Here is a 263,618-nt window from a genome sequence, read left to right on the forward strand (position 1 = left end):
AGTAGGTGCAGACTTGGCTTCTGTTGGGAGCTGTAGTTGGTCTCTCCATGGTTTTAGTCTCTTTCCATTGAGCATGGTCTTCTGCTGCCCCACGTGAGGGACTGAAATCTGCTACTGGCCCAAGAGAGGAGGTGGGTGTACTGCAGGGGAGGAGCAGGACAGTATAAAAGAGTCATGTAATAAACAAAGGGAAATAGCTAGCATTAACTGAGCCTTTGGGAGGTGGGATGTGAAGGAGATGTGAATTCCCCCTTGCAGAAAATAAAGGAATTGCATGCTTATAAAATACAGTGTCCTAGCCTGAGCTTTTGGCCTGGCATGAAAACAGAGGCAGAGTTCACATTTGTTAACCATTAGATTGGTTTAATACATTACTTGCAAACCTGACCAACCAGAAAGTGCATTTCTTTTGTAATGGATATGGTATGTTGCTGCCACAATCTTAATGGTTCAGAAAGCATAATGCTCTAAAATGATAGCCTCAATTTAATAACTTTATTCCTATTCTGTAGAGTTCTAATGGTTTGCATGCTGTAAATCTAACTACTAACTATATTAGCATTATGCTACAATTAAAGCTAATTATTGCTAGTAGCTTGTGCAGTTAATTTAGGTAGTCTTTCACATTGCAAATGGCCTGATGCAATACTACCTGCATTGCTAAAATGCTGATTCTAAAGAAGCCATATGCAGAAATCAGAATGTAAAAAGTAGTACAATAGGTGTTACAAAAACACAATTCAGCAAAGCTAGATGGTAAAAATAGTAAATATTTTATAATAATAGTAAAAATACCTATTAACAAGATAATTTTCCTGTTGCAAATGTCTTTTAAATTTTAAATTTGTAATGAGGTTCTTCCATTCATTTTGCTTGTTTTCAAATTACTATGTAAATATTTGCTGTACTAAAATGCAGACTATATAGTAAATGTTGATGTTTAGAGCAGAACTATACCGAATATTTTCCACCTTTAGAACTGTTCTGAAGTAGCTCTTTTAAAAATGTTCAACATAAGTCTATAAAATATTTTTACCTAATTCATTCTACATTAAGAACCTAACCCTGAAAACATTCTGATCCTTGTACTTATCATTGCATCAAGAGTAGCTCTAGAAACCTTATTTTCTAACTTGAATTCTCTCAATGTGATTTTTATATGTTTATGCACACCACCTGAGAGATCACAAATATAAAATTGACTTTTAAATCTCCTACAAGAGATAAAAGGCTTATTTAACTTATTGTTTCTATGTTAGGAAGCATTAACTGGAAGACCCTTTATGTTAAAAAGCGCTCTAGAGCTCAGAAATAATGAGCTCATATATAAAGATTCTAACACCCAGATTGTTCATATAGTCAATAACAGAAGAAAGTAACATGCGATATGGATGTGCAATGAGATTAATGACCCTAGAGTACCAAGTCTATAACATAGACCAGTCAGAAAAAACAGCTGAAGTTTTAATTTTCAAATATAGAAAGAAGATCTGAGGTTTTCATTTTTTATTTTTGTCTATAAAATAATTTAGTTACTGGAAGTTCAATTGCCATTCCACTCTTAATTTTTTTACTATAAAAACCCAAAAATCTTTTGAAAGGTTAAGTATTAAAAAGGTTTTCATTTTAAACACATCCAGTATTTCATAGCACCAGGGAAAAAAAAAGTAGATGACACAGTGTTTAGAAACATAAATAAGTCTATTGAGACTCTCATGTTGTTGTGAGGACATCAGAAGTAATAGCTGTACTGAGAGGCCAGGGAGTTGGGTCAGGGAGGGTTCCCAAGCTCCTGGTGCCCAGTGCACGCTCTGGCAGCATGGGCAATGGGCAGCATGGCCAGGGGCTGGACTGGGCGCTGGAGCTGACTGTCTCTAGGGCTAGAGCAGCCCATTATAGTGGTAGCTAGTTAGTGTTCTCCCAACCAATTCCCAGTATTGTCAGGGAATGTACAGGTCAGGGGCCACTTCCAATAGTTGGTTTGGGTGTATACATCTGATTTTGGAGGGTAAGAAAGTTTGGTAATACAAACATGGTCAGATTCCAGTTTTGCCTCAGCACCTTTTCATTCACAGGATAGGTGCACTGTGTCCTTATCATGGTGCCTTCTTTCCACTGCCCTAGAAAATTTGGCTGAAACATCAGAATATGCTGGGCACCAGTATGTCCAGATCCCCATTATGGACGAGCTGGATAGCAGAGCTAGTTTCTTACGCTGAAGTTATTCATTTGTTGCAAGTAACTCAACAGATTTTTTTTCCCACCTTAAATCTGTTATTTAGCAGAATAGTTGTATTCCAGATGGTCATGTCTAAAGGTCTCAAGCCTGAAGTCTCATAGAATCATAGGGGTTGGAAGGGACCTCGAGATCATTGGGTCCAACCCCCGTGCCAAAGCAGCTCCCCAGCTCATATTGCACAGACAGGCGTCCAGATGGGTCTGGAATATCTCCAGAGATGGAGACTCCACCACCTCCCTGGGCAGCCTGTCCCAGGGCTCTGGCACCCTCACTGTGAAAAAGTTCTTCCGCATGTTGGTGCGGAACTTCCTGTGCTCCAACTCGCAGCCATTGCCCCTTTTCCTGTCTCCACAGACCACTGAAAAGGGGCTGGCCGTTTCCCCATGAATCCCATACTTAAGATATTTATAAACATTAATAAGGTCCCCCCTTAGTCTTCTTTTCTCCATCCTGAACAGCCCCAGCTCACTCAGCCTTTCCTCATAGGGGAGATGCTCCAGGCCCTTAATCATCTTCGTAGCCCTTCTCTGGACTCTCTCCAGGAGATCCCTGTCCTTTTTATACCGGGGAGCCCAGAACTGGACACAATACTCCAGGTAGGGCCTGACCAGGGCAGAGTAGAGGGGGAGGATCACCTCCTTTGACTTGCTGGCCACACTCCTCCTGATGCACCCCAGGATCCCATTGGCTCTCTCAGCCACCAGGGCACACTGCTGGCTCATGGCCAACCTGTGAAAGTGGTTCATGTGTGGAACGTGAATGGGTTAGTGTAAAAAGTGATAATGTCTTAATACTTCTTTAAGTTATCTTTGTTTCTGTTGTAGAAATACCTTTCACCCATCCTCTATCTCTTCAGAAAGGGCTTTGAGGATGAAACGAGGTGAACAGCAGAAAGCCCTGACATTGCATAATGCTCACAAACCCTGAGCATGCTCACAAACCCCGGTCAGTCAGGTGTTCTGACTGACTCGGCACTGTGTATTTCTTTGCAGCTTTCTAATGCCACTAGCGTAAGGCAGTAGGAGTAGGTTAGAATTGGGTTTGTAAAATACTTCCTCTCTGAAAAATACTGTAGGCATGTTCAGAGATCCCTGCTCTATTTTGTTTCTCATTTAGGCATGGAAAACTTTCCCCAAAATGTAATCATTTGCTGTGGGCCAAAGAGACAGTGTTCAGAGAGAGACTGTGGCATAGCTCAAAGACTGTGGCAGATGGGAAGTGTTCATGACTTTTCTATTGAGCCAGCTTTGAGACCGGATTTTGCAGCTCACTGGAAGAAATGGTGAACACCCCAAGAGTGAGCGGTGACTGCAGTGAGGAGGTCTGTCTGCCTGTCTGGCTCGTCTGCTGCTAGAGTGTGATGGTCTGGAGCTCTAGCTCAGTGGTCACCACCAATCCACTTGAAAAATCTGTCCAGAAGAGTTCTGAGATGGTCATGGCAATGTTTGGATTTGTGTGGGTTCCTCCCTGCAGTTACACATTTTAGAGGGCAGGATCTTTGTGCTGTCTGCAGAAACGAGACAAAACTTACGGTTTTATTAACCCCAAGACTAAGCACACACAAGCTGATCCTGACAGGGAGCAGACGAGCTGGCAGCACTGACAGCCGAGGGGATGAATTACACCAGGCGCACGGACTGGTTTAGGCCATCCGTCCACCCTGCTCTTGGGTCGCCAGTAGCCATGAGACTGACCCTCACAGAAAGCTGCGCCCACACAAGGGCTGAGCCTTCAGCAGCTGCTCCGCGCATGCGCGGGGCTTATATGCCCTCTCTGTTCTGTTCTCTCAGTAATCAGGCGGTGCATCACGGGACCGCGTTGCCCGACGGGCCCGTTAGTAACGCAGGCCGCCGTCCTCTGCGTCTCTCGGGCAGAGGGAGCGGGCCGCAGGCGGCCGGAGAGCAGGCCGTGTGCGTCGCGGAGGCATTGGCACGGTTGTGTTGGTTACCCGAGCCTGCCGTGCTCTGCCCGCCTGCGCGGCCCTCCCGCCGCTGCCCTCCCGCTCCGGGCACTGACGGAGGAAACCCGAGAACGAGCGACTCGGCGCCGGGCTGAGCGGAGGCCTCAGCCAAGCGGGAAGCAGCGAGGGGCCGCCTGCGGCTGGAGCGGGGCCGCCTGCGGCTGGAGCGGAGCCGTCCCTTGGCGGGCTGTGCAGCGCGGCGTCCTGGCTACGGCTTTGCTTCCTGAAGTGCTCGCGTTGCTTACGCTGCGTTAATTCGGATGTTGCCTTCCTGAGGGGTTTTATGAAACTAGCCAGGCAAAGGCAGACCTCGGTAGTGAGGGAATGGCCACAAGGTGAATGCAGCCGTATTAACCGCAACGCGTTTGTGAAGACACGCACTGGAATCCAGGCTTCTTCCATGCTAGCTTTTAAAAACTGCTTGTATTGGAATGGCAGAGTTATATGAAGGATGTTGTGTGTGGAGAACAGCTGTGCCTGTGTTAATATAAGGGCATTAAGGAAAGATTTCAAACTGAAGAGATGTCTCGTTAGACTGACTGCTGTGGACCAATAACAGAGGCAGACTTTAGAATATGAGAAATTAGCTTGAATCTGAATCAACTGAGAATGTAAAAATACCATTTCAAAAAGCAATATAGTTACTTGTTATGATAATTTAGTTTAAATGATAAATAGCTTTAAAATACTTACCATGGCAGGGGTATAAATACCTCACAATATCTAGTCCTGCGTGGTGCAATTCAGTATTGTTTATAGGTGAACCCTAGTTTTTAGGACTAATTATAGTTTGTCTTTAATTTCAGAGACAGCGATAAAAAACTAAGATTAAATTGGTTCTCTTTTGACTTGTAAATCTTATTAGTGTTTATATTTTGCATTTTTAGAATGTATATAAAACCACTGAGATACTTTGCATGTTAAATGTTTCACAGAAAAGAGATGCAAAATGCACACCTGGCTCCAGAAACCGATGAGGATGATCTTTATTCTGGCTATAATGATTATAATCCCCTGTTTGACACTGAGGTAAAAATATTTCCTGTTTCCAACCTTTACCATACATAGGATTTTAACTTTTAAGTACAAGATAAGGACTTGTGGATACAGTAAAGCACAAGTGTACTGCTGCTTTGTAGTGATTTTTATTACTTAGTAACAAATACATAAAGTTTCAGCAGCATCTTTTTTAATAGTTATTTTTTTATAGTTTTCAATTCCGAGAAAATACTTGTGCACATCTCCTAGCAGATCTAATATGGCTAGATCTTTAATGGTTAGAATTTATGAAGGATGAAATCCTAGTTATTTGAAGGCCATACTCACGTGCGGGCACATTCAGTTTGGTGTTCGGCCATAGACAGTGTGCAGCAGGAAGTTTCCTGACAAAAGAGGCTGACAGTCGGTATGTCATTGGTCACTTACTGTGCTGCAGCTGAGAGAGGTTACAGTGGAGTGAAGTTCTTTCAGGACCACTGTCTGGTAACTGCTGGTGTAGTGGGAATTGGAGCAACAGGGGAGTCCTTTGTTCCAAACCCACTAGCGTGCTCCAAGCACAGCGTGTTGCAAGACAGTGAAATCACAGTGCCAAATGCATGGGAATTGCAGCATGAGCTCAGGGATATGAGCTGTCTTAATGTGGTGGTGTGACAGGCATTCATGTTGAAAGTTAGAAATAGTGCTACAAGTAAGCTTTTGGACAGAAATAAAATTTCATGTTATATTTTATCACTACAGCTTTCTTTCCTCAGTAGGGCTTTATTGTTCAGAGAATAATGAATTTTTACATTTCCTAATCTAAAATACTGAAAAAGATAGGCCAAACAATACAATCATTACTTACTGTTGGTGAAAGTTGTTGTTCAGTTATCTTCAGGTCAAGTATTTTTGGAAGAAGATTTGGTTTTTAACAGCCTGCTTTCAGTAGTCAGAAAGTTTTGGGATTGTGTTTCTGGTGGATTTTAGAGGGTTGATATCTTTTCTAGGACTTGGAAAATGATGTAGCTCTTCAACAAGCAGCAAGAACAAGTCATGGTAGAAGACCCCCTGTAAGTACCTTTTAAAATACATTGTAACAGTGTAGACCTCCTCTAGAGCCCTACCTTTAATTCTGGCACTGATATGATCTTGGGAATCTCTTGTCTTTTTTTTTTTTTTCTTTATATGAAAAATAAGTAAAAAATTATCAGCACAAATTCTATTAAGTTCTGGACTTAAGGTTGAGCGAACAAGGAACTTTAGATTGTATTCTTGTTTAACATTGTTTTATCTCATTTTGTCAAAGAGCAAAATTATGAAATTATGTATTCTGAAAGAACTTTGATATTATACACATAGAATTACTTGCTCTGACATAATTATGAGGTTGAGATACATGCTAGACAAAGGGGTTTGGAAAACTCTGATATTCTGATAGTTTTTTCTCCATATTCATGTAGTTTACATTAATTTTCTTACTGTAATTTAGCTGTGACTTAATCTCATATCTGTTTTCAGAACTAATACTGGCACCTGCACTTTAGAAGTACATACTGTAGTCTAAAGAAGAGCTGGAACTGTCTGATAAATGTTCCTTCTCTGCCAGAATAATCTGATTCTACAATGAGAATCCTTTCTATAACAATTGTAGGATTATTTCTATGAATTCACTATAGAAACTATATAGAAAGGCTGACAATTAAGATATATGGCTGTTAATTAGTGGGTTATTTTTTGTTGTTTTGGGGTTTTTTTTGACCCAGGTGACAGCCAAAATTCCCGGTACATCAGCTTCAAGACCTTTAGCTACTGGATCTGGGGTACGTTTTTGTCCTGTTATATTCTTAACAAAAATTAGGTATTTACGGAAAATAAATTTACTATTTAATCCCTTGCAAAAAGTGAGCTGTTTTTAATCTAAGTATTTCCTTCCAGTGAGCTACATGTATTCATTAATTTTATTAATTTTATTAATTTTAATTAATTCACAACTCCACACTTAATTGAGGCAGGGATACCAATTTCTTTTTCTTTTTTTTTTTTTTTTTTTCTTTCCCCTTTTTCCCTCACATCACACTGCAAATGAACTTCAGTACTGCCTAAAGCAACAGATTCCAGGGCTGAGTGAGCTGGGACTGTTCAGCCTTGAGAAAAGAAGAGTAAGGGGGGACCTAATTAATGTTTATAAATATCTTAAGTATGGGGTGCAAGGGGGAAATGGGCAGCCCCTTTTCAGTGGTCTGTGGAGACAGGACAAGGGGCAGTGGCTGCAAGTTGGAGCACAGGAAGTTCCACACCAACATGCGGAAGAACTTTTCCCCAGTGAGGGTGACAGAGCCCTGGGACAGGCTGCCCAGGGAGGTGGTGGGAGTCTCCATCTCTGGAGATATTCCAGCCCCGTCTGGACGCCGACCTGTGCAATATGAGCTGGGGAGCTGCTTTGGCAGGGGGGTTGGACCCGATGATCTCTTGAAGTCCCTTCCAACCTCTGTGATTCTATGGTTAACCTGATGTTCTTGCAGGTTAATGGGTTGTTACTTGTGCTTGGGAAAATTTTCCGAAAGTCATGATGAAATGAAATTAAGACTTTGATAATACAGGCTTTCAAATTGCCTCTAGTTTAATAAGAAAAAGTTACATTCTTTGGTATACTTAACCCATTGTAACTCTTCAAGAACTAGCACTGCAACCTGTTTTTCCATGGAAACAGATGTTATACACTAGCGATATATCTACTGTCCCCTTATCCCAATAGATTTTCAAGCTGTTAGCCTGTCTCAGTCAAATTTGAAAAGACAGTACTCTTAGATACAAAGTTCCACTAAATTTTATGACAAAGAAGGAAGTTCACATTGCTTCAGATCTTGTATACAAGTTAGCTGGGTGACAACTTCAGGTACACCTAAATTCTATTACAAATCATTGGAATACAACCTTTACTCTGAAACTTTTATTACCTGCTCTGGATGTTTTATTCCTTTTGAGAATGCTTTTTTCTTAGCTGTTGCATTTACAGATGTTTAGTGTAGCACCATGCTGTGATGGGAAAAGCTGTCTTGTTAAAGGAGTTCCCGAAAGGGCACTTCCCAAATAGAATAGACTGAAGTGTTTATCAGCATTAGTAGAGCTAGAGACCTGCAAAGCACTGTCCAGCCCACAGTGCTGCTTGTTCCACTCTGTGGATTTGCTCCTCCTACACTACAGGCCTTGTTAATGTACATTCAGCCTGAGCAGAAAGAAAGGAATGCAGTCGCAACATGTGATGGGTAGTGGGTTAAATAGTAAGCCATAGTGGGAATTAGAGGGATACTTTTTCATGGCCCAAAACCCTTTATTTTTGTCTGGTTTTTATATTTGTAGCAAACTTTAGCACTTACTACTAAATATTTCACATTTATTTCCTTACATTTTTAGCATGTCAGCTAATGGAAAATATAGCCAATGGCAGTTTCAAAGTATGTCTCTATTTACTGTACAATAAGTCTTACATGAAAGTATGACTTAAAATCTGTCCCTATATTAATCCCTTATCAGACATACTCAGAATCTTACTGAAGTATTTTGTGTAAATTACTTTTTCAATTTAAAGGTGGTGGAGTCTCCTTCTCTGGAGATATTCAAGACCCGTCTGGACGCCTGTCTGAGTGATATGTCGTAGGGAGCTGCTTTGGCAGAGGGGTTGGACCCCATGATCTCTCGAGGTCCCTTCCAACCCCTACAATTCTATTATTCTATGATTTCAGTAATTTAATACAGGAAAGTACTGCTGCCTCAGATAAATCTCTATGTAATTAAAAAAAAAGAAATCTGACAAATATCCAAATATGTAAAAAAAAGTATTGTGACATTTTACTGAGGTGTTCAAAATCTTTAAGTCTGCCAGGCGCTGACATTATATTCCATATGAATAACAGAAATGGGAATTCTGCTGTTAATTTCTGTGAGAGCTAGGTCAGTTCTTTATACTTAGTGCTGAGAAGACTATACACAGCCTTTGCAGGCTTAGAGTGCTTTGTGAAGGCTTGTTTCAAACAATTTTCGTATTTTTGTAGTCAAAGGCAACTTTCACTTCATCTATGGGAAGACCAGCGACAGGAGCTGTGCAGGTAAAAGTTTCAATCCTTACATTGTATACCGATTTGGAACAATTCAGTTTTATGATAAGTATTTGAATTTGATACAAGTATTTAAAAGTTCAGTGAAATTATACAAATTATTACACCGATTTAATTTGTCCTTTTTGAAAATACTACTGTCAGAAAGCATGAGGGTTGTGGTAAGTGTTTTATTTAAGCACAGGTTTGGAAGCAGTGACAGTGTAGTGCACTTACTGACATGCAATGAATAAAGAAGTAGGAGATGCAGATTATGATTTTCATGGTTTTCTTATGTACTTAGTACTCTGATCTGCTGCAAATTGCCTCCACCCTTAATTGTATTGACTTAATGCTAATTATATCAATAGACACTGTAGTTCTTTTATGTAAGCTTGGGTGAGAAACAGGAATTAGCAGGGAGCATCGAGAATAGGGCTGTTCTTTCAGGACCCTAGAAGGACCCAGTCCTGTAATACCTGAGTGAGGCAAGTAAGATCCACCTAGAAATGGTTGTCATGTCCAACCAAACGTCAGGTAACATCATGGTGATGAGGCAGGTCCAAGGGCAAGTCAAAAAGTCAGTGCGTAGGCTGGGGTTAGGACCAAGGATCGCTGGCCATGTCTGTACGGACAAGGCAATGCTAAGGTCAACCCAGGAGGTTAGTCCACATATTGAAATGTGGATCAAGGGTGTCTTTGGCCAGGCATAGCTGTGCCTGATGTGGAAACTAGTAGTCTTCTGACAAAGATCAGGCAGGGGCTGCAGGACTAGGATTGATCTTAAATAAAGCTCCTGGACCCATGGGGGTAGGGTGCATGGCTGGAGGCCCTGAGAGAGTCCAGTCAGGGCTGTTAAGGTTTGTTAGTGCCCAGTGTGTCCTGACAGGAAAGTTTAACAGGCTGGCTGGGGTGGGAATCACATTCTTGTGTTGGGAGGCATTGTCTGGTAAGAAGATAGAAATACAGAAAAATGGTAGTTTGTGCCTCTCTTGGTTAAGATAAAGTAAAACATTCTGATCCATAATTTCATAGGGTTGTTGTCAATAAAAATTTAAAAAGCAACGGAGTTCTGAAACAGTCACAGTAAACTAGAGTACATTACAGATCTCAAGAACACTTCTTAAGATTTTTCTTTAAGATTTTTGTTTAAAATTGAGTATTTTGAATACAGGTACAATTTACACAAAGTAATAAGTGTACTTTTGCATTAGTTACAGTTCCTGATAGTGTTTGCTCCTCTATTTTTTAGACTTTTAGCATAGAATCATAGAACACCAGGTTGGAAGGGATGTCAAAGATGATTTAATCCAACCCCTCTTTGCAAAAGCATAGTCTAAACAAGATGGCCCAGTGCCCTGTCCAACCAAATCTTAAAAATGTCCAATGTTGGGGCATCCACTGCTTACCTGGGAAGACTATTCCAATGTCTGATTGTTCTTAGTGTGAAAAATGTTCTTCCTGTATCCAGCTGGAACCTCCCTGGGAGTAACTTGCACCCATGACCCCATATCTTTTCCATGTGACTCCTTGTAAAAACAGAGTCTCCATCATCTTTCTGGCCACCATTTAAATACTGGAACATGGTGATAAGGTCTCCCCTACATCTTATTTCTCAAGGCTCAACCCCATAGTGTTTGATGTATAATGTTTCAGAAATAAAGACGTTAAATCTTCAGTTTACTTGGGTGGTAATGACTGATTTTGGTATTGAAATGTTTTGGAAGTGTAACCAATGTCCATGCTGCCCACAATCTACTTTTTTGGGAGATTATTTCAATACATCTTCCTTTTTATTTAAGGATGGAGCTGCTCGGCCAATGACAGCAGTGCAAGCAGCAGGTTACACTAAAGGAGCTATGAGAGGTAAAGTTTGTAGAAATCACCCGCTGCTAGAGGGAGATGTAATTTTACAATTTTTAGTACTTTGTTAACTTTGCAGGTTCTTCATTTGATCCGCTTGGCCAAGCAAGAGGTCCTGCTCCGCCTCTGGAAATGAAGAATTCAGACAGGTTTGTTCAATTTACCATTAAATTATTTCAAAGCATTAACAGCAACGAAAAAACAATGATGAGTAGAGTTTAAAAGCATACAGGTAGGTATGAAACCTTGAGGGGCCAAACTCTTAATTTTGTGGAATAATGCCACAGATATTTATGTATGTGGTTATCTGACTCTCCAGAGCAGTTGCACCCACTTTCAGGAATGTCTTGACTCAGTGTTTTCCATTCTGACTGTAGTTCAGTGACCTGGACAGAGTTTTTGCCACACAAATGCTGTGATACTTATATAGAATTGTGGAGGATTATGGAAGAGTGTGACAAGCCATGTGACACTATGATTCATGCAGTTCTCTGGGAAGAACTTGGGAGAATTTTGCCTGCAATTTTTCCCTGTTCACTCTGACCTTAGCATGTGAGCTAAAACAGACTGTGAAGGTTTTGCAGGCTGGTGTGAATGTTGTGGTGTTCACTGAGAACAAACCATTGAGCTTTTCAATACAAAAGTTGTATTCCTTAAATACAGGTGTATAGAAACAGGGAATCCTAAGGAAATGTTTTGTTATTTAACAATGAAATATTTGGTTATTAAACTGAGGAAAAAATCTAGATGAATAGTAGCTGTTTAAAGCGTAGCTTGCAAATGCAGTTTATAAAGTTATCTACACAAATAAAGGTTCAATTGATTGTTCTTAATATTCATTTCACTAGGTGTTTGATTTAAAGTTTTTCCAGCCCATCAGTTTGTTCTGTCATTACTTCTCCTGAATAAATTTGGCCCATGAAATTTTTGTGTCTGTCTTGCTCTTACAAGAGGATTTGTGTTTTGTTAGGTCTCTGTTCTCAGATTAGTGGTGATGTCTATGGAGGATTTTCTCTGGGCATCATTTCACATTATATTTTCTTTGATTGGAAATCCAGTTAGTTGGGACGGTACAGATCACTGTATAAAAGTTTAGTGATTGTAGTTATGCTACTAGGGTTAATCCTTTAACTGTGATTGCAATTTAGTTCGGAAGAGAAGATTAGGCAGTTGGAAAAAAAAGTGAATGAACTGGTTGAAGAAAGCTGCATTGCTAACAGCTGTGGAGATCTGAAATTGGTAAGTTTTCTGGATTTTGCTTCACTTTTGGTATTATGTGAAGAACAACTTGTGTAAATGAAAGTGTGAAACTGACTTGGGCTTATACATTTCAAATCCTAAATCATCTTAATTCTAACTTTGCTATGACTCTTCTAATCCAGTGATAACTTGTATTGGGGGAGGAGGGAGTTAGGAACTGTGTTTCATGTGTATATGTTTAAGATTATGGCCTTACAAATACTCCCTTCCCCATATTGCCATAGGCCTCTTCAAATGGGTCTGATCAGTTAGTCATACTGGCACAGACTTGCCCAAACTATAGACTCTGTAGGAGTGGGTGATCCCTCCCCCAATGCCAGGCTTGTAATTTGCATCTTTGCAGCATTTAATCCTCAGATGTGTAAGGATCTTGTCTGAGTGATGTTCTTTTTCCTTGCTGTAGCGTTCTGGGTAATGTAATTTGCATCCAGGACTGGTACTCAGCACCAGGGTGAATCTCACTTAAGCCACCTTCACAGTACCCTTCTGTCTCATGGGTTGTTTGGTGCTATGGCATACGGTAGGCACTCTGTTGCTTTTGTTGCATCATAAGGGGTCAGCAACAAGGTTAACTATTTCATCATCATAGTATTTTTTAATTGGAAAAGACTTTAAGATCATCCCCTCCAGCCATTATCCTAGCACTGCAAAGTCCAACCACTAAACTGTGTCCCTAAGCACCAGCCGCTACGTGTGTTTTCAGTCTTCTTTTGGTCCTTCAGCCAAGGAAACCTTCCAAGCTAAGCAAGCCCTAAAGTGTAAACACCAATATCCTTCATAGGACAGTGATAATAAAGCACATTAGCCTTGGGTTTCAGTGTGTCAAAATAGCCTCTTAACTCTTCCCTCTTAGGACCAGACTTGTGTTTTATTCCATATACTATGGACTGGCCAGCTCCAGCTCCTGAACTACTGGAGGTGGAGCAGGCTCAACTGTTAAAATTTAAGACATATATTGGGTTCTTAAGGATGTGGACTTCCTTTGTGCTCATCCATTGCTTTCTCAGATCGATGACATCTGGTCCATACGGGGAAAAATCAACTGGGGCTATGTTTCATGCTCAGTCATCTGAGCTTTAGGGTTTTTCCAGCCTTTTCTAGTGATTCTTGGATTATCTGTTGAGCTAATTTTCAGTTAGCTTGACTTCCTGAACAGTCCACAGTGTAGGGAGTTTAATTCCTTGGGGAGTTAACCGGAAAGCTTCTAACAGTGAAACAGGGAATCCTAAAGTGGTACTTCAGTCCAGTGTTCAGACTGGGTCTGCCTTCAAGCCAACAAAGATCCTCTTGTAGTTTTATTGCTAAAGTGCAATACTTGTTTTCGTGGCTGCCGATGGCTTCTGATCAGAGAGTATGATAGAAGTCTGTCCATTTATTATATTCATTTAGGACAACTATTCTTACAGATCTGTCCTAATTTATTTCTGACATAACGTTTGAATTTCACCATCACTGGAATTTGAACTGACCTGTTTTGTTCGTTTTTCTTTAGCCTCTTGTACCCATGGCTAGGAATGTTCCTTATTTCTTGATGTCAAAGGGTTGTTTCTTGTGTAGATTATACCAGACCATTCTGAGGGTCCTATATGATATTTGTGTTTCTGACAAGTCCAGCAGAATATCCATTTTCCTGCAGAAGTCATTGAAGTTGCTAACTCATTATCTATAGAACAGCCAAGTTGGATTTACCTTCTATCATAAGGACTAAGAATTAAGCTGTATCTTGAAGTACTTCCTTCACCTCTAGCTTCAAAACAGCTACCTTGAGTACTAACCATGCTTTTTTGTAACCCTTCTGCCCTTGCAGAGGCATACAGGACTGCTCATGGCACTTGTAGACCTGTAGCATTACTTTCTTGTAGATCATGTCTTGACACCAATCTGCAGAAGATTATCACTCTATAAAATAGTCATTTTGGAGTTACTGAAGTTGTGAGTGTACACGTGAAGTGCCACTTGTGAACAGATAGAAAAGGGAAGCCATTTACCAGTCTCAGGATTAGTGGAGGTGCATGTGTAGCAGACATTTGGGTAACATGCCTGTTTACTTCCTGCCTTGAACATTTATGTGCACTTTCTATGATTAATACAAGTAGGGTGATCTAGGGTCTTAATGGTTTATGGTGCTTATATATATATATGTGCATGACCTCTAAAATTACGCAGCTAAGCAGACTTATGTTTAACTATATTTCTGCTTATTGCTAATTAACACCTTTCTGTGGGTTATTAATACTTTTTGGGTGTTGGATAGTCTGTGCATCTAAAGAAAATGGACATGAGCATATTCTTTTCGTACCATTTTTGAGTGTATTTTTGCCATCTTGAGTTAGTAAGGCGTTGCTAAAGCCTTGTATTTTATTTAAGGCTCTGGAAAAGGCAAAAGAAGCTGGAAGAAAGGAAAGAGTATTGGTGAGACAACGTGAACAAATTGGTACTCCAGAAAATGTCAACTTAGACCTGACTTACTTGGTAAGTGCTTAGAAATCTTCAGTGAGTGAAAGGTGTTGGTAGCACACCTCCTAATGAGACATTTCAGTGTTTGCAGTGTGTCTGTGTGTGTCTGTGTGTGTCTGTGTGTGTGTAATGCTCCTAGCAATGTACCAGATAAGAGATGGCCTGCAGTTAGGGGTGGGAGAAGTTTATGAACATAAAGTGAATGACTTCTTGAAGTTAAAAACTTAACATTGGATTGCAAAGATCCATTTATTTAATTTAGTCCGTTCTCTTGTGATCTCAAGTACCAGAGAAACCACATAGTCAATCTTAAGTGAAGGACACCCAAAGCATCTATTCCATCTACCTACTCACATACGAAACATGCATATCCAAATAGAAAAGATGTAAACCCTGTACTTCAAAAATAAATAGTCCAGAAAATGTAACGTGCCAAGAGAAGAAATAAGGTCAGACACTGCCTTTAATTTGACCCATAAAATTATAGAGAATGTATTACATTAAATAAGATACATTAACATTCTTAAATCTTAAAGCAGGTGTCTAGATTTCTGTGTCTGATATATTCTGGTTTTCAAATTAATAGTAGACTTTTCCTTTTTTTTAATTTATTTTTAAGTATACAACATAAATAAAGGAGATTTTAAAGTTGTACTTCAGGTAGTGCTGTAGAGAAAATTGTTAACAGTGAATACATTGAGTTAGGCAGACCTAGGAATATATTTTAGAGCAAAGGTCAGAGTAAAACTTGGGAGAAAATGTGGAGATATTTTACCAGATGCCAACAGAACTTGTGTTTTGAAACAGCAGTTTGGAAAAATTCTCTCTTTGTAAACAGAGTGACCACAGGTAGCAGAACAATTTCCCACATGTGGGGAGTCATAAATTACACGCAGTTTCTAAGACTATCTTGCATGAATGTTTTTTTTTAATACCTGTGTATTATAACATTGTGTTTACTTAGGTAAAAAGCCTGCTTAGCATGTCTTTTAATGGTAGTTATTTAAGTAGAAAAAAATAATTACCTAGAATAAGTTGATTTGAAACATTTTTTTCCCTGTGTCAACATAAAAGTTAGATACATTGAAAGATGGGAAGCTTAAAACTGGTGAAAGCAATACCTTCAAGGTAAATGAATTAGACTTGAATTCATAACAGATAATTTCAATTACTGTTGAGAGAACAACTTTTCTTATAATTCCATTTTTCTGTAGGTTCTTTTCAATCTGGCCAATCAGTATGCTGCTAATGAGCTGTATGCTGAAGCACTGAATACTTACCAAGTTATAGTGAAGAATAAGATGTTCAACAATAGAGGTAGGGCATGTTCCAAATTAGATTAAGGTAAGCAGGCATTAAAAATAAGGTCTGCACGTTAACATGGAGATCTCAGCACTTATGTCTGCCAGTCAGACTGGGTGACGGATACTCATAATAAATTAACGTGGTTTACATCTTGAACTCTCAAAGGCTTTTCTGGCTAAACTAAGCATAAAGCCAAATATATCATTTTCTCATGCAGCACACTGTTTTCTGCTCTATTACTCTTTTTTTTTTTTCTCTTTTAACTCAGCTTTCCCCTTCTGAAAGCTTCTTTTAGTATTTTCACAGAATAACAAGGTTAGAAAAGACCTTTGAAGGTCATCAAGTCCAACCATTCCCATCCTAAGCTAAACCATATCCTGAAGTACCTCATCTACCCTTTTTTTGAACACATCCAGGGAAGGTGACTCAACCCCCTCCCTGGGCAGCCTGTTCCAGGCCCTGACAACTCTTTCAGTAATTTTTTTTTTTTCTAATATCCAATCTAAACCTGCCCTGGCACAGCTTCATGGCATTTCCCCTTGTTCTATCTCCTGTCACCTGGCTGAAGAGACCATCGCCCACCTCTCTACAACCTCCCTTCAGGTAGTTGTAGGTGGTGAGAAGGTCTCCCCTCAGCCTCCTCTTCTCCAAGCTAAACAGCCCCAGCTGTTCTGCACATCTTTGAGATGTCTGCAGTGCACTTTTCTCAGAGATGCTTATTTGCAGTTGGCTTACTGGAGAGCACTATAAATAATTTCTACCTCATCCATCAATTCACAGTCAAAATTAGAGTATGTTTTACACTGATAGTTCTTTTCTAGGTTTCATTACTACTTCATCTCCTTCTGAATGAAAATTCATAAAAGGGTGTTCTGTGCAGTGCTTCTTTAAAAGAATACTGGTACCCTACAAGGAAGACAAATTTATTAAGAAGTTGTTCTGCTCTGTCAGTTTGAAACAATTTAGAAATGCTGTAACTATGCTTTAAAAGACTGTAACTCATTACCTTATTTTGATAGGTATACTGAAGGTGAATATGGGAAATATATATTTAAAACAAGGGAATTATCCCAAAGCTATCAAATTCTATCGTATGGCTCTTGATCAGATTCCTAGTGTCCACAAAGAGATGAGGTGAGTTTCTGCTAGTTCTGAAGTAGAAGTTTTGGGTACAGTGTGATTTGACTGTTCGTAATATAAACTAATGCTGATTTCTTTCCTTAGGATTAAAATAATGCAAAATATTGGAGTTGCATTTGTTAAAACTGGCAAATATATTGATGCCATTTCTTCATATGAAGATATAATGAGCCTGTCTCCGAACCTGAAGGCAGGCTTCAACTTGATCCTCTGTTATTTTGCTATTGGAAGTGGTGAGCAAATGAAAAAAGCCTTCCAAAAACTGATTGCTGTTCCCTTGGACGTGGATTGTGATGACAAATACATTTCACCAAATGTAAGTTGGAACAAAATAAACTTGTCTTTATATGGTAAACTAGGAGAAAGGGGGAGAGACAATGAATGCCAGGTTTTTACTGAATATATAAATGGATGTGTATTTATGTATATAAAATACCTTTCTTTTTACCTGCATGAACTTAGTGTAGCAGTACTGCTCAGAAGTATAATTAATGTGGGCTTTTTCCTCAAAAGATAGGATATACATAAAATACATGTCAAACTATCATCTTTATAATGATTCTTTTTGTGTAATTCATGGGGACTGACTTACATAGCTCATTTACTGCTTTGCCTCCTTTATATAAAATTTTAGTAAAGTACAAGTTAACACAAGGTATCTCAAGTGAATGCTACTAAAACTTATAATACTGTTATTTTACAGAAGAAAATTTTAGTAAAGTTTACACATGCTTAGTTTGTCAGACTTTTTTCAAGACTTGGCTTCCTTTGTTAAAGATGTTCAAGACAGGAAAAAGTAATTTATAGACTTAGGGTCCCTCAGTGCAAGCCCTTTATGTTCTCTTAGCAATCTTTTTTTTTTTTCAGTGATACAAAGCTTCCATTTTCAGTCCTAAAGATGAAAGATATAATTAGTCTTCACCTTCTCAAGAGTGGCTATTGCTTCCTTTTGTCCTAGCATAAGCAAGTAAAAATATATATATGAAGCATATATATTTTATACTGATTAATATGTGTATATTTTCATACATATATTCTATAAATAATTTATCATATTACAAATTATATTATTATTATTATCATTATTATTATTAAATTATGATTTAATGTAATGCACAATTTTAAAAATTGTTATTAAACACTTGAATTAATTGAAGACTACGTAACATTATTCATAGGAAGAAAAGCTTTAGACTGTAGGAGTTCTTTTTAAGTTTAGGCAAATTATAGTTTTAACAGACATTCCAAGTCCTGTATTTTGTTATGAAGAGGTCAGAGAATCCCAGAACAGTTGGGGTTGGAAGTGACCTCTGGAGATCATCTAGTCCAACTCCCTTGGAAAAGCAGGATCACCTTGAGCAGGTTGTACAGGATTGAGTCTAGAGGGTTTTGAATGTTTCCAGAGAAGGAGACTCCACAGCCTCTCTGGGCAGCCTGTTCCCAGAACAGTTTCCTCCTGGTGTTTATTTTGTATAAAGCTATGATCTACAACCAGTAAATGAGAAAGGGGTGGCTACCCATCGTATCTGCATTAGTTCTTATACAACTAACAGACATGTGATAGAAACCACAAGATGATCATATGAGTTACTATAATGAGAAGGTAGCACAAGTCCCCATCTGCTGAATACCACTGCAGTTCTGCAGATTCTTAAGCATGCTCTTGTTTTCAGGTCAGTCATTTTCAGCCTTCCCAGTCTGATACGTGACATGAATGCCCTAATGTGAGCTATGACTACATACGTGAGCAGAACACCAGACTTAAAGTAGCTGTAATGCCAAATTTCAGATTTTGTGGTTAGAATACTGCTTTAAACTGAAAATAAGTAAATAACTGCCATTACAGACTGTGCCATTTACATCAACTTATCTTTACAGTGATATTGTCTATAAAATAATTAAAATGCATGTGTACTGGCATAATTCTCAGTTGTTTGTCCCCCTCCAGGATGATCCACACACAAATCTACTGATTGAAACCATTAAAAATGACAGCTTAAGACAAATAGAACGTGAGAGGTAAGGGCGGAGTCTGTTCTTTCTTGACACTGGTGACATGGATTTTTATCTTTTGAAAGGATTATAAGTCTACTCATATGTCCACGGCTCTTACAAAGGTGCCCTCGTAATTATTAGAAAAGACCATGATTGGAATAAACAGTTGAATCACTCAGTGTAGCTCACTGCACTGGAGTAGCCCAAATGTTATAGGTGACACTGCTTAAAACTTGCAACATTGTTTTTTTTAAAATACAACTACAGTGTGTAGTGAAAGGAAACCAGAAAAAACTGAGAGCTTTATCAAGATACAGGACAGTGACAGTAGCAGGGGACTGGTTAGATTGGCTTCTAAGGTTGTCCTGTGTGCAGGCATAAGCTAGACCAAGATTTGGAGGGGGGTTGTATGTATTTTTGAAATGGTGATGTGTTTGTGTGTTGGTTTTTGTGTTACGGGTTTTTTTCTTAGGAAATCCAAGGCAGAGGAATACATCATGACAGCTGCTAAACTCATTGCACCAGTAATTGAGACATCTGTTGCTGCAGGCTATGACTGGTAAGAGTCAAACGGGGCTTTGTTTTGCCTCAAAATGTATGCCAATCTCTCATTCCAGTTATAAAAGCAGATTCACAAATATGAACAGCCTGGGAAATCAGTTTGTTGTGCATCTCAAACACAACATCCAGGCTATTTTCAGTTTGCCTTCATAATGCCCTGGAGAAGAACAAAATAAAGCATTGGAATCTATTCTCTGTTAAAATTAATTGCATCGTATCATTGAAACTCAGTTGCTTATTGTCCAATTTGAACTGTTCTGTGTTGGCACAAAACCAACTGCTTAAATTCCAATTGAATTTGAAAATTCAAGAACTGACAGTCTGGATAGACAAATTGCTATCCAGAAGGCCATGATTGCTGCTCTTTGAGTTTAAGATAGCATAATGAAGATGTAGTGTGCCTAGGAAGCTTTCATTATTCCATAGAGTCATTATATAAAATGCTGGGATCTAAGTATTCTTAGACAGGTTTCTCTGCATTTCATTTATAAACTATTTATGAATGCAAACATAATGCACTGGTCCTTAAATGTTTATTCAAGTGTGTACAGTGACAGACTGCTGGTAGTTTACCATTCTGATTTTTGTATCCACTTTTATTTTTCAATTCACAGCTTAACTATTGCTTTCTCTGCTATTTTCTACAGCAGGATACTCTTTAAAATAAAATAAAACAGGCAGGCTTCCTATAAGGGCAGTATAAAAAATCTTAATAGAACTTTTCAAGATGCAAGATGTATTTTTCAACTAGTTTTTAGTTTTCTTTTATAAGGACTCTTTTAGATATTTTTAGATTGTTTAATACCGTTACTGGGATACAACCTATATGCAAATGAATGCTGTGCATCTGCAGCCATGTTACTAACAGATCGACTCAGTGTTTGGGAAGTGAAGGAAGTTTGGTGGGAAAAGAGAACTTTACCTGGGTGTTTTGGCCAGTTAGGATTGTTTTCAAGTTTTGCAGGTCATATAATTTATTGATAAAATTGTTTATACTAACATGAAATAATTGCTCATATAGACATGTCGAGTCTGCTAGAGTCCACAAGGTGGTGTGTTTGACCCTTTAACAATCACTATATTTTCCCTATTTTTGCCATTCTGACTTACCAGAACTTAAACACTACGACTTGGGAAAGTTAGCCCACTGCTTTAGACTTGCTACCATGAGTCAGATTTGTTTGCTGTCTATCTTGTTATGTGTTCATGGGAACTGGAAAAGGTTGTCAGGTGTTTGGTTTCCGTACTGCTGTCCACAAAATACTTGTCATGAAGTAAAACACTTTCATGTTTTTTCTGGCTAATTAAACAACTTCTGGTGAGGTGTGTAGGATTGTTTTGTGTGTATCAGGAGAGATTTACTCTCTCTTCTTCTAGGCTGAGGTATTCAAGTGCAGTGAAGAACTTTAACCAGCACTTTGAGCTTATTTTTTGAAAAATTACGCTTTGTAATGAGTCCTCTGAATATTAAATGTGCCTTTGATTTTATTTACAGAAATAAAGTGGGGACAAACAATCCTTGGATTTCGTAACTTCTTGTTTGAAATGTAACATAATTTTGGGACTGTTCTGTCATATTCCATAAGGAACAGATGATAGATTTAATTTTATTTTATGGTTAAAAGATGCTAACAGTAAACAGCTGAACACTGGGTGTTTTACCTTTCTTTTATTACAGATGTCTTTACAGAAACTGCTATTTTTTTCAATATAATTTATCCTCCAACATCAAAAGCCACGTGTATGCTTTGTATAGAGACTGTCCATGTGCCAACCCACTGCTAGCACCCTGCATTTTGCTGGATTAATTTTTGTTGGCAAATTAGTCAACTATTACTGGAGAAGAAAAAGGCTCTCCACCACTTTAAGAAAGTGGAAGGGATTAAAGAAGCATCCCACGAAGTTGTTCATGTGGTGTGCTTAATTCCAAACAGCTTGAGAGACCGGTATATGCGTATAATAAATAAATGTCTTGCCTCAAATGATGAGGCAGCTTTAAAATCCACCACATCAAACCCTGGCCGTTGGTGTCTGTGAATGAGCATGTGAACTGTGTGCTGTGTTCTGTTCGGTCCTTGTTTTATATAAGACTTGAAGTGAAAAGTGACTGGGAGACAATCAGAAAGAGGGTTATTATTACGACTCTATTACTATTGCAGAGCTCAGGGACACAACCTGCAGTGTCTGACTTCATTCACCATCTGTTTTATGGGTTTGATAGTATATGCAATGGGAGAAAACAGTGGAAAAATCAGCTAACAGAATGTATCCAAGGAAAGTGGTTTGAAAAATTGCCTTAGTCATTATCTGACATCAAGTATCACTCTGTGATGGAAATTAACATGGTATTTAGGCACCTGAGTTTAAAAAAAAATAAAAAAGAGCACAGAAATAGTATTAAGATAGGTTATGGGGATGGAACAAAATGTTTTTTATCAAATATTTTTTATTAGCTACTCTTTCTTTACAGAGGCAAAGAACAGCTCATTTTGGAAAAGAAATTTGCTGCAGAAGTGTATAACTTAAAGTGGTATTTGCATAGATGCGTTTTGTTTATCTTTATGGCTTACTTTCTATTGCAGGTGTGTTGAAGTAGTAAAAGCTTCCCAGTATATAGAGTTAGCCAATGACCTAGAAATAAATAAAGCCACTAACTACTTGAGGCAGAAGGATTTTAGCCAGGTATAGTAACTTTTCACATTACTACTTTTTGATACTGTGTTGACAAAGATACCTTTGGCCATAGTGCATCTTTCACCAAGGGAAAGAATAATTTATACATACATAGTCATTGTATTGATGCTGCTCAGTAAAATAACTGTATAAAAACCTGAAAAGAGGTGAGTTTATCTAAATGGAAACATGAATGTTCAGCATTCTTACAGTGTTTTATTTTAAGACAAATAGTTTTTTTGCTCTTAATCAAATTTTTAAAGGTTGTTGGACAATGCTCAATACCAAGTTTTCACCCGAATCATTGCATGATGTTTCTTTTGACTGTGAAGAAAAGGCTTGGTTTGAAGTGTGGGTGGCTGGAAAACAGCTTCATCTGAACAAAAAGAAACTGAAATGTCTGATAAGATTTGCTCAGTTTCCTTCTAACATACACTGTTTGGTACATTCACTGATAGAAATGCTGAATAACTAAGAAGGAACATGGCAGCCCCCAGGCTTGCATGAGTACCAAGAACTGAGAGAGATCATATACAGTGAAGTTACAGCTGAAGCTGAATACTTCTGTCATCTTCCAAGATCCCTTATCTTCCTATAACTTGGAGGGATGCACACAGGGCACCATGCTTAACTTAGCCTACTTTTCTTTTTCATTGTTTAAGCTTGCTGTTTTCCTGAGCTGCTTTTGCTCCTCCAGACTGCCCTGTCCTCTTCTCCCCCTCTGTAGATACAGCAAGAAAGTTAGTTATCCTTTATTATACTGCATGTCTGACCGAGCTCTTCTGAGATCAAGAAGCAGTTTTAGAGTTTGGAAAATTTTGGGCATATCTAGTAGTATGCTTGATGATAGCTGTTGGAGAGTGAGAGTGGGTAAACAGTCATGTGGTCTCAAGAATTTATTGTTTTGATGGTAGTTTTTGACAATTTCCTGTTAGCATTCAGTATAGATAAACACCCCCCACCCCCCCTGCATTCTGAGAGGTAAAATGAGGTAGAGATTGTTGGTGATGTTTCTGTGGAGTATTCCAATGGAGGGAGAGGGAAGGGTGTTGGAGTAAATGGAGAAGATGCTCTTTTTATTTTGATTATGTGATAGAAGACCTTTAACCTGCACTGGGACTACTTAATAATAGAGTGAGACTGCAGAATGGGGATTGCAGAGAGTCTTTTATTTTCTCTCTAATAAAACTGCAGCTGCTGGTTATATTCATCCTGTCTGTCTGTTGTTCATATACTTACTAACTAACCACCTGCTCAGCACACCTTTGGCAGAAGAACAAGAATGGAAACTTTTCAAAATAGTTCCAAGGCTGAAAGTTTCATTGTGTTTAAAAAAAAAAACCCCCACAACTAAAATAGATTTCTGCTGTGACTATAATGGGCTTAACTATGTGCTCATCATAAGGAATATGTTATGTTAAAACAGCCCTAGGAAAAAGCCCCACAACGCAAACAAAAATCCCAAAACAAAACAAAAAGGATGGAAATTACCATACTATACCTAGATAGTATTTTATTAGTAAAAAGGTTTGTGTATTAGGTATTTTTAAATGTTTTCTTAATTTCTAAGAAAAAATTTTGAAAATTAATTTTAAAACAAAATTCTGCAGGTTTGCCATGCAGCTCCTTAACATCCCTGGCAGACCCTGCTTGGGTTAGGCAAGCTGCTTTGAAGTTTAACTTGTGCCAGCAGATAACGTGTGTCCATTGGAAAGAATAATTTGGACAATCTGTGATTTGATTGTGAATCTAAGTAATCACTATTGTTGAGATGAAAAAGTTAGAAGTTATTTAAAAATGTATAAATGAATGATACCATGAGAGCATTTCTACTTTGCAACAACCAAAGGGGTATTGCTATAGATTTTCATCTTAGGGCTCATAATTGTTGAAGAGGGTCAAGAGACCTGCAACATAATTTACCAGTGTGTAAAAAATTGCCCAGATGTCAGTCAAATGAACTTTTCATTATACACGAAATAGAGATTGCTGGTAAGGATTAGAGGGAAAGTAAGGGTGCCTGTTTAGCAGTAAAAGCAGATCAACTACAATGCAAAATGGCTTTGCAGAAAGTGACTTTCAACTGTATAGTTTCTTTAGGAATGAATAGTTCATTAGAAATGAAGTCCACTGTAAGAAATGCACAGCTTTTACTCAAAGAAGCAAGTCTTTGCTAAAAAGTAAGTACCTCAGGGTACAGTAGTGTTACATCTCTAAGTATTTGGGATCATTTCCTTGTTGGACAAAGTGGGAAATGTATTTGTAAGTTTAAAGTTATCACAGTTGTAATCTTAAATTTTGGAGACCACAAAATCTAGGACCTAACTTTTGAAATACTTTTCATGATTGAAATGAATGTATTTTTTCTATTATTAGGAGAGTATTATGCTCTTGAGGAGTCTGTAGTTCTTCTGTGGAATGCAGTTGACTAAACCAATGAACTGCATGTCATTTTACACGTCATTGGTACAGTCATCTTCTTTGTGCAAGGCAGTGGCAAAAGCAGTATGTAGGACAGTCAATTAAACGTGTTTCTTCTGTGTTTGTTTTGGCATTCCACAGACAGTATCTTGCATTCACTTTGATGGGTAAGCTGCAGCTTACTGGCTTCCTGTAAAGGAAGAAGGAAACTTGAATTGCTAATGTTGATGGCTAAATTGAGGTTGCCACATCTGTGTTATAGGAGACCACAGAAGGAGCTCACTGTTGTAGGAGCTCACCTTGATATTCTAACAGTTTGTGTAGTTAATATAAATATTTAGTGTAAAGAAGCCAGATTTAAAAATAATTTAGTCTGCAGCTACAACTGTTACCACACAGTTAATGGAAAAAAGAAAAGCTGGCTTTTGTTTCAAAGTTTATTTGATCATTTATTTTTTGCAAAAATGTTTTTTTTTTTGTCCATAAACAACTTTGGTTTGAAGTTTATGAAATGTAGTCTTTTATATAAAGATTAAAAAAAGTCTTCTGGCCTCAGTCTTCACGTTTGAGTATTTCCTAAGCTTGGACAGGTGCCATCGTCTTAGTACACAAAACAACTTGTAAGTTGAAATCCAATCCTACACTTTTTTATATAGTATGTACTTTATTTTTTTTAATAAGAGTTTTAATGTCAGTCTTTTTGAGTTCACTTAGCTGGAAGAACAGGGATGGGAATTTTAATTAGTTGACTAGATAAAAAAAAAAACCCAACTTGTGTTATGTGCATATGGAATTGTCAGATAGCTGCCTATCTGATCTACATTTTGAAGAATGAATAGCCAATCCTTTTGAAATGTGACAGAGATGAATGCTATGTATAATCTCAATGTACTACTATGTGTACATACTTACAAGCATGTGTTACAAGCTCGGGAAATGATCGGGTATGTGAATATAGGAGTTGATACTGGTTTTGTTACTGTGAAGTTTATCAGTGCTTTCTGAAAGAATTTTGGTATAAGTTTGCTTCAGTGGGAGCTAAGTTGTTTCCAAATTACTTCTAGGCACTGAAGACTTTAAAAACATTGGAAATAAAGGATGGCAGAGTAAAGAGCGCAGCTGCAACAAACCTTTCTGGCCTTTATTATTTGGTAAGTGTTTGTTTCAACAAGAACTCTATTTTATATAGTGACTTCTGTATCTCTAGCAAATTTTGTGTCTTAAGTAATCCATCTAAACAACAAGAAGCTGCGTGGTTAGAGGAATTATTCTGGATTGCCATTCTTGGCTATAGCTGAAGATTGGCACATGTCTTTTGCATCCTGTTGCTGGGAGGAAGAGTGGGATTGAGCCCCAGGCCATGGAGGAATGCCTGCAGTGCAATTTGTGCAGACCCTTAGCACCTGCATCTAAAACTCAGGTCCTGTAGGCCCTGGCTGAACTTCAGGAATATGTGAAGCATGCAGTGTGGGCAGGTGTGCTTGTGTATGAAGTTTGTAGGGTATGGGGATTTATTTTTGGTTTTTTTAAAGAAATACTAGTTAGTTGCAACTAAGAAAACTTTCAGACTGCATGTAGCAGAGTTGCAAAACACATCTCAAGTGTTAAGTTCTCTAAAACTTGAAAGGGATGATATGCTTTATGCAAATACTCAAGGAATATTTTACTCATTTATTATATATTATTTATCTTTGATATTTTGAAATTCCACTGTATTAGCTGTAAGAAGCCACAGCTGCAATTGTCTGACTGATGACTAATACAATGTTTATTTTGTTCATGTAGAAGAATGAATTGACACAAGCATCTCACTATGCAGATCTAGCTGTAAATTCTGATAGGTACAATCCAGCAGCTCTCACTAGCAAAGGAAATACTGTTTTTGCAAACGGAGACTATGAAAAAGCAGCTGAGTTTTATAAGGATGCTCTCAGGAATGATTCCTCATGCACTGAAGCGCTTTATAATCTTGGTAAGCCAAAGGTGCTTTTGTGATTTAGCTTCTGCCTAAAGGTAACACTAGTGTTTCTGAGAATCTGGCTTTCAAAGTTTTCTTGTATAGAGTTATTTACTAATTATTATTACTTCATTCAGTAATTTCTCTTCTAGCAAAGCATTAATTTGTACTTCCTATCTGTTCTGAAAAAAAAATACCAGTGTTAACATCAGCTAGAAATTACAGATCTTTAAGTCACTTTGAAGATAAAAGCGTCTATTATCTACTAAAAATATATCAGGGTTAGCATTATTAACATCAGAGTCATTCCCCTCTAAAAGTCCTCCTTTTCCCTTGTGAATCTTGCTCAGAGTACAAATGTTCGTGGTCTTTGATTAGGTTTGTGTTCCTTGTTTTTATCAGCTTGTTACGTCATACTAACTGGTAAGAGTTATAAGCGTGGCTCTCGAGAATAGAGTCCGTCAATGTCAAGGCAGTTATGCTGCCTCTGAGGACTGTTCCTGTTTAATTTTTCATGGTTATTCTGTTGGTTAATATGCTCTTTGTCGTTGCATTAATACCATAACCTTTATTTTTTAGGTTTAACATACCAGCAGTTAAACAGACTAGATGAAGCGTTGGATTGTTTTCTGAAACTCCATGCAATCCTTGGAAATAGTGCCCAAGTCCTTTACCAGATAGCAAGCATGTATCTTTTTGTGGATTATGATAAGGGATGGTGGTTTCAGTAAACTCATTTAATCTGAAATGTATTTCAATCATGACACAACAACTTGGAAATTGCCTGTAATGTCCATTATAATTAGGATGATCATGCATAGATTCATTCTCTGATGTCTGTAAAAATGAGAACAGAACTTAAAACTTTCTGGGGCATTTACAGTGAAGCAAGTAAAGAAATTTTTAAGACTGTTCATATTGCAGGGAATACATTCACTCTCAGTATTAAACTGTGTCCTGGAATATGTAAAATGTTACAAAAATAATGTGGCAGATGTAATCACATTGAGTAAAACCTTTAAGAAAACAATAATAGAGTTAATGAAAGTGTAGTTCTATACTGAAAGCTGTTTTCAGATTTAGTCTGTGTGTAAGAAAAGAGTTGTCTCCCAGCACTGCAAAAGCTCAACAGGTTGAAAGTTGAGGAAGGGAGTGGTTTGGCTTTGCACATCACCGGTCATACTCTACACTATGAATATTTTTAACAATGCTTCTGAGGATGTGCAAACTGTAAGAAAATTCTCCCCAAGGCAGAACAGAGTCCAGTTGCTGTACTACACTTTTAAGAATAGTGTAGGTAATAAAAATATGTTTTAGTCAGTAAAAATAAGTAACCTCCAGTAACACAAAAGGGCTGTGATCTCTATTGCTTGCACAGCCCCTTTTCAGCAGTGTAACTGGCACTACAACTCCTAATTCCCATCTGGGGGAGAACTCTGCTCCACTGCTGTGTAAAGCCGCTTTCCTCCAACACTCATGAGGTTTTTTCCATGGGCAGGAGCTCCAGCTCCTGTTACTGCAGAGGTCTGGGCTGTTGTGCTGCTCAGCGGTGACTGCGGGGAGCGTGCACTGCAGGCCTAATTACAGCTGAGGCTGCCTCTCTTCTCTGGACCAGAATCATACGTTGTCTATGCTGTGCTGCTTAGAGATACAGCAGAAAATCGAACCAAAGGCAGGAGGATAGCAGTTTTACCTAATCACTTGTTTTAGGACAAAATGATGCATTACAAAAAAACTAATCAACTTTCTCAAGGCTACAGAGAAATTGCCTGGTTCCCATGCCTCATTCTTATAAATGAGGAAGTCAAAGTAATATTAGTGACTGAGAGAGAGAGGAGAACCAAGCCCAGAGTTCTGTTGAGCCCAAAGTGCAGCCATAGCCTTTGAATATTTCTGTTTTCAGTATAACAAAAATACTTCCTGATACAAATCAAACTTTGAAAATAACGTTTTTAAAAAGATCCTAATGTGTCTCCACACTGCAGCAAGAGGCGTATCTGTCCAGCAAGGGGATTGCATCTTTTCTAATAGGTAACCTGAGTAAATCAAGATACCATTGGCACCAGTCCTTGACTGAAGAAAACTCAGATATGAGCTCATGGAAGATCCCAATCAAGCCATAGAGTGGCTCCTGCAGGTGATCAACGTGGTAAAAACTGATCCACATGTACTTGCAAAGCTAGGGAAATTATATGATAACGAAGGTGATAAATCCCAAGCTTTTCATTATTACTATGAGGTACTTGCTCTTTATTGCTTTTCTGATTGACTTTGACATAACTAAAGAACGCTTTGTCGTAGGTTCCTATATCAAATTAACAATTGATTCATTGAAACTTTGAAAAATGTCAGGTAAATAGTAAGATTTTGGGGAGGAGAGTTGACAAAAATCTGATTTTTGTAGCCAGATCCTAAGAAAACACATAGCCTGTGTATAGCCTCTGTTTCCACATGGGATTTGACCTCAGACTTTCATTTTTGTGTGGTCATTGTTTGAATTGACCCCTAACAATTTTAATTTGAAGTGTAGTCTGAGATTAAATAAAAATAGATCTAAAAATGCAGTTTTAAAGTTGTGTGACACAACAGCGTTGATTGGAAGCTCTATCTGCGTAAAGAATGTGAAGATTTATATAATGCATTTGTATTTATGTCTGTAAATTTATATATATATTTTAATGGTACAGTTGCGTGTTATGCATATGCAGATATCTCAAACCATCTATAGTACTGTCTGTAGTGTTTTAGAAACAGGATTGAGATAGGAACTTGTCTGGCTGCAGTCTCAGAAGATTTTTTTATCAAGGTAAAGTGAAGATGATCCAAGTCTGTGTTGTAATCTGAATACTAATGGAGTTCAGCTACTTCTGTGGGAATTCCTAAAATGCCAAAAACATTATTTACATACATAGGCATTTCATAAAAGAGAGTGCTCTTCCATGAGCAGACTGGTTTGAGTGTGGAATTTTATATGTTGCAGTTAGCATTGTTTAATATTTTATGTAACTTGTTCACATGTAGGCAGGACCTAAATAAACATTTTTGCTGTTGCAAACTCTTTAAAATAGTCTTTCAAATAAGGCTACATGGAAAATGTGACTGGCTCATCTCAGGTAACTTCTAAAAAGCATTCTGTAATTAGAAAACTTGGCATGTTGGGTTTGGGTTTTTTTTTCCCCAGGATTACTTGGCATAGCACACTACTTCCATTCATATATTACACATTTTTGGCATCTGGAGAATTAAAGAGTTGACTAAGATATTCTAGAAGTAACATAAAGATGTTGTTTATCACTTTCACCTTTCCTATTTTGTCAGTCATACCGGTATTTCCCTTCAAATATTGAGGTCATTGAATGGCTTGGAGCCTACTACCTTGACACCCACTTCTGTGAAAAAGCCATTGAGTACTTTGAAAGAGCAGCACTTATCCTGTAAGTAATTATTATTTTATGCTCACTCAAATACTTTGTGATTAGACATCCATAAGTATGCCTAGAGATAAATTTGGTGGGTGATACTGTAAGAAAACACCACAGGTGAGAATATTTGAAATATTATTTAGTTTTCTCAACTTTGTGTTTGTTCATGGGGTGTTTTTGCTCTTGCTGTGCAAATTTCAGTATTCAGTAAGATCCTCCATTGGGCCCAAAGTAGGTATTAGAGTTTTGTTGAAGTGAGGAAAAGCTCTCCTAAGCCACCAAGACCTCCTCCTGTATGGCTTTATGCAAAATTCTTCTTTTCTGCTATTCTACCATGCAGTGAGGATTTGATGGTTTAGATAAATGCATCTTTTAGCAGCTCTTGCTGCATTTCTGCTTTGCAGGTAACTTACCCATAAAAAGGCTATTACCACAGGGGTTGGAAGGGACCTTGAGAGATCATCAGGTCCAACCCCCCTGCCAAAGCAGCTCCCCAGCTCATATTGCACAGACAGGCGACAAGATGGGTCTGGAATATCTCCAGAGATGGAGACTCCACCACCTCCCTGGGCAGCCTGTCCCAGGGCTCTGGCACCCTCACTGTGAAAAAGTTCTTCCCCATGTTGGTACGGAACTTCCTGTGCTACAACTTGCAGCCATTGCCCCTTGTCCTGTCTCCACAGACGACTGAAAAGGGGCTGGCCAATTCCCCCTGCATCCCATACTGAAGATATTGATAATCATTAATAACGTTCCCCCTCAGTCTTCTTTTCTCTAGACTGAACAGTCCCAGCTCACTCAGCCTTTCCTCATAGGGGAGATGCTCCAGGCCCTTAATCACCTTCGTAGCCTCCTCTGGACTCTCTCCAGGAAATCCCTGTCTTTTTTACACCAGGGAGCCCAGAACTGGACACAATACTCCAGGTGGGACCTGACCAAGGCAGAGTAGAGGGGGAGGATCCCCTTCTTCGACCTGCTGGCCACACTCCTCCTGATGCACCCCAGGATCCCATTGGCTCTGTTAGCCACCAGGGCACACTGCTGGCTCATGGCCAACTTGTCATTAACCAGGACCTTCAGGTCCTTCTCCACAGAGTAAGGTCTAGAAATGAGCAAAAATGTGCAATGCAGAATTAGATTGCTTGTAGTTCAGCAGCTTAGTTGCTGGAATTGTCCTTTAGCAGAATGCTATGCACTTAAGAAAGTGTCTAGGCTGTAGATCGGAAAGGTTAAACAGGCAAATGGTTAATAAGCAGAAACTAGATCAAATATAAATCTCTAATCCAGAGTTCAAACACAATTCTGAAAAGATGTACATGCAGTCATTTTATGTGGAAACAAACACTTGTCTATATGTATTCATGAAGATTGTTTTGTTAAGAGGTGAACTAAAATTCTCCAAGTGAGAATTTCTCTGGTTTTTGTGTTTTGGGAAACCTCTCAAAAAATGAACCTAAGCAAAACTCAGTTGTTGGTTGTCTTGTGATGATCTGAAATTTGACATTCTTTTTTGTTCTGTGACATGCATGAACAGGACAGCATGTGAACAGAAACATGGTACAGTAGTTCAGGGAAAGATCACACAGTGAATAGGTGTTTAGAAGTTCAGTAAAAAAATATTGTTTCTGGTTTTGAGAGGGCTTGAGTTGCCATAGGCATTAAGTATAGAAGAGAAAATCCAAGATTTCAGTAAGAGTAAAAAATGAGAACAAAATTAAATATAAAAATACAGACTTCACCCAAATTATGATATAATTATAAAAAATAAGGGTGAAAATACACCAAAGGCAATTCACAGGTTTGCCAGTATTCTTCTTCAGTATACATCCTAGCCACCTTAAACCCCCTGCATTTTAGTCAAGCTATGAGCTTGCATATGCTGGGTTTCACAGCCATCTTGGACACTTTGGAAAGAAACAGCTGAAACAAAACTCCATTACTTCATAATCTTGTTTTGGCAAAAACCTAAATATTTTATGCTTCATGTTGCACTCAGTCCATGAATGAAATATGTGGATTATAAAGTACTTACTGTTAATTGGCATGTGAAATTCTTCATTATTACATGTAATTGTAATCTATCTGTAATACAGAGAATTTATTTCTCTGTGGGATGAGATTGTTAATAGTAGAGAACAGAACACACATTTTGGTGTTTATTTGGTATTAGAGTCTAGATACGCTAATATGCTCTACAAATAAATATTAGGTTATAAATGGCTACTAACTGTAAATAAAATGTATTTTAAAATTATTTTAACCATGACAGGCATTTTTTAGTTTAATATTGTTTAGTGTATTTCAGTGTTTTAATCACAGTAATTAAATTTTAAATTGCATAATATGTTAGACAATTAATTAAGGGTTTTGTTATTTTTATGCTTCACAAGCCTGCACAAATCATTGATAAAAGGAGTTGTGCAGCTAATCCTGGCTGCTGCTGATTTATTGTCTCTAGAATTTTCATACTGAACTGTGTAATAAACTTTATTATGGTGTCTTCTTGGCTGCGCTTATTGTTTGCAGGAGGCATATTCAGCTGAAACAAAAAAGGTGAAGCAGCTGCCATTCATAAACTTGTTTGCCAGCTTCTAGGCAAAGAGGTTATTTAAAGTTAAAAACAGCCTCTGCAGTGACTGGAGAGAAAATTTGAAAAGAATAAGTTCCAAACTGAAAATGTTAGCATACAGTGCCTTTGGGATAAGCTACTGTTGAATTTTAAGCCACATGTGAAAAGTGCTTTGGCTTAGGGAGCATCCTTGCGCTGTTGACATGAAAATTTCCATGTTTTCACATTACCTTCATAAGAATGAGGGAAGATCCCAATTGTTTTGTTTGTACATACACAGACATCTCAAATATCTTCTCTGACCATATCTAGGGGGGTTGGACTCGATCACTTGAGGTCCCTTCCAACCCCTACAATTCTGTGATTCTATCACCATTTATGATGAGTGGTGAGGCTGATGACACAGAGGAGAAACCAGAGCTCGAAGCTGTGAGGAGTGTGTTCCATGTCAGGTATCCCTTGAGCGCTCTTGAGGCCTTCTTGGTGAGACTTCCTCAGAGTTCAGTTTAGCTTTTCTCACCCCTGGTGCAGTTCTGTCCCTCAGGCAGAGATTAGTGATTCACATCAGGTCTGCTAACTGCCTGGCTCACTGAATCATGAGCAGCAGGAAGACTATGCCATAGCACTACAAATGTGTGACATCGAGGCCTGAGCACAGGAGCGTGACACAGGTAAACTGTGCAAACTGAGTGGGCTGAATTCTTCCTAGGAAGGCAAGATGCTAGGTGAAAAATTTTGTGAGTGGTTTAATAGTAGGTCTTTACCAATAACACACAGATTATTTTGCTTATTCATTGTTTGGCAGTGTGCTTAATGTTATTTTATTTATACACAGACCTACGCAAGTGAAGTGGCAGTTGATGGTTGCCAGTTGCTACAGGAGAAGTGGTAAGTTCTGTAACTATTTTGTAATTGGTTGGAGGTTTGTAAAGTCTTTTCTATTTAGTTAGGCTTCATCAGCCTGGAGAATATATGAGGAGGGCTTATAAGAAAGATGGAGAGAGACTTTTTAGCTGGATGTGTAGTGATAGGACAAGGGAAGATGGGTTTAAACTGAAAAAGAGAAGGTTTAGTATAGGTGAGGAAGAAATTCTTCTCTATGTGGGCATTGAGGCCCTGGCACAGGCTGCCCAGAGAAGCTGTGGCTGCCCCCTCCCTGGCAGTGTTCAAGGCCAGGCTGGATGGGGCTTTGGGCAACCGGGGCTAGTGGAGAGTGTCCCTGCCCATGGCAGGGGGTTGGAACTAGATGGTCTTTGAGATCCCTTCCAACCCAAACCAGTCTGGGATTCTGTGATTTGCTTTGATTGATGTTTTGATTTTTGTTCCTTTGGGTCTTTTCTTCTTGATGTGAATGCTGATCATAAAGTTATTTTGAAAACTCAGTTACATATTATGTTGTTATGAATTTTCTGTATATATATAATAAAACACGACTTTTAAGTCCATGAAGCGTGTCTGTACTGACGTATACATGAAACACTCCTTGTGCTGTTAAATAATTAAAATAAAATAGTACAGCATAAATCTCATTAGAAGTTTTTAAAATGTAATTCTGCTATCATCTGATCTGACATAAGTAATTAGATTTTGAAGTTGTTTAATTCCCATTCCTTTTCAACACCAGCTGCAATTCTTCAATATTAAAGTAGTATTTGCATTACACAAACAAAAGACAGTATTAATGTGCTGTGTTTCCTTACTGGGAAAAAAACATGTCAATAAGCAAAACAAAGTGACTAAACATTCTGGGGGGTTTCATCACCTAGAATGCATTCACAGCACGCAATGATGTAAATGATATGCTGCTTTCTTGCTGTTCCATTTTGTCACACTCCTTTATGCTCTTTAGAACTTTACAGAACAGACTCCTGTAATAAATAAGTGTGTTTTTTCTCTCTGCTCAGTTGTGTAATACAGCACTGAGAGAGGGAACAGGAGCTGGGGAAGCCAGTGGATTAAGGTTGGCACTACCCAGAACCAGACAGATCAACTGTTTTCCCAGTGAAGAAACAAAGACTTTGGCTGCTTTTTAGATTGTTTATGATTCATGGGCAAAATTCCCAGCTGATGATGTTAACACAGAGCAGGCTAGTTTGATCTCTGCCCCGCACTAGGAAAATAGAAATAAAATTGAAGGAAGAAGTCTTAGAAAATAATTACTTCTCTACCAGAGCAGGGCAAAGGAGAGACACACAGTTAGTGTTTTGATGGAAGGAGGAGTAGACAGACCTCAGCTGTAAACATTTCTATTTGACCAGTCCACACATCTGCAGCCACAGATAAGCCCTGATATGCTTGGTGCAGTTCGGTAGATGTGTCCAAGAACAGTGGAGTCCTAGAGGCAGGTCAAAAAGGGGCAAGAATCAGGGAACTCCACTTCTTTAGGTCTGTTATTTCTAGAGTACTTCGGACTGGTTTCAGGCACTCTTAATTTTTACTGTCAATAACTAAAGACTGTTGTTTGGTGTATCAAATTTTGTCTTAGGATATTAAATAATGTATTCAAACTAAAAAGATGAAGCAATGTTAAACTGTACTAGTTTCTCATAAGATATTCTTTTTTTGTGTTTGGGTATGTGGATAGATGTTTGTTTTGTTTGCAGGTAACTACCAGAAAGCTCTAGAGAAATACAGAGCCATTCACAGAAAATTCCCAGAGAACCTTGAATGTAAGTTGTTTCATTGAGTGGTACAACTATCAAAGGAAGCTTTTTTACATTGAATGTATGTGCTAGTAATCACCTGATGTAAGCATTTTCATATGAAATTATTTTCATGATGTTTTCACTCATGCTAATGCAGTATATTTTCTGGGACAAGGCTAAAGCACGATTCAAGAAATACTCAGGTAACGCTGAAGACAGGAGATGAAAAGAAAATTTTAACTGTAGTGGATTTGTTGAATTATTTCTCATACATATTTTTTCTAAATTCTATAACTGTGTTATTTATTTAATCCTTCATATGATAAAATTTATGTATTTTTACTGCTAGTCCCTGCCAGTTGAAACTCCTGCTGTAAGTTTCTAGTAATTCAACACTATGACTTCTCAAAGTTATAAGGCCAATGTCATGTTCATATTGGTCACACATATTTCAGAGGGGTAGAATATTTAGTAAACCTTTTGGAGTGCTAATATTTTTCTGGATGTAGTTTCTACAAATTAAAAGCAGAGGCAGGAGTTAGACAAGACTATAACTGACATAAAAGTTCCCTGCTGAAACAATGGTTCTTCACTCATCCCTCCCTGCCAGCTCCCTCAACCAGCAGAAAACTAACTTAGCCCAAGAAGAAAAGAGTGTATTGGTGAAAGAGGTCAGGAGGGTAACAGATCATGCCATGCTTGTTTCTGCTTCAGAGGCAGTGCTTTCAATGAGGTGTTGACAAACACACAGGAATAACATTTTCAGAGTTTGGTATAGTATCTCAGGAGACTGTTTTCAGGCATTCTTTTGGTTCCATCATACAGTTATAGTTGATCTTCATGTCTGGTTTGTTGGGGGTTTTAATTTCTAGAAATACTAAACTTTAAGAATTCACCGTGGCAACAGGGAAAAAGCCAAACTATTCTGATTCACTTGGCATTTGTAACATTGTTTTCAACAAAACACAGTAATAACTTAGTATCATTATTATGCTTTCCAGTTTCCAAAATATTTAGTGAATTTCAAGAGTTCTGAGCCAGATGGGTTACTGAGTCTCATGCCTTCCACATATATAAATGATATCCGTACTGGTTATGGATACAGACCGTGCATCACAGAAAATGTCAAATCACAAAATACCACAATAGGACTACAGTCATCTTGTATTCCCAGTTACTTCCATTGTTGTTTGCCTTTCTGTATGTCCAGTTCTGCTAGGGTGCACTTGCAGTTTGACCTACCTGTAAACCTTTTTCTTAACAGTGGTGTGCTTTTCAATTAGGCCTCCGATTTTTGGTTCGACTCTGCACAGAGCTGGGGATGAAAGAAGTCCAGGAATATACAACAAAGCTCAAGAAAGTGGAAAAATTAAAAGAAATAAGAGAGCAGGTATCTTGTTTCTTTCTGTGACTCTATAGTGTCACTATGTACGTAGATGAAGCTAAAATAATGTTTAGGATACTTCAAGATAAAATATGTATGAACTTCCTGGTTTAGAGATACTTGTGTTTTATGGGGCCTGGGGGTTTAGTTTTAGTTATTAGTCAGCCTGATAGCTGTCTGAATAGTTTTTGAGCACTGGATTCTCTGTGATTTTAAATACTAGTGAAAGGCGGGTTATGTGGATGTGAGGGGAATGCTGGAGCCACCCACATAATTCAATGTCTCTGGAATGTCGTCTTTCCTACTTATTTGCCAGACTGTATAAAATGTATTTATGAGCCAAGCAAAAATGCAACTATAGGGACAGAAGGGGAGCCTAAGAATTTATCCATGTAGTAAAACCCTTTTTTTTTCTATATAAAAGCTATAACATTGACAGGTTACGTAGGTAGAAGTAAATTCTTCATGTTAGTCCCTGTTTTAAAACTTAAGAAAAAAGTAAAATCCACGGGAAATCTACAGGCTGTGAAAAATAGAAACTCATAATTTGTGCTCTCTTTAGTGCACATGTGCACACTTGTGCATCACCTTGCTATTCCTGTGATAAAGGACAGTTTTAAAATCAGCTTCATGTTTGGAAAGTGTTACCTGTTCTTTTGAGCTGCCAAGTGTTCAAGCTTGCTCTTCCTATCCAGGGAATTGCCTCAGAGTAACTTAGTCACATGAGGACACATTAGGTCTGACCTAATTTACTGCTAACACTTACTGGCTCGCTTCTGATGTCAGATAATGTGTAAATGCATCCTTAATTACTCCACTTTTACTCGAATTCTGGGGGGTCTGAGTATGCACAGGTACACTAGGACATCTTGAAAACAGATCTGACAAAAGGAAACACTCATGAAGGGATCCCAGGTTTACGCTACCACCTTACTTTGGGGGACTAGTTGAAGTACACTGGTTTGCTTTTCAGGAAAAGTAAAATTTAAAGCACTTGGAAAAATGGGCAAAAGAAAACAGTCCACAAATGTAGTGGAGCTAATATTCCTTGTTCATAATGATGTCAGTAACCAAAGTGAGCCCAGATCTACACACAGTATTCCACTAGCCCTGCAGTTCCTTCTTGCTATTGGTATTACATCTGGGTTCTCTTCTGCTGGTAATGGGTTTGGCGATTATTTTGTTGTTGTTGTTGTGTGCTTGGTTGTTTGGTTGGTTTGTGTGTGGTTTTCAGTCTTATGTCTACCATCTGGCTTTGGAAATTACTAAGTGTTTTTGCACTGAGAAATTCCTCCTGTCATCCATGTGGATATAGTCCTAAACTATAATTTCAAGTTCTAAAATTACCAAATTTAAATATTTCACCACCTAAGTTTCCAATAGGAATGCTGGTTTCAGTTAGCAGTACCAGATATATTTCAATTCCTGCCCCCAGTTTCAGACTTGCCCATGATTTCTTGATTGCCCCTAGTAAAAAGAAAATAAATGCTAATATAATATACCTACAGTTCAAAGTGTGCACCCAGACTTTGTCTTCCTGTAGAAATTTATCAACGTTTGCTATTCTGGCATTGTTTTTTCCAGAATAAGTATATCCACATGGAGTTGATACCAAAACAAATACTCTGGCATACTTATTTCACTTGGTTCTCAGATATGGACAAGTTGTTAAAGACTTCCAGCCAAGAATCAGGGAACATCTGTGGGGTTCATTCCTTGTAGCATTTTTTTGCCCTGCTTCTCGCAGCCCTGGAGTTTTACTGTAACTTTCAGATGTTGGGGTTGTTTGGGGTTGTTTTTTTTATTTGTTTGGTGGGATTTTACATATTAATCTTTTTCATGTTGCAGTTTACAAAAGGCAAGTAATAGTGTAAAAGTTCACGCAGCCTTCTTGGCACTGCTGCATACAGCATTACTATTTATTTCCTTCAAGTGAGCTTAATGACTGAAAATGAGGGGCTGATTGGGTGTGGTGTGAAGCAGTGATGATAGGTGCAAACACTGAGGGGACTTTACTGCCTTTACCTTCAGGCATCTACATCTGGACTAATCACCCTAAATGTCTTTTGCAGTCATGGGAGAGAAATAGCCGGTTTTAGGGTGGAAATCATTGGACCTGTTTTAAATGTCTGCTTTTAGTATGGGAAGGCTTATAAACTACTCTCTTGGAACTTTACAGGAATTAGTCATATGCTTAAGCTGTAGTTTTTCTGTAATTAGTATTTTGGGAGTAATGTCCTAGGATGTGAATGCCATGAGGGCACTATCATTGGGACTGCTTCCCCCTTCAGACAGAAGCTGTGCTTCCACTGGCAGACTTCTTGTCGGTCATTCAACATTTAGACAGTCTGGACATGCTTCCTGAAGGATTGATGAACGCTACTTCACTGGACTCTGAGTAGGATATTGAATCCAGAATTCAGAGGACATATTTTAGACTTGAGAATTTCCCAAAATAAATAAAAAGAATGAGAAATTCTGGTCCTAGACTGGTTTCGTGCTAGGCTCACTGCTTTCCCATCTGACTCCTGAGTGAGTTTTGATTTAAGAGTTCTTCCTTTTTCTTTTCGCATGAACCTTGAAAGTTCTTTCACTTCTGTGTCAGTCCAACTTTGTGAGACTCCCTGATATTTTACTGGTGAAAAATGAGTGAGGAAGCTACAGTGATTGACCTGACTACATGGTTAGGTAGTGTGTGCGTGTGTTGAATTCAGGATCTGATTAAATATTTTGAAGTAAGATGCAGAGGATTACTGCCTTAACAACAGAGTGCTTTAAACACCAAGTATTTGTACCTACCCATCAAAAAGCCCCTTGCTGAAACCTACCTTCTTGTAGGTGACAAGATACACGCTTGAGAAATTTGGTGTTTTGCCAGAAGTTGTCAAGTCTGCCATTTGATACAGAGGCATTGCTTTGATAAACTGTTAGTTTCCAAATAACACTAAAAAACCCAAACCAAACCACAGCTGGAAGATGTTTTTGGTACCTTCTTCAGTGCAAGAGAGCTGATTTTTTAAAATGCAGCTTTAAAGTATTTACCTTCACCTTTATCTTGCATTTAACACTCAACAGCAAATTACATTTTGCTGTAAAGTACAGTGCTGTGCCAAGCATTCCAAATTCAAGATCTATGGGGTGAATGGTTCTTTTTGCAGATTTCCCTACTTCCCCCTTGAATCTTTAAATAATAAAACACTTGTGGGATTTACAGCTCGTTAATGGGCAGAGGCTACTTTGAACTTGTGCAGGGAGGGCTGTGTTGCTTGTTTTTTCAGCTGTACCTTACAAAGGTACATCTGAACTATTTTTATGCACATTACTTGTATAAATTTTATCTGAAGAAAAAGAATGTTTTGAGATACTCCATTGGAGTTTCACAGAACTCTTGTTTTTGTGAACACTGGATTTAACACTGATTTTAAGGACAATTTTGTGCATCAAAAAACCAAGGTTTATTAGTTACAGTATAGTAAGCCTAGTTTAAGTCTCCTATTGTTTTATTAAGAAGCTGAGCTTCCAATAATTATCTGTAATGTATTTTACTAAATGGGTTTTTTTTTTCTCTGGTCTCTTCAAACCTTTTTCACTGTTCTCCAGCGCATTAAATCTGGCAGAGATGGCAGTGCACGTAGCCGCAGAGAAGGAAGTGCTGGTGGTGGTAAGTACTTAATGCCTCTGCTTAAACACCAGGTTTCTCAGGATCCTGAAGAAAATAGTTTTTCTTACAGTGTTTGTAAAACCTCCTTACCTGCTGAAATGCACACAAAGTAAGCAGTGAGTAATACATGAGCACGTCACGACTTTTGTTTCATACCTTGTGATTATCTCATTGCTTTATGAACCCTCAGACTGGTATAATAGCATGGATTTGGGATAAGATTTGTGGTTTATATACAGATCTCAGCGTATTCCTAAAGCAAAGTTTCTACTTGTTTTCAGTGCTGTGGACTTGAACATTTTATCCCACTAACTTTGGAATATTTACTCTAAGGAATCAATTATTATAACAAAATGGAACATGTAAGCCATGAAAACCAGGAATTCATTTTGTCTTTATTTAACAAGGAGAAAAGGGAATTTTGTGCCCACCATCTAGTCTGTTACATTAGGTGTTCATTGCAAGTTCAAGAGGTTGTTCTCCATAATCAGAAGACACCTGTATTGTCTTTGAGCTCCTCCTTCCCCTTTTCCTAGTATATCAGAGTTGAAGTACAAAAGTATTCCACAGAGGAAAGCTTGCTCTCTGACTACTGAGTCTCTCTGCTCCTATAGATTTACAGTGCTGACTTTCATAAATATAAAACTCTAGCACTAAGTCTGGAAACTGGCCTGCTTTGTCTTTTCTGCACTAAGTAGTCTGCATATTACAGAGCTAATGACTTTTCCCTCCCATTATTAAATCCATGAAATGTTAGTAATGTTAAACCTAACTGTTCCCTGCTGCTGCTCTAAGGAAACTAGCAGACTTCAAGCTACTTCAGCCACCTGGAAAAAAAATCCATTTTTGACCCAAATAGGAAATGGTTTCTTTGTATTCTGCATTTGGTTTATCTTAGTATTAGTGGGTCTCATAAAAAGATATCCCCTGTAAATTCCTGCCTCGCTTCCCTTCCTTGTACAGAGAAATTTTTTTTTCTTATTTGGTAATTTTATTTTGACACTTACATAGTAGATGCTTTACTACTTTTATCCAATTCTGTAGGGTCGTGAAAAGCCATGGAAATTTACTAGTATAATCATACATTTATGAAGACTGTTCTCAGGGGCTCTCTAAGAGTTAAGAATGAGTGTTGGATGCTTGAGAGAGATCTCTTTCTGTTTTCAGCTCAGTAGTTTCACTAGAGAAGCTTTTAAATCATTCCTTGATACGTAGAAAAAACACCATTCACCTAGGATTGAATTTTACCTGCTCTGGGCCTCAAGCCAAAGTAATTCTTGGAGTGAAATTCCTTATTTTGGTAACAGAGAGGGATAGAAACATTTTTGGACTCTGCTTTGTTACATATGTCCCAAGATCAGGCAGCCAGCTTGAGGTGCCAGCAAAACAGCAGTGTGACAGCCTCAGTCCCTGTTTTCTGTCTAGAAAGTGGAGATCAACTTTGCCTTTTAAAAAACAGAAATGAAGAGCAGTGTTGGTAGCAGGCAGAGGTATTTACAGCTGTGCTAAACAGTGCATCAGGCATGCAGCCAAATGGCACAAAGGGGCTCTTTTCTTACAGCTGTATTTTGCGATTATCCCTACACCCATTAGCAAAAAAGGGGCACATGATTGAGGGAGAATCGGCAATTTACCAGAGCGGACATAAATAACAGCCAAGGTGTAAAGATGCTGTGAGAACATTAATCCCCCAAGCTACCACTTTGCCAATACTTCTTTTAAAGACAGAAATATCTATAGAAAGTTGAGGTGTTTTTTTTAATGTAAACAGAAAAAAAATCCCTTCTCCTCCCAAGCTGAACATGTGAGAAACACGGACTGCAAGCTTTAATAATTCCAGAGCATTACTCTTTCCCCCCATAACCAGAGTAATGGGAGAAGAGCAAATGCAGACATTTAGGATGCTAACATAAAGAGGATTAGAGGGTAAGCAGGGTCAGAATTTGTCCTATCAATAAGTCTTAGATTCTTGCTCAAGATATTATGTCAAATTCATGAAAGAATGGAAAAAAACAGAGTTTGTGGGTAAGTGTGCACAAGAACACGTTTGAGAAGTCTCCCTTTGACAAATCCAGTGCCCAAGATCCAGCCTTTCTGGAAATGACTCAGCAAACAAGCAGAGGTACAAAGAAGGTGCTGTATTGAGACTGGAGTTAACTTTCTGCCTTGATTCCTAATTAAAAGCTGTGGTGAGATATAATGATAGATATTTTTAGAAAGAGTCAAAGGCATTACACACTTTCTAACCAGTAATGTTGACTCTGGGAAGCCTTGTCAGTGAAGAAGCTGCACATTCACATCAACATATGTTAAGAACTATGTTGCTGTTTGTCTGCTTTTTACTGTTGGTGACTGAGAGAACCCTGAAGACCCAAACATTACTTTGTGCAATGTTTGTTACTGTTTGCCAGGGTTATGAGTCTATATTTTACGGGGCAAGAAATTTCTGTGTGTGGCCTGTGTGAGCACACACATGAAATATTAACATGAGTTATTTTATTTCAGAATCATAGTACACTTCTGATAAATTAATGGCTTCAGAATAATAAAACCCCCCAAAATATTTCTACGCATTCTAAGATTAATCTCTTCCAGTGGTGTTGCCAAGACCAAAAGGTATCATTTTCCTACACTGTATGAGGGATTTGCCATCATTTACTGAACCCAGTGAAGCATGGAATCCTCCTTAGTTTGGTACTTACTAGCTAAATTACTTACTAGCTAAATGAAGTGTGTGTGCATTCCAAATATTTTAGGTATGATGCATGAGTTGGGTTTGGTGGGGTTTTTTTATTCTTAACAGTTCACTGTCCCCATACTTGCTGGCATTCCTAAAAGTTCCCCCCGCCCCCACTCCAAGTATTGTGGTCCTATATAGTTATTTATAATAGGAATATTAATAATTCAGGCTTTCTTGGTTTAGGAAATAGGATCTAAAATTGCTTTTATAGAGGAAACTGAGAAGAGAGCTAAGTCAGCTGGGTTTGTACTTAATAGGATACCTACTCCTTTGCTAATATAAATGGAAACAGAAGGTGCATGAGATGTACCAAAGCATGATTTGAAGAATAAAATTAGCATATGCATGAACAGCAGACAGATTGGAACGAGGGAGACCAAGAAAACAGACATCTGTGTCAGTGTCAGTGTGCTCTCGTCTTGTGAGAAGAATAAGCATTAAATCTAAAATGCGTACCCAAAATTGAATACATTTGTTCACTCTTTTTATAAAATCTTAAATTTTCTTCTCCCCACAAATATCAGATTGATGATTTCCAATCTTTCTGATTCACACTGGAAGCAGATGACATTGGCACGCTCCCTGAAAATTCTTCTTTCTAAACAAGGAGAAAAAAAAAAAACCAAAACCCAAAACTCTACTGAAACTCTGAAGGGAACTAACAGTACATCTGAGTATAGGCAGTTGTCAAAGATCTCATTTCCAGTAATCTTCTCAGTGTTTTGTGGAGATGGGATAGTAACACCCAGGATTTGGAAGTTAGGACACTGGGTTTTTTTACTACCCTGTGAGATTTTTGCTGTTGAATAGCATAAGGCCTTTCATAGATAAGGGAAAGTGAGACTTCCAGGAACACATTACCATAGCAGTGTTTACTTGGTCTCTGCATTTGCCTTGCTCTCTGAATGGGGAGTTTTGTGCTGAATGAGAGGAGCGAGGCAGTCTCGGACAGGAGCCCAAAGAAGCTCTGTTGAATTCAGAAGATGAAACGCTGAGCACTTTGCATTCTTCTTGTCACTTAACCTGTCCAGATGAATTTGGGAAGGAAACCATGCAATAATAATTTTGGTGTCTTTTGCCTTTCTCATTTCACCCGTGATGATGTCAGTGGAGAAATGTCTGCATGAGGAGAACACCTTAATCTCTTTTCTGTGTCTGAGCTCACCTAAGGAGGTAACTGAACTGACACACCATAACAGTTTTTCTTCTACAGAACTTCAAATCAAAATGAACTGCAGCAGAGTTAAAAATTGCATCTGCTTCCTATGGCATTTCTTATTTTTATATAATATTCTGCCTGCTGCACTGAACTTATTGGTCTCTTTGGTCAAACCAAATCCCTCTCTTCTCCAGTAGCAGTGTCTTCATCCCAGATATGACAGACACACAGAGCCACATTTAAACACATTCTGGATTTAGCAAAGCATCTGTAGTCCTTAAAACCATTAGCCCACTATGCACATCGTTAGGAGAGGAGGCAGATCACCAAACAGCCTTACCCTTTGAGAACTTTTCCTGGTGGGTAAAATGGTACTAAAAATTCTAATTTATGTTCTGCATGATACTGTAGGGATTTCTGATGCAGTAGTCTCACCACTGTTATTGCAACTAGTGAGAAGCCTTTGACAAATAAATATAAAATCATGGATTTTTTGGGTTGAAGGGAGATTTACACAGGTATCTTGCTAAATAGGAAGTGCAGAAACTGAAGGATTTAAAATTTTTTTTGCTAGATAGCACTGCTTAAAAGAGAATTATTCCAAAATAGGAGTAATTTTGCAGAATGTTGCTTTATTCATTATTCTGCCATATAAAATTAAGCTTTTTTAAAAAAAAAAACCAAACCCAAATGTTTATAATCTGATTCTTTTAGGGGCTTTGATTCTTTGATAGGGCTTTGGGCAACCTGGTTCAGTGGCGGTCGTCCCTGCCCATGGCAGAGGGGTTGGGACTAGCTGACCTTTGAGGTCCCTTCCAACCCAAACCAGTCTGGGATTCTATGAAATTAGTTTTTGTATGGAAATTGAGGAAATCTGAATGAACAGAACATGTTATTCTTGTAATGCAATGATTAAATATGCTAAACATAACATGGGCATGACTTCTAAAGGGATAAGAGGAAAGAACATACTGTAGCAGATATCAGCATGTGAAGTATATTAATTATAGGTCCCGGTTAATGCATGCAAGCTCAGGGGAAGATGATGTCAGCATGATAATTTTAAGTGTCAAGTATAATCACTTTACAGAGTAAATATATTTATAAATCAGACCTTGAAAATACCAGTTCCCATTGCTTTTTCAACTGCAATCTGAAGCCATATTCCTGGAGTCAGTTTATGTGTCCACGTTATCAACCCAGAACGAGTACACTGGGACTGCCTTCCACCTGAGTTGCAGTAATAACACCCCTTTTAAATAAAACTATAGTAAATACATAAATAATAAACATGTGTTAGTTGCAGTGAAGGTTTTCTTGGATACGGAGAGCAACTTAGTTCAGCACTGGTCTTCCATTACTCAAAACTTTATTTAATTAGGAGCATGAGTTTGTAAAGTTACTAGACTAATGCAGTGAGAATTCATTTGTGGTTTAAGAAATGTCTACCTGACGTTCTTTGATTGCAAGTGCAATCAGGCAGATGTTAATTAACACTCAGAGATGTTCTATTAGTAGAGAAGAACTCTACAAAAAGGGTTCTCATCCAGACTTTGTTATCCTTTGTCCCAATGTTACCTTCAGGGCTTTTTCGGTTTCAATCCCATAATCCAAAAGCTGGAATGTCTATAAAACCTTTGGCCAAATGATGTCTGTATACCGAATAAAAAACATACAGATGACCTATTTGCAAATAGAACTACAAAAAGTCATTTCAAGATGATATTTAAAGTTCTGGCAGCTTATGTTATACGGCCAGCAGGATTTTTAGTAGCTGCCATATTGGCAGCCAAATCCTGTATCCTGTGGCAGAGTGTCAAGAAAAGACCTACCCCACATGGCTTAGCAGCTAGGACATTCTTCCTGAAATTTGGAGCTGTGGGTTTGAATGCTCTCAGGTGAAGGTAGGCATTGAAGCCAGACCTCTTCCTTTTCCAGCTTTAAAAGGAAAGATGCTCTTCCTTCACATCTTTCGGTGTGCTCAGAGCATAACTCAGCCCATGAAGACCTGATGTGGTTTTGCATAATAGCTTCATCTAAACTAACGGTGGGCTGCTCCCAGAAGAGATGTAGACCTTCCCTTCACTCTAGCTGTAGATATAATGGTCATACAGGTAAAGAGGGCTGCATTACTTTGCTGATTCACTTGAGCAAGTGTTTTCATTAGGTTGAACGTATCAGTTACCTGCTCCCACAGCATGCAGAGGGTGGTGCAGGGCACAACAGAAAGGGCAGTGTGCTCCTTTCTGTGGTGAGGTGGGGCTGGATTGGTAGGTTCAGAGGAAATGAAAGGTGGAACTCCTTACCTCAGGTTGTTACAGATGCACAAAGGGAAGACTGAACAAGTTATTGGAGAATGATTTGATCAATCTGCTATTAAATATAAAGAGGCACCCCCTGCCCCCAAATGCATGCTTGATTTACGAATTGTTAGAGGAAGGAAATTATTCTTGGAGAGCTATCTTACATGCTTGCTCGACTTAGGATGCTCTTTCCTAAGCATCTTGTTCTCTTGTATGGACAGTAAGCCAGTTTAGAGCAGTAGGGCATCCATATATTCTTACTGCTTAAATGTTGAGAGGACACTGTGCCCACAGACACTTACACCTCATAGTTTTTTCTGGGGTGCATTTAGTCAAGGTGGGAGGTACTGATCAAATAGCCTGCTGCTTCTGGAAAGAACAATCTTGCCCCCCTTAGCATTTCTTTCCTTTCCCATCCCTGGTCATGAGTTTTTGCTGTTTTCTTTGCACTGCTACTAGCATTAACACTTTAGTGAGTTGGTTCAGTTCATTAAATGCATCAGTTTAAGCAGCTGAACCAAGTCAGAAGCTGAGAAAGCTCCATTTGCGTGAACAGCCACATTTGCTCACTGTCAGTACTCACCATTCCATTTACTGTATAGGCTCATAAATGGAAAGGGAAACTTAGGCACCCAGGTTGCAGGCTGAACATCCTGCAGGCATCATGCCACTCAGGATGGGTATTTTGGACAACTCAATTGTAGCAGTAAGTGTGTAAGTAACTTCAAAGCTATATGGGGCAGGGGGATGGGGGTGCAGTTGGTGAGGTTTAGGTACTTCAGTGGTTGGATATCCAATAGGGAGAGAGAAAAGGGAGGAAAATTTTGCTTCAAATTTTGGACTCATTGCTTCATTCCCTTCTTGAATGTAGCCCTAATAAATGTAAGGGTCCCAGTATGTCCAAGAAAGCTTCTGTTTTCAATTGTTTGTTTCAGGGCAGTAAAATGTGCAGGCAGCTTATGGGTGTTATGTTTATCCCAGCCATTTTGATTTGTCTAACATCCTTTTGGTTTTTTTTTCCTTCTTTTAGCTAATATGAAATCTTTTGCCTTCTAAACCACATGTGCTTTCTTCTTTCACAGTTGAAAACTTTTAATAGGGCATCATCTTCCTCTTTTATTTTCATTACACCCAGTTCTTCCTTTCTGGAACCAACCACTTGAAGCTATGGAATTTCCTTGACTAGTTCAGTCTTTCCCTAGTGTAGTTTCCACTCTATCGTACCTGTCTTTGCATCCCCTTACTGCTTCTTCCAACCTTATTCAGTATTTTGTAAACTGATTGTTTTCCATTGCACAAGACTTGGTGCCTACTCCTGTCCTACTCTTTCTCTCCCTGTTAAACATACTGTGTTTAACAATATTGTGTTAAACTAACGATGGCAAATAGATTTGCTTTGCTTTGAAGTTGCAATTGCAATCTGTGTCTTGTAAGCATAATAACCCTTCGAACTGTGACTGTGTGTGACTGTACGTAGTAGATCTTTCTTGGAGCAGAGACATTGTCTCTCAGTTCAGGGCTGTGGAAACTGCTTCAGTTGTATTTATCGAGAAATAAAGGTTTGTCATCTTTGTGGAAGTTTGGGTGGGTTTTTTTTTAATAGTAACACTATTTATAAAAGGAACATTTATAGAAAATAAGACAATGGAAATGTGTTGCCAAGTCCAGGCTTGGTAATCAGTGTTTGCTGAATAAAACCCATTTTTCCTCCTTACAGATGGAGGATTTTTAATAACAACATTGTTTCGTGCTGTCAATAGGCATGTTTGTGTTTGGCTGCGTGGCGTGTCCTGCCTTGTAAATACACCAAGCCAAACTTGAAACATTTTCTCCCAGGGGGGAAAAACAAATGCCTAAAAATTTGTTGTAGCAGACAAGATTGAGAGCTTGCCATGAATGTGAACAAGACATGCAGAGGTGAACAGAATATTTAAAGTGTCTGGAATACTGCTGTGGCAAGAGAATGTTAATCTGACGTGGTCTGGGCACGAGGCAGCCCTTGGAGCCGACACATTCCTTGGGGCCCGCTGCAAGCTGAGCTGCCAGCACAGTGTTTACAGCAAGATGCAGGGCCAGGATGGTTGTATACATGAACCGTGCCTGCCTGCCGTGCACACAGCACGTGCCAAATAGACTCCTCTAATTAAAAGTAAAGTTAGTGTTGTATTTAACCTTGACAGCATGGAACAGGTGGATCGTGCTAATACATCAGTAAGCACACAGGCATATGAAATGTCCGTGGACGTTGTGACAGTGTTTATACTTACCTTGCTGATTTTAACTCCAAGATGTGGCTGTAACTTATAAGCAACTGAAATGTCAGTGTGTGACACAGAAATATTTTAATGTGTTTATACACAGGCTTACTTTGGAGTATATATTTATTTTCAAATTAAAACACGCACACATGTGTAGACACAGTGTCCATTGTGTTTTAATGACCACTATTACAAATGAGTACTGTATCCATCATGAAAACATGGTTTCATCCAAATCTTGTTTGACAGATAGTAGCTGAACTTGTTCTTGTGTCATGATTTCATGGAACATAACAGCCGATTATTTGTCTTCAACTTTTCTTTTTTTTTCCCCCAGATAATGGTGGTACCAAAGGGGAAAGACTGAGTGCCAAACTAAAAGCTTTGCCTGGAACAAGTGGACCCTATGAAAGTAGCAGCAGTAAAGAACTAGGCAAGTGGGCATCTTATACCTTCTTACTTTCAAAGAAAGGGGAGATGGAAAGATTAAGTTGCTGGAAGAGCATGTAAAATTAGACTATTCGGAAAACATTTTCCTCACAAAATAAATGTGAGGAATGGTTTTAGCTTCGTTGTTCTGAGTTTACTATAAAGTAATTGTAAATGTTAAGAAATGTGGCCTGTGTAAATGCTTACTACTTTTGATATTTGTCTGCTGCATCCTTTCCTTGGTTCTTGTGGTTCTGCAGTCCTAAACTCTTCACTTTTCAAAGGGATTTAAAAACCCAAATCCATGTGGAATGCGGTACTTCCTAAAACGCCTTCCCTTAACCCACTCATCAGTCTTGCTGTTCCATGCACTTTTCTGAAGCCTTTTACTCATTTAATGACTGTAGTAAAATCAAGAGAAATGGATTTTAAATAAAGTTTCCATCACTGGTGCTCAGGTACTTTGCTCTTGTGGCACGCCCCGCCTCCCAAATGCGGTATCGTGCTCTCCTTCAGTGTTCATATGCTCTTTCTGCTCTTCATTTCAGAGACACCTTACACACGTGTAATGCTAAAACCTGCTCTTGGGTTCGATTGTATATGTTTGAAACAATGCTGAAATTACTTGCAGGCAACCGTTTTAAGTATATTTATTTAAACCCTAGATGCCTCCTATGTTGATCCACTTGGCCCACCAGAAGAAAGACCAAAAACTGCAGCAAGAAAAAGGCCTGAGGAAGATGACTTTGCTGATGAAGAACTAGGAGACGATTTGCTTCCAGACTAGCCTGTGGTCCCGTCGTAATTTTCTCTCCTTTTAAAAGTTTCAGCAGAAAAACTTTAACCCATAATGATTTTGTTGTGGATTTTGAGAAAATATTTGTGAAATACTTCAGATATACGATCTTACATTAGAAACATGGTTTTGATGTTACAGTATCTTTTATAATTGATTTTTTTTTTAAATAATGCTGAGGTTATTTTATTCATGCATAAAATCCACACGGGTATTCAGACTCATTGTAAACTATATAAAATGTCTAAAGCCTTTGCTTTCCCAGGTATTTCCAATGATAACATGAAACACAGCAACCTCTAAAACATCACCTTTCAATGCAAAGTACATGAAAGCAGTGTTATAAGGCTGAAAGTCCCATATCCTTCATCCAAAGCCAGAATTTATTGAAGGCCTCTGGGTTGACTTTCTGAAAATACTGGATATCACCTAGGGCATCTTTAAGGCTCCAATTCAACAAAGCACTTAGTAGTGATACTAAAGAAAGCATCTGAATTTTAGTCTAAGCTTAGCAGAAATAGGGCTGTTTTGCAGTCTCTTGGCAAGCTCCTAAGTATTGTTGCAACTACAGAGATGAGGGGATTTGTTTGGGGGGTTTTGGTGTGTTTTTTTCTATTCCAGGAGGTCAGAGCCAGTAGGATGGCAGAGTAGTTTGTTCAGAATTGCTTGTTAGATTTCAGCTTCTCAGCCTCATGTTGGGGATTGTGGCACTGACCACACAGTTACAGCCTGGGTCGAGTATGCACGAAGATCTTAATTACAGAAACCATTGTTTTGCTTGAACAGGTTTGATCTGAAGCCTCTGAGACGTTTGATAGGAACACAGGGTTCATGTTTTATATCACTCTGGGAAGATAAAAATATTAGCCAGGTATTCAGAATGCCCTAATAAATACTTGCAAAACTAGTACAGTGGGGTGGCAGGGACTCATCTCTAAAACACTGGTGTGAGTTTGGTTTAACAGACTTTGGTTATCACACTTTGAAGCGCAAGGGTTCAGTCTCTCAGAACTTCCAAGGCTCGTTCTCAGCCTTGGAGCTTAGACTGTTTCCCAGGTAGCGACACTGGAAAGTTCTCTTCTTATCTGCATGAAATAGGGTAGACAATGGCAGGACAAGGGGATGGATTAAAACTAAAGGAAGGAAGGTTTACAGTAGATATTAGGGGGAAGTTTTTTACAGAGTGGTGAGGTGCTGGAACAGGCTGCACAGAGAGGTGGTGGATGTCCCTTACCTGGAGGTGTTCAGGGCCAGGTTGGATGGGGCCCTGGGCAACCTTGTGTAGATGCAGGCTGGAGGTTGGTGTCCCTGCCTGTGGCAGGGGGGTTGGAGCTCTATGATCCTTGGGGTCCCTTCCAACCCATGCCATTTTATGATTCTATGAAATGTTCTTTTCTGGTTTTAAAAACATCTGCCTGGTCCCATAAGATGTCTGAGCCAGTGGTCAGAAATACTTGCGGAGCGGCGCAGTTGCAGGAACGATGTCCTGTGGGGTTGACGGTACAGGTAATGAACTGCTTTATGTGTAATGTGTTTCCCATGACACTGGTGCCACACTCAGTCTAGGATTGCAGCAGCTTCCCCTGGGTGGGATAAGCAGAGTGCATGCAGCACGATTCATGGAACATCCTGAGGAGCTCACTGAAGAAAGAAGACATGGTAAGTGCTGGGACCTGGCCCTTCTAGGGGATGGAAAAGAGTGTGAGAAGCAAGTGGATTTCACCTGTGGTGTTTCTGCAAGTCTCCCCTGTGCTGCAGTTTTCTCTCAGCATCAGGACAGAAAGGAAAAAAAGATGACCTTGTCTGCTGCAGGCAGGGATGGAAGGGGAAGGAAGAGGTAGCTGTCGTGGCTAAAGAACTTGGATACCATGCTGTGACACTAATGTGCCAAGCCAGAGCAGAATCTGGGAGAGGAGACATTCCATGTCTCTGAGAAATACCGAAACGCCTTGCCTCTTCTGTCTCTGGTGAATCCCCAGTTTCCGTGCAAGCTTTACCATCTGGCTTCCTTACTGGCAGCCCAAAGACAGTGGACACCTGTAAACACAGAGGCCATGTACTGCTATTGGCTGGGTATGTTCTGGGTCTATTGGAGCACTGGCAGGGGCTTGCCAACTCCAGCACTGGGTAGTCAGGACTACCCCTGAGGCTACCCCTGAGCCTGTCCCCACGGCCCCACCACTGCAAAACCTTGGCACTGGCACCCAATACCTCTATTTTTAATAGTTTCAATGAAATGTCAGTCAGAAAGACACGGGAGGGGAGATGGAAAGGCAATCAAGCTGAACAACTCTTGGAGAAGGGCTCAGGCAGCTGACTTCACCTCATGGCCTTGGACAATTAGACACCTACAAATCAATGGGGCCAGATGGGATGCACCCAAGGGTACTGAGAGCTGGCAGATGTGCTTGCCAAACCCCTTTCCATGATCTACCAGCAATCCTGGCAGACTGGGGAAGTTCCACTTGACTGGCAGATGTTACACCCATATACAAGAAGGGTTGGAAGGAGGATCTGGGGAAATACAGGCCTCTCAGTCTGACCTCAGTCCCGGAGAAGATCATGGAGAGGGTCATCTTGGGAGCTATCATAGAGCACATGCGTAATGGCCAGGGGATCAGGCCTAGTCAACATGGGTTTACAAAAGGTAGATCCTGTCAAACTAACCTGATCACTTTCTATGACAAGGTGACCCGCTTAAAGGACAAGGGGAAGGCTGGGGATGTGTCTACCTGGACTTCAGTACCGCCTTTGACGCCATTTCTCACAGCATTCTGACTGAGAAACTGGCTGCCACTGGCCTTGACAGGTGGACCCTCAGCTGGGTTAAAAACTGGCTGGATGGCCGGGCCCAAAGGGTGGTGGTGAATGGAACCAGATCCAGCTGGAGGCCGGTCACGAGTGGCAGCTCCCAGGGCTTAGTCCTGGGTCCAGTCTTATTCAACATCTTTATCAATGACCTCAATGAAGGGATTGAATGCTCCCTCAGTAATAGGGATGACACCAAGCTGGGAGGAAGTGTTGATCTGACTGAGGGTAGGGAGGCTCTTCAGAGGGATCTGAACAGACTGGACCGATTGGCTGAGAAACAACGGGATGAAGTTTAACAAGGCCAAGTGTAGAGTGCTGCACATGGGACATAACAACCCCCTGCAGCGCTACAGGCTTGGGGGAGACTGGCTGGAGAGCTGTCAGGCAGAGAAGGACCTGGGGGTGTTGGCTGACTGCAGGCTGAATATGAGCCAGCAGTGTGCCCGGGCAGCCAAGAAGGCCAATGGCATCTTGGCTTGTATCAGAAATAGTGTGGCCAGTAGGTCTGGGGAGGTGATTGTGCCCCTGTACTCGGCATTGGTGAGGCCACACCTTGAGTACTGTGTGCAGTTCTGGGCTTCTCACCATAAGAAGGACATTGAGGTCCTGGAGCGAGTGCAGAGAAGGGCAACCAGGCTGGTGAAGGGGCTGGAGGGCAAATCATATGAGAAGCAGCTGAGGGAGCTGGGGCTGTTTAGCCTGGAGAAGAGGAGGCTGAGGGGAGACCTTCTCCCCACCTACAACTACCAGAAGGGAGGTTGTAGAGAGGTGGGAGATGGTCTCTTCAGCCAGCTGACAGGAGATAGGACAAGGGGAAATGGCACTAAGCTGCCCCAGGGCAGGTTCAGATTAGATGTTAGGAAAAAAATTTTTATTGAAAGAGTTGTCAGGGTCTGGAACAGGCTGCCCAGGGATGTGGTTGAGTCACCTTCCCTGGATGTGTTTTAAAAAAGGGTAGATCAGATATTTCGGGATATGGTTTAGCACAGGACAGAAACAGTTGGACTTGATGATCTTAAAGGTCTTTTCCAACGTTGTGATTCTGTGATGGGCATGCTTAGGACACAGCTTTCTCTTGCCTGTTCTTTTGGCCAAAACCACCCTGGCTCTGCCTCAACCTCACCCGCATCCTGGCACGGTGGGTCCCACTCGAGGCTCTGGGCCCCAGCAGGCTTGAGAAGAGACCGGCTCATCTCTGCACCACAAAGGGTGGTTGAAGGCAGCTGCTGACCGCAGGTACAAGATGCCGTGGAAGGGAGCGCTCGCCTCCTGACAGGGCAGAGGGGTCGGGGGCCCGCAGGCGGCCAGGCGCCCCCGGCCCTGCCCCCCCACCCCGGGCTGAGGAGGAGCCGGGCGGGTCGCCCCGTGGGGTTGTTGTGGCCGGACCCCGGGGCAGGACAACAGCTGGTGAGGGACCAAACCTGCCCGCGCCTGCGGGGCTGCCCCGGTGGTCGGGGCAGTGGGGCACGATGGCGGGGCCGTGCCGAGTGCGGGACGGGCCAGTTCCCCGGCGCTGAGCGCTCGCCTCCTCCGTGAGCGCCTAAAATGTTCCTGGCATGCGAGGCCAGGGGAGATGCAGTGAGGAGCGGGGCACTTTTCCAACAGCTCCTCCGCCGAGAGAGCCAGTGGCACGGCGCGGCTCCGCAGCCCGTCGCTCTCCTCGGCTTCCTCGAGCAGCCCGAGCGCCATGCAGCGAGGCAAGGTAAGGGGCTGCGGGCCGGGGACCGGGCAGGGCGACCCGTCAGGGAGGGGTGTGGGGGGAGCGGCCCGTCTCCGCGGGCCGGGGGACTCCGGCGGGTGCCGGGGGGGCGCGCCCGGTCCCGGCCCCGCTGACGGCGTCGTCGTTGCAGGTGCGGGCGGCGCTGGCGGCGCTGCTGTGCGCGGCGCTGCTCCCGCGCTGCCCGGAGGCCGTCAAGGCGCCCAAGCGGCCGGCGCGGACCCGGACCTGCGGCGAACGGCCCGAAGAGCTGCTGGAGCAGCTGTACGGGCGGCTGGCGGCGGGCATGCTCAGCGCTTTCCACCACACCCTGCAGCCCGAGCCGCCGGGACGCCAGCACAACGCCAGCTGCCCGGCTGGGAGCCGGCCGGCCGCCGACAAGAGGTTCCGGCTCCCCGTCAACCTGCGCAGCGCGTCGCCGTGGGCCTACAGGTGACTCTGGGGCACCGGGGGCGGAGGGTTGGGGGGGTTGCTCCAGCCGCGTCATGGGAGAAGCGCTGCCCGGGCTCCGGCGGGATGAACAGAGCCGGTTCCGCTGTGGGGGACCCTCCGTGCCTCGCCTGCCCGGGGCTTTCTCCGCCTTTTCCCGCGCCGTGCCCTGAGGCAAGTGCGGGCGGCGCTTCTCCCAGGGGTGGCGGAAAGGTGTTAAAGTGGGTGTCTGAATAGGCAGATACGGAGTAAATGCGCGAAAACAACTTGTGTGGGGAACGCGTCTAACGGACGAGAAACGAATGAGGTGGAGCAAGCTGCGAGGTGGAGCTGGCCCTCCCCACCCGCCCGGGAGCACAGCCCAGCCCGCAGAGTGTCACTGGGCAAAGCGTCAGCACCCAGACGGCCCCTCAGCAAAGGACCGTCACCAAGAAAGCCCCTCCGGCCGCGGTAGCATCCCCAGAGGGCCCGAGCGCGGCTGCGGGCGCTGCGCTGGTTTCTGGGCGCGGGGCAGCGCCCGCAGCCGTGCCTCATCTCGCCGGGCCTCCCGGGGCCTGCAGCTTCCCGCCTCGCTGGGGCAGCTCGGGCAAGGAACGAGCGCTGCAGGTTTCTTACGTGTGTTTCCAGCCTACGCTTTGCAAACGCCCTCCCCCGAGGTGCGGCGGGGGCTGACAGACTCTTTCAGGAGGCATAAAAACATCGAAGTAAAATAAGCGTGTTGTTAGGCTGGTCAGTACGCTCAGCACGGGCCTGCGCTGCTGTGGGAAGCCGCTGACCCACAAGGCTAAAACCAAGGTGTGATCACCTTCTCCCTGGCCAAGGCTTCTGGTAGCTTTGGCTGAGGAACACTGGCAGAGCTGGGGTCTCTTTTTCATCCTTCAGGAAAGACGCCACGGAACGGGAAGCTAAAACGTGCACAAACTTAAACCCCGTTTATTTCCTTGCTGCTTCCCCTACATTGTACCTCGTACGTGCCTTGATGTGGTCCCTGCATATCCAGCACATGTAAAGATCTCCTCATTAGTGATCTCCAATCAACGCTGGTTTTTGTGGCATGGCTTTTGCCCGTTTTTAGTTTAAAAAGTAATCCAACTGAAAGAAAAAAGGGTTTATTTGCTCAATGAGCCTTTCATAAACAAAGTATTTTTAGAAATCGTATTTTTAGTAATACGTTTCCTCTAAGCAGACTGAGGATTTTTTTTAAGCTACCTCAGTGTGCAAAAAGCAAGTATGGGGAACAGAACAGCTACCATTAGGCTTAGGCATGGTTTCTTATGTTGTTTTTGCCCAATACTAGTTCTGTCAGAAAATGGTTCTCCTGATCTGAAAACAGTGCCTTCCACGCTCACTTCTTGTTAGGCAGGTATCTGTTTTCAGTTGGAGCTCTGTATAGACTTTTTAAGAGACAACCAACTGCTATTTGGGGACTTGCTTGCAAAAAGTTTATTAAGAAATTATAAATCTGCTGTACTCGTCACCAGAATGTTTTCAGACAGTCCACTAACCATTCACATGCAAGTAACTTGATGACGTCTCTAAGCTAGAAATGTTAAAAGATAGTAAAAAAAAAGGATTACAGTGTCAAAGGCAGAATCTAAAATCATGTTTAGGGGAAAATTTGTTTCTGCAGAGGGTTGAGTACACTGAGTTAACAGATCTCATTTACAGCTTTTTTTTTTTCCCTTGATCCCACTTTTGTTGTATCCTTAGTGTGTCATGAGACAGGAACAGACATTGCGATGTGCAATGAAAGTGTAAAATACAAAATTGCTCATAATGAACAGTAACAGGCATTTGCTGTCAGAACCTTCTGTTTCATAGATCTTTGAAGCCAGACAAAAGCATTACAAAGATCTGGTCTGATCTGTGGTGTTCACCCAGTTACCCTGGAAGCAAGTTCCCAAATCCTGCTAGTGCTTCTGTTTATCTTTAAAACCAGCTCTCCTTTAAAGATGCCAAGCAATGGCACCTTATGTCTTGTCAGTTGTTAGCGAATTCCACGATCCAAACTATTTCTTCTCCACGTCAGGGGTGTTACTCTGAAGAACTGCATCCATCTCTCTCTTGTGATGCAGAACTTTCCTGACAAGCCTACTTACATTTAATTATTTTAATCTTTCGTCATGAGTTGTTCCCCTATACTAATTTTGCCAAGAGTTGTTACTGTCTCATGACCTGCCTTTGAAACACTGGCGTTGTTCAAGTAGTGAATGCCCAGAAATGAATTCACTGTAGGCAACCCCCTCTTGTACACCCTGATAGGACACCCCTCAAAGCATGAATTGGACTGTTTGAAACTCCATCGTGATTCCTGCCCTGTTTCAGCATCTCACAGACATTGTGCTCTCCAGCTTTGTTTCTGTCCCTATGGAGTTCAGTGCAGTGGGTTCCTGCTCTGTGCACAAAGGGTCTTTTTTCTTTTTGTCTTGCATTTTAATGTCTGAGATCTCTCCTGCTGTTTCTCTGTCTTCATTGGTGCTGCAGCCATTCCCGTTATTACCATCTTCAGATTTCATTAACATACTGTTTATAGTCTGTATTCCAGGTCATTAATAATACTATACATTAATAGTACTGTCTGGCTCTCCTGACCTTCCCCTGCATATCTCCCTGGGCACCTGTTCCAGCTGCTTAACACTGCTGCTTGTAACTCTTCTGCCCACAGGATTGTCAGCTGGATTTTTTTCATATCAGCATTTGTGAGAAAGAATCAGATATATTACTTAGAGATCTGTGTTTAGCATTCACCCTGCTGCCCCAAATATATCCAAGTTTGTCATTCTGTTTAGCATGGGAGAATCAGGTTTGACTGGCTCATAGTGCAGATAATCCTTGTGTGGCTTCTTTCCCTGTCTTCGTTCTTGCTTACTATTTGTTTTCTATTACTCGGTCTTTAATTCAGTTTTACAAAAATCAAGACTTAGATCATTTTTGGCTTGCTACAACCCGGAGGTACAGGAGTTGCACGTGGACTGCACCACAGATCCATCTGCTCCACGATCCAGCAGCAGCAACCGGCAGTTGGTGTATCAGGCAAAAGCTAGAGGAAGAACATTAGCTCATCTGCCTGATAGTGAAATTCCATCCTGATGGCCCCAGGAGATCAGTATATAACTCAGAGCACAAAGTTTAATCACACAAATCGCTCTTCACCCTGCATAGCTATAAAGAGGCAGCAGAGTTCCCTGAAATCTGTTGAGTGAAATCTTGAGCATACAGGATTTGCTCTGCACTTTGGGGACTCAGTCAGGAGTTAGCCAGGGGTTTATTTAAAAAAAATAAGGAGCCAGTGGGAGAAGCTCTGCAGTGAAATTGCGATGCCAGGAAATCATCAGGCTGGTTGTGTGCCAGTTTGGGAGATCTATCCAGGAGTCACTTGTTCTTTTTAGTAGTGTTACACAGACAGTCAATGGAATCAGAAAGCCTCCTTGCACAAGGGCATCCCTGGCTGTTGCTATGGTTCAGTGTTGCTTCACAACAATTAGCAGTGCAGGTTGGCTTACCTCTTATGGATCCCTGCTGTCAGGGTGTTGGTTGTTAAAAACATGTTTACCAGAGCTGTGCACACAAGTTGCTCATGGAAAAGAGCCATTATAGAAAAGGTGAATTTTAAAGGTGTGCCTAAACATTTGCAGGCCTTGATCATAAAGCTCAGAGTAATGGTTGAGAAATCTGATCCCACTGAAGTCAACAGCATGTTTGCAGGTAGCACTGAGTTGTGATTCCGTTCGTGGTGCAGCAGAGCACAGGTGCTGTTCCGAAATCGGCCGCATACATCAACTCTGCTTTTATTCTCTATTGCCTCAAGGCTGTAATAGCATTCAAGGCCAGTCTGTAGGAATACATTCAGGGTCTTCTGCAAACGCCTCTGCCCAAAATTCTTCACTTAGGAAGCCATTCCTGTTTCTGAATTTCCAAATCTCATGGCTTCTGAGGCCAAATCCTGCCATTACCAAGGATTCATTTACAGATATTCAGTGTTGATCTGATCATGAGATCCAGTGTTAGCTGGTCTCTCTCAAACATTGCCCAGCTTGATTTTTTTCTGCTTTTCAAAAAACAGTTTCAGTTTATACACATCCTTGGATTAGTGCTCCTCTGCAAAAAATCTTGATAAAAGTAATACAGGCAAGTGTTGTTTTTTTTTTTTACTGGTAAAAGCCAAGCTTGTCTGCAGTGCTTTTGAAAAAAGTCATACATGAGGTCTTGCCTTTAAATAATGCTCCAGTGATTCTCAACAATCTTATCCAAGACATTTTCCAGGATTTAAAATTATCATGTGGCACAGTGTGCACATCCTAAAGACGCAGCCAAGGGAAAGAACATGAGAGGACATGGAACTGACACCCTTTTTATTTAAGTATGTGTTTATACAACTCTTGAGATAATCACTGTTGGCACTAGGCTATTTTATGCAAGCACTTACTACCTGTATATAGAACAAACTAAGCATAATGTGAACAAAAGAACACCTGCTATAAAGAAATAACTAACTTGCCAAGAGGGAAAAAAATGTTGTTAGCTCTTAATCCTGTAAGTATTTCAGACTGCAAAGTGAAGGGCTGATGATCTGCTTATTAGACTTGTGATATCATCCAGCTGTTCACCTAGTGGTTCTCTGAGGAGTCAGCTGCATCTGCCTGCCCCAGCACAGCATCTGACTTGCTGGATTTAGAAGCTTGGAAACTATGAAGTGATAATATTAATTCTGCATATGAAACTAGCAGTACAGGACAAGGCAGATTAAGTCTTTGCAAGAGTTTTACTTCTGACAGAAACTTTTCTCTTGAGTTTCCAGGCTTAGTACATAAAGGGCAGGAAGTTTGTTTTTCACTGGGAGCTCTCAAAGCACTCGTAGGGTCGTAAGGAAAAGCAGCCTAGAACTAGTCACACTTCATTAGCAGTTCCAGTTCAGTACAAACCTGCTTCTTGTTCCAGCAGATTGAAACACAGCAGCCCCGCATAGCTCACTGCTCCTGTCACTTGTGGAGCAGGAGCTCTGGCCAGGCAGAGTTAGCTTTACAGACCGGTAACCGGAGTTCACAGGACAAGGGCAACCCTCACACAAGTGGCTGGCCCATCTAGTTTGCAGCAGTGGCCACAGCAAATGACACAAGGATGCAGGGGGACACAGGTGACAGTGGAAAGTGGCACTTCTCCGATTGTCCCCCAACTCCTCCTGGATGCTTCTGTCGTGTCTGCCGCAGTTGTGTGAATCTTTCAGTAGGCATAGGAAAGCCAGTGGGAGCTTGGACCATGCATTTCACCCAGTTAAGTAACCTGATCAAACACAGAATCTTGGAATCACAGAACATCCTGAGCTGGAAGGGACCCATAAGGATCATCACCCAACTCCTGGCTCCACACAGGCCCAGCCAAGTCAGAGCATGGGGCTGAGGGCATCGTCCAGACACTTTGTGACCTCAGTCAAGCTCAGTGCTGTGACCACTTCCCTGTGCCCGTGTTCCAGTGTCTGACCACCCTCTTGGTAAACAACCTAAGTAAAGAACATGTTTGCCTTGTTCTAGGAGAAGACATAAAAACATGACCTCTAGTGCTTACAGTAATGGAGACGCATGAAACTACAGTAGCTGAGGCTGTGATTATTACATGCACAGCATGATTATGTTCAGTACGTGCAAACAGAGGAAAGAGGTCACAGTCCTGTATTTATATGGCCAGGTTACTGGTGTTTGTTAGTGGTTCAGGTCCAAATCAGTCAGGGATGCCTAGAAAGATAAAAATGAGGCTTTAGTTACGTGGCCTTTCTTAACAGGTTTGAGATGAAGATGCAGAACCTCAGATATGACTCCAAAGCCTAATGGCATTTGAGTTCAGCATTTAATTTCAGGAGTCATTACTTAGAGCCTTCAGCCTTAAAGTTCTGGTCTGGATGCAAAACCACGCCTGTGTTTTGGATCCATCTTTGGGTTTGAATCGTCTCCGATTCCTTCCAATCCTCACATGATGGAGTAGAGGTATCTACATCAAGCTTAGCAATAGAAGAGATTTTTAAATGGAAAACAGGAAACCCCACCACCCTTCCAAGAAAACCTCATTTATACCTGACTTCTGCCATGTGGGAATTTGGAGGAGGAAGTTTGTTGTAGACCGTGATTCCAGTGACAGTGTTCTCTTGTTATGAGTGAAAACTCTTATGTTTGCATCCAGAAGCATGTTCACGCTTTCCAGTAACATCATAAACCAGGTGCTAGAGATAATATAGTAGAGGAAATACCAGTGACTTGACATATGGTGTGTTTAACAATCCACCACTGAAGTTATTCACACTTGAGTTTGAAATCGGAATGTATCACGGGAGAAAAGCCTGTATTCCACTTTCTTCCCTTCTGCTGGCTACCAGACATTTTATTTCACATTGATGTGAGATCCTGTAACATGAAGGTATTTCCTGGGGAAAGTAAGCAAGTATAAATGGGACAGAGAAGCTTTGCAGAAAATATCTGCGACATTACAGATGTCTGGCTATGAGAGAACTGGTTGGATTTTTGTGCGAGGAAAAGAAATTCCTTTAAAAGACAAGAATCGAGATGATATGGTCATTGCAGGGGGGAAAAAAGAAGTCTCTTTTCTTTGATGACAGGATAATCAAGTTTGAGTGTGGCTAAAGCTGTGATTCCAAATTTGTTTTAACCTGATAAGCTGGTGTTACTTCTGAAAAGGGCAGGTCCCTTCTGCCCCTGGCTACAGCTGCCTGTTCACGCTGGCTTGTTTGTGTAGCACTCTGTGTATATGTGCCAAGGCAGCCAAAGGAACAAAATCCAGCTTTTGATGAGGTTACTTTTCAGTTGGCTGAATTCCACAATCCATCCTGGAGCAGAAAAACATTAGCATCATCCCAGGGGTTGAGGTGGGAGGCAGAGCTGGGCTGCCTGTGTTGGCAAGAGCAGATTTTGTTGACTAGGAGAGACTTGTATAATCGCAGCTCAAGGCAGACTTAGGCCGCCTCTTCCACCACTGAAACCTCTTCTCATCTCAGAGACCACCTGAAAAGATAAAAGGCTGAAGCTTTGCTACCAAAAGAAGTGGTACAAGCCTTGGTGGGGTTCTGGGGAATACAGTTTAGGAATCACTTTACGTCTACTGTGTTTTTCAAAATAAGTTATTTTGAAAACTTCTGTGGAAAGTTTTTATCAGTCCATAAATAATTATATTGATAACAGGCATTTAATTTATTAATTTTTGCATTGGAATTGCCCCTCTTGATCTACTTTGTGGTGATCCCATATAGAGGATGGCTTAAAACCCAGTGCAAAAAGTTTTACTGGTTTCTGCAGCACATCACATCGCAAGTAAGCATTACAGAGCATTCTCTCTCCTATCAAATCTTTGTCTGGACCTCAGATTTTTAGCCACAGCTGCTGTAATACTCTGGCCAAACATGGAAAATGATCGATTCAGTTTGCAAGGACCGAATGCTCCACTTCACTGTTAGGAAAACTTCCCAAGTAACAAGGCAGTGGGACACTGCACAGAGCCTGGGGCAGGCTGGGGAATGCCTCTGAAGGTTTTTGAGAACATGGGCAAATATATCTGAGTTTGCCTGATGGAGACATTTGCACTAGGTGATCTCCCAATGTGTCTTCTCCCTGTCTGCATGCCTGTAGGATACTTGTGCTGTGCAGTGTGTGTAGGTCTGTCTACTGTGTGAGAAGAGGAGCAGGAGGAAAGAAGAGCAGGAAAGGGGCTTCTGTTTGTTGACAGGGGGTCAGCATCCTCCCAAAGTGGGGACTGGCTCTGGGGAAGGAGTACTAAGAGGTGGCTGCTGGTGCTGCTGAGCTGCAAGGTCCTCCAGGAAGAGCGAGGTGTCATCCCTCTCCAGCTGGACAGTGCAACCACTGCTGAAGCAGGGCTAGTTTATGACTGGAGACCATAGTATCACGTATTTGTTTCTGCATCCAACGACATCCAGAGAGGAACGTCGACAACTGGACTATTGGTTCAAGCAGTACTTAGGTTACAAGCTTTCCAGCTTCTGTTTATCAGGTATTTCCAGAGACAGGGCAAAAGGAAAGGTTCAAACAGTAACCTGGTAGAGAACATTCAATATACCCTTTAAGGTCTGGGGCAACACTTTACTTGAAGTTGTAGCAGGAGTGGACAGAAAAAATAATCTTGCCGTTTATCTCAGTGTGGGCATGCAAATGGTACTTGTCTCTGGCTAGAGGAGGAGACAGTGGAGGTGAATTAGAGAAAGAAATAGAGAGTTCAGCTTTCAAGAAGAAAGCACCTCAAGTACTAGGGAGAAAAAACAAAGGCAGAAACAGTAGTATAATTTAACTCTGTTTTAATTATAAAATTTTAAAATGTCGTATCTTCAATAACAATAGTGTTAACAAGGATTTGTACTGATTCTTGAGGAACTCAAGGCAGATCAAAAGTCTAAAAATGTCCTAGTGGCCTTTTTAATGCTCTCTTCACCCATTCAGTCCAAAATGCAAGACATACTCTGCTTAAACCTGGGAATCTCACATTTTAGAAAGCCAGTCACTTCCTCCTTCAGCGTGCACTGTAGGACCTGATCAGTTCTGTAACTAACTCCTTCATCTTTTTGTCTTTACACTTTACAAATAAGAAGCCAGCCAGCAACAGCTACAGCTTTTCCTGGCAAAAACATCATGTAAATGTTTACGGTCAAATGACATGATAATAATGTTCTCCAGACGAATATATCTATTTTTAGAGATACTAATGAGTCTTTATTATTTGCTTCCCGATAGAATTTCGTATGATCCCACAAGATACCCTAAATACATCCCTGAAGCATACTGTCTGTGCAAAGGCTGCCTGATGGGGATCTTTGGCGAGGAGAATTTTCACTTCCGCAGCACCCCGGTGTACATGCCGACAGTCATCCTGCGCCGCACGTCCTCCTGTGCTGGCGGCCGTTATGTCTACATGGAAGATTACGTCACTATCCCAGTGGGCTGCACTTGTGTACCTGAGCAAGAAAAAGAGGCTGAAAGTGTGAATTCCAGCATAGATAAGCAGGAAATGAAGTTGCTGGTAAGCCAGAATAAGCCATCGTCGGAATGACGAATATATAAAGAGTCATGTTGCAGCACTGCCTTCAGGTCATCATTTCACCACCTCAGGAAACTGCACCACAGCAGCAAACACGTTGCCTTACCCTCTTTTTCTACTCACAGTTATTTCAGTTATAAGGTGGGAAGTTTTGACCAGTCACTCAGATCATTAGCATTGACAATTCATATTAAGAACTTCTTTAGTTCATGTAAGTATTTGTTCCAAATTCCAACGTAGCTTTCTTTTTTTCTTAGAGCAGAATACTTAATCCCTGCTTATTCAAGGTAATTTTAGAAGATGATGCAACTAAGATGTGCTAGATATTACTATAGCATACTACTGGTTGTAGATATTTTTAAGGAGTCCTTTATACTCTACTTTTAAATACTCTTATATGAAAAATCACGTAGCTGCCATACGTGTGCCAAATCAGCAGTTAATAGGATAATTTCTCAGGCTGGAAGAGCCTTCCTTTATACTGCATATCCCAACTTCAGGCAGTCTTATGGCTGTTACATCTTTGGCTATTTATACACCATGGCAAGGAAACCTTTGCTGAGTTTGTCATTTATGAAACAATATTCTACAAGTCTGCTATTTTCAGACTTCCCAAATTGCTGGAGGTGCAAAAGTGTTGAGAAAAGGCATGCTAGAATAGTCAGAGAAGTGCACTGCAGTTTTACAGCAAGTCTGATTGCACAGAAATTGCCTATTAGAAAAGTCTGTGTTAGATTCCATTCATCATTGACTGCTTAACTTAGAACAAAACTGTATTCTGTACAGTTGAAAGGACAAAACCTTTTCCACGTTAGGAGGGGAGAATCACCATTAAAAAAAAACAAGATCAGAGGGTAGGCTTCATCTCAGGTACACTGCAGATGAGTAAACAAGCTAGGTCTTAACTTCTAGATGCTACAGAGGCCACTGAGGTGACTCCCAGCCAAACCAAATATGTTAAATCCAACTAATTTGTACAGTTAGTGTTACTCATTTTCCACTATGCTACATATAACAATCACCTTCAGAAGCAGCTGGTCTGAAGAAGAGCAACCTTCTGTCTTGCAGCTTACAGCTTATTTGATGGCAAGCCCTAAAGAGAAACCCTAGATATAGACAAAAATTTGCATTAGCAGAACAAAGGACTGAAGGCTGACTCAGTCTAGTGGACGATAAGCAGGAATAACCAGGCATATCTTGCATGACTGTAACTCCTCAGTGGGCCACCATCACCAGAGCTGGTAAGTCTGAATGAGCAGCAGAGAGTATCTTCTACAGCTGATAACGGCAATACCGTTACCAGAATAAACACCATATGCATTTACTACATGAAGAATCTCAAAATTTGGCTTAATTCATAGTGGACAAAGTCCCTATGCTGTGCAAACACACGCTCCTTTGGAGGTTCTTGTTGGGTGAAGAATGGAAAGACAATGAGCCACAGAATTAAATACAGAATGAGCCATATGACAACTCCTTGTTGTGGTGCATAATTATTGACTCAGCCTAGTATAACGGTATTTTATAGTGCAATCTGTATGGCTTCTTACAAAGACTGAAACAATTTCAAGAGCTCCAGAAACCAATAAACAGATTACTGTCACAACATCAGAGTGAAGTTTATAACTGCCTTTCTTGTGCAGATGCTTTTCCACAATTCTGCTTGTTTTCAGATCTGTATTCCCTCAAATTGTGATGCTTCTATCTCAAGGGGATTCTCAAAGGAGGGTTCAAAGAAGGTCATAAAGTGTTTATACCACTTAGAGAACAGCTAATTGCCTAGCTGCTGCCAGCAATTAAAGGTAGTTACTTGTTCCCTGGAGAATGTAAATACTTGCTGCAATTACAGCCACTTTTCCTTCCTCCTAATGTGGAAGAACTTCTCACCCTTTGAGAGAAGGGAAATGATAATCAAAGACAGAGGGGCTCAGAGGGGAAGCGGACCCTCCAAACTGGAGAAACATTGCATTGAAAGATGCTTCAGCAGTCTCAGATCTTACGGGTTCACTGTTAAATTGGGGAGGGGTTTTTTTCCTCCACTCACACTTCAGGGTAAAGTTATACCTTCAGATTCTTCAGCAAAAAAAAAGCAAAGTCTTCACAATAAAAGGCTGTAAAGAAACACCACCACCAACAACAATCCTGAACCACACAGCCCTTAATATTCCGTAAATACCCAGAAGGGCTTCCAGCTAAAGCTGACTAAATACTGTCCTCCAGCAAAACTCATCTGTCTGCCCACAGACTTCTGTTACACAAATTTGTCTGCAACAAATTAGTTGTGAGAGCACACGGATTTATTTGCATGATGTGGAGGAAAAAAAAAAATCTCACTTTTTTTGTTGCAACTCTCTTGTCCCACAGGCATAAATCATGGAGTCAGTTTGAGGTTTTTCAAATAACTAGAGCATGTTCTGGGAATTCCTGGGAGTCACAGGCTAAGATCAGGTAAATGGAAGAAACTTGGTTTTGCCAACACAGAAAAACAGATGCCTTGGGTTACATACAGCTTCAGGAATTGGATGAGTGAAAGGAGTGTCAGAGAACTGCAAACCTTCAGTGGATGGATAGATTATGTATGCTGGAGACCTCCTTCTCATCATACTGCAACAAGTGCAGAAAGCTTCCTATGGTCACAGGTAACCTCATGTTGTCTTACTCAGAAGCCCATTTTCCTTGTTTAACATCCCCCCCACCCCTTTCTGTGACAAACCTTTTAGCTGAGCCAGTTTGCTTCTCACTGCAGCGTTCCAGTTATGTGTCTCTCAGAGGCTCTGTTTATGTTTCAGCGTGAGCAACTGTTTGATAACAATTTGTTAGCGAACAACTGTTTGTTAATACTTAACATCAAGAACTATTTGCTACACAAACATTTGTTAACCTTCAAAATATCCTTCCCTATATAGACCCTCTCCACACTACTCATGTGGAAGAGGCTGAGTATTAAATGCAGTTTGCGCTTGTTTGGAATTGTTGTTTTGAAGAGTTCATCACATTGTGGATTTGTATCAGTTTCACTTCAACTGTGGTGTGACATTTTCCAGCTTCTACCCCTCTCCTTACAGCTGCTGCTGCCTTGCCTTTAATTTGCATGAGAGGAGGGGGGGGGAGTTCATTGGAGTTGCTTCAAGGCTCACAAGCTGTTGACACAAGGCAGACATGAAATGCCTCATTGAACCAGCTCCAGGCCCAATAAATGCAAACAATTCAAAGCTGAAACTATCTGGCAGCTGCAGCCGATTTGAGAAAATTCTTCTTGTGCCAGGAAAATCTTTTCCTTCAATGAGGTTGTCCCTGGAATACATTAGGAGCCACAAAACACAGAACAATATCCTTGGTAAAGAGATTATTTTCTTCTCTGTAGTATCACTTAATATAGTTTGGAAAATGTTTATCATTCAGGGAGGCTGAGAACAGCCTGCAGTGCTAGCTGTTGTTTACTGGCCAGTCATTACCTGAAGGTGTTTGTTTGGGTAGGGCACAGACTACAGCAGCAAGTAAACATGAAATTGCCAGCAGCAAGGGGAAAAGGGAGAAAGGCTCTGATGTACCCAGGGAGGCTGTGGAGTCTCCTTCTGTGGAGGTACTCACAACCCGCCTGGATGCCATACTGTGCAGCCTGCTCTAGGTGATCCTGCTTTAGCAGGGAGGTTGGACTAGGTGATCTCCAGAGGTCCCTTCCAACCCCTGCTGTTCTGGGATTCTGTGCCCAGAAAGTATAAACAAACACCACCATTATTCTGACTGGGATTAGAGAACAGCCATAACCACCTGGACTAAGGCACCTGAGGGACACCTAGTCTATCCAACATGTTTTGCTGAGTAGTAGCATGAGCTACTACTGGCTTTTGCTATCCTCCCATCTAAGGAGGCTGTGAAGCATGTGTAGAACCATAGTGGCAGCCCAGCTATACACTGCTGACAAGGGGCTTCTCCAGCCTAAACCCAGCTGCCCTATTCCCCACCTTGCTGCACAGCACTGGGGCTACACCCTGTGGGTACCCAAGGGAGAGCGACAACAGCTAGTTAAAAGGAGGTTGTAGTGAGGTGGGTGTTGGCCTCTTCTCCCTAGTGACTGGCGACAGGAGAAGAGTAAATAGTCTCAAGTTGTGCCAGGGGAGGTTCAGATTGGATATCAGGAAAAATTTCTTCACCAAAAGTGTGGCGAAGCATTGGAACAGGCTGCACAGGGAGGTGGTGGAGTCGCTGTCCCTGGGAGTGGTCAAGAAACTGGTAGATGTAGCACTTTGGGAGATGGTTTAATGGTTACGGTGGCGTAGGGCTGATGGTTGGAATTGCTGATCTTGAAGGTCTTTTCCAGTGTTGATGGTTCTATGATTCTAAATCAACTATCAATCCGAGGTGTTTCTCACTTCCTTTGGTACAGAGGGGCGTGGGCAGAGGGAAGAAGGCAATTGTGTGATACAGAGACAGCCTAATTGCAACATTGAGCTGAGAGCAACACCATTTTTAATGGGAGATGCAAGCCAGATCCTAATGGAAGCAGTACCTCAGACTTCATGTATTTCTAGAAATGTTTCATTTATCATCCAGGAGGAGATGCCAACAGCTGTGGTATATTCTCTTCCACCTACAGCCATCAGCCCACACACAAGACCCCATGTTTCCTTTCCCCAAATGTCACATTGATTCTGACAGCAGGGCATTTACATGTCCTGCTGCTGCACAGTGCCTGTTCCTGCAGCAAGAGGCTGTAACGCGTTTGCCTCTGTAGTCATAAATGCCACCGGCAACGTAACATGGTGGTAACACTTGGCAGTCTTTCCAATAGAAAGTCCATCCATGAGACTTTATTCACAGTAAAACAAGCCAATCACTACTTGACATGGAGGGATTTTTTCATATCCCTGTTTGTTACTGAAAGAGAGATGTTGCTGTCACCTCTCTTAAAGTTACTGTGATGGCACAAAGCACCAATTCACAATGAGTTTTTTGTGATTCGCAGCCTTCTCAGAAGCACAGCTACCTCCTTGGCAACAAGCATGACAAAAATAGCTCACCGCCTCTCACTGATGATGGCCATGAATGCTGCTAGTCAGGCTCTGCTTGGGCAGCTGCCTGCATTCACCAGGCTTTTGAGAGGGAAGCCAGTGGACAACAGGCTGCTCTGTTGAGCGCATCTACACAGCGTGACACGTGCTCTCATGCTGGTAGCCGTGCATCTTCACAGGGCCTCTTTTCACAGCCACCCAACCTGCATGTGAGAAGTAGTGGTTGTTTCCTGGGCAAACTGGATGTCTTGGTACAGATGAATGGTGACCTTTTGTAAAGTAAGGTCTCTGCTTAAGTTAGCAAAGTTGTATTTTAATTCTGACACAGAGCACCCAACAACACGTATTTAGCACAATTAAGCAGACAAAAGAAGGCATTAATAGCAAAGCTGGAGTGGGTGAAGCTTGTGCTTCAACAGCACACTTTAGGTGGGTGGCAAGGGGATCAGTATCAGCCCTTCTGGTGATCACACCTGTCCCATTTGGAAGTCTCTACGTAGTTTAAAGTTTGAGGAGTTCAGTGTCTCCATCTGTTTGGTGTGCAGGACACTGAGGTAATAAACCAGTTTACAGTGTTGAAGCACAGATTTGTGCTGATACCTGTGCATTTAAAATTCTTGTTTGCTTTCTTACTTCAAATCTGGCTGCTGGATACTGGCGTAGCCTCCTGGAAAACAGCCAGACCCAGCTGTGTGGCACCTGCAGGCAGTCCTTTTCAGGGAGTGTTTGGGGTTTTTTTAAGCTCAGCAGCAAGGATGGCTTCTGGCTTGAAAGGCAGAACTGTATGGCTGTGGATTCAGAGGGACTGTTGGAAGAGCCTGGTCTCCACTGTCTGTGCAGGCTCACCCTCTGCTGCACTTCTCTTGTTTTAACAGTACGTATCACCAGTCTGAGAGAAACCAAGGTATGTGAGAGAGAAAGACAACTGATGTCATGAAGCTCAGGAATGCTCTAGGTGGAGTGGAGGGGAAGAAGCAGCAGATACAAGGTGGGAGGATGGAAAAGCCTTACGAAGTGAAGAGAGCTCTTGGAACATGGGGAATTGAGCAACAGTGGCCTGGACAGGCATTTGTGAAGCAGTGTTGTGTCAAGTTACTTTCACAAAATCAAAGAAAGTTAGGAGTTGGAAGGGACCTTGAAGATCATCTAGTCCAACCCCTCTGACAGAGCAGGATCAACCAGACTAAATCACACAAGAACACATCCAGGTGGGAAGAGAAGGAGACTGCACAACCTCTCTGGGCAGCCTGTCCCAGTGCTCGGTCATCCTCACAGTGAAAAAGTTCCCCTTATATTCACATGGAGCTTTGTGTGCTCCAGCTTGCACACAAGTCCAGGAAGCATCACTCTCTGGGCACTGAGAGAGGATCACTGTTCCATATACGTTATTCCTGCTCATTTGTTTACTCCAACAGCTGGGAGAATGTCTGTCCATGCAGGAGAAATGCACAGCAACATGAGCATTCACTCTGCCTTATCTCGCAAGCTTAATTAGGTTTACCCCCAGCACAAAATAAATTTCTTAATATTTCATGTTAGGTGCTCATTTTGTAGATGCAGCACTTCTTTTAGCCTTTTACACAATCCCAATATATAAATATGGCATATAAAGACAAGCATTCATGTTTTGTACAGTATACTTACAGCTGATAAAACTGCTGAGTGCCTTGGGAATTTATGAAGCAGCTTTCACCAAAAAAAACCCAGTAGTGCAGTCACAGATTAGTCAAAACTGACTTCAAAAATTCCCCAAAACCTCTACTATCCCAAAGTTTTTCTAATGTATCATCTGTTTCAATTGAAATTGAGTGAAATACAGCCAAAACCTTGGATATAAAATTTAACATTTGTCTTATTAAAAACAGTAATGGCTTATCAGTACGTTATGTTATACCTGAGAGGCCTCATAAGGCTCAACAAGATGCTTTTGTCCTACTGCTCTGGTGCTGCTGTGGAACAGGAGGCAAAGAGAAAACTTGGGTAACTGGGGGGGGCGGGGAATAAAAGGACTGTTTGTGTGACTAAAACTTGACATAGCTATAGCTCATCTTTGGCTTGACAGTGAAATGTATTAAAAAGCAGGTGCTGTATTTAATCAGACCCATTTGATTCAAGATGTAAGGGACTAACACGAATGGGTCACATTACTGCACAAGTATCATAACCAACAGCCAGAGTCACTCAGTGAGAACCCATGAACACAGTCAGCACCAGCAACACACTGGCTGCTGTGCCTCAGTTTTATTTAGTAATGACTTGGTATTGCAGGTGATTTGGCCTGACGAATGTATAGGAGTCCAGTTTCTTTAACAGGAACATCCTTCTTGTGCTTTTTTTCAAGGAGGCAACAGGTTTATGCCACCTCTGGAGATTAGATTAGTAAGCAGAAGAGGGTAGCTCTGGGGGGGTTAAAGTCTCAAGACTTTTTGTTGCTCTAATACATAAACATTGCAAAGTAAGCACCCCATACTCCTGCAAAGACTTGTTTAACAGCTTACATTATTCTTCTCCCCCACAGCATACATACATAGACACACAAGTTTATATGGTTGTACGTGATGACAAAATAGATCTTTTACAAAAAGGAGGTCTCTGTGTGTGACCAGGCTTTAGAGAAAAGGTACAACAATAATCACAAGGTTTTAAAAACCAGTCTGGCAACAACAGATAGTAAGTTTTAACCTTACTTGGCAACTGGTAAGTAGCTCTGATTACTATTGAAAGCAACTGGAGAGGCCTCCCCAAGAGGAGATCTATTTTCTCTTCTAGTAATCCTTCATGAAAACACCAGCCTGCTGGATAATGAACCTAAAACATACGACGTGTTCAAACATCTTGCAAACCTTTTACTAAGAGAGCATTTCTCAGGACTGAAAGGAGAACACTATTCATGCTCCTTCAACCATCCAGCAGGTACCAAGTCATCAGTTCTGACGCGATGACAGCTCTGGTGTCTGTGAGGCAAGCACTCAAGTCTTGTTACAAACCAACGAGCTAAAATAACTTCAGAGAGGGCACTGAAGAGTCCTTGAATGAGTCCTGTTTTTTCAGTTAGGAGAGAGTTAATTTTCCTAAGAAACTGGGGGGAAGGGAGGAGGTGGGGAGGAGGAGGCACAGGCAGACACGGACAGGACAGCTGACCCAAACTGGCCAAAGGGATATTCCGTACCATGTCATGTTCAGGACAGGATAGTAAAAGTTACCAGTTACAATGAACTCTACATCCCAGCAGCTGCACTGTTTGGTCCCCATTTACCTCATAGGTAAGATAGTAAACACAGGACCCACAACCGCTTACACATTGAAAAGAGAGAGGCCAGCACCTCGTGTCGATTAAAGCTCGCCTGGAACACAGTTCTTGGAGCTGAATATTTCAACATTGAGAAAAGTGGAGTCACTGATAAAGAACCAAAAGGAGCTTGGCTGAGAAATGTGTAGATCTTGTGAGGATCAGTTCAGTCCAGAAGCGTAGTTCACGTAGCAGCGAAATTCATTGGCCAAATTCCGCGAGTGTTTCGGAATAAACTTGCACATCTTCACACCAAGATGCTTGGCTGCCTGTTCCTCCATGATGGCACCTGCAACAAAACCAGTATTTGCTGATGAGAAAAACAACAGCATGTGTGGGCTTCTTTAATAACAGCTTCTCCCAAACACATGTATACACTGAGGCGGCTTTTTTCTAAGGAACCAGGGCTTAATGCAGCCGCACTGTCAACCCTCTAACAACTGAAGCTACTGGGAAATTTAAAATAAATCTAGAAGAACGGAAGACACCCCAAGAAAATGAGCGTCCAAGGAGTTTCATAAAAAGAGGTAGAGGGTAAGATAAATGCCCTTTTTATAGAAAACAGAAATTTGACCTCAATCTTCTTGCTACGTGCCAAAGAAATTGCACTGCAGGGAGCCATGGGAAATGCAAACAGATTACATACATTTCTTGCACTTAAATAAACCTACACACTGAGAAATCATCTCCTTCAGCAGTGTTTCTCAAACTTTGTAAACTAAAGGACCACCTATCCATTTTAGGGAGAAAAAAAATTGAGAACCATCCTTATGCACAACTGCTGCCTGCAATCAAACAGAGAAGCAGGCTTTCTATGGCCGTATATGATTTTAATTTTTCTTTATTTTACCTGCTTGGTTGATTTCCCTCAAACTGTATGTACAGAGGGGTTTTGTCCTTTGAGGTTCTCTTTTTGCAAAAGCTGCCTGGATGTCTCCAGGTGTCTTGCAGGAAGATTACAGTTTAAGGAACACCATGATTAAAGCAGATTCTCATCGCTTCTTGAACCAGCAAGTGTGTCTTCATCAATAAGGACAGGCAAGTACAGCTGTGAAGTTTTCCAGTTTCACAGCTCTGGTCGCTGGGTTTTAATTCCTCCTGCTGCATTTCAGCCCCTAACATCTCACCTGAATCACAGTGGCCAAATTCCCTCAAACATTCATTCACAGGACAATTTCTGTGTTAACAACTAAGGAGAGCTAATATGAGATTAAAAAAAGAATAAAAGGTTGACTTTTCTTTTCTTTTCAAAGACTTGGCTAGAATCATCCCACTTCACTGAGCAAAGGCCATTCCAACCCACTACTCATTCTTTCTAGTTATCTCACCTTAGATGCCAGGTAGTGTGGGGCAGCTGAAATCCTGGGGCTAATGACATGTTTAGAAAATTACCACTTTATAAGGTTATTGCATTAAGTTGCACCTATGTTTGTCATACCTAGAATTCAATCATTGCAATTATGGAGTGTGGCCCTTTTATAAGGAAAAAAAGTATTTCTGGAACTTTTCAGGATCTTGCAATAATTTAAGAATTCAGTAAAACTCCTAATACTGTATTAAAGAAGTACAGGCTTTAACTATTAAAAACCACATGCCTTCAGTTTAAAATAAAGGTTGAACTAAAGTATTCCCATAAAAAAGCTTCAGACAAATACTACTCCTTGAACTAATGACAAACTAGTATTACCAAGTTAGTTTCTGTCTTTTGAAAGACACAAAAAGATGCTTAATGGTGACCTAATATTTGTATTAATTATACCTGTGCAAAGCAGAATCTTTCCTTTTGTTAAGTATTTTATGGTCTCAGCAGTTTTTTGAAGGCATTCCTCAGACAGATAGGGTGGGTCTGCTATTACGATGTCAAAACTGTGTGGCAGGAGATTTTCAGGCAAGTCCAAAGGGTGGTTGTAATCATAGAAGATGAATTCCTCTCCATACACAGAAAACCTTCTGTCATACTCCAGTATACACACTGAAAAATCTTTACCATCCTGTTCTTTCAGCTTCTGGTACACACTCGGTGCACTAACACATGCTATCCTGAAAAAGAGACAGTAACTTAAGACTATTCATTTAAAAGGCAAACAGTGACAAAAAACTTCAGCGCCATCCCCAGGGCTGCTTTGGGAAAACATTTCTCCCAAAAATGTGACCTATTCTTTCTCCATTTTAAACCAATAATTAATAACAAAGTTTTAAGTATTAAGGCCATTACCTGTTCAACCTCCATGCTGCACTAAGACCTTAAGAACTGCAGAGAAAATGTTGTTTCAAAACAGCAAGGAAACACACTTCAAAACCTAAAATTAAAAATGAGTCCTTACAGAAGTAGGAAGAAACCCAAGTTTTTCCATCTGTTCTACAGAAACATTGCATGAAAAAAGAATTACAAGCCATTAATACACTCTTTGTATTTCTCAAAAGATAACAAGAATCATATGCAGAGCCTGTAGCATTCAGTGAAATGCTAAATGGTAGGGTCAGTATGAACCATTAATTAAACAACAGCAAAGCATTCTTGCAGTATCTCAGTTGAACAAAGATGAAGTACAGTGAGGAATGAATTAAACAGCATGCTCGGTCTACAGGGTAGAAACAAAGTATTGACAGAAAAGACATGTGAAATCTGCAATGAAATTAGGGAAACCTACCTGCCACCTTTCCCAGCGGCCACAACCGCTTCGTTAGCCAGGCAGGATGCGGTTTCATCACTGTACCAAAACTGGCTCAGTTGCTGAGAAAGAGAAGGCACAATTACAAACATCATCAAACCCCAGGACTGTGCTACATACAGCTACGTGTGGCGAGTCCCATTTGAAGAAAACCAGAATCCACAGCAACTTCTTAGTTCAGAAACAGGAAAGCTGGAAAGCCAACCACTTTCCTGATGGCCTTTTTGCTTCTGTAATTCAGAGGCAAGCAGCAATAGCTGGCACTATGTGGTGCCAAAGCATTTACTGCAGTATCAGGAAAAGAGTAATGCAAAATCTCTGACAAAGTTAGTTCAAACCCTTTGGCCAAGAGGAAAAAGGCACTTGAAAAGTGTCAGTATAGAAGGAAACTAATAAAAGCACTAAACCAGAAGAGTTTAGAAAGATGAAAAAAAAAAAAAAAAAAAAAAACAAAAGCACCAAGAGCTAAGTTAAAAAATCAGCCTTTGGGAGGAAAAAAATGTAGTAAGGCAGCCATCCACAGGACCAAGAAATAAAACACAGAAAGAAATGCGATGTGAAAGGAAACTTTTTACACTGTTGGTCTCAGACTTGGGGAAGAACCTTCACTACCTCCCCGTACCAGGCTGGAGTTAAAATTTTCCAGAAGGGACAGATGCACCTGTTGGCAGTTTTATTCCCTCTCTTCAGGTGATTTCACTTTGTACTCCCCACACACACGGAGAACAGAAAACTATGCCCAGATTCAATATTAAAGCAAATATCCCTACACTGTTACTGTCCATGAACGGTTTAATTTTGCCACTCCAGGAACATCTTGAGTATTCCCCTTTTTAATTTAATTTTATTATCCATCCACAAAAGAAACCTGGTAAAGCCTATTCCTCTGTGCTTCATTCACAGAAGTTTAGTTTCTTACCCAGTCTTCTTCTATTGAGCCAAGAGAATATTGATTAAATCCTTGGGAGGTCTTCATGCCCTCTCTCTGCTGCTGTTCCAGATAGAACTCCTGGAGGGCAGCCAATGCATGGGATGAAAGCTGGGGAATGTCATCATCATCATCATCCATTTTTCTAGATGTCAACTGGAGGGGGAAAAAATAATTAACCCATTTCAACGGGCAATGCTTTTAATAACCACGTAAGGAAAACAACCTCCACCGACACTGCAGACTTAGTCTAACAGCTAACTAGGAAAGCCTCCTAACAAGAGAAAACATATTCCCTCTACTAAGGGGCCCTTAAACCAGTGAGAGGCAGATTGGAAATAACTTGAGAGTATTCATGAACAGCAGCAACACTGTTCCCTTTCTGTACAACAGGTTTGGCTTGTATTCTTACAGGGAAGCTGTCGTTACAGTTCTTGATTTCCTGAGTACATACACACTTTTATATTAGGATTGTGGTGGCTCAGCCCCAAGCAGCAGCTGAGCACCACACGCCACTCACTCACTCTGGAAGGAGAAACAGCCAGAGCCTCTGGGGGCTGGGATAAGGACAGTTACTGACAGAACCACTGTGAAAGGGGAACAATAGCTGAGTCCCATGGCAGAATTCACACACACACACAGTGTGGGGATCAACCCAACCCCCTGGCCACACTCAGACTGCCCCTGAGCAGCGCGGAAACACCCCTCCCTGACCAGCCCCTTTTATAGGGGGGTGATGTCCAGTAGTGTGGTAAACAGCCCAGGCTGACTCAGCTCACCTGAGCTGGCTGCCTGGGAAGGTTAACTCTGGCCTGTTGTAGTTTTGTGTGGCGGGGTTCTGGTGGAGAAGAGGGGGGGCTGCAGGGGTGGCTTCTGCAAGAAGCAGACAGAAGCTGTGACCCACGTTGGAGCAAAGCCCCTGCCAGTACTTGCAGCCCGTGGAAAGAAACAGACACAGAGATGAGAGAGAGAGACCCACCCATGCCAGAGCAGGTTTGCAGGGGGAGACTTGTGACTCCGTGGGGGACCAGGCTGGAGCAGTCTGGGCCTGAAAGACTGAGACACATTGTGATTTATGGCTGCACCCCATAGCAGTGACCCACGCTGGGGCAGCTGGTGAAGAGCTAAAGCCCCATGGGAAAGGACTCATCTTGGAGAAGTTCATGGAGGACTGTCTGACGTGGGTGGGACCCCACGCTGGAGCAGGTGAAGAGTGTAAGGATTTCCTAAAACTCAGCTTTTCCCTACTTGCTGGAAAAACGGTACTATCAACCTGTCACTGTGAGATAACTCATCAGTGTTCCTTAGAATATTTACTCTGTACACACCTACATGTGATAAGAGCAGAGCTCGTGGCTTTACCAGAGTATTGTTCATTGACTTTGTGTCTTCTTCAGGACAGGTTTCCCAAACAGGGAATTGTTCAGAGCCTGAAGAGTCACCTACACCATCATCCTCATGCAGGAGAATTCTGGAGTCAAGCTACCTAGTAATACTGAAATGGCTAATTTTGCCCCTAGTTTTTGGTTGAATAAAACATTTAAATGCTTTAAAAGTATTGACATTATTAAAATATGTATTAAAGTATTCACTATAAAAACAAGTTCACACAGGTAATAACAGTTTCTAGCAACAATGCTCTAATAACACAATGCTACAATCCATCTTAGGTCCTGTACAAGAACTTTTTCATTGGGACAGATGTTAGAAGCTTAAAACAACTCCTTGTCTCAAGACTTTTTTATTTAGTGCATCGTACATGTAGTAATCTGGTTTGCTGTTATCCCCTAGGCAAAGACACAGCTATGCTTTGCCACCAAGAAACTGCAACAGCTGCCAACTTGCAGTTAAGCCAAAGGTTGAAATCTTGATTTTATGTTCAGTGAGCCCATACAGGCATTTGCAAGGTCTAAAGCCATGCTTGTGAAATGAAACCCTCACTGCTAACACAGCTGATGAAGCATTACCCATTGTTTCGGTAGATGAAAAGGCACACAGCCACAGACATCTATTTGCTATATGGTTTTAGTTGATTTTTAATAGCCTTCCTTTCAGGTTGTAAATGAAATCCTTAAGAACCAAGCAGTAATTAACTGTGAGGTTGCAAGGAGAGGTAACTCAGCACATATGGTAGAAATATTATGTGTATCTATTAAGAATACCTTCAAAATTCAAGATATTTTGCTGAACATACAAATATTGTCTGGATAGACCGATACAGGTCATTAGCATGAAGACATTTCCATGCTCAAGAACTACAACAGGAAACTATTAAAGTGAGTTTATGTGAACAAGACTTGGAAATTCCTTTGGCTTAAAGGGAACAGAAAGTTCTACTGTTTGAAAGCCCCTCTATACCTACACACCCCCGAAAGCTCGCTGCTTTCAAGTCCAGTAACAACCCTGAAAATTCTGGGGAAGGAAGCAGAGACATCCACATAGTTAATAGATAATAACAAGTGAAAATAGTAGCACAGGAGACTCCAAGGCCTTGTCTACACAAGAACATCTATTTAACATTCGTTGCTGGTTGCTGTCTATGAAAACTCTAATTTTATATAGCCAAATTCTAAAGTGGAGGAAAAAAGCCCCCAGTTAGAAGGACTGCTTTGGAAAACATTAACTGGCCCAAACATTTCCAGAGTCTTTGGTCCCCTTTACATTTGGTCCACCCATAATTCTGAAGTTACGATCTTCTGGAAACCAGTACTCTGAGGTAGTGTGCCTTCTATGCCCAAATATCACTCTGTGCTCTAGCCAGAGGGGTTTGGAAACCTGCAGTCATCAGGCCAGCTGAGGCAAGTGCCCCAAGTGCCCCTGCACCACTGCTCACCCCGTAAAGGCAGAACATAGAGATTACTTCAGAAGTCACATCCTTCTAGATCCACAGCACTGCTTGAGAGGAAGCTCCTTTTCTGTGTGGGGAGGCAGGAGGTGGGATCCATATTTCCAAAGCCACCTCAAAAAATACCCTCCCTGTAAAGTACAGGAGTGCTTCCTCGGAGCTTTTCAGATTGCACCAAAGGTGACTGGCTAATGTTTCTCTGCCAAAGAAGAAGGGTCAACCTGACTCATGTCTCTAAGCCAGGCCTCCCCAAAATGCCCACGCAGCCTGGAAACACCACTTACACAAGCAGAAGGACATGCTGCTGCTCTGCCACTTTACACTACTCATCCTTTTATGGAACCCTCAACATGTCATCTTGCCCTTTAGATAAAATGTCCCTCAGCTGAAGGGGAAAGACTACTGAATGGCCAAGGGATAGGAAGGCCACCTGTTCATCACTGGGATGGGGGAGGAAGAGGATGGTGTTAGCCCCTTAGATTTTTACCAAGAATATAAAAAGTACATGTGCAACTTCAGAGATTTTATTCAAGTAACTTGGATTTGATGACAGAGAGCATTAAACAGTTAAATACAGTGGTATTTTTCCCAAGCCACCCCAGTCAGTATTTGAAACAAACAGCTCATCCATCTATGGTGTTTGCAACACCCTTCAAGAAATGCTGGACAATGGTGTGCCACTGTAAGGAAAATCAACTGGAAGGGCCTGTAACCACCTGCCTGGAAGTGAGCAAGTCCCAGTCAGAAGGACTAAAAGGCTGGACATGTGCCCTACTACCTTAAAACCAAGAGGTACAGCTGCTCTCTGCTCGAGCTTTAGCTCCATACGCATACATGGATCCACATTCCTCAACCACAGACAACAATCAGAGTGGTGGCCACACTAAGCCACACACAGGTGCTGTGGGAGTCCGTGCCAACCATAGTAAAAACCCAGAGAAAGGGTGTCTCCCACTGGAAACAAATCTTCAGATCTTTAAATCCTAAAAGGAGTTGATTGTCAATGATTTGACAGGGTACTGGGAGTATCACCACAGGCACTTTCACAGGACAAAGCGAATGAAATGTATCAGTCTAGAGTCATTTAGACAAACAAAATTCCTCTGCTAGTTAGTGTGGTCTAGCCAGAAGTGGAGATACGCTAGGCCACACCTATGTCTGTTCTGTAGCCTTCTAAAGCAAATCAAAACTTCTCAAACAGCCGAGAGGCCATTTTCAGGCACAAGCAGCCAGCTCATTCCCTTGTAAGTCAACTGGGGAACAACTCAAAACCTCAAGTTTTTGGGGCCCTGGCACCATGAAACAGAACAGCCTCTGAACAGGATGGCAAAGCCAGAGGGATGTCAGAAGAGCAGAACTGACCAACCTGCACACAGACCTGAAGCACTTCTCTTACTAATGGTGTTGTGGAGCAGGGGAAGCGGGTCTAGGCAGGATTGATGTGCCAGGAGCAGCTCACCTGCCACAGATCAAGAACAACTCTGGAGAACATTTTGTTAACACATCTGGCAAATGGTTCATGAAGAAAGCTGTACTGGTTCAGATCAAGGGTTGATACTGGTCATTCCTGAGCTGAAAGCAGCTGTCCCAGAAGCAGCAATATAAGGCAATTACACATGATTCCTCCTCACTCTATATTCTCCTAGACTTTAGCCGTTTTCCACTAATGGAATTGGGTTTGCATCTGAAGGGATTTATTCCATTCACAGAGTTCTCTTAAAGACACTTGTCCACTATCCCTGAATTCACATACAGCTTTTTAGTCTAGAATGTCAGCTGGTACAGTTTTACTTTATGAATAAACTGCTTCTTCCTGCTGGGAACGTCACTACCAGCATCACATCACGCAAATACTTTGAGTATCAGGACTGATACAGACACTCTCTCCACACCACACCCTATGTCACTTCAGAGACACCTGTAAGGCACGTGCCCTCCCTCACTTCACAAGCTGGCTCTTCTCTAGCCTGAAGGGTCTTAACCCACTCCAATGACTGGCTGACAGAGCTCTGGGCATTTGTTCATCCTTGTTACATGCTTCTAATATGCTTTTTTTTTGAGATGAGACTAGAACTCTGCGCAGTTACCTGATGTGGGTGATCAAAGATTTGTGCTCTTCTTTATGAAGTTTTCTGTTACTTTTTTCTAACATTGGATGTGTTCTTGTGGCTGCCACCAAACACTGATATGGTGTGTTTTGGAGAATCACATATCATAACCACAGAGTCTCCTGCTGAAGTGGGATGGGCACCTGATGAGAACATGATCAAGTAGAATTTACAAAAGAAATGTAAAAGGACCTGCCAAGAGCTCCAAAATACCAGCACATACAAAACAAAACCAACAGCAGTTCTGGTTCCTTCATCCTAACAAAAAGCTGAGACCGACACTAGAAAAGGTTCAAGCAGCATAGTAAGAGAGGCAAAGACTAGCTTCTGAGGAGAGAAGAGTACGAGGAAGATGTAACTCAGAAGTCTGTAATCGTGAGTGGCATGAACACCCTGGGCAGAGACCAACTACCGTTTCCCTAGGCAAGAAATAGAAGGCACCAAGTGTGGACTGCAAGAGCCTGTTTAAAAAAAAAAATAAATCAAAAGGAGCTGGTTTTGGACGAGAGTGTTGCTGACTTACATAAGAATCCCTGTTGATGACAAAATTTCACACTGCTTCAAAGTAACCAGAAGAGTTTCTAGAGGAACTCTCAGAGGACCACTAAATAGGTAGAAACAGCATTGGATTCAGAAAGTAAAGCCTTGAGACCAGGAGGCTACCTGACAAGGCAAAGTATGATGTACCCCAGCCCAACGCTCATCCTTTTTGAATAAGCAGGGTCTGAGGAGAGCAGGCAGGACGCGGAATCGCCGTTAGCCTCCTGCGTGTCATGACGAGCCGCCGGCAGGCTCCGAGGAAAGCCCTCTTCCCCTGCTCTTGCCTGTACCTGCTGGCTCCGGCTGCCCGCCCGGTACGGTGGCTTAGCCCGGGCAGCCCGGGCCCGCAGGGACGAGCCGCCTGCCGCCCCCCGCGCCCCCTCCTCGGCCGCTGTCTGCCCCAGAGCACGGGGCAGCGGAGCGCGGCCGGTCAGCAGGAAGCTGCAGGAAGCTCCACGCTGCCCCAGCGCTGCCGCTCGCCCTCGGCGGCCCCTTCCAAGCTCCGGGCGGCACGTCCCCGCCTCGGGGACCGCGGCGCCCCCGCGCTTCCCCCAGGCCGGGGCACCACTAGGAACGGCCCCCCCGGCCCGCAAACGCTGCGGCCCTTCCGCTGCAGGAGACCTGGCCCGGGGGCTGAGCAGGCCCGGGGCAGAGCAGGCCCCAGCCCCGCCGGCCCCGGAGGGGGGACCGCCGGCCGCTCTCCGCGGGAGACAGACGGGCGGACGGACACAGCCGCCACCGCCGCACCCGTCCCGCACGAGCCTGCCGGCTCGCTGCACTCACCGGCCGGCCGCCAGATCCCTCCGCGCACGCGGACCGCTCCCAACCCGCCCCAGCGCCGCGCGCAGCTGTGCCGGCCAAGGCGCGCGCCCGCCCCCTGCTGGAGACTTCGGCGGTGCGGAGCGGAGGGACCGTCCCGGCGGCTGCTCCTCCATTGGCTGGAACATCGCCCGCCCCCGGTGCCTGGCCCCGCCCCTCCGGCTGCCGCGCCCGGCGCCCGGGTTGAGGCGCTGCTGCGCGGGGTCTGGAGGGGCGGCGGGCAGCGCGGGAGCCGTGTGTGCTCCCCTTGTCTCCACTTACACACTCTGATGGGCGTCCGTCTGCCCGGACGTCTGGTCCGAACCGGGCGCAGGGCCAGCCGCCTGAGGGGGCTGCCGGGGCGCTCCGCCGCTGGCGGGCAGCCGGCTCGTTTAGCTGCGCTTTTTGCCTTTCACCGCTGCGGTGGTTCGGCGGCTTTAAAACGATCTGCAGACAGGTTTCCGAGTTAAATACGGGCCTTGCAACACGCGGAGAGCCACCGCCATGACCTGCCTCAGCGCTGCTGCCCGGCGCAAGTGCCTCAGCCCGGGGCAAGTGCCTCAGCCCGGGACAAGTGCCTCAGCCCGGAGCAAGTGCCTCAGCCCGGGGCAACTGCCTCAGCCCAGCGCAAGTGCCTCAGCCCGGAGCGCTGCAGCCGCCGGGTCTCCCTGGCTTGGGACACCTTCCCGCCCCCGCGGGGCCGGGCCAGGGGAAGCCCGCGGGGCCAAGAGTAGTTGTTTCCGCAGAGAAATCTTGGCGAGGATGTACCTCAGGCTGGGCATCCGTCGGTGGCCAGTGACGTTAGGCGAGGGAATGGCGGGTGGGTTTCAGGTGTGGAGGAGCCGGGAGCTTCTGGCTGCAGCACCGCCTTTCCCGGTCCGGCTCTCCTGGCCGAACTCTCCTCTGAATTCAACATTAGAAAGCTCCCTTTCTCACCCGCGGCCAAAAGTCAAGCGGCTTCTTCAACAGATTAAAAAGGTACCGAGTTTTGGAGGACATTCCTTGTTTCAGTTAATTGCTGCACCCTTCCCTGTGGGCCCACAAACTTCTCCCTGTTTCATGTCGTGCGGGCACAACCTGCCTGTCTGGCACCTCTTGTCATCTCAGATTGCCTCAAACCAAAACCTGAAGAACTACTCACCCCTGTTTTGGTTTTTATATGTTCCTTCTTTATAACCTCTGGTAATCTGTGGCAGCGCTGTCATAACATTGGCTTTATTTTTGTTCAGTGACTCTCCTATAAACCAACTCATACCAGGCTGCCCATCAGATTATTTATACCCAACCCAACAGCAGACTCTCCTTGCATTCCCCAGAGCCTCTCCAGAGGTAGATACTCTGGTCAGTAACGAGTAGGAAACTGCTGTTTTACATACAACCTGCTGAATCTTTAGCTGCTGCACTACATCACTGGTTCCACCTACAGGTAGAGCAGAACTGTTTCCTTCAACGACAGAAATACTAAATTCTGATGAATTATTTTTTGCAGCAAAGCTTACGTAGGCAGCACAGAATCAAATTTTCTTGCCACCACAGGCAAGAGGTGGAGCTAGGCTGGTCCCCATGGCTTTTTACCTCTCTCCCATTTAGAAACAAGGCTTTGCATGGCAGTAGTGAACTGTTGGGTGTTTCCATTTGGGTTTGAGAGATTTCCAAGTAGTCTGAGTATGGCATTCAATGCATTCCCCCCTTTGTCTCTGAAAGGTCTTGCCAAAAAAGGTCTTTTCTAGCTGGAGGCCTGTATCTAGTGGAGTCCCTCAGGGGCTGGTACTGGGACCTGTACTATTCAATATATTTATTGATGACCTGGATGAGGGAACAAAGTGTACAATCAGTAAGTTTGCTGACAGCACAAAACTGGGAGTGGTGGCTGGCACACCAGAAGGCTGTGCTGCCATTCAGCAAGACTCAGACAGGCTGGAGAGTTGTGTGGGGAGAAGTTTAATGAGCTTTAACAAGAGCAAGTGTAGGGTCTTGCATCTAGGGAAGAATAACCCCAGGTGCTGGGTTGGGGACTGACCTGTTGGAGACCAGCGTAGGTGAGCGGGACCTGGGGTGTCCTGCTGGACAGCAGGATGACCATGAGCCAGCGATGTGCCCTCGTGGCTAAGGAGGCCAGTGGCATCCTGGGGTGTCTTAGAAGGGGTGTGGTTAGTAGGTCAAGAGAGGTCCTTCTCTCCCTCTACTCTGCCCTGGTGAGACCACACCTGGAATATTGTGTCCAGTTCTGGGCCCCTCAGTTCAAGAAAGACATAGAACTCCTTGAAAGAGTCCAGGGCAGGGCCACCAAGATGACGAAAGGAGCAGAACACCTTCCTTATGAGAACAGGCCGAGGGAGCTGGACCTCTTTCGCTTGGAGGAGACTGAGGGGTGACCTTATTAATGTTTATAATTATGTAAAGAGTGAGTGTCAGGAGGATGAAGCCAGGCTCTTCGCAGTGATGGCCAGGACAAAGGGGCAATTGGCTGCAAGCTGGAGCACAGGAAGTTCCATGTGACTGTAAGGAGGAATTTTTTCCATGTGAGGGTGATGGAGCACTGGGACAGGCTGCCCAGAGAGGTTGCGGAGTCTCCTTCTCTGGAGACATTCAAAACCCACCTGGATGTGTTCCTGTGTGATTTAGTCTGGTTGATCCTGCTCTATCAGAGGCTTGGACTAGATGATCTTTCGAGGTCCCTTCCAACTCCTAATATTCTGTGATTCACCCCAGCACAGAAGATTGGTTGGTTGAAGTTACAGCAGATGTGGTAGCGTGAACGGGTATGGGTGCATTCCACACAGACCAAACTTTTCCCCCTGCATAATCTAGCAGAGTGCAACAAGAAATGTGGTTTAGATTCTACAAAGTGACACAGGTAATTTTCATGCATGTTTGTAAAGCGTTTTACATAAAAATGTTCTGGGTGGATCTTATAGTGAAAGGGTAAAGGAGATCAGGCAGACACATACTCCTCCTAGAGCCCCCAGAGCAACAGTTCTCCCCCTCTGTGAGGAGGGATTCCTCCTCACCCTCACTGGGAGGGTTAGAGATCATGTAAGGGCACATGGCTGGACAGGGCCTGAGCGATGAGCAGGGCAGTGTTATTTAGGTTATGATATCAGATACTGCTTGGCAGCAAATGGCTCAAGACCTTACTTGAATGCATGCTATAAGACAGCTCTAGAAGGAGCGCTCAGGAGGAGCTGAAGGGACGCTGCAGGACAGAGAAGGGGTTATACCCTGCAGTGTAATCTGTTTGGCACATGGGGACAGACCAGAAATATGGGAACACCTGTAAAGCGCACCCTGCAAGAAATGCCATTGGTTCCCAAGGTTTTTTGCAGAAAGGGCTATTGCCCCCCTCTTTCACACAGCAATGTCACCCTGTCCAAAAGCTTGAACCTGACCACAAAGGCCACTGGTACTTCACTGACATTTGCCAGTCCTCTCTCAGACCTGATCTGGAACAGAACATGAAACAGTGTTTAAAACCCAAGTTCTACCCTGGAAAGTAACAGCAATTTGTTACTCCAATGTTTTGGTCCTTTTTTCTTTTATAGTCTGTTGCATTCTTTCTTTTCTAATGAAAGTCTAATCAAAGTTTGTACTTACCAGGCCTCTTGCTACAGCACAACCCATTGCCATATGAAAAAGGATAATGTTTTAATTACCGTGAAAATAGATTATTAAACTTCAATTGTAGAATCTCTGCTGTTGCCATCAGTTTGAAAAATTTCCTGATAGCTCTCCTCCCCCCCATTCTCAACATTTTGAGGGCTGGCAAACTGCATGTTCACTAGGAAGGCAGCCAAGCTTGCAATGCTTTACAACCACACCAGGATCGCTTTGAGTTAATGTCAACACAATTCTTCATCTGCAGATGGAAAATGTGTGACCTGCAGGTCAAGGGGGTGATTTTGCCCCTCTACTCTCTTGAGACCCCACCGGGAGTACTGCGTCCTGCTCTGGGGTCCCCAGTACAGGAAAGACTTGGAGCTGTTGGAGTGGGTCCATAGGAGGGCCATGAGGATGGTCAGAGGGCTGGAGCACCTCTCCTGTGAAAGGCTGAGAGAGTTGGGCTTGTTCAGTCTAGAAAAGAGAAGGCTCTGGGGAGACGCTGTAACACCCTTCCAGTACCGGAAGGGGCTACAGGAAAGCTGGAGAGGGGCTGTTTACAAGGGCACTGAGTAACAGGACAAGGAGTAATGGCTATAAATTGGAAGTGGGTAGATTTAGGCCAGTTATAAGGAAGAAATACTTCCCTGTGAGGGTGGTGAGGCCCTGGCACAGGCTGCCCAGAGAAGCTGTGGCTGCCCCCTCCCTGGCAGTGTTCAAGGCCAGGTTGGATGGGGCTTTGGGCAGCCTGGGCTAGTGGAGGGTGTCCCTGCCCATGGCAGGGGGTGGAACTAGATGGACTTTGAGGTCCCTTCCAACCCAAACCAGTCTGTGGTTCTGTGATAAAATAATAAAAGTGAAAATACTCTACCTGCAGAACAACCTGCAACATCACTGCTGTGAGAGAGGCTTGCTGCACATTTCCTTTCTGTTCTCCTACAGATGCAGGAGAAGATGGGTATTACAGCCCTGTGGTAGCTCAAATGGCCTCCAGAGCTCGTGGATCACGTGGTAGGACAGACCCTCAGTCAGTCAGCCTTTTCAAAGCTTGCAGTCGCTCTCTGAATGCAAGTACAGCACTGAGTTTTTATCCTTAAACAGCTTATGGACTCTGTTGGAGATGCAAATCTCCTCAGAAACATTACAGTGACACATGATCAGCGTGACACCTTTCTGTTTTGCCAGGCGTTGTAGGTCCCTTGGGAAGTTTCAGGGACCATGAAGAGGGTGACAGACTTCTGACTGAAAAACACTCTACGAAAGTGACTACTAGTTCACTTGAGATCATCTAGTAGCATTGACATTTCACACAGATTTTAAAAGTATTTTAAAAAAAACCACCCTGAAACGGAGTTACCAGTATTTATACCTTCATACATTTTAATATCCCCATTGGTTTTACTCTGCCATATTGCCCCTGATTTATGCTGTTCTCTCAAAAAGGGAAAAAAAAATAGTAATAAATGCCCCAAGAGACATGCTAACATACAAACTTGGTGAAATTTTCTGGCCATAGCCTCCTCATGGTTGTATTTGCCTTTCTCCCCCCCAAAGATGTAATCATTCTGCCATCACAAGAAGCAGGAAGGAAAATATATAAAATATATTTAGCAAAACCAGTAAAATTAAAGTGGAACAGAAAATGCAGTCAAGTAGCAAACATTATGTACAGCAGCAGATTTTACAGTTTTTTTCCTACACACACCTCTACACTTGTTTCACACACTCATTTTAAGGAGGAGGAAGAAAATAGAAATAAGCTAGTGTTAAGAAAGAAAACAGTTTTGTTTTTCCTGAAGAGTAAATGGGGTTTATCACTGGGTTTTGCTTCTGAAACTCCAATTCAGATTATATATACCTCTAAGAAAAATAAGAGGACACCACCATTTTCTCAGCCCCTAGAGTAAAATTATGCTGCCCTCCTTTTACAGACTATACTGGTATCTTAAATAGGTACAGGATCTAGACGCTATCTGGCCCTCTTAAGGGGTGTAGGTAACAAACATTTTAACCAAGATACAAAACAGGTATCCGATTTTTCCAGCTTTCCTGAGGCTGAGTGGATTGTTTACATACATGTGCGCTTATCAAAATCCATGTTACAGTACATTTTCAACAGTAGTTTGTTAAGAAATCATGAAAGTGCATAACAGCCTAAGAGCAGGCGAGAAGTACTTCAGAAGAACAGTCTTTCCTTACAGGGCAGGAGGATGTAAGCCTTCCCCACAGCACTGAGGCTTGTGAGGAAATGGGTGATCTTCCTAAAGACTCCACAGCACACGGGGGTTTGGGTGGGGGTGGGGTGGGCTTTGGGGATTTCTTTCTCTTTTTTTCTGAGTTACAACAATCATTGGCATGAGCAAGAGACCACCAGAAGCATCGGTGCAGCTCTAAAACGCAAGCGAGTGTCCTGAACACTTACTAAACCAAGTTATGAAAGAGGCTTTCAAATCAATGCTTGTCTTGGAGTCTAGTGATGACTTTGGTTGCATAAACACTGCAAACAGGGATTGGAAGTGGTCTGAGTATGCCACAAACCTAAACTGCATCATCCAAAGCAGTAAGTTAAAGCAAATCCAACATTCACGCCTCTGCAACTACGAACAGCAGGCTGGAGAGAGGGGAAGTAGAAGTACGTCACACCCAAAGCTCTGCCTTACTCCAACTTGTAAAGGCAACAGTGTCAGAAGAATAAATCTGCTTGACATTGGATAGACATTAAACTGAAAACAGTCGCTCTGTAAGGTTCAAACATACACGGGAGAAAACTGGTAACGAGTTCTGGGTCAGTCACAGGGGGGAACTTTGGTGTTCTCTTCGGAAACGTAACTTGTCTGGCATGTTTTCCAAAATAAAGATTTATTATTTCATGTAATTAACACCACTCACACCAATAGCATCACGTTTCATACAACTCCAAAATAGCACTTTCGCTTTTCCCTAAAATCATGTTGATGAAATGGCTGGCTTTTACTAATGGCATGGGTTATGAAGTCACAGGAGAACACTTGTATTGTGAATTTCTTTTTCTTCTTACAGACTAGCTGGATTTTTTTTTTTTCCACAGCAGGTCACAAACTTTTTACTTCCTTCTCCTCCTCCTCCCCTCTTCTGGGTCAGGTACAACTGTCTCCTCGGTTGACCTGCTCAACTCCACATGGAAGGTTGAGCTATCCAACCTTTCTGATTATAACAGAGGGCAAATGAGTGATGGCAAAACCCCCACCCCCAACTCCACCGCTCACCAACTGAAGCAAATTTAAGTTCCATAAAGGCAAAATCGATGGGTTCGGTGTACCCTTACACAAGTGTGATTAAAGGCTTTGTACCCAAATTCATTCAAGTTTATTCCAGGCCTCATATTTAAGGTAAAGCAGAATAGTTCCATTTTCTACATGAAAGGCTCTTGGATATGCTGCTGCTGTTAATCCCACCAGCTGCCTTCAGGGATTTCCTCAAAATTACCTTTAATGTTTCTGTCCTTCACCAGAACGTTCACTCAACTAAACCAGGCCAATACAAATATCTTAACTGCAGTAATTTTACTTCTGAAACCAGTAAAATTCTGGTGATACACCAGCCAAGATGTGCAGCAAGCTGTCACCAGCGTAGTTGGCACGTAGTTTTACTTTCAGGATTTGTGAAGGTTTTTGGTTTTGCCTTTTTTCTTTTTTTCCCCTTTTCTGGAAAGATGTGAGTGCATGAAAGTAAGAGGGGGGGAATAGCTGAATAGCTGCAGTTTACCCAAATGTAACTGTACTACAGCATATCAGGAACTGCTGCCTGTTGCTGAACCTTTCTGATGTACTGAAGTACTATACTGCACGACACCCCTGATGTAGGGACAGATTAGGAGCTTGGAGAACATTTCTGTGCCAGGTTATCATCAGAAACCTTACATCTACACCCCCACCCCCCCAAATAAAAAATAAAAATCAAGACCCAGAACTCTGTATTCCTTCTGGGTAGACGAACATCACCAACAACTGTGGCCTGAAAAGTCACCATTAAAATGCTTCTGGAGGATGGGGGAGAAAAATGATTAACTGTAGCCCAGGGTGAGATACTCCAGTCATACGCCTCACCACTGCTTTTCCTGTCGATGGACAAACTCAAGCCTGGAGTGCCAATGTACATTTAAGTTACCCCATCAACTTTAACTGGGGTGCTGTGCATTCCTAGTGGCCAAAGAGCACGATGTGGAGTCTGAGGCTTCCTAATGCTCCTGTTTTGTCTCTACCAAAAGGTGGTGTAACAAATGTGCCACTTCAGGGATTCGACATGGGTGAGATTTTTGGAAAAATATTAAACAAGAATACACACAAATCACACATGGCCAAAAGAAAATAATAAAAGTCTTTAGTGGAAAACAATTTTATCCTCCTCCTGCTGATGGATCTTAAAAATACACAAAGTGTTCATTTTAAAATTGAAAGTTCAGTTGTGATAAGGCTGGATCCCACAGCTGTTTCCCAAGTCTTACTGCAACAAATTGCAAAATATCTCTATACAACTTCATATTGTCAGCTGTACAGGTAAAACAATACTTGAAATCAACTAGCACTTCAATCCCTGCAACAGAGTACTGAATTAGACATTTAAAATATTTACACACTTGACCAACAGCAGCACTAGCATTTATTGCCATAAAACTGCACGTTCACTGCATGGAGGTTCCTTATTTTGCACAAGGGGAACAAATAAAAGAGGATAATATTTTTTTCCTAATGACAAACTCTAGGATGGTTCAGCGGGAGACTGAACGTGGCAGGGAATGCTATCAGAAAGGGTTTTATGATTTTCAAGTATCAAGCTGTAATAAAGTGTCTTACCCTTGAGGTTGGAAGGGTCTTCCAAATCTTTTTCAGAGAATGGCTTAAAAGGCCAGGAAAAGCAGAACAAGGAAAAGGAAGAAACAGAGAAGCAGAATCCACTTTAATTCAATGAGGAGAAGGGAAAGGCAGAGATAGCTTATTTCTCAGTTGCTCAGGCCCCAGGAAATCTTGCATTGATAAAAGGGGTAAGATAGCTGAGAGCTGAAGGCTCCAGAGCAAATCAAACTTCATGATCTGCTTCATGATTTGTACTAAAAGCATCGATCTCACTTACTACCAAGAGAGTACAACCTACTCAGAATTTAGGGGTTGGGGGTGGGGGGGAGGTGGCTGGCACTTTGCATTTGAATGGTTGTCCTTCAGTTTTGGTCATCCTGCTTGACTGGGACAGATAGGGGAGAAACCTGAAAAACCAAAACCAAACCAAACCCCCTGCAACCATGAGTGGTAGTCACAAGTAGAGGCACCAAAGTGCAACTAACTGTCCTCTCACTACAGGGACCAGAACCGAGGCACGCCGGTGGGCAATCTCATCTTACTGAAGAAGCAGACACCGTTTCAACTGGCTGTCAACAGGCCTGTCCCAGAGGGACACTGCACCCCTGCTGCCTCTCCTGGGCTTCACAATTATGAAGATCTTCTGTTTTCAGTCCAGGAAATCTTACACCTCACGAAACTAAAGCATTTAATATTTACATAGCATCTCAGGTCCTCAATGGGGTTTATAGGCATAAGCTCATCCTCACAACATCCCTGTGAGGTAGGTACCATCGCTATTTTAACAATGACACAGTTTAGTGACTTGCCAATGGCCACAGAGGATCCAGTGGAGAAACAGATACAAAATTAGAGGAGCCTGGATCCTACTCCTGTGCTTATATTCATCAAGCTACCTTCATAAAAACACCCCTTTCTTATGTAACTGTTTAATCAAAACTGAAATTACTGGAAGTGTTTTCTGAGAGAAATGCTGCAATTTGTATTTGAGTAGTTTAATGGATCACTGATTCGAATTTGCTTTACCTTTAAAGAATTAAACTTTAAACGGGGAACTGACTGCTCTGAGCAAGCTTATCTTCTAGAACTACATGGCTTTGACAGAAAGGGATTTACCCAGGTAAACACCGGGGCTTTGAGGAGCGCCACACACTCTCAGGGAGACGACTGATTCCAACCCCTCTCTTTCAACTAACAGGATTTGGACACGCTGAGAAAAGAAGTTTCTCGTTCCTGAGGACAACGCTGAGCCCTTTATCGCTGAACAGTGAAACACAAACCTCTGGGCAATAGGTAGCAGACTCCAGCAGTAATTCAGTGAGGAGAATTAAGGCAGAAACGCACATGAAAGTGGAAGCTTCGTGTAGCACTAGTCCACTTCTCCCTGTCCATGTGTATCTGTGCTTTCAAGAAGGTCTGGAATTTCATGACCCAGCTAGATGGCCAGGCCTGCCAGCATCAAAAAAATCTAGGTGGACTAACAGAGAGTTCTTATGCCAACCTTGGAACTAGCGATGGCCACGGGAAGGAGCTGGCAAAATGGGAAAAGAACTACTTGATTTCTGGTCTCAGGCTGAAACACTGCAGCAAAAATCTGCTTTAGCAATACAAGTCTATTTGTTACAACTGTATCATGCAGCATTTGCAATTCAGTTTGAGTGGCTTTTTATTTCCCTTCAGAAAACAGGTGCATGTTCAGAACCATTATTCACTCTGCACAGTGAATGGAAAAATCAATGCAGTGATGCCATAAAAATTTCAGAGCACTACGTGGGGCCAGCTCTCAGTGGTCACTAAAAATGGTCTGTGAGTCTTTCCTATGGACCTGAATGAGCTTTTGCATCTAGATAGACAGCAACTGCATGTGCAGAGGATCACAGAAGGATTTATTTAAAATTTTTTTTAAAGGGATATAGAAGCCAAATAGAAGCAGACACCTGGAGAGCAGGAGTATGAATTAATAAATCTTCTTCCCAGAACCTTTTGCAACAATTTAATGGATGTGGCTAAAGCAGAGACATCTCAGTATGCACTCTTAAAAGGAATGTAAAATGGTATGGAAAGATCCCTGTCGAGTATATGAGAATGGAAGAAAAATTAAGAACCAAGAAAGGGAGAATGCCATCTAGCATAACATCAAGCAGGAAAATGACAAAACAACCTTACTAAGACAGTTTCCACTCAACACATAATATTATTTTTAAATGAGAGTTTTAAACAACCTTCAAAAGTAGTTTTCAAAAGTAAGTGTCCATACTTTACCAAGTCTTGATATTCAAAAGATGCTGGGAGTCTCTGCTTGCTACACACCCTGGGCCTGGTTATAGAAGTATCAGGTGTGCACATTACTTTGTCCTGAATACTAACTCAATTCATTAGTCACAAGAGGATTTAAAAATTTCTAAGTTAATTAATGTTTTTAAATAGTGAGCCAGATTTAGGATTAAAAGAAGTGACAGTTATAAAAGAAATAGTGACTGAGTAGATCAGTTATTCAGTCAGATCCAAAAAAGCTGAAGGTATTTGCTGTGATCTCTTTGAAGACTTTGGCCTAGATATTTGACATCGAGCACATCACGACAACAAAGTAGCAGCTCCTACTGCTGCCTGTGTTTCCAGGTGTTAATGCCCTTCATCTGAAAGCAAATAATAAAGGGATTTAGGAACTGATGCCCTATCCAAACTCAGAGACACTCCAGAAGCACTTTCAAAAACAGCAAAACCCAGGCAAAGTGAAAAAAGAGGCGTGGGGGCAGAGGGGGGTGGAATCAGCCACCAGAACAGTTTAGGATCTGCCAGGATCAGCTATCTTTTGCGCAAGTGAACACTCAAGAAATCATTTAAAGAGAAGCATTAAGAGTTTCAAGAAGAAATGGTGAGCAATACCCCCATTCTGAGATACTATGCAAATTATCTTAGAATAAAATACTATCTGGGAAGGTACGTTATATCTAACAAGCTTTATGGTCACTTTGGGATGTATAAATCTGCCCTAGCCCAGTTTTCACATAAATTAAAAGAGAAAAGTATGATGAAGTGATGGCTTTTTGGCCTTGTGGATCCATGCTTGAGACACGTATGGATTTAACTAAAAACATAAAAAAGCCTTAGATCACTTATAGCACAGAATTACACATTTATGTCTTTTTAAAAGTCTGGCTACTGTGACTAATTTTGAGATGAACAGCTGAAGAATGGCACAGAGTTGCAAACGTGATGCTATACATAGCCATAGAAAGGTGTGTGCTGTACATTTGATATAAATCCTTAAAACATCTGGGAAATCTTCAACAGCATCATCTAGCAGAGGTCTTAAACCTGAAGGGCGCACTTCTGCCTCCAGGTATTTCCACAGAAAGCAGTTTTACTAGTCAGGCAGCATTTGTGTTTGCTTCAGTCTTCTCTGGCCCATGACTGGAGACAAAGCAGCCCTCACTCTCGTATCCGTGCGCTGCTCCCCCTTGTTGGTCCCCTATACCCAGAGCACTGTATCCTGCTGTCACAGCAGCTAATGTGCTGGTATAAAGCACCGAGCAAGAGCAGAGCAGCTGGGAGGGCTCTGCAGAAGCAGAGCCAGATTCACCAAAACTATCAATCCCCCACGGCACCACACATCCCAGTTACCTTTCTGGACTGGAGTCAGACAAATATGGCCCTCGAAGAAAAGGGTTTGATGCCCCTGTGCTAGCATAATTGTTTTAGCTAATGCCCCAACTTTCAAGAGTCTGCCAGTAATTTACACCTTTTGAGTTGTTATTGCTTCAGCAAACAGTTCAGTGTAGAAATACATTGCAGTAGTTTGCAACCCAGGTACAAATCCAAACAGATACTGAAAGTAAAACTACACATGAACCTTGCGTTCAACACTCATTCCAAAATGACACGTCAACATGAAGGGCTGCAACAGGTACACAGCAGCTTAATGCCAACATCCTAAACCAACTCTGAAGAGTCAAATCTTGCCTTAAATTTCTAAAGTATATGAGCTTTTTTTTTTCTTTTAAATTAAGGCAATGAAATGGCTACAGTTCCTAAAGTTCATTTTAGGGGAACAAAAATATACACCTTTTTTTTTTTTCTCTGAACTTTAAGCAGCAGAACATAATGTAAAAACCCACATTGCATTAAACATGCAATAACAGGTTGATGTAGAAAAACAGAACTAGACACAAAGTTAAAATACCATTTGGTTTTTCTTCCCCACTGGAACACAAACGCAAACTTTAAGAGAGGAAAAATAAAGCTTAAAATCAGCTAAACTGTTCAAAGCTTCATATGTATCTGCACCACACTCTAACATGATTTTGGGGAGAAAAGAAATCTGTAGGTTTCTCTGACCATTCTTATTTAAACCAGTGCAGGAGGAAAGGCACTGCATTTATTTTTCGTTGTGCCCACATCTGTTTGCACACACATGGAAAAACAGAAATTCAAATGTTCTGCTCATTCTCTCCCACACACAACAGATTGCAGCTAACACATAATAGCAGAAGCTGATTCAAAGTTGACCTCTCCTATTCCATTGTGTTACGTTGAAACTTCCAGGCTCTCTAGAATCTGAGATGGCTGCAAAGAACCCAGAGACAGGTACAAGATTTAGTCAGCATTCAGCGTTTCTCAGTGCATTTTGCAGAAAGGGTCTAAATTAGGCATAGAGTTTTCTTGTTTATTTTACACAGAGAAGTCCACCAACATTTGCCATAAATTCTTCTAAACTCTTTAAGAAGGCCATCTTCTGCTTACGGTCCAGTGTAGGAGGAGTGCTGCTTGCAGTGAGCTTGTTGAAGGCATCTGCTAACCGCTGGTAAATGACTGGGTCTTGTTGAGTTGATAACAACGTTTCAACTAGCTCTGAATATTCAGCCTGCCAGACAAACAAGAATCGTATTAACTTCAAACAAGCCAACCACATACAACTTCTCTCATCAGGACAACATCCAGAATGGAGGTGGTGACAAAACTACTCACACCCCTCTGCCTGTGCTCCAGTCCCACTGACTTGGGTGCCAGAAGAAACTACAGTACCTCGGGACCAGATAAAGCCCTTCCCTGGGACCAGGTTTCTGCAGAGGGCTAGAGGAGCCTTTAGAGCTGGGCACAGTGCTTGGTGGTGCAGAGTAGGGCAATGACTTTAAAGACACACCCTTCCAAGTGCTTTCTGGCTCGTACTTAGCATAGACTTACTCCTGCAAACCACACTGCTCTTTCTTCATGGCTGCCCGTGTTCAGTGCATCATATAAACCATCTCTTCCCACAGGTTCTACCCTTTCTACATTCCCTTCCCTGGGACAGAGAGCTTTGGCTCCTTACCAAGCATTTCCTACTTACTCTTGTGCTTACTTGGACAGAATCAGAAGACAAGGTGGGTACATGTGGCTAAAAGGACACTGCCACGGGGCCCTCGGAGCAAGCTCAGGGTGACTACTGAGCTCTGTGAGGAAGGGTGAAGGACACAGGAGCCAGAATGGCAGTCCCCTCCATCCTGCTGGTGAAGGGCTTGGGTTGGGGTAGACACCACATGAAGTTGCCACCTGTGGCTGGTGTCACAGGGTCGTCTTGTCATACATAAGTCCCTCTTTGAGGGATGAAGGCTGCTGCCAAGAGAGAGGATCCACATGACAAAGGGGCTTAGGAACATCTTTGCCAAAGGCTTGCTGCTGAAGGCTTGCCAGCCTGGCAGGGAGGGCTTTTTTAAAGGGCACACTGGGGGATGGTGGTAACAACTTGTAGGTAAGTGAGAAGACAGAGACCAAGAGTAGTAAGAACACGAGGAAGTGTGATGGAGTTGATGAAACAGGTTGAAAGGAGGCCAGCCTCAGATGTTTGTGCAGAAATGCATTCAGCTTTGGAAACAAACTGGGAGAACTAGAGCTCCATGGGCAGACAGAGAGCTGCAACATCACTGCAGGCACTGAGATGTGGTGGGACAGGTGGCATGACTGGTGTGCTCTGATGGATGGACTTTTAGGGAAGAGGAGAGAAGATTCCCATTTGTGTGAAAGGGCAGCTCAAATTAAGGATACTTTTCTATGGAATGAGTGCAGCCAGCGCATTCTAGGGCAGGACTGACATTCAGAGACATCTAGTCAGGCCAGAGGCATGAACTGACAGAAACCTCCTGAAATGCAACAAGGACAAATGCAAAATCCCTGCAGGTGAACAGACTAACCCTCTGCAGTACACAGACTGGGAACTGACAGGCTGGGGAGCAGTTCTGCTGGATACACGACCTGAAGGTCCTGGTGAAGAGCAGACTAAGCAAGTCAGCAGTGTGCCTTATCAGCAGTGAGCACTAACAGCTGTATTTATTATCTCTGTCTTCACACAGTGCTTGTACATTAGACATGGAATACTGTGCCCAGTTTTGGACTCCTTAACACAAGAATGGTATTGATGAACTTCACTGAGTGCAGTCGTGGGCCACCAAGTCTGTCTGGCACGTGCTGAAAGCCATCAATTAAAAGGCTAATAAAGCATTCAGCAGACTGCTCAGAAAGGCTTTGGAATATCCATCTTGGAGGCTTTCAAGACAGTTGGAAAAACTTCAGAGCAACCTGATCTGAACTCAGTGCTGACCCCGTTTTGAGCAAGAGTTTGAACTAGAGACCTGAGGATCCCTTCCAACCCAAATGATTCCATGACTTGCCAGAGGCACAGCAGCTTAGCCACTCTCCAGTAACACTGACTGGTTTTCAGGGGGTGAGTTTAGTGCCATACCTGATGCAAACACACTAATGTGTAGAATGCTTCACCTGCTGCAGTTGTCATTTCTGTGTTGTGCTTCTGAAGTACCAGCATATCAAAGACCATCTGAAATCACAAACCAGAAGTAGTTATGGAGGCGTAAACCTAACTTACTACTTTACCAACACCTGCTACTGAACCTCATCTTCACTCCTGATAACAACAAAGAACATGCATTTACAGACATCCAAGGTTGGTTGTTCTGTTGCTTTTCTCTTTTTCACCTTAATTTGGGGAAGTATTGATGATTGGAAAGCCATGTTCTTTTGGCTGTTAAGCCAAGTCAAGTCTTGGCTCAACAGCACAAATTCACATCTCAAAGGACTGAAACATCATTGATTTGTGTGTGGTGTTCAGAGAGAAATGGCATCTCTCACATTTTTCTCCAAAAACTGCAGATACATCAGAAAAATAATTAAAAAGCACTTTTGCTTTTCTAAAAGAAATATAAAGATAAATAAAATTATTTAAGGGTTTTCTCATTCCCTGATGTATGCTTTTAATGAGCAATCCCCAGAAGTTGGAATGTCAGTTTGGTAAGGAAAACTGAAGTCTTCACAAAATCAGGAGATAAGCACACAAATTCCAGTTACTTTGTTCCCAGGGAGTAGGAACCACCTGGATGCTACCAGGTCACTCGAGAATTCGATGAGACAGAGTGGATGTTCCTAAAAGGAATGTGCACTGAACGTGGTACTGGATTGAGGAAACACACCATTAACTGGACAGGTCAGACAAACAGCATTTTATTTCTAGTTCCCCACTATGCCCCTTTTTTCTGCCTCTTGTTTTAGCACTCTACCCAGCCTCCAGCTCACACAATCCTGGAAGCTTTCTGTGCCACAGCTTTCATGGGAAATGGAACTGCTACAGTTTGGAATCAGGTTCATTCTGGAGCTTGTGCACAGAGCAGGGATAAACCGAAACTGCATTCTGAGTGCCTCAGTCTTTTGTAACTGGCAGTAACTCATCTTCTCCTGCTACACCTCCATCCTCCTTTCTACTCTCGTCCAATGTCTCCACAGTCCTTCATGCACTATTTCCTCTCAAACTGCCAGTTTTTTAGGCTGTCTTATGGTATGTGGGATCCTGATTAACCAGGTCAGATATGATCCATGGGTGTCCTCTCGACGCTACCTACATGCAAAAAACCAATCACTGCCACGAAACGCAGATGCCTTACCTTAAGAAAGTGCCTTGTTGCTAGAAAAAGGGTGGAATCTGTTTCTTGTGCTTTTGCACACTGTTCTGCTAAAGGTGTAACAGCCTCCAGGCAGAGCTGGCAAACCTCTGAACTCATTCTGATAACGGGCGTTAAAGAATCACAGTCAGATTTCAATTGAGTTGTGCTAAAACTTCCCAGCTGCATCACTAGAAAATATTTTAAATGCTTGTACGTTCCAAGATTTATTTTTATTATAAAGCTGTTGTTAAAAAAAATTAAAAAGAAATTGAATTAAAAAAATAGGGGTGGTGGTGGTGAAGAATTCCAAGTTTGTTGCCGCCTTTTATTAGCTACGTGCCCCAAGGTAACATAACCCTCTCTGACATAACATTTTCAGAAAGAGTCCCTTATGGTCAAGCTCATCTGTTTCTGACACGTGCCACAGATTAGTGAAAATGGTACTCCCATTATGAGAGGGAGAGCCCATTGGCACCCTGACAGGAAATGCTCTGGAGCCAGCCCAGTAGAACAGCAGCGATGTTTTGTGTTACCAGCTGAGAAACTAATTCAGGAATGGCTCTGGGATACCAGCTGAAGGCTTATGAAGTTACACACTCTGAAGTGAAGTAATGGAGGAGGCAGGAATGGCTGCCAGAAAAAACTTACATGTTAAACCACTTAAAGGCTGCATTCAAGTGACACGAGGCAGAGGAAATCCAGCTAACGCTACGATCTCAATAGACACGACAGTGACACTCCCCATTGTCAGAAAGCACAGAGTCAATTACTGATATTAATTAGAGGTGAAGGACTGACAGAAGAAGAAACAAAGATTAGATTTTTGACAGGTCTCACAAAAAGGAGCGCTGATTTTTAAACACTCCCAAGCTCTATAAAGGATACGATGACATTCCTAACTCCAGTGAGTACATTAGGCTCTTAAAGAGGTCCTCTGGAAGTTGTGGAATTTTCTCAGGGAATATCTCACAAATGAAAGTAATTAATTTGTAATATTGATTACACAGGGATGGAAACTGTGAAAAGAAAAACACGGAAATTTTAGAATCAATCATGTAAGTCTATTCTGACATCATTTCCAGCTGCACAAAGAGACAGGATTGGTACTTCCCACTGAAGAAGAAAAAATACCTTTAGCAGACAACTTCAAAGTTACTAGAATGGCTTCAACAGTATTAGCAAACACTGTGGTACAACAGAAAAAGATTGCTAAAGCTGAACAGCTGATGGTGGGAGTCTGGACTCTGCTCCATACAAATTCTAGGAGTTTTACCTCAGATGTGAGCAAGTCCAGTCCTGTGGGGTAAAAGCCTCATGAGCATTTGGAGCACAGCACAGGGGCTGCACATCCCTTGACTCAGCTTCATCTGAAACAGATGCAGCCCCCGGGCTCAGCCAGCGCTACCAGATGAGACAGGAGGGTAAGAGGGGACAACTGAGACAAGACTTTGGAAGTAGTTCCTGATTCAAAGTAAAATGTTACCACAGAGGAACCCAATGGAATTCCATTGCTTCATGTTCTACCCTTCCACTGACAAGCTGCTGATGTTTATGGTAAGAAAGGCAGCTGTATTGTGAAAGTTACATTAGATTTACTACTTCCTCCCAGATAATTTTTTTCTAAACTAACATCAGTGTTTATGGTTCCTACCACATTTCTGACACTGTCAGTAAAAGGATTTCACAAGCCACGTTTCCAGTTTGGCTAACTGTTGACCTGCACAGACTCATTTTTAAAAGGGAAGAAGTTTAGTTTAGGCCATTCAAATATACATTTTCTCAGTTTAGAATAATTCTTTTCAAACAGTATCTAGAACTACAGAAGTTTTTTACATTTTAAAAAGCCTAGAAAACTCAACTTCTGAAGGTGCAATGCATATAGGAATGAATTCTGGGAATTCATTACTGTAAAGCTTTCAGACTCTAGAAGCTGGGTGTAAACACATCCTTACCTTCAGCAGATCCTGGGACATCAGAGGCAGAACTAGATTAACCCCATATAAGACAACATCTGCTGCTGATACAGATCTATTTGTAGCTTGCCCAGGCTCATGTCCTCTAAATACTTCATCTGCAGAAAAGAAAACATGTTTTATATAAAGGAGGACTAAACATATTGAACAGAGAGTCCCATTTCTTTATAACAACATTTTTTAAAATAGTACCATCCCCCTCTCCCCAAACAAAAACATGAGGCACTGTATTAAAATAGCAGCTTAGTGAGTGGAGGCTGCCACATCACTCTATATTTATATTCATTAGGACTAAGCATTTCCTAACCACGTGTACCAGATGGCATGCTAAACCAGAACACTTCAGACTCTGTGAGGGCTCCCTTCCATTACAGAACACTGCACTTGTTTCTAGCCATAGCTGCTTCATGCCTGCATGCATAAATGGATAGAGAGGAAACATTGCAGCGTTTCAATCCTTTATGCTTACATGTATTTCATCCACACAGGGAAAAGTAAAAAGGGAGAGTTAATGAAGAAAATTCCTGCAGTTTAAGTGTTGCCAAGTATTCTCCAGTTACAGGTAAGACCTACATTTCCCATCAACTGGCAGTGACCTTACTTTCATTGACAATTCCTGCATTGAGTCAGCAACAGGAGGCAGACAACTTTCAATGCATTTGGTCTCTGGGCATTACACTTAGGTAGCATTCCCATTCCTTAGTTTTATGGTAAATATTCTACAGTGTTTTCCATGCAACTGACATCCCATGTCTGACCTCAAAGAGAATATGTTACATGGCACAGAGCTGTTCATTCAACAGACAAAGTCTAAACCTGGTTCTGTATATGTTGTGCACGCTGGACAAAAAACTAGACCAAGGCACTGAATTTCAGAGTACAAGGTTCTCTCTCCCAAGACCTACCTTGGAAAAGCAATGAGCAACACCAAAACCACCTAGGCAAGATTCAGTTTGTTACTGAGCATGTGGTTGGACTCGATGATCTTAAGGGTCTCTTCCAACCCAGGTGATTCTATGTTTTCTGTGCAAAGTGTATGGGACATCACAAGATCTGAACCATGCCAATGTGCTTCAGCTGATTCAAAAGCAACGCAGCACAGCTACGCTAGAGCTGGCAGAGCATATTTAGCACTACTGCAATTCTAAGTGTAAGTATACAGAAGAAAGTAACAGGCTGAGATACAGAAAGAATGCTTAACTACACCCATGTACCACAAAGCATGTTCTGTGAACCAGGAATACAGAAACCCCTCAAATGTGATGGAATTTTAACGAGCTCCAGATCTCACAAGGGTTGAATCTTGTACTAAAGAGACAATCCATCTGTCCTCTTGCAGTAATTTACTATTCTGACTTCTCTATGGGTTTTTTATTATGAAACTGCTGCTACTACATGTTCAGACTCGCAGCATTCAGATTTCCAGCCGTTTCATACATGCCTTATTTATTTTATGTGAGCAATAATAATTTCAGATGCTGGAATACTGTGAGAAGTCCTTTGCTACTGGCACATTAAATAGTAATTTCCATATCCTCATCTAATGAAGCCTGAACTTCTGTCTTCCCTTTATGAACAAGGGCCCCACAATGGTGCCTCTACGGGTTAGAACAGAAGTTATGGTTTAGCAGTTGAAAATTCTGTCAGACCTGTATCGCTGAAATCGATGAATTCTTTTGATAGAAGATTAGTGAGAAGCTCCATAATAAGGAGGAGATCCTGGTACTGGTCTTCTTCTGCTGTAACATCTATCCGTTGTCGACCTAGATTATTCTTGGAATACACCTGGAGCAGAGTTAGGCAGGCCTCATACAAGTTCATGGCTTTGGCCTACAAAACAACATTAGATAATAAGAAAACTTGTGTATGTTAAAAGTGACACATTTCATTGTAAGATGGGAGTTATTTGGTTGACAATGCCCCAAGATTTTAATTTCAGCTATATAACCACTTTTTGCAACAACTGCACTCAAAATCCTGAGGGAAGCACCCACCTTAGACAATAAGAACACTTACAGCCATGTACTGATGCGCTACCGGTTGAAAGAGCAGAACATCAACTGTCTCCAAAAAGACAAGAGTGGCCTGGGACAGGCTTGACGTATGTCACTAACCTCACAATCTAGACTGCCAACAAAACCCCCTGGGGACTCACTCCAGCCATGGAAGTTTGGAGCCACGATGCACTGTGTGTGCATACCCAGCCTGGAATAGGCAGGAACTCTTCTAGATGCAAAATCAAAATTAGCCACCAGCACAAAGATGTAAGTGTACTGCACTGACTGGTTTTACCTGTTAACTTCTTGGTACCTATTAATGCCTTGTTTAGGACCAAAGTGGTTTCTCTATGACATGCATTTGTCACATAAAACAGTGCTACAGTTCTCCTAGAACAGCCTTCAGAGGAGTTTGTGATGATGAAAACCAGGATGCAACATGGTCTCCACTCTTTTGCCCCCCATGCACAGTTAGACTAGTGCTGATCTGTGGTTAAGTTTATGGGTGTAAGAACAGTCTAGTCGTCCTGCTTTTAATCTTTCCAAGTGAATGTTTTGAAACAAAGGAATCCCTCTAACAGATATGACCATGTAGCATTTATTTCTCTACAGAATCTAAAAATCACTACATTTTACTTTGCTTGAGGTATGCATCACATACAGATATACAGTGCTCACACACACAGGCTTTTCCCCTCCTGGTTATATTTACCTCTCCAAGATAGCAAATTTGTTTATGTGCAACTTCAACAAAGACTTCTATTATGAGATTAACAGTCTCTGGTGTATTTTTGTACACTTCCATTAATCCAATGCAATTATTAAGGAAGTCCATTAGGAAGTTGAAGAGAATCGCTACGTTATCAATCTGGGTAGCCTCAGCAATGCCACAGAGTGCTTCTAACGTAGCAGTGATTTCCTGCTTCACTTCCTCCTCCTGGCAGATCTGCTGGAAGTTTTCTTGGTTTATCACATTCAAGAACCGCTGCTGAAGTGGCTGAAGAACCTTGAAATTTTTTAAGCAAAGTCACGTTAAAATAAACATACCATGTTAGGTGAAAGTAATTTAGCAAGCTCACGGGTTGCTTTTGGCACGGCAGTACAAGAATCAAACACTTCCAGTTTCCAAAGGCTCAATGATGTTATTATCTGTCAGGCTAATGTAAGTTGAAGTGGTAGTGATTAGTGATTCTCATTATCCATCATAACCTGCTGGCTGGTTTTCAAAGTGAACACTTCCCTAAATATTCCATGTTATTTTTTTAGTGCCTAAATAAATGACAGTGACTTTCTCTGGCTCACAGTATTTGATTCTCTTCCAAATTCAGTAGTAGGGGGAAAAATTGTTACAGCTCATTAAGAAAAGCATTAATGAAGATTTGTGTTCACAATTACCTTTGTCATATTATGATTCTCAATAGCACAATCCATCTCTCTTGTAATGAGCTGCTTTTGGGACCGATTTTGAAATGTCCATAAAAGTAGTTAAAACATTTTCCCCAATTACTCCCAGTGCATTGTAGTCTTACCTTCAATCACTAATTTCACAGGTTTGCTAATAAAAGCAAGTTTCTCTCAGAAGGCCAATGCTTTGCAAACTCAGGCAGTGCTTCCTGATCCCATTTCAGCCACTGTCTAGCAGCAGCACTTTTGGTATTAAACATCTGAGCTCTAATGGAGCCAGGGCACAAAAAGCTGGCCAAGGCTCTTCACTATGCACTGAATCACAGAACTGTGGGGTTTGGAAGTAACCTCCAGAGACCATCGGGTCCAACCCCCCTGCCAAAGCAGGTTCCCTAGGACAGGTCGCACAGGTCGGCGTCCAGATGGGTCTGGAATATCTCCAGAGATGGAGACTCCACCACCTCCCTGGGCAGCCTGTCCCAGGGCTCTGGCACCCTCACTGTGAAAGAGTTCTTCCATAACGGTGCATACCTTCCTAAGCTATGTTCCACATCACCTTTTGACTTACTGTCATTATCATGAAGTGAGTGACCAAATACTTTATAACACCACCAAATAAAATTAAAAGGAAGAAACAACACTAACATGTTCCAAGGCAAATTCTTAATCTGTTATAACAGCCAAGCATGCTACTGTACTGTCTGCTTCATGAATCCTCCAGCTAATTATTAGTTGCTTCTGTTTCTGATGTTTTAGATACAATTTTTGGCAGCTCATGGGTGCCATACAAACATTAACCTCCACAACCAGAATAATTTCTTTAAATTAACAATATTAGACGTTCCAAATCAAAAGATTCTATACAAGTTGATTGTGTATCACCATAAAATTCCCTGAATCAACTTATTTGTACCACTGGCTAAAATGACAGTAAAAGAAGCATCAAAATAGCTTACCTCTGTCCAGTATTGTTGCTTTGTTTCTGTATCCATATGAGCAAAACCTCCTAAAACTAAAGCTTTCATTAGTGTTCTCTGCACAGAACTGGACAAATAGTGAAGAGGAGGGCTTCGCCTTGCAAACTGTTTAGCTAAATTCCACCAGTTTTCACACTGAATAACTAAGTTTGCCCTAAAAGGGGGAAAAACAGCTTAATTAAAGGAAAGACTTCACAAAATTGTATGAGCAGAGCACTATCAGTTTCAGAAGATCTAAAAAAATGTTTTTAAAAATTCCTTTAAGGCTAAATTGCCTTTTGACTTTCATCTTATTAATGCCACACCTCCAAGATTTCTTACACACACGCTCTGAAAATGGCTTAATTCATATGGGAGAAAAGCAGGGAGGTGCTTTAGTTTTACACACACACACACACACACACACACACACACACACAGAGTTAATGGACATATTGCATGGATTAAAAGCTTAGTCTCATTATGTCATGATAAAATAAGCAGTTCGGTCCAAAACTACCTCCTGTGGGGTTTCATTTTTTTTTTAAAAAGAAAATTCCTTGAGCGTTTAAATCCTCAGAACTTCCCTTCAGCAGACTGTGAATGCACAGTGGCATGAATAGCTGCATGTCAATTCACAAAACTAAAGCATTTGTGAATTTCCTCCTTCAGTTTGTAATACCAAAGAAAACTTTGAAATTTGACTGAATCTGCCAAATCCTGGATTTAAAAAAATAATTTAGTATGTTTACAAAACATGTTGCATACTGGCTTAGCCAGTATCTGAACACTTATCCCAGAAGAACATCTTTGATGAAAATGATGACACAAAAATCCTTGCAACAAAGAGACCAGGGAGATCAGGGAGACCTTTCTCACTGTCTAAGAGTGAGGTACAAAGGGAAGGGGAGTGCATTTCTAAACAACAACAAAGATCAGGTTATGTTTTGTCAAATACAGGTCTCACTCCTCACTTTGTCAGAAAATTTGTATTAATTTTTTCCATTTACAGTATGCTATTGAAGTGGTTTGACTGACAGACACATCCATATGAAGTACCCTATATCTGGATTACTTTGGCCAGAAAAATTTAAAGGAAGCAAAAGGAATTTTTTGACTTCCAGAGATATAGCAACTTACCGCTCTCTCCTTTCCACTAACGTTACTAGCAGTTGTACAGTATCATTTGCAAGGTCCTGCTCTGAACTCCACACTGCCAGGTTACTGATCACTTTTTCTAAAAGGTAACCCACAATCCACTGGGAACCCTCTGTATCAGCACCAAATGCTGTACTAAATGGCAGACTTATCTATAAGAAAAGCATTAAAATGAGTGAGTTTTACAGAAGCCAGAACCCCAAAGTGTATGGTAATCATTGTCAGCAAATTCTTTTCAGGCTGTCACTTCTTCCCTACTTAAAACACACAAATGCTACATAGACAAAGGCAAAGAACACATGTAATAGAAAATCCTTTGCCAAATTTATCTTGTGATTTTAAGCACAACACCTAAAACAGAGTTTCAACCTCAATACGAAATCAGGTCTGAGTATATCTAGCTTATAATGCAAATGGAAGTTCAAAAGCTTTAAATGTTAAAAGAAAGATCCCAAAATCATCTCCCAAAACGGTTTCCATTAATTTATGATTAAATTCCTCAAAATTAAGTGACAGAAATTATCAGAAATAACCCTAACTGTTAATCCGGATTCAATCTTGTAAAAACTTCTTTTCATCACAGTTTTTCTGCACCTGCTTTCTGCAGACTGTTCCTGCAACCTATGCATCTTCTAGGAAAGACGTCACATTCTGGTCCTGGCACATTAAAATACGCTTCCCTGAAAAACTGCTGCTTCTCCTATTTTTTAAGTAAAAAAAAGTTTCTCAAGAGCAAAATCCAAGGATTTTGTAGCATTGTGCAGAGAGGCCTCCTGTGAGCACACCATTAACAGTTCTAACTTTAAACCTCATCATGTATACGTGACTGAGCGTAAGGTTTAAACAGAGGTTTCAATCACTTTCACATGCCAACACAAACTACATGTGTACATTTCCTGGACACTCTATTTTGTATCTTCACATTGTTTCTCATGTGGATCTCTTTTGTACATGCTGTCCAATTCTTCCCCAGCTGGTACCTTCATAAATTCTTATCTCTTCTGTTAAGTACAACTATTTACAGGTCTTTGGTATACCTATTTTTGTTAAGAAGGGGCCTCCTGAAGCGTTAGTATTCTTAGTTGCTTCAGTAGGAAAGGGAGGAGGAGACTTCCTTCTCACAAGTTAGGGTGGACACAACCTCCTCAGGATGGGTGGCCTCCGCCAGCTAGCTGGATTAGTTAGTTCAATAAGCAAAATCAAGATCAAGGTCTAATCATGATTAGTGCTTTCCAAACATGGTGAGAAGTTGCCCTTCACGAAGAACGCACCAACTGATATAATGATATATACAATGAGAATGGGGGCAGGAGAGAAAGTAGCGTGACATTAGCTGATGTATACTACTTTGTGATGGCGTTAAGTATCTAATTCAGAATCGTGACCATGTTACTTGCTAAGTCATCCATCAAGGGCAACCACTCTATTAGAGATGGGCTGCAAGATCTGATGGATAGCGAGAAGTAGCTCATAAAGCTGCTGTAGTCAGCGAGTTTCACCCACTACGCAGCCTGAGTGTGTGCTACACTGTTCTGCCATGGCAATGGCTACAAAAAAATAGCTCATGTTTGCACCAAAATGTGTAAGCAGCATCCCCTAAAAGTTCATATTTCTAATGAAAACAAAACATCCCAACATCAACTTCCAAACAAATTAAAAATAAACCACAACCCGCTTAACACTACAAATACTTCACACTGCACTTTAAAACAGCTACACTGACATCTGCATTCACAGGACAGTATTATTGCTAATACTCACCAATTAAATTCATAAGAGTTACATCCTTACCTGATCATACAGCTTTTCATCTACTAGGAGGTAAGTCTTTGCCCAGCGCTTGAGGAACCATACAATATCTTTGCCCATCTGGGGGCTCAGGAGGTGTGTGAGATTTGCCCTTATTGCTCTAGATTCTACTTCTGACACCCTTAAAATAGCAGATAACAACCTGCAGATTTAAAATATAATGAAGATGCTGAGACTGGCTTTTGGAGAAGCGGTGCAAGAACACAGGTAAGAACAGGGTATCACAAACTAGTTCAACTCTAATGAAGTAAAAAGCACCTGAATTTTTTGTGTCTTTAAATACAAGGATAGAGACAGGACAGACTGGTAAATATCTTTCAGAACGTCAGAATGCACATTAAAAGACAAGGTAATTATCAAAATTACTGCAACAAAGAATCCTCACAAGCATTCTGACATCCAGAGAACGATGACAAATGGACTATTACTCAGAGTGCTTGAAAAGCATTTTTGAAATAGTGACCAAGTGGGGCCTAATCTGCAGCTTTTGCAGTGTGGAGCATACAAAAGGACAGAGATGACCACCTATTTCTCTGGTTTTCATTACTGCAGAGAAACAGTCTGAAATAGGCAGTCAGCAGATGACTGTATTAATACAACCAGTCCATAAAACTACATTAAATATTAACTTTTGTAGTATATCAATTACATTTGCTAAGAATGTGACAGTGCATGAGGAATTCAGGAGTTCACAGTGGTCTATTTATTAAAGAAGTTTCAGTGCTACTGCCAGAGCCTCAAATCTCTCCTTATTTAGACGCGATTTTACTCCAACACCACTGAGATGCTGCCTCATGAAATCTTGTTTGGTGGCCACTTCTTGAAGCTGCCAGTAGTATCAGTGAGCAGCATTTAAACTTCTCAACATTAGGCACATCTCTGCTAAGAAAGGCCCATTTTTTTTCTAGTCTTTCACAGAAGACGAAGACGTGAAGCACACAAGTGATTTTGGGTTAAGAATCTTCCCTGTCAATTAAAAGGGGAATGCAATTTTCTGAAGCGTGAGGATTCAAACTGAGGAGTCTGTTGTGGGCTTCAGCCTTCTCACAAAGAGGGAATGGAAATCCCCCCTCCAGCTCTTTTTAGGTGCACATGTCACTATTACCCTTTAAGCAACAATTCCTCCCACAGCGAGAACTGAGTTTGCTGCCACTGCCTAGCTTGGGCAGTAACTCGTGTTCAGAGTAGATAAGCTCACTGATGTTCTCTAAAGTGCTTGAGCTGTACATGTGCTGAATAAATTACATAGTATATTATCTAAAGATTTTGATCTACCAACTCTTTAGTAACTTGAGTAATTTTAAGGATTTTCTGTAACAAACAGATCAAAGATGGGTTTTCAGAAGAGATATAAAAACATTTCTGTTTATTTCAAAGACAGGTTTGTGTTCTCTGCTAAGACTATTAGGTCAATCTAATAATTTCAGCCTTCCCATCTTGACTCATTTTTATCTGTTTCGATGCCTTACTCTCATTTTTCTTCTCACTCTTCTCCTGGTTCACCTTGATTTGAAATACCACCTGTATTTATCCTGCCTTTCATTAACCCTAAAAAAAATTAAAAAGTAATCCCCTCTTTTCTGTGTTTTCTTAATCTCTTTTGTGGAGCTGCCTTAACATGTCTGTTATACAGCCATTTGTACAAATTCCTTGTCATTACATTAACACTAGTTAAAGATACATTTCCAATATTCAGTGTTTACATATTGCTTTCTTTTTTAACTGTTCAAATTCACTGATGCCCAGACACATTCTCACTTTTTCTCTCTGAAAAAGCATTTAACACTCAGTAGCACAGGATGCATCCTTACCTAATTACAGAATCGGTTCTGTTGTACCCTGGGATGGAAGAGGCCTTTTCTCCTGGAGATCCCAGAATCTGAAGTGTTGTATTGATGTCAACCTCAGCTGAATGTTTAATGGAATATTCCATTACTTCTGGAGGTATTAGCGGAGTCTCTCCCTGAGTATCATTAGCCAAGAGGTAGCCTTACATTAAAAAAGAAAGAGTGATCACAACTTTCTACCCTAGGTTAACTTAATGGCTTTTCCATTTGAGAATCCAGAATCAGGTGTTTGTACAAACCCTTACTAACACTGCTTAAATGCCTACAAGTTAACTTCAGAATCCTTAAAGTCAGTCCATGGAGAAGAAACTAAAACAAGAAGAAACCAAAGCTGGAAAAGAAAACACCAACTTTTAAACAAACAACAACAACAACAATAAAAAAAACCCCAAGCTCTGCTTCATGTAGAAGTACTACAGTCAATGTAACTGCTGAAGGGGGAAAAAAGAAACCCAAGCCATCATTTTGCTGTCACTTTTTTCTCCTTGACAAAAAAAGCCTTGACGTTACTTTTTCCCTACAGGTCCACCTAATTTGGGTCTTCTGTTCTGCTACCATTACAAATCTGTTAGAGGCACCAAGTACATGTGCTATAATAAAGGTTCTCCTTGCAAAGCAACTACAGATCAGGTGAAACATGACTTCTTATACAAGTCTGATGTCCAGATAATGAATATTAATTCCAGCTTTAGTCATAGTTTTCAATGTCTGATCTTATAGTCATCTGTGAGCTACAAACAAAAAACTCCATTCAAAGGTGATACAAATATTATAAACAGATTCATGTCACTGTCTGAGAGCGACTAAACCATCAGATGTTCAAAAAGATCCCACAAAATATTTGGTAAAGCATACACTTCTTCTAACAAAGTACAGACCCTTCACTGTTGTTACATTTTGCAAACAGATGTAGGATAGTTCCATCTAAAAATCAAAACAGTCCTAAATTCAAGTTCCCTGAAAAATAACAAAATGCCAGGACATGGATCAACAGCACTGAGAGAGTCTGGAACCTGATTGATTCTTTGCCACCACTGAGTAATACCATTATTCTGGTCTCATGTGCCCCCAGACAATACAACCCACACCGTGAACAGACTAATTTCTCAAGTAGGCTGACTGATAACACATATCAAAAAAGTCGGTGAGAAAATTAGTTAGGGGAATTTCCAAAGGACATTATGTAAAGATTGATTAATGCTTTAAAGATAATGATTATGTTACTCAAGGCAGATGAAAGTGAAACAGATTTTGTGAGTAATGTATGTAAGATGAAAGCATCATAAGGGATAACATTCATAGTCAGTTAAGAGCAGTTAATATACAGGGTTGGTGGTTGTTGGGTTTTTTCTTGAGGGCTTCCAGCTACAAAAAGAATACCAGGATAAGTACTATTTAAAATACTATTTAAAGCTGTTCACTAACCTGTGACTAAAATAAGCCAATGAATATCCTCATACAGGTCATCAAGCACTTTATTGTCAATCGAGCCTGATGCTGGTGAGGCGAGTAACTGCTGCTGCTGTCTTTGCAACTGCCCATGGAGCCTTGTCACTCGGTCTTCTAATAAACTGCAGACATAAAAAATAAAGTAACTCACTGTTTTTAAATTGTTTCAGCAAAGTCCAGCTTTTCCTATGTAATGGCTTTATTGGTTTGCCTTTTTTCCCCCCCCCCACTTTTGTACCTTGTAAGAAGAGGTATACAGTGTTCTGCAGCAATTCTCCCCAGCATGCCTACGCTGGCCAGCTGGTCACAGAACTGGTCTCTGTCATCTTCCTGCAGTTCACTTATTTCTTCTTCTTCCCGAGAGGCCACACCATTGGCAGTCTTTGGTTATTTCAACAGAATTAGAAGCAACCAGTTAGTGTTACAGCTGTTAAATGTTACCATCACAACTCCCTGCCTTATTTTTGCTTTTCCTTTCAAGGTTTTTTTTACACAGATGAACCACAAACTCGCACTAAATTAGGTACAGAGGAATTAAAGGAGTAAACATGGCTTCTTATTGTTTTAAAATCAGTATTTCACAAACTCATGAGCAAAACGTTGCATTCAGTGAACTGCATATTGCTACCGTTTCCAACAGCGCTCCCCAGAGCCACGGCTGTCAGGAATCACGGGTAGGAGTTATGAAAACTGAGACTTGTTATTAATAGGAGGAGCAGAGGCTGGATTATAGCAAAGCAGCTTCTTTACACCGCAGGGTATATAAATCAGCTCTGTGATGCATCCACTGCTACAACTGTGATATAAAGCACTGAATAACCCTGGCTTACCGAGATGGTCTGCAAACCCAGTGGTCATATATATATCTAGCAGACCAAGAACCATTTTAAATACTGGAACTTGCATGCTCTCCCCTATTCTTAGGCAATTGAGACATTGTTCTCAGTTGCTTAAGATCTTACATAAGTCACATAATGAAAATAATCTTTCATTAAAGATTTTCCATAACCCTGAGGGGAAACAGTTTTAAAAACTAGATGGAAAACAGAAGACTAATAATCATCATCATCATCATCTCAGTTTTATTTCTTGCTGATGCAGAAGTTGAACTGTTTCATTTCTCAAAGCTTATCTTGGTTGCATTATAAAACTACTTAATAATCAGACCTCATTCCTTGAAGAGATGAGCCATGATATGTAGACACCAAGTATCAATGTTAGAACTGTTTTTAAAAAATTTTAGAGGGTCATAAAATTTACAGAACTAACAAAGTAAAATACAAGTGACAGAGAAAGCCATCAATCTGCTTTGTTTCAATAATGCTCTGGAAAACTGAATCCTCACACAACTCCTTATCCTAAGTGCTTTTAACCCATCTTTACTTTATGTAACCCAGCAAATCATTCTCTTTTGGCAACTTCAAAGCTGCAGCTGTTTACTGAAGGGTGAGCCCCTGCTCTCAAAGCAGAGACTGAAAGTTCCTGTTACTGCTTTGATATTGAACATGAAGCATTCTAAAATGCCAGCTGTGGCTTTTAAAAGGTTACCCATGGGATAAATGACTTATCTCACAGAATGACATGAATTAACCTGTGTATACAAGTTATGTCAAGACCGCCTGATATGAATTCGAAGTTCTCTTGTGAAATATTTCTCTCTGTTTTGGCACTGTTATTACCATCTGTTACATATTGAGAGAGCAGAATTAAGTTTTATATGGTGCTTTTCAGAATGAGGCATCTCTGAGGTCTGTGCACAGCATCAAATCAAAGCTATTTTTATAAAGTTATTGAATTGAATCTATGCAATAATTAATTAATCCAACATCTACATCCAGCTTTCTGTATGAGAATCTGGTTTAGTCAGATCCAGATTCCTGGCAAGGAGACTAATCTGCTTTCTTTCTCAATGGTTCGAGGTACCTGAGGTATCTTTTAGGTTTTCTCTACAACAGTCACCTCAAATTGAATTGAGAATTCATTTGATCCAGAAGAACTGACCCACATAATATTGCAAGTTTCTCCTTGTCAGAGCATAGCCATTAAATATTTTTTTCAGATATTTATGCATGTCAATTATACTTCAGAAGTATACATTGAAGATAATGTATGGGAAGTAATAACTGCATAAAAGGCTTCCTATTTTGTTGGGGATTTTAACTAGGACCACAGTCCAGTGACAGATGGTCAAAAATTTAGTTACTCAGTCTGTGGGAAGAACAGCAAGATGCACATTGATTTCAGTAACAGATTTACTTTCTTTTTTTTTTTTAAAAAAAAAAGTAATTTCCAACTTGGATTCCTTTATTTTGTCTTCAGAATGAGAAAAAGACTGGAAAACGACCACTGCATAACAAATACAGCAAAGTTTCCAAAGTCACAAATAGTAATTCTATATTGGCTCTCTTGAGGTACATAATACAGTACACATCAAAAGACAAATTACTATATACCATCACCAAGAGCTATGGGAATGAGGGCTTACCAAATTCCTTGTACCATCAGGTGCAGCTAGGTGGCACTGAATGTAGGAATTGAAGACCTGAACAGCATGCTGGGTAAAGAAACCTTTATGGAAATGTTTGTCATCTTGTACCAAAGTAAGCCAAGATTCCAGCAACTTATCATATGCTTCCATGTACACCATGTCATCTTTGTCAAGCTGTAAAAGATAAAAGAAACAAAAATCTTATTCCTAAACTAAACCAGAGGAACATACTTATTATTATTATTTAACAGGTATTCTTCTGATGTTGAAACAATTTAAAATAAAAAACAACACAAAAACCAAAAAACCAGTCACAAAACCCATCTAAGGAAAGCCAAGAAAATATCAGAGTGAGCTGAAGTAACTCATCAAAAAGGTCCGTGCAGATTTCATGCTTGCTAGGCTTTAGAAAACTGTCTAAGGGTTTAGCTATTTCTCTTCATCTGATGTTCAAAACCAAAACAGTCTTAAATTAAGACTTCAATGTCTAATTACCTAGATACAGGAGGTAGTGAGCTTTTACTCCAGAGACACCAAGCATCTCAGATCTTATTAGTGATAGGAAAGAGCTGAACCATTTATTTTCAATTAAACAAATACAGAACATTTGCATACAGATTTACATGTATTCCATTATTTCTGAAATAGAGACAAAAGATGGCAGTTCTCTGTTCCAGAGGAAATCACTGTAAGATCTCAGGCATTCAAGAAACCGTGCTACGGGCAGCCAGTTTGGATGACAACACTGAATGTCTCATTCCGTGAGCCAACAAACAAAAAACTAGGAGCACACAGAATAAGTCTGCACCTAGTGCACTTAGAGCATTTTAACTGATGCTTCATGGCTTTAGTTATTCATATGTATTTCTATGTAGTATGTTATTTCCTTTTGCAACTTACATATCTGAAACACAAAGTTCTGGGTTACAGCCAAACTAAAGAACCCGGCTAGCAAAGAGGTTATTCCTTTTAAAAAGCCTTTTAAATGTACCTATCAACTTTCTGATTTGATGCAAAATTTGAACTTTAGTAAATACATCCAACTTCCAATAACTTAAGTGTGACTGTATGGATAAGCATGCTGCTAAAGCAGAACTTTCTTTCCTCTAAGAAGTCTTCCCAAGTTTTAACCAACTGGATCGCTCACCAGAGTTACTTTAAGATAACACAGCTTAGTAAACTGATTCCTTGATGAAATAAAGAAATATCAAGGCCTTAATCATGCTCCAGAGAGAAGAATTTCTGACTTTCAGTGAAGTTACAAACACGTCTGGATGAACAGGCAAGGAAAAGAAAACACTGGATGGATGACTGACTAAGAGAGAAAACTGATATCACGTTGGAAGCATTTCAAGATAACTTCACAGCAACATTGTGTAACTGCAAAGTGGTCATATTTACAGAAGTTAAAATATGGGACACGCTGATGCAAGTGTAAAAACAAAAGCTGAAGATGACTAGGAGTGAGGCAAAACTCTATTCAACACTTACATAAGCCACAAATTTAGGACAGACATCACAGCATGTCTTTTAAAAACTGGCTAAAGGACACCTGAATTCACAGGCAGCCATTCAATCTCAAAACATTATGACACATAAGTGTGTGTACACCTATAACTTCTTTTGGTCATAAAGGAACCTTACTAAAAATTCCCAATCCTTATTTCACATTAGTTACAGCTGGGCTACCGAAGATGTTGTACAGGTAAACTAAGGGACATGTAGACTGGGGAGCTGAATTGTTTTGATAGATCCTAGAGAAGCAGTGGCAGAGCCTAGTTGAGAGCTTGTACCTTCAGGCGAGGCAAGATACAACCAGTAAAGTCAAAGCAAAGATGCTTAACTTCTCTAATGCAGGCAACAAAAAATTGATACTTGTTCCTCCACAGCTTGCTGACCCTCTGAAAAAATAACACCTCTAAAATTTGTCAAGCCAGCAGCAAGCTGGAGAGAGCTGAACACACAGGGAGGACCAATTTCAGAATGATCTCTTCCATCACACAATATTAAAAAAAAAATAATCATTAAATAGGAAGAGAGCATGAAGATTAATTTTGAGAAAGATATGCCTTTGCTATCATTTCTATTTCTATTTGACTTTTCATCCAACATCCTGTTCATGTGCTTCACTCATTCAGATGGACTATCTGATTTCTGTTTCCGGATAAGCACTACGTCTCGAGCGAGGGGAAGCACAGCTGTGGACAAGCTTCTTCTCTCAGACCCAGGGCTATTAAAGGAAGAGATTACAGGTCCAACTTGCACCATAAACTAACCCCCAGCATTGCTGAAGCTTACTGCCTACCACCAGTGTAGCTGTTCAGGCAAACGTTTCAACTTCCTTCAGCCCATCTCCCCAACTCCAACAGGCAGGTTTAATGTAACACACCATTTGAACAAGGTGTTTCGATTGTGGGGTTTTCCCCCCTTGGATGAAAATCAGCATTAGCTACCTTGAAGTGATTTGCATATTATGGTTCAGGACCTCCCAATTTTGACAGTTTCCATAGCAGTTTTTCAGCTAACTAGATTCCTTGCAACTGATGGTGTTTCTGCAACATTCACATGGGTTGCTCTGCCAGCATATTAAGTGGCAGAAATATGGGCAAAGCAGCTTTTCCAGCCAGCAAAGCCTAAGGAGTACACCTGCCTGCATTCTGCTGCACTTCCACATTTCTACAACGTTCCAGGAATATTAGCTGAGGACTCCACTAAGCCAAACACATATGGTATTTATCTATCAAAGCTCTTAATTAGACAGTGCATGAGCTCAAAGAAGGCGTCACTACAAACAGTCTAAGCAAGAAGCTTGGGGAACACAAGCCAAGAGATTGTTTTCAGGGATGCAAAGGATATTTCTACAGACAGAGAGTCATTATGTCACCTGGATTAGGTAAGCAGTAAACTTAAAAGTCTCAGCAGCATGTCTTATTGCTGACAGTGTTAAGGTGTGAGCTGTGTTTTTTTAATGGCCCATCACCACAGAATTCTGTATCATGCCTGGAAATCAGAGAAACAGGGTGGAAGCATAACTTTTGTCTTCCTACACAAAGAGGAGGAGATTCAAGGCAAGTGAGAAAATTCTATCTTAAAACAACCAGCCTTGCATTCTCTTTGTGATGTTACTGAATCTAAGAAAATTTAATACTGAAAAGCCTTTTTTCTTTTTTTCAGCACAAACTACAGGATTCTGCAAGCGTAGGCTTGTCGGCCTTGTTACGTGTAGGCCACAGTTACTAGACATACTTGGCCAATCATTGGAAAACCAAACTTTGTACCAGATAAGAGTACAAGCTATTGTAAGCTTTTGCTGAGAGATGAAGTGTTTTGAATGGTGGTGTCTTGAACACTATTTTCATATTGCATTCTCTAGCTCTCAAGCAACCAGAGGCTAATTGAATAAACAACCGCTTCGGTCTCTTTAATTTAAATGATAAGTGTCTATGGTTTTGCTGAATCTTTTTTGTAAGAGCTTCAGGAGAACATACATTAAACAGTCTAGCAGAAAATCACAGAATCATAGGGGTTGGAAGGGACCTGGAGAGATCACTGGGTCCAACCCCCCTGCCAAAGCAGGCTCCCTAGTTCATAATGCACAGATAGGCATCTCAAAAGCAGGGCAAGTTTTGACCAAAAAGATTTGGAAAGCAACTGTATTTTAGATTCTAAAGTTAAACCACAATTTTGTGATTAAGATATGAGCACTCTTGAAAGTTTAATTGAGCACTTGGCCAAATGTAAGACATCTTAACCTTGGAGCAAAGACATGAACTAATGCTCTGCAATGAACACTAATTAACACACCTGAGATCTCTGGTAAAGAAACATATCCATCAACTTTATAGCTAAATACTTCTGGCACTATTTTCAAACTCAGGTAATGGAGTTGAGTCAATATAGGAAAACTGGTAAAAATTCATACTTTATCATGATAACAGGGGAAAACTGGTTAATATCTTGATAGCCTCATTTTAAATTGAAAGCTACTCCACATACATAGCTCACGTGGAAGATTATTCACCTTAATTCTCACAGGCTTTTTTACTTAAGCTATGTCTCCTTAGTTGCTGGGGGTTTTTTAATGCAGTTTTTATAAGCAGAAGACTTAAGACCATCCCAACTGCTCTTCAATGTTGCAACCTAAGTTTGAAAGAAGTAAACGAACAGAAAAAAATCCTCAGAATTCCTGTGCTAAATTTGTACACAGAATTATCATCTGAACTGTGTCAGCAATGAAGGGATGATCTGGACAGAGCAGAAGTATGCAGTCAACAACAGATCTTAACAGCTACATTCACTTAAAACAGAAGTTCCTGACTCTGAACTTTTGACAGCAGTTAAGTTTCAACCTGTCCACATGTTCATGTAGTCATTTTAAGCTTTCAGGAACATAGCTCATTCATTATCACAAGTTTTCAGAGATGTCCAGTAGAGCAAGTCAGCAATAAAGACCAGTATTTTTTAATGAATCCATTTTTTAAAAAACAAAAATATGAGATAAGGGCTTTAAATAAAACCTGAAGTCTGAAAGATGCACTCAGCGTGTAATTGAGCTCATTATGTTGTTTGAAATAAAATCTTCTTGGATGTGATTTTACAAACATGTAGGATAAACCCACCAAATTCACAACAGTCACTTATGCTTATCACAAATAGAGAGAAAGAATTAAAAAAAAAGACTACCTACTATTTGAAAGCAGATACTTACCACTTCTTCCAAGGCAGCACTTCGCCCAAAAGAACAAGTGAGGTGTGCGAGGCAGTTAACAAATGAAGAGAAAAGTTCGTTTGGAATGGCAGTTAAAATATTGCGAGGAAAGACAGTTATCAGGTTGCTGATAATACTGGAAATTCCCACTGCTTCAGAGTCTTCTATTTCAATTCTACGGAGAGAAATGCCAGTTAGGTTTGTTGCCATGAAGAAAAACGCCCAAAGTGCATTGATTTTGCTGATACATTTTCAATCAATAAATCTATTTCATACCACTTAAGCACCACATACTTTAAACCGCCTTTAAGCACAAATTATACCCCAAAATAAGCAAGTCATACCAGTTCTCCATACAGATACACTACGCTCCAAACCAAAGATGCCATCTAAATTTAGAGAGCAGGCATACATACCCATTGATAGTATTCAGTAATCCCTCAATGAAGTGTGCCAGGTAATCAACTTGTGAGCCTTCATCAGGAAAGACTGGCCCGTGCAGAGACGCCAGCTGTGCCAGGCACTGTAATGAGTCTTGGGCCATATCTGTATCTTCTCTGATTTTTCGATGTACCTTTCAGTGAGTGAGATGGTTAATAATACACGGAAAATAGGGTGTTCTTACAACAGTCACATGGCTCTCAACCCAAAAGAGCACACACCAAAAAAAGCTTACTCTAACTTCCATTCAGTCTGAAGCACAAGGGTTTCTACCACTATCGAAACCGTAGTAAATGTCAAGATCGTGACTCAGCTCACAAAATCGCAAGCCTTGAATTAACTCACTGAAACTAACGTTTAGTTAAGTCTCACCTACATGTTGAAAATTGAACTGTCTACTGAATGTTATGTCTTAAAGGGAGAAACAGATGCCAGCCAGTCAGACATACTGCTCCTTCTAAAAACAGCAATAATGACAGTCATCTCTATTATGCTAACTATGCCTAGGCTACGGAGTCTTGCTAAAGTTAGTCAACAAGTTCAATCAAGATTATACAGATGCTTCTTCAGCAGAGGTAAACACTGAAGACACATACAAAAATGAATGCATCACTTCCTTGGCAACACCCTTAACATTGTACAAGGCCAACAATAATCTTGCCACATTTCTGTGAACTGTTATGTCATCGCTTCTGCTGGCAAGACAGTCTAGATTCAAATCTTCTAATATATCAGTAATCACATTCTCACAAACATACTTGAATTAACAAGCATGGATTTTAGGAATTTTCTTGGGCTTACAGCTCATATTTTTTCACCTAAGATCTAGTGAATAACTAAACAGAGGTTCGCATTTTCATCCAGAAGTCAATTTAGCTAAAATTATTTCAACAACATTATACACAAAAGTACAGTAAAAACACTGGCCATTTCTCTGTGGCATTACAGTTAGAACTTTACCCAACTTATAACTAGTTGGATTAGCTGCACAGTTAATCTCTGAAAGATCAAACTATCAGGAGAAAACAACCCCTGCAACAGAAATACCCCTCCTAATACATGTCCCACACTAGGCTGAGTTTAGAAGTGAGGGCTCTCCCTTTAACATTGCAGCCCTGCCAGCTTTTGCAAGGTTATTAAAATTTCTTAGATCAGACAGAAATGAATATAAACTACTACCATTCACTGACATTGCTTCAAATAGGAAATTAATACTACAAGCCTCAACCATTGCTAATCAGGAATCTAAACCTATACTGCCCTGGCTAGCATTCATTCAAAAATGATCAAGTATAGGCGGGTTTTAGTTTCTATTAAGCAAAACATGAATGTAATAAAACAATTCTGCCTGTTATTCAAAGCATTCTTACCATGAATAAGTAACTGTAAACCAACCAAAGAAACAGATATCTAACTGACAACTTCATGCTATTAAGCGAGGAAGGGTTAACATGCAAGCCAAAAAGTTATTTGCATGTGGAGGTTCACAGCTGACAGTAGCAACTGTCTGGATAGTCCAGACAGCTGTTCAGATTGTGTGTAGTTGCTAAGAGTTCTGCCAGTGATTTTTTTCACCTTTTCAAAACTGCTGGAAGAGATAAACTTGCAGTCAAAAAAATTAAAGTCCAGTTTAGCAAAAAAATCCTCTGAAGACATGTATCCAAGCACGTATCAGACAGCTCTCAAGCAGCGCTGGAGAGTTACATTTACTCCGTCTAATAATAGCTTCGTCCAAGTTTTGAGCACATTATTTCTCCGTTTGCAAAATTGAAAATAGCCCGAGAATGCTGAATTCTCAGGTCCCCAGAGACGTAACAGAAGATAAAATAGTATAGTGAACGAATTTATAAGCCAGCGTATGTTGCTGCTGCAGTCACTCCTAGCTGAGCACAGACTACAAACTCCACCCAACAACAGCAGAAAGACAAAAATACAATTTTATCCAGTTTAAAATCACTGCTGTATTTTAAGCTATAGAATCAAACATCACATTTCCCTATTCCAACTCTACGTCTTCCCCATCCCTCAATCTATTTTAACTTGTTTGGATTTACATCATGCAAAGGAAAGAGATGCAGAATTCTGTGTGCTGCAGCTGCTAGAAAACGGCAATTACATTACTCATTTTCAGTTGTTCTGCTGACCAAAAGCCTTAAGGTTAGCAAACACATACTGCTTATTTGATCTTTTTCCAGAGCTATTACACCTTATCTGAAAGACATTCACTACGGCTGCTCACCAGGCTTGGTGTTGTCTGGTGAATACATATCCAAAAGTATTGAGTGTATAAAAGTTTAGATGGCTATGCAGCTTTTGGTTTTGTTAATGGTCACACAATTATATGCAAAATACATTTTCAGTAACCTAGGAGAAAACACAATCCTTCTGTTTGTTTTGATAAGGCAAGCTGAAGTTAAGAGAATCGGTCCTACCTGCTGCAAAAGGAGGAGTCCAACAATACAGTTTTAGAACAGGAAGGAGCTGCTTTCCCTGTGGTCTGTACTATGAAAGTTGAAGAGAGAAACTTACTGTAAAGAAAAGCTCCATAACTCTGCTGTCCAGGAGGGTCTCGCGCCAGGATTCTGTTGGCTTTAGCATCACATTTTGTGAGGATTCAAACATAGCTATATAATGTCTGCCCAGTTATCTGGTGTCAAGGTCAACAATAACATTCCTACTTGGCTTTAAAAAAATCCTAGATACAACAGGATCCATTCAGAAAGAATGTAATGGAAACAAACTTTAAGCCTCTTCACATACACAGCATAATTCATGCATGAAGCCAAGGAATAAAAGGTATTAAGTATTGAAAAAAAGAATGCCCCAGGAATGTTAGATAACAGTTTGATCATAATTATGAGACATACCATAGTGATACGATCACTTTGATAACCAGGGTGTCTAATGTGGAACAGCGAGAAGGGAAAAAAGCAACCGCAATTAACAGGTGTTAAAATTTATGCAAAATGGGAAATCATTTTCTAAAAAATTTTCCTGGCAGCTTTTAAAAAGGCTTTATGATCGCTAAAGATAGCTCATTGAAATCTATAGCCTATTTTTCTAAATAGCCAAATATGCCTCGCAGAATGCAGGTATGTCAGCCCCGCATTAATCCACATTTTTAAATCACACCGTGAAGAACAAAAGCAAAGGGCACCGCAAGGCACCGCCACACGAAAAACGCGGCCGCAAGAGCCACGCAGGAAGGACGTGCACACCGTGAAGCCACGATTTCGTGGCACTCACTTCTTAGCATGGGTTTTGGCACAACTTAATTTACAGAATTCTGCAAATGCCCTGGGTACAGCAGAGAGAGGTGAGCGAAGCAGCGGGCTGCAGTACTCGTCAGTCTGATCGCACAGAACGGCGCTCAAAGGTTTTAGAAAGCGCTTCCTTCTGCAACACCCCCCAGTCCAAGTAGCACTAAAACTGTTCTAACTCAGCAACTTATGTTTTCATTTATCTGTTTTAAATCCTTCTTCCTCTACTGTGATCCCTTTTCTAACCCAACCATCACAATAATTAACCGCATGCTCAGCAGCATGTAACATACTTATCGGTAATGAGCTGCGTTAACTTTTGCACTGTAAGTCATCAGGGACTAGGAAAACATCAACAACCTGTTTGTATATCTAGAAGAAAATAAATTTCACAACAGTATCATTCAAAAAAGCAGCCCCCCTCAACTTTTGATGGGTTTTGTTTAAGAGGGCAATACAAAAAATGAGCATCGAGTTTAATATGAAGAACTGTGGCACAAGGCAGGGTACAGGGTTTTTGGATTATTTACACTTGTCTTCTGAGTTCTGCCAAAGCCAGGAATTCCTAACAACACTGTGCAGAACCACATTCCAAAAAAGCGACTTTTTCCATGGCACAGCACCAAGTGGACCTTCCCTGGTGGTTTGTGTCCAGAACTGCTGTCAGCATGTTATAATGCATAAAATCTATGAAGGATTTTCATGTTAGTGCAAGCCAAAACCAGTTTCACCATTTTCAACATTACCAGTGTCTGCTGAACCACACCAGATCTGCACTATATCAGATGGGGAAAAACTAAAAATCACAGAATTACCTATTTTGCTTTCATCTGAAATACAGATGTCATTTAAGTGAGCAAAAATGCTTCAGTTCTCTAAATAATAAAAAAAAGGCATGAAATTATCTCATGCAAGCATCCTTCATAAGAAGTAGTATTACAAATTAGAACCATTTTTTCCTGGCAAATTAAACTGTACTTTTTTCCCCTTTACATTTGGAGCATTTTAGAAAAAAACCCAGCATTTTAGAATTGTTTACTAACAACACTGTCCTTTGCTCTAACACTCCAATAAACAACAGGCTAGGAAATACACTGATATCAAGATTAACATGGATACACTATCAAACTCTGAAAATCACTAGGTTGAGTGTACAGAGGGGACCAGCTATGTAACATTTTTCACGTGGAATGAAAGAAGGGCTAGTTTGCTGTCACTATTTTAACAAGCCTCAGTATTTAGCAGCCCTATCCTGTTATTTTTAGTACTGTTTCTCACGCTAATGGACTGATGACACATCTGACAATAGCAGATTTGTGGGCAAAATAATCACTGAACAATACAAGTTACGCCTGCACCTATCATGGACTCCTTACACCCATTTTCCATCACATATGATATGTAGGCAAACATTAGCATAAGGTGTTTGTGGAAATGCTTGTTGGCATGAAATTATTCAACTTAATCTGTGCTATGGTCCAGCCCTATTAACAGCTGTCCAATTACACCAATCCTGAGAAAAAATGGCACTAAATTACCTAGTACATGGCTGTACAGAGGACAAACACGGTCTTAGTCATCCAAAATTAATTCTCAATATTTATGAGGAAACAAAAAGTACAGAACTAGCACAACACAGTTTCATAAAGCACTCAAGCTATAACACAGACTTAGGATAAGCATAAATCAGTCTCCTATGACATCCCAGAGGGTTTGGTTGCAGTTTTTTAAATGAACAATTGTAAAACACTTCTGGTAATAAATACAAATGTTTGTAACAATCCCAATTCTACTGAAGAATGAGCAACCCTCATTACAGTTCATAGTCATAGGAAACAGCTACCAGAAGCATGGCAGTGTTTTACCCAGTTCACAAGGCTCAGGACAGATTCCTACAGAGACTAGAAACTTCTGCTTGAATTGAAACAGATTATTCGGTAACACATGCCAGGCTCTACTGAAATGCATAAGAATATAACTAGATGCCTTCATGTACAGTAAGGCTCACAGGCTCACTAATTAATGCCTAGAGAGGAAGAGAAGAACATAATGTTTAAGACTGATTTTCTTTTATCTTTGCCTAAATTTATCTATGTAGGCATTAACTCTATGCTTGGCTTTGTTTCATGAGCTGGGGACATAAAAGCAATCTCTTTAAAGTTATAAAATTGTCATTTTAAAATTCTAATTTGGAAAAAAAAAAAAGATATACTTATTGGAGGAAACATTAAAAAACCCCAAAAGGTAAACCAAATATCTAGTTTTCTTCCCACTCTTTGCCTCTGTCCTATGAATGGACTGAAGGGTGAAAGTAAGTATCAAAGTATTTCGTATCCTAAAACAGTCATGAGGGATTATAATGTTTCACTTCAGGACTTTCCACAAATTCCAGTATCTGAGAACGGATTCCATGTCTTTCTTTCTAAGAGAAGACAGTAAATTAGGAACTTAAAAGTTGAAGCTGAGATTTCTTCTGCCAGACACGCATTCACAAAATTTGTCCACAGGAGTGAAGAACAACTCAGAAATGGAGGCAAAGCTCCTGGAGTGCTAAGGCTCAAACACCTTTCTTAAATGCTATTTTAAAACACTTTTATTGTTTGGGACGTTTCTAGAGAGCTTTGTGTCAATCTTAGGCTTACATTTTACAAATAAAAAACTGCATTGGAAAGGTAACTCTTGGAAATCTGCCACCCAGTGTTCTAATGCTAACATACTGATTGGATTTGGATTTTTTTAAGACCTCCTCTGGAGTGCTAGCTCAGCCAAGCACATAGGACAAATCTAGAAGCAAACATCGATGACTGATGCAGAGGCTTGCTGCCCCCTATGGAGAAATGCTGCACAAGCCTCTATAGCGCATAACCCTCAGCAAACGCCCAGCATTCAGGAGGAGGAACAGTGTTTAAATATTTAATTACTAACCCACAATTACTCTTAAGCGCCAGGACAATGAGACGACTGCTTTGTGTTGGAGACACTGGACTCACATTGCAGCAGCAGGCGTGGGAAGTGTAGGAAGACCCAAGTTAATTTTAAAACTGGCCGGTTCCGGAGCTGCTAGTGGTGTGGCCAGGCCAGCACTAAGTCTCATGTTGACCAACTAAGTGGATTCTGCAGCTCCTGCTACATTTTGCTGCTATGGTTACACAGCTAATAGCATGCAAGCTAATCACTTTAAGCCTAACTTATGCTTAAAGCACCTACACAGAAGCAACTGCCATGCAGACACGGCTCAAGCATCACACCTTCCCACTATGCACTGGCTGCCATCTAGGAAGCTGATGACAAAGCTCTGCAAACTGGAAACTTAAAACCACTGGGCCAAGAGAGCAGAAGGAGAAAAAACCCTCAAACCCCAAGTATCTTATAGTTTCCCTTCCATAAGGAAACTGATAAGATACTTAGGGGTATCTTACCCAGTCACTGGTTACTGGTCTCTTCTCCTCTGATTCCAAAATTCATTCAGGAAAACCCAAATGATAGGACACCAATTGTTAAAAAGTCCAGTATCAATACAAACATGTTGAGTGTAATAGTGACCAAAATCAGGGGTTCCATCCAATCTTCTTGGGATTGCCCTACTTTGTCTTTAAAAGTAGTTTTCACCTAAGGGTACTAAGTTTGACAACATAAAATGCACTTTCTTAAACACAGCTATTTTAGTTATATTGAATTTTTATCTCAAAGCGCTTGCAGGACAGTACCCTGGTCCTTCATCTTTAAGACACAGAGGGATCACTGTAGTAAATTCAGGGTAATCCCAGGCTGCTAACAAACAATGCCTGGGGAAAGCAGCCCTGCTGCTGAAGGAAATCACTTGGTATGGGTTCAATCACGTCTGTAGCTGTGCAAACAAATCCAGCTGGGGACCTCAACCAGCTAGTAAAATTTTTCAGCCAGGTGGTTCCCTGCTCCGTATCATGCTCATGGGAGGAGCTAGGGCAGGATGCTTTTTAAGCAGCAATACAAGCTTGAATCTTTTCTCAAAACAAACCTCAAGTTTTCTGGAACATTCTGTCTGCCCTTCATTAGGCAAAACAGATGCATCCAATCTGGGTTGGATCAGGTTCAAATCCTGAAAGTCTACAGAGCTATATGGTTCACAGGATCTCCCAGAAAGGTGTCTCATTCTGGCTTGAGCTTTAAAAGACATTTTCAAATCAGAGATATGAAGAGCTTTGTTCATTTAACTGCATGGCCCAGGAACACACACTTAAAACACGTTCAGATCAGACACAAGCTTCTGTAGGTTCACACAACTGCCATCACACTATTAATTTCAATGGAACAGCAACAATGCACATTAGTCGAGTACATCCCATTAGGTTTACGTAACCTGTATTTTAAATCCAATACCCTATTCTACAGTCACTTGAAAATTTGCCAGCTTGCCTCCAAGCAAGTAGAGGCACCAAATCCAAAACAAGAACTCAAGCAAGTTCCTCTTAATCCACATGTTAATGCATAAAGGATAAGTAGTTGTCTGACAGCTTCTAATGACAGATAACAGACACCTTTCTGTAGATGGGAGACAGCTGGACAAAAATCTTTTGTTCTCTTTAACAGCTTTTGGATTTGAGGACGTTTAATCCAAAGTCCAATGGAATGTGGCTGCCAAGAACAGATAAATCCCAAAGTCAAGAAGCAGTGAGAAACCTCTCTGAAGCAAAAGAACACAAATTATAATTACATCCTGACTCCACAGGACATATATGTCCATGTCAAGGTGCAATAAATTCCAGCAACATTCAGCTCCTTAACTAGAGATGTTGGACACTGAACAAGGTACCAGACATGAGATCCTTGGAATACTCTCTTTTACAAGAGTGCTTTATCACCTGCACTTCCTTAATTCATTAAAATCTTCAAAAAAGATGCAATTACAACCAGTTCCACTGGAGTAAACCATATTTAGCAACACTGTTAGCAGCACTGAAAAAAGAACCTCTACAGAAGCCAACATGCCACAACAGACTACGATACGCTCTTAGTGCAAAATAGTAATCCTGTGTTACTGTCATTTCCAACAGTACTGCCAAAACCCTCTGAAGCATCCACAAACACCAAGTGAACTCATACCTTGAGGTAACAGATAAAAATAAGATGATTGCCTGTTAGGCAATTAAATAGAATGGAAGAAACTACACGTGACTGAAAGAAGGCCTCCTAAGTCACCACACCCTGCCCTTCCTATTGCGATCATTATGTCCCAAGACACTTGAGTTCTGACTTGAAAGCAGGTAGGTCCAAGCCTCTCCTTTTGTTGCTCTGTTGAGGTGACTATTCCAGAATACATCTTTCATGCTAGCAATAGACATACAGACTTATTACAGCTCTTCTGGGGCCCTCAAGATAAGGAGGACACGGACCTGTTTGAGCAAGTCCAGTGGAGGGCCACATAGACGATCAGAAGGCTGCAGCACCTCTCCTATGAAGATCTACAAAGACTCCTTGTTCAGTCTAGAGAACAGAAGGCACCAGGAAGGCCTTAAAGCAGTCTTCCAGTACCTAAAGGGGCTACAGGAAAAATGGAGAAAGACTGTTTATCAGGGAGTGTAGCGATAGGATGAGGGGTAATGGGTTTAAACTGAAAGAGGGTAGATTTTGGAAGGAATGATCTCCTGTGAGGGCAGTGAGGCCTTAGCACAGGCTGCCCAAAGAAGCTGTGGCTACCCCCTCCCTGGCAGTGTTCAAGGCCAGGTTGGATGGGGCTTTGGGCAGCCTGGGCTAGTGGAGGGTGTCCCTGCCCATGACAGGGAGCTTGGGACTATGAGGTCCCTTCCGACCCAAATCTGTCTGTGATTCTGTTATGATTGGTGGCAGCATTGCCAAAGACCACATTTAATGCGACACATACTAAGTTATCCTGTAACAGCACAGGGACTCTTGAGCAGCTCACAAGGCCAATGGTATGGTCTTGCAGCTCGCAAGGCCAATGGTATCCTGGGCTCCATCAGAAGAGGGGTGGCAGCAGGGACAGGGAGGTGATTGTCTCTCTCTACTCTGCCCTCATGAGGCCCCATCTGGAGTCCTGTGTCCATATCTGGGGCCCCCAATACAAGAAAGATGTAGAACTGTTGGAGAGGGTTCAGAGGAGGCCACAAAGATGATTACGGGCTGGAGCACCTCCCCTATGAAGAGAGGCTGAGGGAGCTGCGCTTGTTCAGCCTGAAGAAGAGAAGGCTGCAGGGGGACCTCATTGCAGCCTTCCAGTACCTGAAGGGAACATACAAACAGGAGGGGAATTAACTTTTTAAAAGGGTAGACAATGGCAGGAAGGAAGGAAGGAAAGTTTAGATTAGATATCGGGGGAAGTTCTTTAAAGAGAGTGTGGTGAGGTGCTGGAACAGGCTGCCAGAGAGGTAGTGGATGCCCCGTCCCTGGAGGTGTTGAAGGTCAGGTTGGATGGGGCTCTGGGCAACCTTGTGTAGATCCAGGCTGGAGGTTGGTGGCCCTGCCTGTGGCAGGGAGGTTGAAGCAATATGATCCTTGGGGTCGCTTCCAACCCAGACCATTCTATGACTCTGTGATTCTATGAAGTGGTGTTTTGATGCAACTCTTGCTACGTGGTGATTAAAGTTACATGCTTCTTGGTGTTGGTCCCTGTAGAGTTAGACCATGTTTATTCTATTTCCTTTTTACAGAGATACAAGAATCTCACCAAAGATCATATCCAAATACTGCAGAGCCTATTGTTATGCTGCAGGGAATACTGAGAATCAATACTATCTTGCCAGGGGAAATACCAGATGAAGGAAAGATATATCTGTGGATACAATGGATCGTTTTACTCCATGCTTCAAGTATTAAATTTATGCCCATTGCTTTGGCATATGTACTGTCAAGATTTGGAAAGAGGATAGCAAACAATACCAACTGATCAATCAACACAGCAATTCTTGCATTCTTATGTAACAGGCTATCTATTTAGAAACTGCAGCCAAGTGAAGTTTCACTGCCCAGCTGCAGTTTGACAGTTTCTGAGCTAACAGTTACCAGATACTTTTAAACCAGTCTTCTTAAAGGAGAGAGAGTCATGCCACAATACAACCAACACAGTGCTGTAAACTCCGAGAGTTACTGGATCTTTGTCAGTTAAGACTCAGATTTCTCAAGGATGATTAAAACCATTCCAAGTTCTGTGAAAACAGGTCCCTACGTAGTGGAGAGAGACCCAAGCTGGTGCTGTAATTCTTATAGCAAAATGAAAAGCTGAATGGTAGAAGACAAAAAGTATCAAGTGCAACAGAAGTTATGAAAAGATTTGAAATACAGCCATGTACAAGCACTTGTGCAGGTTTAGGCTAAAGGTCCATCCTATCTCCAGAAGTGGCCAGAATTTTTTTAACAGCTGTAATATCTCAAGTAGGCCAAGTAGGCAAAAACACTGTTAACCTTAAGAAGCAGCATGACATGCTTAGCTATTTCAATCAGCACTTACTAGCAACAACAGACTAAATCACTTCATGTTATATAGACATATAAATGGAAGCTGCAACTCCTAAGGCTCCACATCTTTTGTGTGTGTGTGTGTGTGTGTGTGTATCCACTACCAGAAACATTAGTTCAAGAAAGACATAGAACTCCTTGAAAGAGTCCAGGGCAGGGCCACCAAGATGATGAAGGGAGCAGAACACCTTCCTTATGAGAACAGGTGGAGGGAGCTGGACCTCTTTAGCTTGGAGGAGACTGAGGGGTGACCTTTATTAATGTTTTTAAATATGTAAAGGGTGAGTGTCAGGAGGATGGAGCCAGGCTCCTCTCAGTGATGCCCAGCGACAGGACAAGGGGCAAGGGGTGCAAGCTGGAGCATGGGAAGTTCCATGTGAATGCAAGGAGGAACTTTTTCCCTGTGAGGGTGACACAGCACTGGGACAGGCTGCCCAGAGAGGTTGTGAAGTCTCCTTCTCTGGAGACATTCAAAACCCACCTGGATGTGTTCCTATGTGATTTAGTCTGGGTGATCCTGCTCTGTCAGGAGGTTGGACTAGATGATCTTTTGAGGTCCACTCCAATTCCTAATGTTCTGTGATTTTGTGATTAGCCCAAGATAACGTGCTCATGAAGAACTACAGCCTTCACTTTCAAACTGTAACAAGACCAGTATTAAGGCCTACATCAGAGCTTTGCACAGAGCAAGACTAAAATTCAGGGGGAACCACCACTGCACAATACAAGAGCATTTCCTTTCCATTTAAGATTACAGCTTAGGGAAAAAAAAATCAGTTCACATATTATTTGAATTCTTACAAATCCCAAATCTTCCAAAAACTTTTAGAAGATGCCATAATTTTACTCCTGTCTCAGTCCTGTAGGCACACGCACTAAATTTCTCTCTGGACCCCTGTCGAATCACTTCAGTGATTAACAGGAGTGGGATATTTACTTTTAATACATGGCACCTTAAAGAAAGGCAATATAACTCGTATTCTGTTTTACAGATGTGAAACAAGGAATCTCCAGTTTCAAATAAACTTCACTTTTGCTGCCTGCTACATACGAACGGAATCAAAGACAACAGGAACACAAAGATTCAGCCCTCTGATCATCAAATCAGGAAAGCAAATAAAATCCTTTACAGTGGATCTGAAGGCTACGTTAAGATTCCAGCCGTAGATGTAACTTAATCGCAGTATCAAAAGGTCTGAAGAAAAACATTTACAAACCAGCTTAAAAATTTGGCTCTTGGAAAGCTTTCTGAGCATCATAAAGATGATATACTTATTAAAAAAGGAACGGGAATGTTTTACTGCAAAAGTGCTGTATTAACCCTCTATCAGATGGAGAATGTGATTGATTATTTCTACAGTATTCTTCTAGCCCATTTTTCAAGCTGAGCATTCCTGTACCCTTTTTTCTCCTCTACCTCACCACGGCTCTTCCTGATTCCCACGTCCTCCTGTACCTTCCATGTTCACCTTTCTCTGGGTTTGTGTAATCAGCACACATCACAAAGACGTCAAAACAGAAGCAATGGCACTTGTGTAAAAAGGAGATGCCATTTCTCGTCTCAGCCAGCAAATACCTTTTCTTCAGATCAAAGAGAACCTATTGTACACTCTAGTTCATGTTCATGTTCTTGTATGTAAAGTTGGCTGTGCTTGCACTTTCTTAGATGATGGGGCATTTACCTTCTTCCTCCCCTTCTCAGAGGGAGGAAAGTAGGACAGGACAGATCAGCTCTCTGCATAAAAATTCACCTCTTCACCATTTGCTTCCGCACTGAAGCAGCACACTACACTTTTCCTTTCCCTGCACCAACCAGACAGACCATCAATCTGTAACTGGGAGCTTCTCTGCTGAACTAGTTTTGCCTTTTAAATAAAATACTTTAAAACTTTCATGAAGAACAGCAGCAACTTTGGTATGTAAGCATATGTTGAGCAAGCATAGGGGATGATCAAGAATACTAAAGGAAGAAAACATTTACCAAAGGCTTGTTTTACATTTTTCTCTCCCCACAAAGACTTTACTTATCAACTGAGAGAAGTGACCCAAGCCAGCTGCAATAAAGGGCCTGACATTAAAAGGATATAATTTGGAGGAAGGAAGTTCCAGCTTAAGACCTGATTGGCTAGTGCAAGATAACGCTGAAACACTGAAGACATCTGAGCACTGAGGTTTTCACGTCTGCTGAATTCCTGAAGTACCTCTACTGTGAGCATGAAGATCTGCCGCAGATCGTCCTCCTACAGTCAGGACGAACACAATATATTAATAGAGTATCTCAGTCATTAATTAAAATATTGATTAATAAGAAATGCTTTTCAAAAGAGAAATTCCTGGGTTTACCCTATTTTTCATTAAAATACAGAAAATTTTCTGAAGTTGTCAATCAGATCCACCTCCCCCCTCCCTTGCCAAAATTAACACATTCAGTTTGTAATGAATTAGAAAAAAAATCTTCTCAAAAATGCTAGCCATTAAAAGAAAAACTTAACAATAAGTTTTAGCAACTGGTGGAAGAGAGGGTTGGTCTTTGGCATGAAAAAAAAGTTGGTAAGTTGTTCCACAACAGTCAGTTTAAAGCAATGCCTTCACAAAAACATTTCTGCCTGGCCAAACAATACATCTGAGACAACCAGACTACACCATCTGCAATAATATTTTTAAATACATAGCTCTCCTTGGCTTTAAACCAAAGCTATATTTAAGACTATCATTGTTCCACAGAGTATTCGTTTTGTTTGCAATTGGTAGCCAAGGAATTAAAGAGTCCAACCACATAAAGATCTGTAGCTCCACATTCATAAAATGGGCAAAGGGATTGCACTTTTTTGATAGAAGTTTTTTTTAAAAAATACATTATCAACTTTCCTCAAGTAGCCAGTATCTGCATTAATAATATATTTGCTCTATTAAATACCCTTAAGCACACACTGTACCTGAATGCACCTGGCACAAGAAAGTGCTTCTGTTTCTCAATGCTTCAGCTTTAGAAAGACAGGTAGTAGAGATTGACACAGAACTAGTTTACCTGAAATATACGTTTACAGTTACCATGGAACTCCATGCTTAGTCCAATGTTGCTGGTTTTACTTGAACTTGAGAACTCGCTCAACAACGCCGTTAAAATGGAACAGGCCAAAGTTTGCTATAAAAAAAATAAGGGGGAATAATATAACTAAAAGATGTCAACCATGATGTAATAACCATCTACATTGTCCTTATTTTTTATTAGCATTATTTGATGACAATTACTTCAGATTCTTCACATCAAACTTTCAGGAGTATAGACCCTTGGGTGAATCATCTCTGGAATCATCAAGGCTCCACCCCTACAGAAGAGATTCAAGTATATGAGCAATATAAAAGCTAGTACCTGCATGATCATCACTACAAAACAAGATTATTGCAATCCATTTCCTAGCCTTGTGGTTTACTTTCTCTACCTGTGCATAGTGCTTTTCAGGCAATTAGTTTCAGGGAAGATTCAATTTCCACTTATTTTCCACTTAATTTGGGTCACTCCGAAGTTTGTTTTGGCTCTTCTTTGCATTTGCTACACTTACCATGTCAGTTTTTGATCACAATTAAATTTATACCACCAGAAGAGATAAATGCCAGCAAAAACCAACACCCGCAGTACACCATCTATACATCTTCTTCCTCTCCCCCCACAAAAAAAAAAGGGGGGGGGGGAAGGAAAAAAAAAAAGAAAAAAGAGAGAGAAAAAAAAGAGGAATATGCAGAAAGTTCTGATGCTTGAAAAGATTTGGATACTCCCCTCCAAAGCACAACATCCACAAGCCTCAGAAAAAGCCTTTAAAGCCACTCCAAAGTGCCTCCAAAGTGATTTAAAAATTGGTTTGAAAAAGGCACACTGATTTTAGAGAGACAGATCCATGAAAACTGAAGGGTTAAGTATTTTTTCCGTTCTCAAAATTAAAGGTAAATCAAATGTTGTAAAACACAACTTAAAAGCCAACTTTCCTTTATGAAACATACTATTCCAGCTATTGTTGCTGATTTTTGAAATAAAGTCTTTTTTTCCTGATGCCAAAGCCCAGTAACCATCATCACCAGTTTAATACTTTTTTAACTGATCACCACACACCAAAGGGAGCAAATACTGCACAGTGGGTCTGGAAGCTGAACTTGAGACGTGCACCATACGCTCCTGTAACGAGCACAATGGAAACTGTACACCAAGGAAATCAAACCACTTTTTGTCAGAGAGATGTTCTTAACAAAAATCTTCAAAATTACTGGCTATCCTCCCAGACTGTTTGGAGCCAAGGTGCCAGGGATGGACAGAGGGATAGGAATTGTTAAAGGGTCATGCATGCCAGCAAGTGTCCAGGGGTTAAACAGAAATATGCACACTACCTCTGAACACCCGAAAGATTAAAGTGGAGATGATACTATTTATGCAAGCTCATACAACAGCTGAGACCAGTGCCATCCACCCACCAACTGCAACATCTTTGTTCAGAAATGCCTCTGAAGTCAGTACCTTGACCCCCCCCAGACAGCTAGTTATCTTAGCCAGTATACATTAAATTAACATTCTTACTTGCTAAATAAGTCCCAGACAGATCAAGCAGAGTGGCTTCATGAAAATACATGGGGTTTGTCTTCTACTATAGAATAAAGCTGTACAGCGTACCAGCATATTGCTGATCAGTTGCTAAATCCTTATGTTCCCGTTTATAAAGAAATAACTATTTATTTCAAGGCAACTATTTCTCATCTTAGGTCCCCACTGTCACATGTCACATATAATAAAAACAGCATTTAACCAGTGAACAATAGCATCACACTTTACTCCAGCAGAAGTGCAATTCTGTCAGGTTTATACTAGACTTAGACATATTTCTAATTAGCTTACACAGAAATTTGGAAATAGAATACTAAAACATTTGAGCTATTTCTACAATAAATATTATTTAGAGGAAATACAGATTTGATCTAATATTTTAAAAAAATAGTATAGCCTAACGGTATTAAATCCAACATTCAAAGCTCCATATGAAAAGAATTAAACTGGGTGAAACCCCCCCCCCCCCCCCCCAAACCAACAATCAAACCCTAAAATAAACCCCTGAAGTTTGGCTCTAGAACAGTGCTTCAGATGAGAATACATTTTTAAAGGGATAATGCAAAGTTGCCAGAGAAGGCAGCCCAATTTCATTGTGTGCCAGGAGATGCTGAAGTCTCAACAAGGCTCTCTAAATCCTTTAAAATGCAGGCTTTGATTTGATGCTTGGATCACTGACATACTGCTACTTTTCAGGTCAGAAAATCCATGATGCAAGAACATCATCAGTTGCAACTACAGATCTGTACAGTAAGGTGCTCTGGCAAACACCGTGACTACCATGTGGTATTAATGTCTGCAATAGTACAGCCTGGCTACAGCCAAGTCGCTTCTGCTTCATCATGCTACGATCTTCACAGTAAGCCACCATCCAGACCACCCCAGGAGAAGCAGGGCAGTGATGCAGACTACCCATCACTTGCAGGCAGTGGTCAAGTATTGGAAAATAAATCAGTAAGTTCAAGTGTCGGGTAAGGAGCAATAGGAAACAATAGGTTCTCACCACAATTACAAATAGTTGATAGTAGCTGATTTTCTCCAGTTTATATGGGATATAATTTGTCCTTTCTGTTTGGACAGTAACATGATAAAAATGTGTTCCAGATATTTTGAGTCCATTCCTCCTGATTTTAAGAAGACATTTAAAATGAAGGCTAAACTTTATGATTGACAGTAAAGAAATGTCTTCAAAGATGTAAAGAGCAATGGATGCAGTCAGGCTGACTCAATCTGTTAAGAGTCCAATGAAGCAGCTTGAGCAGTGACCTGCCCCCCTGATTCAGTAAGAACCATTTCAGGTAGTTCTAACATCAGAACCTGCTTTGAGCATGAAAAAAGCAGCGTGATGTTACTACTTTACTCCCCGTTACACTGCGGCACAACGCATCCCGCTGCTCTCCTCCTTCCCACAGAATTCCCAGCATCCCACCAACTCCTTCACCTTGGTATGTCAAGACTTGGGGTGCAAATCCTGCCCAATTCCCTCACTATTCCAAGGGTGCTGTGTGCATTACAGGCACATCCTTGCCCTCCTGTCACTATCTGCATCTGTGCTTACCCCACGCGTCCATGATGAACAGTGAGTACTCCAGTATATCCCAGTCACCAAAGCAGAAGACCAAAGATAACACATGGGACAGTAATTTAAAATTTACTGAATAACAGGCTGACAGGAGATTATTTGAGATTGGTTTCCTAGATGCTAGGTACCAACCCCCAGGACTTAGGGACAAGCAGAAGAACAGATCAAGACCCATAACCCGTCCTCACAGTGCCAAACATTTGCTTAGAGCTGCATACAAATCCACCACTGCTTCCAAAAACTGCCACAGGACTGGAGGAATTTATACAGACTGTTGTGCATAGCAGTAAGGTTGCCATTTTCATACGAATATTAACAAACTGATTAGTTTAAAAGAACACATGCCCTGCCACTTACTGAGCTCTTCTGAATTCATAGTAGCATTTCAGGGACTCCATAAATAAAGCCTAAGTAGACTTTTCAAAAAGTAAGATTTTACTTTTAACTTTTTACTTTTAACTTTTCAAAGAGTAAGATTTTACTTTATGAAAAGTAACTTTACTGCAGGTTAACTACTGGTATTTTGAAATCCTTTTAAATTACATGTATGTTTGATATGAACTCTAAGTACCTCAACACAAATGCATGCTGTTAAGAAGAAAAATTTCAAAAATCTGAAAAACAATGTGTTTTCAGACAAACACTATTGTGCTCTGTGAAATAAAATTACTGCTTCTTACACATAATAAAATTGAATGCACTTAACACATGCAAAGCTCTAGGGTGGTGGGTTTGGGGTTGGTTTTGGTTTTGTAGTGTTTAGGGCCCCTTTTAAGGTTCTTGCCACACTACAGAAAAGATTAACAATCCAATTTAATAATGCCATACAGTAATAAGTAGAAAATGCATGTGACTCCGGGCATCACATTAAAAGTCAGATTTGAATGTCCATTGTGCAGCAATGCCATTAACTTCATACCAGTAAGAGAACACCTCTGAACCTAGTTTGACTCACTCGCTAGCAATTTCACTAGTTCTGCCACAAGTACATACCCAAACAATAAGCCCATCTAACAAAATAAAATACTTCTCTTGTTGAGAGCAGACTGCCTCTGAGAATAGCTTGGCACTCACCCCAGTTAGCTTTATTACCAGGAATAAACTTTATGAAAGATCGCTATACATAAAATAGACTCTCAGCTGCTCAAACAGAAGATCAATGGGACTTGTGATAAGAGATTAACTTGGCAATCAGACACCCAGTAGTAACATGGTTTTAGTGGTTTTCTTTTCGAATTGCTCTAATAAAACACAGATGCTGCAGAAAGACCGTGCACCGTTTTAGCAATAAACAACGTTTATACAGCATTCGTAAAACTCAGATGCAGAAGGTAAATGCAACTTATTCCTCCAGATGGAATGTCCCCTATAACAAAAGTTGCAGTCTTAACGTTTGAAGGGATTTCACACTTGTGCCTGGACTGCCCATAGAATAAGTGAACGGCTTCATTTGAGGGTAGTTAGGTTACAAAGCGTCTGAAAGGAAGAAGAGTTCAAATACAGCTTAGGAAAAAATGGACATGTGGTACAGCAGCTCTGAGGCAGGAAAGCCAACAAGGCAGAATGAACTACAACACCAGAGACGTTTCCAGCTAAGTTGTCAGGCTTGATTAAATCATTAATTTTACTACAAAACCTAAACTACCAAGCAACCCCTCCTCCCACCTTCTGCAGAAAAATGAGTAAATATATTTAAAATATAAAGGTCTCACCTGAAGAGAGCAAATCATAACATTTCCCCAGTTATGTTAGATAGCTGCTAGCCTGAATATGCATGTAGAGGACTTTTTGCCTGCATAATGCAAACTCTGTTGCTGAAACCAAAGGGAAGCCACAAGAAGTATTTAATAATATCCCTAACCCAGCTACTTTTAACTTTCACAGGAGCAGGAACAAACGACAAACAGATCTATCAGAGGTACAATTTGCTGTGCCTAGGTGACAAAATTCTGTAGTGAGAGTGTGTCTAGTGATTTTGCCAAATAAGTTGTTCAAAGCAAGGCTTCCTTTACAAAGGCAGTAATACACTTCTTCCATAACTTCCTTAAATGAGCACAGCTGTATTTGCTAACATTTTTGGAGTATCTAAATCCCCAGAACACAAGCTGCAGTTCCAAATGGAAAGGTTAACAGGATGGCCACAGGACCAAAAGAAATACCATTATTTACACAGAGTAACTGGGGCCAGCCCAGCTTTTCAAGTCAGGAGTATCACAAAGGGTTGGGGCGGGGGGAACCCAGGAGCTGAAACAGTAGCTCCCCACCAAAGAAAACCAGAATATATTCTGAAGAAATATAAGAAAGTACCTGGAACAACCCACTGGATTGTATCTGGTTTGGTTCTTTTTCCTTCCCAAATGAGCCAACTGGTGTAAAAAAGCTGTACAATAAGGACAGGATGATAGGAATAGGACCCACAGCTGCAGTGTTGTGCTGTCGGCAGTTAGGGTCTGGCTGGGCATCACACCCCTTCCTCCCATTCCCCCTTTGCCACCGTGCAGAGACAGAGGAGCAGCACTGGGTTAACAGACTACGCCTACAGTGGCACAATGGACAAGACCTGGCCTCTCTTCCTTGGGGGGAACCAGGCAAACCAAGTGAGGGAAACCCCCCAGGTTGAGCTGAGAAAAGAGAAAAAGAATTCCTCTGTGAATCACTGGGGGCCACAGGAAGATGATCTTGTGGCATGTGAAGCATGCAGGCTTTGGCCAAAGAGAGAGAGGGAAGTGGCAGTCTCTACTAATAATGGAAAAGGTCCCAGCAGAGTTTGCTGGCACTCAGGGTGCAAACCATACTTTCTTCTTGGTTTCTCTGGGGACAGGTAAAGTTGTGAAGCAGAAATCAGGAGAAGGAAAAAAAGTAATCTTATCAAAAAAGTGACAGTCCGAAAACCATTTTTATCTAGAGGCAACATATCCTTCTCCAGCCTTTTGTATGAAAGACATGAGTTGTGTCTTCACTCCTACACCAGTTGCATGAACACATCCAAGACTTTCAATTAAATTAAAAATAATCAATAGCAAGAGTAGCCATGCTGCTCGCCATCAGTATCACCCAGCTTCATACTGGCAAGCGCTCTTTGGTGGGCAGGTGTTGCCTCTCCCCCCATATTTTCCAGTACTCATTCCTGGTCCTTCTGGGCCTCCTCTCCCTGCCATACTGCCAGCAATGCCAAACGAGCTGCGTTAATTGGCTGTGCTCCACAGCAGATTTGCCTAAACAGAAAACAAAAGGAGCTTTGGAGGGAGAAGGCTACTTGTTCTCAAGTAGACTCCCCCACAGATCCAGTTTATTCTTGAATGTATACATTCAGAAGGGCAGTACCTCTGAGAGGAAGAGGGACTGAAGACCAAGCAGCGAGCATCCATAAACTTCTTAAAGAGGCTTCTCCCATCAAGCCTGCTTATTTGTGTGTCACCACAGCAGTTAAAGAAACATAGGTGTAACACATGGAAAGGAGTAACTTCTTCCCTCTCAGTGAGTCTCTGAGGTCTGCAGGTAAGGTCCTCCACAGCTGCACCTCTTATGAGATGGCAGAATTGAGGAAATCAAGAGTCCTGGATACCACATGTAGAACAGGAAGCACACATCTCTACTCTGGATCACAACTCCTCACTCCCACTTTGAAACTGTAGGTAGCTCTACTGTAAACTACAGTATTAGGAACCATCAATTTCTAATATTGAAATTAAGCAACCATACTCCCTCTCCGCTCTGGTGAGACCCCACCTGGAGTACTGCATCCAGCTCTGGGGTCCCCAGTATAAGGAGGACATGGAGCTGCTGGATTGAGTTCAGAGGGCCACAAAAACGTTTAGAGGGCTGGAGCACCTGTCCTATGAAGACAGGATGAGAGAGTTGGGGTTGTATAGCCTGGAAAAGAGAAGGCTTGGGGAAGACCTTTATAGCAGCCTTCCAGTACCTGAAGGTGCCTATAGAAAAGCTGGAGAGGACCTGTTTGCAAGGGCATGGAGTGAAAGGATGAGGAACAATGATTTTAAACTACTGCAGAGTAGGTTTAGATCAGACATTAGGAAGAAGTTCTTTACTATGAGGATGGTGAGGCATTGGCACAGGTTGCCCAGAGAGGTGGTGGAGGTCCCATCACTAAAGACATTCAAGGTCAGGTTTGATGAAACGCTGAGCAACCTGATCTACTTCAAGGTGTCCCTGCTTACTGCAGGGGCGTTGGACTAGATGACTTTAAGGTCCTTTCCAACCTAATGCATTCTATGATTCTATGACACTGGAGATGCAGTCCAGCAAGACTCCCGCTAGCTAAGTGTGGCTCTCTTTCAAAAGAAAAGCCAGAAAACTTTAAAAAGCACCCTGATTAATACAGCTACTAAAAATACTTATGGTTTAAAGTCCTCTTACATTTCTATTACCGATTTTTAACCTAGTATTTGGAGTAGTTTCTGGATCCCTAAAATTCCCAAACTGATCTTAAACACACTAACTCAGGTCTTTACAGAGCACTTGTCAGAACAACGGAAACAGCTTAAATATCCTGGTTTACCATCTGGTTTTCATGCTAAACATGTCTCAGGGGCAGTATAATGTGTAAGTCATGAGACCCTCTCCAACTCCTACCCTACCACATAAGACAGCACATTATACAGGTATCCAGAAGTATAATTCCTCTTAAAGAATAGAAACAAGACCCATAAATGCTAAATAAACGTAACTACTTATCTACACATCCATTATTAGTGAAAGGTTAATTTAAATGAACAGCTAGAGTTCTGCTCACTAATATTTCCCACCGCTGACATGAAACACATCCACAGCATATTCCTCAGCAGTTTACCTGAAACATCTGAATGTCCTCTACCCCAGCCAAAACCACTGGGAAACAGACCAACAGATATGCAGATTTTAAGAGAGAACTGTTTGGAGCCCAGAGCATTTCCAGTGAGTCTTGACAAGTCTTCCTGCACATACAGAAAAACCTAGGACTCAGGTATGGAGCTTTCTACTAGGATCCATTCTACTGTATGCATTGTAGAACCTAAAAACCACAGCTTCTGTTGCTTCCCAGTCCCGTGTCAGGTCTACAGTAGTTGGACACCTCTGCATCTGCCTATTTATAGTCTGGAAGAAACTGAGGTGTGACCCATATCCTAGTCCAGTTTTAAACAAAATCCATCTGATCACGTTCACATGCAGACCAGTTTCACCTCCTGGAAATCAGTCACCTTGACTGCCAGGATTCCTGTCTTTCTGGCAGGCACAAAGGCCAAACAAAATCCTTCAGCTATGCAAGGCCGGAATAGTCTGACACAAAAAGAAAAGAAAAGGCCAAGGAATTGAAGGCATTTATAGTTGAGAAGAACTTGGCTCACACAATTGTCAAAAATCTTGAAATCAGTAATAGAAAAACATGTAATTAACTTTTTAAGATTGGCCCATGGTACTGCATGTACTGCCAGAATTTCTGCCCCCAGAGATGCAGATTTTGAAAAGAGATCCTGAAATTGTATTACAGTGAGATTACAGACTCTTCCCTTCACGAGCAGGATGGCTTATATCAATGTTATAGGAGGAGCCAGAAAAAAAACAAAGACAGGAACTCCAAGGCCAATCCCTGTCCTCTCAGAAGATTACTAAACTCATTTATAAATAAAAATACATAAAACCAGCCAGACCCTCCATCATTTGCTTTCCCTTCTCAGGCAGAGGTATATTTTGTGAGATCTATAAAGGTTCATGTGGCAGAGAAATGGCAGCAGGACTCAACACTCCAGGTTCAAACCCTGTCTCTAACCAGACATCCTTCCCATCCCTGTAGTATTTATTACCTCTCCTTAGTGCCCTGTTATTTCTTAACATGCACAGTGTTCCACTATTAAGAAATTGCTCAATGCTAAAGCCATTTTTTTCATCTCCTGCCCACTTTCTTCTTCTCATCACTATTCCCCTCCTCTCTTCCTTCCAATCCCCTCATTTTTTCATTCTCAACAGCTCATCCATCAGTCTTGCACCCATGTCAGTTTGCCACAACATTCCTCAACATACCTTCAGCCTCCATCCTCAAAATACATCAATTTCTAAAGATATTTTAAAGTAATGCTTGAGAAGTTAAGGTATTAAGCACATCAAATCCTGCAAAAAGGACCCATGCAAAGGACACGGTACCACCTACGTGTGCTGCTGTCCTTATTACACCGACCTGCAGGACTTGGCCCTGACAAGGCATTACTGAAAATCTTAAAGATTTAATGGAGCAGAGTGTCTAATCAACACAAAACTAGTACAAATGTCTGACAGGAGTTGGGTGGAGGGTTACAAGGAATGGAAAAGATTAAGTACCTACTTTATTCCTGTCAGATAAAGAAGGGCCAGAAAGTTTCAGAGCCAGTGTAGAGGAGAAAGCAAGTGGGAAGCAGGCAAGAGCCCACTTTGCTTTTTTAAAAACAATTTTCGATTACACACCACTGTGGAAAGCCATTATCAACAGCTAAGAGCCAGATTTGAGAGCTTTAAACATTTTAAAATACGACATGACCTGCTGCTGACTCCATATGTTATTTCTCAGCTGATGGAGTGAACCTCCGGTACCCGCCTCTCAGGTAGGAAGACACAAATGGGTGGGCAGAAGGTCAGAGGAAACAGAGAACAGATGTCTAGGAAGGGTACCCAAAGTGACCAAGGCACTTGACAGATAATTAGGAGCCACAAAGGCATGACAGACTTGAGTGTACCAGGATGGAGGCAAGAGTGCACATCACATCAGAGGAAAGATGTTAAAAAATAGGAAGGGTCAGGGAAGCACAGTGCACTGGAAAACACCTGCTGATCTCTTCCATCACTCATACCCTAGCCTCCTCCCTGACTTGGGTGGAGGCCTGTTTTTACCATTAACCAATATAAACATCTCCAGTGAAGTGCAGAAACACCTGTGACACTGCATGGCACTGTCCTGACATCACACCCTGGAAGCAGTACCACTCCCTTAGCATCATACTGTACCCTAAAGCACCCGTAGCTGATACTCCGCGTGGCAGCAAGGCAGCTGCATCCCTGAGGTTCCACACAGCTGATGGGCAGAGCTGAATGTCACAGGGACACCAATAAAACAACCCACACACCCATATTTGAAAAGGTAAGTGGTTAATACATTGTATAAATGATTTCATACAACCTTTTTGAAGCTGTTAGATATTTCTGCAACAGGCATGCCCTGAGCCCACTCAGAGCTCAGCTGGGGCAGGTACTGTGCTAACCCATAATTTTATTACCTTGTATACCAAGTACTGAGTACATGAAGCTGTGCCAGTACCAGTTTCTCTTGCAGCAGTGTCTCAAAAGATTACAAGAACGTTATTATGAATGAGAACTGGTTTATAATATAAAACCTCTTACATACATGGGAGCATGAGTTTATAACCAGCCTGCCAAAGACGAACAAAGATAAAGTGCACCTTATAGAAATGATGTTCCAGCAGCATCACGTATCATTTTTATTAGTGCAGTGCATTAAACATACAGGAATAGAAAACATCTTTATGCACTGAAGAGGTTTTAAATACCACTCTTAAAACCTGAGCACAAATAGTCCGGAAAAACTCAATTAAAAAGTAAAAAAAGAGAAAGCAATACTTGTGAAGAGGGGTAGATAGAGGGAAATGAAAAGCTGAGCCAAACTCGGCCTTTGTATGGTGGCAACAAGTAAATCTTGGAGCACAGGAGATTGAAATATTGTCCCTTCCGCCAGCCAGAGCTCCTCTGCGACACGCTCTGCTCTGCAGCAAGTCAGGGGTGATACACTTACAGCAGGCAGCCTTAGCTTGCTGTGTGCTGTGGTCAGTCCAGTGCCTCTGTACATTAGTGCATGCACGGAACACAACGGGCTATGAGTTAGTTCAGACAGGACTTCTCTGTCCATGTCCATGTTCCTATTCACTCAACTTTCCTATTTTTATGGAAAGATCATACAAACTACATAAGCATGTACACTGGGATAACATAAAGCTTAAACCCCTTGGTTTTAACTCCATTTTAATAACAATGCTATGTTCCCTGGAAAAAAGCCTAAAGTCAGCATTGTTCTCTGAAACAAATACCCATTTCTATCCAAATTATGCACAACCAAAAGGCTGAAGTGTTCTCCTTAAGCTAAATAACAGCGAAATTAAAGTTTAGAAATGTAACTGAAATTTCCATGCCCTGGAGGGATATCACATGCGCTCAGAGGTGACACACTATTTTTAGGACCATGACATGAGCTGCATTACTTCTACTACACTTTGATCGAATTTTCAGAGTTAAACATTTGCTGCTCACATCTAGTACAACCGCTGCACTCTCATGTTCAGAAACGTTACGAGTCAGTTCCCTCAAGGCTTGTTTTCTTTGAGAAAAGCTTCAGTTAAAGAGTTTCAGCATGGAATCTACATAATCTTCAATTTGCATGTGGTAGGAGAAAAATCACCTCTCTTTAATCTCTAGTTACATGCCTCTATTATGACCTATTCTAAACTTATCTCCTGGCATAGCAAACGGAATTTCACTAAATGCATAGATAGATATTGGACACGTTGTTTCCACTTTGAGCTCAGTATAGAAGGTAACACTCACCCCTAGTACTATGACATTAAATCTAGAGTAAGTTTTGTATTTCCATTCCACGTTTTACTTCCTCACACCCCTTTCTCCCCACCTACCCGTCTCCCAGAGAACAGCAGAGGCTGATGCCTCTTGCTGGGCAGCCTATTCCGACAGCTGAGCCCCAGGAGGGTGCAGCACTGCACAGATGGAAAGGGAATAGAGTGTAGAGAACCTGCCAGCTAATGGAAAATCCATTTTAGACCATGCTGATTTATTAAAGAAACCCAGTGAAACAAACAAACAAAAGCCCCAAACAAAATATCCTGTGGCACTTTAAGCAGTTATTCCCCTAAAGACAAAAAGCAAACAACAAACAACATTTACATCAAAGAACTACACATACTACTCCTGATCCAAAAACATTTTTATTCAAAAATCTCCAAATTGGTAAACGTTTGCTTGAATAGCTATCAACCTAATTACAAATTTTAATTTTTAGATAAGATTAGTACACAAGATTGTATAGTAACTAAGCAGACAACTTAAGCTGCTGATACAGATTGCTTAAATGTTGAAGAAAAAAAACCCCAAAATACTTACCACAGTGGGGTTACCGCTGCTGATCAACTGGCTGACTTCATGAAAAATGCTCTTGCAGTCGATGGATTTGTCTAAGGATCCCCGTTTCACTATCACCGCCACCGCTAACAGAATCTGCTCCCGCACGTACTTCTGAAGGCTGAAACAACATTGCAAAAACGCATTGGCAAAGAACTCTGATTCAAGTTTTAACCACGTTTCTTTCTCAAACATTCTGTGTGAATTCATAAGGGAAAGCTGCCCACTCTACACAGGTCAGCTAAGTGTTAAGAATGGAGGATAAATTATTGTTGAAATGGTCTTTCTCCACTATCAGGGGAAACAAACGGATACTTTATAAAGGGATACGGTCAGTGGTATATTTACTATACTTACTTAGGCCTCTGTAAGACATAGGTTAGAAGGAATGTTCGCAGTGACTCGATGCTAGTTTTTTCCAAGAGAATCCATTCTCTGACAACTGCTTCCATTATAGCTGTAGCAGCTTGGAAAAGGACATAGTCCACTTTACTAGTTTCTGTGGGGAAAACCAAACACAACTTGAGTACCAGAAGACATAAGTGTATTTATCTTGCATCTATTTCCTTTAAAAAAAAGAAAAAAGGTGATTACTATTACTTTATTAAATGAAATGTTGTCGCGATGAAAACAGACACAGCACAAAAGGGGACAAAAAATAATCAATAACCCAGTTACCAAATTGTCCAATACTATTTGAGTCAATGACTCAGAGGGAAAGTTAGCTGTGCAAGGATGCTGAGACAAAGATCAGGACCAAGAATGCTAATACAATGGCAGAACAAAATAAAAGAAGATGACAGATTTAGTCCAAATACATTAAAATATAACTAATTTGACAGGCATGCCAAAACTGAAGACTCCTCTATCATTTGGGTGCTTGCCTTCAGAACTAACAGTGCATAAAATTACATCTTTTATGGATGGCAATGAGGAGCAAGTCCCTTTACACTTACAGATAACATCTGTGTTTAATTATCAAAACAGACTGGTGTATTTAAGGTTTTCTGCATCATGATCAAACCTACAATATTTATATTGAGGTAATCAAAATATAACTTCCTACCAAAATGCAGGAATCATTATCCCTTATTACCTGAATATCTCATTGCTTTGTATATAGATTCACTAAAGAAACTACAAAAAGATGCTATGGAAAAAGGTGACAGTTTGGGTAACTATAAATTATAGAGAAACCCCAGAATTTGAATTTAATGTATCTGATGATAGAAAGCTACAAAGAATTTTTTTGTACCTATGTTTTTTTAAATAACAACTTAGAAATGCAGGTAGTATCTCAGTAGCCAGTGTCAACACATTCTGAGTTCTACAAAAAGAACATTCACAGAAAGGGTGTAACTATAGGATGACAAAAGCATAAAATATGAAACAGTGAAATAAAATCCTGAACAAGAACCAGAGCTCGAGCTACAGTGGGTGATCTCATAGGACAAGAAAATCTGGATTTGAAAAAACCTTGGTCATGAGATGATGGGCTTTAAATGACTACAAAACTTCCTTCCCCTGATTATATACACATGAGTTTATAATACACATTTCCTTTATGTGCATGTGCTATATCCAACATAACAGCCAATTTGACAAAATGCCTTTGAGTAATTTAATCAGGCTCCAGATCTAAAACCTGCACAGGTAAACATACTTAAATCAAAATAAACCACCTTTAAATCTACTTAGCTTAATTTGGAAAACTAAACAACCACTTAATTAAAAGATTAGCGTGTACATCTAACACATACATAAAACAGAGCTAAATGATTCCTGCTTAGAATTTTAACTCTGGTATTTGTTAACTTCAGTGTCTTTGGCTCCTAAACTGTACAGAAAATGCTACCAAAAAGAGGATGGAATTTCTCCTTTCCATCAAATGCCACAGATGAACAACTGCAATCACTAATATCACAGATCTCCAGCACTCAGTGTAAGCTTGTAACTAGCCAGAGCACCATTCTCCTCTACGTGAAGCTGCTAAAGACAGGCAGGACAAGTTTTCTCAGTATGTTTAGCAGCTATGAGCTTAGAGTAGCAGCAGGCAGAGCCTCATGCTTCCTGGGTTCAAGTCCAGGTTTTAAAAGAAAATGCATGCTAATGGCTGTTCCCCTCTTTCTTACACTCATCATGCCCATTGCTCTCTCCTGTATCACTTGTACACTCTTCTTTCCACAAACACCATCAGCATCCTTGCTACCTCTCTCTCCCTCCATTCCAACTGCTGCCTTGATCAATTTTTTTCCTCCTCCTTTTTAAAGCCATCTAAGCATGATCTTCTGCTTCACACACATCCTTCCCTGCACATATCCCTTCAACACAATTCAACTCCTTTATTCTTCATCATGAATGGCTTGTTTTCCTTCCTTGGTTCCTGATTTTATAATCTCTGCCTCTCCCTTCTCAGCTCCCAAGGCTTAACTAGATAGTCTTTCTGACCAGACCGTACAAACACCAAAGCACAAAGAAGCTCAAGAAGCACAAAGTTTTGGGAAAACCTAAGTCTCAGCACCACAACTTTGTACCCTGCCAGGAAAAACCTGCCCCATGCAGAAACATACTGGTTTCTCAATGGTGGTAGAATATGAACAGTTTAAGGATGTAATATTTCTAGACATCCAAAAGATGTCAAAACCAGAATCATGTTCCTTCCAACCAGCCACATTCCAGAAGCAAAAAAAAAAGTCTGCAGTGGTAGTTCATTATTAATGCTAAATTTAATTCGATTCTTCAAGATGCTGTGTTTTCGTGTATTTTCATTATTTATTGCTGATTAGTGACAAATATATGACTTAAGAAATCGAAATAGTCTGCAAATAAAGCTAGTCTGTTCTTTTGTGCACCTAAAGTTGTCTAAAAATCAATGTGAAAATAAAAAGCATCAATTTTGCTGACCCATAAAGCAACAAGTGTGTCATTTCAGTCTTCAGGATCAGATGAAGTACTACTAAAATATACTAAAACAGAAGAAATTCATTTGTAGAAAAAAAATGGGTTGGTAAACAGGTGCAGGAAAGGAACCAAACTCTGCTCTGTATATCACGATATAATTTAACACACAGTAGCAGACCTGCAATATTGACATCACTGTATTAAGTAACTGCAAGTCTCTAACCCAGTAAATTTAGAAATTGTTTCCCAAAAGTTGAATTATTTATTCAAATAACTGTATTCTAAACAGAATTCTAATATATCTCTGTTCATTCTGCAAATTCTTTTCAAGAAAAGTTGCTTTTTAGGTTTTTGGCCTGCGTTCTTTTCCCAGGTTTTCCTCACTGGGTTTCAGAGTCACCTTTCACTGAAACCTCCCCCTTGCCTCCCCCCAACACTCACATCTGGTCAGTACTGTGGTGCTGAGCAGGAATCTTACATCCTTACTGCTCCTGCACTTGTCAGATTATTTAGCTGCCGAACTCTAGTTATAGCACCTGTAAAACCAGATTTTTTTTTTTAAAGAACTGTAACACAACCACATTTACAGCATTTCCATTAAAGCTGAAGAAATTTCAGATGAAAGGTGATACCCACCTATCTCTATCCTTTCTCCACAGGTATAATCCCACAGAACTTGGAATCAATGCTCTATTTCTTCTACCAGGTGGACAGAAACTTTTCTAACTACTCATTTTTGGTTTGTTTGGGGTTTTAAGACAACAGTTGATCTGTTAACAGCAACTTACTAAGACATTCAACATGAAAGAGGGTAGGTTTAGGTTAGACATTAGGAAGAAATTCTTTACTATGAGGGTGGTGACACCTTGGCACAGGTTGCCCAGAAAGGCTGTGGAAGCCCCGTCCCTGGAGGCGTTTAAGGCCAGGTTAGATGGGGCTTTGGGCAACCTAGTCTAGTGAGGGTGTCCCTGCTGATAGCAGGGGGCTTGGAACTACATGATCTTCAAGGTTCCTTCCATCCCAAAGCATTCTATGATTCTATGAAATAAATCCTCACAATGGAAAATTTCAGCACCAGTGCAAAAGGTGCATCATTGGTTGATTTAATGGGAAGTATCAAGGAAAGCAATCACACTACAGGCAGTTCTACAAGCTCCAAAGATTAGAGAGTATTACAATAATGACATCACACAGGAAACCTGAAACTGTTAAATGAGTTTAGGAACTTACCTACATGAAGTTACAGCTTTAAAGCTGCCAGAAACAGAACGAAAAAGGGCATCAGCAGGCTTCACCCTCCACCAAGAAGTACACTTCATCAAAATCAAAACTGATGTTTGTATTCCCAGATACAGAACAGTTATAAAAACAGGTACCTCTTAACTTCTTTTATTAGAACTTACCCAAAATGTGTTTGCAAACAGCAAATGGTGATTTTGATTTCCTAAATGATAAAAATATGTGCTCAGCATGTTGGCGTTGTTCATTATTGACCATGGAAGGTGGTGCCTGAAAAAAAAAGAAAAAAAACGTTATTCAAGCACTAAAACCCAATTCCAGATGTAAATATATATGCACAATGCCACGAACTTATAAATATTTGCCTTGTTAAACATCAAAACCAGGTGTCTCTTGGTAAAACTGACTGCTTTCTCTGAGTCATAGCCTCTTCTTATATACCACTGTGTATTTATGTCATGTGCATGTAAGTGTGAACACTGAGACATCAGGCAACAAGTGAATAATCCTAAGCATTGTGTTCCTAATGACGCTTCTGAAGAAAGCTAAATCAAACTAAATTCAACCCAATCCTTTTCCTACACAAAGCAAAAGTACCATTGCACACCACTCAATGCTGCTACACATGCCTGTGGTCACAGAAACAAGGTTATTTTTGGTTTAGTTCTACATTTGCTTCAAAACATTGAATTGTATAATATAAAGTCAAGGGATTAAAAGATGACCATGGATATGGTCTAAAATAAAGTATTGTCAGTAACATACCACCCTCTAGTGTTTAACATTGAAGCTGACATCCTGAAGACTGAGCAAGGGCTCTGTATGAAGAGACAGATCAGCCCATTTGGGATGGCTATGGCTATCCCCCAGCTGCCTACACCCATCCCTTTCCATCACGGGCACCTTGGCTGCTCAGGTATCTACAGTTGAAAGCCAGGTCCACAGTGGATTCTACCTGAAAACCAACTATAGGTAAAGCATGAAACTACACAGTAACCTGGACCATCACCAGGTGGGATATCACCAACGGAGCCCAGATGAGCGCTGACCACCTGCATTGCAACCTGAATTCATCGAGCAACCCAAGACTCCCCCCACTGCCCCTCAAGGCAAAAACAACCCTGAAGAAAATGGCAGCTGCTCACACCACCACTGCTTTCCACTTCTGTCACTAACATTCTGATTGCTGCTATTTGGGATTTATCTGAACAAGCACACAGCAGAGAACAATGGGATCATTACCACAGGGCAGTGTAAACCAAACAAATGTACCGCTGAGAAAGGCACATGCACATGGAGAAAGCTTGCATGCAAACAGCAGAGCCAGGTCAAGGTGATGAAATAGGTTATTGAACTTCAGCTAAACTTCCAAACTCCAAATTCCAATCCTGATCCTAGCAATCTGAGGAAAATGTGTGTCCCACATACCTTTTGATTTTGATGTATAGCCACTGCTTTGGAAATAAATGCATGAAGACTTCAAGTTAAAAACTTTGGCCTTTATACTAAGTGAAATATTTTCCAGTAAATAAAATATATCAAATCTGATTTAATTCTTTCATCCTTGACAAAACACAAGATGACAGATGATTCAATATAAGCAAACAATACCACAGATTAAAACTCAGTAATCTGAGTAAATGAAACAAGGGAAAGCAGGCTGCTGATCCTTGGCTCAAGGGGATCTTCATAAACTGCTGTGCTCCTTCTTACACAGCAAATTTCCAACTCACACAACTTTTCCTGTGCAGATAAGACAAATGCCTGTGAATAGAGCAAAATAAGTAGTGGAGGAAGGTGGCTGCAAAAAAGCCTTGGGGGTGTAGAAAAGAAAACCCCCTCTGTGCCTTCACAAACCTGCTCTGCAGCCAATTTGGGGCAGGACCTTCCTGGACAGTGATCTGAATCTATGCAGGACAGCTCTCACCAGCTCTGGGGACAAGCCCATGCCCCCTTCCCAGAAGGCAGTTTGTGTGAGGCTGTCTGTGCACACAGAGGTAGCAGCCTGCCTTCAGACCGCGTCTGTCTGTCACCTACTCAGAGCTGCGTCTCAAGGGCTACGTCAGCAGGCTGCAGGCAGATGCATGCACAGAAAAGCTTTTATTTGGGGCATTACACACTGCTGAGCCACTGAGACAGAGTTCCATGGTGGTATCTAAGTCCTTCCAGGACAACAAGCTTGTGTGAACTCCAACCCAATGCAGAAAGCCAAGCTTTAACTTTTTAAGCAAATGTGAGCTTGTGAAGAAGCCTCCTCACCAAACTGGGGCACATGACACTTCTGTGACAAAGCCTCAACTCTCCTGAGTGCATCCAGCCATCAGCAGGAGCTGTTCCCAGCCACCATGCCTTCTGCAGGCTGAAGGACCGTACTCCTGTGCAGGTTCTAGCTACCCTCACTGCAACGGAGCCAGCTGTACAGAATGCCAGAAGGATGTTTGGAGCAAGTTGTCAAAAATGTGGGAACAACCTACACAGCAACAGCTTGATATGCACGTCAGCCAGTGCTATTGCAAACAAACCAAATGACCAATGAAGCAGTCCCCGCTATCTCCTCCTCATTGTACAGGCAAGCATTTGTGCAAGCACACAGAGAACCAGGCTGGGGAAGCGATCACTGAAAAGCATCCCACCAGAGGCAGGTTACTTTCATCTGAATCTGTTCCCCAGCCTGGGTCAGCATCAGCCAGCACAGTACAGGATGTAACAGCTGGTGATGGGCTGCTTTTCTCAGCGCCAGGTACCCGCTGAAGCACATCCAGTCTGCAGCCTCTGTTGCTGTGTAATGCCATGGGAATACTCCAAAGTCTCAAGGAACATGCGGTTTTGGTCAATGAAGTTTCAGGAGAACTAAGAAGCAATATTTTTAAGGAAAGTTATTTCAATAGCTCTCTGCTAAAAGGAGAGGTCCCACTCCTTTCTTGCTCCCAACCACATGGTCTTATTACCTCCATATATTACCAAGTCTATCAACTAACCCACAAAAATAAAAACAGGGTGGAGGTGGGGGATGGACGGATGGATGGACACTTTTTGTTACTTTAATAAGCATCAAAAAGTCAGACAAGTGCCAGTGCAAGGCAAGGAGAAAGGGAGTGGAGTGATATTACCCTTTCAGCAGTACTGTCCTTGCAGCTCATGGCTCTGCTGCCTTGTGAAGCCTCACTAATTAGTCACGTTAGAAAGAATCCTTTGGGTGTGACAAAGTGTAACACTTTGCATGGCCGGTGTCATTTATGTTCACTTTCTTAGAGCAAGAAGTACAAATAAGAGCTACCTGATCTTGAACTAGTTTTGCATTAACAAGGCATATTTGAGTTCGTCATATAGAGATGATATCTGTTTTCACTGCTCTTTAATACTTCGGGGCCCTTTCAGGACACACCAGCAGCAAATCATGGCACCATTAGAAAAAAAAGACAGAATTAAAAGTTTTATGGGAAATGCCTCCTTATGCTTACAGTAACTAGAAAAGAGACCTCTAACACTACATTAATTCCTCTGCTTCTCTTAAGTCTGATTACAGAAGATCTCTGGCACCATGAAAAGGCATACAGCACATCATATCCCTCTGTTCATTTTTACAAAATCACAGTAATTTAACACCACTTTATGCACTGAGACCCTTGGAACTGAACAGGCAAGCTTTAAGCCGTGCTGTATCGTCACCAGAGGGAGCTGAAAGCTCAGCCTACTGCCTTTGCTGCATTCGAGCTGCGGCTACCCGAACGCTCCAGGTTCAGCTAATTTAAGGCTCCGAGGGAAAGGCCAGCACATCCGTATTATTGCATTACAAGAGCCCTGGTTTAGGGGTAACCTGAGAGCCCTGGAATCCGGTACCCAGCATCCCCTCTAGCGGGGTTAGAAATGTACCCCAAGTACTCATCGTGCTTGGAAGGTTCCCCAAAGATACCTACATGTTTGCTGCTTGCTTTCCAATTGTCTCATTCGAAACCTTCTCTACCATCCAGCTTGTGGCAGGAATTAAAAACCAGCATTGTAATGATCCCAGTCATTCCACATGTTGAAACTACTGCCACGTTCCTTTCTGTGCTGTCTGATGTTACCACTAACAGCCATCTGCTCTCTCCAAGTTAGCCATAAAAACTTCTCCAGACAAGCATCATCTTCCTGGCTTTAGCATGGCAAGATGCTGCCCCGTAAGAACAGAACTCCTATATAACACAGTATTATAAAGCTACATCCTTTCAGGTACCAAGGCTGTCTATAGATAAAGCTGGACTACTGACTCAAATGGCCATTATTCACACAAGGGAAGAGAAACTGAAGACAGACAAGACTGGAAATACTCTGGCAGACTGGTACTAATACTGTCAGGGCCACTAAACTTACCTGATTTAGTTAACTTTTGCCAAGAAAAATCCTGCTTATGACCTTTATACAAGATGCTTATGAGTGGGATGAACAGCGTTCATCATTTCTTGCAGACAGAGAAGTTTGCTAGAGACAAATTCTGGATTTTCAGAGACTTCTGCTAACAGCAAGACAGCACCAAACACAACCAAATCCAGCGCCGTGCTACAATTACACTGGGGAAAAATCTGCAAATTAGCATGTCACAAAGAACAGTCACGCACTCCTCCAGACTTCACTGCTTAAGAGAACACAGAGAGTACACCGGAGTGTTTTAAGCTGACACCCACAGAATTCCCACCTACAAAAGAGGTCCCCTATGAACAGTACAGCCTAAACACCAGGAGGATTACGGAAGGCAAACATGCCTACTACAAGAATTTTCTTGGGTTTAAAAAAAAAGGATCAAATTGCTTGTACCTGCTACTACTAAAGCTAAGAAGGAACTTTCTTGCCAAAGGCACTGTTTATGTCAGTAAGTAAAGTACATTACAAGCTCCACAAGGGTTGAAACAAAAACCTGAGATCTCTGCTGAAGTGTGACTTCATAAAACTCACCACAAACTCTCAAGACTTGAGCTTCCCCAAATACCATGGGGAATCTTGCCTTCCCTGCAGTCAAGAGGTAAAATAAAACTGTCCCCAAACTCTGGTCTGTGGGACATTATCAGCTTATAAAAAAAACCCAATTAAAACACGTTACTGTTGCTCAGAAGGGTGCCTAGACTCAGTGCTGCAGAGAGCCTGGAAGCCTAACCGAGACAAGAAACTGAATCTCTATCAATATATAAGGATAAGCAAAAGCCACCCACAGACGGCAATGGCACCACTGGGTCTGGACCTTGCTGACAGCCACCATCAGGCAAGGAACACTCAGAGAGGCAAAGAATAAAGGAAGCCCAGATGGCTTGCCAACATGTCCCAGCAGGCAGGGAAGCCAAGTAACAGCGAGGCATATGCAAAGGAGAAAGATCCTAAGTGAACTTGAGAAGCATGTGCAGGGAAATACCATGTGATAGCAGTAACAAAGCTGAGGAATATGGGCAAAAATAGAAGGAGAAAGAGAAAAAAAAAAAGGAAAAAAACTCAAATGCAAGGGCAAGCAGTAATTTTTAACTAGTGCACATGCTGCATGTAGGACAGCTAAATATATTCTTCTTTCCATGTAAGTAATTGTTATAGCTGCAAAGTACCTAAATAATCAAAAGCAATGACATTTTAACTTACTGTGCCCTTCTATTAAGATGCTCAAAACCCACTAGAAACAGTTTTCTATATCTTAAATAACAAAAAAACCCTTAAGATAAATATTCCCCAGTACAGTTCTGCCATACAGGCAAGTTATACAAAAGAATCTCAGAATAAGGGGATTCCATGTTCAATTCTACCAATGTCCCATCAAGCCCCAAGACTGCATTACCCTGACTTCTGGGGGGGGTCAAGACATGAAGAGCTTCCATCCCCATTTTACCAGTAGCACTAAGTGACTTAAGGGTTTTTCCTACAGCGTATCACAGCACGTTGAATAATTGCCACTTGCCTTATTAAAACAGCTGATCAAGAGATCAAATACATGGGTCAGACACAGGGAACTGGATGATTAGCCACACTTTGCTGTTAACTACATACCCTACTTCTCTAGCAGACACTGATACCTATCCACGCAGGGATGTCTGATCATTCATGAAGAAGCCAATATGAAGAGGCTCAGCTCTGAGTGGGTCAGACATTCCTGCTTCGGGCACTAGGCCACAACAGAAGGCAGTTTGGACAACTGGTACCAAAAGCATCTTCTGCTGTCCAATTCAGATCTATTGCCACATGACTGCCAGAGCCTTGAGTAATAGCTAAGTTACTACAGAAAACCTAATCAGCATAATAAACAACTTCACTGTCTTCCAATTATTTCCTCTGCACTTGCTTTTTGGAATAATATTTTAAATCTTCCAATTTAAGAGTGACCCAAGGTTGCTTTCTAAGATGAAATAGATGGCTTCCAATCAGACCTGCAACAGAGACAACATGGTGGAAATATAAGACTTTCTGAACAAGAACTTTGTTTAATTTGAAATTTAAAAAAAAAAATCTTTCCCAAAAGCGATTATGATTTGAATTATTTAAACCCCAGAGTGCCCAGTATTTTTCAGTATATATTTGGAATAGATGCGTGACTGCTGGAGGAATTACCTCCTACACATCTAGTCACTCATGTCTTGCTCTCATGCAGAGGCTTAACAATAGGAAAAAAATCCCCATTTTTTTCTTCATTTCAGATTTTGCTTTGTATTTTGGAGCTTAAGTACTTTTGCAAGTCTTTTGCAAGTAAAACAGGAGATAAATTGTAGTTTGCGGTAAGATCTATTCTCAGTTTTGAAATTGGCTTATATAACATACTAAGTATGCATTAATTGACTAGATAGCTAAAGTAAATAATTACCATCTATATCAAACTCTTCTCAGATTCTTCTTGGAGACTTCCTCTCCAAAATAAGGAAAAAAACCCCAACACCAAACTACAGAGATTTTACCTCTTTACTAACAATCTGACCCTCAAAGATAGACAACTACAGGTTCTGCACCGAAATTAACACTCATTTACATGCACAATACACTTGAGATACATGATCCATGGTAGCCAGTCCGCAGAGGGATTGTCCTCACTGCATGAGGATGCAGCTTCCACGGCTCTTAGCTGCTTCTCAGCGCCTGAACAGGTAGGACTGAGACCTGCTGCTTGAAGAAGAGTGGGTAGGACTTGAAAGGCAAATGGGAAGAAGGCGGAATGGGGTTTTTGTTTGAGGAAGCAGAACCACAGCAGAGCAAGAGAAAACCATAATTGAGGTTGTTGAAGGCATAGCCCTCAACTACTCATGGTAGGACATGGACAAACAGATGTCTGTACTTATGTGAGCTATTCATCCACTATCAGCTCTGACTTACCAGTCTCCTCAGGGCATTCATTTAAGGCTTTCTCTTTCCTGATCCCTGTGCATTTTGATCAACAGAAAATCCACAAATTCAACTAAACTAACAGTCCATTGACTCATGCCAACCTTCTGGAAGCATGAGGTGAACTGGAACAAACCAGAGTACATCCATCCCATGGAGGGTTGCTCCAGCAGAATTTAGAAAAAGATCAAATTCTGCATGGGAAATGCTGCAGATCCCAAGAGCTGTAAGTTTACACCTGTCCCCGCTGGACCAAATTCACAGAGCCCTTGTAAAAAGTAACCACAACAGCTGCACACACAGTTCCCACAGACATTAAACACACTACGATCAAGAGCTGGTTTTCTCTTTAAATCTTAATGCTTTATAATCTCTGGGTCAAGAAGATGTTTCAAAGTGGTCTCAAGAAAATTCAGTGTAAATTTTAACAGTCTTAAACTTCTGTAAGTTTAGGCAATGAAAACCAGGGTACAGTATAACACAGCAATGAAGACAAAATGTTTCAGAAAATTATGCATGGTTTATACCTATTTGTCACTGTTTCCTCTGTAACTGCAGTTAGGACATCAGTTTAAGCACACTGACAACAGATAAATCTGTGACACATCCTATAATGGATATTTACCTTATAGTAGTCTGCTGTGGACAGCCCAAGGATGAATGCTACCATAAAGTTACAGTTCAGACCCATAAATAAAACATTTTTTTTATTTCCTAAACTAAACATTCACCCTTCTACTGTTTCAAAGCGTGAGCAAAGCCCGACAGGCAGTTCTCTTTAGCAAAATAATTTCTGTAAAATGCCTGATGCTGAAGGGCAAATCCATGCACGATTCTGTAAGAATCTGTAAGATTCTGATTCTGTAAGAGTCTGTAAGATCCTACAAAGCAACAAGAAGTTGACCATGAAGACCAGAGAAAGCTCAGTCAAGACAGAACAAGTCTTGTGACTCAGCACAGAAGAGAAGGACAAAGATAACAAAAACATCATAGCTACACAGAACAGTGACGGAAAAATCTCATGATTACAAATATTTTAAAACTATTTAGTGTTAACAAATAAAGTCAGCTTGCTTCAACCTCAGCAGGAGTGAAAACATCACTACTGCAGTAGCACAGGAACTTCAAAAATACACAGTACTAAAGGAATACAAAGGCATGAAGTGCCCTTACTACAGCTGCACTCGCACTAGCCTTCCCTCCTGCTCTCCTAATTACTTCCTCTGACTGTTGTCCTGGAGCTGGGGCAAAGTTGGTCTCCTCTTTCAGCAAGGGAAAGGGTTGGTAGAAACAGAACAAACTTTCCCCTCCACTATGAACACCAGGCTCTTCTTTCTTTCCCCTGCAAGGAGGCATGGAAGATAAATAGGTTCTAAGGTCAGATCCTGAGTCTTACTTTAGAGGGTGGGAAGGACGTGCATCTCAGCATCAACTCATACTGCAGCCTCCACTGCAGGGTAGGCTATTCCTATGATAGGTTGGGTTCTTCAGCACAAGACAGGACCCTAGCCCACCCACCACCCCTGAAATCACAATCACAGCTTAATCACAAGGTTCAAGTAACTCATCCGGGTACTGCCTATTTCTGTACCTGTACAACAGAACAGGCACAGCTTAACAAAATAAAGCCAGAACTGTGACAGGGACTATCTCAGGCACATGGAGAAAAAGGAGACGATTGGTGACAGCCAACATCGTCTCACTAAGGGTGAATCATGCCTGACAAATCTGAGGGCCTTTTATGATGAACAGAGAGGGTGAACGAGGGAAGGACAATGGACATCAACTTCCTTGACCTGTGCAAGGCCTTCAACACCATCCAGCATGACATCCTTGTCTCTAAAATGGAGAGACGTGGATTCCACAGATGGCCCACTTGGTGGATAAGGAACTGGCTGGATGGTCACATCCAAAGAGTTGTGGTCAATGGCTCAATGTCCACATGAAGGACTGTGATGAGTGGTGTTCCTCAGGGGTCAGTAATGGGACCAACACTGTTCAATATCTTTGCTGGTGATCAAGTGAACCCTCAGCAAGTCTGATGACAACAGCAAGCTGTGTGGTGAGGTTGACACGCTGGAGGGAAGGGATGCCATCCAGACGGACCTTGACAGGCTGGAGAGACAGGCCCATGCAAACTGCATGAAGTTCAACAAGGCCAAATGCAAGGTCCTGCATGTGGGTTGGTGCAATCCCAATCCCAACTATAGGCTGGGCAGAGAATGGACTGAGAGCAGCCCTGAGGAGAACAACTTGGGGGTGCTGATCAATGACAAGCTCAAAATGAGCCGGCAGTGTGTGCTAGGAGCTCAAAAGGCCAACCGTGTCCTGGGCTACATCAAAACCAGCGTGACCAGCACATCCAGGGAGGTGATTCTGCCCCTCTGCTCTGCTCTCCTGAGACCACACCTGCAGTACCGCGTCCAGCTCTGGGGTCCCCACTACAGGAAACACATGGAGCTGTTGTAGCAAGTCCGGAGGAGGGCCATGAAGATGATCAGAGGGCTGCAGCACCTCTCCTGTGAAGACAGGCTGAGAGAGTTGGACTTGTTCAGCCTGGAGAAGAGAAGGCTTTGGGGTGATTTAGTTGCAGTGTACCAGCACTTAAAAGGGCTCATACAGGAAAGCAGGAGAGGGACTGATCACCAGGAAGTGTAGCGATAGGACATGGGGCAATAGCTTTAAGCTGAAAGAGGGTAGGCTTAGGTTAGATACTAGGAAGAAATTCTTTACTATGAGGGTGGTTGAGGCACTAGAACACGTTGCCCGGAGAGGTTGTGGAAGCCCCATCCCTGGAGGCGTTTTCAACCGGGGGGGTTGAAACTAAGTGATCTTTCAGGTCACTTCCAACCCAACAAATTTTCTGATTCTATGAATTTCAAGACAAAGTTTTAAGTCAAGGAAGAACTGTTGTGACTCCTCTTCTACTGAAGAGCCAATCATAATAACACTGGTGATAGCCTTACTCATTTTCTAAAGGTCACAAGTTGAGCTACAGGTGATATATGACCTAGTTAGCAGTCCCACTGTACATCAAATACTGCCAGCAACTGCTCTCTTACTGCAAAAGAAACTTTAATATTACCCCTATATGAAGAAGTCTCTTGTAGCATCTATTTTTTCCTGTTGTCCAATTTAAAATTAAACTTTCTGAAACTACGACTACAGCCACCCACAGCTGCAGAGTTGGCATTATTTTTACTTACAGGTAGCCTTCTACACTAAGCAGGTGCAGATGGGAGTAGCATATCACAGGGACAACAGGACATCACACAGGTAACCCCATCCCCCTCACACACACACACACACCAAACACAGAAGCTGAAGGTCATCACTCCATGAAAGACAAACTGAGATAATGATGCATTTCAGATTCGGAGAGTTTTAGGCTTTGCCTCCTGTCACAAAAGTGTTTCCTCCCACCAAGCTAATGAAGGCAGGCAGGCACCCAGGGCAGCCAGCTTCCCTGCCAAAATTCAGGTTTTATTTAGCACTTCCTCCCCCATGAATCTTGCTAACATTTCAAAACAATTTTGTCCCAGCATAGTTATTTGGGGAGAGTTGATTAAAAGATAAGGATTTTTTAAAAAAAGACATTTTCACGCTTTATCTAAATTTGACATGGAAAACTCCTTTGGCTTAGTGTACCTTCAAAATGGCACAGCCCAAACCAGCCACTTTTAGCTGTCAGCAGATGAATGGAAACTTAGACTCGCGCAAGAAAAATACATATGGAACACCTGAAAGCAAGCAGAAATGGGACTACAGGGAACCTGAGATCAAGAGTTAGCAAAACAAGAGCAACAAAATAGAGGCCAGAGGAAGAAGCTCACCACCTGAGCCAGCCTGTGGGATAAGGCAGTCAAGAGGAATTGTGAAACTGAAAATGATTTTGTGAAGAGAGTAACTTCTGCGACTCAAAACCAGGAAAGGTTCTGGACTTCACCGAACACCTAGCAAAAGCTCCTTCCCTTAGCATTTTACCTATCATTGGGAAATGGCAAAAATATAGCTAGAATTGTGCACACTTGAAAAGGTAGGATGTCATTTACCTTTGTCGTGGTTTTACCCTGGCTGAGAGCCAAGATCCATGCAGCTGCCTGCTCCTTAAAGGAAAAGAGCAGGGGAAGAGGGAAAGGGGGGTTGGTGAGAGGCAAGGGAAGGGAAAAGGAAGGGGCAAATAACCCCAAAACCAGGAAACTAAGAGGCCCGTGGGTTGGGATAAGGATAGTTTACTAAAATAGCAGAAAGATAAAATATAACAATGCTAACAGGACTTTAGAGCAAAAATATATGAAGCTGTTGATACACAATGCAGTTTCTCACCGAACCCACAACTCAGGCCGTGCCACCCAGAGCCGCCCTGGAACCCGACCATCCCCCAAGAACCGCGCGTCCCAGAGCCGCCCCCACTCCTCCTCCCGTCAGCCCCCCAGTATCCTGGGCAGGACGTAACTGGCATGGAATACTCTCTTTGGTCAGTTGGGTCACCTGTCCTGGCTTCGTCCCTCCTTTCTCATGAAGAGCTGAGAAAGTCCTTGACTGTCTGACAGCAGCTAGAAACATCAGGGTGTTATCAGCACTGCTTTCATTTTAACTCCCAAACACAGCATTCCATCCGCTGCTACAAATGAAGTTAACTCCATCCTGACCAAAACCAGGACAACCTTGTTTCACTACTTTGTTCCACTCTCTCAGGCACAGCCTGTACCACGTTACCAAAGAAGTTACAACCCTGCACTCACACTCCAATATACAAAAAAGCAGACACACGATAGGTATTTTGTGAGATTCTCTTCTAAAAAGCATTTATTTTACGAAGCGGGTTTGTTTCTTTCTTATTCCACATATACTTTTTAGGGGGTTGTTTAGAAGAGGCAATCTTTTTTAGACTCCCTTGAAGTGCCCAAGTTCCCTTCTAAGAACCTGCGTAAACTAGCTAAATCTCCAGTTCTGAACAGCCACAGACACCACATACTCACTAAAAAATGGCTCAGAAGAAACGTGGTCACAATTACATATTTTATTCTTAGGGCTGTTAAAAGTTAATGTTATTGTAGCATGAACAGAACAGCAGATCCAGGAACAATATTGTCATTTCTCTTGATATTAGAACTTAATATTTATACATCCCCCGCTAAACAACTCATTATCCCAAAGCTACCCAACATCTGCTCTTAATCCCACTTAAAACAACCTCACAAAACAAAGGCTTTGCAGCTAAGGCTCCCTAATTCTCTCACGAAGATGTTTAATTTTGGGGTTGGGGTCTCTTGTAGTTCTTGACAGGTAGGGAAAGCACTATTTGTATTTCCTTCACCAGAGAGGAGTTTGTGTTTGTAAACCTATTAGCACATTTTATCAGTAAAGATGTAAGACTTCAGCCATCTGGGAAAACTACAAAAAAAAGCCTGCTTGATAGAAAAGTCAAATAGCGGCAACATTATTAGCAAAGCAAACAGCAGAAGACACTGCCTAAAGAAGCGACAGAGCTAAGCTAAACATGAATGCTTAAAAACATCAATAAAATAACCCAACAAAAATCCCAAACCACTATGGTCAGTGCAAAAGGGACCCAAAGATAAGATCAGCGAATTTTTAAAGTAACACTTTTCAGCCACTGCTTTAAACCCACACAAACTCAACTTTAAGGCACCCAGTAACAAACCAGCCTCTGTGGCTGCAAGGGGAAATGCTGTTTTTTGCCCCAGGGCTGCAGTCCTGTTGCAACAGGAGATACAGAGATGCCGTCCCTATTTGGGCATCTCCAGTTACTGTATACACACATACATATGGACGCTGTGGAGGAGCCTTCATGAAATCAAGTCTGTAAAAGACTTTAAGACATGGGGTCTAACGTGAGAGGAAACTAACTGAGCTGTATGGTGAAACCCACAGGAGGTAGGCAGGGTCCACCAGTGACTACAGAATCATAGGGGTTGGAAGGGACCTCAAGAGATCATTGGGTCCAACCCAAAAGCAGCTCCCCACCTCATATTGCACAGACAGGCGTCCAGACAGGGCTGGAATATCTCCAGAGATGGAGACTCCACCACCTCCCTGGGCAGCCTGTCCCAGGGCTCTGGCACCCTCACTGGGGAAAAGTTCTTCCGCATGTTGGTGTGGAACTTCCTGTGCTCCAACTTGCAGCCATTGCCCCTTGTCCTGTCTCCACAGTCCACTGAAAAGGGGCTGGCTGATTCCCCCTGCATCCCATGCTTAAGATATTTATAAACATGAACAAGGTCCCCCCTTAGTCTTCTTTTCTCCAGGCTGAACAGTCCCAGCTCACAGCCTTTCCTCATACAGGAGATGTTCCAGGCCCTTAATCATCTTTGTAGCCCTTCTCTGGACTCTCTCCAGGAGATCCCTGTCTTTTTTATTCCAGGGAGCCCAGAACTGGACACAATACTGCAGGTGGGACCTGACTAGGGCAGAGTAGAGGGGGAGGATCACCTGATGCCTGGGTTAAATCATGGCAAGACAGATGAAGTGACCGATGGGCCCATCTGATGCCAAGACCAAGCTCTGGCAGACTGAGTTTGGGGACATTCATTCCAAAACCTTGAAACCACCTCTGCAAAATCAGCAAAAGAGAAGGACCCTGCCTTCACTGCACTTCCAAGGCAGAGAACCTACACATGTAAATCCCAGAGGAGACCCCAGAACGATGACGCCTGCCTCCACATCATCAGCACAGAAACCCCCTCCCACGGTGTGTGGATATGACTTCTCTGGTGCTGCCACACAACATAAAGGTGGCAGTTCTGTAGTAATTCATCAACATGTACATAAACAATCCAGTGTGCTTTGTCTTTGTACAGCTGTGTTAGCCTGGATACTGTCTGAATATCATCACTAATGCCACAATTAACAATAGTTAGAATATTGTTTTATAATAATAAAGGATGGTATAACTTGATGTTGGTTGCCATCCAATGACACCACTCATCTCTGCACAAACTTATGCTCAAGTCCCACAGCCACAGATGCCCTGTGGCACCAGCCAGTGCACCAGCCTCTAGAGTACACCCAACCACTGGTTTTTCAGAACCTGCGTTAATGACACTGCAACCTGTTTTGTGAATTCTACAAACTGCCTCTGCCCTCCTTAAGCTGTTGGAGCAAAACCCTTGGCAGCCTGAATATATTTACTTGTAATGTTAAAAAGACTCAAATTCAAATTCCTTCCAAAACAGACTGAAGAACTGATTGAACATGGCTCAACCACTAAAAGCTACCAAGTTACCCATTTCTGATAAACCAGAAGTATAAAGTCAATGAATATACCAACCACTCCAATACAGCCTTAATGCCATACTACAGCAACCCCCTGAAAACAACAGCACTCTAAGCATTACAGTCCACCCTTATCTTACTACAAGAAGGGCATTGAGGTCCTAGAGCGTGTCCAGAGAAGGGCAACTAGGCTGGTGAAGAGGCTGGAAGGCAAATCCTATGAGGAGTGGCTGAGGGAGCTGGGGATGTTTAGCCTGGAGAAGGGGAGGCTGAGGGGAGACCTTATCACCACCTACAACTACCTGAAGGGAGGCTGTAGAGAGGTGGGAGACAGTCTCCTCAAGCCAAGGGACAGGAGATAGAACAAGGGGAAATGGCACAAAGCTGCCCCAGGGCAGGTTCAGATTAGATGTTAGAAAAAAATTTTTCACTGAAAGAGTTGTCAGGGCCTGGAACAGGCTGCCCAGGAAGGGGGTTGAGTCACCTTCCCTGGATGTGTTTAAAAAAAGGGCAGATGAGGTACTGAGGGATATGGTTTAGCTTAGGACAGGAACAGTTGGACTTGATGATCTTAAAGGTCTTTTCCAACCTTGTGATTCTGTGAGAGCAGAATACTTCAGTAAAGTATACACAAAGATAAGCATTATGTGACTTTCCCCAGCTCTTCCTATGAGCAGATTTTGAAATGTGTTCATGAGGGATGCTGGTATTATTTTCTCTTTGCTACAAGAGGATCCTAGTTTAAGTTACTAATAATGAACAGAGACTGCAAGAACTCCAAGGCTGTGGTTCCCAGAGAGGCATTGCAGTGATGGAGACCTTCCTCCTCTCCTTCCAAACACTCTAATTCTTCACCACTCCCAGATGCTCATTATTAACATTATCTTGTGCTAACTTTGGCAACTGGCCGGTCCTTCCATACATCAGCCCAGCTCACTAAACTAGCAGATCATCAGCCCAGCAAAAAGACAATAGTTTCCCTCAGTCACTCATCATTAGGCTGGTTTAGGCTTCTGTGAAAACATGTCTACTTCACACTTACACGCTCAGGTCTGCAGATGTTCTTCACCATGGCCAAGCCCTTTAAAACCCCAGAGACTGTTGTCATAAACGGCAAAATTCCAGGGCAAAACACCTTTATGCACTTCACTGAATTCAGAACCAGAAATTAATTACACAAAGCCTTCAAGAGACCTTGGCATAAGGCACATTTTCAACACTACTACAGCTGTGCCTCTAACATTTTGTACAGCTGCACATAACACAGCTGGACTGCATGATGATAAATACTGAAATTCATAATTTCAGCACAAACCATGACATATCTTCATCCTTTTTTTACATTCACTTTTATAGTTCTGTAAATTTTGAGTTTGGTAGGCACCACTATACCAACTTATCTGACTTCTAGGGGAAGAAAAGCTGTAACACTTCATTCACCTACAAATAACTTTAAATGTATTTTCTATTTAAAAACAAAAAATCAGGCTTGACCTGATGATAAAGAGAATTATACCTGCTACTTCCTAAGTGGTTTAACAGCATAATTTGACCAAAGTTTCCTTTAGGAGCACAGGGAACCTTTTCCATCTCAGTCAAGTGTTGTAGCTTTGTGTGGCGGGTTTCTGGTGGAGGAGGGGGGCTGCCAGGATGGCTTCTGCCTTTCTGTAGACCCGACAGTAAACACCAACTGACTCAAGGCCAGAGGCTGAGCCAAGCAGCGACAGTCCCAGCACTTCTGTGAAACACATTTAAGAAGGAAAAAAAAAAAAAATGCAAGCAGCTGCTTCTTGCCAGAGAAGGGAGTGAGAAGATGTAAGAAACTGTGCAGACACCAAGGTCAGTGAGGAAGGAGGAGGGTGGGGGAAAGAGGCGTTCCAGGAGCTGCAGAGAAAGCTTCCCCTGCAGCCCATGGAGAAGACCATGGTTAAGCAGGCTGTCCCCCTGCAGCCCATGGATGATGACAGGGAGCAGAGATCCCATCTACAGCTCGTGGAGGACCGCACGACAGAGCGAGTGAAGACCCCTGATGGACACTGTGACCCCATGGGAAGCCCGTGTTGGAGGAGGCTCCTGGCAGTGAAACCTGCAGCCTGTGGAGAGACCAACCCACGCTAGAGCAGGTTTGTTGGGGGGACTCTGTGGGGGACCAGGCTGGAGCAGCCTGGGTGTGAGAGACATTCTATGATTTATGACTGCATCCCATAGCTGTGACCCACACTGGGACAGTTAGTGAAGTGCTGAAACCCCATGGGAAAGGACTCGCATTGGAAAAGTTCATGGAGGACTGTGTCCCGTGGATGGGATCCCATGCTGGAGCAGGGGAAGAGTGTGAGGAATGGCACACACCCCCCTATCTAAGGAGGAAAACAACTCATGATGAACTGACCAAAACCCTCATTCCCTCCCCCTCCCTGTGCCACAATGTGGGGGGAAGAAGGGAGAGAAATCACAAGTAAAATTAAGTCTGCTAAGAAGGGAAGGGGGGGGCGGTGTTTTAAGACCTGGTCACACTTCTCATTATCAGACTCTGGTTACAATAATTTAAAAAAAAAAAAAGGACTGGTGGTTCAGCCCCAAACAGTGGCTGAGCACCTCAAGCTGCTCACTCCTGGAGGAGAAACAGACAGAGCCTTCATGGGTTGGGATAAGGACAGTTTACTGACAAAATCACTGTGAAAGGGGAACATTAACAGTCTGTGGCAAACTTTACTCACACCCAGTGACAACACAGAGTACCTTATCAACTGCACCAAAGCAAGGAGATAATGTCTGGTGGTTTGGAAAACAGGGCCAACTAACTCAGCTCACCTGTGCTGGCTGCTTGGGGAGGTTAACTCTGGCCTGGCCAGAACAAGGACATTATGCAACCCTTTTTCCAGACTATCTACATCATGTCTAGATAAAAGGGGTTGGTCGGGGAGGGGTGCTCCTGGGTGCCTCCTGGGCAGTCTGAGTGTGGCTGGGTTATAGGGTCAGTCCTTGCATCATGCTGTAAGATACTCTGTGTTATCACCAGGTGTAAGTGAAATTCACTGTGGGCTGTTATTGTTCCCCTTTCACAGTCATTTTTCTCAATAAACTGCCCTGGTGGCTAAGAGGGACAATGGGATCCCTGGGGTGCATCAAAAGAAGCATGGTCAGCAGGTCAAAGGAGGTGATCCTCCCCCCCTACTCTTCTCTGGTCAGGTTCCACCTGGAGTATTGTGTCCAGTTCTGGGCTCCCTGGTATAAAAAAGCCAGGGATCTCCTGGAGAGAGTCCAGAGAAGGGCTACAAAGATGATTAAGGGCCTGGAACATCTCCTGTATGAGGAAAGGCTGAGTGAGCTGGGACTGTTCAACCTTGAAAAAAGAAGACTGAGCAGGAATCTGATTAAATGTTTATAAGTATCTGAAGTGTGAGACACAGGGGGAAATGCCCAGCCTCTTCTCAGTGGCCTGTGGGGACAGGACAAGGGGCAATGGCTGCAAGTTGGAGCACAGGAAGTTCCACACCAATATGCAGAAGAACTTTTACACAGTGAGGGTGACAGAGCCCTGGAACAGGCTGTCCACGGGGCTTGTGGAATCTCCATCTCTGGAGATATTCAAGACCTGTCTGGATGCCTGTCTGTGCAATATAAGCTGGGGAGCTGCTCTGGCAGGAGAGTTGGACCCGATGATCTCTCAAGGTCCCTCCCAACCCCCTCAATTCTGTGATTATCCCAACCCACAGAGGCTCTGTTTCTCTTCCTGGAATGAGCAGTGGAGCATGCTCTGCCACTCTTGGGGCTGAACCACCACATCAAGTTAGCAGAATTGCTTATAATGCAACATAGTTAAAGTTACCAGAACTAAAAAAAAGTTTCCTCTTGCATCCACTTCCCAATCAAGTCACTCAGGTGGGTGCACTACTGTCTGGGCAGAGCCAAAGGCAGCACGGTACGGAGGTCACTCATCATTAAGTCTCAGAGGTAGGAAAACTCTGTGGGTTTTCTTTTTGGGAGTCAGGGAAGGGAGAGAAGGAGTTCTGTTTAAATATATCCGACATCTTTCCCTCATTTTTCAAACTCCTTATTTGAACAACTACTCCCTACTGAACAGGATGCTCTAGACTTTAAAGCAATAAAAAAAAAAGAACTGAGGACCCCCATCAGTGTCCTACAGCTCAGATTTGAAACCCTTCCTTCTATGCCGCATCTCCCAATACATAGGTGTTTTTATGCCATTTATGCACCCCACTACACATCAAAATTCCTCTAAACGTCACCATTTTCTCTAAAATTCCTCTAAATGTCACCAGTGTTCCTTTTACCAGGTCACTCCCCCTGTATAAGCATCAGTTTCACATTCTTTTGTTCTGGAGAAGCCAAGGAAACCTGGAAAGCAGGAAAGAAGACAGATATGAAGAATACCTTTTCCCATAGTAAAACAGAAAAGGAGATGGCCATCAAAATCTATAATTCCACCCTACATCAAGCCAGGACACAGAACTGAAGATTTTATGTATACCTAATACAGACAGTTTTAGCACCCAAACAGTGTCAGGTATTTATTAAAAGGAATGTGTTACTTAGCTGCTTGTGACAGCATCAGCTCATCTTAATAATCAAGAGGATTTCTTCCACCCTTCCATATGGAAAGCTGTTAATTAACTAATGAACACAGATTAGCATAACAATGATAAGACTCTTTGGAAGCAGGTTAAAGGGAAGACAGCAGTAGGTAGTGCCTGAAGATGACTTATCCAGACGGGAGTTATGGACTAATGAAGCTCCCAGCGTACAAATCTAGGAGCAGACACACAGTATTTTCACTGATGGCTCAGTACAAAATGCAGAAATACATCAATGCACCAGACAAACAAGAGTAGAACATCACCTCGATGCAAAGACAGTATCCACATCAGATAAGAATGCAGGTCTGGCCAGTCCATCTCACAAATGGTACTAAAAAATCTAAAAAGCTACAGAGCAGTACAGGGATGCGCAGATGTATGGAGAATTTCCCACAGGAAAACAGTAGACAAGACCCTTCAGCTTAGCTACCAGATGACTAAAGGATACAATATGATAGAGAGCTATACAGATCACACAGGGTACTGCAGAAGAAGTATCAGAACAACAATTGGGTATTTCTCATAATTCTAGAATGAATCAAATGATCAAACTTGATGCTTCTATCAAATAACATGATCCAGAGGTTTGTCTCAAAAAACACCTATGGAACTCATTACTACCAGACAAGTACAATATAAAAACTAATAAAGAACCCACAATCAGACACATCAGTGGAAGAAAAGTTGATCTACAATTATTAAACACAATGATGCTACCTCATGCTCTTGAAAATGCCAATTCAAATAGTGTAAAGTGTAACCAGTGAAAATACTATCCTTATTTTTTAGTCCCTTTCTCTAAATTATCAACTAGAGACCATCACCAGAAACAGAACTCAGCCGAGCAGATGTCTGGTCTACTCCAGCCATAACATAACTCCCATCCAGCTTGTTTTGCTGGGTGATGGCTTGGAGTACATAATCAAATCTACTCAGCATTGGAATGATCCATTTATCTCATTTCTTCCAACAGGTAATGTGCCATAACAAAATCAAAGCTAGTCCATCTCTTTGTTTCACCCTTCATGCTTCAAGGCCTGAAAAGCTGCCCCAAAATGAAGACAGGCCACAAAAAGAAACTGAACTTCCTCGTGGATAGATGACTGTCATGGTCCTGAACTCCCAAGAAAGGTAGGTCAAAAACCCCCAAAATGAACGTACAAATTGTCAGAGTAGACAATGTAAACAATTTGATTTTAAGCATACTAATGCATTCCCATGTACTTATTTCAACACATGACAGAGAAGCAAGTTTGAGCAGTGCCAGACTAACAAACTTCAGCTAAAACCTCCTGGCAGGGTAAACCACAAAGTACCCTGAGAAGACGATAATGTATGAATTTCCCTGCCACTGCCCCCAAAACTCACAATGAGACCAGGGCATTTGTAAACTTTTAAAGAAGGGAATTCTTCTGCAAAAGCCTTTGCTTAAATGTTCTCGAACCAGTCAATGATACCCAGACTCATGAGGGAGGCACAGAATAGCTTAAGATGACAAGGACCTCTGGACCTCGTTTTGCTCAAGCCCATGCCCAAAACAGAACTTGTTTCAAAGTCAGATCAGGATGCTCAGGGCCTTGATCAGTAAAGTTTTAAATATCTCCAAAGTTGGGAGATCCCACAGCCTCTCCAGGTGGCCTGTTCTACTGCCTTCACCACCCACACTGCCTGTGATTGCTCCCCTTGCCTTCTATCCAGGGAATTTCCCTGAAACTTGTAACTTTGTCTTTCCATTGTGCACCAGTGCCTTTCCACTGGCACTTCTAATATCAACACAAGTCTGAGTTATCAAGTCAATTGTACAGTGAAGGTATATGACACATTTGAGCCAACTTGACAGCTCACCACTGCTAATAGGGGCAGACTGGCCCTGTGCATGTCCAACAATCTAATTTCAGCCCCCTGTGCTAGCTCTGCACCTAAATGGCTGCACAGATAGCCAATTCATCTTGCTAACCTGACAGAAAGCCATTCCCTTCTTTAATTCCTGTGCCATCTCAGCAATATTAATATGCTCAGCACAGGGTCACAAAGGAGAAAGCAGAGCTGCAGGTAGGACCAGAGCACCCTTTTTCGGAGCGGGGTGGGGGAATTTAGATTTAGGTGTCACGGAACATCATATGCTAAAAAAAAATCCAGCCTGCTTTAGTAAACTCCCAGCAATAATTAAACAGTTTTACACATGCTCCTACTTCATCCTCTCACCTCCGGGATGACATTTACCTTTTTTTCCTTAATAATACAACCTTATGCCTTCTCTCATCCATAAAGACAGTTATTAAAACAGTGCTTTACTGATACCAATAATATTCAGCATTAACTACTACCTGAGCTAAACATAACATAATAGATAGGAACTATACACATGTTTAGGGGATATTATGACAGATGGAAACAGATGAGCAGTAAATTCATTTGGTTCATAAAGACTCCCATGTATGGTCTTTACCAAGCCAAAGCCACATGACTCAAAGGTGTGCATCAACCTATGGCAATGAAAAACCCCACAGCATTCTACACTTCAAGTTATATATAGGGACCTTACTTCAAGTAAACATCATTCAGCTTCATTAGAAAGCAATTAAGTACCCCAAAAGCAGTTACTTTATAATACAGCAAATACTCTAACACAAACCAAAGAGCACTGACACAGGACCAGCATTAAAAGTCGTATTTGGCAGTTAATGACAACTCACATTTCGTCTTTTATAACAACTCTTTAACTTGCACCAAGTTTCAGTCATTTTTCCGAACTAAGCCTTTCGAACGTGAGCTACCAAGAGTGTGCTGAAAGGCGTTATTGGTAACAAAGGAAAAGCATTTCTGTACAGCTGTAGAGGAGCTTGGTGAGACAACAGATTGGATTTTTTCCAGTTTCCATATACTGCACACCATGGTTGGTAGAGTCCATAAAGATTAGCAAGTTATGAGATCAGAACTAACATGCCTCCTACATGACATATATAAAGCAGTTTTCCAAAGGAAAACTTGAGTAACCCAGAGCAATGGAAAAAAATATTATGAAAATACTTATCAAAGTTTTAGAGTGCTCATGGTAGCCCATACTCACCCTTAAAGAAAGTTAATTAAACATATTCAGCTGTTTCATTAGCATGTCTGAATTGCTCTGGTCCATCATCTAGCCCATTCCCCAAGGCTCAGTATTTCAGTTTGACATCAAGACAAGTACCATGTAAACCGCCACTACTCCCTGCTCCATCTCCAGATACGCTGCACTACCTTTGATACCTCCCCAGACAACTCTATTTTGCAAGGATCACTGCTGTCTCAGCTGCCACAGGAAACCTCGCTGGATCCCTCTACAACTCCCAGCCCAGTTAAAACTTGCTGCCACCTATTGTCAGACCATTCACAGCTCTGCTTCAGGAATGGCTCCACTGCAAGGTGACAGCCTCCATGACAAGCTCCAGGTTCACCACCCTCACCCAAGCCCTCCGATTTTTACACAAATACCTTTCTAGGTGGTCCCACCAGTTTGCTTGACCAGTTCACACCTCCCAACTGCCCCACACAGTTACTCTTTGCCCTCATCCCCAAGCAGACATTTTACCAGACTTTACCAAACTGTATAGCCCTCCGGCTCAATTAAATTAGGTCGTCACCATCCAGGTGCAGTCCTGAAACACTGTTCAGCCCTTGGATTTCCACTGTCGCTAGTGAGAAAGAACGGGAGCAGAGTGTATAACCCTACCCTTTCAGTCTGGGGGGGGGGGTCGCATATCCACCTTTGTAGAGCAGTATACCCAGCGAGCTGCACTCTTCCTCTCCTTCATCACTCCAAAGACCTGAAGATTTTTGAGAAGAAATATCACAGAGCTCTTCTTGAGTCAAGCCAGTTTAAAGCCCAATTCTGGGTCCCTAGGCCTCAAAGATTGCTTTACTAAGTGTCTGCTTTGCACTGCTTCCTCAGGAAGAGCCATCTTACTAGTTCTTGTCAGTTCAGTGCTGTCTACGAGACTTCCAAGAGCAGCTGTGGAAAAGAAAAAAGGAGGAGAAGAAAAAGCTAATGATGGTAAGAAGTCAGCTTTCATACTGCCAGAGGCTGGAAGAAGAGAGGAAGCTACAAATTCAGCAGTGATCTTAGCAACCATGTGCTCACACACCTGAGACTTAGTTTTACCAGCAAGTTTAGCACCTATTCAAGACAAGCACAAACGTTACCACAAAGCACTTACATCTTTTCACTGTATTAACGTTCTTATTTACTTAAACCCCACATTAAGTTGCATTTCCCTCCCTATGGCAGCAGGGGTAGGCTAGGCAAACTCTGCCAACACAAGTAACATCAAGTTTTCTAGCACTGGATGCAAAAGCTTTGGATGCCTCGCTCCACGTGCTATCAGTTTGATAGTGAAAACTACCTAACCGCCAGCTTCCTTCCACACACGTGTTCTGTATCACAATACTTATTACCTATTTCCCCTACAGAGTCAAACACTTCTGGTAAGTCCAGCTGCGTTATTTTTAAAACTGAGACAGACATTATGAGAACAGCCAACAGTCCACACAGTCACGTTTAGCAGAGGCGTGCGTGAAGGAATCAAAAGCCACTCAGAGCTTCAGACACATCACCGTTCACGTACTTCAAGAAGCTCTCTTCTGTAAGGATTAGTGCTGGTTGCCAAGCTATGGGCCTTTACTTTCCTGTTTGGAAACACTAACGGTTTTTCAGGCTTTGGTTTCACAAAGGGTAACACGCAGGGTGTTATACTGATGATACCTGTGAGCAAAACTAGTCCCCTTTGGGCTGTTTTGGCTGGACATTAAAATCGTGATCATTCAGGCTCTGATCACTGATCAGTTATCGATACCAGGAAATCCTCCCTACTATTCACTTGGCTCTCTTCAAATCCCTTTAATATTGAGAACTTACACACTTTGTTTGTGTTGGAATCCCGTTTTGTTAAGGTAAGTTTTGTAGGGAAGCCTTTAAGCTTCTTTCAGAAGACCCATGAGACAGACCCATAAACAGCTCCGGCCAATACACAGCTCTGCTTCCAGAGGAATGGAAAACTTCTCCAGGTATGCAGGACTGGGATGTTTTAGCATCAACAGCTGCTACAGCCATTAAGGCTCCATCCCAATCCTGACAATTCCCGTGTGGACTTCTCTTTTCCATGCAGTCATGGAAAACAATACACAACACACCCACGGGCAGCACGCAGAGTTAACCGGCGAGGACAAGACCAGGGCGCGAAGCCCCACGATGCGCTCGGCTGCAACGCGGCGGCACCACGAGCCCCCGGCCGCTCCGCTGGAAGGAACCCTCTGGAAGCGAGAGGCGCTCAGCCCGCGGTTCGCGGCACTTCTCAGGCCGCCCCCGCGCTGCCCACGGTGCCTCACAGCCCCCGCTGGGCCAGGCACGACCTCCCCACCGTCCCGCCGCCGCTGCCGCGGGAGGCGCCCCGGGGCCCGCCGCCGGCAGCGAGAGTTGTTCACCGGCAACTTCGGCGAGGGTTTCCGCGGTGGACAATGGCGGTGCGGGGGCTCGGGGCGTGGGGGTACGGGATGGGTCACTCCACCGGGACGGGGAGCGCGGGCTGCGGGCAAGCCTGCCCGGGACGGGGTGAGCGGGGCGGGCGGGAGGAAGCGGGCAGCACATGGAGGACCGGCGCGGCGTGCGCGGCGGGGGCCGAGCCCGGCTGGCTGAGTGACGGGGACGAGCCGGCGTGGCGGCGGCTGCCCGCGAAAGGGGAGGCCGACCGGGGAGCGGGAGGAGGCGGCGAAGGCGGTGAGCCCCGGCAGGCTGCGCCCCGAGCCCGAGGGGCGAGGGCGGCGGGAGGCTCCGCCGGCGGCGGGAGCGGAGGCGAGGGGGGGATGGGGGAGGGGACCCGCGCGGGCGCCCCCGCCGCGAGGCGCCGCTCCGGGCGGGGCGCGTGCCGCCGCCCGCCTCACCATCAGCACTTTGGCCGCGTTCTCCAGCTGGGCGATCACCTCGGGGGCCCCCCCCGCCGCCACGGCCGCCGCCATCATGGTCTCTCTTCAATGACGCGCCATGCGCTGCATTCTGGGACGAAGCGGCCGCGCAGCCAATCCCGGGCGCGGCGCGGCCCCCGGCGCGGAGGCGAAGCGGCGGCGCTACCGCAGCGTTACCGCCGGGCGCCAGCCAGGGGGGGCGGCCGGAGACAACCCCCCACCCCTGCGCGCCGCGCACCTTCCTCCTCTCCCTCCCCTCCCGCTGACCGCCCGCCTCCGGGGCGGGCCCGGCCCACGCGGCGGGACCTGCCGAGCCCCGGGGCGGAGCCCGCCGCCGCCCGCCGCCGGTTCGAGGCCGCCGCACCTGCCGGGGCCCGCGTGTGGGCGGAGAAGGGCTGCGGGGCCTCCGGGGCCGGGTCAGGGAAAGCTGGCTGGGGAGGGCAGGGTGAGCCCGGAGCGCGGGGGCTGGTTGGGTGCTGCCCCGTTCAGCCGCGGTGCCCGCTGCGTGTCGGCGGACTCGGGCGCCGGCGCCACCGCGGCGTTTTTAAACGCAGCCGCGGGAGCGGTGGGGAGCGGAGAGGGTGGGCAGCGCCTTCCCAGCCGGCATTACGGCAGAGAAGCCAGCCGAGCTTTGAAGCTGAACTGAAGCGCCTTTTTCCCCGCGTATCTCCATCTGTGGGTCACTGTTACAGGACAGCATCGCCGCTGGAGAGTGCGCTGGGGAGGACACTGTTGTGCCGCTGCGGGAACAGGCCAGCCCTCGGGTTGTGCCTTTCGTCCTCGTTTAGGCGTTTGCCTTTTACACAGGTCTGACGGTTTCCGCATCAGTTGGCGCACGGGAGTGGGCTGGAGCTGTGGTAACTTCACATAAAACTAAACCGGGAGATCTGCAGCTGCCAAGTAGTGTTCAGTGCCGAGGACCGGGCTAGATCTTCAACTATCCCTCACAGTGTACACCACTGAGCTGCATTGGCTGTTTTTTTCCCTTTATCCCACTAGGTCCCTACTCCTAGCATCCAGGTGTTTCCAACTGTTTCACCTCCCTGCCTCGAGAAGACACTAGCTCACCTCTAGTGCTAAACTTACACAAAGTCTGGAAGACGGCAGCTAGCTGAGCAGACTGGTAGGCGTCTTGAATGCTGAAAGGCTGTTCTCATAAACAGAAACACAATTTACACAAATTGTGCAACGCTTCCATGCAGGTGATACAATGTAGTAGCCAAAGGCAGAGAAGAAAGGATGAAGGAAATAGAATGACCGCAAGAAATACATCTTTCCGATCCAAAAGAAAAGTTGAAGTATTTTCTATGGAAATACTTTTCTATCATCTCCTATGAAGGCAGGCTGAGGGAGTTGGGCTTGCTCAAGCCTGGAGGAGAGAAGGCTCTGGGGAGACCTTATTGTAGCCTTCCAGTACCTGAAGGGGCTACAGGAATGATGGAGAGGGGCTGTTTGCAAGGGGCTGTAGGGACAGGATGAGATGTAATGGTTTTAAACTGAAAGAGGGGAGATTTAGGTTAAACATCAGGAAGGAATTCTTCCCTGTGAGAGTGGTGAGATACTGGCACAGGCTGCCCAGAGAAGCTGTGTCTGCCCCCTCCCTGGCAGTGTTCAAGGCCAGGTTGGATGGGGCTTTGGGCAACTTGGTCTAGCAGAGGGTGTCTCTGCCCATACTTGTCTTCAGGTTGGTATCTGTCAGGGCCAGTAGGATTGGGCTTTAATTGCTCTGACACCCTCACCTCGGACTTTAGCAAGTATAGTACTGTAGGTTTGCCTATGCCAAATTCTGCCTCGTGTTACCTTGGCCTATCAGGTGGATCTCCTGGATGATGAACCTATGTAATATGTACCCTTGTCACCAACCCTTCCTTGTGTATGGAACTTGTCTCCCAACTCTGTCTTCTGGTGTTCCTGGCTGGACTTTCTTGCTGGACCTGACTCATTGTCTCATCTTGTCTTGATGTCTCAAGTGCAGTCACTGCACTATTTGTCCTGTGGTTAGCCTTGGTTCCCAGCTTATCTGCTCTTCTTTATCCATGACACAGTCCACCAGGACCTCCAGATTCGTTTTTCAGTCAGTCATCAGTCTATACAGCTCTGGGGGTTGTTCCATCTCAAGTAGGGTATGACACCTTAAGGTTTTCCCTTTTCCACTTGAAGTTGTCTATATGAGCATACTTCAAAAGCAGCATGTTCTCCATCATCACAAACATACACGATGCAGACAAAAAATCTTGTGTTTTACTGTATCATCAAGTGCACCTTGCCCTTGTTTCCACTGAAGGACAGAGGGGAGTAATCTGCAGTAAAAATGAACATGTTCAAGTAGTCACATTTTCTCTCCATCATATTACAATCAATGTTCTCTTGGCTAGTCTTAGAAAAGCTGGTTGTTCATTTATCTTGTCAGAGTGAATGCTGAAGCTATTTCTGCTGTTGGCTAAAAAGCATGCATCACATTCTTCCTTTACATGTCCCTCTTTTGTGGTGTTAATAGTCTTAAAATAGTTCAAAGCTTTTGGACTCACTGCCAGAAAGTGGTGTTGGTAATGGGGCCTGTGCTTCCTGCTCTAACAGTCTCTCTAGCTTGCTTTCTTCCACAGCTGAAAACATCCAACTACTGATAGTTTTGGCTGAAACCTGAAATGTTGAGGAAAATGAGCCAACAGCTGGTAGTAAAACAGTAATGAATTAGGTGATTTGGTTTGTTTTAAATACGTGTTAATCAGACAGTCCTATGCATGCACACAACAGTGCTAGGGAAGATCTGCTGCGGTCAGGAGCATCTGACATACTCTAAGGTAAGGTAATAGAGGTGACTGAGCAGTACATTAGATAAGGAAGTCAAAGCCAGTGGGGAAATGGATCACTAGTATGAAAGCACAGTGACTATTGCAAGTGGCAAGCTTGAGAGGAATTAATCTTTTCTCAGCGATTATGCAGAAGTTTTCAAAACCATCCTCTAATATCAGGACATGCATCTTGATTTATTTCCTATTCTTGATTTCCTAGTCTTCTTAAGACAGTTTCCCAGCTGTTTCCCAAATGTATTCAAGAGTCTTTTCCCATATAACCTGCGTTATTTTTTCAGACCTCATTTCTTTGGCCAGGATGTCCAGTTTGCTTGCCATCCCAGGCACCTTTTTCCTTACATCTACCTTCACTGGCTGGATTTCTGCAACAAATTCTGCAATGAATTCTGCAAATAAATTCCAAATAAATTTTGCAATAAATTCCTGCAATACTTTCTGATTTCTTGCTGACTTTTCACCAGCACCTAGCAGAAGTCTGCTTGGAGTAGTGGCTCCAGTACAAGCTGTCCCAGTTCTGGCGGTCTGTGATGCACATCTCCAGTGACACAGGAGATCTCCCACCAGTGCAAAGTATTTGACAGGGTCACTTGAAACCATTCTGCTTAATTCCTTCGTACACCCTGGCTAGATTTCCATACAAATGGCCTCAGTCAGGTTACGTAGGCACATAAGGCACTGGTCGCCTCTTGAGGAAAAGCTTCTGCCAAAAGTAACTGTAAGCAAGTCTGGTAGCACCGCCCAAGAGTTGGTCAGTACTTCCTACTATGAACCCCTTTCTCCATTGCTGTGGAAGCTGGGCAGAGTTTAGAATTTTGGGAATATAGGTTTCTGTGCAAGTCATCTGTACACTTGTGCTAATATATGTATGTGCATAGGTGCAAGGTCCTGCACCTGGGTCAGCACAATCCCAAGCGCAACTGCAGGCTGGGTGGAGAATGAGAGCAGCCCTGAGGAGAAGGACTTGGGGGTGTCTGGTGATGAAAAACTTGATATGAGCTGGCATTGTGCACTTGCAGCTCAAAAGGCCAACTGAATACTGGGCTGCATCAAAAAAAAGGGTGACCAGCAGGTCCAGGGAGGTGATTCTACCCCTCTACTCTGCTCTTGTGGGACCCCATCTGGGATACTGTGTCCAGCTCTGGGATTTCCAGTACAAGAAAGACATGGAGCAGTTGGAGTGGGTCTAGAGGAGGGCCACAAACATGATCAGAGGGCTGGAACACCTTCCTTACAAGGACAGGCTGAGAGTTGTTCACCCTGGAGAAGAGAAGGCTTCAAGGAGACCTTTAGTAAGGGGCTACAGGAAGGCTGTGGAGGGACTTTTTACAAGGCCATGTAACTACAGAAGGAAGGGTAATGGCTATAAACTGGAAGTGGTAGATTCAGGCATAAACATTGGTTTAGCTTAGGATGGGAATAGTTGGACTTGATGATCTTCAAAGGTCTTTTCCAACCTTGTGATTCTGTGATTCTGTGATAAGGAAGAAATTCCTCCCTGTGAGGGTGGTTGCCCAGAGAAGCTGTGGCTGGTCCCTCCCTGGCAGTGTTCAAGGCCAGGCTGGATGGGGCTTTGGGCAGTCTGGGCTAGTGGAGGTATCCCTGCCCATGGCAGGGGTATGGAATAAGATGATCTCTAAGGTCCCTTCCAACCCAAACCATTCTACAGTTCATTCTATAAAATGGTAGTTGCTTCTTAGAACAAAGCTAGGGAAAAAAAGAAAGATTTATATTTTTAAATGGGTTTGAAGTTTGAGAAAGAGCAGAATTTTGATTGGGAGATGTCTCTCCCTGTGCCTGATAATCAGTTTGTGTTTGGCCACATTTGAACTAATGAACTGAGAAGCCTTACAGGTACTTGATTTGATAAAGCAAATGTAGACTGCAGATTTCCCTTATCAATGACAGTTCATCTTAATGTTCATGGAGGATCTCAGAACAATCTCTCCAGATGCAGAGAATGGTACTCTTCCTGTTATTCCCCAAAGTTTTCTCTGTGAATAAGTTAAAATCCAACTCTAAATCAGAGGTCTGTGAGAGAAGAAGCTTCTCAGTATTGGGAACCTTACCTTTCTTGTTGAGGAAGTAAAGGGTGAATGAAAATGATTTAGCAGATTCTAGGAGTTCTGCGAGGGTACCTGTCTTTGCCCATTCTTGCATTGCTCTGGCTTACACCAGGCTTCGTATTTTTCCCGTGTGGCATATTTTATGGGTCTTGACTTGATTTCTGAGGACTATTTGTAGCACTGAACATCTACAACTGCAAGTAAAGACAATGGGAGCTTCATTGGAGTAATTAAAAATAAACTTGGTATCTGAAGAAGAGTTCCTCCAGGGTGTTCATGCTCTGAAGCAGACATTGGCTCTTCAGTTCATTTCTTACAAAGCAACAGTACGCAGTGCTGCAAAGCTAGATGAGTCATTTGAGTAGCTTATTTCAAGTTCTCAGTTTTGTTAAGAATGGAGTTTGACTACGAATGGAATGTGTCATAAGCGAGGTTAACTGGGGATAGGTAAAATACTAGGCATTTAAGGGAACAGCCTCTGCATCATGAGACTGGGTTTTACTGGAAGTCTACAAACCATGTTAACCAGTGGGATACAGACAGAGACACAGATGGTAAGAATGAGGTTACAGAGAATTGGTGTGTTGTGTAGTTGCATGTGTCACTGTGAGAGCAGTGAACAGAGACAGGGGCTGGGAGCAGCACCGGCACACCCAGAGCAGCAGCCGACTTGCTACGACAGCATCCTGCAGAGGGGGAATTCGGGAGGATGTCAGACACGCAGATGACTGAGTCATGCTCAGTATTTATTAAACTAAAATTCTGCCTAGAACTGAGGCACACACCCCTCAACCTGGCTTTTTGAAAGCAGGGCATTACATTGGGGTAGATAATGATTGACACTGGCAGGCAAAATGTCAGTAGAAGAAACAAATGTAGGCTAGGCAGGCGGTGTTACTAATCTAGACTTTTGGCACCTTGTGACGCTTATTCCTGTATTTGATGCTGTAATAGAAAGACCTTAAGCATTGTTTAAAACAAGTGGGTGAATTAATTGTTTTACAGGAAACCTGCTGTATTTGGATTTGTAACTGCTCATGTTCCGTTTCTTCCTGGCTGTGCTTGTCTGGCCACCACCGTACCGAGAAAGGGGGAGCTGAATGTGACACTCACTAAGTTTAGCTATTTTGACCTTCAAAGTTATCTTTAGGGTTTATGACTGGTTGACCAGAACATGTTGCTTGTGATTCACACTTGGAAGTTTATCAGCAATAACTTACAATAAGCATTTGGAAAATGTGTACACTTTCCTTCCCACAGTCTCTGTGTTGCATGGACTCCTGGGGTATTTGGGAATGCTTTACCAGTACACTAAATGGCCGGATGATAGCTTAGGCTGGCCTGTTTCATCTTGTCTGTAACAAGCACTTAAAACTCTTCGTGAAACAGTTATCTGTATTCAAGCACACAAAATGCAAACTCAGATTGCCAGTATACTGCTGCTTTCATCTCAAGACTGTTGTGACGGCAAACTTGCCAACCCAAAAGGGATCATTGTGGCACCAGTGTATTTTAGGGTACTGTCCCTAGTTGCTTGTTTCGTGACAGAGTTATAAACACAAGATTAAGTCATTCTTTTGATTAGCAGTACTGATGATTTAGTATCTCCTCTGAAATAGCTCTGTTCTGACCCTGCTCTACAGACACCTGCAAAAGGCTTCTTCCTCATAGTTTATTCCCAAGGCCATTTGCTTAGGAGGTGGCTTTTCCTTCCTCCCAGTAGCTTACAAGACACAGCCAAGTTCTCACTGGTCCTGCATAAAAGTGAGGACCTAAGTTGAAGTCCTCAGCAAGATCCTTAGGTAAGACTTAACTGTCTCAGTGCTAGGGCAAGTCTTGGACCTAATCTGGATGTCTGACTTCCTGTGTGATAGAGGTACAAAAGAGCGGGGTTTGGAGGAGCTGACAGGTGCTGGCTCACAGAAGAAGGTGCCAAGGAAGCCTTTGCTGCTTAAAACACACACACACATGCATGCGCTTGTTTTACTTGTTGTATTTGGGAATGCTGCTCTGCTACTTTGGAGGTTTTCCCTTAAGCAGTGCTGACACAAGCTGAGAACGTTTGGTTGAAAGTTTTCCTCCTGGCTGCAGAAATACTCTAGAGCACTCGTGAGTTGGTTCATCATCTCTCCATTTCTTATTTTGAAGGCAGTCAGGGGAGAGCAAGCTGATACTTCAGCTGACCTGTCCTCTCTACAATCGCCATAGGCACGTGCCATGTAAACAAAGCAACTGCAGTAGAGGAAAGAAAGGTCCAGTAGTTAGTTGGACATCTACTTTCTAAAGGTGATTAACTTCTGCAGTCACAGCAGGAATATGCAACAGGACTTATGATTTAGTTTCTCTGTATTTCTGTTCCATGTACAGAAGAGGCAAGTAGTAGAAAGCAACTGCCCTGCCAGTTACAGATTCTCGAATAGCTGTGGGTACACAGACAAAGTGGTCATTACATAGAATCAGTCTGCTGCTTCAGCTTGCATCTGTAGCTTGCACAAGCTCCCTGAAAACCAAATGGCTGAGTAAAGTGCTTATCTGAGCTTATCCTCAGGATGAGGGGACTTTTCAGCTTGGACAGGTCTGCAATAAACTTGGATGTTCAAAGGATTTCTTTCTTCCCTTCCTTGAGTTGTATGGATGGAACATAATAGTGCGCTTCAGAAGGAGATTCCTGGGTGATGGGTTAGTATGAACTGTGGCATCACTCTTACATGCCATGTTTCCAGAGTGGGTAACCACTGTTACCATGGTTTTGAACCAAGGAAAGACTCGCCTCTGCTTTGCCCCTCCCTACTGGCTTGTGTGACTCTGCAACACCATGCTCTTGGAAACAAACTCTTACATTAGTCTGAGGTGGATTTGGCTGCTTCATTTGGGGAAAAAGACGTCTTAATTTTCAGCAGCTCAGATTGTACCAGATAGCCCAAACATCTGCTAGCCTTATCAGAGATTAGTATTGTCTGTCTGGATAGTTGGCGTGACCAGATCTGTGGCAGCCCAGTGAAGTTAACCAGGAAAAAAGAGTTGCACATCACGTTGCAGAGTCATGTGCAGCCGTGCATAAGCTAATAGTGTCTAAGGTGAGTTAAGTTTCTTGTCCTCACATCTCTTATTGAACAGCCATTCCAGAGTTTGACTTTTCAGAACTGTAAATCATTCTGATTTCCCGTTTATTTGCTTTCACTCTATTTGCTCTAGCTTCTTGGCACAGGAATGGATACCGTGCTTTATCCCAATCCAATTTTTTTTCTTCCTCGTGTTTGTTCTAGGTATATTTAGAAAATTATGATGCCCTCATTCTTCATTTTGTGAGTTCATATAGAATCAGATGTTTTTCTTCCCATAAATAAGTTCCTTCCCATAGATAGTGCTTCTCCTGTTCTAACATGAGTTGACCTATCTCAAAAAATGGCCACCAGAATGGTGATACTCCAGACTACATTTTACAAGGGTATTGCTTTTTCTGTAGCTCTGTTGGAAATGCACAGGCCAAGGTTGTAAAATTGCCTCCACTAGTTTCATGTCCGCATCATTTTAGTGGCTTAGTCACTCTGAAATCACCCACTACACACACACACACACGAATTTCAGGGTGTTAATCCCAAAAGTAAAAAACTCCATGCCATTTCTGTTATTCCGTACATCAAGGTAATTTAGGTTTCCCTGTTACAGTACTTGTAATAATCTTTCACGGAATGTGCCTGGATGCTATTTGCAGATTTCATTAACGTGCTCTACTTTTTGTTCTCAAGCCATTTGTAAAAGTATTAAAATCCTGTCTATTTATAGGCTTTCCTCCCCTCAACATGCCCCTTTGCAATGTGATCTATGTGGCAGAAATACCATCTCTATTTTTCAACATCAGCCCTCAGGACTTCACTGCAGATTGTCAGAGTGTTAGACACAGCTCTGTGTAGGGACATTCATATAAACAACTACAGAGAAGTTCCTAATTCTTCTGATGCATTTGGAAGAACTCAATTTTTCTCTATCTTGCAGGAGAACCTTGGAAGTCTCAAGCAGCTGTATAGAAATTTTTAGATTAACCACTGTCTCCAAAGTTATACCCCCATCCCATTTACATTCCCAACTTTACATTTCCCTTCCTAGTGGGAGCTTTCTGAAAACCCCCAGCCAGCCCCTCCATCAGCAGTTAAGCCTGATCTTGCTTTGCTTTCTCTGCTTTGAGGTCTGGCAGGGTAGCCAGGGGGTACCTTGGTGGCCAACACTATGGCTTTAGCTGAAGAAACTGGTCAGCAAATACTGGTGTCGGAGCAGACTCCTGAGGGACACCACTTGTCACATCTCTCCATCTGGACTTCAAGCCATTGATGACCACTCTCTGGGTGTCACCATCCAAACAATTCCTTATCCACTGAACAGTCCACTCATCAAATCCTTCTCTCTCCAGTGTAGAGAAGGATGTTGTGGGGGACTGTGTCAAAGGCTTTACAAAAGTCCAGATAGATGACATTGCTTTTCCTCTGTCCACTGCTGCGGTCACCCCATCTTAGAAAGCCACTAGGTTGGTCAGCCAGGACTTGCCCCTGGTGAAACCATGCTGACTGTCACGAATCACCTCTCCATCTTCCATGTGTCTCAGCATAGCTTCTAGGATAAGCTGTTCCATGATCTTCCCAAGCACAGAGGTGAGGTTGGCAGGTTGGTAGTTCTCTGGGTCATATTTTTACCCTTTTTTTAAATGGGCATGACGTTGACCTTCTTCTAGTCACTGGCAGCTTCCCCTGACCCCCATAACTTTTCATGTATGATGGAGAGTGGCTTTGCAACCTCATCAGCCAGTTCCTTGAGGACTCTGGGATGCATCTTATCAGGTCCTATGGGTCCTATGGGCTTATATATGTTCAGGTTCCTCAGGTGGTCATGAACCTGATCTTCCCCTACAGTGGGACCGTTAATTAAAAAAACCCATGATGAGCAAACAACCAGTGTCAAACGTAAATATTGAAACTAATTGCCCTATACAATCAAAACTGGTAGATAAGGGTCCTGCTTTGGAGAAAAGAAAGCTGTGATCCTAATTTATAATCACTTTTTGCACAATGTTTGTAAATGCTCTAAGAGTTTATTTTAGAACTCTTAATTTAAAGAGAAAATTGATGATTTATTTATACTTTGCCATCAGGAAAATATTCCCAATTAGGATTTTAATTTAAGAAAACAAGATTATCTGTTGGATCACTCATCTTCATAAGCAGAAGTTTTCCCTGTGCAAATCACCTGACTGCTTCATGTTATTCTTAGCTGTAGCATCTGCCAGCACATTTTTTTAGTAATTCTACATAATGTGTCATTTGAAAGTGAGCACCAGAGTAAACAGTCTGCAGAAATGACTACAGCTACTGGGATAAACAGTTGCGTTACCCTCAAAGATAGTAGTGGTGGTGATTTGCTCAGAGGATAATTTACTCTGACTCCAATTGCCCAAGAGGCCAGATGGGTCAAGTTTTCTGGGTGGCACAGTAAAATGCAGTGGAGCCTGACGTTCCTAAGGCTTGGAAGTGTCATTTCTGTGCAGAAAAACTGACTAAAAGTTCTCCTTTACCTTGTTTTAGAGAGAGAAAATTGTGTAATTCAAATGTGGCTTTCAGTATGGACAAAGGAGGGAGAAGCATCACGTGTGCAACAAGAAGGCATTATGCTGAGTTAGCTTTGTGTTGCTTCTGTTGAGCATTCAAAGGACTTATGCCTTGAACAAAATGCTGAAGGCACTTTTTTATGTTGGGATAGTAAGTGTGACAAGAGTCAGATCATGACTGGCTTCATAAGAATCATAGAATGGTCTGGGTTGGAAGGGACCCCAAGGATCATAGAGTACAAGGCTCCTGCCACAGGCAGGGACACCAACCTCCAGGCCTGGATCTACACAAGGTTGCTCAGGGCCCCATCCAACCTGGTCTTGAACACCTCCAGGGACAGAGCATCCACCACCTCTTTGGGCAGCCCATTCCAGCACCTCACCACTCTCTCTGTAAAGAACTTCCCCGTTATATCTAATCTAAACCTTCCTTCCTTTAGCTTTAATCCATTCCCCCTTGTCCTGCCATTGTCTACCCTTTTAAAAAGTTGATTCCCCTCCTGTTTGTATGTTCCCTTCAGGTACTGGAAGGCTGCAATGAGGATCCCCCACAGCCTTCTCTTCTCCAGGCTGAACAAGCCCAGCTCCCCTAGCCTCTGTTCATACGGGAGGTGCTCCAGCCCTCTAATCATCTTCGTGGCTCCTCTGAACCCTCTCCAACAGTTCCACAGCTTTGATCTGTTGCTGCTGGTTTGGCTCCCTCCATTCTTCAAATCTCTTAACACAGAACTTGTTTTAATTTTTAACATAGGTATAACAATGTCAGCAGCTGCATTTAGGAATAACCCATCAGAGTAACCCAGGTAAAACATGTGTCCTTGCTGATACTCTGAAGAAGGGGAAGGAATACACATGACAGGCAGTAGCAGGTCTGTAGGATCTGGTACAGGAACATTTCAACAGTTTGGGCACCACCACTGGCAGGAGCTGCCTTTGCCGAGAGCCAGCAGCGCGCTGCCCTCCGGCCTGTTCCCTTGCTGGCTGTGGTTCCGACACCAGGATGCGTCTGGGGAACAAAATAAAGAAATGCAGTAGCATTGTTTGGGGCTGGATGAACTCTGAAGCGGAAGGCCAAGGTGATTAAGGCAAATAAACTCTGAGCCTGTGTTTATTAGCCAGGAAGTGGTTATTACCAAATTGTCAGGAAATGCACTGGAGGCTGATGTGCCAGCTCCAGCATAGCTGTATGTATCAGTCATCTTTTCTCACTGTTGAAATCTTGAAATAACAACAGCAATTGCATTAACTTGCCTTTGAGAACAGGCACATTTTTAAAATTTTTATTTTTTCCAGCCAATCCTGCAACTAAATCCACTTCATAAAGTCACAGAATCATTTAGGTTGAAAAAGACCTCCAAGATCATCTAGTCCAACTGTCCCCCTACCACCTATATTACTCACTAAACCATGTCCCTAAGTACCTCATCCAACCTTTCCTTGAACACCCCAAGGCACAGTGACTCCACCACCTCCCTGGGCCACCTGTTCCAATGCCCAACCACTCTTTCTGAGAAGAAATTTCTCCTCATTTCTAACCTGAACCTCACCTGGTGCAACTTGCAGCCATTTCCTCTTGTCCTATTGCTACTTGTCTGTGAGAAGAGGCTGACCTCCAGCTCACCACAACCTCCTTTCAGGTAGCTGTAGAGAGCAATAAGGTCTCTCCTGAGCCTCCTCTTCTCCAGGCTAAACAGTCCAAATTCCCTCAGCCGCTCCTCACAAGACTTGTGTTCCAGACCCCTCATCAGCTTCACTGCCCTTCTCTGGACACTCTCCAGGGCCTCAATGACTTTCTTGTAGTGAGGGGCCCAAAACTGAGCACAGTATTTGAGGTGAGGCCTCACCAGAGCTAAGTACAGAGGGATGATCACCTCCCTGGTCCTGCTGGCTATGCTATTCCTGATACAAGGCAGGATGCCACTGGCCTTCTTGGCCGCCTGGGCACACTGCTGGTGAGTGTCAACCAAAACCCCCAGATCCTGTTCCTCTGTGCAGCTTTCCAGCCATCCTGCCTGAAGCCTGTAGCGTTCCCTGTGGTTGTCACCACCAAAGTGCAGGACCAGGCACTTCACCGTGTTGAACTTCATCTCAGTGGCCTCTGCCCATCAATCCAACCTGTCCAGGTCCCTCTGGAGGGCCTTTCTACCCTCCGGCAGATCAATGCTTCTGCCCATCTTTGTGTCATCTGTTAACTTACTGAGGGTGTACTCAATTCCCTCATCCAAATCATCCATAAAGATATTAAAGAGGATGGGCCCCAGTACCAACCCCTGGGGAGCCCCACTAGTGACTGATCACCAGTTGGATTTAGCTCCATTCACCACCACTCTCTGGGCCCGCTGTTCAGGCAGTTTTTATCCCAGCTAAGAGTGTACCTGTCCTAGCCATGGGCTTCCAGCTTCTCCAGGAGAATACCATGTGAGACTGTGTCAAAGGCGTTGCCGAAGTCGAGGTAGACTATGTCAACAGCCTTTTCCCTCATCCACCAGGCAGGTCACCTGGTCTTAAAAGGAGATGAGGTTGGTCAGGCAGGACTCACCTTTCATGAACCTGCTTTTATTGAGAGAGAGTACACCTAGTGTCTCTGCTGCAAATATTTGGGCACAGAGAGTGCTCATGAAACGGGGTTGGCTACCGCTGTCATGGAGTGTACTCAGAGAGATGGCAGCTCCAGTGTATGATGCTGTGGCAAATAAAAAACATAAGCAGGGAAAGAGAGACAGGATGGAGCACTAAAGAGTGCTGGTGGGATCCTTTCAACAGCTATTGTTGCTGGAGGCAGCTTCCCATGAAATGCTATGACACTGTTCAGCAAGAGAATCATAGAATCATAGAATTGTAGGGGTTGGAAGGGACCTCAAGAGATCATCGGGTCCAACCCCCCTGCCAAAGCAGCTCCCTAGGACATATCACTCAGATAGGCGTCCAGACGGGTCTTGAATATCTCCAGAGGTGGAGACTCCACCACCTCCCTGGGCAGCCTGTCCCAGGGCTCTGGCACCCTCACTGGGGAAAAGTTCTTCCCCATGTTGGTGCGGAACTTCCTGTGCTCCAACTTGCAGCCCTTGCCCCTTGTCCTATCCCCACAGACCACTGAAAAGGAGCTGGCTGATTCCCCCTGCATCCCCTGCTTAAGATAATTATAAACTTTAATTAGGTCCCCCCTTAGTCTTCTCTTCTCAAGGCTGAAGAGTCCCAACTTACTCAGCCTATCCTCACAGGGGAGATGCTCCAGGCCCTTAATCATCTTCGTAGCTCTTCTTTGGACTCTCTCCAGGAGATCCCTGTCCTTTTTATACCAAGGAGCCCAGAACTGGACACAATACTCCAGGTGGGGCCTGACCAGGGCAGAGTAGGGGGGGAGGATCACTTCCTTTGACCTGCTGGCTATACTCCTCCGGATGCACCCCAGGAGCCCATTGGCTCTCTTAGCCACCAGGGCACACTGCTGGCTCATGGCTAACCTGTCATCTACCAAGACCCCCAGGTCCTTCTCCACTGAGCTCCACCTCTCCACTGAGAGGTGGCATCCCAGGGTGGGATCTCACCCTGGGATCTACCTCCTCTCTGTTCATGAAGCAGGTTTGGTGAAACACTCCCTTCTGTGCTGGTAGCAGCCATGCAAGCTTCCCAGATCACAGCAGTCTTGACTGGAAGAATCTTTTCTAGAAACCACAGCACAGTGCAGCCTCCAGGACACATTTAACTCAGGACTGTGTCTGGACTCGGCTGGTAAACTTGCCCAGGACTACCCAAAGCTGCCTAAGAACAGCTGCTGCCTGTGTTTGAACCTCATCCTTCCTCTCCTCATGTTGTTTTTCCATGTAAGGCATTGCTGCTGTATGTACTCCAGGGCTGCTTATTTGCAACAACAGAGGGAAGCAGAACAGCCACTGTAGTGCAACTAAAGGCAAAAGAAAAATTGCCACCTCCTGTCTGAGCTGAGCAATGCTCATCTGTACACTTCTCCTCAACTGATGCAGGTGAGCTGCTCACCAACATCAGCCAGTCCTGTTACTTGACAATGGCTGGAAAGGGAGTTAGCTGGGGACAATCACCCCTAAACTGGAGTCTAAACTGGGAAAGAGAAAAGTAGGGCTGACCCACCAAGTGATAGTAGTCCCCAGAGTAGCTCAGTGATTGATGCAGTTTCCCTGGCATTAAGATGTCCTTTCCAGGTGTCTTCTTCCTTCTTTTTTTTGTACTGGAAATTTTCTTAAAATGTTTTTCTGTCCCCAGTAACTTGAAGCAGAGGATTACATCATAGGCAGCTCTAGGAATGACTTACTTTTCTGCAAACTGAGCTTTAAACAAACAGGTAAGTGCCACTTGTTAATATATTAATAATATTAACTAAACTGTAAGTAGTGAGTGAGAACAATATATGAGCAACATGTAATGTAGTTCAATTTCAAGGGTTTATTAGCAAAACTCAATAAATAAAAGCAAAAATGAACTTCTTTCTCTTTGGTTTTTAGTATTTGGAAAATTCTAGAAGACAACCAGGTTACTGCAGTTTGCAAAACAGTGTAATTTTTTTTCGAGGCACCTACTGAGGGGACAGTTATCTTAGTTCTGCTGCAGAGGAAGCCAAGCTGCATGTGTCCTTGTGTTTTGGCCAAAATAGGCAACATTGGAGCATCTCCATCACAGTTTCAAAGGTCATTGAGGTCTGACACCACTATTTTCACTTCCTTGACTGGCTGCACAGCAGCCTGTGATGCTGGGCTCCATCGTGAAGACGATGGCCCCATATGCAGTGGCCTGTATGTCCCGTGTTTTTGTACAGCGTTTCCACGGAGTTGTCATAACATTGGTATTTGCTTTTTAAAGTCTTCTTGGACACCGTTTTCAAGACTGCCAGGCAATTAAGTTTAAATCTTGAGAAGTCTCTAAAATATTCCTGAAAAAGATCAAATCCATTTTTCTTTTCAGTCCAGCTGTCTGTCTCTGGGGTGTGACTGCCCTTCAGCAGCATTTCCAGTCCCTCGCCCGGTCTGCATTTAACGCAAACGCGTATTACACAGTCAGTCATCTTCATTTTCGGGTTCCTGAAATACCCTGAGGAGCACAAAAAAGGACAGGGGAGGCTCAAATTAGTCTTTTTTTAAGGCTTTTTTAACCTAACGGCATCTCCTTGCGGGCCGTTTTAAAAAGGCTGTACGGGCCTCCTACCACAAGATGGCCCCTACCGACCGCAGCTCGCGCGCGTGTGACCGCTGCACGGCGGCGGGACGAGGGAGCGCTGACCGTTGGCGCCTGTTTCTTACAGGGTCCGGGAATCATTGTCATTACGTGTTACTCTACACAAGGCTTTCCCAACGCATGAAGCCTGTGGGAAGCAATTGTGTCACGCTCGGGCTCCACAATGACTACTCTTAACCACCGAGCGCTCTCTGCCCAGTTCATGAGGTAATAAACACAAGGAACATAAATCCTTTACACAGGTAACTTGGTGTAGTTATATGAGGACAAGCAGTTTAAACTGATCTGATTTAGGATGAGATTTTAGCATTATATCAGCAGGTCCCTCAAAGGTGGTGGCTGATACTTTCTGAGGAGATGGGTCCAGCAGCAGGGATGAGGCCACACATGGGATGCTTGTCCTGAGAGATTGAATTAGATTTCCAGAGCATTTTTCCTCCCCTTGGCTGCTGGAGTGGGAAAGTTTAGATCAGCATTTATTAAGGTTAGTGCTTAATCTAGTGTGATCATGGGGTCCTCTCAGCTCTCATCAGCACCAGTGGTTGCTGAGAGCATCCAGGCCTTAAAGATTGCTGAGAGTGCCTGAACTCATAGTGTCATGTATCTTCTATAGCCTTAAATTACATGGCCAGGTCCCATAAATAAGTTTTAGGGTGAGCTGGGTATTTTATTAGATGCTTAAAATAAATACAGTCCTTTGTCAGGGGAACCCCCCTGAGACAGCCAAGTCTGACACAGAGATAAACAGTATCTACGTCACACATTTAGTATCTCTGCTCAGAGATCCACCTCTCTTCGTGAACAGCAGACACCCAATATCCAGGTTTCTCACCTGTGAACAAAGACGAAGCTGTTTTCCCTTCAGTGTGGTCAGTGGCCTCATGGCTGGAGGTGGGAGAGGGGCTTGTGTTCAGCATTAGCCTCTGCCTTCAGATACAGAAGAATCTGAAGAAACTTGCTCTGAAGCAGACACTTCACCCTATGCCCCACCCCAGTACCCTAATGAGCCAGACATAATTAGCCACCCTTTGCCTCAGAGATATCTAGAATATGTCTAACAAATGTGCTCCTGTGGTCAGGTAAGGACTCCCTTGTCTGGTTGAGAATCTCACTTTGTGCCAACCTGTCATGAGCTCTAAGAAGGACCCTTAGCAGCTTGTAATGCACAGGGCAAGTTTTGGTGTTTTATTGTCTTTGTCCCATGAATTCCAGGGCCCTGTGGGATTTGGACTAAGGAGGCACTTTTTTGGTGTCTGTGCAGCAACCTGGGAGTTGTCAGAGCTGCCTAATGGATGGCAAGAGGCAACTAAGAAGTCAGATGCATCTAAGCACCTTTAGGAACTGGGTTTCAGCTCCTTTTGAAGCTAGACCTGTGAGACATCCATCTTTTACCCTCTACATGAGAGTAAAACACTTAAGGAAGGGAAAATAATCCGAGTGACAATTCTTTGCATCTCCTCTGCCTAACCTCAGTGATAAAAGTGAAGCCAAAGCCAAACTGGAGGGATCACACAACACCACATTTTCTGAACTCGCATCTCCCTTCATGTTACCTTTCTGCCCTCTGACAGCAAGTGTGGCAGAGGAATTGAAGCATGCCACCCAGGGACGGGTGTCTTCCCAAAAACTCTCCACTCATTCCACACTGGCTACCTCTTGCTTCTTCTCTATAGCTACCCCACACCGGCACTCAAAGGGAAACGTTTTGCCTTTGATTCATATCCCAGGACTTAAAGACAAGCTAGAAGTTGATTTGCAAAGGCACAGATATTCCTAAATATCTTCTCCCTGTGCTTCAAAGACTCTTCTCTGCCTCTACGTTTCTACTGCTTTTGCCAGTATCTGCTCTGGTATCCCTCTGGTGACCACTTACTGCTGATGTGCACTGTACGAATAAATAAGGCACTAGGGGAAAGAAGCTTAATAGAAGCAAAATATGTTCATGTACATGTGAGTCCATATTAATGCTGGGCTTCCCAGTGCAAGAGAAAACATCTGAAACTCAGGCTATGGAGACTGGATAAACCTGTGCTCTTCTCCCTGGAATTCTGTAAGCGATTCAAACCCATGCCAACAGTATGCATTTGTGGTCCACAGTGTCTTGCAGCACAGAGCTGCTGCGTGCCCACAGGAACCGTAGGAGAACAGGGAGACACAGAAACCATCCCTGACTGCCCAAGTCCCTTGTAGGAGAGCTGTGGTTAATTGTGAGGGAAGGTACAAACAGCCTGTGAAATCTGGGGCATTAAAGGCCATGATTCCATCAGAGCTCCTCCCAACGCTGAGATAATTGGGTATCTGTTGGTGGTAGAGTATCCCGACAGAGATAAGCAGTAATTATCCTACCCAAAAGAGGGCAGCAGTTAAACTTCTATGGCCCATTTCATGTTGTATTAAAAAATGGGGTTTAGCAATGACAAATGTTGTTTCAAGTAGCTTAGTAACTGGGAACCATGCCAGAACCTGACAGTAGAAGCTCTTACTTCATTGATACTTCTCAAAGGGAAGTCAAGTCTGGTTATGTATGTTGACACTCAGAAAATGCAAAGTAACCCCAAAATTCATAACAAAGGGGTGAGGAAGCTTTAAGTAAGAGTGGGGATGTTAATCATTTAATCTAAGCCCATCATTTAGCTGCAAAGCAAATATGAATGCATTAGAAGAGAGGAGTGGGGGAGAAACCAGAGATCTGTAATCTGTTTTGGACGGCTTCTTCCCTGTCCCTTGAACTCTGGGGGCTGTCGCCGGAGTTGGCTGGCTGTACTGCACCACAACTCCTCCACAGCAGGGAACCACACAGAGTTACTCCAAGTCTCACTAATCATTGCTGCTTCCTTCTCTCTGGGTACAGCCACTCTTCTTTCCCTTTCTAGTTCTCAGCTGCTGGAGAAGAGGATTTTTCCTTCCAGACAAACTGTTTTTCGTCTTACTCACTGGTCCTTTTTTCTGCTGCTAAGACTTCCACCCTCTGGCTGGGGGACCCTCCAGCAGGTCCTAGCCATCCTTGGCCAGAGCCACAGACTCTGTGAGGCCTCACAGGTCTCTACTCCAATGGCCCAGGGGTTGAATTCAGCTACATTAAGCATCCCGCTGCTTAGGGCAAGTGTAAGGTCATCTCAAGGTGTCTTACAGCTCAGGTGGAGCAGGAACCAGAGCAGGAATGTGCTGGAAGCAATTTACTCTGCTTTGGCAAAACCACTTATTAAATCAGCTGATTCCTGAACCAGCTGTTAAAAAAACCCCTCCAAACAACCTCCACACCGAGCAATGACAACTCTGCAGCTTGCCACCAGGTTTCTCACCCCACATTGGAGATTTTGGAGTAGACTTGGTTTAATGGAAACAAAACATGAGCGCAAAGCGCTGCAGATGCAGAGGCACCACAGTCACTCAGCACACTGCCTCTAGTAAGTCACCTCCAACTTGCTGGAGGTTCTTCATTTTACTGCTGCTTGGAGTAATTAGGCTTCAAGGTCATGACTGTATTAATTACCAACAGCATAAGGCTGTTAGAGGCATGGAACTGGCTTTGACTGGGAAGCTCTGTGTCGCGGGGATTGCTCCTGCGGGCATGGTCCCGAGCTCAGCCTGACATCTGCCGTGCACACCCGTGTGAGTGTGACTGCAAGGTGAGGTTTTCAGTTAAGTTTGGTTTAATTCCAGATATTACTTGGATTTGTTTGACCACTTGAGTTATTTTTAGAGCTAGTTTAAATTGGCAGGTCCTGTTTTGTGGGAAATGGAAATAATATATATATATATACACACACATATATATATATCTCCTTTAAGCTTAAATTGGAACGCACAGTTGGATATTTCCAAGAAATTGTATTTCCAAAATCTGTTCTGGAAATATCAAGATGATGTAGTCAGAGCAGTTCAGTTTTGGGTTTGTAATTTTGAATGGAGCATGTTACACACAACACAAGCCCTTGGCCTTTTTATTACATTCCTTGCTTCGATTTTTTTGGAAGCAAAATATTTGTAGAGTTTTTTGTAAATGCACCAGGAAATTCATCCAAAATGTTTCCATTTTGTCAAACTGATATTTTCCTATGAGAAGTGTTTTCTTTTGGAAAAAAAGCCCCAAACCACTATGGATTTGAATTTGCCTCTTTCTGCTCGGTGACTTGGTCCTCAGCAACACAAATAGAGTTCCCTGAGGGAAATGGCATGTCCCCACCCGATCCCTGGGAACGGAAAGACAACTTTCTTCTGGGAGATACTTTTATTTAGATAATTCCTCCAGTATTAAGCATCTGGGGGACAGAGCCCTGATGTGTGTCAGTGTTACAGCCCTGCACAGCCAGGACAAGGCACACATTGAGAAGTTGACAAAAGAACAGGCATTTCTTCCCCTGGTGACATGCCACAGGTGTCCCACAAGGCTTGCAGCAGATCATCATCATCCCTACTTACCAGTGCTCTGCCATTCGTCTGGCACTGCTGCCTGTGAAATGGGCTCTGGGCTGTCAGGGACCCTTTTAGCTATGGCTGTGTGGGTGCACGCTTGCTGAAGAGGCTCCCTTTCAGGTGACACACATGTCTGGCTGTGAACAGCTCTGTTCAATGGTGGGCAAAGGCTGGGGACATAGCGAGGATGATACATGCACCAACATCTCAACTACTTCCACATCCTTCATGCAGCCCTTTGGCTATGCTTTCTGTCAAGGTCTTTTGGCTGGACACTCTCTCTCGTGCATTCCTACAGCTACGGCACCATGTTCCATCACAATGTGAGGCTTTTGTGCAGTGCTACGATGCTAAGAAGGACGATGACTGTGCAGTTCCTACTGCCAGGATCCTCCAATGGGCCTGGAGAGCAGCAGATCTGGCTGGTGACAGCCATCTCCTGCTCTGCTCAGCCTCAGCCCCTCGTGCTGGGGGGAGGATGTGCCATCCCCAGAGGCTTCTGCTGGACAAAGCACTGGCCAGCTAGACCCAGCGCTGGCCGTGGGCCATCGGTGAATGGGAGGTCACATTGTGGGTCTCCAGAGGTCCCTTCCAACTGCCATTTCTATGGGCCTATTGTTTATTCACCCCGGCCCTATCCAAAGCAAGTGCAGCTGTACAGCCAGCCTGGATATCCACTGCTTTTCCAATCCCTTCCCGTTCAGTTTGGGAACTGGGGAGACTGCAGCTCACCTGCTTTCCATCCGAGTTCCTCCTTTAACCCCACCCCACCCACTCCACACAGAAGCTGGTTTCCTGTAAATTAGTCCTGAATTTTGACCTTTCTTATCTTTTAGGCTTCCTGTCTAGAAAAACCACATCGAAAACCTCTTATCAATCCCCCAACGTTGAGCTAAAACCAACCAATATAAAAATCCCTGTGAGGTTTGTATATATTCATTGCGCAGCACAGACTTCCATCAGAACGTGCTAAAGAATATTTGCCCTTGTGAGGAGGACCCAGGAGGCAAGTTAGACACATGAACAGTAAAATGGTGTTTCTTTCTTTCTTTCCTTATTGATGGTTCTATCATTCAGCACCATCAGGTATCTTTTTAGAGAAGTTAACTGCTCTGAGCTGTCATCAGACAAAAGGAGAAGACTAAACCACAGGTGGTTGCTGAGCTGAGCTTACTGTGGCTGTTAAGGCCCAAAAAGCCCAATGCTATGGAAAGAAGTTACCAGAAAGACACAAGAATTCATTGGACCACGGGGCTACCACAGGATGAGGCTGAGCTGCTACCCGCAGGGGTGATTTCATCTTCAGGTTTTGCAGTACTAAAGAGACCCCATGTCAGACTTGACACCTTACAGTGACCTGCAGATCCTTCTCCTTTCTTGCCTGATTTCATAGAATCATAGAATCATAGAATTGTAGGGGTTGGAAGGGACCTCAAGAGATCATTGGGTCCAACCCCCCTGCCAAAGCAGCTGCCTAGGACATATCACTCAGATAGGTGTCCAGACAGGTCTTGAATATCTCCAGAGATGGAGACTCCACCACCTCCCTGGGCAGCCTGTCCCAGGGCTCTGGCACCCTCACTGGGGAAAAGTTCTTCCCCATGTTGGCGTGGAACTTCCTGTGCTCCAACTTGCAGCCATTGCCCCTTGTCCTATCCCCACAGACCACTGAAAAGGGGCTGGCTGATTTCCCCCTGCATCCCCTGCTTAAGATAATTATAAACTTTAATTAGGTCCCCCCTTAGTCTTCTCTTCTCAAGGCTGAAGAGTCCCAACTTATTCAGCCTATCCTCATAGGGGAGATGTTCCAGGCCCCTAATCATTTCCTCTCTGGCCGTAGAAAACTATTTGTCCTTCCTCAGGAAAGGGGCAGAGTTGTGCAGCCAAATGTTGCCCTGAAGAGAAGAAATTGAAAGAAAGCCATCCACAGCTGCTGTAGGAAAAGAAGAAAAGCTGTTACTTCTGACAAGTGCATTTATGGGACAGTTGATGCAGCCTTCAGGAGCACCATGAGTTTAGGGGAAAAACTTGCCATCCATGGTAAGCACATCATGGCACAGGGTGAGCTCCTCTGTAGCACCTGGCTTGGCAAACCAGGAGCAGCACAGGGAGCTAGTACTCTGCTCTCCTTTAAAGCAGCCCAGGGATATGTGGGAGCTGGGCAGCAACACAGCCCCTTTTTACAAGGGCATGGAGTGGCAGGACAGGGGAGATGGCTTTAAACTGAAGGAGGGGAGGTTTTAGATTAGATATAAGGAAGAAATTCTTCCCTGTGAGGGTGGTGAGGCCCTGGCACAGGTTGCCCAAAGAAGCTGTGGCTGCCCCCTCCCTGCCAGTGTTCAAGGCCAGGTTGGATGGGGCTTTGGGCAGCCTGGGCTAATGGAGGGTGTCCCTGCCCGTGGGCTAGATGGTCTTTGAGGTCCCTTCCCACCCTAACCAATCTGGGATTCTCTTTCTTCCCCGTACAGCATGACCCACAGCTGCGGTTCTGGCTTGCTGAACGATGATGTGTGCAGGCTCCCTCCCACCCAGTGGGAGTCTCTGAGGAGGGTGTTGTTTGCTGTATGCTCCCAAAAAGCATCAAAACCAGGAGATGCAGACATGAATGTTCCCCTCAACACACACCCCCAGGGGGTAACCACCGCACTCCCCAGCAAGGCTGGATCACACACTTGTGATCTAACACAACCAGCTGTTTCCCCTCGCCCACCTACACCCTCCTGCATTCAATTCCTTCTCTTCTTGCATCAGCCAAGGGGCCGAATGCCTGGGCCTCTCCTGGGTCACGGGGGTCCCACGACCAAGCCCAGGAGATGAGGTTTGCCTTACACCCTGCTATGTTTTGCCCCCCACGGGAGTTTAGGCCCACACCAGGCCTGCGTCATGAGCCCCACCTGCTGCGCGGCTCTGAAAATGAACAGACACAGCCACAGGTCTTTCTCCTCTTGTGGAACTGAACTAAATGCACCTTCCGAACCATGAGAGCTGCCAAATCTGTGTATCCATATCCGTCAGGCCATCCGAATCCAAATTGTCCATGTCACCAGGCTCCAATTTCTTCCTCAGGGCTTGGAGCTACTGTTGCCTTTGCAGGAGGCGACCAGAGCCTTACGGATCAGGTCCTCAGTTTATTTTGACAAGAGCAAGCCCAGGATTCTGTTTTTACTGAATGCCACTCGCTGCTCATTCACTGCTCCAACAGAAACCACAGGAAGGCACAACATCCACATTCTGGCTGCAGCAGATTTCTCTGCCAGGAAAAACATTTTTACACTTCGTGTGTGTGTGTGTTTTAACGTCTGCTCTTTCTACATTATCTGTTCCTGAGATGTTTTCCTGCGGGAAGGATTTAATATTTTTAATTCTGATAATAATTTTAGTAACAGTTGCTATTTTCTGCCAATGTTTCTGCATTTTGGGATAGAACCCAATTATATACATACATACATTCCTCTCCTCGTTAGTTTCTCTCAGGAACCTTTAAGGCCAGTTAAGCTGTACGTCAAAGTTCACCAGGAAAAGAACAGAACTTTCTGACATGTATGAGCCTGATTTTCCATCAAGTCACAGGCTGTTGCCTGGTTCCTGCAGTTAACCTCATTCTTCCATTGCCATTTAAAAGCCAAACGCCTCTCTCCCTCATTTAGCTTTCATGTTATTCAGGGTAGGTGCCTGGTTAGGACTTCTGCTAGTTCACCTGTGTCCCAACCAAGAATCATTTGCTCATCGAGAGCTGCTATGGCTTCTTGGCAGAAAAACCACAGACCTGAAGTGCTGCAGAGGCCACTCTGTGCCCGGGCACTGCTGCAGCGCGCAGGGGGTGAGTGGTGTTACCGTGCATACGTGTCTTTGCTGAAGCCCAGGAATTAAATTCCTGCCTCAGAGATCAGCAGCAGGTTCAACCTTGACATAAGGAATCTGGGATTATGTCTCAAATGTCACCTCCTTAACCAAGAAGTAATAAACTTCTTACTTTCAGTCAGGAATAAATCCATCTGAGGGGGGTTGGTTATTTTTAGGAAGACAGATTATTTTTTTTATATTGAATTGACACAACTTCTTAAAATAAGATATTAAATGCTTTTTACAGGAAGTTGAGGCAGAATGGAGGATGCTTGAGGCCGGTCCCAATAGATGGCATATTGCTTATTTGTCCATATTTTGTAAAACTTCCCCTGAGTTTCTGTTTACCCCTGAACTGTCTGCAAAGGAGCTGAGCCTTCCAGAGACAGTGCCTGACAAGCTGGCAAGATTGGGTTTTCAATCCGTTCTTCTTCAGGTGAAACCCGAGTTGGGTTCTGTTCCCTGCAGCACAGATACTAAATGAGTAATACACTTGCTGTGGAAGCACCAGTTTCCTTCTGGGGCGGGTTGTACTGGTTTTCCTTAGTTGCAAAGAGTCAGTATTTGCAGGTGACTTATTTCCATTCTAGAAACACATCAGAAGCAAGTTTTACCTGGGAATCCCGCCCCTTGTTCTCAAGGGCCATGAGGTCAGAAGGTGATTTCATCTTAAAATTAGGCAGAGATCCCACATCAGGTGCTGCAGGAGAGGTGAGACTTGAATCTCACGTTTGTAGCTCAAAGCCATCAAACCCATTAAAAATTCTGCCTTAAACCAGGCAGAAACAATCCTTTTCAAGAACACGTAACGCCTCGCAGATTTTGATTCAGATTTTTAATAAATTGTGCCAGTAGAAGCTTTCAAAGGCAATGATATATCAATAAATAACAGTTAAATTGAGTTCCTGAGAAAGAACCTACCACATGAAAGAATGTCAGATAGATGTAAATAACAAAAAATGGCATTACTATATAAAAAAGCAGTAATACTGAACCTTACATGAACTGTCACAACACAAGCACCGCATACCTCAGACCATTCCTTTCATACAAATGTAAACAAATACACAATCATTTTTGTTTAGTTTAGGCTGATGAATTTATATGTCATTGCTTAGATATCTAAACGATGGATAGGATAGGATATGCTAAAACATTAAGGAATAATATGTGGAATAATATACGGAAAAAAATAACGAAGCTCCAGATTTCAAAATAAAATAAAGCAAAAACACATTAAAGGAGTGTTTTCCTCAAATGTTATTAGGTCGATCACTTTAAATAGGACTGTTACACTAATCTGAATTAAGGATTTTTGTGTGTGTTTACTTATTTAGTTATATATAATATATATGCAAATATGTATGGCTTAATTATCTTTAGTATTCTGATATCACCTTGAATAATTCTCACTTATACATAGAAGAAAAATGCGTATTTTAACATAGTTAAGAATGGCTATTTCAGAGTACGCCTACAGTGTGACAGGAACGCAGGGCTCCTGCGCTCCGTCACGGCAACACTTTTACCTGCAGACAACAGGACAGAATGACCTATGCACAACGCCAACGTTTCCAGATGCTGGTGTCCAAACCGTCAGGATCCCGAACGGATACACAGCCAGTCATGTGAAGGTATCTGATGTCTGGAAAAGCCACGTACCTCCAGGTCCGGCAGATGTCTGTGGGTCTGCACGCTCCCAACATCAGCCTCGTTGCTCTCTGGATCTCGAGGTGTTCCGGGAGCGCAGCTGTAGACACTCTGCTTTGGAGACGCTGAGCTGCACCGGTGAGTAGGGGTGCTCTGCGTTACTGCCAGCACCGAACGCCAGGCACTGCGCTGCACGCTACCTGAAGAAGCCCCGTCTCGCCTGTTGCCACCCCTCAGCTCGGTAACCACGGTCTTGCTATCGATCCTTCGCGGGGAAACGTGTGCGCCGATGACGCCTGTTTACTGAAATGATCTATCACATCAGACCACAACATCACTGTTCAGCTACAACCTTCGCAATGTGTTTCACAAATTAATATTGGGTACAATCAGAAGAGGAAACCATCCACACAATATATTATCAACACACGGCTTAAAACGGTCTAATTTTAGACCCTCAGTAAAAACGGATCCACAGGACCTGCCTGTGAATGGCAAGAAAAGGCCATTTCAAACAGAAAAACACTGCTCATGCAACATTCTTCACACACTAGACAAGGAAATCACACCCAAATTATCACTTGCTCACACTTTCTATTACACTCCGATAAGCAGAAGGAAATTAAGCAGCTTTAACGTTATGTCACAATTTTGAAATGTGGAAAATACATATAATAAAAATCACGGTGCGAATACAATGGCATCAGTAAGTTTAGAAAATTAGAGAGCAGTTGGGGGGGTTTTGTGTAGTTTTTCTCTTTTCTTTCTTACATTATTGCACAGAGACCTTTCATCACATGTTCTTCAGCTTTACGCATCTTCCTAAACGTGAAGTAAGTGCTATGGATAAAATAAAAATGTAGAAAAGAAGAACAGCAGCATGATTTGTCAAAGTTAATCCCTATAATTTAGTAGGAAAAAAAAAAAACCCTGCTATAAACAAAATATAAGTGCTCTTTATTCATTTAAAAAATAACGCTGACAATTGCAGAAGTCTGTAAATGTTAATCTGAGTAGGGGATGGTGACCTCAAATAAAAATAGGCCTCGAAATGACAGACTGCTGGCCTTGCAGATCTTGTAGAAGACCAGGATTTCAAGTGTAATTATCAACGAAGTTATTTACAGTAAAACTGACCTGAACTTTCAAGAGTGCCACTTTTAGGACCTGGCCCTGCAAGCTTCTGACTCCCCAGGATGACTCCAGCCTCAGCTGACAGTTACAACGGAGGTGTAGCTGCAGGATCAGCTCCTAAAGGATCAGTTAAAGGCCCTACTAGATTTGAGATTAGTCTTATCTGGAGTTCTCTATACAATAATTTACACATATACAGGCTGACAAGCTCCAGTCTGATCCACCACACCTTTGTCTTCTACATCAGACTTCTCAGGCTGGCCAACTTCCATTACAGAAGGTTTGGGATACCTGAACGGATACCCGTTGTCATCGAAGAACCTCCGGAAAGTAAACTCATAAAAAGCATGTTCTGTGTGTTTGCTGTTGGAAGAGGCCAGCGGATCCCATGTCCTGGTGCTGTCACCACTGGCGTCATTCCAAGGACTCTCCTCTTCAACTGGATCAAAATTTGAAGTGTCCATGGGATGGCTGATCTTTGGAACATAGGGAGCCGGCTGCCTACGGATATCGGTAGAGAAGTCCATGGAGTGAAAGAAAGCATGGGCCTTAATATCATCTGCTCCATTTCTCCCAAGCCTGTCCTCAGCAGCACAGCAGAGCTTTGTGATGAGATCAGTCGCCTCAGGGCTTAGCTTGATCTGTGAAGGAATGTGCAGTGTGCTTTCCCAATTTATCACCTGCGGGTAAGAAAGGTGTTTAACAGCTTCTGATCCTGGCAACAGAATCCTTCCCATTGTCAACATTAACTGCACAGAAGGTTACACCTAACTAGTCAACTCCCAGCCTGAATGATTATTTTAGAGGTTCAAGAACTCAATGGTTAGACTGCCTCAACTGTTAATAATCACTTCAATGACTCAAGAAAAAACACTGTCAGCAGGTAAAGTGAGCAATTCCATTTAAAAAAAAAGGCAAATTCCCTCCCGAATGCTCCCACAGTCCCAGTCGAGAATGTATTCAGTTTACAGATGACTGCATGGAATGACTTCAAGGAATTACTTCATCTCCAAAATGTAAACTAGGAAAAGTGATTATGACATACATCCTTTCTAATACAAAAATACTCAGCTTGACTTTGAAACACTGCTGACAGTAATTATCCCTGGCATATCAGCTTCCTCAAATCTGACAGGCACTCTGTGTACTTGTGCTGAGAAGACTCAAAAAACTGCACAGGTATCTATGCAGCTGGACAAGTTCTAGTCTGAGCTTCACTGTCTTCACTGATTGGGAAAGGATTTGTCCCCCCACAGAACTCTTTACAATCAGGCTTTTGTAATCACTGCTCCTTTCTCCTATCCAAGGGGAGACAGGTCTCCGCATGGAGGAGAAGTAGAAGAAAAATGTTCATTTTTCTCCCAGCACAGACTGGAATTTTGCTTCAACTCACCTTCAGTTGGGTTTCTGTGGGTGTAGGAGCCAGAAAAGGAGGCTGTCCCACTAACATCTCAAAGAGGATCACACCAACGCTCCACCAGTCACAGAGCTGAGTGTACCCTGAAAGGCAAGTCAAAAGGTTGTCCTCCACCAACCAAGGAGAATGTGTATAGAGCTACTTGCAATTAACTATCAAAACATACAGCACAGATCCCTGCCTTTCCTCAGAGAAACAATTTGTCACCTGAAACCAAAGGACTCAAAATCCACCTTCATAAAGTCACTTCTGTTTGCTGACCTGAGTTCCACTGCTGTCTGTAAAGATCTAGTCCTGCTGTCTGTGAATCTTTCTGAACAAATTTCTCAACAAAAGTGAGTGATGAAATCATGTGATCAGAAAGAATGAAGGGGGGGGCTTATGCCCTGTCCCACAACTACATCACTACACAGCACAAACCGGACCTCAAAGTTTAGTGACTGATGTCCCCCTGGGTTCAGTGGAGGTGACACCGCAAGTTTGACAAGCTGCTGAAGGACACAGCCTGGCTCTAGAGATAGAAGAAAGTCATGTGGTGACTCTTAGAGCAAGTTTCAAGCAGAGGAGCAATTTCAATCACTTAATTGCTGTGACAAGACAAATAAGGTATCTATTTGAGACCTCCTAAAAAGGAATGGAGGATTAAACACTGATTTCAGCAGAGATTTATGTCACTGGATGATGTAGGGTCCAATGAGAAACCTCAACTTTAAAAAATCAGGCTTAGGATCTGCCTTGCAGACAGAACATCTTATCTCCTTACTACAGTGACCACATCTGTTCTGCATGGATAGCCAAGTGCTGCCTACATTCCTCAAGCCAAGACTTTGAATGCAGGGTGCCCAGTGTAAACTGCAGAAGACTTTTTGTTGGGTCTCCTCAAGATTCTGGCTGGAAATTGGGAGAACAAGTTTCCATCATCCGTATTGAAGTGGCCTGTCTGTATCAGTGATTCAGAACAACCAGGTGGCTACTCTCTGGTCTATATAAACTTGCTAGCAATCATAATCATACTCCATGAGTATAGATAATTTGCTTTATACTTGAAAAATACCACTGTCAACATAATCTGACACATTTATTAGCAGTCCCACTCAAAGGCCTCAGAGTGTAGATATGCACAGACACACAAAGAATGACCACCATCAGTCAGCATGTAGAGAAACCTGTTTTCCTTAATGTGAGCTAAATGTTTGTGGCCTTCAGAATGACAATCTTCCCAAGCAGCAAGCTTATTTAAGGGGGGGGGGGGGGGAAGAAAAGAAAAAAAAAAAGGAGAAAACCACAAGTTATCTACCTTTACGAAGCAGAACTTCGGGAGCGATATAATTGGGGGTTCCAACTAACGAGTGGGCTAGACATCTCTGATGCTGCTTCTTAGCTCTTTGTTCCAATGTCTTCAGCCTATCTCCACATCTACAATTGGACACATCGTCCCACAGATCACTGGGCTCCATGCTGTCTTGTCTGATGTGGCTCCCTTTCAAATGGGAGAGAAAGGTTATATTTATGGTCATAAAATGCAATACACAGATAAATAAATAAATAAAAAGAAAAATCTAGATCTACTTGTGCCATCTCCCACTCTCACTGAACCTTAAAACTTTAATGCCAAGACACTTCCTTCTGCCCTCCCCTTCACAATTGGTTCCTGCATGGGAGCTACAGAACAGTGGGTGCATATTTAGCTTAATTATACCAGTTGTTTGTGATCCTTTTGCCAACAGACACCAACACTCCTCAATGGCACATGCAGGAGGTGTGTGGACCACTTTAAATCTGTGATTAAATCATTTCACCACCAAAAGAGACCCTACAATTATAAACTGAAAAGCTGCTGCCACTGCTCAGCCAGATTACTGATGGGGTTTTAAACAGTACTGGAAACAAAGGACTGGAAATAAACTAACTGAAGGAGTTAGCGACACACACATCATACTGTCATCAACCCTCTGCCAATGTTCACACCTCTGTTGTGTTTTCTAAGCTGACATTTCTGCCAAGAGGTGCCTGTTTGTTTCAAAGCAAATAATGCAATACCACTCACAGATAAAGCCTAAGAACACTACCTTTCTGATAGTATTTTGAATTGTGAGTCCACCTGAATCCAGTGCACAGTCCGAAGTCTGTCAGTTTGATATGCCCATCAAGGTCTATCAGAATGTTGTCAGGCTTGATGTCTCGATGGATGAATCCCATTTTGTGCACACTCTCTATAGCCAAAGTGAGCTCTGCAATATAAAATCTAGCCAGGCGCTCTGGAAAGACCTCCATTCGAATCAGTAGACTCATCATATCCCCACCAGGGATGTAGTCCATCACAAAGTACAAGTTTTCTTTATCTTGGAAGGAATAATAGAGTTTGACCACCCACTCGTTGTCTGCCTCAGCAAGTATGTCCCTCTCTGCTTTGACATGAGCCACCTGGTTCCGGTTTAGCACATCTTTCTTTCGCAGCGTCTTCATGGCATACAGGGCATGGGTGTCCACTTTGCAGGCCAGGCATACTTCTCCAAAGGCACCGATACCCAGAGTCTTGATTTTCACAAACATAGATTTGTCCATTTTGGCCCTTTTAAGCCTGTTGTAGTTGGACTCCTTCTGGTAGAGAATTTTCCTCATTTGTTCCTGTTCTGCTTCACAAAGGCCAGCCTTTACAAAGGAAAGCAAACCACAAGAGCTAGTACTGTTACATTCATAGCAGGAGAACAATAAACTAGCATTCCCAAAATGTATTTCTCAGAAAAAAAATAACCAAGAACAAGGAAAGACATATTCATGAGGGAGAGACACTCTCTTGTCTGTCTGTTGAGGTACTTCTGACATGCTGGCAAATTTACTGTGCCCTGACCTGTTACCTGAATTCAGTGTATCTGAGACTGATCGCTGCCTTTCTCATTTGACTGAAGGAGGAGGCATGGGGCAGTACTGTCAGAGAACATAACCTAAGAAACCGTAACAACCCCTCCACCACTGCAGCACTGAAGCACTTTGAGAGAAAGATTTAGTGCCTGGTGGGAAGGGGCAATGAGGAGGAGGGTGGTGGGAGTTGAAGCTGACTGATTTAGCAGACTAGAGACCCAAGCATACGCCCACAGGGATGCTGCTTAGATTGATTTAATTTCATCTCTGTAGTCTAGGGCTTTAAATACAAATGTGGGCAGCCAGACTACGTGGTGAGACTCCCCGCAGTATAAAAATGGAATCTGTATGAATAAAGAATGGATGAGGTCTGTAGAACTTGCAGAACAAGTAGGATGAATTTTCAGACTGAAGGCAACAGCCAAATCAAAACAAGCAATACTGTTTGTAAAACATAAGGAAAGCACATCAATCCATAATAAAGGAGGTGTTTGTTGTTTTAAGGTAACATAATTAGCGTGCGTGTTCCTGGTTAATTCTAGAATAATGCGATATGCAGATAGCCAAGTTCTCCCAAGTTCATAGGGTATTATTCCAGCCAGTGATGAGGTTGCTAGGGGAAGGAATTGTTTCTGTTTACAGCTGAATTATCTGAGTTATGAAGTGAGGGAGAGCTGAAGAGTCAGAAGAGAAGAACTACAGATATTAGTTGCTGTTTTACTTCTCTAGAGATCTTTCCCTATCTCAGTCTCCGGAAAACATTCACTAAATCCAAAGCAATGCAACACAATCTGTACCAGCAGTAAGGACAAACTATTAACTATCATTAAAATGCCGACCTTTGAAGAGATTTTAGAAGTGTGCTCATTTACTTTTAATCTCAACAAACAAACAATTAAGTTTTCTGGAGCAATGTGAGCATCAAATAAATTGACTCTGGAAATCGACTGTGCTAGGGAGGTTCGGGTAGTTAATTATTATCCATTATGTGTTAATAATAGCTTTCCTTAGAGTTTACCCTTACAATACAAAAGCAGACGAGTCATATTCTAGTCATGCCTGAGAAAAAAATGTCTTCCACATTTATAAATTAAAAACAAAACTGCCAGAGCACCCATCAAATCTTGGCAGCTTTGTTTTAAGCAGACCTATCAGTGAATCAGCTTAGGTTTGAGAGCTACAATTAAGCATGAAAGACGCTCTCACTCAAAAGCACACCTCCCTGAGACCTGCTTCTAGAACAGGTTCCAGCAAAGGTCCCAAGATCAGTCCAAGCTGGCCAAGCTACGATTACTTGCATGATATTATTGCTTACATGTGTTCAACAGACAACTTCCAGTCAAATATTACATATTCATCTGAAAATTCGGCAGGCACAGTGATTACAGTGCTGAGCTGAACCGCAGCTTTGGTGAATGACTGGCTGCTCTCATGGAACAGGGATGAAGAACTGAAGCACAGAGAAACTCTTCTAGAATTTTGCAAGAGCTGCCAAAGCACTGTCAGTGTTATCTCGGCCTCAAACCTGGCTGCTGAGTTCTTGCCTAAGCAAACCTAATCCTTTCCTAGTATGGGCGATTTTCCTTCATTTTACTTTTCTGGTATGAAGATATATTATTTCACACCTCAAGTTTTTCAAACAGCCTCCTAGACCTGCACACAGGCTTCTAAGTGAAAACAGTCTATAGGGAGGTACTGGCTACCTAATACTTCCAGCAGAGTCTGCCTTTCTAATTTTTTGACCGATTAAAAATAGTAATAATTTTACCCCATTAGCTTTTATGAGAACAAAACAAGGAGAATTACTTTAGCCATTTCTTGCTCCAATTGTAATCTTCTGTTAATTTTCTGCTGGTAGGTCTTTATGACATTTTCTACATGTTGCTCCATGTAGAACTTGAAGGCAAAAGGCGAGTAGCTCTTTATTCGGGACTCCCGCTTTTCCTCATCTTTCCCGCTTTTCCGCACAGGCACCGGGGACGTCTGAATCTGCTTTTTATCCTTGCTCGGTTTTTCAGCCTTCGTGTTCTTGCTGCTCTTGTCATTCCGCTCAGGGTTCTCCTCAGCCTTATTGCACGTTGAATTGGGGAGGACGCGGAGGGTCTGCTCTACGCCCATGCATAAGCAGTTGATATCAAACTGCTCAGAGCTGCCGGGAAGTAACAGATGCTTGGGATAGGGTGGTGGCGGACACCGCAGCTCCTGGTTACCGTAATCCACTTCCAGCTGATAAGCACTGGCTACTCCAACAGGTGGCACATGTTGCTCAATGATCTCCAAGCCGTCCACAGCTGGTGCCTGTGCAGGTAACCAACCAGGATGGGAAGGTCCCACTGCAGTCTGAGGCTCAGGCCTCATCACTCGCATGCTCTTCACTGGCTGGAGAATATGAGCAGATGTGACTGCAGTGATTGTATTTGGAGACGTAATTGAAGGATCAGGTTTTCCCGGAGGAACCTGTCTTATAGACACTGTCACCTGTGGCTGTTGCTGGTGGTTGTTAAAGGAGTTTGTTCTGCTCGGCACCGCGGCATCGGGTCTGAAGGATACATGTTGCCGTGGAGATGTTTCTATTCCTGGATTTTGTAGGGAATCTCGGCGTGACGGTGTTGCTGCCTGCCACTGCTGAACTTGAGGATTATTCATGTCATAGAGGTCCATGTTTAGGCTATTTCTAGACGGAGTTAATAGATTCTGTGGTGGGCTGTCTGAAAAATCATTAGCAAAGGCTGGACTTCTGGATATCACATGCATTTGATGAGAAGAAGGACTTGTCTGTTTGTGGTGAGAATGTGATATGTACAGGCTTGCTGGTGCCTGCTGAAATGCATGACCAGAATTATTCTGAACAACTGCCCCTTTATTTGGGAGACTGGTGTAGCCTCCATCCTGCTGCATCTTGTTTTGGAAGGATGGACTCCGCTGAACACCATATCCCATAGGTTCCCCTTGCACCATCATGTGCTGCCTACTGTAATGTTGGCTATTGGAGCCATGGGATGCCTGCAGCTGCAGAGCTTGACTGCTGTGATTAGCCACTGGATAATTAATCACAGAAGACTCGATATTTGCAGGATATGTTTTCTGCTGATGGCTTGTTGGTGTGCTGTGAGTGCCTACGCCAGAGGGTCGCTGTACAGGAGCGTTCATAGCTGGAGACTGTGAAGTAGAGATTAAATAGTCCATGTACTGCCTTGGAACTTCAGCAAGCATATTTGTGCCTTCTGCTCCAAAGCCTGTCCCTTCATAGGCTGCATTGCTGATCTGATGGTAGGACGGAAAGGATTCATTTGATCCTTCGAAGCTTGGCCTGCGGGTTACATTATTTGGCACAATACCCTTCCCTTTATAAAAAGAACACAGAAGAATGTTAGGAAACAATTCAGGTGAACAAATTACTTTGCATTACTCATCCATCTATACATACAGACATACACACACACACGCATGCTGCGTAGGGAGTATGTGTTATAAAAACACCTTCCAAAATCTAAATTAAGTACTTGAACATTTAAAGTTACAGGTACCAAGTACTGCTGCAGATAACGAGCTACTGGCCCACACCACTGCTCATGCCAGGAATCATCAGAGAGTTCTACCAAATCATGAAAACAGAAGCACAAATTCCTTAACTATGAAATCATCAGATTACACTACAGCCTGGTTTTTAAAGCTGGACCAGTACTACCAGTCATTACTCAGAGACAGGAGGAAGCTACAGAGTACGGAGTTAAGTACAGCACCAGTGGAAGAAAAAATGCTCCCAGACTGTCAATACAACTTAAAGTCACCATTATTGTAAGCTATGAGCTCACCACACAATCCACATCTTCTGTACAGTGGGCTCACCGCTCACACTAAAGATACATTTACATCTCTCCGATGCATCCCTCTCCTCAAAGATTCTTGGTTCCCTCTCCTTCATTTGCAATAAAGGCATCATGCAGTTTGTCCTGTACTCTTTCCGATGTGTTGGACACAGAGTATCCCCTCATATTACTCATCTTCCATCTGTTTGGAAGGCAAATCTTTCAGGGTGTCAACATGTTCATCTTAGCTTGGAAAATACACAGAGACAAGATGGCATCATTCCTACAGTGGAAGCGTCAACAGCACTTCTCAAGAGTGTCCTCCTCCAGCTGAGGACACACTGCAGGTGCATAAAGCACTGGCTATGCTAGAAAGAAGAGGGGAGACTCTGTGCTGGTGCTATTTTTCTGTTTCTCCTCTAGTTCTTTAGCTTTCACAGATCCCAGAACTTGCCCCATATATACCTGAACAATTTCCTTTTAAAATCTTGATTTCACAAGGTGCACAAGAATAGCTGTGTTGTGCTAATAGGCCTGAACACTAGATTGCAAGTTTGTCTGCTAATTTGAGCCTCTGGGGCAAACCAACTTTGTTTTTCCCTATCAGAGACCATGAAAGAAAGTAGCAGCAGTAATTGGACTCCTATGGGTCACACACTTCAGCTGTGCAAGGAATCTTGCTTATGTCAAAAGAGATATGACATCCACCTCCTAGACTTGTTCTGGTCTGGCAGGGGAACATTTGGATTTGTGAAGATACCAAACGTGGTGGTTGTAGAAGATTTTTTTTCACACATTCCAATCCAACACAGTAACTGTTATGACCATCTCTTGCCTGTGAAGATTCTAGATTAGAGTGTGTTCTTAAGATTAATTAACTATACTCACGGGATCATCAATTTTTACACTTAGCTCTCTGTCCCACAGTAATATCTAGTAAAATTTATTTGGGTCTTGCCAGGGGTCTGAAACTATTTACTGCTGAAGTAAAACCAGAATAAAAATGAATAATTAAAAAATCTATTTCCATATATCAATATCCAGAATTCAAAGGTAAAAGATGTAAATTTTCAAACTCCAAATGAAAACTCTCCAAGTAGCATTGTATGCTTCCTAACCAACTGGAGGAGACCTGTGCCACCCTAGCTCCAACCACACCACACCAAACAAACCAGTATGATTCTGTGGCCCCTCACCCAGGGAAGCATCAGCTGCGTGGTATTTAAGTTTCACATTCCACGTATCCTAATAGTAAAGGCAGATCTTCAGCTCAAAAGGTTAAGCATTCAAAACAGCTGCATGTGTTGGAATGTTAAGAAAGCAAAACCAAATGCAAATGAAACATAACCTAGTAATTAAAATGTTATTAGCCTGGGAAGATTCTGTACCCTTTCAGAGGAAATGTACGCTCTTTAGCACTGGATGCATTGTTTCTCTTTAAGGAATAAAGCCCTTACAATATAAAGCAAAATACAGCTCAGTAATCCTGTCAACATTATTTTAAATTCTCCTTATGACTCAATTGATGTCACATTTGTGTATGTATTAAGGCAGAGCTCTCCTAATAGCAAACTGGACAGAACTACTTTGTCTGTGAGATGGACATCCTGGAGGGTAACACACCAGGAAGCACTGTCTTTGGGTTTTCCAGAACTTCCCAAATGATAAAACAGTAAGTCTAAGACTGATAGAAAGGGCAAACAATGCACCCTTTTCCATCATATTTGAAGCTCCATTCCCTGAGAGTGACCACCTGGAAAATAAGGTCCTTGCCTTTTTCCATCTTCCCTATATATGACTACCCTCAGATTCCCTTAGGAAAGAAGTGGCTTCACTGAAGACCTCCTTCCTATCCAGGCATTTGTCTTTGTAAGCTGATTGGGCTTTCTCTTCTTCAGCTTTCCCCATGTCTAGACATGCCTCTCTGCCAACCACCTCAAATTTAACACCCTTCACAACACAGATTTTTCACTACGATCAAGAGGCAAGAAGGAAGGTAATGCTGAGGTGGCCAAGAAGAGAAATTTGGCACTCGGAAATCACTGGTGCTCAGTAAACTCACCTTCTGACCACACTGAGAGGTCTGTATTACTGTACTCAGCCTGGCTGAATGGATTTGTCAGCTTCAACTAGTCCAACATGGACAAGACCTTTTAATTTGGAATGTTACCACTGACTTGAGAAAAGTTCCTTGTCCAATGAAACAGGCCTCTGACAACAGCTCTCCAACTGCTTACCCCTTTGACCACCACCCCCTCTGCAGCATGCCACATTATACAACTGACAAGCTCAGCCAGCCAGAGCTGGGTTGTTTTTTTTAAAACTGAAAGAAGATAAAAGTAACAAACTCTATCCAAACTCTTAGAGTGTATCCTAATGACAGATCAAAAAAGCATTCTGCAGTGCTAATACATCAATGGAAACAACTCTTGCAAGGCCTTTTGTCACCTGTGACTGATGTTTGTTGATGAGACACATGCAAATCTTCCCATTTGCTAATTCACATGAAACAGAGCTGAAGCAGACAAGCAGGGATGACTGGAGAAGCTTCTGTTATCTTGGCCCAAGCTATTTCTGCAGTGTACTTACAAGGATGTTAACATGAATGAGTTCCTGGGAAGCCAGCTATCTCACAACTTCCTTACGTGCAAGCGCTCACTGCGCAATGACCTCGACTGGGGTGACTTGCACAGAAGGATAAACAGGTTTGTGTTTAAGAAGGTTGACTATGAATGTGGTCTTGCAAGGCAGGCAAGTGTGTTGAGCTTCCAGCCTAGCTCACTTTGCAGGGCCATGTTCACAGCACTGTCTCCTACCAGGGTATGGTTGAATACTTCCAATCCACTCCTTTGCCCCAGTAATGACTGCCCTTTAACAGCTTATTGCAAGAAAGAAGATCACACTTTTTTAAAAAGTTCATGCTTACCTGGTGAGGTCTGCTTAATGACACGCACTATCTGTTCATTTCTAGGATCCAAGTAGCTCATCTTACTGATATACTCCAGAGCTGCTTCAATACTTCTGCTACCTGTCTGCTTCAGTGCTCGGACAGCCATCTCCTGTATAAAGTAAACAGAACTGAATCACACTGAGCCGAAACCCAAGCACCACGCTGCAGGTTAGACAGCAGTAAGCACTCTTGTATTTACAGAAACCTTTTGTGAGTCTCACCAGATCACAACTGCTTGAAGCCAGATGGACTCATGCCTTACACAATTCAAAACTCAAAAGAAGAAAACAAGAAAAAACACCACCGACCCAAACTCTAGCAATTAAAGAAGCATCAAATTGAAACGTGCACTTTAAGATTCCTCACTTAAATGCAGGATGAAATACAATGGCATATTTAGCTTGTGGTATTTGTCTCAGTCATACCTGAACCTGTACAGTAAAAGCTTTAATGTTTCACAGATGCCACAAGAAGGTAATTACACAGGAACTGATTTCTGCTGAGCAAATCCTGGCCCCGCTAGAGGCAATGGGGAAGAAAGATTGTGGTTTTCAGTGCAGCTGGGATGTCATTCACTATTTGTTTGGAAAGTGACCAGCACACTGAAATGCATTTCACATTGTTAGTCTTTTTAGATTCTGGTGTGGCTCCAGGACAGTCTGAGTGTGGGCTGAGCATCTGGTCAGTCGTGGGTTTGGTGAAGTGCCTTGTGTTATCACCGTTTGTGTATATACTGTTATAAGGCCTGGTGATGTTTCCCTCTGCCTGTGCTGTCCCAGTAAATTGTCCTTATCCCAATCCACATGGTTTGTCTTTGTCTGTCCATTTTCCTCTCTTTCCTGCTGGCAGAGGAGTGAGAAAGTGGTGTGTGGTGCTCAGCTACTGGTTGGGGCTGAACCACGACAGTCCTTTTAGGCTGTATTTTATTGGGCACACATCCACCACTGTGTCAATACAGGTGCTAGGCATACAACCTGAAAACTACTCCAACACAACCACAGTTAGTGTGCCCTGCTTGACAGCCAGCAAGTCACATTCTTCTGGAGTCTTTTTATACATTTACTTATAGCTCAGGTAAACAGAATACCTTTCAACAATAACTAGCCTCTGGCTGCAAAGCAAAATTCACAAATCCTTGCAAGGCTGCCTGGTCTCTTCTGAAATGATGGACAGACTGAAATCCAGAGCTTTCGTGTTGAAGTCACAGTGCCGAACTTCAGCCATCAAAAAGATACTTAGTTGAAAGTAGTTGCTGAGAACCTTTCTGGTTATCACCTCCAAAAGGCAATTCATAAAATAGATGTAACAGGACATAAACTGACCTTTGGTGATAGGTTAGAGGACTAACTTGAACTGGGCTCCTCCTAGCTCTTAAATGGCTGAAGTTGGATGAAATGAATGTCACCATCAAAGACTTGCCTCAAATTACCAGTATCTTATTATCTTGCCACTGGAGTGCCATTTTTAGGGGAATTCTGTCATCACACCCTGCCCACCAAGTGCTGAATCAGACGGAGTTTGGTGTCTTCTTGGTTTGGCTTACCAACTGCAGATGCAGTGGCTGGGTTGGCACAAGCACACTGCTCTCCCACGGGGCAGCTCTGGGCGCTGGCCAGCAGCCAGGTAACATGTAGTGTGTGTCCCTTTCCTGTGTCACCTGGAGCAAAGAGCCACTCTGCTCGACTGAGCTGCAAGTACATGTTAACATCCTCACTGCCTGTTTCCTTAGCCAGGGAGGATCATCTCAGATGACACTAATTCACACTTAGCACAGAGCCACGCGCTGGCACTTGGCATTTTGCTTCTCTTAGCTCAGTCCCCTCCTACTCCCCCAAAACGGCAGCATTTTCTCCATTACTCAGAGGTTCTGCTTAGGGAATAGCTATAACAAGTTTTAATATTTTTTTCACACAATTTATGACTCATAATTCATAGAAAGGCAGTAGTTGGTTTCACATTTCCTATAGCTGAAGTATTTCACTGGCATCAACACATTACTAAGGGCAATTTTATATCAACACAAAACCATTATGTATGAAGGAAAGAATTTCCCACAATGTTTTTTTTTCCTCTCTTTCTTTCTTTTTTTCTTCTCCTGGATACATTTCTAAACTATTAGCAAAGTTGCATCCCAGCGCTCAGCATTCACATCATCCAGGGACTCTGGGCTTGACAGCCTGGTTCCACAGGGCTGCTAACACACTTTGCCCATTTACAGCAGCTTAGATCTAGTCATAGACCGTAACTCTTAAAGTTTCCTAAATCTAATGTGCACAGTACACAAGACTGGAAGATCTTTGGGCTGCCTTGGATTTTGTGTGTTGATTGGTGGTTGGTTTTGTTTTGTCTGCAGTGGAGTACCAAAAGAATAAATGCTTGGTAAGCAATAATCTGAATGATTAACAGCCCATATAATACACTTCTCCCTCTCTCAGTAATGTTGACTGTGTACAATTCACAGAGGCTAAAACTGAATATTATTTTTTTATCCCCAGCATGGCAATATAATCTCTGAAAACAATCCCCCACCTCTCCCCTCCCCACCAACATGTGGCACTACTTATTTTCTCCTCTTTTGCCACTGCCTGTGTCAGAAAAGCAAAGTAAAAATGACATTGCTCAATTTGAACCTTCTGCAGGTATGTTAGTGGATTCGTATTTAAACTTCAGTGGGAATAATGGGAGGGGGAAAGCCCAAAACGTTTCACTATGGTCTATATGATAACCTAAGAGGCACAGCAAGAGTTTGGGATCAGCAGCAGATGTGTCGCTGGCAATCTCATCCCCCAAGCCCCTAGCACAGCAGCAACCCTGTGCTCCAGCTGACTACCTCTCATCTTCCATTAGGTCAGCTCTCACCCTCCAAAGGGTTTTCTCATTACATACCTTGTTTGATTAGCATTTACATTACTGCTGGAAAAAATGAAGTAAGTTTTTCTGTGGTTCAACAGAACACCTGTGATTCCCCTATACACCATCCCATAGCTTTGGCCCTTTCTCCCATAGCTATCACAAGACACCAACAGGCCCGGTCTCTGACGGTGGTTCACAACAGCCCTTGCATTCTCTCTTAGTCAATGGAGAGCAACCAACAAAAACAAACATTCCACACACAAAAGTAAAGTGTTTCTCTCAGAGGCAGAGCACATATCATTCTCCACCCAGGAGACACATCCTTCTAGGGGCATGCAACACTGCAAGAGAATGAAGCACAACAAGAGGTCTTTGGCCTTCTCTACACTGCTTTTCCCATTGCCATCCTCCACGCCCACACCTGTCTCTTTGGCAGCCAGCTGAAGAGGGCTCAGCTCATTCCTGCACCTTTTCTTTAGGGATGAGGGACAAGCTGATGCATGGCTGAGGATCACTGAAGGGTATGCACTGTGCCTAAGGTTAGCACTGGCTAATGGGCCATGGTCACCCTCTCCTTCCTATATGCAATGCAATGATGATTTCTGCTAAGCAAGGGAGTGTGGCTGGGACAAGGCAGCGATGTGCTGGTCTCCAGGAGCCTGCTGAAGGGGAAGCTGGCTCCCTGCTGGTAGCAGGGCCAGGCCTGGGCTGCATTTGCTGGAAATCAATACAAGGACTGATCTGAAGGATGGGAAGAAGAGCAGAAGGCGGATTAAGCAATGTCAGTAGGGACAGTAGGGGCTTAAGTGAGATGGAGGGTGTTGGTGAGAAGCAGTAAAATGGCTCAAGGAGGAGAGAAATCAATGCCAAGATCTGGCAAACTGATACTGTAGACAGTTGAAGGGCTGAGGAAACAAGAGAACAGCCACTGCACGAGGATAAAAGTGCACAGCCACACTGACACAGATAGAGCTGTCCTGTCTTGATTTTACGCTTCCTTAAGGTGAGTACATTTCAAAAAGAGAAGGGGAAAAAGACCAGAAATGAGACATGACAAAAAAATCTGCTCAGAGCCCTATCGAATGCCAAAACATTCAAGTAGGCACAGGATCAAATCCAGCTCCCACTGAGGTCAACAAAGATTTCCATTAACTGCAAGGTACATTACATCAGGCCCTCGGCTTCGGATCGTTTCCTTTCCACCAGGCCAAGCGCTGTCAGCCACAGTATGGTCTGAGAAACCTGGCTGCTGGCTGCATTCTGCTCAGCCCAGAGCCAGCTGTCAAGGCTGCAAGGAGAAACACAAGCCACTGGCAGCGTGCACAGAAACCACAAGGGAACAGAGCAGTTCCAACCCCAACTCATTCTTTGCATTCTGTGTATTCCCTTCAGAGGATTCAAACATCACTCCATGCGCAGCTTTCATGCACCTTTTTACTTCCAGGCATCACTAGCTGTTGGTGAAAAAATAAACCAGAACAAGTAGAGGTGAAAAGCTACAAGGGGAAAATGTACTTTTACAATTAACTCCAGTAATTTTGTAATTAATGTTACAGCTGCAATATTAAAATGAGGTTTCAGCGGTCAGCTGTGGTTCTGGACAGATCTAATGGAAAACCAAAGTCAGACCATGAACCATGAAGCACATTGTGGCAACTCTGTGCAAGATCCCAAGTTAGTGGGTTCACAGAGAAAAAAGGGGAGGGAGGTATTTCCCAGCTAGTTCCTACAGTGGGCTACCCGAACCAGACAGCTGCACAGTCAACGTGCTCTGTTATTCCCCCAGTCTCACCCTGGTGGAAGGCAGCATTCCAACAGATTTCAAGATTTTGCTAGAAGGAAGGCCACCTTTGAGCTCAGATGCTCAACAGGGAAAATCCTTGTTTGACAGTAAACAGATATTTGGATGTGTGTGTATAGAGACTTCATCTCTGTGCTCTGCAGGCAATGTGAAAGGCTTTCCCCATCTTACCCTCCCGCCTGGCTGTACTCCACCAGCATTGGCAGAGACTTGCGTTCTTGCTGTACTACAGGGTTGTCCAGCAACATTTTTCATTCAGAAAGCTCCTAGTTGCCAAGACGTATTTATCATCCAAGTGAAGATTGCACAAGAGGTTACAATAAGTTAAGACTTTTTCCCAAGAACATTGTGTCTGAAGGAGACAATAGGTCCTCCAAGATTTGGCAAGGGCAATTAATTGCTAACAACAAAAAAAATTAATTACTTGCTTTCCATTCACAAAGAAGGATGGGCAACAGATGCAGGAAACAGATACAGGTTCCCTGAGGAAAGGAAAAAAATAAAGCTTGTGCCAGAAGAGATGATCCAGAATTGATTACGAACCTTTTTGCGATAGCCGACCATTGTACAAATTTTCATTCATGATTTTTAGCATGCAAAACCTAAGAAATTCAGGAAATAATGTGTACAATACGCTCTGTCAGGATTGCTGCAACCCCACAGAACAGAGAATTTTACTTTGTAATATTCTCTACCTGTAATTATTCTCTAATCGGATGCTTCATCCAGTTTTGTACTCTGCCTTTGTTTTCCATGCTTTACAGACTGCTAACACCAGGGGCTAAGTTTTGCCCACAAATTCCCATGCTTAACTATAGCCTTGATTAAAATATTCTGCAAGATAATTAAGAAACTATCCTGTGAACCATTAGCACTCTTCAGTTTTAGTGTATCACAAAAGCAGGAGGAAATCAGCACGGGCAGAAACCTGCTGAGTGCCTGCTGGTTTGCTGCCGGACCACTCAGTCCCTTCAGAAACCACGTAACCCATTCCGAAACTAACGGAGATCTCTACCCCATGGCTACTTAAAGAGTTTTCTGTCCCAGCTGCTCCTGTTACAGAGCTCCTCCAAACCTATTCTGCTTTGGCAGTGAAAAACTGCCCTCTTAATTTCAGCCTAAATTATGCAGGCTCAGTTTATTCCCCCTGCTTTTAGTTTCAACTCTCTTTTAGCTTCAGCAGCTCTGCTGTTATGTACAGAGAGCAAGCACCCTTCATCCTCGGGGATGCTCACAGCTCAGCCTCCTGGGAGAAACAAGCCACATTCTTGGTTTCTCTTGTATAGCAGGCTCTTCATTCTCTTTATCACTATAATAACTCATCTCTGCATCAAGAGAGATCAGACTGGGACATGGTTTGCGAGCTGCACACGCTGTTCTTGATGATGAGCAAACAGTGGTGGAAAAGTTATCTTCATGGTAAAGTAATTCCTTCCTTTTGTTGATTTAAGTGGAGAAAGTCTGAGTTTGGGGCTTTAATCCTGGCTTTTAGTCCTGGGTTACAACATTTCTACCTTGGTAGCTCTCCAGCCCTTAAAGTCATCCATTGTTTGGTGGGATGCTCCCGCTCTGCTTTGCACTGACTGTGCATTCCACTTTACATTGTCCGAGTCCTTTTTTTAATACTAGACTTGCTAATGGAAAAATTACGCAGAAGAGACACCCTGTAATATGTGAAGCTGAGGCAGATAGAAAATGAACACAGAGAGGTGATGGAATGTAAGGCTTGCTAAATAAAATCACATCAATGTATGAAAAAAAAACCCCCAGACCTGACTGTAAATTAGGAATGGGGAATTACAGGTAAGAAATAACTTGAACCACAGGGTTTTTAAACAACATTTTCAAAGCTTGTTTGAAGAGCTACGAAAAGGAATATGTCCAAAAGATAGAGGGAAGGATTTGGAACTGATGCAATGCCCTGGTAAATGTCCTGTCAGAAGAAAAACAGAAATAAAAAAGAACATGACATTCACTGCTATGTCACCATTCGTTCTTCTTGCCTTCCAATTCTTTTAGTCTTGACTTAGACACAGTAGGCATCTTCACTATTCTGTGTTTGTGCAGCATCCAGTACAATGGCATCCTGCTTTTGTTGTATTTCTGGCAGTATGACAACTCATTATTAAAGCAAGGCAATTAAGTCCAGCCCAAAATATTCAACTTGGAATAGCAGGCAACAAGGTGTTGGCTGGCTAAAGTGCCAATTCTTCTGGGTCCCAAGATAGAAACCCTGGTATTGCTACCACCAACAACCAGCCCTGAAATAAGAATACCTTAATCCTCTAAGCCACACGACATGGCACATTTCCTATAGCTACGGACAGAATGAAGTAAAATACAAGTAACTATAGATTGAGAAGCATCTTTTGATGATCAAGGTTATAGGGGAGACCTTATGGCTCCCTACAACTACCTGCAAGGAGGGTGTAGAGAGGAGGGCGTCTATCTCTTCTCTCAGGTAACAAGTGATAGGACGAGAGGAAATGGTTTCAAATTGCACCAGGGGAGATTTAGGTTTGGTATCAGGAAGAATTTCTTTACTGAAATGGTAGTCAAGTATTGGAACAGGCTGCTCAGGGAGGTGGTGGAGTCACTATCCCTGGAGGTATTTAAAAGGTGTGTAGATGTGCTTGAGGACATGGTCTAGAGGTGAACTAGGCAGCATTAAGCTGTGGTTGGACTCTGATCTTAAAGGTCTCTTCCAACCCAAGTGATTCTTTGATTCTAGCTGTTCAAAATGCTTCTGGTATCTTTTGAGGTTTAGTAGAACAGCTCTGAGTGATTAAAAAGCAAGCAAATGGACCAGATAAATAAAACCCACATTTGAAATTTACCATGTTAGCTTCTGCATTTTACTAGCCACAGAGCTACCACCGAGCTCCCAAGTATCACAAAAACCAAAGGCTATCATGACATTTCTTTAGTTTTTTTACCAGCTGCTTTTTTGTAAATTCTTGATTTATCAAAGCTATTTAAGTTCTTCCAAGGGAAGAAAAAAATACTCTATAAACTTAGCAGTAGGGTACTTATGAAAAACAACCACAGTAGCACCTTCACTGACTTGAAAAGGGGAAGAGCAAAAAAAAGAAGAGCTGAGAACAGCAACTGGAACTGTGACATAGCTCCTTAGCAGGTGTTTCAAAAGGCACCAGCAGTTACATCAAAATACTTTTTAACACGGCGCAGTTTATATCAAGTAGCAGCATAAAACTTGGGGGTTTTCTGTTTGTTTTTTTTTTCCCTTGCTTCCTTTTCACTGAACTCATGTAGTACCTTCCCCCAGTGCAGCTCCATGGGTGTTTCATGGAGGACACCTGCCATTTTACACTCGTGTTCCATGAGTTGTTCAAATATGGGTCTTTGCAGGAAAAGGAGAGAGATGAACTTCAGGCTGTAAGCCCATCCAAGTTCCTGAAGTTAAGACATTTGGAAATAAACCAAGCATGGCTGCTGAACATACTTCCAAACAAATGCTTGTAAAATGGGAGTATTTATAACAAGGCATCTCCAGACAAAGAGTGTGTATGTAAACAGTGCAAGAAGCTCCGATGAACTGTTCAAGAGATGCAATCTGTTAAAAGAAAAACACACATGCACTGCAATGCCAATTTTCAAATCCAATCAGAACACTCCATCAGACAGGTTCTGTTGCTGTTCCAGAGACTACGTGTGCATAATGTACAGGCACACATGTAGATATTACACAATGTGTGCGTGTCTGTGTACGGGATTTTGCTGCCATTCATCTAGTATCAAGTAAGCCCATGAGACCTTCAAATGTAATGTATTAAATCAGACATGACACCCTCTTTCATGAAGAAGTAAGGTCTTATTTCTGTCACCAGAAAGTGATTTCATTATATATATATTTATATTTACATTTATTATAACGTTTCTGGAAGCACATCAGGCACTCCAAAGGATTTGGAAAGGGAAGGCCTACAGGAAACTGGAAGAAGTTCTGCCCCAGGCAACAAACCTGCACTCTGCATGAAGCTAAAGTGTCAGGAAAGAACAATTACAAACAGGCAAAGAAACAGAGACCAGGACAGTAATGAAAAGGGAGTGAAAAAGTCAAAAGCCATCATGAATAACACTTTTTTTTTCCCCTTTTCTTCCAAGTAGGCTGGGAAGCAAGAACAGAGCTAAGCTGTCCCAACCAGGACACAGGCATGAGAGGAAGGGGAGCAGACTGCAGAGCACCCCACCACAGAGGCATCTGAATGGACAGCTGACAAAGAGCCTGTTCTTCCTGTCACCCCCCAGCCTTGGAAAAGGCACATGTGTGTAGCTGAAGATCTGGTGGTAGAATCCTAGCTTCCCTCGGTATTTGGTGGAGAGCACGATACTGTTAGCACCCAAGAAAGGTGGTGACTTGCTGCCTACCTCAGAGGCTCTAACATGCCTTTCCAAAGACATCCACTCCTTCATCCAACTTTTGAAGAAGCACAGGATCCTGATTTAGCATACCCAGCCAACAATAATAAGTAGCAGCAATATCTCTTTGAGTACAGAAAGCCCCCATTCTGGAAAACACACTTTGCCTCAGATGCCACATCAGAACAGAGGGGTAAAGACACATGTAGTACTCCAGGACTACACCAAAACTGACAGGCTAGGTTTGCATTAATGGTAAAATAAAGGAGAGGCAAAGCTGTGTATCTGTGTGTCTTCCCTGCACAAGGTATCTCTTACATACACAAAATCTTTTCTACTGCAATGGCACTTGAAGCCGCCTGCGCTGCGCTGAGCCCTACACAAACACACGGGAAGAATCCTATTCTAAAGAGGATTTTTAATTTAAAACAGAACAAACAATTGTATATACAGCCATAACTGTTCCTCGTTACTCTTTAAGTCTGCTCATTGGAGAGCTATTTAAACTATTTAGAGTTCAGTCTAACCAAATGACCCACGGCGGATGCATCGGCAGACAGAAAGTTGTACAAATCTCTCCTAATCTTTCCTCAGCACTGGAGCAGAGGGAACTCAGCTCAGGAGCACTATTATGTGCTAATTCAGAAATATTATACTGAGGCCAAATCATGTTACATAAACAGCATTTATAAATTACAGCACTGGTTGGTTGATGTTACCAAGCAGCGCGGAGGAGCTTTGCTCACTTCATGCTTCAGCGAATGCACATGCACACACATTCCAGGGCGTACACAGCTCTTTCCAAAGGTGCTGTTTTACTGTCCTGAAACCCCCTCACTTTGGTTCCAGGAATAGGGAACTTCCTACCCTCTAGACATGGTCCATAGCAGGTTGAGCCTCCGCTCCAGTTCACTCCTGTGTCTCCTGACTGGCAGCTACTGCAGGTCACTGCACTCTCTCACACAGTGCCTGAGCCATGTGCCTTGTGTTAACCAGTGAGGCTCCAGAATTTTTCCTGCTCCCACAAGTCAGGCCAAAGCAGCCACTATTCATCAATACTGTTGATATTACAAAGGTAACAACATCCTCTGATAGCTTTTGAACCCTAAAGGAAAGGAAACACAGCAATCATAAAACAAATTCAAGTATAAGTGCAAGAGTTGTCCCAAACCAAGAAGCATCATCATCTTCCTGTAATGTTTACTGAAAACCCCTTCCAGGTTCCTGTTCACATTTTTTTAGAATTAGAGGTGTTCCCAAACACATCACCCCCTTTCCATACCAAGCCCAACACTGGGCAAGCTCTAAGGCTTTCAACTGTAACTCAAAGAACAAGAGTTGCCCATCCAGAAAGCAATAATGGATCCAGAAACTCAATTTCAAGACAGATTTCAGCTTGAAAAGACAAAAACAGGAAGCATTTCCTATCACTTCTTTGCAACATGTACTGAAAGCATTAGGAGAGCAGAAGTGCTGTGCCTTTCACCAATGCAATCAGAAAGCTTTCCCACCCAAAAGAACGGGCAGACTTCACCCAGACTAATTCCACCTTACTCTATTTCTGTCCTTGTTGACTCAGCCTAATGAAACACGCAAATTTGGCCAACAGTGCTGACATTAATAAAGGCCAAATTAAGAATATTAATAAACACTGCAGCACCCAGTACAGAACGAATACAAGTTCCTGTGAGAATAAAATCTTAGCAAGTTGCCTTGAGGAATTTATTGAATCTACTGAATCCACTGAAATCTCTTGACCTCTCAACACATGTAGAACACAGTAAAGATGCACTGATGTAATCTTCAAAGTTGAGGTAGAATTGGACCCAATCTTGAGGGAAAAGTGCACCACGCTGTAGGAAAGCTTAACAAAAATTCACAAAAGCACTCTAGGATAGCTTCATTACCAGTTCTGTACCAGGACCCTCACGCCTGAAACCCAGCCATGAGTAAAGAAATAGCATCTGCCACTCTCTACCCTGGGGGTCCAAGGGAGCATCCCTATGCTTAAGGCATGGGATCTTGAAAAACAAAACCAAAACACAACCTACTCCTAACATAACATATTTAGTAATTTAAGATGCATTAAATGGCAGTTCCAGGAAAAACAACACCTTGCTGTGCAAAGGCCAGCTGCCATTTAAGAACCATTATAGAAACTCTGAAGTATTATCTTGGAATTGGATTCTTTCAGGTTCTTTCTTGCAGAACCACAGACTATTTTGGGGTGGAAGGGATGTCAAAGACCATCTTGTTTCAAATCCCCTGCCACGGGCAGGGACACCCTCCACTAGACCAGGTTGCCCAAAGCCCCATCCAACCTGGCCTTGAACACTGCCAGGGAGGGGGCAACCACAGCTTCTCTGGGCAACTTGTGCCAGTGTCTCACCACCCTCACAGAGAAGAATTTCTTCCTAATATCTAATCTAAATCTCCCCTCCTTCAGTTTCAAGCCATCACTTCCTGTCCTATCACTACAGGTCCTTGTAAAAAAGTCCCTCTCCAGCTTTTCTCAGGTGGGATGTTTTGTTGTCTTAGCATTTTACACTTATTAGTAACCAGGGCACATTCGCTGCAAGAGCAGTGGGCCATCCTTTCTCTCCTCCAGGCTCACTTCTCACATGCCAAGCTGTCAGAATGATAGCATGACTCCCTTCCTACTAGCACCCACCCTCCCACCCCCCTCTATGTTCTTATAGTTTTGTTTTGGGTTTTGGGGGTTATTTTTGAGACAGCAGTTTCTTATTCTATCAGGGGAAGTAAATCTAGCTGGATAAAATAGCAGTTCAGTGAAGGTTTCATTATGAGCTTGTTCCTCTTCATTAGCATCAAGTGATGCGTTTGCTAATTTTATTGCTCACACATTAGCCAAAAATGTGTTTGGCTGGCAGTACATTTACAGTAATGTTATTTGTGTATCAAAGCATTTCTTTTCAGCAGCCACAGACACTAAGATGAGTGCTACCCATTGCTCTTCCTTCCACTGTAAGCATACATGCATATTGAGTTATGCATAAAAGGGGATTTTTACAAATAGTCAAAGAGCTTGCAAATGATTTCTTAGCCAAACTGGATACAAGGGACTTGTAAACTGGGTATTCAGATTCATCAAGATGAGTTATGAGGTTTAGTTGTCCAGGAATAAAGCCCCAAAGCACAGGAAAGGATTTTGTCAAAGACTAGAAGAGCTTTTTGCGCTGCCAAAGTCTGCTCTTCCCCAGAAAGTCACACGGAGCTGCAAATTTGTAATGCTCTAGTACTGTTTATTGCACTGCTCCATATCCAACACTCCAAACTATAGTTTGCATCTATTCCTGTTAACAGTGTTAATGGTGCCTCTGTCGTTTTTACTGAGTCCTGCTTACTTAAGGCATTACAAGTTTTCTTATATTTCATAAGATTTTAACATTTAAAGAGTAACATTCCACTTCTTTTCTTGTAACTTAGAATTGTTTGGAGTTTTGGGGGTTTTCTTTCAGTTTTAAACCACTAGAACTTTCGAGTGTTGTTTTAAACCTCTTCTTGAAGGCAAGAAAAAAATCAAATAAAGACAGCAAAATTAAGCTGCCCATTCAGATTCAAGGTCAAATACTAGGATAATTTTTCAAACAAGGTTCAAGCATATTCCTGCTGCAGCCTTTACAAGTTCATGAGAGTTTTGTTCCCCTTAATTTTTCTTTGGGGAGTACATTAATAAAACTATAAAACCTCCAGGATATCTGGTTGGAATGCATTACCACGAACCACTCTCTCCTTTGAGGATTTATACTACAATGGGACCCCAGCTGACATCAAGCAGTAATGCATAGTCAAAAAAGAGAAAAAAAAAATAGATCCAAGAAATATAGCTCCATTGTGAGACAAATGAAGGCTACTTCTCGCTCAGCCTCGCAGTCCAAAGCAGCATGTCTCACGTGACTGAAGGAACATCTGGGTTTTATCTTGAGATTCCTAATATTTTTCAGCACAGACACATACACACAACACGCTGAACGCAAGCGTGCTGGGCAAGACAACTTGGCATATTTATTGTTCAAAGAGTAGGAAGAGGTAGAACTTTTACATAATTTTTTTAATACTATTTTTAAAAAATGGTTGGTATTTTTGAATTTTATGTCTTAACTGTAACACTTCCTTTTCTAAAAATTTTCATTCAAAAATATTTAAAAAGGCATTCAGCTTTTAACATTTTAAAATCAATACACTCAAGCTTGTAATGCAATATACTCAAACTCTGCAGCACTAGGGATCTCATTAGACATTTTCCAGAAGTCTCCACATAGCACTTAGTTTCATTAACTCTATCAAATGCACATGTACAACTACAGGTCCAAAAGTAAGAACTGCTAAATACCACTGCCTGCCACTCAGTGATTTTTATGACCACAAAAAGTACCCCTTTGTATTTAACGGTTTATAGGACTGCTAGTCACTGCAGCTTTCTGTAGCTGCAAGATAAAACTCTCAACAGTGCTAGAGGCAAAAAAAGAAAAAGAGAAAGAAAAAAAGGCAGCTGGATAAAATATCTTAAGGTCAGGCTTTTTACATGTAAAGCAGCCACAGCAAAATTATTCACATTCTTAGCACATAGCTGACCGGGACAAAATTCCACGGAGAGGCAAACAATTCCCCCATGAGAGCAGCTGCATCTTCCTCAGCTCAGGAGCTACTAGGGGGAGGGAGAAATGCCCACCGGTGTCTCCAAAACTGCCCAAGAGCAAGAAGAACATGAAAGTCTTCTTCTGCTCCATGGCAATACTTTGCAAAACCCCTCCTTTTCGGTGCTCAGTGAAGTGTATAAATAAATAAATTAAAATAAACACTTTGATCAATGTCCTAGAGGGACCTTTTAAGCAGGCACCCAAGCCCAGTTAAACATTGAAGAGATGGGGAGAAATATTAGATAATACTGAACATAACACCTGAAAGAACACAGTCATCCAGTTTTGCTTTTACTGTATAATTCTTTTCAGAAGTATCTTTTGAAAGTATGAAACCATTTATTTCCAGGTTTCCACAATATCTCTCATAAATTGTCCTTTTTTTACCTGGTACTTCCTTTGTGGTATCTTCACTCAGTTCACCTCACTGTTACTTCTGCTGGACACCGACCAAGTGGCACGCTTCAGTAGTCACTCCACTCTATTTACACACAAAGGCTGTGGTATGTATTTTAGGTTACCCTAAGCAAATAAATCCCCTTGCAAGATGCACCTCAATGTGCTCCCCTTGCCATTAGTAGCTCCTCAAACTCGCCATTAGCCATCAATGAAATGAGCTGCAGCAACATAAGAAATAACCACACCACTACTTTCAGCATTGATAATTTATTACCTTGAAGCTACAAGCGTGTCAGCAGAAAACTACTCATACCTTGTCCTCGAGTGCCTGTCACTCGCTGCTCTCCATGCCCAAGCTATCACCTGCTGCCCTCTTGCCTGACCACACTGTGGTCCACTTGCCACCAGACAGGTGAGTACGCACAGACTTAGCTGCTGAAGATAACTCAGCTCACTGATGCACGTGAGCTAGGGTTAGCTCCAGCTCAACAAGGGCAGTTAAGACTTGGGTGAGAGGAAGGGGAAGAAGAGACAGCACTGAGCAGATGGCTACCTCTGGAGCACAGCTGGAAGAAGAGCACATGAGGCACAGGCTGAGCTTTCTCTCCTCTGATGGTGGTTGACAGCCAAGGCAGCTGTCACCGCTCTCAGCTTCTCTGCTCTTTACGGTGCCTCCTGCCACAGCCCCCAGTTGTGCCTGTGTCCCTCCCACCAGACTCAAAAAAGTTATTTTTAACCCAGATCAGTTCCCTATCAGTCACCACGCAGCTCCACAAACACTGGGCTGGCACAGCTTGAGATGGGTGGCTTTGGCAGCACCATGGAAAGCTGCTCTCCTGGAGCTCCAGCCCAGGAATATCCTCTCCTTCCTTGAAAACAACCTACTAACTTCCCAGGTGAATACAATATGCTTGTGATATCTCAGACCATAAGGGGTTTTTTTTAGGGGGGGGAGTGTGTCTTGGGTTTCTTTTTTTCTTTTCCACTCTAGGCTGCCTTGAGAAAGTTTCTAATTGCACTATTTTGTGTGTTGGTGTCATATTAGCTTTAACAAGCTAATCTGTCTCTTATTTGTGCAGTTATCACCTAATATTTCAAGGCAACAACAGGACATTTTTCAGAAATACATTTGATCATCTTAAAAAGATATAGCCAAGGGGAAACAGTCTTACATGACAGGTTATAAATCAACATGCTAGACAAGTAATTTTAAACCACAGGAGGAAGAAAAAAAGTATCTCACTTTATCAAGCCAATAAAAACCCTGTAACACTGACTGTAGAAGATATTGGACCTATTCCATAACAACTCTATTTCTCAGGAAAATACGGTATTTTGAACTTTAAGAAGTCTGAACTTGATTAACCGAAACAGGAGAGAGAGGAAAGCGAAGGACATGATTCCCCTCATCCTTCCTCTACAGCTGAAGTCTGAGGAAGAAGCCTGACAAGGCTCAAGCAGATAAAGAAACTTCCTTGCACCAAGTCACCCAGCACTGACACATTTTCGTACTGTTTCCCAGCAATCCTGGCAGTGGGTCAATGTTCCTCACCTCCCTCCTTCTAGCCCGTACTCCAACTCTTACGAGACTTGTTTTCCAATGCGCTAAACCCACGGCACTTGATAGGAGCACAAATGGCAACTGTTTTTCAGGCTTCATTACTGTTTTTATTATTATAGTAGAATAATACTCAAGAGACTGCAACGTTTCTCCTGAGATCTTTAACGGTGTAAAATATGAAGAATGCAAGAAGAAAGAAGTAATCACTTTTCTTCCTTGAGAAAACATATTCTTAAAAGCGAGGTCTACAGCAAACTCATGCTGTGGAAAATTCTTCTTGAATATTTCAGATGTAGAATGAAAACTGTCCAGTGCTTTGACAGGGTAACATTAGCAGTAACAAACACAACACTATGCAGCATGGAAGGGAGGCTTCATAAACACAGCATCCCAGAAAACAAGATTCAAGCAGTGCACTGGTCAGCATCTCGGTTTCTGGATGAAGTTTTAAAAAAAAAAAGAAGAAAAAAAAAAAGAGCAGAATTTCTATGCACCTGTTGTACAAAGCTGCCAAAGGTAAGGCTATCTGTCTAGTTAGATAATCAAGTACCCAAATTTCCCCTACAGGAATTGAGTGGAAAGAGCACTCCTACTGTTTTCTAACCTATGTGCATGTTGCCAAAGTCCTGTTAAACAGACGTCATCGCATCACGCTGCACTGCAGGCTCATGGGAAGATCTGTGTTCATACTCTTTCGGCATGCCAAGCCCACAACAAAGCTAAGCCTCCAAAGTAATGATATATGGAGATATGCTCTGTATTTTGATGATTGAGTTCTGACTTTTTCAGTGAGAGTAAAATGGAGGCAAATGATGAACAAACTTAGAAGTATGTGTGAAAACCTGAATTTAGGCAATTTTTTCCTACAACTGAAATTTGTAGGATTTATGTTCCAGAATGTGCAGTATCTGAGAAGTTGGAACATGATGTACTGTCATGCAAAGAAAACATTTATTTAGCTGTAACAGTCCAATAGTTCACAGAATCACAGAACGATAGGGGTTGGAAGGGACCTCAAAAGATCACCTAGTCCAAGCCCCCTGCCAGAGCAGAACCACCTAGATTAGGTCACACAGGAACGTGTCCATGTGGGTTTTGAATGTCTCCAGAGAAGGAGACTCCACAACCACTCTGGGCAGCCTGTCCCGGTGCTCCATCACCATCACAGGGAAAAAGTTTTTCCTTATATTCACATACAATCTCCCATGCTCCAGCTTGTACCTGTTGCCCCCTGTCCTACCACTGGCCATCACTGAGAAGAGCCTGGCTCCATCCTCCTGACACTCACCCTTTACATATTTCTAAACATTAATGAGGTCACCTCTCAGTCTCCTCTTTTCCAGGCTAAAGAGACTCAGCTCCCTCAGCCTGTCCTCACAAGGAAGATGTTCCACTCCATCACCTTGGTGGCCCTGCGCTGGACTCTTTCAAGGAGTTCTATGTCCTTTTTGAACCGAGAGGCCCAGAACTGGACACAATATTCCAGGTGTGGTCTCACCAGGGCAGAGTAGAGGGGGAGGAGAACCTCTCTCAATCTACTAACGACACCCCTTCTAATAGACCCCAGGATGCCATTGGCCTTCTTGGCCATGAGGGCACATTGCTGACTCATTCAATACTTGAATGACTATAATTCTTATTCTATTTTAATAGTTTTCAACTTTCAGCTTGGTTCTGCAAAAGGACAGAGCTAAGAATCTAGAGTAGAACCCTAGTTAGTACCCTAACCAGTAATAATCTAACAGCCCACATCTTAAATAGGATCTATATCCTAAATGCAAACGAGCTTTTAATGAGTATTAGGATGCTCCCATCCAAGTGTCTACCTGTCAAGCAACTTCTGCATTCTTTCTAACTGGAAGCATGTGGGCTGGGACATCCCACCAGCTGACTACTCATTTACTCCTGCTCTGAACATTTACCCACGTTTTCAATACAACCTCAAGCTCTCCTCTTGAAGGGCATTAAGTAAGCAGACAGCAAGAATGACAGAGATCTATGTCAACAATAAAACCACTGAATATCGTTATCCTTTTATCTTCTCTGTGTTGCAACTTTCCTGCATTCCTAACCTAGAAACATCAATTCAGGTTGTGTTGTCTTCTGGGTAGAGACCTCGTTTTTTGCAATGCTGTTGCAGCACACAGCTTTACTGCCGTGCCAATCTGACTGTGGCTTTGTGTTTGATTACAGCTGTAATGGAGCAACACAAATGTGAAATCCAAGGTGAACAGTAGAACTCTTATTAACAGGAATTACATTGGAAACACGATCCATACCACACCAAGCTTTTCCTAATTTCTAACACATAGGACATCGATCAAAGATCCTGGTCTGCCACGAAAGGCACCATGTTTTCTCATAGCATCATTAAAAATGCTTAGAATACTCTGTGGATACCAACATCATAGTTCAAAGAAAAAAGAAGGAATATACCAGATACACTTCAGATTCCATTGATATCTTAGCTGATTATGAATTATCACATATAGCTGGGTTTAACCATCCATGTAATCCGGAACCCAAGCTACCAATATGAATTGGATTGAACAGATTTCCATTTGAAGCCAAAATCTGCTCCAGAACCTAAGTCTAAGTAAATGGACTTAGCATGTGTGTGTACTGGTGAAACAGAAGGACTCTTACTGCTCAAAACATGCAGCAAAACTCTGGTCTGATTAAATCAATAGGAATTTTACTGCTGATTTCAATGAGGACAGAATTTCAGTCCAAGCACCTTCGCCTTCCAGCATGGTGGGGCTGGCAATAAAGTCCCACTCTAGAAACGCAGTTGATGTGCAATCCCAAACACACCACACTTCCCAGCTTTCCCATCTCACCCCACTCTGCACAGCAGTGCTCAGAGAACAGAGCCAAGTTCGACCAGAAATTCAGATTGTGCAGGCTTTTCACATTTTGCCTTCCGACCCAGGCATCCAGGGGACCCCTCTGTTGTTGCAGGTGGGGTCTGAGGAAGAACACTGTTACTCGGTAGCTGATGAAATGAAAAGGCCTCCCTACCCCACCCCCAAGCACTTCCTGCAATGCTCCATACACTAAAGTCATATACCACTACAAGCTGGATCGCAGCTCAGTGCATTCCACTGCACTTTGTCACGCTTCCCTGACCGACACTATGCCAAAAATGACTAGCTTTAACAGTTCTCTGGTGAATAAAAGAGCTTTTGCAACTCTGAAACAGAGCTGAGTTTTTAATTCATGTTAAATCTGCTTTTCTGTTCTGAGGGAACATTTTTAATGCTGCCTGTAATTCCCCTTCTGTGCTTGTTTCTTACTTCTGTAGTGACTTTTGTGAAGATAAAGGGAAAATTCAAGCTGACCAGTCATTTAAAAGTCTTAGAGAGACCTCTAAAATATGCCTGAAGTAAAAATATGAACTAGCAAAAGACGAAAAAGATCTACATATAAATCTAGAATGAGCCAGAAGACTCACAAGACAGCTTATCATACAGAACAAAATCCAAAGTACAGCTGGACTATCTAAACAAGCACAGAGCAACATTACCCAAGATTTGCACGTTTACTGTTTATTTACTCAGTACCCGACTGAGCACAATCTTGTGGAGTGATAGAGACTGCTCCTGCAAACATCCCTTCTACTCACTTAAGTACTTGTAGTTATAGACTATGCCCCAAGAAACTTTCCTTTGTAATTTTTTATTCAAAACCCAAGCCTACAATTACTGAAAGAACATGATTATGAGAAAAACTGTAAAACTAATGTAACTACTTTACAGAGTAAAGTGCTCATTATATCAATGCTTGGCTCCTCTCAGTAGCGGAATACCAGCATGTTGCATGTGCACCCAAAAAGGGATCCCGCTTCTCTCTCCAAGTCAGCTTACACTTTGCTCAACACATCAAGAACTGTTGCCGATTCCAGCCCATTTTTGGAACAGAGGGTTTCACTATCCAACCCCATCTCCAGGCTGACCTGGAAATATGCCTGCCCCAATTGCTATTCATGTATGGAAATAATAAAACTATTTTTACATGAAAAGCAAATCCTTTATTTTCCCAAAAGCAAGAACAGCCATTGCAACAAGCGCAGAAGCCAAGCATTTAGAATAGAGGGTGTTACCTGAAAGTACAAAAAGCAATTAAACCTTGTGAGCAGAGCATGTGGGCAGGATGAGGGGTTAAGCATGACTTTAGACAGCAAGTGCACAAAAAAAACACTCAAAAGAAGTAAGTGGGGAGGTGAAAAGCAAAGCAACCTGGAGCTTTTAAATTCAATAGGCTGGGAAGGTGGGGAACTCCTGCAGTGCCTGCCAGCTAGAGCGAACAGCAGCCACTCACTGTGGGGGGCACTGCTGGGAACCCCACGCTGCCTTCCCTGGTGCACAGGGAGCAGTTCTGGCTCTGGATGCTGATTCTTCCCCAGTGCAGAGCTGAAGACAAGGACTTGACCAATGCCTGGACACAAGGCCTTGCTGAACATGCACCGGCTTCAGTCACGCGGCACGTGGGCTGACAGACCACAACAGCACTTCAGTGTGTACGATTAGGATTTTCATCCTCAAAAATTACATCCAGTTTTCAAGGCAAATACTTAATTAGCACTGATGTTTCTCCAGTTAAAACAGCTAGTCTGCTACTACTGGCGGAACTCAGCACTATCAGCTCCCTGGCCCAACTGCTCTTGTCCACAAGGAAATGCTAAACATCATCCTTTCTGTTCACACATCCAGTGCCTGCTTTTTAGCAGGGACTTCATCCTTGATATGCTTCCTGTGTGCCCTGATGATTGTCAGTCATCACTTTCCTGTCAGCATTTAAACTTTGGCACTAATACCTCTTCTATCCATTAAGTGTCACAATCTGAGTCAAAAAAGAAAGGGTGGGGGTGGGGTATTTAGCCTTTTCTCAGACTGGGAAACCACAAAACCTACCATATGAATGTGGCAAAACAAAACAAACCAGATCTGTGGTCTAGTGCCAGAGTTTCCCCCAAATTCACATGCTCAGAAGTTTGTGTGCAAAGATGGCTGATGGTGCCCTGCTGGACTGCCTCAAGGCTTTCTCCAGTGCTCTGCAATGGCCCTATTTCAAGGTAATGGCAGAGAAGAGAAGGAAGTTTTACTCATTGCTGAAAATAAGATACCTGGCCTCCCCTAGATGCTGTGCTATTGCTACAGCTGCTGTGGTACCAGCAGTAGACAGTGTCTATCACAGCAGAGGTGAGCTTGGGAGCACAAACCCTCCTGTCCATGAGGCATGAGGATGAACATGGCTCCTCGAAAAAAAAACCCCAAGGAATCTTGTTAAACACGTAGCACTGCTATTTGCCCAAAATAGTGTTCTTGGAGATGGTGAACACAGCAGGACATTCTGACCTTCCCAGGAATCCAGAAGGCAGCTCCACCCCCAACATGGGAGCTCTGGCACAGACCATGCTGCAGCTTAGACTCTCCTTTGCCTCCTGAGCAGAGAGGTGTTCCAGGCTCAAGAGGCAACAGATTCTCCCTGGCAGCAAATCTGAGCACCCTTTTCTGCGTAAGTGTAGAGCAGGGCTTGCAACAGCAAGTTCTCAACCTCCAGCAGTTTCTAACACTTAGAAACCACAGGGAAGTTCCTGGAAAAGTGGAACTGATTTGTTACAGAAGGTTTTACAGCACCAAAGTAGTACTGAAAAAAAACCCTTTTTCTAGGTTACTTTCATGTGGATAAAATCCCTGAAGGTTCATTTCTCAGTAAACAGAGAGATGGGGGCAGGTGGAGGCACACCAACGCAAATGAAAATTCTTGTGGCTTGCTTTTGAATTTGCTGGCACTTCCTAGTCAGGTCCTGCTTTTGTAGTATGGGGAGCTGGCTCACCACGTGCCCTGGCAGAGACTGATGACTTTTGCCCGCTTGTAAATTCCTTCTAGGCTCTAGGTCTTCGATTTGTGCTGTTGAGCACTGCACCAACGTCTTCTCTCCACCATCTGCGTGACTGCAGTGCCACAGATGTGTTTCACAGGTTCTCCATAACACATCTTCAAGAAAGCACTTGATGAACTTAATGCTTGCATTAGAGACTGTAATAAAGATTTTCAGAATGAAGAGGTGACCAAGATGCAAGAAAGGAGATGGAAGTGAGTTTCCAGCACAGCAACTGCTAGAGCACTCAGAGAACAAGAGGAATTCCACCCTCCTCCAGCACACAGCCAGCAGGGTGCTATCACATCTGGCTAGCACACATTACACAGGCAATCAGGGTATCATCTAGAGGCAGAGTCAAGAAACCATGCTGGACAATCAGGGAAAAAAAAAAAAGAAGAAAAGTGGTCCAGCAAGGTGGAAAGCACATCTCTGGAGAAAATTATTGAGCACTCATTTGGAGCCAGGACAAAAATAGCCCAATACACAGTGGATTTCTCTTGACTCAAAGATCTTTGTCATATGGACACAACTTTTTTTATATTTTTAATTGGGACAGAAAGAGTTTTTGGGGTTTGTTTTTTTGGGGTTTTTTTTTGTTGGCTGCTTTGTTTTGTGGGGTTTTTTTGTAAACCAGGATGATCTGCACATACCAGTATTTCCAAGTTATATTAATTAAATTAGATTTTATGCACCTTTACCAGGATGACATCTAGCAAGAAGGTGGAATGAACACAGTGAGTGTGCCATGGAGTCTTGACACTGAATGGAAGATTCAACCTGATCTAGTTAAAGGTGTCCCTGCTTACTGCAGGGCAGTTGATCTAGATGACTTTTAAAGGTCACTTCCAACCCTTTGCATTCTATGATTCTATGATGATTTTATGCATAAATTAAAATCTAGGGAGTGTCCTGTCAAATTAGCATTAGAGTTGCATTTATAATTCTTTAGGATGTCACACTGAATCTAAAATTTTAGGTTGAAGTCTATAAAAAAAAAGTTCTTAATAGTTTGCCATTATTTAAAAGAAAAAATTAATTTAGGGTATTCAGAAGCACATGAAAAAAAGCATGTAGGAGGTGTTGAATATTAGTCATTCAACCCACCGGAGCAGAAAAAATAATGCAGTAGGACAACAGGTAAGGGAAGGAATAGCCTTGGAGATATTTGAGAGTTGGTACAGTGGAAGAGCAAAATGAACAGGGAGAGAAGGAAGCTGCAGAACTGCAACAATGATCTCTGAGTCGGTGCTGACGTTTTCTTCTGTTCTGAAATAACCTACATCCAGCAGACTTGTAAATGGTGGATAAAATCCAAACCTCACTATACAGACTTATGCAGGAGTAATTTAAGGTCATTAGTTGTCCTACTGAAGTCAATCTCTTTGAAATGCAAGAACTTAATTATATTATCAGCTTATTAAGTAGCAGCAGTCTTCTTTCTAGCATTTTATGTGAGGAGTAATACACAGCATCTTTTTATGCTTCAGCTGAAATAAGTACTTTGCAAATCCTGCATTAGGGTAATGAAGGACATAGAAAACAGTTGCAAAATGCTTGGTTATTGAAGCAAGTTTTAATCTCCGTGATCTTCCATTTACATTGCACCTCTATTTCTCTAAATGCATAGAAGACAATAGGCATCACAGTGCTTCACACATGCCAATGTACACTGATTAAAGACAAAGCAGCACAGAGCCTAGTTATTCTCACAGGCTGTCCCTGCCATAGCTGTTACTTGATTCACAGTACACAGTGTTATGGGTACACAGCGTTCTTTGGCTTCAGCCTTTTGAAAATTAACTGACCTAGATATATTTTTTTTTAAAGTATTTTCATATCCTCTCCTGTTCTCTTCATCCTTCACCTCCCTGGAGAAATATTTTTAATTGCTTGGATTCAGTTAAAATGAAGAGCACAAGTTTCTCATCAGGAAAAATCCATCTCTTGCACTGCAGGGAAGCAGAACACAGCCTCAAATGCTAGAATCTTGTTTATTTAGACTGAAAAAGAAATCTTCAGTGCAGTACCAAATCTTACAAATTAAGTTCTTCACCAACAGCTGCTACCATGCAAACACTGCAGTCATCATAATACATATACAGACACATGAATCTCTTGGGTCAAACCTAATTTTGATGTGTAAGTTTGTACACAAGAAGATTCTCATGAAGGGCCACTGACATTCCAGATGGCAGGACAAGGCTCTTAGAACAGAGATTTGCTATGCTCCAACCATAGCTGGGTGGCCCCATCAAGAAGAGAGCTGACAGAGCCACCTCAGCAAAAGCCACATGGTATCAGGGGAGGCACATCAGCTGCCAAGTAACATAAAGTAGAAAATATTCCAGCAGCAACAGTGTTTGGGGTGACCAGCAGCAGATGTGTGCAGAGCAGGCAAGCAGCAAGAGTTTGACAAGAGTTGACTTTCACCAGGCTTTTACTTAATCATCTTCTGAAGTTAGGAAACTGGGATCACTCTCAAGTCTGGACAATATGAGCCTGCTACTGCTATGGGACAAGCACACCAATGCCACAGCAACTTCAGCTTCTATTTTGGTAATCAGAGGCATTTTTAAATTTAATTTTACTTTTTCCAAAAAGCTAGGCAATGATGACAAACTAGAAATAAAGACCAGCATTTTCCACTCAAAGCCTCAGCTCCAAGCAGCATAACATTGCCAGCCCTAAGCTACACTCACAAGTACATTATGAACATAGAGACTGAAAGAAGTGGAATGTATTTCACATGCCATACACATGACTTATGTAAGGACAAGGCCCAATTTAACACAAACATTTGCAGCTTTAAGCAGGTTGTCCATCCCTCCTAGAATTTACTAGTCTAAACTGCATTTGTTCTAGCAGTATTTGCTTGTAAGATACCCACTCTAGAGTGGCTATAACCACAATGAGGCAGCTTGCAATCAAGCTAGAATTCTTTCCTAAGTCAAATATAGGAAAAGCAGAATCCTGGGCCTGCCCAGTTGTTCATTAAAGAGAGATTTGGGGGGAAAGAAAAAAAAAAAAGAAAAGAAAAGAAATGTGGGGAGTTAATGGACATACCCAAGATATGAGAAAACCAGCAACTGCCATCACCAAGAAAACTTGAAGGTCCCTTGGATGCCTCTCCTCACTTATTTTAGATGGCATTGCCTACATGCATTTCCAAATCAGAGACAGACAGTACCAAGGAACAAAGAATATATGTTCTGGAGCCTGATTTATGGTAGGTTGTGGAGATACACAGATAACACACATAGGACGTGGCCATTATGTAGGAGTCACTACCACCACAAAGCAGCAGACAAGCAGGATTTGAACACTGTGCCCAAGGGAGCACCAGTAAGCTGTGGTCTGCTTAAGAGAGACAAGATCAACCTCACAACCAAAAAGCACTTCTGTTGTGTTTTGCAGCACATAATCATTCCCCTTCAGAGCAACAGCAGTGTAATCCTCAGTCCCTAACTCCTGGGCATGACCATGCTGGTCACTGTTTCTCCTTCCAACATTGGTCTGGTGAGAATTCAGCCAACATTTTAAATATCAGAAAACAGACACACAGTTGCAATACTTGCCGAAAACACAGTCACAGTATCTTCAATCTGTTCTTGGGCAAACATGAAATATCTGACAATGATATTTTACAATATCAAAAAATTATTTCAGTTCCCTTCAGTTTATCAGACTGCATTATGCAATTGAATGCCTGGATACACTCTTGTAATTTAAATTATTATAAGCTCACATACCTGGTGACAGCATTAATCACAGAATCACAAGGTTAGAAGAGACCTTTGAAGATCATCAAGTCCAACCATTCCCATCCTAAGCTAAACCATATCCCTCAGTACCTCATCTACCCTTTTTTTTAATATATCCAGGGAAGGTGACTCAACCACCTCCCTGGGAAGCCTGTTTCAGGCCCTGACAACTCTTTCAGGAAAAAATTTTTTTCTAATATCCAATCTGTCCCTGCCCTGGCACAGCTTCATGCCATTTCCCCTTGTTCTATCTCCTGTCACCTGGCTGAAGAGACCATCACCCACCTCTCTACAACCTCCCTTCTGGTAGTTGTAGGTGGGGAGAAGGTCTCCCCTCAGCCTCCTCTTCTCCAAGCTAAACAGCCCCAGCTCCCTCAGCTGCTCCTCATATGATTTGCCCTCCAGCCCCTTCCCCAGCCTGGTTGCCCTTCTCTGCGCTCACTTGAGGAGCTCTATGTCCTTCTTATGGTGAGGAGCCCAGAACTGCACACAGTACTCGAGGTGTGGCCTCACCAATGCAGCCCTTCTACTGAAATTTCTCTACATTGGTAAGTCTCATTCCATTATTTTTTGAGAAAGAAAACTGCAAGAACAAACAAACAAAAAAACCCCACACCAACACCAACACCCCCCCACCATGGAGAATTTTTCAGTATCAGCATAAAATCACACTGGTTCCTCTCAGATACAAACTGAAGAAAAGCACAGAGATTTAGGCTGAGAACAGCAGCAACAATAACAACAAAGAGGCAAAAGGAACAGCTACACCCTCCTACTATTGTGATATCAACTTCCTGTTATAATAATGGCAGTCTTTACTTTTGGTCACAAGGGGGTTTTTATTCAGATACTGAAATTAATGCTTATGCTGAATTTTTAGTGATGTGATGATGCGATTTCCTTTTTTATTATTAAAAAATTAAAATGCATAGCTCAACCTTCTCCTGGCAATTAAGTTTTAATAAATCTGATTTAAATATCCAATGCAAGTTAATCCCACACCCTGTTACGGTAATATATAATTTTAGCCTTTTATATTAACTCCCAGGCTTCTAGAATGATTACCTGACATGTGGAACAGGGAAGCATTAGTTTAACATAACTCAAGATTCACAGTTGAAATTTGGCATCCAATTCCTCTTCTGTCATTTCAAACATAATCCAACTACCAAGTCACAATTTATTTTATAGCCTGCCAAAGAAGAAAGTAGACTAACAATAATAAAGGGCAGAGTTTAATATGGCACACATCCTGTAGCCTCATTCAGTGCCATATTACTGCCCAGCTGCCAAGAAGCCACATCTTGTCATACGAAGGGGCATGACAAGGAGTATTTCTACCACTGCAAAAATGAAAAAGGCAAAATTCTTTTTCACCCTTCTGCAGGACAAGAACATACTCTAAAACACATACAGAACAAAGCCAAGAGACCTTTCCCAGGAACTGCATCACAACGTAGAGGATTTAAGTATATTCACTATGAAGTGACAGCAACATAGGAAGACTGGGAACAAGAGACAGGAGACAGAAGAGAGGTGTTGGCAGCTATCAGCTCCAGAGCAATCTTTGCCCCTTGCTTTCAGCCCCTGGAAAAGCTAGGGCTGACTTGTTCTGAAGCAGCTAGAAAACTGAAACAACTGAAGGGGCTAACTTCAGGCATACTGGAATGTGGAAAACACATTTCCTGACATGCTCTGATGGAATAACACTGGACAACACTAGAAGCTTCTCAGAAATGAGAAACAGGTTGAAACCAAAAATGGAGGGTAGAAAGAAAGTACAGAAAAAAGGTTACGAAACGAGCTCTGAAGATATCCAACAGAGAGGGAACAGACTGAACAACTTACCTTCAAATGAGAGAGACAAAAGAACACACAAGAGACTGTTGGCCTGAATTAGCAAATCTACTTTGGCTGCTAAAATAAAATCCTTCCCCTGCATTCAGCAGTGAGTGCCCTCATTTGAAGGCCTCTTTTTTTCTCCTTGTGACCCAAGAATACTTATTTCCTCCTGCCCTACAATACACCTTGTAATGACTCTTGCCATCTTTACCATACGACCCACAGACTAACTTAGGCAATCTTACAACAGCGCATTCTGCAGTCATTTTTCATTAACAAAACAATCTGGACCCAAAACACCCAGAAGGTGACTCAGATGTTCATCCTGGAGGTTTCAGTAAACGGACGGGCAGAATTCCTACCACAGGTAAAATTTACCCAAGCAGAAGACAAACTTTTGTTACAGGACAGGCCAATGTTACGAAATTAATTCCCCTGTTTGCTCAGGGTTATTACAAACTTTGCTGCCCTTCACCTTGAAGGCAAGCTGTCATTTTAGCCATGTCCTCTTAACAAATACATCGCAACAGATATTTTACTACAAGCCAAACACCAGCCATGCATTGTCTGTTACCAAAACAAAACTTTGCATTGTATCTGCCACCTCTCATCCCTCTAACAATATAAAGGAAAGTCATACTGCTCTGTAAAACACTGCTAGACAGCACATAGATAATAAATATGTGAACAAGCATGACCTTACACCCTGTAAGAAAAGAAAAAACAGAATACTAATTCCACATGCAAAACATAAGAAGGACTTTCTGACCAAGCTCTATCTGGCACAGCAGAATTTCCCTCACTTAAAGAAGTGCAAATATCTGTTCAAACTGAGAGAACTACTGTATTCCCCATGCCCAAAGTTTCCCCAAAAGCAAGCGTTAGATCCCAGTTCAGGGTGGAATCTTTGCCAAATGGGTTAAATAGAAAGGATGTAATCCATAATGAAGAGATCAAAAGAATCCTGGAATGCAAAGAGAATTAAAAAAAACCCAAACCAACAACAAACTAACAACCAAACCCAAAACAACCCACCCCATTTCTACAAAGCGAATTCCATGAACTCAGTGTAACACAGATGACAAGATGGTCAGCTTGATATTCGTAGATACATTACAGTACCCACAAACACCATCCCAGTTCCTTGAAAGACACTATAATTAGCATCCAAAGGACAGATCTCACCCTTTGGAATGTTCTGATACTGGCACAGGTGGGGTATACATGTTTTACTACAGAGATATTTATAAAAGCCTATGGGAAAAAACGAAGCATAAGGATTTCCTCACTTCACATATTCACATAGTTATTCAGTGTGTTCACTGTTATTCAGTACATAATGTACGTAACTGGAGGTACACAGCCTGTAAAAAATCCTAAACCATAGGGATTTTTCCTTAAAAACAGCTGCCCAAACAAACTGTGTCTAGAAAACTTCACCCAGAAAAGGCACCCTTGCTCAAACTTGGCGAGGGGTGGGGGGGGAAACGGGGGAAAAGTGTGTAACGTTCCAGAGTTCATCTAGAACTGCTGCAGCCCGCTCTAAATTACAATGTTAGTGGCTGTTTATGCTGTAAGGAAGTACAGTAAGTACAGTACAGCCCATTCAGGTTGCTGGAATGTCACTGATCTTATGCTCAATTGAATCTATTCATCAGAAAAACTGAATCCACAACAGCAGCTGCATTTACCACCACACCCCAAACGCCATCCAGTTGCCCCAGGTGATTCCAGCGGTTTACCAGTTCGCAGGGCAGACGCTCCATGCTCTTGTCCACTCTGCTGGGACTACAAGTTACACTTCCAAGCCCAAGGAGTTTAATTTACTAAAGAACAGTGTATTAGCAGTGCTTTTGGCTTCAAACTTTTGCAACAAAAAAGGACTGGCCTTTCACAGTCACGTTCTATGAGTTTCAAAACTATTTATGCTGCACTAATTATTTTTGACTGAAACTTGCTAAATAATTACTGTTGAAACGATGACTTACGCAAACAATGGACAAGTTTGATAAGAATTATGATGATGTGTGCTATTTTGGTTTGTATCTTAAAAAAAAAAGAAAAAGTGTGTAATCCTGACTTCTGTCAGGTCAACAGCAAAGTCCCCATTAAGTTCTGGGGGGCAGACTTCACCAGAAAATCCTAAGTTACACAAACACTGAAAAAATCTTTGTGAAAAAAATATGGATCATTTAGAAGGACACTAGCACACACCTAAAGCAATTTTTTAAAAGAGGTGTTTTCACATGTAACACATATGATGACTAGCTGAAAGACACAATAATTTTGCATTTATTTAATGAATTACACTGCATTTTATATACTTGTTAAGTTTACCAACCAGCTTATAACCAATTTCCTCCTGTCTGTGTGGGTCTTTCATAGAGCAAGGAAAAACATAATAAAATGTTATGATGATTCCTCTCTAATTAAACCAGTTTCACCTTAAAATTTAAGAGTCACTTATGCAGAACAGGGAGCTACAAACCCTGCCTTTATGTTACTTAATAGGCAATATCTCCTGTAGTATGTCAAAGATTTGTTGTTAAAATTTAACTATGCTAGATAACTGGAGCTAGTAAGAGTAATAAACAGAAGTATCCTTACCCCATCTTCTAAAATTTATCCTCTTTCTTCTTAATTGTCACTATTCCCCTTCACCCTTACAAAAATCCTTATTGTGGCCAAATAAACAGACTGAAGAAGAATCCCTATCCTTGTGTGGTGCCCACCAGAACAAATTATCCACGTGGTTAGCATTACTGTCCAGTGCCCCATCTAAAACACCAAAAAGCATAACCCCAAATCCAACTAGAAAACAGAGTACATGTGATACCAAACTGAATAATGTTACAGCATCAATTCATTCTTCACAGCTTCCTAGAATGCCCATGATTAAACCTTCTTATGACAAATAGCCAAATTCAGGACACTTGCAGCCATTAAACAACTGATCAGTGTACTGTGAAGCAGGATCAGGAGGTGTAAGAAAGCCCTAAGGCTTGCTGTAGGGGAAGGCTCCTGCAATCTGTTAGCTACTCATAGACCGAAACCCTTAACTTCTAAACATCTGCTCCTGGCATTTTGGTGGGGAGCTTCAATACCCATTTACCAAACTCACACTAGCACAGGGGTCCACAGGTAAAATAAAACCATCCCCAAAGAAACTGAAGCTGATTTCGCTTCTCTGTTAAATCAGAGATCAGTTAGCTGCCTACAGGACTACAACTGTTGCCCATGTGGTAGCTATTTGAAGACTGATTCACAAGCAGGGACAGAGTAGCTTGGGATGGCTGATTTACTACACATCATGCTCTGAAACAGTTCAGTGTTTGATTCAAAATGCTCAGCACCAGGAGGAAAGGAATGCTGTAGAGAGCATAATCAAGTCTGTCACCCTACCCTGTGCCATCCCCAGGATCAGATACCACTCACATCATCTCAAGAAGCTCCATTCATTCATAACCCCCCAGGACAGGCAACATTCATATGGCCTGGACCCACAGGAGGAAACACAGCACTTTTAGCCACAAGCCTCCAGGTTTGGAACCCCTATGTGGACTCTAGCCAAATGTGGTTCTGCTTATGCTTAGAACACCAAACACACATAAGGGATAGGCCCAACAACACTGTCTCCAGGCAACAAGTCACAGCAAGGGACAAAAGCTAAATGTAAAGGTAGAAGGATCATGGAGAGGACCCCAAACAAAAACCACAACCAAAAACGTGCAGACAAATTTAAGGAGGTAGCAAAATATCTGCATCAGTCAGAACTGGTATTATTCTCAGTGCTCCATAAGAAGCAGCAACACTGTATGAAAGTTGAAATCAAAATAGCTAAAGATACTAAAAATTTTGCATATATAGTTCATTACACTGCCTTTAATGCCAAGACATTTTAACAGGTGCTCAGGTATTTGTGTTTTATATACTGGCTTGACATTTCTGTGCTGTAGTGTGCTCAAAGTACTTTCCAAGATTTCAGTCCAACAAGCCTGTTCTGTGTGTGAACGATTTGTCCATGAAACCTACCAAATGCGCTTTTCCAATCCAGAATCCAGCTGTGCTCATTTAACCTTGGCTCATACTCACAGGGAGTGTTCTCATCCTAAACAGCTAGGGAAATTCAGAGGGTAGAGTTCTAAAAAACACCGTGTTTTCATGACATGCTTAACATCAGAGAAAACCCTTGGTTCTTCCATTTAAATAATTCAGTTCAGCATCTTGGTTTGCTGGACTAGAAACTGTTTAGTTGCACTGCAGCACTTCTCACTGGATCTGCAATCTACTCTACCTCTGATTATCTGGCATAGCACAGACTCTTTGGAATAAATACAGTTTAATTACAAATAAATGTCTATATAGCTCCAGAGAAATGCAGACTGGTTATAATAATGCCTCATATTAGTTTTGTTTTACAGATACAAAATGTGGTCTAGCAGTCAAGAAACACTCTGCCACGTCTGAATGGAAGTTAAGTTCTGAAATCAAGGACATACCACTAAAAGCACTTTGGTTTTAAATCTCTCCAGTTTATATAAATAACGATAAAAGGAAATGTTTCAGCTTGTCAACAACTGCCATTCAATCACACCAGAAAAAAAAAAAGTTGTTTCTACAACAATCAGAATCTGAATCCAAAACAGCCCTTCTTTTCTAAAAAGCAAAATTTTGAACTATTCCTGGACAGTCAATACCAACACTGGAAGCACATACAAGATGAATGCAGCTCAACACAAAAAGGCCATGTTCTGCCCCAGGTGAATGGTCTTTGAATTAAGGATACATTTTAGCATTGTTCTCAGCATGACAGAAGCAAGCATCTCTGTGCCAAACCCCTTATCTGAGGCAGGGCTATCACCTCTTGCTAGAAGCAGAGAAGGTAAGAAAGAAAAAGTGTGCACTTGATGCTGCTTGATGAACATCCAGACAATTCCACCTGCTTCTGGCAAACAGCAAGTGAGCTTCTTCAAAAAACACATATACTGTCTCTGTCATTTCTTCTAGTTCCTTCTGACAGTGAACTGAGTTGAGATGTGCTAGACAAAATTCTACCCTAATATTCATAACTAAAGCTTGTTCCAGTATTCAAAGGGAAAAAAACCCAAAAGACAAAAAATATGCAGGCTATCCTGTTCAGCCTTGTGCATCAGAGAAATCGTACTGTCTTTAACAGGAATTAACCCCCATACCAGGCAAGCTCATCTGCTCCCTCAGTTCATACAGCAACATGACTGGCAGAACAATCAGTGCATTCTGTCAATCAGCAAACTTGGTATCTTCCATTAAAATCCTTTCCTTAGTCCTGACTATAAACTCATTTTGAATGCAGTGTCAACCCCCTGCCCCCCCTCCAACCTCATACGTACCTGATCACAACCAGCATTCACCAGTTCCTGGAGCATCTGCCTATTTACTTCAATGGCAGCTGTAGTGCTCGACTCATTAGCAAAAGGCAGCAAAGAATATCTAATTTCACGCAGAGCTTTCTGATATGGTCCAAACTTGGGTGTTTGTCTCATCTGCTGCTGTCTCACAGCATCCTTCCCTATTAAAATCTTAGGGTCCAGAGACGTTTCACTGCCTGGTCCGATAGCCAGTCCCTGACCTGAAGATTTGGATGGCTGCTTTAAACCCTCTCGAATCTCTTGTAACCTTTGTCTGCTGTTTCCAGAGTATGTCGTAGCAGGAAAAGTCTTTGGCCTCATTGTTAATCCAGTTTTCTCTGAGCATAAATACAGCTTTATTCTTAAAAATTACTTTCTTTTCAAATATTGTTCCTTGATGGTATCAATTTCTTGTAAACATAATCCTTCGAAGAGAAAAAGGCAAAATTCTCAAGAAATTTCTGCCAGTTTTACTTCAGCTGACAATCTTCGTGTTTCCTACAGAAAATGAAAATCCTTGGAATCATCATTTTGCAGACTGACAGTATCTGAAACAAAAGAAAATAGAAAGTACATGCAATTAAGTTGATATTGTAAATGCCTCTGAAGGGACAGCATGACAATTAATCATATGAAAGTGAATCAGTTTAACCTATTAAGCTGTCACAGCTGGATTCCCTTTAATGATTTTCACTTTATCTGTTTTCCAGAATAGGATTCCAAAATGCTTTCTCAATACAATCAATAAATAATCGTTTTTCTTTAAAGTTTCATTTTCAAATAAATGAAAATAAAACCCTTAAAAACTACAACATTTAAGAATTTTACAGTACCTAACTGTGGCAAGTTTCCCACCCAATTGCATAACCAAATACTGAACAAGCCTATCCTATTTCATAATTAGGGAAGAGTATGCTCATTAAATGTTTTTCCCCCACTTAAGATTTTGTTTCATTTACACTAGCTGAGCTCAGTTTCAAAAGTTTATGAAAAAGATTTATAATGGAAATATCGATGACTCTAATCATAGCAACTTCTGGTATTCCAGTAACAAAGTGAGTAACAGAAAGACAAGGTATTTTGCCTTTCCACATTATATTACAATAACAATATAATATTATTATTAGCAAATTTTGAAGGTAAGAATTCTCCCCACAACTGGAAGGAGAAGGGGAGGGGGGAAAGGGAGGATAGGATATTTCATTATCTGTGCCCTGTAGGGGAAAAAGGGAACAGAGGGGCCAATGGAGGTACTCAGTAACAGCAGAGGAAGCAGAACCAGCTCAGTCTGCATCCCAACACAGAAAAAACAGAAGACCTCAAGAGACATTCCTGTACCTCTTCTGACATGCAGCACATACACTCAGCAAATGCAGCGCAGCTGAGCTTACGTTCCAGCTCGTGATCTCTGTGCAGCATGAAGTTACAACAAGAATCCCATCTTAACTGTGTCTCTGAGGCATCACCGTAATAGAAACATGAAATAACTGCATTCAGAAGATTAAAAGATAGCCTAATCAGAATTGTCATCTCACTAGTGATACTGCTTACGCAAGTTTGCTTCTGATGGTGATGTTAGCATTTGGAAAGCGACTCCTGAATGGTGCTCAAGCCTCTTTATTGGGAAGGTTTGAATTTTGTTCAGTTGTTTTCAAATCACAAATACAGTTGATAGTAACACACTGTATATTCCTCAGTCACTCAGAAGCTGGAATTTTTTAAAAGGTGTTTCACTCCCGATCTTAACACATAATTGGAAAGAATTTCTCCAGAAAATATTATTCTTTATTTTCACATGCTCATAGTAAAACTCAACTCATTGAGACAACTTTTCCTGCAATAGTTATAGTATCTCCCAAGAAAACTACCATTTCCATACATTTGCAATCACTTCTCACTGCCAAACCACCTACTACTGTGAAGGCTAAGGGAATCTGGGCGCACCCATCTCTGAAAGCCCATCACCACTTCCTCATTAGCACAAAGTCCACTTCATGCTTTCCTCTACAACCAAGGACTGAAATGCAACAGACCCCAGGCTCTTCAGTGATGGTTCACCAGTTTGAAATGCAAGAGCACAGATTAATCACTTGAGATATTGTCTACATGCTATGTTCTTAGAGGTCATTACATGTACTCCTCTAGCGGGAAGTTTCTGTACAGTCTAACACCAGTCCAGATCCACATCTTAGCTGAAAGGTGGTAAAGCTCTACACTGAAAGCTTCAGAACACACAACAAAGGGCACTCAAGTCAACCTCTTTTGCTAAGATTTTAAGTGGTCAGTTAACTAAAAACCACCTATAACGTACCCAATGTCTTGAGCTCCTCTGCTTTGTACTCTTTAAGGACATCCTGCAACCTTAACTCATACAGGACTAAGAGTGACAAATACCCATACGCACATCGGACAGGGTTTGTCACTTGTTCTAAGGGAAGTGCTAAAGCTGTTCATCTAGATTTTGATATTTCCACAAACAATAAATCAGCTATTAGTCAAGAACAGACCGAGTTTTTATTGCTCTCAATGAAGACAAAAGCCACCAAAGAATCTCAAGAAGAGATTTTTGTCTACTGTGACTACAACAGAAGATAATACATAGCCTTGTTAAAAAAACAATCAACCCCCCCAAGCACAAAACAATAGTATTACAGGCTTACATCATAACTAGCTAGTGCTTGAAAGATACAGAGCAATTAATTTGTCTGTAACTGTCTGTCTTTTCCTGACAGCAGCAGGCACCATATGGCTGGATTTAGGAATCCGGGTTGTTCTTCCTTTTCAGTCCCTGTGCCAATCCTCAGGCCTGGGACACACTAGAAAAGCCTGTAAGCACACCCCCATCCCCTCCCCTCCCCCCCCCCCCCCCCCTTTTTTCTTTCCCCCAGCAAAGGATTGCTTTCCCACTTACACACATGCTTCACATAAAGAACTTTTGTGACCTTTAGCCTAAGCTCGAGTCTAATAATGCTGGGTCAAGCCAGCTGGCAACTTCCTCAGCTTACATTTACAATACTGCTAAACCAGAAAGAAGCGTTGATCGTTTGGACAGTATGAATGAGAACAGCAACAACAGTAAGTACTGGAGCTAACTGCAAACGTGTTTCGTATTTTGCAGAAGGGTTTTTTAACTAAATATGTAAGATAAGCCAAGAAATTGGAACATTAAATATTACAGATGATTTACAAAGAAAGACAAGCTGCCTGCTTTTTGAAATCTTCCTGTGATTTGCATTTTTAGGAAAAAAAAAAAGAGGGTTGTACACTTTAAAAGATATGTAGCATGTCTAAATCCGTCTAAGCATTTCTGATTATACATCTGGATTTGGATAACTCAAAATCCTTCTAATCTGCACCTTGCCTACAGCACGAACGTATCAATAGCCTTCCTGACACCATGAGAAATTATTTTTCAGAATTGTTTTTAAGCTTCCAGCCATTCTAACTAAACAATCCTAAGGTTGTTGGGGTTGGGGGTTTTTTTTCCCCAAAATGCTTTATGTTATGCACTACTTAAAAGCTTGTTCATTATCCTGAAGATAGGCTATTTCAAACAAGCACAGCATTACTTTGATTACATCAAGTTAGAACAAATTTTCAGTAAGTGATTATATTTCTTAATTTGATAAATACCAATAGCTGCTCTGGCAGCAGCCAACCAACCACGCTGAAATTATGTGTCTGTCATACCAGCAGCACTAGCTATTCACCCTCTACATTCCCCAACAGGCTGCATGTGCTGTGCGGCTCGGAGGAGCTGGGACAGAAGCAAGAATCTATCGCTCAGCGGCGTTCCGAGTGCGAAGGCACAAACCCGGAGCTGGAGAACTGTTTCCCCAGGCAGGCTCTGTAGCGAGCTAAACTAGAGATCACGGCAGAAAGGAGGAGTAAAGTTTTAAGGAACAGCTACAACTGCCTTTCCTCCCGCAATTTACTGGTATTGCTTTGGGGTTTGGGGTTTTTTTTTGGATCACAAACTCTTGGAAGCGTGGATGGTCTGCCTTGCACTGGGAGTCTAAGATTGTCGGGGGCAGGAGGAGGGTTTCGGGAATGTCATTATTACACAAACCGCGCTCCCCTTTATAAACGGACACATGGTGAACGTTAAAAGAACTGAAGATTTTCTGCAAAATCACTTCTCCTCTCCACCCCCCTGCTAACAAAACTGTCCGAAAGTACCTCTGTGCCCACGTCCCGCTGCCAACCAGAAGCACCGGCCCAATCCAGCCTGTGGGACCCAAACAGCTCACCTTCCCCATCCGCAGCAGCGCAGCAGCAACTGACCGCAGAGGCTGGACGCTCCAAAGAAGCTTTTTATTTTTGCGTCATTGGCGCGAGTGCCTGTGCCGGGGCAGGGGGTATTTCAACACGCGCACCACTCACGAGGCAGGAAAGAGGGTGGCGGAGTGCTGAATTTTGGCAGCGACCTTCAAGGGACTACGAACAGCGCGGCCCCCCGCCGCTGCCAGATGGGACTTCGAGGGGTCCCCCCGGCCCTCGCCTCCACAGACATCCCCCCCACCCCCACCCCCCCCCAGCCCGCGGCGGGGTCTGGCCCAGGCTTGTCGCCCCCGTGCCTGCCGAGGGTACCGCCTGGGAACGCGGGTGTCCCAATCCCAAACCCGCTCCTTTCGCAGGAAGGAGCCTCTCAAAATAAACTCCGGCCATTTACCAGCAGCTTCGGCCTGCTGGGGCACCCCCGCGGAGCCAGTCCCTACAGCCGGGGCTTGCCAAGCCAGGACAGAGGCCTAGGCGATCGGGACCCCCTCCCCCTCCCGCCAGGGCTGGGCTGTCACACGGGTGTCCGGAAAATGTCGGAGGGTGCGGGCGGAGTGCCGAGGCTGCCCCGGGGAGCGACACACACACACACACGGGACGCTCGCTCCCGCTTCCAGCATCGACCCGCCTTCGCGCCCCCCGCCCCAATCTCCACACGACTTTCCCCTCAGGGCACAGCAGCTGGGGGCGGGGGGGGGGAGGAGGGGGGGGTACCCGAGGGTTGAGGGGGAAACCGCGGTGCCGCCCCCCTCTCTCCCTCCCTCCCCTCCCTTCCCCGCTTCGGGGCACCCAGCGCCGTCGCTCGCCTACCGGAGGGGCCGTCACAAAACGGCTCAACGGCGGCGGCGACCCCGACGACGCGACCCGGTCTCCATCTTCCCCCTTGGCCGTCCCGGGCACCGAGTGCGGGGCGCAGTCGGGACATTCGCTACATTGTTGGCATTCCATTCGCGTCACGTGACCCGCGGCGCCCGCGTCATTCCACTCCCCCCCCCCCCCCGCCCCTCCCGGCGCATACCAGCGGGGGGAGGGGCTTCTCGGGCGGTAGGGCGGGAAGGGCCGTTAAGGGTTGTGGCACCCTGAGGGGACCGGAGGGCGGAGGGGAAGCCTCTCTCTGCGGACCTGGAGAGAGACTTCCCCTCCGCCCCCCGGTCCCCTCAGGGTGCCCTTCTGGGTTTGCTGGCACCTCGTTGTACTTTTTTCCCCTCACAAAACCCACCCCTACTCCCAACAAACACCAGCGATCCCCCCCCCCCGCTGGGTTTTGGGGAGAGGGGTGGCCGAGATGGTGAGGGAATGATGCTGCCTCCGCTTGCCGGACGGCCCAAACTCACTTTTAAGCCTGAATTGTTAATCTTTTATTGTTATTCCTTCTGCATGCACACAAAGTGTTAGGATAATCAATGCCTGTTTGGGTTTTCTTTTTGGTTTCTGGTTTTCTCTCTTCCCTTTTTTTTTTTTCTTTTTTTTGAGGGGGATTTACTTATTTTTCATGTATTTTATTATGTCAAGGGGGCTATGAGGTGCCAGAAGAGGGCAGCCAGGGAATTCACATCTGGATCGAAGACACAGACCCAAGCTGCAAAGGATTTTTTGGATGCAAAGTTTGTGTTTGACCTTGTTATGGAAGGAGCTGCCTGGACCTGAGCCTGTTTTTTATGAAAGCAGGAATATTCTGACTTTAGATATCTCTATGGCCTTTAATAAAGGCAATTATCAACGAGAAAGAATCCACACGCAAATACAGCAATGTTTGGATCTGGGAGGCTGGCTCTGACCCCTCCGCATGACAGCTAACACATTACCCAGGAATAGTAATACTGAGTAAAACCGATAAGAAAGTAAGTTTTCCTATATGTACGCATAGATCTAGATGACTAATATGGAAGAAGCCTGCAGAGCTGAAATAAAACTTCAAAATCTTTGAAATGCTGTTACAAAGCTGGGAGGCACTCATTGTAGAGGCAATTTGTTTGGCAGGAAAAGGTTTTGAGTGGCATGAAGGGAAAATGTCAGTCCTTCAAACACTTAAGATCCATGGTTATCTTTAATCATGCGACTTGTCCCAGTGTCTTCAACGGGACCAAGAGCACGTATAAAGAGAAGTCTGTGCATAACTGTCTTTCCAGCATGGGAGCTATATTTACAGCCTTTTCCAAGCCATGGGGACTATTTTTGTAAGTAATTTTATTCATGCTCAGTCCTATCTAAGGCTATTTCTCTGAGCTTGTTTATCATAATCCTTTTTTTTTTTTAAATACCTTCTACAAACTGCCAATAGTGCTTATAAATGATGCTGGTTTGTGAGGAGAAGTGACTGCCAATAGAGTGCTACATTTCATGAGAAAAATGCAGGCTGGTGCATGGAAATTGTTTAGCGTCTCATCTGAGGGCAGCCAGTTACTGTATATAAATTACTTTTGGAATTTCAATAGTGTCATTGTCTGGAATATATTGCAAGGGGGAGAGGAAACCTCTGACTCTGGTGAGCTAAAGAAACGCATTAGGTCCAGAGCGGATTCCAACGCTGGCAGAATATTGCAGGGTAATGTGGTTCATTTTGCAATCTTCAAATACCTGCAAAACTGAAGTAAATTTTAAGTGCTATGACAGATGCAGCATACGTTCATTTTCTGAATTACTTCTGTGCTTAACCGATGAAGCATAGCAACATGATTGCCCAAACCAGAGATTGCTCAATGGTTTGAGACCTTTTCCCAACAAAGTTCAGGCTGGTTTAAAGGAACAGCAGTGAGATAAAAATTGCTTACTCTGTGCTAGTGTGCTCTTTCGTAAGATTTGGTTGTCATCCACATTCTTAAATCTAGGTAAAACAGATATTTTAATTTTTTTTTCCTTCTGAACTGTTTGTTTTCCTTTTGCATTCCAGTCCATCTGGGAATGAAATTCAGCTGGACTATTTCACGTCCTGGTTCCAGCCAGCTGCACTTTCTGAATTTCATGCATTTGCACAGAGTTGCTGGGTTTGAATTCCCACCAGCACAGCAGCAGGTACAAGAGAGATGGGTTGCATTCTCCCTCTAGAAAGTACCTGTACTTGGATGGTCCACTACAGATCAGGAGACTTAGAGTATTTCTGCTTTTAGCATTGAGAAACTCAAACCATTAGAAATCACGTTCCTTAAAAATACAAAGGAAATGGAGTTCAGGTAGGTTGTGGCATGATACAAGTCAGTTAAAATGTGATTTGGTCTCTGCAAGGTTTTGGAGATTACTGTGTATCTATCAAGTCTTTTCTCCCAACTATCTTCTACACAGTAAAGTGTCTCCAGAAGGAAAGATGCTACATGAAAAGAATGATACAATTTGTCTGTACAAGCAAATCCATTCACAGACTAGACTGTGAGATAATAATCTACTATGTGTAAGGGTCAGTGTGTTTATTCATGGCTTTGCCTCGTTGAGTGACTGCTGGATCTGTGGTGATTTGTACAGCACTCCCCTCAACTTGCCCAAGCAGCTGTCTGCCCCGCTGTGTGGGACCACGGCTGCACTACGTCATGTTCTTTCTCCTTCCCCAGTGAGGAAAGTCTGAACAATGAGCAGCTCCATCCCCCTGTACCTAATGCCGTGAGTCCTCTTGTCTCGTCCCCATACTCGTGTTGCTGTTGGCTGGGCCACAGTGTGACTCTTTCTAAACTGTCTTATTTGGAGCCAATTACCAAATCGTGCTGCTAAAAATACTCCTAGCAGCCAAATAATTGTGATGTGGGTGGATGAACTTTTTTGTTACACATCACTGGCAGCCAATGAAAGCATGAACCCATTCAGAAACTTGAAAAAGGTAAAGCAAGAGTACCATCAACAACGTATTTTCCAAATGAGGTTTTTCAAAACTAGGACCACGCAGAGCGATCAGGAACATGTGAACATGTGTGTGAGCGTACAGACACAAAGTATTTGCTGACACTGGCACCCTTCACTAGGACAACTTGTCTCGAAAAACCACCGTGACACAAAATGAATGATGTACAAGGGAAAGGGACTTGGGTAAACAGTGCTGAAATGTTCTGGGTTTAATATATTGATTCTGTTTGCAGAATGACGCTGGGGAATCATTCTTCCCCAATCACCAATGCAAAAACAGTTAGAAATAGGAGTTCCAGGTCCTCCAACACAGTACAGACAGCACAACTTACACATGCATATAATGCATATGTTTAACCTTGATGCAAAATTACGGTTGTGGTAGACAACGTTAGGCTCATTGCTTCACTAATTGAGAGCATGGACAAAGAAACCCTAACCAAATTCTAATGATGGTTTAGATACACTTTTTTGGCTGGGACTCTGTCTATGAGATCTATCACAGCACTGGGATTCCAAAGGTGTAGCCAATGTAAGAGCTGGTTCTTCAGAAATTAGGTAAATTAGGACAAATCTGACAGGGAAATCGCTTCAGCTTTATAGAGGAGACATGAACCCAGGCTCACATTAACTGGGTAAGGCATTCCTGATGCTCAGGCTGCCTTTATAGCTCTCACACTGAAGGTTCAAACCTCCAAATTTCACAAGGACCCCTGTTCCTATGTACTCTGCCCCTAGCCCCACACTCCATATCAATCATTGACTGCAGCCGGAGCCCGGGCAGTGCCTGAGAGAACTGCAGGAATGTCGTGACTTTGTGTGGAATTTCACCAGCATGAGCCAGTTGTGCTCCATTTGGGAACGAATCGACCAAATTTTCAAGTCCCTGCAATCAGCTTGATGGCATCACTTTGTTCAGATGCAATGCAGATGAACATCACACATGACTGATCCAAACTGTTAGGAAATGTTTTTAGGCATCCATAGGCAGTGCCCTTCAGATCCAGGAGAAAATGAGAAGGAGGTAATGCAGGACACATGAAGCCCTGGCATCTGGTGAGGGTATCCAGCAACCATCAATCTGGCCTGTAATTATCTTTTCCTCAAAGGCCTGGTACAGTAGCTGTTAGTATTGCCCTGTATAACACTACCCCCAGCACAGCTCTGCCCCTCCTGCCACAGATGCCCTGAATGATTCACCCTCCAGGCAGAAAGAAAAGGTGTGGGAGGAACACACGTACGTTCAAAGCCCTTGTCTTGGTCCAGAAAATGAGGAACTCTGGAACTAGCTTCCCAAAATGTGTGGGGTGGAAAAAACAATCAAGGAAGTTGTGAGGAACCTCTACCCTGAAGGAACAAATAGGGCACTTTTCTTCTCCAATACCCTGGCAAAGAAAACACACGGAAATTGCCAGAGCCACTGGTCAGGAGGGTTTGGGACTAGGAAACTTCTAGAGGAATACAGGATGGGAAAGCAACACCAGAGCACATGGGGAGGAATGAGCCACATGTGCAGCCTGTGGAGACTACAGACTGCCCCTGTCCCACATACACACACCAGTGTGAGGGCATTTTGCAAACATGAGACACTATTTGAGGCTTCAGAAGGGTGATACTCTCTCATTTGGGAGAGAGTGATGGTACCCAGGTCTGCTGAACCAAAGCGTACATCAGCCTTTCCCCATTCCCTGTCCCACTTTGGGGCTGTCAGCGAACTATTTTACTTCTCCAGTTCCCTGTCTGTAAGGAAAGAGGCGATTCCCATGTCTTGGAAAGACAAGGAAAATTCTGAATGAATAGCTGCCTCTCTGAGCCATCATTATGTTAAACTGATGCCTCAAAGCCCAGTGTCGTAATTTAGCATTAATTTAAAAGAAAGCTATGTTCTTTTCTCTGGTAATTTGCTGTACCTGTTTAGAAGGCCTGGCATTAAAGCCATGTACCTCTTCCCAGGAGAAAATTACCTATTTTTTTCAAAGTATCTATCAGATTTGCATTTTGCTATCCATTAAAAACTGTTGGCTTCTAGAGAATTTATACTGTTGCCTCACTTATTTTGGAGTGAGTTCATCAAGGAATGGCTGTCTTTAACATGTTTCAACTGTTAACCTGCAGCCAGTGTTTTGTTGTCTTCTATTACCAACTTTGAGTGCAGGAGAAGAAATCTCCAATTTCCTGTGATATACCTGGTTTTTGGAAAATCTGAAATCTGGAAACTCAAAAAAAAGAAGTCTCATTTCACTGAGAAATAAGTTGTTACATCAGTATAAAATGACACATTTTGTCCATTGAGCAGCTCATACACAGGGGGAATCTGAGATGAGTGTTCAAGGCCAGGTTGGATGGGGCTTTGGGCAACCTGGTATAGTGGAGGGTGTTCCTGCCCATGGCAGGGGTTTGGAACTAGATGGGCTTTGAGGTCCCTGCCAACCCAAACCAGTCTGGGATTCTTTAAGACCCTGGAAGAAAAACAAAGATGACTCATGTGACAGAGACCGTAATCTACTCAAATGAAGCCCAAAATAGCCGTACTTACTAGACACCTCACCAGAGAAACCTGACAGATAATTGCCAATGGGGAGACAGAATGTCACACAGATGCAGTAGTCACAGCAGGGGGATGCACACAACTCACATCCTCGGGGAGAGTTTGGAACCCACACCCATTTGGTTGCAAACCAGACTGAGTCACAGGCATTTTACCACAACTACTCCTAACCCTTCTGAGAGCAGAAAACAAGATCATTTCCAGAATGCCTTAAGGAGCCCACATCTAAGAAATTAATCAAGATCCTTCTTGTCCCAAGGAAGGACAAGAAGGTGTAGCTAGAGAAAGTAAAGGTACTAACAAAGGATTTCAACAGCGACGTTGTCAGTCCAGTATCCTTGGAAAACAAAGCTAGACAGGCTGTAACTATCTCAGCTTAAAAGCAAATAAATGGTTCTATCCCAGCCACAGGGTAGAACTGAGTCAGAAGTTAGTGTGTTTATTAGGCCGCCTTATCAGAAGCAGTACAAGGAAAAGCAATACTTCAAAAGAGGACAAGAAAGCACCAGATTAATTTGAACAAATGTTGGGCTCCCAACATAATGTGTGGTTTGGGCTAGATGTAGAACTCAGAGGAAACCATTCCTCTTCTGAGATGTTGTTGGATCTGCCAGAGCCCATAAAACCAGGGAGGTGTAGCTGGAAGCTTATCAAAAAATAGTGACCATGGTAATGAGCTTTGGATCAGATCTTTCAACAAGACTTGGATCTTTCCCTGTAAGCCTTATTATTATGACTAAATCAGCTCAAAAGGAAAGAAAAAAATAACAGCAAAAAATTTCATCTGATTAAATTCTGAGAGAAAACTGGATGTGGAACAGAGTAAAGGAAGGGACAGGATAGAAAAATGGTCACTGGCATGTGTTCAGAAGTATTATTAATGTGTATTCAAAGACAATTAAAATAATAGTCCAGATGGGCAAGGAAGTACAACCACGGATAAGAAAAGGACACATAGTGCAGAGGAAGAGAACTAGACAGATTGCAGATTGACATCAGTGATGCATAAGGAAAAAAGGATGAGCCAATATAAAGCATGGAAGTCAAACTGGATGAGATTGAACTATGTGCTTGCATATATTCTAGATACACTGAATAAGACCACAGTGGAAACGGGGACAGATGTCAGCCATAGACAGAAGCAGTGAGCTTTAAAAAAATACTCTATTTTTTAATCTCTGTTTTTGAAAAGTCTGCTTTTTTACTAGAGTATGATGACAGAAGTGACCATAAATTAAAAGCAACAGAAGTAAGACCATGCTAACACAAGGCAACCACATGTGTGGAACAAGAACCTTCCAGACCAGCATGGAGCAAGTATCAATTAACCTTACTATATGTGATGGCACACTGGAAGGATGCAATGCTCTTGAAAAAAAAAAGCATAATAAGGGACCAACCTCTTCAACGATCACATCTCTACAGGTAAGACGGACAGAAAAATTGAACAGAGAAACACAGCTAGGCTGCACGGATGTTCAAAAGGAACACAGCAATTCCATGGCAAAGCCAGGACCAAAATCCTCATCTCCTGAATCATGACCAGCAATTAGTTCATACTGTCAGTAAAAAAAAAAACCAAACAACCAAACCAACAGCAACAACAAAATTTTAAAAGGTTGCAAAACATGAAGAGTCAGGGGGGATGTCCAATTTCTTAGTTCCAGGCTGTAGGTCTTGACATAGGTAGCCTGCAGAAATTCAGATCCTCGCTGCTTTGCCTCTCTGACACACAGTAATTTTCCAGCAGTGCTGCAGGCCTATTGCTACGTCTCATTTCCCTAAATAAACTGGCTTTTCATGGTGACTGTGCCAATTGAACTGGCCTTACATTGGGATACCTGCCACATCTGCAAGCCAGCGCTGAGCGGCCGTATGGTGCAGTGGGGTGAGGTGGCAGCTGCCGGCTCACAGCATCTCCTCAGCTCAGAGCACAGAGGGGTTGCAGCACTCTCCTGTTGAAGGTCTGCCCACAGCAGTGGCACATTCTCAGAGCTCCTGCTGAGCCCAGCACTCACCTACCACATTTCTGGCGCTGTAAGAGAGCCCTACAGTTGTGCGGGGCAGGGCTCCAGGGGAAGCCTCCCTGTTTGGATTGCCTGCAGGAAGGAAATGGGATAACATACAACTTGGCAAGGCATCTCAAAGCAGCTTAAGAAGCTCCAGTCAACAAGCCTCACATACTTTCTTGGGGGAGAGAGAAAGATACTGCGTAGAGGAAAAACTGCAGTCACACCTCTGTGTACTCTGGGAGCGGAGATCTTGTGTGCTTTGCACGTGTTTACATACCTTTATCAGCAAAGAAGGACACCAGAAAACTGAGAGAAGGTGTTTACTATTGCCTATGAGGTGAGTGACTTGCATGAATAAAATACCTTGGCCTGAATCCTACAGATCAGTTGGTATAATCACAAGCAGAATGGAAGGATGGGGGTAACTGTTGCCTGGCCTTTGCAGCAGCAAACAGAAAATTGTATGTTGGGACTTGTCATCTGTACATGCCACACGTCCATTTTAACAATGAAGTTTTATGGAAACCAGGTTCAGGATTACAGCCCCTACGAAGTTGTTGAGGGAAAATTCTGAGACCCCTGTGTAGGAGAATGCTAAAAATCCCCAACTGTCTGTAATGCTCTAGTAGAATGTCATCACGGAATAATATAACATGAAAACAGCATCCAAACTGAAAGGCTTTCCACTCTAAAAAAGCTTCACCACCGCCTGTTCCTTTTTGATGACTATCATTATCACTGTGTGTCTCCTGGTCTTCCACACAGTCTTTCAACCTACAACTATTTTGAACTTTCTTCCCACACCAGCCTCTGCTTTTAGCTCACTTCAGGAATACACACTTGCTTGCCTTAAAAGCTCCACAGCAGTCCTAAACGTACTTTCAATTTTGAGCTATTTTCTTTCAGTTGCTGCTGTGTGTTACCTTTGCATGCTGTGCTAGAGCTCGTAAAATCTCAACTCCATGATTAGAGGGGAAAAAGCTCCGAACGTCAGGGGAAGCTTTTATTCATCATCAGTCACTAAAACTGCAGGTTGGATAGTGTGTGATTTGCAAATAATTAAAATGCAGAATTTGGTTATAATGAGAAACACTAAGTTCTGAGTCTGTAACTTAAATGGGTAAAGTCTTCTGTAAGTCTTGGGATGTGATAATAACCCTGTGAATGGCAATATTGCCATTCTGTAAATCAAAGTGAATAGAGACACAGAAGTCACACCAAATTGTTTTAAAGCGGCATCTCAGGACAGCGTGAAAACCACCTCAAGTGACTTGCTTTTCTATCACCATTTCTTGCTCCAGGTACTGTCATTTATTTAGCTACTCTCTGCACTCATTTGTACTCCTTTTCACCTAACAAAATCACTCTAATTGCTCTTCCCTCTATTTTGCACTTCTCAAATGATCACATATAACCCCAAATGCTCTGTCGCTGCAATACCAAACCCTTGGGGGTGTGTGTAGCAAGAGGGCAGGCTCGGGCTACGCACGGCCGATCTCATTAGCCACCCCTCTGTGTACACAGCGATAGGGGTGTGCAAATTCAGAAGTTACTTTTCAGAAGCCTTGTGCAATGTTCTGAAACGCAAGCAAAGACCGTGTTTGTGTCCATCAAGTGTTTTCTCGGCCACTTGGGATTTCATGGTTATTGCTGTTCTCTGTGTCCAGTTGAAACATGGTAAATCCTCCTCGTGGCAAATGAGGAGAGGAGGTAACACCAAAGGGCAGTACTGGTGGAGCTGGAGTTACTCGTCTGGTGGCCCCTGAAAGATGGCACTACTGATCATCTCAGACACACCAGACCGTTTCTGCCTGCACCCTTCTAGTGGGGAAATGATTTTCTATTCTGTCCATCACTGTCCAATTGCATATCCCTGTGGGGCTTTTAATCCTCCTGAAGTCCTTGCTGCTATCACACATTAATTCTGCCTCAAGTAATTTTTTTCAATATAAAAGTGTCAGTTCTCTCCAAATCTGCCTTCAGTACTTCCTCTATTTTTTCTGGGTTCAGGGAGGGTTTCTTCTCTGATTTCATTTTACTTCATACAACCAGTCTCTCATTAAAGACCTAATCTGAAGCTTTTAGTTTCTGTCTCAGTATCTTCTCCTTCTTGAAGTGGCCCTTGCTTTTCTATCACCATGACCACAGTTCTCTGTGCCCTGGCCATTACTTGCTTCAGCTACTGTAATTCACTGACAGCTACTCTTCAGGTTCTTCTGCGCTCCCTGCAGCCTAACCAAAAGGTTCTTAATCTACATTCTCCTCGCTCACACTTGAAGGATATTATCTTGTTTCTTAATCTCCTCCCTGCCTCCTCAGTCTTCAGGGCTTTTTTCTCCTTCTCCCATTTCCTATCTTGCTTCTTGCATGTTGCCCAGTGTTGTCCTGCCACATTACCTCCTGTCACCCCCCAGCCTCTGTTCTGTAGCCTTTATTTTGCTAGTGGCAGGAGTTGAAGTAACAGTAGTTTTACAGGGAGGAAAGCATGTCCTCAAATCCCTAGAGTCCTAAAGGTCACCTCTGAGGTTCATGACAGATTCAAAAAGAAATCCCAGTACTTGAGTGGCACCCAGTCATTCAGCTGCAGGACTCCCCCTCTCCAGATCTGTCCTTCAGACCTCCTGCACTGGTGATTCTAGGTCTCTGCAAGATCCATTTTTTCCCTCAAGATGATTGCCTCATGTTTTTTTCTTGACCATGTTTGACTCTGAATTCTTTTGGCATGAGATTAGTGGCTTTGTATTTGCAAAGCACCCAGTTCACCTTTATAGTGCCGTATAAATGCTTACCCCATGCTCACCCCATTGTAATTATAGTAGCCAGTGGCTTAGACATGCTGTACTGTACTCGGGGAGGAAGCAGACAGATTTCTGTGCGTCACGCAAAGGAGAGCGACAGACTGTTTGCTCGTTAATTAAAACATTTCAGTGACTTTAGCTTGAGCAATGTAAGACTGCATTGGATAGCCTAAAAGTACCTCAATCCAGATTTCAGATGAGTTCTCCAACCAGATCTGAGAAGATGCCCTGGCAACAGTGATGGTCAGGGCGAAGTGCTGGCTCGGAAGCAGAGGAACAGAAAGCACAACCCTGTCTGCGCCCTCACCTTCTGGAGCTCAAGGGACAAATACTCCCAGAAAACTCTTTGAGTCATAATGTACTGAAAGCAGCCTTGAGGAGAAGGACTTGGGAGTGATGATTGATTTAAAGCTCAGTATGAGCTGGCAATGCATGCTTACAGCTCAGAAAGCCAACCGAGTCCTGGGCTGCACCAAAAGAATGGTGACCAGCAGGTCAAGGGAAGTGATTCTGCCCCTCTACTCTGCTCTTGTGAGACCCCATCTAGAGTACTGCGTCCAGCTCTGAGGTTCCCAGTACAAGAAGACATGGACCTGTTGAAGAAAGTGCAAAGGAGGGCCATGAGGATGATCAGAGGGCTGGAGTACCTCTCCTATGAAGATAGGGTGAGTGAGTTGGGCTTGCTCAGCCTAGAGAAGGCTCCGGGGAGACCTTCTAGTGATCTTCCAGTACCTGAAGGGGCGTACAGGAAAGCTGGAGAGGGACTGTTTATCAGGGCCTGTGGTGACAGGACAAGGTGTGATGGCTTTAAACTGAAACAGGAGGGAGATTTAGATTAGCTATAAGGAAGAAATTCTTCCCTGTGAGGGTGGTGAGGCCCTGGCACAGGCTGCCCAGAGAAGCTGTGGCTGCCCCCTCCCTGGCAGTGTTCAAAGCCAAGTTGGATGTGGCTTTGGGCAACCTGGTCTAGTGGAGGGTGTCCCTGCCCATGGCAGGGGGTTAGAACTAGATGGGCTTTTCCCACCCAAACCAGTCTGGGATTCTGTGATACAAAAAACCCCTCCATCTTTTTTCTGAATTTATTGTTGCAACAAGTTCAGAGATCCCTGGCCCTCCTTCCACTAAATTAGCACAGCATTGACTGAGGTGACTTCTGTCCTGAACCAGGAGCATTCCCATGGGGCCACAGTGTGCTACTTTCACATAGCACCCAATTAGCAATTTGACTTTTTATTCTTTCCATAATTATGCAACTGGGTAGAGTATGGATCAGCTTCAGCCCACATCACTATACCCAGCCTCACCAGAGCCAGGGACTGAATACCAAGTACAGTCATTATGGTTGTACTTTTATTTAATAATTTACCATGAAGGTGAAAAGCACCAGAATGATGTATGGTGACACCAGGTCTCTGATCGTTACCTGCCTGTTCAGAGCTCGAGCAGGTTGCCCAGGGAGGTGGTGGAGCCTCTGTCTGTGGAAATATGCAAAATCTGACCAGGTGTTTTCCTGGACAACGTGCTTTAGCTGACCTGGCTCGAGCAGGGGGTTGCACTAGCTTACCTCAAGAGGTCCCTTCCAACCTCCAGTATTCCACGGTTCTGTAAGTCCTTCCAAGGCCCTTCCAGGTTTGAATCACCTATGTCCATATGTTCCTCCCAGGGAGCTAAGAAAACTATACAGGATGCCAAGCCCTTTGTCTGAAATCAAAGCAGGGTGGGGGGAGAAGGACCCCTATTCAGCCCGTAACTAAAGTTCAGCAGAAGAATTGTTCTTTTCCTAACCTTATTCCCCTATTCACATTTTTGATGACTAACACTTGGGAACCCAGAATACAACAGGCTGAATTTATTCATAGTCCGAGCATTATGAAAGCACCCTCTGAGGCAGTTTCCTCTCCCACTGCCACACCATTGAAGGCAGCCCTGACCTTCAGGGACCACCCTCTTCAGGAATGGAGGGTTATTCAGCCTGCATCCTGTTTGAGCACCACACGCCCCTCCTGAGCGGCCGGCTCACTGCTGGAGTGGGGGCCTGACCGTTTGTTTCACAGCGTTCCTGCTGCAAAGCAGCACTCCTGAAGCGACCAGTTGTGAGAGTGTGACCCACTCTTCCTGGTGCTGGGCCATAGCTGAGCTCCCTCTGCGTGTATGTAGCTAAACCAAAACCGATTCCATGAACCTACAGGCAGAGGTGTCAGCAGCTTGGCTGGCATCAGAAGGAAAACACACCCTTGGGGTATAGCCTTGCCTATCATTTAACCTCAGCTGAATCCATGTAGGAAGCAGCGATCTGGCTCCTGCTAATCCTAATTCAAGATAAGCCCTTTGAAGTCCCTGTATGCTGCAGGCAGGGCGAACTTGGCATTTTTGTCAAGTTGGTGAAACGTTTTGACAGTAAATGCTTTCCTTTCCCCCCAAACAACTGGCTCTTGTTCTGCTTATTTTAATCCTCAAAAAAAAACCAACCCTTCATCACATTTCCATCTCGCTCTGCATTACTATGAGAGAGCACCATTGCCATCACAGTTTCTGTCACACATATGAATACACGGGCTTGTTGCATACGAATCTCCCTTTCCTCAGTGCCTACTAACCCTCTTGGGTTGCGAGTAAAGTCTGTCTGGTCCCAGTGAGAGGCTGGAGAAAGAGCAGGTTGCAGAGCAGAGAACAGACTGTGCTTACCATTCTTCATGCCAGGGAGAGTCAAACCAGTCCTTCCTTACAGGGAATCACAGGAATGTAAGGCTGGGAAGGATCTAGTTCAGGCTGTCCCTCTTCACTATGGCAGATTTTTGTCTAGTTTTAAACAGTACAGTGTAAAGATTCCACACATTTCTCCTTGGCAGCTTGGTGCAGTGTTTCATGTCGCGTTTAGAGGCTCTGACTTGAGGTTACCCTCTGTCTAGATTTGTTAGGTGTTTTCCTGCCCAGAAAAATTGCCTGCACAGATATTTGAGGATTGTCTGTAGCATAGCTTGGATAGGAAGGTTGCACATGTGGAAAACCTGGATATATCCCCAGGACCTGCGCTGACCTATTGTACAATCTGTGTGCCGGAAACCGGACCAGGAAGCACTGTTGTTATTCTATGGATGGGATGCAGTTGCTTGGTGAATACACAGTAAACTCACAGTGTCCCAAAAGTGTGGGATTTACTACATATAAGCAACATCTCTGATTACAGAATCAGAGAGGAAGTACTGGATTTACTGCGTGGGCATTGCAGAACAGGACATAAGCAGGCAACGTGCTGAAACTATGATCCTGAGGACACGCAATAGCAACTGTGAGGTGCCTGGGCTATTAGACACTGACATTGCTGCAGTATCTTGGCTCCTACGAGGACTTGCACTCATCCTTTGTGGCCTGGCCCAGTGTTGCTGGGCCTCTACCTTCTCATTCTTCCCCAATTAGTATTTTCCCCCGATTTACACCAGGACGCAGCTGTTTGCATGACCACGGGCTGACCTAGGACCTGACCTAAAACAAAAAGGGGAATTCCACACTAATGTTTTCTGTTT

General features: G+C 42.6%; 5 protein-coding genes across 6 annotated transcripts; 2 read left to right on the forward strand and 3 right to left on the reverse strand.

Moving 5' to 3' along the window:
• The first annotated feature begins 5,096 nt into the window (after positions 1-5,096).
• On the forward strand, positions 5,097-50,487 carry IFT88 (intraflagellar transport 88). The gene is made up of 24 exons (XM_084262672.1): positions 5,097-5,228; positions 6,185-6,247; positions 6,941-6,997; positions 11,074-11,137; positions 11,214-11,283; positions 12,283-12,373; positions 14,762-14,866; positions 16,066-16,168; positions 17,176-17,290; positions 17,381-17,612; positions 19,245-19,315; positions 19,764-19,850; positions 22,435-22,534; positions 26,011-26,097; positions 26,732-26,918; positions 27,483-27,591; positions 28,992-29,142; positions 30,222-30,337; positions 33,730-33,782; positions 35,498-35,563; positions 36,823-36,929; positions 40,524-40,584; positions 49,382-49,477; positions 50,139-50,487. Exons 1-24 carry the CDS (start codon positions 5,124-5,126, stop codon positions 50,258-50,260), a joined length of 2,418 nt encoding a protein of 805 aa, XP_084118798.1. The 5' UTR covers positions 5,097-5,123; the 3' UTR covers positions 50,261-50,487.
• A 4,280-nt stretch (positions 50,488-54,767) lies between these two features.
• IL17D (interleukin 17D) lies at positions 54,768-64,283 on the forward strand (the record flags this gene model as incomplete). The annotated part of the gene is made up of 3 exons (XM_084277777.1): positions 54,768-54,782; positions 54,931-55,229; positions 63,968-64,283. 3 exons carry the CDS (start codon positions 54,768-54,770, stop codon positions 64,281-64,283), a joined length of 630 nt encoding a protein of 209 aa, XP_084133903.1.
• Positions 64,284-71,361: 7,078 nt separating this feature from the next.
• EEF1AKMT1 (EEF1A lysine methyltransferase 1) lies at positions 71,362-82,493 on the reverse strand. The gene is made up of 5 exons (XM_084277473.1): positions 82,449-82,493; positions 76,164-76,328; positions 75,224-75,306; positions 74,332-74,612; positions 71,362-72,861 (listed from the first exon to the last, which is right to left on the reverse strand). The coding sequence occupies exons 2-5, from the start codon at positions 76,311-76,313 to the stop codon at positions 72,734-72,736; spliced, it is 642 nt and encodes a 213-aa protein (XP_084133599.1). The 5' UTR covers positions 76,314-76,328; positions 82,449-82,493; the 3' UTR covers positions 71,362-72,733.
• A 13,059-nt stretch (positions 82,494-95,552) lies between these two features.
• Positions 95,553-174,397, reverse strand: XPO4 (exportin 4; the record flags this gene model as incomplete). 2 transcript variants are annotated; one of them, XM_084279327.1, is made up of 23 exons in its annotated part: positions 95,553-95,756; positions 97,611-97,703; positions 98,821-98,938; positions 99,706-99,836; positions 100,773-100,891; positions 102,443-102,623; positions 103,503-103,796; positions 105,151-105,325; positions 106,291-106,460; positions 108,100-108,259; positions 109,929-110,106; positions 111,390-111,535; positions 111,652-111,794; positions 113,899-114,075; positions 118,610-118,784; positions 119,026-119,183; positions 121,580-121,685; positions 131,836-132,002; positions 132,791-132,907; positions 145,086-145,224; positions 145,461-145,602; positions 149,408-149,513; positions 174,320-174,397. In XM_084279327.1, the coding sequence occupies 23 exons, from the start codon at positions 174,395-174,397 to the stop codon at positions 95,559-95,561; spliced, it is 3,471 nt and encodes a 1,156-aa protein (XP_084135453.1). In that variant the 3' UTR covers positions 95,553-95,558. The 2 variants fall into 2 exon arrangements, with proteins under 2 accessions (XP_084135453.1, XP_084135454.1); XM_084279328.1 differs by lacking the exons at positions 97,611-97,703; positions 98,821-98,938; positions 99,706-99,836.
• A 26,469-nt stretch (positions 174,398-200,866) lies between these two features.
• LATS2 (large tumor suppressor kinase 2) lies at positions 200,867-245,009 on the reverse strand. Its single transcript, XM_084279099.1, has 7 exons — positions 244,613-245,009; positions 212,075-212,207; positions 207,146-208,683; positions 204,547-205,129; positions 203,775-203,957; positions 202,454-202,560; positions 200,867-201,740 (listed from the first exon to the last, which is right to left on the reverse strand). The coding sequence occupies exons 1-7, from the start codon at positions 244,949-244,951 to the stop codon at positions 201,246-201,248; spliced, it is 3,378 nt and encodes a 1,125-aa protein (XP_084135225.1). The 5' UTR covers positions 244,952-245,009; the 3' UTR covers positions 200,867-201,245.
• Between the last annotated feature and the right edge of the window lie 18,609 nt (positions 245,010-263,618).

This window comes from Gallinula chloropus, assembly GCF_964237585.1.
Source record: "Gallinula chloropus genome assembly, chromosome: 1".
In the NCBI taxonomy this organism is placed as follows: Eukaryota; Metazoa; Chordata; class Aves; order Gruiformes; family Rallidae; genus Gallinula; species Gallinula chloropus.

What these genes read in the sequence shown, in the direction of transcription:
- IFT88 (XM_084262672.1), top strand. Translation starts at nt 5,124, where the DNA reads ATGTTTCACAGAAAAGAGATGCAAAATGCACACCTGGCTCCAGAAACC. An exon ending in GAAATGAAGAATTCAGACAG is followed by an intron (nt 11,284 to 12,282) that starts GTTTGTTCAATT and finishes ATTGCAATTTAG; the next exon opens with TTCGGAAGAGAAGATTAGGC. An exon ending in CTTTTCATTATTACTATGAG is followed by an intron (nt 29,143 to 30,221) that starts GTACTTGCTCTT and finishes CTATTTTGTCAG; the next exon opens with TCATACCGGTATTTCCCTTC.
- EEF1AKMT1 (XM_084277473.1), bottom strand. Translation starts at nt 76,313, where the DNA reads ATGGATGATGATGATGATGACATTCCCCAGCTTTCATCCCATGCATTG. An exon ending in GCTCAATAGAAGAAGACTGG is followed by an intron (nt 75,307 to 76,163) that starts GTAAGAAACTAA and finishes TCTCTTTCTCAG; the next exon opens with CAACTGAGCCAGTTTTGGTA. An exon ending in AAAGATTCTGCTTTGCACAG is followed by an intron (nt 72,862 to 74,331) that starts GTATAATTAATA and finishes GTTTTGTTGCAG; the next exon opens with GTGCCATCATGGAGGAACAG.
- LATS2 (XM_084279099.1), bottom strand. Translation starts at nt 244,951, where the DNA reads ATGAGGCCAAAGACTTTTCCTGCTACGACATACTCTGGAAACAGCAGA. An exon ending in TTCAAAATACTATCAGAAAG is followed by an intron (nt 203,958 to 204,546) that starts GTAGTGTTCTTA and finishes CCCATTTGAAAG; the next exon opens with GGAGCCACATCAGACAAGAC. An exon ending in CGAAGTTCTGCTTCGTAAAG is followed by an intron (nt 202,561 to 203,774) that starts GTAGATAACTTG and finishes CTTGCCTTTCAG; the next exon opens with GGTACACTCAGCTCTGTGAC.